Genomic DNA, 241117 nt, shown 5'->3' with positions numbered 1-241117 from the left:
TCAATCATACAAGTCTCAAAGAAAAAAGGGTGTTAAGCCATTGGTACATAAAGAATCAGTGCTGCTGAAATACCCTCTCCTTCCCTTCCTTTTTTCCATCCTTCATATTTTCTTTTCAAAAATCATAGCTAAGGACTTCCCTGGTGGCGCAGTGGTTAAGAATCTGCCTGCCAATGCAGGGGACACAGGTTCAATCCCTGGTCTGGGAAGATCCCACATGCTGCGGAGCAACTAAGTCCATGCGCCACAACTACTGAGCCTGCGCTCTAGAGCTGACGAGCCACAGCTACTGAAGCCCACATGCCTAGAGCCCGTGCTCTGCAACAAGAGAAGCCACTGCAATGAGAAGCCTGCGCACCGCAACGAAGAGTAGCCCTCGCTCACCGCAACTAGAGAGAGTCCATATGCAGCAAAGAAGACCCAATGCAGCCAAAAACTAAACTAATTAATTAATTTAAAAAAATCATAGCTAATATGAAGGTCAGAAATAAAAATATTATTAGTTATTATAAGCCTTTTATAACTAAACTGCAATTTATATTGCTTTTAAAATTGTACATAGGTATTACTTTTAAAAAATATTACATTTTAAGTGCTCAGAACAGTGGGCACTAAGAATGGTTTGTAGCTGGACATCACCAAAAGCTGCGTGAGGGAGCACCTTGTTTCCACGTGCACTTGCAGTGGGAGCTGTGCGCAGGCCCTTGAAGACTTTGATATTTTCTTTATAAAATAAAGCTCGTTGTGAGCATTAAAAGAAAAAAATTACATTTTAGAAAACTGAATTATAGCTATCCAGTACTGTGGTTACCAAGATACAGAAAAATTGAGAACTCAGCCAGTATTCTTCTGGATTTGTAAGATAAGCCCAGCAACCCAAATATTAGTGGAAACAGATAGCTTAATATAGGCAATAAGGTATGTTATATCAAATACTCCAAAGAGGGATAATTATAGAAGTACAAATGCATAGATATGTGGGATTTGGGAAGTATAAACCAAGTAGAGGAATATGTGTTTCTGGGACCTATTACATTGAAATAAGGGTTATCTTCTATTAAGTTCTTCCACTATGTAATATATTTATATTGCACATACATATCACTAAACCTTTTGGGGAGATATTACTGCCCATATTTTACAAAGAGTAAGAAGAAGAATTTGAACTTGAATATGAAGCTGTCCGATTCCAAGTTTACATTCTTTCCACTATAAAATAACATATATACATTCAGTTTAAAATTAGGAGGGGAAAACTTATGCTCTTTTATTCTATCTAACAGCAGCTCACTTTTACCATGTTCCATGATCAAGGCTGACATTCTGGTATGGCATAAGGGCTGAAAGCTGTCCTGATTAGTTGGGTATCTGTTGTTTGATTGGTGCCTATGCCATGCTGATCATTAAATATTTTGAATATCACACCTGTCCATGACACAGAACTCTGAGTTTTCAATCAAATACTTACTCAGACACTTGAAATCATCTAAAACCACTTCGTATGACATATTCCATGCCTACAGGTATCCTGGGTCTAAGATGTAGAACTACTACTTCTTTGCAAAATTTGGCTATTCTCTCTCTAGATAAGAACATGCTGAAATTCCCAAGTTTTATAGCAGAAGCTTAACATTTGCCATTTATATATACCAAAGCATGGAGCACATCTTTGAGTCAGTAGTACAAAATTACTATACTCTAGGTTTTTGCCAGTGAAAACCTTGAAATGGCATCCTGCCTTACTTGTTACAAGTCAGACTTATAGCATTTGATATTTGGGAAATCAGTCTGACAGATACTACTCACACCTTCCTCAGTTCTTGCTATTAAATTAGATCACCAGAAAGGAATATATTTAGACATTAACTTATGCACTTAGATAGAAATGCCTAAACTGAGATTTATACACTTACATTCTTAGATTTTATCAAGATTCAATATACAGGAGGGATAAATTAGGAGTAGCATATACACACTATTATATATAAAATAGATAACCAGGGGCTTCCCTGGTAGCGCAGTGGTTAAGAATTCGCCTGCCAATGCAGGGGACACGGGTTCAATCCCTGGCCCAGGAAGATCCCACATGCCGCGGAGCAACTAAGCCAGTGCGCCACAACTACTGAGCCTGTGCTCTAGAGCCCGTGAAACACAACTACTGAGCCTGCGTGCTGCAACTACTGAAGCCCGCGTGCCTAGAGCCCGTGCTCCACAACAGGAGAAGCCACCGCAGTAAGAAGCCCGCGCACCGCAATGAAGAGTAACCCCCACTCGCCACAACGAGAGAAACCCCACAGGCAGTAACAAAGACCCAGTGCAGCCAAAAATAAATAACTAAAATAAATAAAATAAAATAAAATAGATAATCAACAAGAACATACTATATAGCACAGGGAACTCTACTCAATATTCTGTAATAACCTATATGGGAAAAGAATGGATATGTGTATTGGGTTGGCCAAAAAGTTCATTCAGTTAATGAATACATTGTTCAACAAAGTTCTTGACGAAAATGAAAAATGCCTTTTATTTTTACTTAAAACCGAATGAACTTTTTGGCCAATCCAATATGTGCATAACTGAATCACTTTGCTGTACATCTGAAACATAATATTGTAAATCAACTATACTCCAAAATAAAATTAAAATTAAATAAAAAATAAAAATGTTAAAAAAGAAAAAATAAAGTACATAGGAATTTTAGAAAGATTCAATATACAAAATGACCATATAAAAAAAGGAAGCAATGGTGTAAATATTTCAAGGACAAATCTAAACGTCATCATAAAGAAGCATGATATATTTCTGAGAACTTCATACTCCAGATTTATTTATAAGTTAGTTATACCAAAATCAGTTTGCCTAACTGATATATATAAAATGTTGTACAGGCTCCCTCAACTGGTTAAGATGTAGAACTACCAAAAAACATGCTGCATCAAGCTGACTTTATCATCCTCTTCAGAAATTTCTGTAACCCCAGCTTGAGATCGAAGAACAGACATGATGTCATTAGATAATTTGCCAAAGCCATTCTGTAAACATATATTCGCTAATTCTTGCCACTCTTCTAGGGAGCAAAATGGATCATTTATCATAAGATGTTCAACTGCATCTGAGGAAATAAAAATACAATATTATAATATAGCACTTATTTGATAATCCATACTTAGCAATTCTTCAAAAATAAAGAGATATCATTTCAACTCCATTACTATTAGACCTGATTCCTTTAAGTGTAACGTGGAGTGCCTAGTCGAGCTCATAGTAAGTACTGAAGTGTTAGTTCCTTCTCCTCCTCCTTTTTCATTAACCTTTTCATGCCTCAATTCAACTCTCCACCATTTCTCACATTACCTATTCCTCCACTCATCTCCTTCTTGGTAAGGTCAGAAGATGCTGAAGGCTGAAAGGAAGGGAGCTCAGAAAGTGAAGAATGTGGGCTCAGCCTTATTCACAGTCTATAAGGTACCACTAGGAACTATCAAACAAATCTGATGGTCAAGTTTTCATGATCCTTCAAACACTTTTATAAATGCCCTATAGTGCTAACCTAAGGGTTTAAAAAACTTTGGCAAAACCTCCATCCTATCTCTAGACAGAGACCTCTTAATGATGGGCCTGCTTTAACAAATATTTTTCTAAAGGAAATAAAAGAAGGATTTTGTTTATTAAAGAAAACTAATGATATTATTTACTTTTGAAAATCAATTATAGTGACCCTCTTTGGAACTATTTATGGAACTCGTTTATCTACTACCTGCATTACTTATAATACTTGATGAAAGAGGATCTCTATTCAGGTTATTGTAATCACTATCATTTTATTTCTACCATGATTACTATTTTTCTATCAAATAAAATACTTTCGTTGATATCTGTAATGATAATTTCTAAATTATCTTCCCAACTATGTTTTCATGTAATTTACTATTCTTTCTTTGGCCCCATATGATAATTTAAAATCAATCTGTCTGCTCAAGTTTCTATATTAAATTAGAGAAAGGAAAGAAAAAAGTGAGATCTAATTAGTTATTCCTGATCCCACTCCAGAGTGAGGTTCAGAGTAAATAATATATGTAAATAATATTTTCATATATATTTGCTTTAGGAATAAAAAACATAAAGTTTATCTAAATAACATTTTTAAAAATATATATAAATTATTAAATATACACATGTTAATATATATAAAGTTTACAGTAGTCATAGCTATTATAATTATTATGATGTTACCCTCAAGCTTCAGAAAGAGTCTCTCTTCATTCTAATTCTCTCAACAAATATATACTACTGCCAACAGATTATTATTAACATGGTAATCTTTACATTTATAAACACCTAAAGTTAACTCTTGCCAAGAATAAACTCTTAGGAAGATAGAGTTAACTCAAACATAATAATCTTGAACCTTTCCCTAAATAACCCACTACTATTTCTTTCACTACAAAATTTTACTTCACTTACCTTTCCCATCTTTATTTATTTCTTGAAGTAGCTTAATGCCAACTTTTTTCATATCTACAGAGAACAGGTGAAGTACAGCAAGACCAAAAGATAAATATGGTGGTTTCCCATTCCATTCTTTAGTGAGACACTGAATTAATTCAGTGTGGGGACATAACTTTATTAGCTGCATCAGGTCATCTGAAAGCAAAAATGAAAAACTGTGTCTCAACATCCTAATATGATACATCAACTAGAAACTGGGACTAGCTAATGTCTATATTTGCCAATCAACTCTTCTTTTTCCAATCCTTCCAAAGCCCTCAATGAATTCAACATTACTATCTCCAATCCAAAAAAGAAAAAAAAAAAATCATACTCAGCATAGGAGAAAACAAAGGAAAACTACCTAAACATAGTACCAGGAAAAAAAATTTATCAGAGAACAGTCTTGGAAAGAAATGTGGTATTAAAAAAAGGACCAGGTTGACAATCACGAATCCTGAATTCTAATCATAGCTCAATCAGTCACTTAATCTTTTGGACCTCAGTTTTTGCATCTTAAAGTGCTAGAATTAGTATCTCCACAATTTCTAAGCTCCCATCTAATACTACGTTATTTTTGTCTACATCTTGTTGCTCATTTGGGGGCCAACTTCTACTGAGTATATCTTTCTTGCTGTGCCTTGCACAGAAAAGGGGCTCAGCAATTTTTCCTAAAAATATCAAGTATTTAGAAACCCAAATATGAAGATTTTAAGAAGCTGCTAGTTCAAGTAGCTAGAGGTTGAGCCATATGAAGTTGCCTACACTTGACCATTTTTTACTTCAAAAAAAAAAGCAATTTCATATGGTTTAGTCTACTAGTTAACCATTCAGATAATCTAAAGCTACAATCATGATTTATATTCTTAAATTTATAAACTTTGTGTTAACTTACTAAATTTTTTTAAGTAAAAATATTCTTGAGCCACAACAGAGGTAATTTTCAGAATAATTTTTGAGAGCATTTCAAGAACTACGTGTAAACATACCTGCACTCTAAAAGGTAATACAAGGTAATCTAGTGTTTATTAAACACATATTTATTGTACTGTGAACTTACATATATTAAATTACTACACCTAATATTCAGTATAAGTCAGATATTATTATTCTCACATTACAAGTGAGGAAACAGGCTTAGAGAGGTTAGTTTTCCCAGAATTAGATACACAGTCTAAAGAAGAACAGTTCATCTGACCCCCAAAGTCCATGACCTTCCAATCTGTGGTGCTGCTCCTCCAAAATAATAAATATGTATGTGTGTGTGCATTGTGTGTATGTATATATATATGTACATGCATACGCACACAAAGAGAGAGAGAGAGAAGGAAAGAGAAATGGTAAAAGATGAAGCAAGGAATAGCAGAATATAATTCTATATCAATGAAGTCAAATAATTTTTTAAAAATTTTCCCTAGAAAAGAGGTAGAAGTTTATGATTTGGGTCGCTCAATCTGGCCTCCACTAAGGTGAAGTTATTTATATAGGACAACCCTGTCTCCAACATTTCATAACTCATCCATCTCTCTCCATTTCATTCAATCAAGTATTCAAATACTCTTCTCCATTAATTGATTAACCAATATTTACTCCATTATGTACAAGATATGGTCTCTGACTAATTAGAAAGGACACAAGTTCAAATCCTATGAACCTACCCCTCTACTTACTTCGGAATGCATTTCCTTATTCCTTGGTTTGACATGTAATAATGATCGTTATTTATCTTGTATGTTCTATTTTAATAAGGTTATAAGGGTCTATATATCAACCATGGTACTGTTTAACTCACATATACCTAGATACTTAGAACAGTGGTTCTCAAAATATGGTCTAGGGTCCATAAAGTCAGAACTATTTTCATAAAAATACTAAAATTTGCCTTTTTTATTCTCCTTCTCTCACAAATATACAGTGGTGTTTTTCCAGAAGCTACATGACATATTACAATAGACTGAATATAGGATCAGATATGGGAAGCCAGCTATCTTCTACTAAACCAGACATTACAGAGATTTACAAAAATGTAAAACAGTGTCACTCTTTTCCTTAAATTGTTTAGCTTTGGAAAAGTTACTTTTCATAAAAATATTTTACTTATGACAATACATAATTGGTTTATTGCTGTTGGTTGTTTTTGTTTTTGGCCTTGCGGCACAACTTGTGCTTAGTTCCCCAACTAAGGATTATTAAACCTGCACCCTCAGCAGTGAAAGCACAGAGTCCTAACCACTGGACTACCAGGGAATTTCCTATTGTTATTTTAAACGTGAAAGTTTGCCATTTGCAGCAACATGGATGGACTTGGAGGGCATTTTGCTAAGTGAAATAAGTCAGACAAAGAAAGACAAATACTGTATGATCTCACTTAATATGTGGAATCTAAAAAAATAGATGCATCTGACTCACCTCACTCAGCTGCACCTGGGGAAGAGCCAGCGGACCAGCCTGCAGACTGATGTGACACTGCCCTGGCTGGAGACCCTGATTATATCCCACAATAAGCTGAGAAGCCTGCCCTTGCTGGGATGGGCACTGCCGGCACTCAACACCACGGACGTCTCCTTCAACGAGCTGGCCTCGTTGTCTCCTGATACCCTGAATGGCCTGAGCCACCTCCAGGAGCTCTACCTGTGTGGCAATAGGCTGCAGACTCTGCCCCCCAACTCCTCTCCCACCCCCCCACCCCCCAGCTCCTGGCACCCACGCTCCAGCTGAAGAAGCTCAACCTGGCTGAAAACCAGTTGAGAATAGAACGAAACAGAAACAGACTCACAGATATAGAGAACAAACTAGTCATTACCAGTGGGGAGAGGGAAAGGGGGAGGGACAATTTAGGGGTAGGAGATTAAAAGGTACCAACTATTAAGTATAAAATAAGCTACAAGGATATATTGTACAACACAGGGAATATGGCCAATATTTTATAATAACTATAAATGGAGTATAACCTTTAAAAATTGTGTATCACTATATTGTACACCTGTAACATATAATATTGTACATCAACTATACTCCAATAAAAATTTTTTTCTGGTTTAATTTCTTTTTTGTTAAAGTCTTTATTGAATTTGTTACAATATCGCTTCTGTTTTCTGTTTTGGTTTTTTTTTTGGCCGCAAGGCATGTGGGACCTTATCTCCTGGACCAGGGATTGAACCCACACCCCCTGCATTGGAAGGCAAAGTCTTAACCACTCACCACCAGGGAAGTCCCTGGTTTAATTTCTAATAGGATAAATATCAATTGGTAGAACCCACATAGACAAAAACTCTTTGGGATCTTCAATGTTTTTTAAAACTATGAAGGAGACCTGAGACCAGAAGGTTTGAGAGCCTCGGATCTAGAATAACCCAGTTTCTAGATTGTTTCTAGCCTCGGAGTCTAGAATTCCATATCTAGAATATAACCAGACAGGTACATTCACTTGTTTAATGACGATGGGGAAGGTGAACAAACAAATCATTTCAGGCTTTATTCTAGAAATCATTAGGGAGGAAAAACGAAGTGTTTTTCCTTCTAAAACAGATGCTCTATGAGTCAGATTTATGCTTTTGGAACAAAAGACCTTTTTAGGACTTCACCGTTTTTGTTCTGTTTCTTTGATTTGTAAATGTAAAGCTGACAGTCTAAATCTGAGAAAGACCATTTTCTTCTGAAACCAGAAAGTATTAACAAACTGAGTCTGTTCCCTGAGGCCAAGGATGATCCTTTGGAAAGCTGTGGTTGTTTGTCATTAAAAAGTAAAATAAGCAGAGTAATTTTTCAAACATTGTTTCTACCTTTTAAGCTTAATTTTCCTCAGGTTATTATTATCTTATGATGTTGTACTAAATAAATTCTGAGGATAAATATCAAGGTTCTAATTACATAGGAGAGTTAATATTTCTTACATTAGTACAATATACAGTTGTCCCTTGATATCCACGGGGTTTGGTTTCAGGACCCCCTGCAGATAGCAAAATCTGAGTATGCTCAAGTCTCTTATATAAAAAGTCTCTTATACAAAATGGCATAGTAATTTCATATAACCTACACACATCCTTCCATATACTTTAAATCATCTCTGGATTACCTAATACAATGTAAATAATATGTAAATAGTTGCAAATACAATGCAAATGTGATGTAAATAACTGCTGGTGCACAGCAAACACAAGTTTTGCTTTTTAGAACTTTCTGGAATTTTTTTTCCCTCAAATATTTTCAATCTGAAGTTCACTGAATCCATGGATGTGGAACCCATGAATATGGAGGGCTGACTGTATAATTATTTTACAGTGTAACGCACTACTAGAGGAACAGGATAATATGATAATGAGTCAATCATATTTCTGTATACTCATGCAAGGCAAATTTTGCAAGCAAAAAAAGAAACTTCACATTTCATTCAATAAAAATTCCAAGAGTAATTAAAACCTTGATTTCTTGACTAAAATAATTGTATGGAAAAATAATACTTAACACAGAAACTGAATCTGTATAAATTAGATAATATTAATAAAATATATAATTCATTCAACGAATATTGTGTCGTAACTACTCTGCCAGATTCTGTTCCATCGCTGTGTCTATACAGGCAAATTACATACCGGTCTGTGCCTTAGCCTCTCTTTGGACACAGTTATTTTTCATCTATAAAATAGGGATGGAGGGATGGGCTTCCCTGGTGGTGCAGTGGTTGAGAGTCCGCCTGCCGATGCGGGGGAAATGGGTTCGTGCACCGGTCCGGGAAGATCCCACATGCCGCGGAGCACCTGGGCCCGTGAGCCATGGCCGCTGAGCCTGCGCGTCCGGAGCCTGTGCTCCGCAACGGGAGAGGCAACAGTGAGAGGCCCGCGTACCGCAAAAAAAAAAAAAAAAAAAAAAAGGATAATAACAAACCTAGTTCATAGAGTTAACATAAGGATTAAGTGAGATAAGGCATGTAAAAAGCTGAACTATAGCTATTATTACACTAATAATATCGGGCATGCTGTTACATAATGAATGACAAAAATTAATAACTCTAAAAAACAGATTCTAAGTAAAAGTCAATTTACTCTTTGAAAATGATCAGATTCGACGACCATAAAAGATTCTTTTTCCTGGAAAAATGTGACCTAAAAGTGCTATATTTTGTTCCATTGTGCAATTTCTTAGAACTGGAGTACACAGCTTGCAAAATCAGGATTGACATAGGCCTGGGATATGGGGATATGTCAGGACTGCCTGTACATTAAGGCTACTGCTGAACTAGACTATAATAAGAGATCAGCTCATTCAACTAGGGTCACCCTGGGGCTTCCCTGGTGGCGCAGTGGCTGGGAGTCTGCCTGCCGATGCAGGGGACACGGGTTCGAGCCCTGGTCTGGGAGGATCCCACATGCCGCGGAGCGACTGGGCCCGTGAGCCATGGCCGCTGAGCCTGCGCGTCTGGAGCCTGTGCTCCACAGCGAGAGAGGCCGCGATAGTGAGAGGCCCGTGCACCGCGACGAAGAGTGGCCCCCACTCGCTGCAACTAGAGAAAGCCCACGCACAGAAACGAAGACCCAACACAGCCAAAAATAAATAAACAAAATTAAACAAACAAACAAAAACTAGGGTCACCCTAAGGTCCACAATTCTCTCAGATCACTGCCCAGCTGCAACCTAGGTGTTTCAAACTTTTTAAAAAAACATTATTTCACTAATTCTTCATTTCTAATGCTTATATTATAGTTCAGAATGATATATATAAGTTCAGTTACTTTTTAAAAATCCTTTAAGTAGCATGGTCCAAATATCTGCAAGTTTACTAAATGTTTATGTACTGAAGAAATATAAAATGTATTTGAATGTCCACCATCAAAGTCAATCAGCTTCAGCTTACCTGTTTTCACTAAAAATTACAAAAGAAATCTACTTACCGGTATACACAAAACAAGCTTTATAATGTGTAAGTCCAAAATATTGCCTACTATCATGGGTGATCTTACAATTCAAGTCCAGAATTCGAATGTATACAGATAATAGGCTTTTTCACTTACCAGAAGTAAAGTCCTTGAACTGTTGTATGTACTCCATGGCCCCTTGAATTTGACCCTGTTTACACAGGCAAAGAAGAGCTTTCTTGCGCAGGCCACATTCACGATAGATAATCTGAGCTAAAGCCAGACACTTGGCCTTGTTATAAGTATCCTGCTCCCCATAATCAAAAATCACATCCCCAGCCTCCTCAGAAAATGTCAGCCTAGAGCAAGCAGATCAACAGGGCACACATTAGTGAGCTCTTGATGAATGGATGAGAATGAAATATTTGAAAATTCAGCACAGTAGAACTGGATTTTCTATGGTCTATAAGGATTCCAAGTTAGTAGGCAACTGATGAAATTAAACATATCCAAGACTTAACAACAAGAACAAAACCAATCAGCATGTCTTCCTTTGGGGGAAGTAATTTCTGTGAAACTGAGCTCAACTTTTAAAAAAATCTACAAACAAGGTTAAAATTCTCCTGAAAAGATTGGTGGGATTTAAAATTTCAAGGTAAACAAAAATTCTCTCATAATTGAGGCTCTCAATGTTCTTAGCTGTTATGTAGATTCCAACACCCTGCAGAATGTAAGAACTTATTAAATGTTGGTTAAAGATAGTGACAAAATCTTTAGCTCAAAATTACCAACAGATCTTGCAAGCATTTGTACTAAAACGAAAACAGAAAGTGCGACAGCAGTTGTTTTTTTTTTTTAATTGTTATAGATTTGAAAGAGACAACGGGGGGAATAAAGGGACTTGACTGTGTCTATTAGGAGAGACTGAAGAAACAGTTCTTTTGAGATGGCTCAAGTAAGTAGATTTCGCTTTTCATCAATTTTAGTGCACCATCTTCATACACAATTGAAGGGAACCATCTGTACTACTAACTCCACCTAGAAACTATCAGCATAAGCCAAAAAACATCTGGGTATCATTAAAGATATCACTTCTAATTACTGGCTGTACTGAAACTGGGCTTTATTGTTTGGGTGTTTTTTGGCCACGTCATGCAGCATCCAGAATCTTAGTTCCCTGACCAGGGATCGAACCCGTGCTCCCTGCATTGGGAGCATGGAATCTTAAACACTGGACTGCCAGGGAAGTCCCATAATTATATTTTTAATTAATAGCTACAGAATAACAACAGTCACATAATATTAGTGTCTGTATACATGTAATATAATGCCAATAACAATAAAATGAAATCCTGAAACTCCTACAAAATGTCTCTCTATTGAAAATTAAGTAGATAAAGCCCTCTGTGTTTGTTGGGGCAGGCAGCAGAGAGGTGGGTTTAAAAGCAAAAGGCAGCTCCTGAGTACAAATCAATTATTTAGGAAGCAATTCCCCGACTTCCACATTTTAATACCAAAATATAAGTTTTGGTAGTTAAAGCCACAACGTTTCCTGAGACTGAACAAGTCATTATTTCAGTTGTTGTAGTGACTGCATTACTGGAGCAACATGAAAATACCAGTATCTTAGTATTTATTTCTTATTAATACCACTATTTCATTATTTTCAGTGGTCACCCTCACGATGCTGCTCCACCTGAGAGAAGGCCAGAGTTGAGACTAAGGTTGCTCTGCCTTCGTTTGTCACTTTCCAAAAGGATGATCAGAAGCAAAGAGTATGATTAAAAGGAAAATTATCCAAAAGGAGAAGGAGGATCAAGCCCCAAAATGGAATTGGCCCCAAAGGAAAAGCAGGCGGCGGGTGGTGGTGGGGGGTGGGGTGGGGTGTGTGTGTGTGTGTGTGTGTGTGTGTGTGTGTGTGTGTGTGACGGGGGTCAGGGGGTGAGAAAAACAAGGATTCTAGCCCTGGGGTAAAAGAGGTAGCAGTCAGACACCCAAAACAAGGTTTTGCCTTGTTTTCAGTCTGTAGCACATTTTCAGTAGTAGTCATCCCATAATTTTTTTGAAAAAGGTCAGATTTTTGTTTTTATGAGTTTCTAATGGAGACCTGAAATGTATGAATAGGTATAATCCACAGTTATCCAAAGCCTTCTAATTTTAGTGCATAGTTTTACCACACAGTTCCATCAAAGCTTAAGAAAAAATAAAAATGCTGCCAGAAGATTCAAATCTAATATTTTAAAATTAATCACTACCAATATGGTATGGAGTAAAGCCATAATGATTTTTATAGTGTCTAAGGTATCTAAATAGAAGAAACCCAAAACATGGAAAATCCAAACAATATTAATTAGCTCATGAATGCTCTAGAGTTGAGTGGGTTAAAGAAAATTGTCCTATTTAGAATAAAGACATTTATGCTAAATGGTATGTCCAGAAAAATACAGAAATACAAATATGAATAATTCAGGAAAAATGCAGTGGTATTTTCCCACTTTATGCACTCAGGGAAATGCATAAGAGTTTAAATTCTTACAACTAAGAGGTAGAATGGGCCAAGTATATGTAAGGAAATTAATCTTGTCTGAAGTGTCTTTGCACTAGATAACAGGTGTTAGTAATGAACATGCACTTTCTGATGCTGTCCTCATGCCTGCACCATTTCCAGGGCTCCCTGACAAGTACTTTTTGTGGGGAGTGTAGAAGTGTGACCAGGCAGGGAAAGAAAGAAGGAGGCAAAGGCTGAAAAGAGGGGTACACATATGAAGAAGTTTCCTAAAACAGGAATTACGTGAACATAATTATTATTATGTGAATAATTAATTACTGTGTGAACAGTAAGTGAAGGCATAACAAGACAGGGTGAGAGAAAGCTACTTTGCGCTGGGAAACAACAGTGAGATCAACCCAGGGCCGTTTTATGACTATCCACAGTTGTGCAGGGAAATGATGAATTTGAAATGGGTAGCAGTAGGTAGTAGTATGCAAACTTGCCATTTTTGTTTGGGACATTTCTAAGTCATGGATTTGTTATTTAGGGAGTGCTTACATTTGTCCATCTACTCCCTTATGATACAATTCTTAAAGATGAGAACTGTACCTAGTCTCTAATATGTATTCTATGTCCCTATGCATTTAGAGCCAAGAAAGCATAGCCCTCAGGCTGCAAAACAAGAAGGCCATGGCTACTAGAGAGAAGACAGGGAGGCCTTTCGTCACTCTGCCTTCCAATACTCACAGCCCAACCCATGCCCACATAGACCCAGCAAAAGGAGCTGTTATCTATTTCCAGATTGATCTTCATAAGCTGGTAGACACAGTTTTGGTGCCTACTCAGGTCCCCTTTACTGTGCCAGTGCCCCTTCTCCAGCTGATTATTGACAGCTCATAGCTGCCCCTCCTCCGAAGAATTGCCTTCAGCTGACTGGAGCCACCTCACCTAGAAAGTTATGCCTATCTTTCAACCCCTTGGTAATCTAGAGCTGACGACTGACTAGTAAGGGATAAAAAAAGCCAGTCCCATAAAAAAGCGGTAACAACTTTGCGGTATGGCTTATGCTCCACAGCTCTCTCTTTATAATACTAATACTAGACTTCACCTGAGTTCACATCCTTGCTTGGCTCTTTCCCTATCCTGTCTCACTCCTTCCGTTATAAAATTTCCCAAGCAGTAAATGACATCAGCTAAATCCAGGTATCATACTCTCTTCAAGGGCATAGGGAGCCTGAGTGCCAAAAATATTCCCCTTTGCCCCATTATTTAGCAATAGTCCTGCCTTCTCATGATAAAGTCAATCAGGACTTCCAGACTCACAGAGCCTAAAGTTGCAGGCAAGGGAAGCACAAACTCCCTGTGCTGATGGTTCATTCTAAGTGTCAACTTGATGTTGTTGGTCAAATAATATCAAGTTGACACTTGATATTATTTGACCAACAACAGATATTTGGTCAAATATTATTTTGGGTGTGTCTGTGAGAATGTATTTGAAGAGAGTAACATTTTAACTGACAGGCTGAGTAAAGCAGATTGCTCTCCTGAATGTGGGTGGCCCTCATCCAATCAGTTAAAGGCCTGAATGGTACAAAAAGGATGACTCTTCCTCAAGACAGAGGGAACTCCTCCTGCCTGACTACTTAGCTGGGACATCAGTCTTTCCTGCCTTTGGGTCTCAAGGCTGCCGGCTTTCGGACTGGAAGTTACAGCATTGACTCTCTTGACTCTCTGCATTGCTGATTGCAGATCTTGGGACTTCTCAGCCTCTATAATCATATGAGCCAATTTTTTATTTATATATATTTTTTCTGTTTCTCTGGAGAATCCTGACTAACACACTCTCCAAGCAGGCTCCTGGGAGTAATAGTTGAGCAGGGCCACTCTTCATTTCCCAGACCCAAGTATTCTACGTATTGGGAATACAGCACTATATAATTATCATTGGTTTAAGGAGTACATGTCTTCCTAAAGGATGTTCCTCTGTCTTCAAAAGATGAAGTGACAAGTTGGCATCACCTGGACACCATCTGAACCTTCCATGAACCAAATTTGGGTTTGTTTTTTTTTCTTCTCCTGTCTGTTGGTCTTTGGTAACCCCACCCTTGCATGAGCCCATAGGTGTGAGCTGTGGAAGTAGTGTCCATCAGGCAATGGTAGTTGACATGGAGTCTGGGCCACTTATTCATGAAGCTTACTTGTCTGGGTAGTCCCAAGACAACTGAACACTGTTAGTGGGTAAATCAATAACCATGGTTTATAAATGGGAAAAGAATTTGGGGACTTCCATGGCGGTCCAGTAGTTAAGACTCTGTGCTTCCACTGCAGGGGGCACAGGTTTGATCCCTGTTCAGGGATCTAAGATCCAGCATGCCATGCAGCATGGCCAAAAAAAACAAAAAAGAATTTCGAAAAGAATAGATATGTGTGTATATGTGTACCTGAATCACTTTGCTGTACACCTGAAACTAATACAACATTGTTAATCAACTATACTCCAACATAAAATCAAAATCAAGAAAAAAAAAAAAAAGATGGTTTGATAAAGGCATGGTAACCACAGTCATTCTACCAGACAAGCTATCAAGACCAAAACTGTAAGTAAGAAGAATCTATAATGAGTTATAGAGAAAGATAATGAGTACTAATTAATATGTATGAATCTCAAAATAAATGTAAGTGAAAGAAGCCAGACCAAGAAGAGAAAAGAATATACAATGTGTGATTCCATATATATAAAATTCTAGAAAACGAAAACGAATCTAGAATAACATGAAGTAGATCAGTGGTTATTGAGAGGTGGTGGAATGAAGGAGGAGGCATTACAAAGGTACATAAGGAAACATTTGAGGGTCATGGATATGTTTATTATCTTGATTGTGGTGATGATTTCATGGATATATATATATATATGTCAAAACTTAAATTGTACACCTTAAATATGTGCGGTCTACTGTGTATCAATTGTGTCTTCATAATGCTGTTTTTAAAAAACTAATCAAATTGTACACTTTAAACATGTATAGGTTATTCTATGTAAATTATATCTCAATAAAGTTGTAAAAAAACCGAATTACAGCCCTAGGACCTAGCAACAAGGGCTATAGTTCCTCCTGCTAACCCTCCTCTTATAAGTTTCCCCAAGAATTGACTACAAAATCCTAGAGAAGATATGCCTGGATGGAGTGAACTTAATGTGAGAAGCATATAGATCTGTATTGTGCAAATGGTTGACTAAGGCAGATGCTGTTTTGGCGTCCTGCCCAAATCCTCCTTACTGGGCCAACGTACCCTTCCCCAGCTGCTCTGGGTGTTGGCTGCCAGTGGCTCACAGGTCCTTCCCTTCCATAGGGAATTGCCCTGGGCTAGTGGGAGCCACCATGTCCAGACTTATGTATTCCCATCTAGGCAGCCCACAGCCCTTGACTGACTGATGGAGAAGAAAGGAAGGCTGGCCCCTTGCCTCAAGTGAGAACAGCTCTGTGATGTGTTTTATGCTTCAGAGCCAACCCGCTATAAGTAAGGCCAAGGTTAGAACTTGCCTGAGGTCATGTCCTTGCTTGGCTATTTCCCCTTCCCTGTTCTGTTTCACTCAGTCCCTTATAGGTTTTTCTTCAGAAGCCCTCCTTCTATCAACCATGTACACCCAAATTCCTGTTTCAGGCTTTGGTTCCAGGGAACCCAATCTAAGGGAACCCCAGTACAAATCTGCCAATTTGTGCCGAGACTCAACTCCAAGAAGCTACCTCCTGCCTGTCCTTGCTGGTTTGTATTTTCTTTTAAATGCTACCTTGGGTCCATGTCCCTCCTGCTTACAAGTTTTCTCCTGGGTTTACCCTTTACATGTATCCACAGCCTGCCTGAAAACAGGTTCCTGCCTTATCCCTCTGAGCAGCATGATACTGATCAATCCTTTTCTATCCTTACCTATCAACTTCCATGCACCATTAAGTGGTCATGAAACATCTTGTCAGCTGCCTTGAGTCACCTCCTGATCTGGACTCATTGTGACTAGGCTCTATTACTCCATCCATGAATGCTTAGTAAATACTTTGTGACTGATTAGTTGCAACAGAGATTTGAAATAAATGCTCAAATAATGTACTGATAAGAAAACTATTAAAATTTGAAAACAAAAAACTTTACTAAGCAAATTTCAAAATTAAGTTAAAAGTTTAACTTTGCTTACCTTTCCTGGGTGACCCAATTGATAACTAAATCTAAACGTTTTTCAGATAATCCACATTTGATTCCTTCCAGGGTTAGTTCTGCATCAACAGGATGTTTAAAAGCATGACTTATGCTAAAGATAGCTTCAAAAAATAAGAGTAATGGGAAAGGCTTTCCTCTAGTTTTTCCAAGAGCTACAAAGAGAAGAAAAGTTTTTGAGTCAAATACTTTTAAGTAATAGTTTGCTTTTCCTTACTTCATATTCTTATTTTCATCTCATTGCATTTTCTAAAAATTTTAATCTAAAATTACGTATTTATAATTTTTAAGTAATGCTTGTGGATTAAACTTTATATTTTGGATAATGACTAAATATCATATGCTATGTGAAAACCTAGGCAGAGGTTGGAGTGATGGGTCTACAAGCCAAGGAACGCCAAAGATTGCTGACAGCTACCTAGAAGCTAGGAGAGCAGCATGGAATGGAAATCTACTTCAGAGCCTCCAGAAAAAGTTTAAAAAGCTATAAAATGGGAATTCCCTGGCAGTCCAGTGGTTAGGACTCAGTGCTTTCACTGGCATGGGCCTGGGTTCAATTTCTGGTCAGGGAACTAAGATCCTGCAAGCTGCATGGTACAGCCAAAAAAAAAATTTCTTTTATTTAAAATTTTTAAAAAGCTGAAAGAATATACTACCAGCAGACCTGTACTATAAGAAAGGTTAAAGGTAGTCCTTCAAGCAGAAGGAAAATGACACAAGACAGGAAAACAATCTACACAAAGGAATAAAGACCAGAAATGGTAAATGCTATGAATATAAGCATTTAGAAGTAGAGTTGATCCCTGAACAACGCAGGGGTTAGGGGCGCTGACCCCCACTCAGTCAAAAATCCATGAATACGTGTATCCACATGGGTCCTCCATATCCACAGTTCCACAACCACAGATTAAACCAACGATGGGTCATGTATTACTATAACAAGTATTTATTGAAAAAAATCCACCTATAAGTGGACCTGTGCAGTTAAAATTCATGTTGTTCAAGGATCAAACTGTATACTGTTTTTAAATTATTATTATTATTTTTTTTTGGCGGTACTCAGGCCTCTCACTGCTGTGGCCTCTCCCGTTGCGGAGCACAGGCTCCGTACGCGCAGGCTCAGCGGCCATGGCTCACGGGTCCAGCCGCTCCGCGGCATGTGGGATCTTCCCGGACCGGGGCATGAACCCATGTCCCCCGCATCGGCAGGAGGACTCTCAACCACTGCGCCACCAGGGGATGCATGAAGTAGTACATAATCACCTGAGTGTAGAATGTGATAAGTTAAAGATATAACCCATAAAGCCTAAAGCAACAACCAAAATAAGACAACAAAGAGTTATAGGCTCATAAATCAACAAAGGAGAAAAATGGAATCATAAATAAATTCAAATAATCCAAAAGAAGGTAGAAGAAGAGAAAAAAATAACAGAGATGAGAAAAAACAGAAAACAAATAAAAGTCAACCATGTCAACAATCACATTAAATGTAAATGATCTGAACACCCCAATTAAAAGACAAATATTGTCAGACTGTATAAAAAAGCAGGATCCAAGTACATGTTGCCTAGAAGACACTGACTTTAAATACAAAGACAAAAATTAAGTAGATTAAAGTAAAAGTATGGAAAAAAGATACACCATGCTAATACTAATCAAAAGAAAGATGGAATCACACTTCCAATTTCAAAACTTACTACAAAACTACAGTAATCAAGATAGTATGATTGCACAGGATGGACATCTAGAGCAACAGAATAGAATTCAGAGTCTAGAAAAAAACCTCAAACATTTATGGTTAATTGATTTCTTACAAAGGGGGGCCAAAACTGTTTTAATGGGTAAAGAAAAGTCTTTTCAACAAATGGTGCTAGGAAAACTGGATATCCACATGCAAAAGAATGAATTTGGACCCCTATCTCACACCAAACAAAATAATTAACTCATAGTAGACCACAGACCTAAATGAATAAAACTCTTAGAAGAAAACATAGGATCTTAAGTTAGGCAAAGATTTCTTAAGATACAAAACCAAAAGCACAGCCATTAAAAAAGATCGGTAAATGGGACTTCATCAAAATTAAAACCTTTTGCACCTCAAAAAACACCAACAAGAGGGACTTCCCTGGCGGTCCGGCAGTTGGGACTTTGCCTTCCAGCGCAGGGTGGGTGGGGGTTCGATCCCTGGTAAAGGAGCTAATATCCCACACACCTCGTGGCCAAAAAACCAAAACATAAAACAGAAGCAATATTGTAACAGATTCAATAAAGACTTTAAAAATGGTCCACATCAAAAAAAATTTAAAACAAACAAATGAACAACAAAAAAACCACCAACAAGAAAGCAAAAATGCAATTCACAGACTAGAAGAAAATATTTGCATATCATCTATCTGATAAGGGATTTTTACCTGGAATTAAAAAGAGCACTTGCAACTCAATAATAAAAGCACAAATAAAACAATTATCAAATGGGCAAAGAATAGACAATTCTCCAAAGAAGATAAAATGGCCAACAGGCACATGAAAAGATGCTCAACATTGTTAGTCATTCGGGATATGCAAATTAAAACCACACTGAGGAAAATAAAAACGAGATACCACTTCACACAGATTAGAAAGACTTTAATCAAAATGACACGCAAAAAAAAAAAAAAAAAAAAAAAAAGACAGACATTGGGCTTCCCTGGTGGCGCAGTGGTTGAGAGTCCTCCTGCCGATGCAGGGGACACAGGTTCGTGCCCCAGTCCAGGAAGATCCCACATGCCATGGAGCGGCTGGGCCTGTGAGCCGTGGCTGCTGAGCCTGCGCGTCCGGAGCCTGTGCTCCGCAAGGGGAGAGGCCACAACAGTGAGAGGCCCGCATACCGCAAAAAAAAAAAAAAAAAAAAAAAAGAGAGACATTACATGTACCAAAATGTTCACTGCAGCTGTATTTACAATAGCCCAAAGATGGAAACAACCTAAGTGTCCATCATCGGATGAATGGATAAAGAAGATGTGGCACATATATACAATGGAATATTACTCAGCCATAAAAAGAAACGAAATTGAGCTATTTGTAATGAGGTGGATGGACCCAGAGTCTGTCATACAGAGTGAAGTAAGTCAGAAAGAGAAAGACAAATACCGTATGCTAACACATATATATGTAATCTAAGAAAAAAAATGTCATGAAGAACCTAGGGGTAAGACAGGAATAAAGACACAGATCTACTGGAGAACGGACTTGAGGATATGGGGAGGGGGAAGGGTGAGCTGTGACAAAGCAAGAGAGTGGCATAGACATATATACACTACCAAACGTAAAATACATAGCTAGTGGAAAGCAGCCGCATAGCACAAGGAGATCAGCTCGGTGCTTTGTGACCACCTAGAGGGGTGGGATAGGGAGGGTGGGAAGGAGGGAGACGCAAGAGGGAAGAGATATGGGAACATATGTATATGTATAACTGATTCACTTTGTTATAAAGCAGAAACTAACACACCACTGTAAAGCAATTATACTCCAATAAAGATGTAAAAAAAAATACACAAAAAAAAGATAGACGTTACAAGTATTGGTAAGGATGTGGAGAAATGAGAACTCATACACTGGTGGTGGAAATGGAAAATAGTGCAAAGTTTAGCAGTTCCTCAAAGTATTAACACAGAGTTTCCATATAACCCAGAAATTCTTATTTATTTATTTATTTGTTTGTTTGGCTGTGCCAGGTCTTAGCTGTGGCAGGCAGGATCTTTGCTGCCACACGTGGGATCTTCATTGCAGCCTGTAGGATCTTTAGTTGCGGTACACAGAATCTTTAGTTGCAGCATGCAAACTCTTAGTTGCCGCATGTGGGATCTTTAGTTGCAGTACACAGAATCTTTAGTTGCAGCATGCAAACTCTTAGTTGCCGCATGTGGGATCTAGTTCCCTGATCAGGGTTCGAACCCAGGCCCCCTGCACTGGGAGCTCAGAGTCTTAGCCACTGGACCACCAGGGAAGTCCCTAACCCAGAAATTCTATTCCTAGGTATCTATCCAAGAAAAATAAAAACATATCCACACAAAAACTTGTACAGAAACGCTCAGTTGCATTATTCATAATAACCAAAAAGTAGAAACAACTCAAATGACCATAAACAGATGAATGGATAAACAAAATACAGTACATCCATACAATGGAATATTATTTCACCATAAAAAGGAATGAACTACTGATACATGCTATGGCATAAATGAACCTCAAAAACATTAAGCTGGGCTTCCCTGGTGGCGCAGTGGTTGAGAGTCCGCCTGCTGATGCAGGGGACACGGGTTCGTGCCCCGGTCCGGGAAGATCCCACGTGCCGCGGAGTGGCTGGGCCCGTGAGCCATGGCTGCTGAGCCTGCGCGTCCGGAGCCTGTGCTCCGCAGCGGGAGAGGCCGCAGCGGTGAGAGGCCCGCGTACCGCAAAAAAAAAAAAAAAAAAAAAAAACATTAAGCTAGGGCTTCCCTGGTGGCACAGTGGTTGAGAGTCCGCCTGCCAATGCAGGGAACACGGGTTCGTGCCCCGGTCCGGGAAGATCCCACATGCCGCGGAGCGGCTGGGCCCGTGAGCCATGGCCGCTGGGCCTGTGCGTCCGGAGCCTGTGCTCCGCAATGGGAGAGGCCACAACAGTGAGAGGCCCGCGTACCGAAAAAAAAAAAAAATTAAGCTAAGTGAAAGAAGCTAGTCACAAAAGACTATTTATTGTATTATCATATTTATATGAAAGGTCCAGAATAAGTAAATCTATACAGACAGCAACTAGATTAGTGGTTACCCAGGGTTTGGAGGATAAGCAATAGAGAATGAGGAGTTAATTGGTACAAGGTTTTTTTTTGGAATAATGAAAATGTTCTAAAATTAAATTTCAGTAATGGTTATACAACTCTGTAATTATAATAAGTTGATTAAATTTTGTGGCATTTTCCCCACATATGCCATATGCATATGCTAATTTAAACCTCAGACTTATGAAAGTTACTGTTTAACACCCAAAATGCCCTGTGTCAGCATTCATGATATAAGAATACTTTTGCAGTGTAACATGATCTTATAATCACTCAGTTATTAAATTGTAAATAATTGGGATGGTTTCTTGACTTCAAGTCCACTGAATAAAAACTATAAAATTACACTCTGTGTTACAGTGTACTAGGATCAAATACTGAAAACTGTGTGGGCAAAAATATGAGACACGCCCATTTGCACACAATTCATAGTCATGCGATCTCCATAAATACATATGTTTATATACACTATGTGTAGACAACAGATTTTCTGTGTTCAGGTAAAAGCATGTTTTTGTTCAAATTGCTGAATTTAAAGGTATTTTTAAGAAATTTATTTAAAACAAGCTGTATATATTTGACATCAAGAATTTCCACTTAGAACTAAGATAAGACTAATTAATCTCTATATTTGTAAGCTACATTGAGTATACGTCCCCTTTATGTATACCCCTGCATCTCCTTCTGAGATTCTCATCTTTTAAAAATGCATCTTAGTTTTAAAATAAAAGAATATTTTGTGATTCTCAGAAACACTCAGTAAGTACCACCAGTCTAGTATTGGTGAACTTCTCAGAATAAAATCCACATACCTAGAAAATGAATAAAAGTTGGCTGTTTTCCAATTTCACTGTAATTATATTTATTTAAGCATTAATTGCAAGCACTGAGTTTTACTTAAACTTGCAATCCCTACTTTGAGTAGACCAAGTCAAAGGGAAAAGAAAAAGAAACTCAGGAATATACTAATATCACTTAAAAAATTATTTTTAATTTTTTTAATCACTTTTAATTTATGCTAAATTCAGAGCACAGCCAAAGAAAGAGTTCCTGGGTATTTATAAGATGTCTGAAACTTCTGAGTAAAAATTAAACATTTTAACATTTAACATTTAAAATTAAACATCAATGTCAAAAAAAACAAAACAAAAAAACCCCTGAACACTAAAAACTACAAAATATTGCTAAAAGAAATTTTAAAAGACCTAAAAAAAATGGAGAGATATACCATATTTAAGGGTTCACTGGATCAGAAAATTCAATACTGTTCAGTGTCTGTTCTCCCTAAGTTGAACTACAGAGTCAGTGCAATCCCCAGCAGGTCTTTTTGTAGAAATTTACAAGCTGATTTCAAAAATTTAAACAGAAATATGAAAGACCTAAAACAGCCAAACCAAATCTGATAAAGAACAGAGTTAGAAGACTAACACTATCTGATTTCAGCATTTACTATAAAGCTACAGTAATCAAGACAGTGTAGTACAGGCATCAAGATAAATAAATAGATCAATGAAATAGAACACAGCTATGGACAACTGATTTTCAACAAAGGTACAAAGGCAATTCAGTGGAGAAAGTCTTTTTAATAAATTATCCTCGAACAACTGAATAGCTCTCAACAAAAAAATAAACTTTGACCCATACCTCACACCATATATAAAAATTAACTCAGGGGCTTCCCTGGTGGCGCAGTGGTTGTGAGTCCACCTGTCAATGCAGGGGATGCGGGTTCATGCCCTGGTCCGGGAAGATCCCACATGCCGTGGAGCGGCTGTGCCTGTGAGCTATGACCACTGAGCCTGCACGTCCGGAGCCTGTGCTCCGCAACGGGAGAGGCCACAACAGTGAGAGTGAGAGGCCCGCCTACTGCAAAAATAATAATAATAATAATAATTCAAACTGGATCACAGACCTATATGTAAACCTAAAGCTATAAAATCCTTAGGGAAAAAAAAATAGGAGAAAAATCTCTGCAGATTAAGCACAGATTTCTTAGGTACGACACTAAAATCTCAATCCCTAAAAGAAAAAAAACTCATAAATTAGATTTCAACAAATTAAAGACTTCTACTCTAAGAAAGACACTGTTAAGAGAATGAAAAGACAAGCCACAAACTGGGAGAAAATATTTGCATCATATATCTGGTAAAGGATTTTTATTCATAGAATGGAACACTACGTAGCAAAAAAAAGAATAAATTATTGATAGATGCAATAACATGGATGAATTTCAAAATAATTAGGCTAAGTGCAAGAAATCAGTCAAAAAAGGATACCTACTATATGATTCCATTTATATAAAATTCTCGAAAATGCAAACTAATCTTTGGTGACTGAAAGCAGATTAGTAGTTGCCTGGGGACTTGAGGGAAGCTCTGGGAGGGAGACCAATGGGAGGGGTGGGGAGTAGTGGGAGGGAGGGATCACTGAGGGAATGAGGGAACTTTTGGAGGATACATATGTCAAAACCTAACAAACTGTACAGTTTATGTACAATTTAGTGTATGTATGTCAACTCACCACAACAAAGCTGTTTTTTAAAGGAAGTGGAGCAAATCTGACAAAATATTAACATTTATTAAAACTTGATAGCAAGTACATGGCTGTTATTTATGTTTCTCACACTTTTCTGTATACTTGAAATATTTCATAATTTAATTTGGAAAACCTAATCAAACCCCTTAATGTTACAGGTAAGGAAACTGAGTAAATGGTAGACCTTGTTTCCCAGTTCAATACTCTTCCCATTCTATCAGGAAAAAAAAAAGTATAATTAGCATACATATGTAAGGTTCAGAGAGAAATGCTTACCCTTAAATTTACTCACTGTCCCAATGTTTTGAAGAATTCTTCTAGGACTGTTTGCTGCAAAATAAACTGCCTTTTCATATTCTCCAAGTGAGATTAATTCATTCAACCTACAGCCAGTGCATTTCATTATATAGTAGTACACAAAAAAAGAAAAGTGATTAGAAATGTCTAATACAGACTAAACATAGTAGCATAGTAATACAGAAAAGCACCTCTAATAAACTATAACTAGATTCATTCACTCTGTGAGATACTCTTTCACTTCCTTCCCTAATATTGTTTTTTGTAGCCTCAGAATAAGACTCACCTGCCAGGTGATGTGAACCTGATCCTGTACCTTATTCCTATAGTGCTGAGAGCAAGCCATAGAAAGAGCAACTGAATTTATTCCGTTGAAAGAACTTCAACTGAATTTATAATGAGCTCAGATTTTTTTTCTCTCATATTATCTCCAGAAGAAAAGAGGAACCAGGGGAAAGAAGGGCAATCTGCTTAAAGGCTCAGCCTAGGGGAAATATTAATTGCACACAAAGGCTGCCAAGTTGAAGATCAAGAAGTGTCCTTGGTATTCAGAAGCCTTAGTTGTTCGGCCAGGAATCAGACTCCCAACTAAATGTGAGACTAATTCAAAGAAGAAAAGATAATAGTTCAGATACCTTAAGCTTCTACTCCTCTTCCTAGGGCAAAACATCCCCAACTCAGTCCTTACAATTAAAACTATGGCGGGGGGAATCGGGAAGATGGCGGAAGAGTACGACACGGAGATCACCTTCCTCCCCACAGATACATCAGAAATACATCTACATGTGGAACAACTCCTACAGACCACCTACTGAATGCTGGCAAAAGACCTCAGACCTCCCAAAAGGCAAGAAACTCCCCACGTACCTGGGTAGGGCAAAAGAAAAAAGAATAAACAGAGACAAAAGAATAGGGACGGGACCTGCACCAGTGGGAGGGAGCTGTGAAGGAGGAAAGGTTTCCACATACTAGGAAGCCCCTTCGTGGGCGGAGACTGCGGGGGGCGGAGGGGGGAAGCTTCTGAGCGGTGGAGGAGAGCACAGCAACAGGGGTGCGGAGGGCAAAGCGGAGAGATTCCTGCACAGAGGATCGGTGCCGACCAGCACTCACCAGCTCGAGAGGCTTGTCTGCTCACCCGCGGGGGCGGGCGGGGCTGGGAGCTGAGGCTCAGGCTTCGGTCAGAGCGTAGGGAGAGGACTGGCGGTGTGAACACAGCCTAAAGGGGTTAGTGCGCCATGGCTAGCCGGGAGGGAGTCCGGAGAAAATTCTGGACCTGCTGAAGAGGCAAGAGACTTTTTCTTCCCTCTGTTTCCTGGTACGCGAGGAGAGGGGATTAAGAGCACTGCGTAAAGGAGCTCCAGAGACAGGCGCGAGCCGGGGCTAACAGCGCAGACTCCAGAGACGGGCATGAGACGCTAAGGCTGCTGATGCCGCCACCAAGAAGCCTGTATGCAAGCACAGGTATGGACACCCCCCTTCCGGGGAGCCTGTGCAGCCCGCCACTGCCAGGGTCCTGGGATCCAGGGACAACTTCCCCGAGAGAACGCACGGCGTGCCTCAGGCTGGTGCAACGTCAGGCTCGCCCCGCATCCGCACCCCTCCCTCCCCACGGCCTGAGTGAGCCAGAGCCCCAGAGTCAGCTGCTCCTTTAACCCCGTCCTGTCTGAGCGAAGAACAGACGCCCTCAGGCGACCTACACGTAGAGGCAGGACCAAATCCAAAGCTGAGCCCCAGGAGCTGTGCGAACAAAGAAGAGAAAGGGAAATCTCTCACAGCAGCCTCAGGAGCAGCGGATTAAACCTCCACAATCAACATGATGTACCCTGCATCTGTGGAATACCTGAATAGACAACGAATCATCCCAAATTGAGGAGGTGGACTTTGGGAGCAGCGATATATATATATATATATATATTTTTTTTTTTCCCCTTTTTCTCTTTCTGAGTATGTATGTGTATGCTTCTGTGTGTGATTTTGTCTGTATAGCTTTGCTTTTACCATTTGTCCTAGCGTTCTGCCTGTCCATTGTTTTTCTTTTTTAAAAAATTTTTTTCTTAATAATTATTTTTAATTTTAATAACTTTATTTTATTTTATCTTACTTTATTTTATTTTATTTTCTTTCCTTCCTTCTTCCTTCCTCCTCCCTCCCTCCCTCCTTTCTTTCTTTCTTTCCTCCTCCCTCCCTCTCTCCCTCCCTCCCTCTCTCCCTCCCTCCCTCTCTCTCTCTCTCTCTCTTTTCTTTCTTTCTTTCTTCCTTTCTTCCTTCCTTTCTTTCTTTCTTCTCCCTTTTATTCTAAGCCGTGTGGATGAAAGGCTCTTGGTGCTGCAGCCAGGAGTCAGTGCTGTGCCTCTGAGGTGGGAGAGCCTACTTCAGGACACTGGTCCACAAGAGACCTCCCAGCTCCACATAATATCAAACAGCGAAAATCTCTCAGAGATCTCCATCTCAACACCAGCACCCAGCTTCACTCAATGACCAGCAAGCTACAGTGCTGGATACCCTATGCCAAACAACTAGCAAGACAGGAACACAGCCCCACCCATTAGCAGAGAGGCTGCCTAAAATCATAATAAGGCCACAGACACCCCAAAACACACCACCAGACGTGGACCAGCCCACCAGAAAGACAAGATCCAGCCTCATCCACCAGAACACAGGCACTAGTCCCCTCCACCAGGAAGCCTACAGAACCCACTGAACCAACCTTAGCCACTGGGGACAGACACCAAAAACAACGGGAACTACGAACCTGCAGCCTGCAAAAAGGAGACCTCAAACACAGTAAGATAAGCAAAATGAGAACACAGAAAAACACACAGCAGATGAAGGAGGAAGATACAAACCCACCAGACCTAACAAATGAAGAGGAAATAGGCAGTCTACCTGAAAAAGAATTCAGAATAATGATAGTAAATATGATCCAAAATCTTGGAAATAGAATAGACAAAATGCAAGAAATATTTAACAAGGACCTAGAAGAACTAAAGATGAAACAAGCAATGATGAACAATACAACAAATGAAATTAAAAATACTCTAGATGGGATCAATAGCAGAATAACTGAGGCAGAAGAACGGATAAGTGACCTGGAAGATAAAATAGTGGAAATAACTACTGCAGAGCAGAATAAAGAAAAAAAGAATGAAAAGAACTGAGGACAGTCTCAGAGACCTCTGGGACAACATTAAATGCACCAACATTCGAATTATAGGGGTTCCAGAAGAAGAAGAGAAAAAGAAAGGGACTGAGAAAATATTTGAAGAGATTATAGTTGAAAACATCCCTAATATGGGAAAGGAAATAGTTAATCAAGTCCAGGAAGCACAGAGAGTGCCATACAGGATAAATCCAAGGAGAAATACGCCAAGACACATAATAATCAAACTGTCAAAAATTAAATACAAAGAAAACATATTAAAAGCATCAAGGGAAAAACAACAAATAACACACAAGGGAATCCCCATAAGGTTAACAGCTGATCTTCCAGCAGAAACTCAGAAGGGACTGGCAGGACATATTTAAAGTGACAAAGGAGAAAAACCTGCAACCAAGATTACTCTACCCAGCAAGGATCTCATTCAGATTTGATGGAGCAATTAAAACCTTTACAGACAAGCAAAAGCTGAGAGAGCTCAGCACCACCAAACCAGCTTTACAACAAATGCTAAAGGAACTTCTCTAGGCAAGAAACACAAGAGAAGGAAAAGACCTACAATAACGAACCCAAAACAATTAAGAAAATGGGAATAGGAACATACATATTGATAATTCCCTTAAATGTAAATGGATTAAATGCTCCCACTAAAAGACACAGACTGGCTGAATGGATACAAAAACAAGACACATCTATATGCTGTCTACAAGAGACCCACTTCACACCTAGAGACACATACAGACTGAAAGTAAGGGGATGGAAAAAGATATTGCATGCAAATGGAAACCAAAAGAAAGCTGGAGTAGCAATCCTCATATCAGAAAAAATAGGCTTTAAAATAAAGACTATTAAAAGAGACAAAGACGGACACTACATAATGATCAAGGGATTGATCCAAGAAGAAGATATAACAATTGTAAATATTTATGCACCCAACATAGGAGCACCTCAATACATAAGGCAAATACTAACAGCCATAAAAGGGGAAATCGACGGTAACACATTCATAGTAGGAAGACTTTAACACCCCACTTTCACCAACGGACAGATCATCCAAAATGAAAATAAATAAGGAAACACAACCTTTAAATGACACATTAAACAAAATGGACTTAACTGATATTTATAGGACATTCCATCCAAAAACAACAGAATACACATTTTCCTCAAGTGCTCATGAAACATTCTCCAGGATAGATCATATCTTGGGTCACAAATCAATCCTTGGTAAATTTAAGAAAATTGAAATTGTATCAAGTATCTGTTCCGACCACAACGCTATAAGACTAGATATCAATTACAGGAAAAGATCTGTATAAAATACAAACACATGGAGGCTAAACAATACACTACTTAATAATGAAGTGATCACTGAAGAAATCAAAGAGGAAATAAAAAAATACCTAGAAACAAATGACAATGGAGACACGAAGACCCAAAACCTATGGGATGCAGGAAAAGCAGTTCTAAGAGGGAAGTTTATAGCAATACAATCCTACCTTAAGAAACAGGAAACATCTCGAATAAACAACCTAACCTTGCACCTAAAGCAATTAGAGAAAGAAGAACAAAAAAACCCCAAAGTTAGCAGAAGGAAAGAAATCATAAAAATCAGATCAGAAATAAATGAAAAAGAAATGAAGGGAACGATAGCAAAGATCAATAAAACTAAAAGCTGGTTCTTTGAGAAAATAAACAAAATTGATAAACCATTAGCCAGACTCACCAAGAAAAAAAGGGAGAAGACTCAAATCAATAGAATTAGAAATGAAAAAGCAGAAGTAACAACTGACACTGCAGAAACACAAAAGATCATGAGAGATTACCACAAGCAACTCTATGCCAATAATAGGACAACCTGGAAAAAATAGACAAATTCTTAGCAATGCACAACCTGCCAAGACTGAATCAGGAAGAAATAGAAAATATGAACAGACCAATCACAAGCACTGAAATTGAAACTGTGATTAAAAATCTTCCAACAAGCAAAAGCCTAGGACCAGATGGATTCACAGGCGAATTCTATCAAACATTTAGAGAAGAGCTAACACCTATCCTTCTCAAACTCTTCCAAAATATAGCAGAGGGAGGAACACTCCCAAACTCATTCTACGAGGCTACCATCACCCTGATACCAAAACCAAAGAAAGAAAACTACAGGCCAATATCACTGATGAACATAGATGCAAAAATCCTCAACAAAATACTAGCAAAAAGAATCCAACAGCACATTAAAAGGATCATACACCATGATCAAGTGGGGTTTATTCCAGGAATGCAAGGATTCTTCAATATATGCAAATCAATCAACGTGATACACCATATTAACAAATTGAAGGAGAAAAACCATATGATCACCTCATAGATGCAGAGAAAGCTTTTGACAAAATTCAACACCATTTATGATAAAAACCCTCCAGAAAGTAGGCATAGAGGGAACTTTCCGCAACATAATAAAGGCCATATATGACAAACCCACAGCCAAAATCATCCTCAATGGTGAAAAACTGAAAGCATTTCCACTAAGATCAGGAACAAGACAAGGTTGCCCACTCTCACCACTCTTATTCAACATAGTTTTGGAACTGTTAGCCACAGCAATCAGAGAAGAAAAGGAAATAAAAGGAATCCAAATCAGAAAAGAAGTAAAGCTGTCACTGTTTGCAGATGACATGATACTATACATAGAGAATCCTAAAGATGCTACCAGAAAACTACTAGAGCTAATCAATGAATTTGGTAAAGTAGCAGGATACAAAATTAATGCACAGAAACCTCTGGCATTCCTATACACTAATGATGAAAAATTTGAAAGTGAAATCAAGAAAACACTCCCATTTACCACTGCACCAAAAAGAATAAAATATCTAGGAATAAACCTACCTAAGGAGACAAAAGACCTGTATGCAGAAAACTATAAGACACTGATGAAAGAAATTAAAGATGATACAAATAGATGGAGAGATATACCATGTTCTTGGATTGGAAGAATCAACATTGTGAAAATGACTCTACACCCAAAGCAATCTACAGATTCAGTGCAATCCATATCAAACCACCACTGGCATTTTTCACTGAGCTAGGACAAAAAATTTCACAATTTGTATGAAAACACAAAAGACCCCGAATAGCCAAAGCAATCTTGAGAACGAAAAACAGAGCTGGGGGAATCAGGCTCTCTGACTTCAGACTATACTACAAAGCTACAGTAATCAAGACAGTATGGTACTGGCACAAAAACAGAAATATAGATCAATGGAATAGCATAGAAGGCCCAGAGATAAACCCACGCACATATGGTCACCTTATCTTTGATAAAGGAGGCAGGAATGTATAGTGGAGAAAAGACAGCCTCTTCAATAAGTAGTACTGGGAAAACTGGACAGGTACATGTAAAAGTATGAGATTAGATCACTCCCTAACACCATACACAAAAATAAGCTCAAAATGGATTAAAGACCTAAATGTAAGGACAGAAACTATCAAAATATTAGAGGAATATACAGGCAGAACACTCTATGACATAAATCACAGCAAGATCCTTTTTGACCCACCTCCTAGAGAAATGGAAATAAAAAAAAAATAAACAAATGGGACCTAATGAAACTTCAAAGCTTTTGCACAGCAAAGGAAACCATAAACAAGACCAAAAGACAACCCTCAGAATGGGAGAAAATATTTGCAAATGAAGCTACTGACAAAGGATTAATCTCCAAAATTTACAAGCAGCTCATGCAGCTCAATAACAAAAAAACAAACAACCCAATCCAAAAATGGGCAGAAGACCTAAATAGACAGTTTTCCAAATAAGATATACAGACTCCCAACAAACACATGAAAGAATGCTCAACATCATTAATCACTAGAGAAATGCAAATCAAAACTACAATGAGGTATCATCTCACACCAGTCAGAATGGCCATCATCAAAAAATCTAGAAACAATAAATGCTGGAGAGGGTGTGGAGAAAAGCAGCGAACACTCTTGCACTGCTGGTGGGAATGTGAATTGGTTCAGCCACTATGGAGAACAGTATGGAGGTTCCTTAAAAAACTACAAATAGAACCACCATATGACCCAGCAATCCCACTACTGGGCATATACCCTGAGAAAACCAAAATTCAAAGAGTCATGTACCAAAATGTTCAGCGGCTCTATTTACAATAGCCCGGAGATGGAAACAACCTAAGTGCCCATCATCAGATGAATGGATAAAGAAGATGTGGCACATATATACAATGGAATATTACTCAGCCATAAAAAGAAACGAAATTGAGCTATTTGTAATGAGGTGGATAGACCTAGAGTCTGTCATACAGAGTGAAGTAAATCAGAAAGAAAAAGACAAATACCGTATGCTAACACATATATATGGAATTTAAGAAAAAAAAATGTCATGAAGAACCTAGGGGTAAAGCAGGAATAAAGACGCAGACCTCGTAGAGAACGGACTTGAGATTATGGGGAGGGGGAAGGGTGAGCTGTGACAGGGCGAGAGAGAGTCATGGGCATATACACACTAACAAACGTAGTAAGGTAGATAGCTAGTGGGAAGCAGCCGCATGGCACAGGGATATTGGCTCGGTGCTTTGTGACAGCCTGGAAGGGTGGGATAGGGAGGGTTGGAGGGAGGGAGACGCAAGAGGGAAGACATATGGGAACATATGTTTATGTATGACTGATTCACTTTGTTATAAAGCAGAAATTAACACACCATTGTAAAGCAATTATACTCCAATAAAGATGTAAAAAAAAAAAAAAAAAAACTATGGCAAACAGGATTTAAAGAGTGTTGCAAATGAATGTGGAACAGCAGAGGAGAAAAACACCAAAGTAACATTAAGCAAATTACATAAAACTTTTAACCTCAACCAGGGTTTTTCTCTCGTATCTGAAGCTGATAGACTTAGAGGTGTAAGGAAATAATCCAGGCTTTGGTGCTCCTCAAAATGATCTTTACCCCTTTTTTGTACCATATCAACAAGCAAATCAACAGCTGAAAACTATTTAACATAGAAGACTAGGAATATTACATATATTCACTACATACTGGCCTCATAGCGTATGAATTAACCTCTTAAAGAATAAAGTCTTAGATCTCTAACCCTCTACTATAAAATATATATAATAATTTAATAAGTATTGGGGGAAATATGCCTTCCTAATATGTCATAGGATGGAAATAATGAGAAAAAAAGGACTAAATTGGCTAGGATAATCTGACACAAGGTCATAAAAAAATATAAAATATAAAAATATAAATAAAACTTAACACTACAATCCACCTATAACCTCTGAAAAATCTCCTAGACCATCAATCTGGTATTTTTTCCACAAAGAATCTATTTTTTTAAATTCTAGCTTATTTTCTAATTTGTCTACTAGAGTAGAATTTTAAAATACAAAACCTAGAGACTACAACTCAAAAAGATGCAACATAAATGTGAAACATTTAATATCTTTAAATAAATATTAAATAAATGCTATAATATCTTAACAAGGAAAATCAAAAAGCTTTTTAAATATTTGCCTTTCAACGTAGTATAGCAAAATTTCAGCTTCTTTTGCCTTGCCTGGGTCATCTTCAACTAGTTCCTCAACAATGCCTTGTTCACCTGTAAATATTGAAAGCACCACTGGATATTTAAGGTTATCAATCAATAGAAAATAACAAACATATAAATGTTTAATACCAAAAACTTAATGCTATAGTTTCTAATAGCACCAACCTCTTCCTAAACTGAGTAGCTTCCCCATCCCTTTCTTCCTTATTTTCAGGTATTCTCTCCTTGGCTAACCAAGTCTACTCTTTACCAATTATTTGTCAGCTGTTGAAGGAAGAAGCCCACAGGGTAACAGAGACCTAACAGAAGTAAGTACATTTTTAGTTTCTTTAAACTCAGCCTAGGAAAATCCCCATTCTTTAGCTTTCTGGAGAAAAAAAATGTTTTCCATTATTCATGTTAATTAATAAATATAGATCCTCTACCGTGTAAATCTTTGTTTTTCTCAATGTGCTCCATGAAGTCTTGAAATGATCTGCTCATATCAGATTTTACCCACAAAGTAAGTGCCTGTGAAATAATCTGCAGTCTTTGATGACTATAAAGATAAAAAACATTAACAATATACTGAACCTAAAATCAAATAGTGGAATCTTAAAATAAACACAAATAAAAGCTTCAAACTGTAAAAAGTATATATTCAACTTTCATACCGGAACTGTAATTCATTGTTCAGATTTTCAGCTAAATCTCGCCGTTCTAATACCACAATCATTTCCTCATCTAAATCTGCCTTCCTCTGAGCTGGTAAATATTTTTTTGACATAAGTTGCTCAATTTCTGCATATTTATCTTCAAGATGTTTCAAGTATTTAGTGAGAGCATCTAAACTGACAGATTCTTGGAGAGTCATGCCTAAGGGAAAAGGGAACAAATCAAACAAGCCAAGCCACGTGTGGGACTCTTGTGCTCAAACAGCAAGTCTTAGCAAAATAGGTCAGATGGTTGGCTATGTTAAGAAATAATTAAGAAATTGTAGCATGAACTTGAAGATTATTGAACATAAACAGAATTAGCATACATTTCTAAATGGCTGGTAGTTTTAAACAAATCATCAATGAAGACTTAGTGAAGACTGATGGTCCAAACCTTAGCATTTTAAGAAAAAAAATTTTCAGGACCGCATCACCACATCTTGCAAACCCCTAAATATCAATCTTATTCAGTAACACCAAGAACTTTTGCCTAATAATTCAGGATTCCTGTTCAATGATTTTTCCCTAACCAAACTTTCCATTAGTCTACTACAACTAACCCCAGGGTAATCTGTTTATTCTCTCCAATGCAAAGTTTATAAATGCCTGCCAAATCTTCAGTCCTTTCTCCCTCGGTCATTGTCCCCTCTATTCATTATTCATAACTGCCCCCCACATACACACACACTTCAAATGACTTTCATTCTCATTCAGACCAATTGTTGCCTTTAAAGGCACACCTCAAATTCTCTTCAAGAAACCCCCCTGGATTAACCCTAATCAATTTCAGTCATTCCCTTACACCCTGTATCCCTTCAGCATTTAATCAATTTGTCAGCTATTTTGTACTTATTCATATGTATCTTATTTGTAGTCTGCTAGTCATAATTTTATACTTGAAAGTGAATCTAGTCCCTGCTTCAATCAATCATAGGATGATCATTCAACCTCAGTTAAAATCCTCTGGTGTGGGGTAGCTCATTATCTCAAGACATAGCTTCTTCCATTGAAACCAAATCTGACTTCCTAAAATTTCCACTTATTGATTCTGCCTCTGGATAAACACTAGTTGGAATTTTGAAAAGTTTTGAATGCAGTTATCTATTCTCAAAGTCTTTCTTTACTCCAGGATGTATATTTGCAATTCCTCTATCCATTCATCATACAAATCTCTCAATATTCTGGAGGAATTCCAGGATATACTCCAATTTCTTAAAATGTGGCTTGGCTGAAAACAAGGAATCAGTGAATGCTGACATCAATGTGAATCAACAATATTCACCATAACTTTACGTACCACAGTTTTTTCACATATTTCATGGGTTCTCAAACTATAAAATGCATCAGAATAACCTGGAGAACTTGTTAAAACACTGACTGCTGGGCTCCACCACCCGACCCCGACTCCCATCCCTGGAATTTCTGACAGAGTAAATCTGCAGCAGGACAAAAAAATTTGCATTTCTAACAGGTTCCCAGGTAATGCTGATGTTGATGTAGGAATCACACTTTAAGAGCCACTGTACTATACTTTATATAATCCAGCCAGACTGGAACTCTTTCAATCGTTTAGGGTTGTTAAGTTTTCTCATTCCCTTGTATGTACCTAGAGGCCAGACTAAAGCTGTTTGTAAAGTCTGGCTAAAGTCCCGATATACTTGGAAGATATATACATGGTAACACATATATATTAATTTGTGTAACTGGAAACAGTTGGAATTTCTCTCAAATATTTTAAACAAAATACTGTACCTGGAATAGGTTTTGAAGGATCTTTGCAGTAAATACAACATTGTTCTTTTGTGTCATACTCTGCCCTAAGTTGTTTCATTTCATCTATTTGCAATTGAATCTTTGAGGAATTATTTTCAATAAGCCTCATCCTGAAAAACAGAAAGGCTTTTTTATGTTTCTTTCAACGAATTATTTAATCATACAATTCAAAGTAAAACAGGTTAAATTATTACTTTAATTTGGCTAATTATCATTTTGTACCGTTATGAACGTAGACGGAAGTTTACAAAAGAATGCCTAGGAAGTTAACTAACCTCACAAGTGAGGAACAATTTTCTTTCAAAGCATCAATAAAATCTTATACTGCCTATGATTCGTAACCTTATTGGAAATTTGTAAGTATTAAACATAATAATCTAGCCGCAAAGTACTATGTCTATTCCCTTTAGTTGAAAATTACCTTTGCAATTTAAAAATTATTTTTGTTAAGTAATTGTATTAGTTTCCTGTTGCTGCTATAACAAATCACCACAAACTTGGTGGCTTAAAACAGCAGTAATCTATTCTTTCACAGTTCTGGAGGCCAGAAGTCCAGTATTAGTATCAGTGGGCCAAAATTTGTGTTTTTAGGATTGTGCTTCCTCTAGAAGCTCTAGGGGACCATCCATTCCTTGCCTCCTCCAGCTTCCAAGGGCTGCCAGCCTTCTGTGGCTGCATCACTTCAATCTCTGCCTCCGAGGTAATGATGCTTTTTCCCCTTGTGTCTGTGTCAATGCTCCCTCTACCTCTCTGTATAAGGACACTTGTGATGGTATTTTGGACCCACCTGCATAATCCAAGATAATCTCCCTAGCTCAAGATCCTTAATGTAATCATATCTGCAAAGATCCTTTTTCCAAACAAAGTAACATTTCCAGGATTAGGACCTATTTCTTTGGGGACCATTATTCAGCCTACTCTATTAATTTTGATTCTAGAGCTAGAGGAATGATAGCATCTTGAGATAAAACTGAGTTCATCCAGAAATGGAGGTTTTAAAGACCAAGAAGTAAATAAAACCTTCTTTTAACCATTATTTGAAATTTACTTCCTAGTTTATCACCAATATTTTGGCCCAGGGAGGAAATAATAGATTAAAATCAGTTAGCTACATAAATGTTACAAGAGTTTTGGTAAATTAAAAACAAGTTTGTCAGTAGATAACCGCTACCTAAGTCTGATTACTATATAGAGTTCTTGGTAACTACAGATGGCTCAGAGTAGGAGCTTGCAGTATTTATGAAAGAGGGACTGTGGAAATAAAATATCCTTGGCTTTCATCCAAATAGTTATGCTTTAGGAAGAAAGACATGTTAAAAGTAAACAGACTTTCGAAAAAATTGAAAGCAGGGACTCAGACAGATACTTGTACATGAATGTTCATGGTGGCACAAGTCACAATAGCCAAAGGTGGAAAAAACTCAAGTACCCATCAACTGATAAGTAGATGAAATATGGTACATACAAACAATGGAATATTATTCAGCTATAAAAAGGAATTAAGCTCCAATACATGCTACAACATGGATGAGAAGGTATCCAGTCATTGCTCCTATCCACAGCTACTTTTATGATCTCTTTATCTTTGACAATTTCACTACAGTAAATCTAGTTGAGTATTTCTTATTACTTACAATGGGATTCTTTGGTCTTCCAGAATCTGTGAATTGATATCTTTCACCAGTTCTAGAAAATTCTCAGCCATATTCTCTTCAAATATTGTCTCTGTCCCATATTCTCTTCTCTTTGAGTTGTGATTAGACATAATAATATAACTTTCTCACTCTGTCCTCCATGGTTTTTTTATAATAGCTTTATGGAAATATAGTTCGTATACCTTAAAATTCACCCTTGTAAAGTATACAATTCAGTGAATTTTAGCATATTCAAAGAGCTGTGCAAATACTACCATTTCTAGTTCCAGAACATTTCATCGCCCCCAAAATAAGCCCTGGATCTGTTAGCAGTCTGCTAAACAGAAGGCAATTTTCCATGCAGTCCTCAAAGGTGGAGCAGTTTACCTCTTGTTCACTCTTCAAGGGTGTAGCCCTTTATCATCCCAGCTTTATATGGGGAGGATTTCCCAGTAGACTACACCCCTTGGGCAGATAGATCCTGGGCTCTGTCTTTTGTACCCCTGTGCCACAGACTAAAAACTAAAGCTTATGGTCACTAGTTTTAATAAATGCTTTCAGGGTCAAAGAAGTTTTAGTGCTTCTCTATCTTTTGTCTTCTGTTATGATTTTGCCCTAATATTTCTGTCACTGCCCTGTCAGCTTCCTGTTACTTTTGGAAAAAAATTTCTTTACCATCTTATGTAGCATATTTTCCCAATAGGAAGATCTATCCCAACATCTAGCAAGCCACATTACCAGAAGTGGAGGTCAAATTTTACATAATTTTCCAGGTTGACTTGAAATTATCTGTAATAATTTATCCATCAATTACCAAATGGAACACTGAAAATCTGAGACTACTTAGCAAGAATGAGCATTTTATCTACTCTCCCAGTAGGTTATTTATCTTTGTGCATCAGAGCATTAAGTGCTCTATTTCAGATGGTAATCATGAAATTGTACTATTAAACCTTCCATGCAAGAAATCACCTGGAGCAATTATCTGTATCCCTCATTTTATGATACTACAATGTGCCTCCAATTATCCTAAGAGATATTATAAAATTCTCAAACAGAATTAGTATTATTTTTCAAGTAAAAATATAGTAATTTCAATAAAAAGGGTAACATAAAAACATGGCTTTAAAATAAAATTGAAATTGAAAAAGAGTAAGAACCACTGGTTATAGTTACAATGGCTAGTTAACATAACAAAGTAACAATTATCACTTTTGGGCTACTTACTAATATACTTACTTTGCTTTAAGTTGAGTTATTCTTTTCCTATGATATACCAATGCTGTGGGCTCTCCTGCCAAAACTTTAAGTTTTCCATGAAGATGAAATGCAGTTCTCTGGCTTTTCTTTATTGTCTCAATAAAGGCATCGTATTCTTTTTTGATTGAAGTAAGAATGGATTTGTATGCAGTGACATACTCTATTACCTAAAATATGATTTTTTTCTAGAAGACTATGGATCAAAAGACTTGCAAATATGGATTATAGATTTTTTTTAATGAAACATGATGGGCAATTATAAATCTATAATTTTACAAATTTGAGCTTGCATTCATATGCAAATACCACTATTAAAGACAGTTAATTGTTACTGAATATATGCTCTTTGTGAATCATTACAATCCTGTGAGCTTAAATATGAGAGAGAGGAAAAAAACCATGTTTTTTGCTCTACTAGGAATTAACACATACATTATATGAGGTCAGATAAAACCAATACCAGATCTAATTATCTCAATTCTGGATCTCTTAAATACCATTACATATCGTCCCTCATTACCTCCAAGTCTAGTCTCTGAAGGACTTCATTCAGACCTTAAAATCCTGGACTCCTTTCTCTTCCCTGTTTTTCTAACCCATCTGCTCCAACTAGCTGATCAATACTCTCAATTCCAAACTGCATTTCTAATCCCAAGATGTCAAGTGCAACTGGAGAAAACCCTTCATACCTTACATTCATGGTTTACAATGGTGTTTAAGTACATAATATCTCTGGAAGGATAATGGAAGGGAATGGAAACCTACAGAGAAGGAAAGGAAAACAGAAACTTACAGAGAAGGAAACCTACATAATATCTCTGGATTGTTAATAGAAGAAAACAGAAACCTACAGAGAAGGAAAGGGAAGTAGGGTCTAAGATGAGAAGGACCAGACTTTCCACTGTGTACTCTTATTGGTTCTTTTACTTTTCTTTTCTTTTTTTTTTTCCTGGTTAATCTTGTGTAGGCATTACCCACACAAAGAAACAATAATAACTAAGGAGTACTTTAAAGAAGTTAAAAAACAAAAAAAATTAAAAATAATTTATGGTTGCCAAATTCTGCTCACAAGGATTTTGGAAGGTGTCAAGGCATATAAAGAATAGATGTGATCAATCCACAGTTTTCTCTGAAAGATACAATTAGGCTTTCTATCTTTACTATATCTCTAGTCTCTGGTATACCACACTGTTAGCTAGAAAATACCTAGAAAAAATTATCCAGGTAGACATCTGGTCTATCAAGAAATTGTATAAGGAGGGGAGTTCCCTGGTGGTCTAGTGGTTAGGATTCGATGCTTTCACTGCCATGATCTGGGTTCAATCCCTGGTAGAGGAACTGAGATCCCGCAAGCCATGCGGCCAAAAAAAAAATGGTATAAGGAGATAATTGCTCAATGCCAAGCACCAGGAAAGGATATCTGAATGGGAGATATTGGTCATCTTTTTGACATGACCATACTACCTAACCACCCAAAGGACTGCCACCCAGCAACTTTCAATAAAATAGAGGTCATTAATCTGTGGTCTTCCAAATTAAATACCCCACGGTTCCTGGCCATCCTCTATTCCACAAGCCTCTATGAGGTGCTGCAACAATTCAAAACAACTCAGATATGTTGATGGATAGAAAACAGACTTGTAGTAACATCATGATCAGCTCCCATATGGTTTTGCTAGAAGAAATAGATTTCAGAACACTCATAGAATCTTTAAGAATGCACAGAAAATGCATTAAAGTAAAGGAGGGAAACTTGTATGCCAGAGGTAGAACAGTTTTGCTTGGTCTACAAAATATTTTAAAATTTAGGAAATTTCACCCCAAACCCAAATTTTCAGGTTCTCTTGAAAACTGAAAAATCTACCAATGTGGAACCCCCATTCCTTAATGGCAGTAATCAGCTGGAGCTTTAGATTGGATTGTTTTTTCATTTTACCACCGTCCCCATGATTCCTTATTCTGTTAAAGCCAGTACACTTAACTCTTTTATATGACCTTCTTGGCCTCTAGGGATTCAAGTTTCAGACTCCGGTATTAAGGTTTCCATTAACTCCCCCCAAAACAGAGCCATCCTTACCAGGTACAGGGATCTGAGGGAGAGGAGGAATGGTATCCATTCCACCTCAGCCCCTACACACGAATATACACTATTTGTACAACACGCTACCAGGATGCAAAAGGCCAGTCACTTTCTGGAGTCCAATTACCTCCATAATTCACCCTTATCTGTTGAAGCTCACTCTTCCTAGCTTTGGTTTTCTTTGCTTACTAAGTCCTTTGCTTACTAAGTCCTTGGCTCTCTCTGCAACGTACCCTCAACTCTTGTTACACAGCCTCAGGTCCTCCTTGCTTTGATTTAGGCATGGTTCTCTAGGCCAAATCCTCTATCTTTGATTTTAAACAGAATTTGGTATTTGTTCTCTGGTTGTAAGTACTCAGAGATGCAAGCTGACACTTTCATCTTTTACCCAACCAGATCCTTCCGAGAAGGAAGATTAGAGAAGGCAGGCATTAATAGTTTATTAACAATCAAATGTGTTGGAATAACATGAAAATGGAAAGGCAGATTATCTTATTGAGAAGCTAGAATAAAAGTTTCTCTAAGTACCAAATGATTTCTATTTCAGATCCCCTCTCAGTACTGAAGAATAGGATACTTCACAATGTACAAATGTACCATTTATAACTGTACAATGTACAAACAGTCCAAATGGAAATCCTGGGGGGTAGGGAGAAAAGGGCTAAAGATACAGAAATTATCTTTTATTTAATCCCATGTCTTTTCTCTAAGAATTAAATTTACCAAAGCTCCTCCAAAATGACGTCACTATAACTATACTAATTTAAAGCAGAGAGCTCTTCATGGAAGAAAACTTCTGACAAGTGTTAGCATTTAGACATGCAAAGATAAGTATGTTACAATTATGATAACTTTCCTTTGCTGATTTCACACAAGTAGAGTCTCAGCATGATTCTTGATATTTATAAAACCTATTCAATACACTACCTTCAGTACCTTTAAATATTCACCTAATACATTCCTTAATGACTAAAACACCAAAACAATTTCATTGATCATAACAACTTACAAAATGAAGCTAATCTGCCAGTGTACCAGTTCCAAAAGACAGATTTTCCAGATGACTTAAAAGGAAGAAAAGATTTTTTCCATTTTATACTTTTATGGATATGCATCAATTTTCTTAATTCCACTTGTAGGTATATATCACTACTTTGTGTTCACTTTTCCTTAGAGTGAGGCACTATATTTTTATTGAGAGGAGAAATAAGACTCAGTGTGTAATGTTTAAAATTTAAACAAAACACTGAGTTCCTATTTTGCCTATGGCTGTTTTACTCAGAGACCAATAGTTTACAGAAGTCTTCACATAAGTAATAATTTCTTCTAGGTAAGGAGGAAAGAGTGCTGACTTCACTGATTTGACTGTCAGGGCATCTTACGTGGGTAAAAAAAAAAAGTGAGATAAAAAAATGAGGATCGGTGGCCATATTGCAATTGTTGTTAAGGAAAAGCAGGTATTTCTAGAACCTTGAAAAGCAAAATCAAATGTTACATAAAGCCACAGCATTTTCTTACCTCCATATTTCCAACATTCAGTGCAGTTAAACCCCTTGTTTACCATGCCTATTTAGACCTCTAATCTACAAGGAGTCTCAATTTAATATGCTAGATCAAATCTAAACCAAGATTCTAATTATACCACAAACCAACCCAAAACAACAAAGAACTACCAGGTTCATGCTTACAGCCCAATTCCTAACAAATCAGATAATGATTTGAGATGGAAGGTCAAAGTGATATCAGAGGGCACAGCTAGGTTGTTGCTCAAAAACTGATAGCCTGCACTTAAGCTACAATAACTGAAACTCTCATTAACTGTCTAGTAATATAAATCCAGCATTGCATTTTCCCCATTCATCCCTTTCTGACAAATTGGATGAACTTCTCAAAACTGACAAATGGAATGTAGTCAAACAAGCAGTGGTGTTACTAAGGCAGGAATATTAGGTGTCAAGATAGACCATTTCTACTACATAAAAAATCTGTTGTCTTAAAGCATTATGATACCTTATCAAAAACGTTTCGGTATATGATGTAATATTCATCAGCAGGTCCTTCCTCATTACAGCCCACTCTTTCAGTTTCTGTAATTATGTATCTTTGCATTCTTTCCAAAAATTCCTTGTCACTTCTACTAATGATAGGAGGGAGAACTGCATGTTTATTTATTTCTTGGACAGACATATGTCACAGCCTGCACACCTGTTCACCAGAGAAAAGTCTTGACTTGCTTTTGCAACAAAGCCAAAACTTTTATAAGCCTGAAAGAAAAAGACCATCAATTAATCTAAAGCTTAAAATAAATTAAGTCAAATATTGATCTAGGGCTTCCCTGGTGGCGCAGTGGTTGAGAGTCCGCCTGCCGATGCAGGGGACACGGGTTCGTGCCCTGGTCCAGGAAGATCCCACATGCCGCGGAGCGGCTGGGCCCGTGAGCCATGGCTGCTGAGCCTGCGCATCCGGAGACTGTGCTCCAAAACGGGAGAGGCCACAACAGTGAGAGGCCCGCGTACAAAAAAAAAAAAAAAGACCTAATTTATCTTTATATTGATGAACTGGATAATGAGAAATCAATTATAAGTGAACATAAAGTAGTTCCAACAAAGCAATAATCCATAAATGGATCAACAGTTTTCCTAAATAAGAAATCAATTTTTTTATTCATTCATTCAACCAATATTTACTGAGTGTCTATTAAGTGCCAGGCATTGTTTTATAGCTAGAGATTCAGCATTCCCCATTATCCTTCCCTACCCATATGCACTCCAGTGCATAATACAGTTATAAATAATATAAAGTCCCTGGTTCCTTGATAGCTTACAATCTATTAAGGGAGACAGACTATAAATAATGTAATTTCCGGGAATTCCCTGGCCGTCCAGTGGTTAGGGCTCAGCGCTTTCATTGCCGTGGACCCAGTTCAATCCCAGGTCGGGGAACTAAGATTTTGCAAGCCGAGCAGCGCAGATGGAAAAAAAAAAAAAAAAAAAAGTAATTTCAGATAGTAAAAGATAAAAGTCAAAGGAGGAAGGAATGGGTGTGATCACTGGGGAATGGGTGGTCACATCTGAACACCAGTGGCTTCCTATTACCCTTAGGATAAAATCCAAGTTCCTTTCCTTAGTCTATGAATGCCCTATAGGAACCAGGGACTTTTTCTCTGACCAAATCTAGTCTTTTCATGTCCCTGTCCTCCTCATAACCCCCATACGCTCCTATAAACTTGCTCTCTTACCTGAGGGTCTTGCATAATTCTCTCCCCATCCCTGCATTCCCTTCCCGCATCCTCACCTCTCCTCCATAAGATACACACAGTACTTCCACTCTCATTTACTTGGCTTTATTTTTCAGATCTCAGCCTATACAGCTCCAGGAAAGCTGCCCTGGATTCCCTTAAATTTGATCAAGTGCCACTGCTATGTTCTCCCATGTACTGTGCACTTCCTCTATCATGATATTATTACTCAGAATTCTGGTTATATTCTCTACCTCTCTCAGTAGGCTCTAAATTTGATAAGATCAGGAACCAAAATGTTCTCATTCCCCATCTTCCTTCCCCACACATATGCATTCCAGTGCATAATACAGTTTCTAGCAGAGCACATGATGTCACCACCCACCCCACCCCCCAAAAAAAAGAAAGTTGATTATTAATCAGTAATCACTGAGCAATAATCTGGTCTGCTCAGAAGACATGACTTGTGCCTTCAAATCAGAACACAGCTAAAGTGATTGTTTCTCAGCATCTACAAAATGCCACTGAGTTACACAGAACAACTCAGATTACCTTGCACTCACTCATTCAAATTAGACACTTAGGGATACAGAGGAAACAAGTCACAAGGGCTCCTAGACAAGTATTGATTCTAGTTAAATGAACCTCTGCCACAGAGCAGAGAAGGCAGTGTGACCAGTGGGCACAACGGGCTACAAAAGCCCAGAGGGGCACCTCACTAGTCTGTGGGAGAGGGCAGGGAAATATTAGGGAAAACATCTCATGAAACAACATCCAGGACAATGCTTAATCTGTGCTGCATTTATTTATTCAATAAATATTGGGGGGGGGGTGCTTCCCTGGTGACGCAGTGGTTGAGACTCCGCCTGCACGGGTTCGTGCCCCAGTCCGGGAAGATCCCACATGCCGTGGAGCAGCTGGGCCCGTGAGCCATGGCCGCTGAGCCTGCGCATCCGGAGCCTGTGCTCCGCAACGAGAGGCCACAACAGTGAGAGGCCCGCGTACCACAAAAAAAAATATATATATGGGGGGGGGGACCTACTGTGTGTCTGCCGCTATTCTAGACACTAGAGATATAGTACTAAACAAAACAAAGTCCCTAACTTCCCAGAGGTTACATTCAAGTAATGAGACAGAAGACACAGGAGTAAAAAACAGTATAACAGATGGGGGTGAGTTGTATGGGGAAAAATAAAAGAAGGAAAGGGGTATAGAGAGTAAGAAAGGTGGGAGGGTGCCATTTTACATAAGGCATTAAGTCAGGAAAGAGAATAGCCCTCACAGATCAGGTGACATTTCAGAAACCTGAAAAAAGCAGGTAATGTAGATTCCTGGGAGGAGAGTGGTTGAGGCAGAGAGAGATGCAAGTCCAAAGGCCTCAAGGCAGGATAGCATATCTGCCAGCAAGAAGGCCAGGAAGACTAGAAGAGAATGAGAAAAGGAGAGAAGAAAGATGAGGCCAGAGAGGTAGCTGCCAGATCACGTAGAATATAGGGCCTTGAAGGTAGGAGCACTACCAGCCCATGGGGCACCTTTGTGCAGGTTAGAAAAAGATGCTCCTTTCTCTGGGAAGACGTGGCAAGAGGAACAATGAGCTGAACTGTGGCCTCCAGTCATTCCAGTGTGGGAGTGACAGCCTTGCTTATAGGAACTTAGGCTTAACTCAGAGAGAGATGAAAGCCATTGGAGAGCTGTGGGCAGAAGAATGACAACTGACTTCCATTTTCAAAGAATTGCTCTTGCTGCTCTGTGAAGACAAGAGTCAAAGCCAGAAGAGCTACTGGGAGGCTACTACAATAGTCCAGACAAAAGATAACGGTGGCTTGAATCAGAGTGGTAGCAGAGACGGTGCAAAGTGTTCTGCATATACATTAAAAGTAAAACCAAGATGTGCTGAGGGATTCGATGTGGGTATGAGAGAACAGTCAAGGATGACCATAAAGTTTTTGGCCTCAGCGATTGAAAAGATGAAATTGCCATTTATGAGATGGGAATATCAATTTCATAAGATCAGGAGTTTGGGCCTCCCTATTAGACATGTTGAAGTTCAGGTGAGTCTGAGTGAGAAATAAGTTTATAAGTTATATGCATATAAATGACATTTAAAAGTTATGAGACAGAATGGAAAATGATCTGGGAAATGTCAACAAAGCAGAGGTCCAAGGACTGGGCATTGGGGGCACTCCAAAGTTTAGAGGCCTGGTAGATACAGAGGAAGCAACAAAACACCCTGGAAAAGAGCATCCAGAGAGATGGAAGAAGAGAGATGGAAGTCGGGTGAAGAACGTGTTTCAAAGAGGAAAGAAATGATCAACTGTGTCAAATGCCGCTGATCGGTCAAATAAGATTAAATGACCATTGAATTTCACAACACGGAGGTGATCAGTAACTACAAGAGCTATTCCACTGGAATGGTGGAGACAGAAGCCTGATAGGAGTGGGTTCAGTCAATGGAAGGAAAAGAATTAGAGACAATGAGTATAGACAAGTCTTTCGAGGAGTTTTTTTTGTAAAGGTGGAGATTACCCGGCAGAATATGGTAGGAGAGCGTTCCACAGAGAAGAAACGTTTTCTTCAGAAGTGCCAAAGCATGAAAGAGCTTGTCAGGAACTTCAATTAGCTCAGTGATAAGTGAGTAATGGGTTTGGCAGACAAGGCTGTAAGGAAGGCAGAGGCTATCACACTAAGGAATTTGGATTTTATCTTGAAGGTGAAGTAGCATTAATGACATAATCATTTTTACTTTTTATACGTTGGAGGCAAAAGTGAAGGTGGGTTAGAAAAAAACTGGGGACAGAGAAAATTAAGGAACCTGAATTTGGGGATGGAGATGCAGAGAGGAGGGCACAGAGAGATAAAGAGAGAAGACATTAGGAAGGTGCACGCACAGGATTCTGTGGTTGCGCAGCGGTGAAAGGCCAGGGGAAGGGAGTTAACTCGCCCGCCTTGCCAGGACAGCCCCCCACCCATAATCCAAAAACTTCCTCTTAGGACTTTCACCACAACTCCCAACTCCAAACTTGAAATTCTACAATAAATAAACCTTTCCGCGGGTTTCCTTCCCATGTGGCCTCATTTGAAAATTTGAAAACTCCAGAGATTTTCAACATATTAAACCGTTTCACACTGCGTAGTGACATATAAGACAGAATCTTCCTTAAACTAGGAGAACATCCGGGGTTGAAGGCGGGGAGGGGGTACAGGCCGAGACAAGGACGGACAAGCGGTTTTGAAGATACCACCTATCTTTCAGCTTGCCTGGAGTGGCCACAGGTGTGCCCTTCCCTTGAAGGCCCAGGGGAGCGTCTGGTGGTAGATCGCTGATCATCCGCCCCTCACCGCCTCAGTAAGTGGGTGATGACACTTTCGGTCCCCCACTCTTCCCCAACCTCTTAACCTTCCCTCCTAGTCACTTCCGACCCGTTTCCACCTTCCCCGAAACCATTACTGCGCTTCACCCTTGCTCCCTCCTCACCTTAACCCCTTCCTCCAAATCCCGACGCCAGGGTTAGGCGATAGTAACTAGGGAGCCCAGGGCTGTGGAACTGCATCTTGGGACGAGTAGTCCTAGAGAAAAGAAAGCAGCGGAAAACTACAATTCCCAGAAGACACTTCCATTTCCTCCGTTTTCCTCATGAGGCCCCCTCAACCCCACCCCCTTTTAAAGACCCTCTTAGCCACGTCAACTACGGTGGAAAATTCTTTTAAAGACATTTTTAAGTTGCTTAAATCTGCTATTTCAAGAGCGTTCTGAAAGCTAAAGTGAGAAATAAGCCAGGCTACCGGAAGGAGAAATGAGGTCACGACCTGGTCTGGCACGTGGCTGGACAGCCGCTGCGACAGCACTCAGGCACTTGACGTGGCCGCCTAGGAGGCGGGGCCTCCGCGGGGGCCCCGGGAAAGCCCGTGGGCCGGCACGACGCCCTTCTTTTCGGATCCGCCATCTGCGGTGAGTGTGTACTCTCGGCTGTTCTGCGGCCCGCGGCCTGCCGTCGCACCTCCTCTGTCCCCAACGTCACCGTTTCCTCCTTTTCCTCACCCTCAGGTGGCACCGCCGCCAATATGCAGATTTTCGTGAAGACCCTGACGGGGAAGACCATCACTCTCGAGGTACGGGCCAGGCGGTGGGAGAAGTCGCGGCGTGAAGGAGGGGGACCTGAGGCGGGTTTCGGCACGCGCGCTGCTTTCCGCCTTAGAATACGTTTCCGAACCTGGGTTCTAAAACTTGGCCGTACTTGAGCTGGGGATTAGGGCAGGTTTCCGATGCCTAAAGTCCGAATCTGTTGCCTCTGGTGGTTCCCGCCAGGTAGCCGCTGCCGGGGTCGCGAGGCGGGAGGGTAGCGCCCCCCGCAGGTGGGCGCGAGCACGTGTGGCCCGGCCGCCGCCGCCGCCGCCCGGGGCTGGGGGAGGGAGCGTGCGCGCCGGGGAGCCTGTCTCCAGCTGCGTGAGCCAAGGGCTCTACTAGGTAGGTTTCAGCCCCCACCGCTTCGGCTCCCTGATGACTTTCCAACTGAATGGAGCGATTACTCTAGTTCCTGATGGTGTTACCTATACGTTTGCACTTCAAAACTTCTAGGTCGAACCCTCGGATACAATAGAAAATGTAAAGGCCAAGATCCAGGACAAGGAAGGCAAGTTAACATTTTCTGATTCAGAAAAACTAACCTGCAGAGGCCCTGTCAGGCGCTAGACATACCTGCTCTTTGTGGGGTGGGAAGAGGTCAGATTGACAAAAATGCTTTTGGAATAACACAGTAGACAGACGTTTATCAGTGTGGAGCCAAGCTGTAGTACTTTTCACGTGTGTGATTTTGGACGTGTTAGTTAATTTACACATGTATACTTATTTGTAAAGTGGTTAACATGTATTAGGATTAAATGAGATAAACCGTTTAAACATTTACAATTACACTTTCCCTGTAGTAAGAACTCACTGATGGATGTTCGTACCATTTATTTGATTCAAGATTATAAATCTTGAGCAGATATGCTTGTTTTGCAGTCACTTAATTTGTTTGTTCAACTTGTTTCCCATTAGGAATTCCTCCTGACCAGCAAAGACTGATCTTTGCTGGCAAGCAACTGGAAGATGGACGTACTTTGTCTGACTACAACATTCAAAAGGTTTGTTTGGAGGAAAGCAGCCCTTTAAGTATAATTTATTTTTTTATTTTTGCCTGTGTTGGGTCTTTGTTTTCTTGCTACGTGGGCTTTCTCTAGTTGCGGCGAGAGGGGGCTACTCTTCGTTGCGATGCGCGGGCTTCTCATTGCGGTGGCTTCTCGTTGCGGAGCATGGGCTCCAGGCATACAGGCTTCAGTAGTTGTGGCGTACGGGCTCAGAAATTGTGGCTCGCGGGCTCTAGAGCACAGGCTCAGTAGTTTTGGCCACGCGCTTAGTTGCTCTGCGGCGTGTGGGATCGTCCTGGACCAGGGCTTGAACCCGTGTCCCCTGCATTGGCAGGCGGATTCTTAACCACTGCGCCACCAGGGAACTCCCTTAAGTATGAATATTTGTATCTTAATTTGGAAATTTTGACTAATACTCAAAAAGTGGGGAGAATAGCATTAAATTAGCAGATTCCCAGGTGATTGATACACCAACATTTGAGAAGTGCTGCTATAGTCTTCTACGTTTTAGATTTTGCATATTGCATTCCATGGTGTAATTTAATGTGTTCCTTAATCTGTCTATGAACTAAGAGTTTACATAGGAATCAGATACCTCTTTTTTTCTGACTCCCCCATGTGTGGGTGTACTTCCTGTCATATCCAGTTAGAATGTGCATGATGCTGGTTGTCCATTCTCCACGGAGCAGTAGCATTAATGTAACCATTTTTAAAGGCTGTTTTGTTCTCTGTTCAATAACAGGAGTCCACTCTTCATCTTGTGTTGAGACTTCGTGGTGGTGCTAAGAAAAGGAAGAAGAAGTCTTACACCACTCCCAAGAAGAACAAGCATAAGAGAAAGAAGGTTAAGTTGGCTGTCCTGAAATACTATAAGGTGAGCCAAATTATTAAAGATAATAATTTATCTCTGGTTTCAAACTCTTTAATATAAAAGTTTGGGGTTTTTTCCTGTTTGGTATTTGAATAAGCTCTATATAATGGAGTTTACCTCTAGGTACTTTATTCCAAACTAAGTTTCTGATTTTGAAGTCAGATCTGGGTTCAGGTCTTAACTCTGTCCACTTCTTGCAAGGCTGGGCTTTAAAAACTCTGAACTTTTTTCTTGTAGTAATTATTGGTGAGAGTTTGGGGTGCTTCGGTTTGTAAGTACTAAGAAATATCACTGTTGTGTGATTAAAAGGTTAAATACTTTGAGTCATTTAAGCTAGACTTCACAGTATGTTGTAAGATTATCTTAACAGCAAGTTTATGCTTTTTAGGTGGATGAGAATGGCAAAATCAGTCGCCTTCGTCGGGAGTGCCCTTCAGATGAATGTGGTGCTGGAGTTTTTATGGCCAGCCACTTTGACAGACATTATTGTGGCAAATGTTGTCTGACCTATTGTTTCAACAAACCAGAAGACAAGTGATTGTATATTGGTTAATAAAAGATATGAACTAATGAACTACTGTTTAAATGTTGAGTTTTATTTCAGTGATTTTAAAAGTGGGTTTTAAAGATCAAATTGATCGCACTATTTTCTTAGGTAACCTGTACTTGGCAGAATTATGTTGTATTTGATACCAGCTGTCTAGATACAGGTCAGTTTCTTTGTACCTCAGCAGTACTGACTTTTTTTTTTTTTTTTTGGCTGTACGCGGGCCTCTCACTGTTGTGGCCTCTCCCGTTGCGGAGTACAGGCTCCGGACGCGTGGGCTCAGCAGCCATGGCTCATGGGCCCACCTGCTCCACAGCTTGTGGGATCTTCCCGGACCGGGGCACAAACCAGTGTCCCCTGCATTGGCAGGTGGACTCTCAACCACTGCACCACCAGGGAAGCCCCCAGTACTGACATTTTTGACTGATAATTTTTGGTTGTAGGGACTTTGCTGTATATCACAGGGTGATGAACAGTATCCCTGGTCTGTACCCACTTGCTGCCAGTAGCACACTACCCCTCCCCACAACCAAAAGTATCCAGACATTGCCAAATGACCCCTAGGGGTGGGGAGGAACCTCCGCCACCCCCAGATTGAGAAACATTGGTTTGTGTGAATTGGTATTATAACCTTGCCTAAAAAGAAGCTACAATGTATTGACACTTGCTTCCTACAAAGGAAGTTTAAAGGCGGCAGAGCTCGCAAGTTACCAGTTAAAAAATTCATCTGCATATGGCTGATTCACTTTGTTTTACAACAGAAGCTAACAGTATTGTGAAGCAATTATACAACAATAAAGATGTGTTTAAAAAAAAAATCACCCAAAGTCCTTTAATGTTGAGTGTGAACTCCTCTTTGGAATTTTAAGTTCTGAGGTTTGCTCATTGGTACTGCTGACACTGAAAAATAATGGTTTCACAGTATTTGACTGGTACCATATTTTATCTATGGAGCGCAGTTCAGGGAGGCTTGCTTCTTGATATCAATGAACTAAAGTAAACACCTGAAGTTTATTAAACTGATTATTAGATTCACTGATACACCAATAATTAACAATTCCCTTTAGCCATATTCTTTCCCTACTCCAGGATTTCTAGTTGGACGCGTCCTTAAATAAGGTTTCCTAATTCTGTAGCATTTTGACAGTTAACACCTGTTAATGCTCGGCAGAACTTTCTGACCAGTAGTGAGTGGTGAATTATTACCTTTAGTAAGACGAAACTAGTTGCTCTGTAATAAAGCAAAACATTTAATTATTTACATTTTTAATACAATTTTAAAATCCTGGATCCCAAGAAGTCTTGGCTAGAACTTCCTTTTCTTCATAACAGACAATATCATCTCCCACTTTAAATTCTATCTTTTCTTCATCCAAACTAAGACCACAATCCATTCCAGTTTTGATGACTGAAATATCATCTTTATGGTGTTTCAGTGAGATTAATGAGCCTTAAAAAAGAAAAAAACTTATGGTTCATATAACTCAAATAAGTACCCAACAAGTGCAGTTGTAGTCTGGTGTTAAAAGGAAAAAATTACACTGAAATTCTTAGATTTTACAGTCCTGTCATGTTAAAAGATGGACGAAATACCAGGGAAACCAAAGAAAAATGAAGTTTGCTATAAACAAGATGTGATTTGTAGCGAAAAGTACTGTCTCCCTTTTCAAAGGTTAACACTTTACAGGGGATGGGGGTTATACTCAGGACTTGAATGAGTTACACCAGGATGAAGACGATGCAGGCACAAGCTTGTTAAGAAAGGATGAAAATACAATGATGTGGATCCAAGTGTAGGAGAGACATGGCTGGAAAGGTAGTTTGGGGCCAATTTTTAGAACCTTAGAAAGATTTGGGGACTAACAATCCTGGGAGAGTCATTAGGACTGGAGGCCAGATATGAGTTAGCAAGAAGTGGCCTGAACTAGGATTATGGGAGTGAAAGATTTCAGTTACCCAGGATCATCAGGTTTTGGTGACTGGATATGATATTATAGAAAGAGTTTTATGTTGCTTACCCTTCCAAATAACATGTCCATTACGTATTAATTTAAATTTTTTTTGTTTTTCTAACTGTCCCTTTTGGACTCTGCAGCCGGCCACAGGAACTTTTTTCTTCCCTTCTGTTATAGAGAAGGTAGCTAGTATAGAAGCCTCACCTTTAGGAAGAAGAGAACATTAAGTATACAGAAAACAAAAATTCTGAGAAATACATAATTTCTGACATTAGGCAGAGTAACAGTTAAAGGTGTGAGAAAAATTACAAACTCGTGCAAGAAAGTCCTAATTTTCTCTAACTCAACCAACTTTACTTTCCTGGCCAATATTAGAAATAAAAACATGAAAATCCTTGGGTATTCTTGGAAAAGAAAATCAACAAAACTACATGTGCTTACCAAAAGAATGAAAAATAAATGAAATGTTCACTTTTTTGGATGAATAAAATGCAATAGAAGATGCTATCAGTTGATAAGATTAGTATAATTCCTGTCTGCTCCATGAAAACCTGATTTTCAGTTGTCCCTCAATATATTTTCTTGAATGGACCATCCCTTGTTGCCTGATTTATTTTTAATCTCACCATGGGTAATTTATATACACTTAAGAGTACTAATTCTGTGAGTCAGCTTAATTTTTTTTTACTGACTGAAATTTAAAACAAATTCCAATAATGACACGGTACCACACACTATAATGTACCAGTTTTCTAGAATTAGTGTTATTTGGTGCTCTCACTTACCCCTGGAAACCCTCATATGACTCAGTTTTCCAAATTGCTCTTAGCACAAGAACATACAAATCTCTGTGTGATCATGTTAAGTAGGTCAGAAAAGCCTAAAATAAATCTGTACTGTGGACCAAAAATGCAAATACTGAGTCTCATCATGAGGAAACAGACAAATCCAAATTAAAGTACATTCAACAAAACCACTGGCCTATATACACGTCAAAAATGTCACGGTCAAAAGACTGAAGAACCTAATCTGTGATCCTGGACTGAGGGAAAAATATATATTTATAAAGTACATTATATAGGGACAATGAACAAAATTGGAACATGGACTGTGACTTAGATAAGAGTATTAACGTTCAATTTCCTGAGTTTGATACTTGTTGACTTAGATAAGAGTATTAATGTTCAATTTCCTGAGTTTGATACTTGTTCTGCAGTTTTATACGAGAACATCCTTGTGTTTAGGAAATGCAAATATTTACAGGCAAATGAACACAATATCTCAAATTTACTATCAAATGGCCCAGAAAAAAAATGTGTGTGTGTGTGTGTGTGTGTGTGTTTGAAGGGGGAGGACTAAAACAAATGGGGCAAAATGTAAACAACTGGTGAAGTGGGAGGGAGTTGCTTATACTTCTCCAGTAATTTTTCTGGAAATATAAAACTATCATCAAAATTAAAAGTTAGCCAAAAATATCCGGATGTGGGGAGGAAAGAGAAGAGATAAACTGATTCAGTCCATCTGAAATAAATTTAGCCGTTAAACTGGCCAAGGGATATGTTAGAAAAAAATATTTTTAAATGTTTAATATTTAAATGTAAATTTTCTTCTCATGGTGGATTTCTTTGCCAGCTGCTGGACAAAATCAATGGCTCCTTCCACAACACTGTTAATAATGTTTATGCCTCCCATCCCAGTCTACTCTGTATTACAATTAGTGGTTTATGTCTAACTAGAGGGCAAGTTCTTACTGCCTTATTTGCCTTTGTATCCTCACAGCCAAAAGCACAACACCTTGCAGAGGGCAGGTGTTTATAATTCATACGAAGTTACACTGAACCTTTATCTATAGTAGTCATTTTTTTCTAGAACACAGGATATGTGTTGGAACAGTGAACATATTTAAACAGCAAAATACATTTCCCTTAAACTTTGCTTTCAAGTGTTATTTACAGCAGGTTAGATACGAATGTTTAAACATTCAGTGAACACTCACCTAGTGTGTGCTCTTCCACAATGCAGGGCAATCTACTGCTCAGTTCCTCCTGCAAATCTTCAATAAGACGGTAAATGATTTTGTGAAGTTTAATTTTTACTCCTTTTTTTGCAGCCGACTGCTGGATAACATTGCCTGCATTCACATTGAAGCCGTATATAACACCTGGAAAGCATAAATACAATAAAGTAGCACAAATATTGCATTAAACAGTTTGTCTTCCAAGCAAAAACTCAAATCTAAATTTTTTGCTTCTATGTAAATTAAAAGTGAGTAGGAGAGGTAAATTCTTTAATTTTTTCTCATGAAAACTAGTTAATTTTTTAAATTAATGAAAGGATTTTATAAATTCTACTGTGGCTTATTAAACAAGGAAGATTTCTTTATGATTTTTAAATCCAATCATTTAAGGAACATTATTTTAAATGACCATTATGTGCAAGGCAATATGCTAAACGAAGCTTTCATACCAGAGAAATAAGAAAAAAATGATTAGAACTGAAATACTACATTATTTTAATAACAATTCTGTTATTAATTATAATCTTATAGTCTACAACTTTTGTTGTTTGCTTTTAGATATTCAGCTGGCCAAAAGATATTCAAAAAATACAGATGACCCTTGAGCAACACAGGTGTTAGGGGCACCAATCCTCCGTGTAGTTGAAAATCCGAGCATAATTTATGGTTGGCCCTCCATATAATTGCGGTTCCTCCACATCCGAGGAGTTAACCAACCTCGGATCTTGTAGTACACTGTAATATTTACTATTGAAAAAATCCACGTATAAGTGGATCCGCAGTTCAAACCCGTGTTGTTCAAGTGTCAACTGTAGTTACTTAATTGGTAAAGTTCAAGAGTTGTTTAAGAAATGAAGTTCCATGGAGCTGACCATTTTACCAAAGAACAAATAATGTATTTAACTGCAAATACGTTGGGGGTGTGAAAAAAAATTTATGCAAATGGCTTAATCAGGAGAAAAACAGAACCACCTTGAAAGTCTTATTATCATTAAGAAATCATTCAATGCATCATACTATCTGCATTAATAGAAAAGTCAGTGCCCATAAAATACTTTGAAATAACCAACATTATTGAAAACATCTTTTCAGTAGTAGAGGTAACATCTAATTCTAATCAAGTTAGGTCATGAAGTACCCCCTTCCTAAATGATTCATTAATCACTCAATAACACTGGTGCTTTGCCTAGATGTTAAACCTAGTTAAAGCGACAGTCATGCAGTCATGAGTCCCCTTTCCATGTATCGTAAGTTTGACTCACAAACAGTCCCCTTGTCTTCAAGGCATATAAAGCTAAAAAGAGCTTTTGATTTAAGAAAAATATAATTTGTAAAATTATAAGTAAACAAAAATAGGCAACCAAAAGTAAAAGATGAAGGAAAGTACTGAGTAGGCTGATTGCAGATTAAAGAGCATTCAAAAAGTCTAAATGAAAGAGAGAGAGAACCAAGCCTGGGTTGGGGGGGAACCTGGAAGTGGTGAGGAGGCAGTAATGGTACATTCAAGAAATACTACTGGGGCTTGAAATAGTTCCCCAAAGTTTCAGTACAACAATGACAGCCACAGTGGAGCTGTGGCTGCAATACTGCACATCCCATTTGCCCTCAATCACTAGCTGAGACTGAACTGCAACAGGAAGGGGGATACCGATGGGGGTAAAATGTCAGGTGTGACTAGCCCAGCAAGAAAAGACAGAAGCAAATGGTTCAGAGTATGCTCTAGGGAACACAGTTAAACAAACAGGAAATGGAATCCTCACCATGAAATGTTTCAGCAAGGTTAACATCATTTTCACTAATATCACCCACACCAGAATGTACTAACTCTAGTTCACACTCATGTGAAGCATCATAGGTATCCATAATGTTCAAAATGGCCTCTACGGAACCGTCAACATCACCTAAATGCAGCAAAAGTTTAAAATTATTGGTGATAGGAGTTAGAAATTAACAGACACAAAAATGACAATAATCTATTTAAAGCAATAATAGGAATAGCATTTACCACAAAATCCACTTTTCTTTAGGTTTAGCATTATAAATATCTACTTAACTGAATAAAGTATAAAGAACCAAATGTACATTTACAACAAAATCCACTAGATAAATGTTTACTAAGGAAATCTCCCCCAGTGAGGGGGTGGGCAAAAAGGGTGAAGAGGGTCAAAAGGTACAAACTTCCAGTTATAAAGTAAATATGTCATGGGAATATAATATGCAGCACGGTGACTATAGTTAATAACACTGCACTGCATATTTGAAAGTTGCTAAGAGAGTAGATATTAAAAATGCTCATCACAAGAAAAAAAAATTTTATAACTAAGGATGGTGACAGATGTTAACTAGACTTATTATGGTGATCATTTCACCATATATGCAAATACTGAATCATTATGAAACTAATATAATGTTACATGTCAAGTATATCTCAATTTTTTAAAAATCCCCCCCAAAATACTGAAATCATTTTGGCTTAAATTTAATGGCCCAAATTAATTGTGAGAATGACGAAATACATATATTCCTAAAATGAGATGTAAAGTAAAATCTTTTAAAAGTCACCTTTAATAATTATAGGAAGTACATTTGAATCTCCTCCTGCTTTTTCTTTTGGCTTTAAGGGTTGCTGCTGTTTTTTTATTTTGTACTTTATAAATGACCTCGCCTTCCAGTGCAAAGTGCCATACTTCTCGCGGGCTTTCCGATGTGCTTCTTGGTGTTCCTTTCGTTTTTCTTCTATTAATTCCAGATCCTCTTTATTTTTCTCCTGTTCTTGCTCATACTTCCTCCAGTGAACAACTTCACGTGCCCTTGGCTTTATAGGGGGAAAAAAAAAAAAGGGAATTATTTAACTAAATAGAAACCAGTAACTGCTGGTTTTTTCCTCCACTATGAAATTAGCCTAGCTCATATATGAAACCACTAATTTTAAAGTTTTAAGAAACTTACAAAACTTTTATATGGAGGCTTTGTGTAAATTTGAAATTATTTAAAAATCTTATCTCAAATTTTAAAAGCCAAATTTTACAGCCAAACTCTAAAATGACATCACTAGCCCCCCCTCACAGCCCGTTATAGTACTGAATTATTTATTACTTATTTGGTATAACATTATAGATTGATATTTTAAATCATTATATCATATCTACTGTAGAGGAATTAAGCTTGATATACCTCAGATTCTACTTCAAGAATTTCATCTCCTGCAGAAGGGAAGTCTCTCCAGCCTATAATTCCCACTGGCATGCTGGGACAGGCCTCATTGATTACTTTGTCATTTTCATCAAACATTAAGCGTACTTTTGCCCAACTCTTTCCAGCAACCAGAATGGAGCCTTTTCTCAAAGTTCCTCTTTGAATTATAGCTGTAGCAACAGGACTAATATGAAAATAAAAGTATATACTCTTAATGCCATAATCATGATGTAATGGCACTTTCTCAGTAAAGATATCTTTATGAGATTAAAAATATATAATTTGAACACACAGGGTTAATTCCACCACTTCTCAACTTCTCAAAACAGTTTTTCATACTATAAAGACATTTCTTCAAAATTACAAGCTAAATGTCCATCAATGGAAGAATGGATAAAGAACATGCAGTATATATGTATAATGGAATATTATAAAACCTTAAAAAAAGAAAATCCTGTCACATGCTAGAATACGGATGAACCTCCTGGACGAACATATGCTAAATGAAATAAGCCAGTCAAAAAGGACAATATTACATGATTCCACTCATATGAAGTATCTAAAGTAGTCAAAATCATGGAAACAACTACTGAAAGATAGCTGCCAAAGGCTGGGTGGAGGAGGGCGGGGAAATTAGTGCTTCATGGGTACAGAGTTTGTTTTGCAAGATGAAAAAGTTCTAGAGATCTGTTGCACAACAATATGAATATACTTAATACTACTAAACTGTACGTTTCAAAATGGTTAAGATGGTAAATTTAATATTATGCAATTTTTACAATTAAAGAAAAAAGAAAACAAAAAACATTTCTTGTAAGGTTATGGTAGTGAAGGGTGCAGACAGCTAAGTGTTCTGACAGAATCCTAATCTCCTTTCTATAATTTGTTAAGCAGTGAAAAGACCTCTTTTGCTAATAGGGAGGGAAATTAAAGAAGAGAACACTATTCCAACAATCTTACTATATATTAATGGGTAAGAACATAAAGAATTTAGAAACCCTAAAATGCAACAATTGCCATTTTATTCCAAGTTATGTTAGTCTATAAGGCTTTAGCAATTCAGTTAAGTCAGTGGGGAGAAAAAAAGATACCAAGCAAATTGAACTACTAAGTCACCTAAATATGACTACTAAATGTATACACATATTTGCTAAGATCTACTGATAACTGCACGTTTGTGTTCTGTGTGCCAGTGCAATAAAATACTTCTTATTTTTATTTAAAAAAAATATACATTTTTTGGCTGCACCGCAGTGGCATGCAGAACTTCCCCAACCAGGCGTCGAACCCGTGTCCCCTGCAGTGGAAGCGTGGAGTCTTAACCACTGGACTGCCAGGGAAATCCATATTTTTTAAAACAAATGCTTTGAAAATATTGTTCAGGGACTAACAATAATGTGCAATAAACATAAGATACTGTTATATAATCAAGTCACAAAAACAATGAAAATTATTAGAAAGCAACCATTTTAACAGACCTACCCTCTTCCTTTGTCTGTGAAAGATTCTATTACTGTTCCTTCAACTGGACCAGTAGGGTCTGCTTTCAAGTCTAACATTTCTGCAAGAGCAATTGTTGCCTCTGCCAAAGCCATCATGTTATTGCCCTTTAATAACAAAAAACCTGTTAATATACATTAATAACTAATATCTGTAAATGTAAATACCAGGATCAGAAAGCCAAATAATTCTCGACAGTTACACTTTTCTCTTTAAGCATTAAAAACATGAATTACACAATACTACGAGACTAGATATCGATTACAGGAAAAAAATCTGTAAAACATACAGACACATGGAGGCTAAACGATACACTACTTAATAACCAAGATATCACTGAAGAAATCAAAGAGGAAATAAAAAAATACCTAGAAACAAATGACAATGAAAACACGACAAACCAAAACCTATGGGATGCAGCAAAGCAGTTCTAAGAGGGAAGTTTATAGCAATACAATCTTACCTCAAGACACAAGAAACATCTCAAATAAACAACCTAACCTTACACCTAAAGAAACTAGAGAAAGAAGAACAAAAAAACCCCAAAGTTAGCAGAAGGAAAGAAACCATAAAGATCAGAAATAAATGAAAACGAAATGAAGGAAAAAATAGCAAAGATCAATAAAACTAAAAGCTGGTTTTTTGAGAAGATAAACAAAATTGATAAACCATTAGCCACCTCATCAAGAAAAAAAAGGAGAGGGCTTCCCTGGTGGCGCAGTGGTTGAGAGTCCGCCTGCTGATGCAGGGGACACGGGTTCGTGCACCAGTCCGCTAAGATCCCACATGCCATGGAGCAGCTGGGCCTGTGAGCCATGGCCGCTGAGCCGCACATCTGGAGCCTGTGCTCCGCAACAGGAGAGGCCACAAGAGTGAGAGGCCCGTGTACCGCCAAAAAAAAAAGACTCAAATCAATAGAATTAGAAATGAAAAAGCAGAAGAAAGAACTAACACTGCAGAAATACAAAGGATCATGAGAGATTACTATAAGCAACTATATGCCAATAAAATGGACAACCTGGAAGAAATGGACAAATTCTTAGAAATGCGCAACTTTCCAAGACTGAAACGGGAAGAAATAGAAAATATAAACAGACCAATCAAAAGCACTGAAATTGAGGCTGTGATTAAAAATCTTCCAAGAAACAAAAGCTCAGGATCATATGGCTTCACAGGCGAATTCTATCAAACATTTAGAGATGAACTAACTCCTATCCTTCTCAAACTCTTCCAAAATATAGCAGAGGGAGGAACACTCCCAAAATCATTCTACAAGGCCATCACCCTGATACCAAAACCAGACAAAGATGTTACAAAGAAAGAAAACTACAGGCCAATATCACTGATGAACATAGATGCAAAAATCCTCAACAAAATACTAGCAAACAGAATCCAACAGCACATTAAAAGGATCATACACCATGATCAAGTGGGGTTTATCCCAGGAATGCAAGGATTCTTCAATATACGCAAATCAATCAATGTGTTACACCATATTAACAAACTGAAGAAGAAAAACCATATGATCAACTCAATAGATGCAGACAAAGCTTTTGACAAAATTCAACACCCATTTAAGATAAAAACCTTCCAGAGGGTAGGCATAGAGGGAACTTTCCTCAACATAACAAAGGCCATATATGACAAACCCACAGCCAAAATCATCCTCAATGGTGAAAAACTGAAAGCATTTCCACTAAGATCAGGAACAAGACAAGGCTGCCCAGTCTCACTGCCATTATTCAACATAGTTTTGGAAGTTTTAGTCACAGCAATAGGAGAAGAAAAAGAAATAAAAGAAATCCAAATCGGAAAAGAAGAAGTAAAGCTGTCACTGTTTGCAGATGACATGATACTATACATAGAAAATCCTACAGATGCTACCAGAAAACTACTAGAGGTAATCAATGAATTTGGTAAAGTAGCAGGATACAAAATTAATGCACAGAAAATTCTTGAGTTCCTATACACTAATGATGAAAAATCTGAAAGAAAAATTAAGGAAACACTACCATTTACCACTGAAACAAAAAGAATAAAATAGCTAGGAATAAGCCTACTTAAGGAGATAAAAAACCTGTATGCAGAAAACTATAAGACACTGATGAAAGAAATTAAAGATGATACAAACAGATGGAGAGATATACCATGTTCTTGGATTGGAAGAATCAACATTGTGAAAATGACTCTACTACCCAAAGCAACCTACAGATTCAATGCAATCCCTATCAAACTACCAATGGCATTTTTCATAGAACTACAACAAAAAATTTCACAATTTGTATGGAAACACAAAAGACCCCGAATAGCCAAAGCAATCTTGAGAAAGAAAAATGGAGCTGGAGGTATCAGGCTCCCAGACTTCAGACTATACTACAAAGCTACAGTAATCAAGACAGTATGGCATTGGCACAAAAACATAAATACCGATCAATGGAACAGGATAGAAAGCCCAGAGATAAACCCACGCACAAATGGTCACCCTATCTTTGATAAAGGAGGCAAGAATATACAATGGAGAAAAGACAGCCTCTTCAATAAGTAGTACTGGGAAAACTGGACAGCTACCTGTAAAAGAATGAAATTAGAACACTCCCTAACACCATACACAAAAATAAACTCTAAATGGATTAAAGACCTAAATGTAATGCCAGACACTATACAACCCTTAGAGGAAAACATAGGCAGAACACTCTATGACATAAATCATAGCAAGATCCTTTTTGACTCACCTCCTAGAGAAATGGAAATAAAAACAAAAATAAACAAATGGGACTTAATGAAACTTAAAAGCTTTTGCACAGCTAGGGAAACCATAAACAAGATGAAAAGACAACCCTCAGAATGGGAGAAAATATTTGCAAATGAAGGAACTGACAAAGGATTAATCTCCAAAATTTACAAGCAGTTCATGCAGCTCAGTATCAAATAAACAAACAACCCAATCCAAAAATGGGCAGAAGACCTAAATAGACATTTCTCCAAGAAGATATACATATTGCCAACAAACACATGAAAGAATGCTCAACATCATTAATCATTAGAGAAACACAAGTCAAAACTACAATGAGGTATCACCTCACACCGGTCAGAATTGCCATCATCAAAAAATGTACAAGAATAAATGCTGGAGAGGATGTGGAGAAAAGGGAACCCTCTTGCACTGTTGGTGGGAATGTAAATTGATACAGCCACTATGGAGAACAGTATGGAGGTTCCTTAAAAAACTAAATGTAGAACTACCATATGACCCAGCAGTCCCACTACTGGGCATATACCCTGAGAAAACCATTGTTCAAAGAGTCATGTCCCACAATGTTCACTGCAGCTGTATTTACAATAGCCAGGACATGGAAGCAACCTAAGTGTCCACAGACAGATGAACAGATGAAGATGTGGCACAGTTACACAATGGAATATTACTCAGCCATAAAAAGAAACGAAACTGAGTTATTTGTAGTGAGGTGGATGGACCTAGAGTCTGTCATACAGAGTGAAGTAAGTCAGAAAGAGAAAAACAAATACCGTATGCTAACACATATATATGGAATCTAAAAAAAGAAAGAAAAAATGGTTATGAAGAACCTAGGGGCGGGACAGGAATAAAGATGCATACGTAGAAAACGGACTTGAGGATACGGGGAGGGGGAAGGGTAAGCTGGGACAAAGTAAGAGTGGCATGGACTTATATACACTACCAAATGTAAAACTGATAGCTAGTGGGAAGCTGCTGCATAGTACAGGGAGATCAGCTCAGTGCTTTGTGACCACCTAGAGGGCTGGGATAGGGAGGGTGGGAGGGAGATGCAAGAGGGAGGAGATATGGGGATATATGTATAGCTGATTCACTTTGTTATAAAGCAGAATGTAACACACCATTGTAAAGCAATTATACTCTAATAAAGATGTTTAAAAAAAAACCCAAAACATGAATTACCCTATTTGACAGGAGGAAAGAAGGGAGGGAGGAAGGGAGGGAGGGAAGAAGAGATAAGCAAGAAAATCTGACCCAGGGACTGATCTTGCAACGAACAGTGGCTATACATATATAGATAGATATTATATATACATAATATATATATTATCCATTTATCTATCTATCTATATATTTTTAAGAATATCTACTAGAGTCCGTTAATACCCTTTTTTTTTGCGGTACACGGGCCTCTCACTGTTGTGGCCTCTCCCGTTGCGGAGTACGCACAGGCCCAGCGGCCATGGCTCACGGGCCTAGCCGCTCCGCGGCATGTGGGATCTTCCCGGACCGGGGCACGAACCCACGTCCCCTGCATCGGCAGGCGGACTCTCAACCACTGTGCCACCAGGGAAGCCCTGTTAATACCCTTTTATAAACACATGCTCCTTTCACCCTCTGTCCTCCACCTGTCTCTACAATTGTGTTTTCTTCCTCTCACTTTCTTTACAGTGCTACATTACAATTGAAGTTCTATCCAATTGAACAAGCTTTCACTGATTTCATCTGATCCACTCAAGAATCCTGTAAAATAAGTAAATCAAACACTACTTACTCTTATTAAATAAATAAGGAGAAAAAGCACTGACTAGACCCAAACTATAACCTATACTCTGCAACTACCCAGCTGTACAACCTTGGAAAATCAGTTCACCTCCTGGATCACCTTTCCTCAACTGTAAAATGAAGGAGCTAGATTAGATGATTCTTTCACCTTTAATGATCTATGTCTACTATGCTTTCTAAGTCTCCAAGATCATGCAGCTGATTAACGGGTGATGGAACTGGAACTGATAGACAAGGGATTTTTCCATTCTCCATGTCAGCTAAGAGCTTGCTCACAATTGTTACAATATAAAGCAACAGAAACAACTGTAACAAAACAAACTAAACACTTTTCGTACCCATCTACTTATTCCTAGTATTTATTCCAATTTACAAAATGCTGCTCTGAAAAGTAGAGCTGGGGTTGTTTCTTTGCATGAAGAGTCCTCTATTCTTCATCAGAAAAGAAGGCCTCATCTTACTTCCCTGCCACTCTCTTACCTCCATTCTCAGGATTCATCTTTGCCATGCCTCCAAATTTGTCTAAGCAGCTTTACATCTATCTATCTACTCATCTAATATCTGGGCAGAAAAGGTGGTCATGTCTTCAAATGTTCTAATCTTGCCATCTGGTTTTCACATCGTAGTAACAATCAAGGTATAGTAGAAAGAAGACAAGTAAGGTGGCATTTTATGAGTTTCAGAGAAAAAGAGGCATAATTTTACTATTAACAGAGGCATAACTTCTAATCATCTTGGAGGTAACAAATTTAGGAAAAGTAAAGATAAAATGAGACTTAATTGGAGGAAGGTGGCCAAATAAAGTACAATTTCTTCATCGAATGATCAGAAGAAAAAAAGTCCATATTACGAGTAAACCATGGAATATGGTAAGAATGGACAAAAAAGGAAATTTTCACTTAGCAGCAACCTGTATAGGACAAGAGAATTGGAAAATGCTATCACAAAGCAGGTACTGAGCTTCCTTGGTGTATTTTATCCAGAAGAGAATAATTGGTAATTTAAAAGAAAATGGAATTCATCATAAATAACATTATAAAACTTACAGCAATTTAGTTCACAGAAACACTGAGTCAATCAATAACAAACTGAACCCAAATATTTCAACACTGTATTAGTAAAAAGTTTTATTTGTTTAAATTTCTCTTAAATGCCCCAAGACCTATTCTATAGCTTTTCACTTTAAAAACAAGCACTTTTTATTACCAACTGAGTTTCGTTTCTGCTTAAAAGTCTTTATCCTACTATTATCCTATCCCCACATCATTCACCACTTATTCTCCTCATTCTAAGTACCTTGTAGTAAGAAAAGAATAGGTAAACCTGACCCCTCTGGATTGATGACTAATCTTTCTGAGCCTAATTTCTAATCTGCTAAACTAGGATAATGATACCAGCTTCGCCTAGTTCTCAGAGAATTTTTAAACAACAACAGAAATTATGGATGTCAAAATGTTCTCTAGGTATAAGGCACTATGTGCATGATGTGTAGCACTCCCATCTGAACACACTGTCTCTGAGGTGCCCGCACTTACCGTGAGTGCAGAAACATGCACTGCTTGAACGTCGCCTCCATAATCCTCACATACCACATCATAAGCTAGCAGTTCTTTTTTCACTTTCTCAGGATCAGCCTCAGCTTTGTCACATTTGTTTATGGCAAGGACAATAGGAACTGAAAGAGACAGAGTTAAGAAGAGTGCATATGATGACACTTCAACTCCAGGTATTCACAATGAAAGATGCCAACGTTTTCTGGCCTTCTCTTGACCCAGTGGATGTATTTATCTAACAAAAGACCTAAAAAGACCCACTTTACACCCACCTACTCTGCTTTATACACATGAAGGATTCCAGATGAGAGATGTCAAAACTGCAATTATAAGATTCTGTATTAAGAATATGCAATTATGATTATTAAAAAACAAAAACAAAACACACAACAGTACTTAGGGTAGAGAAAGGACTATCCTTAAATCTGAAAGCAAGATCAGCAACTGCACTAGAGATAATCTCCAGAAAAAAAAAATCAAGAGAAGATTCTAATTCTAATACCACTAGATCATTTGCCTCTTCTTTCCAGGAGTTCCCTGTTAAAACCCAACATCTCACCCTGGGGTGAAACTACGTACCATTATTGTAAACTTTCTTTTAGGATTTACAGCAACTCTTTCTTCATACACACTTAGCTGAGTGACTGACACAAAGTAGATTCTCAATAAATGTTTACTTAATGAATGAACCAAATAATCTTATAATCTACTTGTCATTACTAAACATACCCTTTCATTAGAGAACTCACACAAAATTCTAGGAGATAGTTCTCTGATTGAGTTTCACCAACTCTGCAATTTTCTCAGGTATCAAAGGAATAGAAATTGAAAATAGACACGAAAGAGCTATGCAATCCACAGCCTATTATTATGAAAAAGTACATTCTATATCGATCAGCTGGACTTAACAGGCACCAAGAGAACAGGTACAGAAAGCATGATGTAAGGAATTCATCATATCTCAACCAACTGCTTTGGTACAGGGTCCCTGACAGATTTACCATTCTTATTTTTATTATATTCCCTAGGATCATTAAGAACATAGCCCATTCCACAAAGGTAGTTTTGAGGAATTAAAAAATAAAGAGAGGAACACAAGCTAGAAGACCGGATTCCAAATGCAGGCATGTTGCAAATTAACTGTAACTGGGGAAGTTCCTGCCACCCTCTGGGTCTTAGTTTTCATGTTGTGAGATGAAAAAAACACTGGACTAGATCAATGATTGTCAATCCTTTCTTTTTTTTCTTGCCAACAAACCTAGGGGAATATGATGCATTCCTTCAGGTACATTTTCTCAAGACAACAGTATTTTCTCAGTGGGTGTAGGGTCATATCACAATAAGAATGAATGTACAAAGTATGTGTGTGGGGTTTATTATTACAATTTTTTTTTCTTGGCCACACCACGTGGCTTGCAAGATCTTAGTTCCCCAACCAGGGATTGAACTCATGCCCTCGGCAGTGAAAGTGTGCAGTCCTAACCACTGGACTGCCAGGGAATTCCCTATTATTACAATTTTTAAATGGAGAAATAAGGGAGAATATAGCCAAGTATTTTCCAAAAGTTTCGATTTTATACCTTTGACCAAATAAGAACTTATTTAAAGCAGATGAGGGAAAAGTCTCTTTTAGAGAAGAATTCCAGATAATAAATGAATAAGGAATAACAATTAGAATATCACCACTTTGTAACTCCTAATGAATTGAGGTGATGGGTACATAGGGGTTCATTATTCTAGGCTTCCTTTTATAGCTGTTAAACATTAAAACGTTTTTTAAAAATTCATTTGAGACTGTTAAATTGTCACACCATGCCAAGTAAGTAAACAGTAGAGGAAGGAATATACTTGTGGTCACAAGTCCCAAGTTGAATCCTGCTATACTCTTCTTAGTAGTTAATGTCTTTGGGAAAACAATTCAACTTTCTTTGCACCTTACCTGTAGAACAGGTATAATAATTCTGGGATTGCCAGGAAGATTAAATGAGCGACATGTAAAAACAGCGACTTTGTAGTAGATCCTTTAAAAAAAAGAAAGCAACTTCCTTCCTGATACATGTAAGTCAGCCACACAGTACCTTGAGCATCTTTGGCATGCTGAATGGATTCTATGGTTTGTTTCATCACTCCATCATCTGCAGCTACAACCAATATGATAATGTCAGTGACCTGAGCACCTCTGGCTCTCATTGCTGAGAAAGCAGCATGTCCTGGAGTATCAAGAAAGGTTATCTTTTCCCCAGAAGGCAGAGAAACTGTGGAAACAGAAATCCAAGAACTCTAAGCACTCAAATATATACTTCATTAATATAAAGGAATATACATGACCTTATCAACACAATCAATAATTCTTCAAAATAATTTTATTCTTTCCATTAACCTTAATCAGAACAATGCATTTGGATCACTCCACAATGAAAAGTGATAACATACCAGTGAGACCTTTAGGGTTTTCTTTTCATGTAATAATTTCAAACTAAAACTCAACCTATTTCTAGAATATAACTATTTTCATAAATGTACCAACTGGAATATATTCTGGAGAAAAAACCAGACTGATAGTTGTCTAGGCAGCCACTCCTGCATTAGCAAACACCAGCTGCACAACTGTCTTGAGCAACAGAGGCAATTTAGTACACAGTTAGAAACTCAGGATTTGAGTTCAACAGCCTTGGGTTTAAATGCTGGCTTTACCACTTTACTAGCTGTGTACTTTGAGCAAGTAACTCACCCTAAACAAGCCTCAGCCTCCTTATATGTATGTAGGAATACTAATACCTACCTCATTATGTTGCGAAGATAAAAAAAGATAAAGCATATAAGGTGCTCAGAACAGTGCTGGGCACATGCTAGGCGTTCAGCAAATGACAGCTGTTACTCAATTATGAGTGGTAACATTATGACAACCTAGCATTGAAGAGTCTTAGGCTCATTAAACCAAACTAAGAATGAGCTAGAATACAAAAGGTATAACTTTCTTCTTATACACTGTACAAAATAACCTTTATTAACCACCAGCTCTACATTTCATCAAACCAATGGCTTTAGGCTTTAGCCTTTCTTTTACTTTAAATTCATATATTTCATACGGTGACACTATTTTAAGAAAATAATATGTGGGGTTCCCAAGCACATTGTAAGGTGATCTGTGTTCATACCAAGAAAGGCACCAATGTGCTGAGTGATGCCTCCAGCTTCCATTGCTGCCACTTGAGTTTTTCGCAGTTTGTCAAGTAACGTCGTTTTTCCATGATCAACATGGCCCATTATAGTAACAACTGGGGACCTTGGTATTAATAAAGCTGGATCTGCCTGGGGCCTACAATTAACAGCAAAGGAGTTTCATTTCTTAAATATCAGAAACACTTTATAGCCAGTGAACTGATCTGCAGTAATCTCTGTGAACTACCATTAACAATAAAACCCAACATTTAGCTTTGATTAGACATAACTATTTTCCTCTCTATACATACAATGACTTATAAAATAATAATGACTGCCCACCTACTGTAGGCATCTTCATAACAGTGAGCAAAACTGAAAAAAATTTTAAAATTCAGGATCAATATATACACTCAGCAAACTAAGAAAAATAACTCTTAGAGTTTTATAATATACTTTTTGATACTTTAAGCACTTTGAAGAAAAGTTTAACCTATACTCACACATCATTTTAATTGCAAAAGGAATTTTATGGCAAATGTTTCCATTAAAAAGTGTGAATAAAACAATGTGGTCTCCTTCCCCCAATTTATACAGTTAAGTTTTACCTTTTTACAGCATCTTTATTTTCTCTGACTTTGTCCTGTTTTAATTTGCTCCATTTTAACTTCATCCCTGACTTCTTTATCACTTCTTTGATCCAGACTTCATCTAAATGTGAGTGTGCTTCTAGTGAATCTATGTCAACAGCAGTGTTCAATAAAGATTCATATACACAATCTGGGTGAAAAAAGATAAAACCTTTTAGGATCACAAATTAAATGTTCCAGAAAGTGACCTCTATTGATAAACATCTATATAAACAATACACTCAATGAGAGGAATAACTATATAAGCTATCCGTTTCTCTAATGTTAACGAATCACAAAAAAGTTGAAAAGAAAATAATCTTTAAAATATGATACAGGGAGTTCCCTCGCAGCCCAGTGGTTAATACTTTGCCTACCAATGCAGGGAGCGCGGGTTCGATTCCTGGTCGGGGAGTTAAAATCCCACATGCTTCGAGGCCAAAAAACCAAAACATAAAACAGAAGCAACATTGTAACAAATCCAATAAAGACTTTAAAAATGGTCCACATCAAAAAAAAAGGAAAAAAATATGATACATTTATATTAATTGATATTTCTGCATATTCATAAATATTTGAATATTTACCATGTACCTTATGAACTACTTGAGCAATTAATAAAACATTAAATTGCATGTCGATTCTCATTATTCAAGGTAATTATGTTCTATAAACTCACTGGGAACAGTGAATTAGCAAATACTGAATCATTGCTCTGAAGGGAAATACAGGGTTACGTTCCTTCAGCCTCTGGTCACAACATTTTCATCAGCTATATCTTGTTTTATGTGTTTTTGTTTAAAGACATCTTATTCAATATATGTTGTTGATTCATTAACGTTATACTCACAGTCAACAGCACTATACTATAACTAATGCCTCAATAAAGCTTATCTAACACATGTATTTTCTCTGTAAGGCATATTACAGCCTTCTTGTAGTTAGTAACACTAAACAGCACTTCAGCACCATGCTGAGGGGCCATTTTAAACAGCGAAATCACCAAAAAAAAGCACAAAAATGAGAAAAACATGGCACTAAATAAACCACAAAAATGACACTTGTTTACAGTATGAGAGGAGAAAAGGCAGAGTGTTGCCTTGTTTGAACCTCAGCTAGTAATGCGTGATCAGGTCAGGCAACTCAAATTTTTCACCGCTCTGTGCATGTCCAGGAATGACTACAAAAGCATTTCAAGTATCAATTTTGGGGCTACAAATACATTTTAGGGAATTCGCCAATTCAGAATCCCCAAATAATAAGGATTGACTATATTTACATATGTATATACATAAATATATGCACACACACACATACAGTATCACAGAATACATGTACACACTATTTATGTATCTATTTAGGATGCCCAAAAAGTAGCAAAACATAGGAAAAATAATTACTTGTTGTTTTCATTTTATTTAATGTGCTTTAATTCCAGTCATATTTTCCTGTGGGTAATAAATAAAGTATCAGTGGTGATAATGAAATAACTAGTTTTATGCTTCCAGACTTTCAGTCACCCTATAAATATATATTTTGAGAGACAGATATAAAAGAAAGGCATCTTCAAACATGCAGAATATTACACTAAAAGAACTTCCTATTCAGTAGTGTGCTGGTAAATGTTTACTCTGAGGCGCCTAAAAAAAAGTCCTGATTTATAGCACTTCCCAATTTCCATGGTACAAATACCCGCCACTAGGGGTGCCCAACACCCTGTTAGGACCCAGGACGCACAGCAGGAAGTGAGCGGCTGGGGAGTGAGCAAAGCTTCATTTATATTTACAGCCGCTCCCCATGCTTGCATTACCACCTGAGCTGCGCCTCCTGTCAGACGAGCGGTGGCATTAGATTCTCATAGGAGCACGAACCCTATTGTATACTGCACATGCAAGGGATCTAGGCTGCAGGCTCCTTATGAGAATCTGATGCCTGATGGTCTGAGGTGGAGCTGAGGCAGTGATGCTAGCACTGGGGAGAGGCTGCAAATACAGATTATCATTAGCAGAGAGGTTTGACTACACAGAGACCATAATAAACCAACTGCTTGCAGACTCAATTCAAAACCCTATCAGTGAGTGGCAAGTGAAAACAAGCTCAGGACTCCCACTGATTCTGCATTATGGTGAGCTGTATAATTATTTCATTATATATTACAGTGTAATAATAATAGAAACAAAGTGCACAATAAATGCGCTTGAATCATCCTGAAACCATCATCCCCCCAACCTCACCCCCCGTCAGTGGAAAAATTGTCTTCCACAAAACCAGTCCCTGGTGCCAAAAAGGTTGGGGGCTGCTGTCCCCCACCATGTCTGACTTCAAGCCACCAATATGAAGTCACTGAATACAGAGATGAAAAGAGATGTGAAGCAGCACACTATTAAATAGTATTTCCACCATATAGGTACAATAAACGTAAATAACCTCAAGATCATAGATTAATAGTAAAATGCAGTAAAATAATTAAGAAGTGAAAATATTAATGAGTATTTATTTACCTCCATTTATGACTTAATTTTTTAAATGGTTGTGTTTACACCAGCTCACATAATTCCTTATAATTTAGCAATAGGCTCACAAACTGGTACAAGCCAGCCTCAGCACCTCACTGATCCTACTCCATAATAATGCCAAGAAATGCTTTCTTGTGTATTTCCCTACCACATTTTTCCCCAAGAAAACACATTTTAAATTAGGAGTATGGCACTATTGATACTATGTATAAAATAGACAACTAATGAGAACATACTCTATAGCACAGGGAAATCTACTTAAGGCACTGTGGTGCCCTAAATGGGAAGGAAATCCAAATAAGAGGGGATAAATGTATATGTATAGCTGATTCATTTTGCTGTACAGTAGAAACTAACACAGCATTATAAAGCAACTATGCTTCAATAAAAATTAACTTAAAAAAATAAAAATAATAATAAAACATAAATAAATTAGGAGTATGGGATTAACATATACACACTACTATATATAAAATAGATAATCAACAAGGACCTAATGTATAGCACAGGAAACTACTCAATATTCTGTAATAACCTATATGGGAAAAGAATGTGGAAAAGAATGGATATATGTATATGTATAACTGAATCACTATGCTGTACATCTGAAACTAACACAGCATTGTAGATCAATTATACTCTAATATAAAATAAAAATTAAATTAAAAAAAGAATGCTACAACATAAATTTCCTATATGGATATGCTCTCAGAAAACAATAAAACTCTAAACGTAAAAATTATAATGAGTTCAATTCTGTTTCTAATAATGCTAAAAATCCTTAATAATCCAGTAACTATAGTTTTCCAATATGTTATCCTAAACTTTTGAGAGGTAGCTTATACATAGGGATAATCTCTTTCCCTCTACATTAAATGCATATAGTATCAACATATTATTTTATCTTTATCCAAGACTTAAATATTTACATGTAGAAAAGTACCCAAAGCATTTTAACCAGAAATATTACATCAATCTTCTTTTTTGGCTGCACTGCACAGCTTGCAGGATCTTAGTTCCCCCACCAGGGATTGAACCCACACCCCTGGCAGTGAAAGCGCAGAGTCCTGACCACTGGACCGCCAGGGAATTCCCACATCAAGTTATTTTAACTGAGCCGGGGCAGGGGGGTTAGGATGTATGTACATTGCTAATATAGTAGTTAAAAATATTCACCATATGAAAACTATCTTAAATTCAGAAAAGGTATGATTATAATATTAAATAAGTTTCAAATAGATAACTTTTATTTAAATCATAGCAAATCAGTTTTGGATTTAGAGCACTGATCCACAGGATTAAACCTGTATTTTAATTATTCTATTTATTTGGTGATACAAAGGAATTATGGTTATGCGTGTGTGTGTTAATGTTTAAAAGAAAAGAATTATCATTTAGCAATATGTAAGTACTCATAGATTAAATGATATATTAATAATTGTTATCACTGGCTCATGTAAACATTATGCTTATCATTCCATTCTTTCTGCTTTCATATATATATATATGAAAAATGCCAATAATAAAAAGTTCTAAAAATCTAGTCTGTTATCAATATCATTTATAAAATCATATCAATACAGTTTTCCTTGGAAAAATTCTGAATGACATGGCCATGTCCATTTGTTCTCTTAAAGTTTTCTAGTTATAAAATGATTACATAATCCAATGCAAAGTTTAAAAAAACACAAGATAGAGTGCTAATTTTCTATTCTCTGTGAGGATGTACTGTCACAAATAGTGGTAACACTTTCAGGCAGGATACACATTAAAACTCTAGCTCTGCTGTGATTTACAAAATAACAATTCCTGAGAGAAAATTTGGTCTGTGAATAAGAGCATCTGCTCTGGAGCCATACTCCCTGGGTTCAAAATCCTGGCTCCACCACATAGTAGCTGTGAAATCCTGGGCAATTATTTATCCTCTCTATGCCTTGGTTTCTCAATCTATAAATGGGGATAATAATCATACCTGCTTCTAGAGAATTGTGAGAATTATATGAGTTAATACATATAAAGTATTGGTATACAGTAACAGCTCAATAAATATGTTAGTAGTAATTTTTTGCCAAGTCTGCTTCACTTGTTACTTTATTTTGCTACAATAATAAGCTATTTCTTGTTTACTAAATTTTAATGTCAGTTTATAATGAAAACGAAATGAAAATTTTGTTCCAACAATCCTAAATTGGTAATAAATACAGTAGTCCCTCAGTATCTGCAGGGGCATGGTTCCAGGACATCCCCTGAATACCAAAATACATGGACTTTATATATAAGTCCCTTATATAAAATGGCACAGTATTTGCATATAACCTACACACATCCACCCATATATTTTAAATCATCTTTAGACTACTTACAATAACTAATACAATGTAATGTTATAGAAACAGTCGCTGATGCATGACAAATTCAAGTTTTGCTTTCTGGAACTTTCTGGATTTTTTTTTCTTTTTTTTAATATTTCTGATTCACGGTTGGTAGAATCCACGGATGCAGAACCCTTGGATACAGCAGGCCAATTACAATTTTTATTGCATTTCTAATAAAAATGGTATTATGAAAAGTTGTAGTTATGGACTTCCCTGGTGGTGCAGTGGATAAGAATCCGCCGGGGACATGGGTTCAATCCCTGGTCCGGGAAGATCCCACATGCCGCAGAGCAACTAAGCCCATGCGCCACAACTACTGAGCCTGTGCTCTAGAGCCTGCAAGCCACAACTTCTGAGCCTGCGTGCCAAAACTACTGAAGCCCGTGTGCCTAGCACCCGTGCTCCGCAACAAGAGAAGCCACCGCAATGAGAAGCCCGCGCACCGCAACGAAGAGCAGCCCCTGCTCGCTGCAACTAGAGAAAGCCCACGAGCAGCAACAAACACCCGACTCAGCCAAAAATAAATAAATAAATTTATTAAGGAAAAAAAAGTGTTGTAGTTATTACTACAAATATTTTTCTGCTGGCACTACACTACAGAAATTGTCAAAATGAGTGCAATTAGAGAATTATAGAGAAACAAAAGGAAAGTAAATGAGTATAAATACGGTCCCTCAGTCCAAAAGCATTCTTTGGACTTATTCTAATAGCCCACGAGATTTCTGAGCAAGAAAGGTTAGTTCAAATTAAAAAAATCTTTTCCACTTTTATTAAAAGCAAAATCTTAGAGAACTAGATTTGGCAAAGAGCCAAGAAACTAATTAGGATTTGTCATCTAAAGTGAAAAATATTGGAATTACTTAACATCTTTTTAAACCACTAGTCTAATTTTCATCCTTGAATGCCTTAATCTCACTGCAAATAAAATACCAGGTATTCCACGTTTCCATATTTTTCCTTATAAAATTGTCTGGCTCACCTATGTCTTTTTCCATTGCTCTGGCCAGCTCCTCAACAGTCATTCCAATCCATACCTCCACCTCCTTTTTAGATTTTGTTGAAGATAACTGAGATTTCTGCGATTTTTTTTCCTATTAAATATTCAGAACACATAAAGAAGGAAGAAAAAACTTTGAGATTCTGGAATATCTACCACAGTCAGGGCTCCTATTTCTACCAACACTCCCATAAATTGTTAAACCTTAGACTAAAATTTAAAATCCTGATTCCTTAATTCACTGTTATACACTGATATAAATAAGCAAATTAATCAACATTACTAAACAACTGACTAGAACCTCCCTTCCTCACAAAGATTTATTGCCTGGAATGTAGCATTAAGGCATAAAGATTTCAAAAATGACAAAATACTCAAAATGGATTTCTACTCATGGCTCTAGGCACTTTTATCTCAGACCAAATAACAGAGAAACTCAGAGAAATCTAGAACTACCTTCTTTGTCACCAGAAGCCTATGTTGAGATAAAGCGGTCCTGATGAGCGCATGTGTCTGCCAGGGCTGGGGGTACAGCTGAGCTGTCCACACCAGGTAAGCAGATGAAAACACGTGCCTCCACTGTGCCAACATTCTTCTTTGATACAGGCTGTGCAGCTGCCTACAAATAGTGTGAAATCGTAGCAAGTTCTCCAACTTAAGTATCTTCTGGTTCATGTTTCTCCTAGGAAAAAAGTTTTCAAATACTATTTTGGTTAATATTGAAATCAAGTTAGTAAATATTAATTGGATATCTACTACACACAAAACACTGTGCTAGAGTTACAACAATGAGTAAAACTGGGTTCTCGCCCTGAAAGAGCTCACAGTCCAGAGAGATGGAATTCCGTACTAAGTACTCTCTAGATATTAACTAGAACTATTGTTAATGTTCCTACCATAATAACACTGAAATACAATAACAAACTTATAAGGGTTCTTTTTTCACTCCTGAAACATCAACTAACCAAATCACAACTATAGTCATTTTTTTTAAATGCAAATTTGCACTCATCAACTCTTTGCCAAACATTCTTTGGGAGGATGGGGGGAGATTATCACTAGTTTAATGTACAACTTCAAAACATGCTATATAAGGACTCATTATCTGCCTTCTATTAATCTCTCACTCCATCTCTTACGCTCTTATAGTTCCCTCACTCCTATCTCCCAAATTTTTGTTATTCTGTCTCACCTGTAATCTCCAACGTCTTCTAATCTTTGAAACTTTGCATATGCTCCCTCTACTTGGAACTGTCTTTCAACCCTAACATTTTCCCCTCTTCCCAACCACCCCCAAAAAAGATGCTTTAGAGTGGGAAGAAGGCACCCAATAAATATCTAATGAATAATGCCAATAAATACCTATTGAATAATGCCTTTTGAATATTACTCTTGGGACAAAAGAAGAGTTTACTGAGAGAAAACCACAACAGACCTCAACAGTGTAGCTCAGAACTCAGTAGTATAGTCTTTTCCTCCTTGAGTCTTCTATTTCTTCTGATCACAACACTGCATTTCTACAGCTTTGCTTTTCAGTGTTTAAGGGAAGGAGCAACTAAAATAACATAAGTACCAGTTTTCTCCTCAGCAGACATTCCATGAGCACCATCTTCCAGGCACTGCATCTGAGGTTGTTGATTCAAAGTTTAATAAGCAAGAGTCCCTTCCTTTGGGGTCCACTGTCTTTAAAATGTTCCAATATAATGATTCTTAAACACCTCAAGAATGGCACATTTAAAGAATCTTATTTAGGTACATTTCCCTGAACTAAGAAGTAAAGGGTGCTCAGGAAGCACAGAATTCCTTAGGGAAAAAAAAAATTTTTTAATGACTCTAAAACCAGATTTAACAAGGACACAGATTAATATAATGGGAGGAAAAGTCCTACACGGAGATTAACCAAAGCACAACTATTTCACTGACGCAGGGATTCGAAAAACACATTGGGGGTCAATAAACCAAATACCAAAACTGAAAGGAACCTTACTTGCTACTTATTCCAAGCCCCTCATTTTAAAGAAAAGGAAAATGGAGTCCAGAGAGGTCAAAAAGCCTTCTCCAATGTCATACCGCTAGTTAATGACAGTCAGGACTAGAAACCAGGCTTTCTGACTCCCAATTCGGTGTTCTTTCGCCGCTAGTATATATTCTTATCATGGAACCTGATAAAGGATGTTGGAAGTAATGTAGTTGCGCTGGTGAAAACGTCTGAATGAAACAGCTAGAAGCCTTGGGAGTTATCTGAAAGGTAAAAAGAAGTCACGGTAGAATGTCGGATCTAGGGTGGCTTCGCCTGGAACCCGAGCCCAAAAAGCCTTGGGCACAGGGGAGGTCGGGGCGTGGAGGACACCTGCCGCGGCGCGCGGGGAGAGCAAGCAGCCGGCCGCTTCTGGTTGGATAGCGCTTTCGTTATGCCGAAAGTAACAATCACGTATGGATTAAGTGCACAATGGAAAGCCTCCCGAATGCGCAATGCTTGTCATCTGTGCCGCTAACACTTTAGGCCAAACAATACACGCCACCCGGGACGACACGGCTAAGAGACCCCACTCACTTAGCTCCTACGTAGGGTCCAGGGCGCCGGAATTCTGACGCAGGGTAAAGATCACCTTCCGGACCCGGGAGGACTGTCAATAGGCTAGTCCGTCTCAAAAATGGTCCCCCGCGGGCTTCCGGTGCCGCCGGAAGCGGTTCTACCCGGAACTCAGAAGTCCGATTTCGGAACAGCCCTGTCGTCGCTGGTACAGTCGCAGGGTGTACCCGGGTGGCGTGTCAGCAGCGCGTTTCTGCAGAACCCTTCGCTTTCTAGAAAGTAGATTACTGCTACTCTGGGGCTGTGAGCGGCCTCGATGTGTACAACTCAAGGGAAAGTTAAACGGGGAAATGTGGGAGAAATTATAAGTCCTTAAAAGACATACTAACAAAAAGGGAAAAATGCAAGGGAACGTGGCGATAGACCCAGTTAGTACTGGGCGAGGAGCGCTTTCTTTTTCAAAAGTCACCTCGTGTGGGTGGCATTTAAAGCAATAAAGCTAGAGTGGGTTCCAATCCCAGCTCATCCCCACTTGTGTAGACTTGGGGACGTTATGTAAACTCTCTGTGCCTCCCCCCGCCCACCATTGTCTGGCCACCTAACTCATGGCCCTCCCCTTTTTATGTTTGTCTCCCCAGTGCCACCGCAAAGATGTGTAATCAGTGTTGTTGAATGACTAAATGGAAACCTCTGTCCTGAAAATCTTTTTAATGAACCTAAACACTCACACCCTTGAAAACTATTGAAGTGCATTTCAATTGCTATCGTTTTACTTACCTTTCACACTCACTGAAATGCCAATTTCTGCAAGAAAGTATTCTTTGCTCTCTCTGCCTTGCCAAGTAGTTGAGAAGCAGAAATTGATTGAATTGAACATCAAAGTAAGTCATACCTTTTTTTCTCAATATTAAAGTGAAAATAACCAATGTTTCTAATCATGAAGAAAATACATACTAATGTGGAAAATTAAAGCAATACACTAAAATATAGAAAGTGGAGGGAGGGAGGGAGAGCCAAAGCTGGAAACATTTGAGCAACAAAATAACACAGTATTAGATTATAACAAATAAATGGGGGAGAAGGAACACATCCTCCTTACAGAAAAATTCCACATAATATATGTGTATAGCTTCTACTAGGAGGTAAAGCTTAACCACCACCACCACCCCACCCACCTTGAGTGTGGACTGGACTTAGTGACTTGCTTCCAAAGAATAGAATATGCAAAGGGAAAAATAGTACCTTCATAATGGAGAAAATTGGCAGACACCACCTTAACCAACTGATCACGGTAAACATCACCAGCAATGTCATGCTGATATAATGTACCCCGAGAAATGATGTGATGAGGACATTTCATCTCTAATATTTGTCCCCAAAACCCACAACCCTACTCTAATCATGGGGAAAACATCAGACAAACCCAAATTAAAGAGCATTCTACAAAATATCTGAGCAGAACTCTTCAAAGCTGTCAAGGTCATGTAAAGCAAGAAAAGACCTGGGTGAAAACACAGTACCAAGCGTTACTCATACATTTAAAATGATGCTCCATGTAAGTGACCTTAAAATGCCCCATATGTCTTCATTTAACAGACATCTATTCACTCTTCCACGTCCTTTGACCACATGCTGCCAATATATGGGGTTCCTTTCCTAAATGGTTTCCACTCATCCAGATCACTAGCAACTTGCCGTGCAATGAAACCATACAATGTTTGCTTTCAAAAATTCTTTTCTCTCCCCACCTCCCTCACATACACACACACACACACATAGGGGTAACTATTTTCCTAGACTAAGTTGTTTATTCACCTCCTTTCTGTCCCTTTTTGCTTCTCCCCTTCCACCCTGATATACCATCATAAAAAAAGACAAGAAACAAGAAGCTATCACAGATCAGACAGAAAGAAATGTGATGACTGAATGCAGTGTGGGATCCTGTATAGAATCCGGGAACAGAAAAGCACACTAGTGGAAAAACTGGTGAAATCTGAATAAAATCTGTAGTTTAGTTACTTGTAATACCCCAGTGTTAATTTTTAAATTTTCACAAACATATCATAGTTAACATAACATGTTAACATTAGAGGAAACTGAGTGAAGGACATTCAGGAACTCTCCACTATCTTTGCAAATTAAAATTTATTTTTTTACTAAAGAAAGTGAGTCAAATCCTATATCCCACCTCTCTGGAAGTAACCACTTTGTGCGTTTGTGTGTGTACACATCATTCCACTTATCTCTGTATAAATACATGTATACATACACTTTTATGTAAATGAGATTCATGTTATAAATGCTGCTTCTTATCTCTGCAACAATATATACCGGAAATCTTCCACACTGATGAACATATATCCATATCATTCTTTTAAATGATTTTGAAAGATTCCATTGTTTGTAAGTGCCATACCCACATAGATGGACATATATGCTGTGTCCAGTAACTAACATAATATTGCAGTGAATATTCTTGGGCATACACTTTTGCATGCCAGTCCAGTTCTTCCTCTAGAATAAATTTCTAAAAATGGAAGCCCTATTTCCTTTCAGTGAAGAATGGTATTTATAATCTAAGCTCAGGGTGTCAGGTATGTTCATTGTTACTGGGGTTTTGATGCTCTCAAGCCCTCCCATTGGTCAAAGCTGGGGAATATTATACACGTGTGCACACATTTCCATCTACATACATTGAAAACCATGCGTTCCTACTGATATTGTGAAGTCCAATCTAACACCATAGGGTTCAAACTAGGCTTTTCCCTTTATATGTATGTAACTTCCTTTTCTGGCCGTGGGAAACCTGACTCGCATCAGCCTTAATATATTTATTATTTAAGCAATTCCCCTGTGTGAAACCAATCTCCAATCTGGCCACCACCCCATCTCCTGCACTCATGCCCTCCTTACCTCTCTCCAGCTTGGACTCCCAAGGCCAGTTCACCCCTTGAAGTGGACATCTTCACCCTGATTGGATGTAAAATGTTAACATTAGGGGAACCTGGGTAAAGGGCATTTGGGAACTCTCTCCAGTATCTTTGCAACTATTCTATAATCTAAATTTACAGCAATACAGGGCCACTGGAGCCCCCCACTCCTGCCCTACATCTGTGGATGGCCTGCCTTGCCCTTGCCCCTGATGGCTTTAGGACTGAAAACTTGCGGAAGGGCAGGGATGAAGAAGGGCTCCTATTCCCACTTCACCTTATGTCCTTTGTTGGTCTTCTAATCTGGTCATATTAATTATGGAACATAATAAGTTCAGAGACAGGTAGAGCCAACTTGACCACAAATAATGTTTCATATTGCCATCTGCTTGGTAAGAGCTATGTCTCAGAAGTATTAAATGATAGGTCTAAAACAAAAACTCAATGAGAAAACTTGAAACCAAAGAACAGTGGGAAAAAAAGGAAGGGAAGAAAGAAAGAAAAGAAAAGAAAGAGAAAGAAAGAAGGGAGGGAGGGAGGGAAGGAGGGAAGGAAGGAAGAGAAAAAGGAGCTGTATTGCGGCTATCCCTTTCCTATCTAGAAAATGGTTTGAACTCTTGTTAGTTCTGACTTTCAACTTGTTCCCTCTCCCAACCTTTTTTTTGCCTTTCAAGATCTTGGCAGAAAGCTCCTTTTTAAGGGGCTAGGTCACTTCAATATCCAGACTAATTATAGTTCTTGGTGATAATTAGGGGTAAACTGCCTTCTTGCAAGAGGGATAGGGTATGAGTTGCAGCCCAGCACACACTGGCCTGACAGTACTAGAAGGAACTACAGTCATGTCTCTGGGCTTATTCTAGGAGGAGGAAATCACAAGGAACAACACAAGAATTAGGTATCTTCCAAAGAGAAGCTGATCAGGGCTGCAGTAAAGCAGAACAAAATTACAAGGTTTAAATCTGTTTTGTTTTCTGTCTCAACTGTCATTTGTTGGCTTCACAAAATAAAGCAAAACACCCTGCAATATAATTGCTAGAGGAATGGTACCAGGAATTTTAAAACTAGAAGAGACTTGAGAACCTGAATCATGGCAATCTAAAATTATCGGTAATAGTTACGATCGTAACTATTATTTTCACTGCCATTTATGTATCAGTCACATAAATATTTTGTTATACTTAATATGTTATACAGCAGTTCTTGGCACATTAACAGGTCAGAGGCCAATTGACAATTCAGTTTTCCTTGACTCTGATTTGACAACTTCCCCTAGTGAAGAACTGGTAATCTAGCAGTCAAATTTTAGTAAGGTCAATTTATTTTAAATGTGTGGCTTCGTGGAAGATCACTATACCTTAATAATAGTAATAATAATAGCTATCATTCATTTGACATATGCAGGATGAAGCACTGTTCTTAATGCTTTATCATTATCATCTGATTCAAGCCTGCAAGATTCAGTGTCTTACTTTTGAACATCAATTTTAACAAACCAGAGGGATTGCACTATCACTGGAGAAGTTAAGTAACTTGTCCCGGTCACACCCTTAGTGATCGGTGAGATGGACCTAAATTCAAGTCTGTTTGATTCCAAGACTGTTTCTCAACTGCTGCCATAACTGAAGAAGTTGAATTAAAGATCTTTAGGGGAAAAAAAAAAAGGTCTTTAGGGTCCCATCCATCTTTGAGATTTTACCTTTTGAACATATGAAAATAAGCATTTTTAAACTTAAATTTGATATCAATCTTTACTACATGATATATGGTAAACATTTGTGTTTCTATTAGTATTGAAGCTTCTATTAAAGCAACAATTTTCTTTATGGAAAACAATAAGAGTAACAATTCTGTATATTTCTAGTGGAAAACATGGCATTCATCTCCAGTAACCTCTATATCAATACTGATTAAAGATCTGTGCATTGGATTTTCATCAGCAATGAGATAGTTATCCCTTTACCACTGGCATTCAAATTATACAAAGCATTTCTTGGGTTTCCTCTTGAGTCTCATCAAATTATGCTTCACTGATTTCTTCATACATGATTACATCTCTTACAAAAATTTTTTTACTATAAAGTCTTTTGTTTCAGTTTTTCCCAGCTTTATTGAGGTATAATTGACAAAATCGTAAGATATTTAAAAGTGTACAATGTGATACAGTGTACAATTTGATATATAAACACATTGTGAAACAACTTCCCCCTGAGTTAATTAACCCATCCATCACCTCACATATTTACCTTTTTGTTGTTGTCATGGTTGAAAATGTTATGTTCTATTCTCTTAGCAAATTTCAATCATACAATATAGCATTATCATCTGTAGTCACCATGTTATACTTTATATCCTCGGACCTTATTCATCTTATAACTGAAAGTTTGTACCCTTTTACTAACCTGTGTTCCTTATTTCTACGTTCTTGTCCCATCTCTTCCACTAACTAGTATTACAACTTTGAATAAGACAGCAACCTTTCTGGTGTTCAATATCTTCATTACAAAATTAAAAAGGTGGGCTTCCCTGGTGGCGCAGTGGTTGAGAGTCCACCTGCCGATGCGCAGGGGACACGGGTTCGTGTCCCGGTCCGGGAAGATCCCACATGCCGCGGGGCGGCTGGGCCCGTGAGCCGTGGCCGCTGAGCCTGCGCGTCCGGAGCCTGTGCTCCGCAACGGGAAAGGCCACAACAGTGAGAGGCCCACGTATCGCAAAAAAAAAAAAAAAAAAAAAAATTAAAAAGGTTACATTCTTGCAGTATTATTTCTGGAAAGTTTAAAAATATAACTTTTAAATAAATATAAAATGCGTATGTGTCTAAAGATGTATTTAACTCATTAATGGGGGATCCAGAAAGATGGTAAGCCTTGGTCAAAGAGAACTGGGGAGTGCCACATATTTACAGCTGCTGAAAGAATGAATACTTGAATAAGACTGCTAATATAGGTACAAAAGTGGTTAATATCCTGCAGCACAATAAACGGTTACCTGTTCTATGGGACAAAAATCATCTGCACCTCTACTTGACAAAATTCAATTACATTACTATCAGTTTTCTACATGTTAAGATTTACCCTTGGGCTTCCCTGGTGGCGCACTGGTTGAGAGTCCGCCTGCCGATGCAGGGGACACGGGTTCGTGCCCCGGTCTGGGAAGATCCCACATGCCGTGGAGCAGCTGGGCCCGTGAGCCATGGCCACTGGACCTGCGCATCCAGAGCCTGTGCTCCGCAACGGGAGAGGCCACAACAGTGAGAGGCCCGCGTACCGCCAAAAAAAAAAAAAAAAAAAAAAAAAAAAAAAAAAAAAGATTTACCCTTACAGAGTTGTACAGTTCTCTGTACTAAAAAATGATAAATATCAAGTCAAACAAAAGCACACATTCCTGGAGAATCAGACAATCTCAGGAGTGCCTGCTAGACAAAACGCAGCAGGACACTGAAAGAACAAATAATCATCCCTTTGCCTATTTCCAAGTTTCAGATAATTTTTCTTAATAGAACTAAGAATCCTCTGAGTTTTAAAATTCTCTCTTAGGAACCAGCGCCAAAAATGTAACATCACTAAGAATTACAACACTAGCACACCCCAGTAAGCACACACTGATTACATTTATTCTACTTAGGACTGTCACTTGCCATTTTAAACCACCAGCCTAACTGAAAGGCTGACTGTAATTTGCTGATATTTATGGCTTCCAGGAAAGCTTTACAAAGGATGTGTCTCATCTTATGCTGAAATTAAGTAGTTTGTTCAATAATTAATAAATATATATTAAGAATGCATCATGTACCAATCACAGGTTTAGGATAAAACAGAGAAATAAAATAGATGAAGACTCCTGTCTTCAAGAAGATTATATTCTTGTAGTGAGAAATTCCATATGAATTAAACATTTAAAGGTTGAGTAAAAATTAGGAGACAACATAAATGATATCATTTATAAACCTGGGTGGGAAAGACCTTTCTAGTCAAAATTCTAAAATCAGAAACTAGGGAATTCCCTGGTGGTCCAGTGGTTGGGACTCTGCTCTTCCATTGCAGGGGGCCCCTGGTCTGGGAACTAAGATCCCACAAGCTAGGCAGCAGCGCGTCCCCACCCCCCAAAATTCAGAAACTATAGGGGAAAGAACCATTAGTTACACGAGTGATTCCCAAACTTGAGCAGGTATCAAGTCACCCGGAGGGCTGAATAAAGCACGGATTGCTGGCCCACCCTCCCAGAGTATCTGATTCTGTAAGCGCAAGGTGGACTAGGAGAATTTATTTCTAACAAATTCTCAGGTGATGACAGTAACGCTGGTCTGAGGACTACATTTTGAGAACCTGGATTAGAATACATAAATATTTTAAATGTTTGTACTGTCAAGACATTATAAATAAATAAATAGCTATAACTGGGAAAACTAGCAATCAATGATCAATTAATGGTGTAAATTGGGAGCATTTCTTCTCTACTCTTGAAGTTCTACTCTTCTCTACTCTTGAACTCTTGAAGTTCTTTTCTGTGAAAGGAGCTCATTTCATGCGATTTTGGGCCTTTTTCTGCCTCTTTACTCATTCTGATTTCGAGGATATGGGTCCAATTTACTAAATTTGAGACTAATTGAGCATACATTCAACTCAACTTCCTTTCCCTTGGGGGAACCAGTCTGCCACTGGCAAAGACAGCAGACAAAAATCACTGTGCTCTCCAGCAATTCTCCTTACATTCTAGTGGAGAAGTTTATATTTTATCTTTATGGTACTAAGCTGATATTTAACAAGTACATACATACCATCCTACATCAGTAAACATAAAAGCGATATTGATATTTTTCCTAAATCTTAAAAACACAGTGCAAATGCGTGTTTGCTTATTTAATAATTTTGACTCTGGTAATCAAATAATTGCTAATAAAGATGTGGAGAATGGAATGTTCTTGTACTGCAAATTTATAAAACCATTCTGGAAGGCAATCAACAATAGTTATCAATTTAAATGTATAAACTGTAACTTTGCAGATTCTAAGATTTATTCTAAGGAATAAATGAAATAATTATGCAAAGATATATAGATATAGAACTATAGATACTTACCGTAGCCTTCTTTATAATACTATGAAAAATTTGGAAATTATTAACATATAAGTCATTGGACATTGGACATTCCCAAATTTGGAGCTGGGTGAATAAATGAAATACTATACAGCCATTACAAGTGATAATGTAGGTCAGAGCTACTCACCAGGTATTTACAGTACAACCTGGGGCTCACAGCAGTGTCTGGAAATACTTTCTTGTCCAAAGTAAAGCTTCCTTATGACTATTTAATTTTAAATAAGTGTTTAAAGTGAACAAAAGAAAGAAACCTGCTACTTCTCTGCTTACTGCATGTGCTTTTCTCACACTGCACACTGCATGTGCTTTTTTCATTTTGTATGAAACCAGTATTTTCCCAGACGAGAAAACTGAACATCTTTACCCGTTTCATATTTTAATTTGGAGGTAATTAAATTACATCTGCCCATTTATTAAGTTTTTTATACCTTAACTTCTCTTTTGAAGTCGTTTGAAAATACCCTCACGTGATCTTAATTGTGGAGACAGTTTACATTTCCCTTTGTTTGTTTAATAACATTTTTTGATCTTTTTCAAATTTGGTTTACATTTCTTTATTTTTAACTTATTGATTCCCCCCTCCCTGTTATTAGCCGGTGATAACCGCCTCAAGAAGTGTATTTTTAGCAGGTAAGCATTTTAGTTCTGATGAAACAAAAATTCACATTTTAAGGCAAGACAAAAAAAATTTAAACATAAAACTTTTAATCTACTCTCTGGCCTCCTACCTTCCTTTTAGTGTGCATTGTGCATCTGCATTATGTGTTAACCAGAACTCCCCAGTGGCAGAAATACCTGCTCAACCATGAAGATCAATTTTCCTTATTTTGAGGCCAGCCATGTAACTCCTCAGAAGATAATATTCCTTCCTCAATCCTGTAAGGGGTCACAATGAGCCACCACTCACCTGGTATGTGCAGACATCTTTGGTGAACAATGCCAATATACTATTTCCCTTAAAGATAGTGATTGGTGCAGAACAGACACTTAAAGGACGTTCTTAGCTTAAATACTTACTTGTGACCTTATTAATGTAACTAGCTATATTACTTGTATTCTGCCTATTTAACAAGATCATTGTTTCTTGCATCACCAAATGTGTGACGAGCCTCAGATAAAACTAATGATGGGGCTTCCCTGGTGGCGCAGCGGTTGAGAGTCCGCCTGCCGATGCAGGGGACACGGGTTCGTGCCCCGGTCCGGGAAGATCCCACATGCCGCGGAGCGGCTGGGCTCGTGAGCCATGGCTGCTGAGCCTGCGCGTCCGGAGCTTGTGCTCCGCAACGGGAGAGGCCACAACAGTGAGAGGCCCGCGTACCGCAAAAAAAAAAACAAAAAAAAAACTAATGATGATTAGGCTAACTGAAATGATTGCTCAAACATAGTTCCACAAGATCAGTGATTGTAATAGTGTAACTCTAGATGTGAGAAGAAGCAACAAGAGGGAACCACTTCCTGGACCATAACAGACCAGTAAGACAGGCAGTCCAGAGGCTTTTGGTCACGGTTAACAGGGTCTAGTCCAATTACAGTAGCACGTTGAGTGGCCTATCAATGAAATCCTCACCGGGCCTGGGAATCGCCATTAGGCAAACTGGTCATGAAATGCCTTCCAAACATTGTCAAAATTAAGACCAAAAGGGAGGGGACTGTCAAAAAAGAGTATTGCCAACCGTCCAGTTCTACAAGAATCAAGTCATTAGCTACTGCAGTTGCTGACCTACAGTACATCCTGAAAGGAATTCAGGGTGGAAATCAGGATGAGACACTTTGTATACTGGAAAACTGACAGAACTGGCCCTCAGATAGATCTTTTCAGGAGAAAATTTTATGAACCTAGTTTCCTGCATCTTCCCATACTTAGAAAAGCACTAAAACCATTAACTAAGATATCTCTTCCTCTCGAATAGCAGTAACCTTCTACTAAGATGAGTGCTTGATGGCATGTACCACTTTGCCAAAATCACACATACTGGCCTCACCCTTTACCTCTTTGGAACAGTCCCCAGAGCTTTCTGAAAGACTGCCTCCCAGGTTATAATCCTCAGGTTGGCTCGAATAAAAGTTTCCATGTCTGTCTTAGACTGACTAGTGATTAATTTTTTCATTGACAGTTCCCAGCTTCAGTGTGTAGGAAATGAACAATGTCCCCAGTCCCCGTGCTCTTTGCATGCCAACCACACTGACCTCTTTCAGTACCTCTGCCTTGGTTTGCTTCCTCCCACCCTTGCACAAGGTGTCATGCTGTTTCCTTTGCCTGGGACACTCTTCTCTCCTTGCTTTGCCCTCTTAATTCCTACTTATCTTTCAGATCTTAAATTTCACTTCCTTGACCACTCTGCCCTCCCCTAAACTAGATGCGATTCCCCTATTATATCCTTCTTAGCACTTGTCACCCAGGCAACCTAGCATTTGTTTCTGTATTTGACTAAAGCTGTACCCTCCGAGAGACTGTTTGCTTTACAAGGTCAGTGTCTCTGTCTGGTTTTGCTCACCACTGTACCTTGAGCACTTAGCTGATCTTCAATCATATTTTACTGAATTTAATTAAATCTGGCCCAACTCCCCACATGATGGAGCTGGAAGGAAAGTTAACCTGAGGCTATTACTGAGATTTTCTCCCTTCTCCATGGTATCATGCAGGAACCTAGGATAAGCCAGGGAACTGGACTGTGGGATTATTGTCCTCTTCTTCACGGCTCCTCATTGAGCAGTGGTGCTCAGAGGGTGCTTTGGAAGGGCTGCCCCAGGTGGACTGCCTTCCACTGACAGCAAGTTCCCAACTTGCCACCCACTGGAGGGACAAAGTGCCAAAAAAGGAACTGTCCTCCACCGTCCCATCTTCCCCACCCCAGTCCTCACTCTCTCTTCTGACTCTTAGGAAACCTAAATTTCCTCTTGGATGCAGATGCTTTCCCCTCCGTTGCTCTAGGAACTAACCTCCATCGTCTCCTGTCCTGGGATGAATACTCCTCCATGGGCCTTTAGAAACCAGTTTTCCTGGAATGGGTTAGAGAAAGAGGATGCTAATAACAGTTTTTTTGGTTTGTTTTCATTTTTTTTTAAGTTACTCTCCTCTACAGGTATGTGTATTTTGAAGCAAAATTGGGGGCATATTGTCTATACCCTTCTATAACTCATTTTCCCCATTTACCAAACTGTACTTCCCTATAGCCTTAAATATTGAGAGCATGATTGAGAATATAGAATTCCCTAGGAAGAAGTCACCTAATTTATTTAACACGCCCCTTTATGGTGGGATACTCCTGGTTCCGTAGCCTGACAGTTAGGATCCTTTGTGCCTAGTTCTAGCCTCGTCTCCTGCTGGCAGGCCTCTCATTCTGCTCTATTGTCACACCAAATCATAACGCCTCAGGACATGTCATGCTGCTTCTCCATTCTTCCAGAGTTTCTTCAGCTGGATCCCTTTTTTTCTGATCAGCTATTACTTATCCCTTCAAATTGGTGTCATCTCCTACTGCTTTCCCTGACATACCACCCCTGTCTTCTTAGTGCCCTTCTGGGCTCCCAAAGCATCCTCATTATGCCACTCTCATTGCTCTGGGCATATTTTCTTGGATTTATCCTCTGTGAATGTTTCAGTCCTCTTCACTAGACTTTAAGGTCTCTGAGGGCAGAAAGCATGGCACATATAGATGTGTTATAGTGTACCTGGCACATAGAGTTGTTCCAAAAGATTTGTTGAAGAGACACAGATTGCAAGAAGCATTTTGCTTTTTAATTGCCTCGCTTTCTTTTTGGGTATGCACAGCTTCTTACGATGGCTTTGAACTTACCTGTCCTGGAATTGCCCTTTGTTTTATGCAATTATGGGGGTTTCTAACATTCTTCACCTAATAAACGCAGTGATGCCCAGTCCCCTTGGTGTTGATAAATATTTTCAATTTTGGCCTTTTTATTTCCTTTGCCAGGTAGGCTACAATTGTAGCTGTTCCTTTACTTTGAGCAGACGTAAGATGAGGTTCCCTTGTTTCATGGACCCTGGCACAACTCCATCTTCCAGATCTCCTTTTCAGATTCGTTCCTTGTCTGTCAATTATCCACACTCTTCCTAAGGATAATAAGAGTCTTTCCCTCAGTGTGTTCTTGGAGAAATGCCAGAATACTTCTTTTTGTTTGTTTGTTTTGGCTGTGCCATGCGGATCATGGGATCTTAGTTCCCGGTCCAGGGATCGAACGTGGGCCCTCAGCAGTGAAAGCCCAGAATCCTACCCACTGGACCGCCAGGGAATTCCCCCAGAAGACTTTTTAGTAAGTTTTCCCCTGTTTGTAAAATAATTTGGTAACCCCCATTTATCAGATACTACCCCTTCTCCTAGAATCATGAGATTTCATATTCAAGTTCTGTGACTAGATGTCTAGTTTCTCAAGTTCATGCTGATAATTTTGAATTTAATGTTTCATGTTGTTTTTTCCAATGTAAATTTGAGATTGTATTTGAGGACAAGGGACTATGCGAAAGATAGCATTTCTTTTGTATTTAATACAATGTTGACACGTATGTTTGATAAATAAATATAAATATGCATTAAACTTGGGTTAGGATAGTTTCTAAACAGTGATATAAGGTTCTTTTACCATAGACAGATTTAGCTTCATTTTATAATAAAAATCTTTGGTGGTAAGACTCATTGGGAGCAGGGTACTTGGTCATTCAACCACAGGTAGACTAAAATTAAGAGAACATTAGTGTAGACCAGGGGGAGATGATAGTCATTTGGGCTAGAGTGATGGAGGTGGTTAGAAGAAGAAGGATTTAAGAAACTGAACTGTGATGGATTGGCTATGGGTCGGGGGAGGGATTCACACATTGCATACCTGATGGATGGCAGTTCATCCAAAGAGATTTCCAGATCAGAACACCCTATTTGCCTAGACAATGTGCTGGATGCCACGGTCAATTTTTCCCCTCTGTGTTCCTCCTTCGTAGCTGTCATGTAGACCTTATTCTGGGTTAACTGTTTCCCTAGTTTTGGACATGATTCACATTTCTTAGTCACAATCAGATTCCAGTTTTTTCCCGTTTATGCTCAGGTCAATGTGGTTGAATCTGGGTATTCTTGAAAGTCTTCAAATATTTTAAGGACAGTCATTTGCAATATGTCATATCTTCATATAGGTGGTCTTTGGTATTCTAATGCTTTCATTCTTAGACAGAAACCTAGTGAAAAAAATGAGCCTCACCACATCTTATACACCAAAGTAAAATTTAAATGAATTAATGAATTGAGTATTAAGAAAATAAAAAAGAAGATAGATCGAATAGTCTATTGCTGGAGGTTAGCTTTCTATACTTAGATCAAAATAACTTAAAAAGAATGACATTTGGTTACACAAAAATAAGTAACTTCTGTAGATAAAACCAAACTTTAAAAAAAAAATCCCTTCTTGGGGGCTTCCCTGGTGGCGCAGTGGTTGAGAGTCCGCCCGCCGATGCAGGGGACACGGGTTCGTGCCCCGGTCCGGGAGGATCCCACATGCTGCGGAGCGGCTGGGCCCGTGAGCCATGGCTGCTAAGCCTGCACGTCCGGAGCCTGTGCTCCACAACGGGAGAGGCCACAACAGTAAGAGGGCCGCATACCGCAAAAAAAAAAAAAAAAAAAAATCCCTTCTTGGGAATTCCCTGGCGGTCCAGTGGTTAGGATCCTGGGCTTTCACTGCCAGGGCCCATGGTTCGATCCCTGGCTGGGGAACTAGGATCCTGCAAGCTGCGCGGTGCAGGGGAAAAAAAAATCTCTTCTTAAATGGGAAAAATGAAAACCATTTGGAGGATATATGACAAATAAAAGGCACATAACTTGATTATTTAAACAGCTCATGTAAACCAGTGTGAAAGCCATTAACATTCACTCCATAGCTAAATGAGCCAAGACATAAACGAAGCTAATTCACAGACGGAGAAATAAAATAATAAACATGGAGAAAATGTTCTGAGTGATCCGTTCCCCCTTATCTAAGTTTTCTAAATACTCTGTAATGTGGTACATTGCTTTTGCTGTTGACCTGAATTTAGGTGGCCACGGGCAGAGGCCTGTTGTTGGTTCTATAATCAAGGATCAAACAACTGGATGGACTGTTTGAAGGAAAACATGGCTTAATAGTTTTAAGAGGTGGGTTAAGCTTAGAACTTTTAAAATTGTATTATCCAAGGCCAATTCTGGGTGAAATCGTGAAGTTGGCTCTGATTTCCTCGTTCACAGCTTCCTCCAAGGTTGTCATGTGGGTGAGGACTCAGATATTACCCTCCCTCGGTATCCAAGGGGGATTAGTTCCAGGGACCCCCCCAACAGATATGAAAATTTGTGGACACTCAAGTTCCTTACATTAAATGGCATAGCGTTTGCAAATGACCTATGCACATCCTCCTGTATATTTTATTATTTTTTAAAAATAAATTTACTTATTTATTTTTGGCTGCGTTGGGTCTTCGTTTCTGCGTGCGGGCTTCCTCTAGTTGCGGTGAGCGGGGGCTAGTCTTCACTGCGGTGCCCACGCTTCTCATTGTGGTGGCTTCTCTTGTTGCGGAGCACAGGCTCTAGGCGTGCAGGCTTCAGTAGTCGTGGCATGCGGGCTCAGTAGTTGTGGCTCGCGGGCTCTACAGCGCAGGCTCAGTAGTTGTGGTGCACATGCACAGGCTTAGTTGCTCTGCAACCTGTGGGATCTTCCCAGACCAGGGCTCAAACCCGTGTCCCCTGCACTGGCCGGCGGATTCTTAACCACTGTGCTACCAGGGAAGTCCCTGCAGTGTCTTCTTAAGAGACTTCCTCACCAGGCCTTCAATTTGCACCCCAGAAATGACCTAAATATTATATATTCCTACTAGAATTAAACGTCCCTAGGAATATCTACGTTTTATCTGGGATTCTATTCCTGAATTGGTTGATTTGGCCTGCCCTGGGGTCCTAGCCCAAACTGAGACCCCTTGTCTCAGTCAGGGAGGTTCTTTTTCCGATCGGATTCACACAGCCAATTACAAAACCTATGCTGAGACTGGAACAGCACGAGCTTTATTTAATGGCTAAAGAATGGAGACGCGGAAACCTCGTTTGCGAATCAACTTCTCTACCCAATTCCAGGGGAGACACTATGTTTATAAGAGGGTTGAGGTAGAAGGGAGGGAATTGGAAAGAGTGGGAGGAATATTCATGACTTATCAGAGAACGGGGGTGTGGTTTGGACCTGGAACTGATGCAACTCTCCTTTTCGGTCCTTGTATGGGCTTTTCCAGTTGTTGTCATGGCAACTGTCAGCTGTCATTGCACCGGTCGGTGTGTCATTTAGCATGCTTAGGTATTACAATGAATGTATCATGAGGCTCTAGGTCTACTGGAAGTTAAATCTTCAGCCATCTAGTGCCTAATTGGTTCTAACCAGTTCTTGTGTTTTTCTTTGCAGCTTCCTCCCAAAACTTAGGTTAAGAGCAACTGGTTTCCCTTCAAGCCCGGGACAAGAGTATGATTCTGGGGCAACAGCTTTGGTAACAAGTTGAGGCTTAACCTAAACTCATAAGTGAAACTCTAGTGGAATATCAGGCCTCGTTCAAGGTGGGGAGTGAGGGTTTTTGCAGGATAGTGGAAAACACCCCACAAAGAGGTAGGAAAAATGCCTCTGAAAAAGGTAGAGTTGTGGTTGCCCCACAGCTGATTATTTAAAAGGAGAGGGATTTTGGCTCCTTCTCTCCCTGTTGGTTCACGACCTCAGGTAATTCCCCAGGTGAAACCTCCGCCCCCACACCAACACACACACACACACACACACACACACACACACACACACACACACACACACACACACACACACACACACACACACACACACACACACACACACACACACACACACCCTAGGAGGTAACAGAATGACTGAAGAGGCAGGACATTCCATATTGATAGGTGGCAGTTTTAGTAAGCAAGGGAACTTACATAGGTGGTTTGTCTTGGATATCCACTCGCCAGAATCTTAACAGTTTATACAGCGGCCTTAAGTGGGGGAAGGGGGGTTGCACTTACCAAAAAAGTCCAGATGGTTTCAATGACACCTTACTCTCTCAAGGCTGCATCCTTCAAGTAGCACCTAGCTCAGGAACAGCGGGCAGAAAGTACATTCCAAGGACAGAACGGGTAAGGAGCCTCTGACTGCCTCAGTCCACCTCCTGAGTCAAGCCGAGCCCACGTCCAGTTGATTACTCCCCCAACACTCCCTAAGCTGAGTTGCTATGTGGCTCTGATTCTGTTTAAATGGAAGATATGCTGTATCTAGGAAACCTGAAGCGAGGCTAGAGAGGGCTGTGAGAAGGCAGGCGCCTTCCTCTCGCAGGACGCGGGGCAAGGAACTCTGCACGTCTGGTAAGTCTGTCTCTGCGGACGCAAATTTCAAGCACGCGGGGAGGTAACGAAGCGAACCCAGCGCAACTCCGCCTCCGGAAAGCGCCCACTCTTGGGCTTCCGGCACCGCTCCTGTCCCTCCAGGCACTTCCGTCTGGGCTGGCAGTTCGTGGACTGCGGGAAGCCACGCCCAGTTCTTCCGTTCGGTCTCTCGCCACCGCGTCCGTTAGCGCCACGAGGGTAGCATGGCAGGAGGCGAGTTGCGGGCAGCGCTGGAGCAGCGCCTCGAAGCCCTGGCTATCCGCACGGAGGTCGTGGAGCACCCGGAGGTGAGGCGCTCCCGCCGGGACCACCCCGGGAAGGGGTGGGCTCTGCTGCAGCTTCTATGGGGCGAAGGCGCTAAGCCTAGATGTCCCAGGGGTAATGTGCCGCAGAAACTTCCGTTCTAAGGCATTTGCCGGGATCCAGAGTACGAAAGGGACCTGAAAGTACCATCAAGGGCCTCTCCACTTCGGACGCTGATGTTATTGTGAAAAAACCTCATGTTTTCTTCTTGGAGTGATTTTTTTTTTTTTTGGCCGCGCCACGTGGGGTGCGGAACCTTAGTTCTCCACCAGGGATCCAGCCCGTGACCCCTGAACTGGAAGCGCGGAGGCCTAACCACTGGACCGCCCGGGGATTCGGAGTGATTTTTTATGTTGATAACTAGTACAACATATTGAGAACTTGCGCATCTCAAACTGGCTAGGGGTGTTTGGTCAGTGTGTTAACTTTATGCGTATGTAAGTTGCCAAGCAGTAAACCCGTTTTTGCAGTGGCTGCACATGCATACAGGATGCCAAGGTTAGAGTTTGGTATTTTTTAACATGATTTATTGATGGGAAGATTTTTTTTTTGCACATATCTGACGGAGCCAGTACGTAACCTGAGTGGTGCAAGGGCAAAGTTTTTGCCCAACTTTTGAATAACAGCTAATGATAATTAGCTAGATATGGTGATGATCTTCCAAGTTTAGAGAAATTCATCAAAAGTATATTCTTTGACCCTTTTGCCTCCCTTATAGTCCACATACTCTCCTTTTTACTGCGCGTATTGCCAGCTTTTCTGATTTTTTCTGTATATTAGTCCAGGGTCTCATTCCCTGCCCTCACTCCCTCTCTGCGGTTATCTTTTTATAGAGTGGAGATCGTCATATGGCCTGGATGTAATGGAATGCCAAGGAATAGGAGTCTGGGCTGCTATAAACTTTTTTAAATTAATTTTTATTGGAGTAGAGTTGATTTACAGTGTTGTCAGGGCTGCTATAAACTTTACCAAAAGTTTAATGGAAAAACAAAAACATTTTAGGAGTGTGAAGGCTTGGCCTGCACATTGGAATGGAGAACTGGTCTAAGAGAAACTATCAATACTTCCTGAGGCCCTGAGATGAGATTTATTTGCTAATGGGCTGGGGATGGATCTCTACCAGTGAAATCCAGGTCATTGAGTACTCCCTAACCTTACACCCACCAGGCAATATACAGATAACTGTATGTGTGCAGTGTGTGTATACATGCATATTATTTTTAAACTTCTCATGTGATATTTCACAGGTGTTTACAGTTGAAGAAATGATGCCTCATATCCAACATTTGAAAGGAGCACATAGTAAGAACTTATTTCTTAAAGACAAAAAGAAAAAAGACTATTGGCTGGTGACAGTTCTTCATGATAGACAAATTAATTTAAATGATCTTGCCAAGCAGTTAGGTGTTGGAAGTGGAAATCTGCGGTTTGCTGATGAAACAGCCATGCTAGAAAAACTGAAAGTTGGCCAAGGCTGTGCCACACCGTTGGCACTCTTCTGTGATGATGGAGATGTGAAATTTGTTCTGGATTCTGCTTTTTTGGAAGGTGGACATGAAAAGGTGTACTTTCATCCAATGACGAATGCTGCAACCATGGGATTGAGCCCTGAAGACTTTCTCACATTTGTGAAGGAGACAGGACACGATCCCATAAGACTAAATTTTGATAAAAACTAATTGGGCTAATACATTTACTTCTGAAAGCTGTTTTTCTCACTTGTAATTATAAAAAGCATTAAAAGTGGTAAGATATATATAGCACCTTGGTTTGGTGACTACCTAAACTACTTAAGGAGCTATTTAACTATTTCATCTTAAAGGAGCTGTTTTTAAGAAGATATATTGAGGTAGTTTTAGTCAGCTGAGAGATTCCACCCTCCCCTTCCCCCATGACAATTACTTGTTACAGGAATGCCTTCAACAATTAAGGATGAATTAACACAGGGAGTTCCCTGGTGGCCTAGTGGTTGGGATTCCAGGCTTTCACTGCCTTGGCACGGGGGAGCAATCCCTGGTCAGGGGAACTGAGATCCTGTAAGCTGTGTAGCAGCCTATATTAATTAATTAACATCAAAACTAAGATCAGTTAACTATCTAAGATTAACTATATTACATCTTCTGTAAGGTGTTATACTTGAAAAAAGCAAACTGCAAAAACAGCATATATAAAATTATATATATGACAGTGTACATACAGGGGAAAAAGAGGAATATGGGAATATATTCAACTGTTAATAGTGGTTATCTTTGAGGAATGAGGATTAAGGAATAAGAATTACCCAGCAATATAATTAAACAAGGGGGCAAGGGCAAAACCTTCCTATTACCGGGTGTTTGCTTTTAAACCAATGCTTTTTTTTTCAGTGAAAAATAAGCTAATTTTTAAATAAAATTCTATATAAAATTTTAATCTAGAAAAACACTCAAAGTAGGGATGGAAAATGTTATGTCATAATCATTATACTAATGAAATTATATTTTAAAACTCAGGAGCAGAAAATACATAGGCCATTAAGAAGGATTTGCTTAGTCTTCAGAGGTTACAAAATGTGAACATGCTTGAACAAGTTTCCTTTGTCCTCTAGGCTATATTAAATTTTACTCATCCCCTTTCAACTGTGGCATCTAAAGCAGTATAAGAACCCAGGATTATGTATTGTCAGTTGTCATATAGAGACTAGTTCAAAAACAGAGGAAAATTGATGTACTTTTCCAACCTCACTTAGATTCAAACAAAACCCCAGTTGAGGGTCTGACTAGACTAGGCTACAAAATAGCCTAGAGGTCTTAGGAAAATTCTCGTTTCCTCTAGAGTACAATCAAGTGGGATATTTGAGAAATAATCATATTTTCCTAAAGTTGAACACTCAAAAAAATATTTGCTTCTGGTAGGGAAATTGTACTTAATTTGTACCAATTTGCATTACTGAAAGGCAAAAGTAAAAACTTGTCATCTTTGGATATATGTGTAAACTACAAGTCTACTCAAGGCAGAATTTTTATAAAATACAGAATGGATTTAAGAGATGAGTTAGTAAGAAACATTTTCCATAAATGATAACCTTATTTCTGAGGTGCTATGTTAGTTTTTGCCTACTCTGTACTATCTCTCTAAGAAAGAGGAAATTTTAGGTTGCTTTGCATATAAAATTAAGGTTTAACGAACAGAAGCAAAGACACCGAGGACCTCAGATAACTGGTCTAACTGTCCTCCCCACCTTATGGTGAAAACAGGCCCAGAAAGACTGACCTGCCCAAGGACACAAGGCAGGTTGCCATCTCTAACATTACGCCTCCCAAAGTCTAGATGTGAAAATGAAAGAGACTGATCTGTACAATCTATTATTGTATTTAAACCTATTTTGAGGTTGACAAGACTGATAGACTCTCAGTTCTCTCCCAAAACCTCCAATACTCATCCCAAAGTGATTAGGACAGAATCATCTAAACAAGGTTATATGTTATGAAACACATAAAATAGGTTTTCTAGGGCAAAGGGAAAGGAAAGAATAATATTGGGCTAAATTATATGTTATGATTGCTGACCACTTGTTATAAAAATCACCTCTTTTTATATTAGTTTAAAATTCACCTCTTGTTATATCAGTTTAACAAGTGAATGTTAAACCAACTTAATTTTTTTAGGAGAAATAAAGTTAAAAACTAAAATGAAAAATAATGAATGTTTTTAAAAAAAGACAAATGGGCCAAATGATGGTATCTATTTTGTTATAAACTGGATTTTTTGTTATGAACTGTGGCTTATATTAGGTATAGCCAAGTAATAAACATTTTGCCATTCAACTCCAAATTTCTCAGTAGCATTACTTTTAAAGGAAATGTTACATCTTTTATATTATTGGATTTGATATTTAATAACAGTTACAAGTACAATGGCAAACACTGAAAGAGAGAACCCTTAGTAGAAAAGAAAAAGACAATTTGAAATCACGTTTTGTTAAAGGTGTTGTAAGTGCAACTTTATCCATAAGCATTCCTTTTAAGGCATTTTCTTTGTCCAAATATCTCAACATGTACATCAAGGTTTATATTATAAAATGGGCTCCTTTTGTATTATTCATTCAAGGCTTAAAGAAAAAAATACATCTCAAGACTAAGTGTAGCAGAAAAGAAAACACAAAATTTCACTTTTCTCATAAAAAGTAACTTAAAATACAAGTCATTTAGCATACATTATTACTCCTCATTGTAATTCCAGATTTGGTACAATATCTTTTTCACTTCCTGACATAAAATTTTAAGACAGTGCAGGCTGTAATACTTCATTTGTGAGGTGGCTGCAATTTCGTAATATGCACAGTGATTTTTAAATAGGCTTTTACCATGCCTTGCATGAAAGGTGCTACATACAAACCTGTTTTGTGTACTCTTTGGTAACCACCAGTTCAAAAACTTGGACCGAACATTTCCACATTGCCAGATCTGAAGCACTTTTATTGGAGCTCTGGGCCGAAGCTATTACCCTGTATATAAGTTCTTTAGTTTCCGAGGGGGTTTGGGTATTGATTTAGAATAGAGCCAGATCATTAAAAGCATGTCAGGCCCCAGTCCGGAAAGTGGCCCCAGTTAGTTTCTAGTTGGCTACACTATTTTGTTTGGCAGAAGTGGTTTATCTAAGGGAAAAGCATGACTTCATACTAAGTTTGCTTCTGATGGTATCTTTTGGAGATGGTAAAATATTCATGGGTTATCTAATCCTTTCTTGAAATGGTATGAAAAAGGTGATTAATATAATTAGAATATTCCACTTTTGCAGTCTCAAGTATTCTCTTGGTTGTCTTGCTGCATTTTCTCAGGGTCAGCCCACTCAGGTTTAGTACTCTATAGGCTACCCTTAAGCATTTTCTAATTGAAGCAGTAATGTGCTGCCTCAGTCAGCATGTTCTCTATTTTAGGATATTAGTGTCCTGTAGAGACCAAGCTGTGATATCATACACCCTCACTGGGCTACCTCCTACTCATTAAATTTCAACTTTCAGTAAATGTCCTGGAATGTGTCCTAGTTGTGCAAATTAGATGCTAGTTAATATAAATCTAAGTTACCCACTCACTGTATTTAGCTAAAACATAATTTCTATATTTACTTTCAATTTATCCACCTAAAGATGAATTTACATTTTTTACATGCAAGTGTCTCTAGACTGCCATGATACCCATTATCAGTCTGATACTTGAATCTAGGGAGTCATGATGGAGACATGTTTCAAAGTCTAGAGAATAGGTTTTAAATATGTCTGTTGTGCAATATTTGTATTTTAGTAAGAATCCTTTGTATTTACATTTACATAGCACCTTTCATCCAAGGGTTTAAAAGTGATTTAACTTTACAGCATTACTTGGTGGCAAAACCTAAGTTAATGGTGGCATTATGAAGTCCAGGTTCTCTAACTTCCATTTCAGTTTCTTTTCAACTATACATGCTGTTTTTCATTAATGGTCTTTCTGAAAGTAGACTATGAACACAGCAGTGTTACTGGCCTACCAGAAAGAGAAAGAAAAAAAAGAAAGGTGTGAGGAAGGAGGGAGAGAGGGAGACATGTATCTCATGGCTACTAGGTTAGTGATGAAACACACAGTTCATAAACCACACACTATGGAATTATTCCAAAAAGATTTTTAGAGCTGGTAGTGAGAGCCTAAGAAGTATATTGTTAAAATTAAAAAGTTAGTATCTTTCTCATTTCAGACCTTTAAGATTATTCTGATATTTGTTAAATAATGAATTTGCATTAGTAAGTATCAATGCAGTTTTTTGACTTCATAAGAAAATAAAACTGTGATATAAAATTGGAACTACAAAAAAATTGATGTTTCCCTGGGTTGACTAAATTTACCTTTTTTTTGTGCTTCTTTCAAATGTTTAAGGTAACAAATGCATACAAATATTTCAAAAGTACCGATAACAGTTACCAACTTTAATGTATTATAAAGGACAAAAACAGAAAGATTTTTATTAATAAGTGATAACCTTAATAATAAATGAGTTCCTGGCAAAATGCAGATCATAGTAAATTATTTACATTATTTTTGCCATAAGAAAACTTCTTAAGCAACAGTCAGCTCTGAAGTTAAAAAAACAAACACATACATAACCCAGTACTAAAGGAGGGAAATGAGTTCAAACACAACAGCTTTATCTTGGGAATGCCATTTTCTAGAAAACCATCTTACTAAAAAAAAAGTTTCAGAAAAACACACTTTAATTACCTTAGATCCATGTGTGAATTGCTTAGTGTTGCTAGTGGGGGATACGGAAAGATTAATATCACTGTAAATTTTTTATAACTCCTATCTTATTATGGACTTTTCAGAGTTATCTCATAAACTGAATTTCTTTTGCAGTGCATAAAATAATAGGCTTAAAAAAAAAAAAAGAATACCAACACATGCAGTCTGCTAACCAAATAAGGCTCTGACATGCCAAAACAATGTTCTCTGTATCTTGATATATAGTACATCCCACAACATACTACAGCATTTAATTTAGGTTTACACAACTAAATATAATGGCTAGATTTAGACTAATACTTAGCAGAAGCATTAAGCAAACATGGATAAATTCATAAACAAATGATGAAAGAAGTATATTGTTCTTGGAGTACTTCTTGAAACCTTAAAACACTTGGTCCTTAGTGAGAGAACATCCTTTATTCAGTAGATCTTAACAGTACAATGTACAGTAAGTCACAAAACCTTCTAAAAATTTTGGCAGTTGACTCCAGTAGTGCTCCTTGATTCAAGGAAGGAATGAAGGTTTGTATTTCTTTCCTGCTCTAGTCACGAAGGATTGTTAAAGTCTTAAAGATTTTAAAAAGTGATTCCTATAGTTGGGTGTCTTGTTACTTCAGAAATAAAGGCTTCACACTGAGAAACTGAAGGACACTTTTCTCTCTGTATTTAGTTGGAAGGTAGAAAGAAGAAAGAAAATATAAGAAAAGCTTGAAGATAAGAGATATAAAATACAGAGCAACCACTAAAAGAACAGCATGCACCAGATAACTTCTATAGGGATGAGAGTGACAGAAAGTCAGAGACAATTTTTTTTTTGAGTGGCTCTTCATAGAAAAGGCATTTAGTTTATTCTCCTCAGTTATCAAGAATGTTGCACAGAAGTTGTATTCCTACCACAAAGACAGACTTCAAACTGAAAATAATTTCTAAAACATTACTCATTAGTAAAATCAAATTTAAATTGAGGGGAAAAAAGAAATATAATTTTTAAAGATTGGTTTCCTGCACTGATGGGCAAAATCTTTTGGGACTCACCTAATCTTGATTTACTAGTAAGACAGAAAGTCATGAATTAAAGCAAGCAATATTTACATCTGTTAATGCAATGTGCACTTGTTCTTATACTTAATGCAGTTAGTTTGTATAAATGAGATTAATCTCATTTACATTTTAAGCAAGAAACTCACCACTTGGCCCACATGTCATGTAGTGGGTAATAGAATTAGGAGCTTTGTTGCTCCCTAGACCTGCTTTTTGAATTTCTGCTTTCTTGTACTTTGTCCACATCTGCAGGAGAAAAGCATTTCATGTTATTTAATGAAAGGCTAAACAATACAATTCATGAAGGTAAGAAACTAAAGAGCTCTTGTTGAGTAGGGCAAGGAGAAGGAATCTAACTCTGGAAATGTTATTAATCTGATAGACATCTCCTTACTTAAAGACTGATTTTTATATTTTAAAAGCTATTAAGTAATATACTTATGCCCTCTTAGTGTCAGATAGGTTTACTTACTATGTTTATTTAACTAAATGGTCACATATAGTTTTAAAGTAAAAAATAATCTTGCATGCAGCAGCAGAAACATCCACAATGAAATAATTGTATTATTTACTAAGAAAACCAGGGCTCGAGGCATATTTTATTGGCAAATAACATACCTACTTACACTGTTAGAACTAAAATTGCTTTGATCAAAGGGGACCCAATGCCTAACAATATAAATTTACAATGTCACAAATAATAAGGGTGTAATTTCTAGAAATCTAAGCTAGGAATATGAAAGCTATTCAATTTCATCTAAAACTGGGGTACTAATACAGGCATACCTCGGAGATATTGCAGGTTTGGTTCCAGACCACTGTAATAAAGTGAATATTGCAATAAAGCGAGTCACAAGAATTTTTAGTTCCCAATGTATGTAAAAGTTGTGTTTACACTGTACTGTAGTCTATTAAGTGTGCAATAGCATTATATCTAAAAAACAAAGTACATACCTTAATTTAAAAATACTTTATTGCTAAAAAGTGCTAACCATCATCTGAGCCTTTAGCAAGTCATAATCGTTTTGCAATAGTAACATCAAAGACCACTGATCACAGATCACCATAACAAATATAACAATGAGAAAGTCTGAAATAGTCTGAGAATTACCAAAATGGACACAGAGACACGAAGTAAGCAAATGCTTTTGGAAAAATGGCACCGATAGGCTTGCTCAACACAGGGTTGCCACAAACCTTCAATTTGTAAAAAACTGCAGTATCTGTTAAGTACAATAAAGCAAAGTGCAATAAAACGAGGTATGCCTGTAATCTGTGAAGCCGCTAGAGTATTTATGGAGCTGTCTTGGAGGAAAAAAAGTGCAGCTGTTCAACTGAGTCAGAGTTGCTTCACTTTTATCTCAAAAAAAAATTTTTTTTTTTAAATTGGGGCATCTTTGTAAGATTTCATTCATAGAAAGTATTACGTTGATTTTTTTAAAGTTTGGGAAACACTAACTCTATATGATTTCTAAGGTTCTTCTCACTGCTAAAAATTTGATTTCAAGTGCTATCAAGAAACACAGGTAAAATAGTGTTTGGGGGGAATTTTATGACTCTACAGCTGGTGACAGTTTCTGGAGGAAGTCTAACCTGTATTCTTTGACATCAAGACACATGGACATGGTATGTATCTATCTGTCTGACATGCACAATGTGTATGTTCTTTTGGAAAACATGCTGTATATATAACTATAGCCATTTGGGTTAGAAATACTTCTTTCCTGTAAGTCTAATATTTTAAAATAATCAGTTTTTACTATAATAGCATATGATTTCTCAATATACTTTTATAAATAAATTTAATATTTTAAACAGAGTATAAGGCCAGACTTATCTAAAAAGTTGAAATGGCTGTGAAATAATCTTTGACTAAATGTGGAAATTACACTAATTATTACATTTGTATCATATATGGCCCCATGTAATCTCACCTATATTTACCATTAAGTTTTATTATCAGGTTATGCAAAAAGGGACACCAAAAACATTTGAAATGTTCGGACTGATTATGAAACAAGTGACAACAAAACAGACTGATGTACTCATGTAGATACTAAAAAATATGAAAAATTTCTGATTGTGTTTATTTGATTACCCACATTAAAAGCATTTTTAGTAAGAGCTGGCTATGAGAAAAGAAGAGAATAGCTTAATTTATAAAGGATACAAATGTCTTTCCTTCTTTCTTTTTTTTAAAAAGTTTTGGCCGTGCCACACGGTTTGCGGGATCAGGGATTCCTGGTTTCGCGACCAGGGATAAAACCCGGGCCCTCAGCAGTAAAAGCGTGGAGTCCTAACCACTGGACCGCCAGGGAATTGCCAGGATACACATTTCATTAAGCAAAGATTCTCTATAAATTTTGTTTTCTTTTGCCCAATTAATAACAATTTAATACAACATGTAAAATAATAATTTCCTCCCCATTTCTTCTAGATGCCAGGCTGCATGACTGTCAGTAATATTTAGGCTGAATCAAGATGGCAAAAACATTTCAGAGACAGAACTAAGATATACTTCTCTAGAAGTAAGTGATTCAGGGTTATGGGTTTCTTGGGGTTTCTTTTATTCTGGAATAAAACAATTGAAGTTTAGCTGATTCTGCTTTAAAAGTGCTATGACCACAGCAAGATAATTTTAAAGTTTATGACATAAGTCGGAGTTAGCAAATATTTTCTCTATCTTTTATGATTAATTTTTAGTTAAGAGCTTGCATTTATTCTTAATTCTAAAATTTGTTCTACTAAAAACATACTTGTTTAAGTGATTACAAATACTAATTTTGCATTTTATTTTAGCACAATGTACTCATTTTAGAAAATTCTGTTTTAAGGACATATATAATTTAGTAATAAATAAATTATAGAATTATATAAGTAACAATTTTCACCACTTTATAAGCTTGCTACCCTTTTTGAACAGAAGTAAAAATGCAAATTTCTCACACACTGAGTATGATTTGCTTTATTTCTCTCTGACTCTATATTAAAAAAAACCTGAAAAAAACTACTGTGTTAACTGATGCCAAGTAAAAAAGTCATCTTGAAGGAAAGATAGTACTTGAGCTCTTATATTTATCAAATGAAGAAAAGCGCAGAGAAGAAATGGAATACGCATACTCCTAGTCCCTGTATGTCACATTTAAATTTGATGTTTTTTTTAAAAAAAGAATTACGCTAAATTTATGAGTATTAACAAAGTTTTAAATCTGAACAATTTTATAAATATGAGCAGTAGTTAATAACTATTTCTTTGAAAATAAAACAGCAGGCCAGAAGGCATAATTAAATGGCAAAAGAAAACGACATCTTTTTAACATAGTTTCCTTACTAATACTGTACATGTGCAATATGAAGTGCACATTTTGTAAAAAAAAAAAAAAAGGAGAGGAAGAGAGGTAGGGAGAGAGGGAAAGGGGAGCGAAGGGAGGGAGAGAGACAATGAGCATTCTTTTTTGGAACCAATGAAGTAAATATGACTTGGAAATGCCTTGTTGGTAATTATAGCATGCAGCCATTTTAACATGCCTCTAGGTATCAAAGCAACAATCTCTTATTAGGTGACAAGAAATGTCAAAGAGGAGCATGTATTGTTAAGGTTCTTAAAGTCATGCAAAAAATGTACAATGCAATTAATAATTCATGCAAGCTCTGTTGTGGTTACATAATCACATTTATATACATGCCACAATGTACACCTGAACACTATCCACAATTTAAAAATAAAAGTATAAACCTAGCCAAATGATACTTTTCAACAGCAGCTCTTCAAATCAGATTAGAGAAGCACAGTGCATATCAAATGACATCAGTATTATATTGTGCAGTTTTGATCATACACAACCATATTCATACCAAACAGTTTGATTATCCTCAGAAACCAACAATGCAGCTTCTGTGTCATCAGGATAGAGGCATGCAGGAGTGATAAGATTATTGCTAACTACAGAAGACTGTGGGTTACTGTTACTGCAGTTCTGATGATCAGAAAACTGCTCAGTATCCTTCTGTGCAGCTTTATCCAAAGAAGCAGAAGCCTGGTCAGTTAGCCTGGTGACTGGTCTGGGAGGTAGCCCACTTATGTTACTAACTAATTCTGTATTCAGGGATAAAAATGGCTGAGATGGATGAGCCACAGTAAATGAGTCTATGCTATCTTTAGCTGATATTCCAAATGCATCATTAGACATATTAATAGTGGCAAAAGTTTGGTTTAGAAAATGTGACCTTTCTGTTCTTGAGTTTCTGGCCTGGGCATATGGAGACGTGGGCTTGTCTGTAGCTAAATCATTTTGTGCTTGAGAACCTACAGCATAAGTTGGACTGTGAAGTGGATGAGAGGACCACTGGTGTAAACGGTACTCACTAGATGCTGCAGTGATGCTGTTATCAGCAGTAGCTGGTGGTGAATCAACTGACATAGGTAGTCTACTGTCCTTGGTCAAAAAATCATGGATGCTCGTCCTTCGAGTAGTTCCTTCGGCAGTAGAGATCACACTGCTTGCACGAGGTAAAGTGGCATAGGGATTACTATCTTTTGATTGTCGTGACAGAGAAGTTTCTTTTACTACTTTTATCTTTCCTTGAGTGCCTAGTGTAGGCTTTCTGGAAGAACTAATGAAATAGGTATCTTCAGTCTTTTGAGGACCAGGTCTCACAAATTGTTCAGGCTTAGTTGTCCATCTATCATAGAAGTCTCCTGGAGTTTTTCCACTTACTGACCTGGCCAGACCACAGCTAACTGGTTTGTTTTTTCCCAAGAAGTCAGAAGAGACAGACAAACTTTTCATTACTTCATCTAAAAGATTCTCTTGACTTGAGGGCTTTATCTGTTTAAAAAAAAAAATCAAAGCAGATTAGTGAATACAGCCATGCTTTTACTTTCCTGATACACTAGACTGTACAATACAAAAATTGCTAATATCTCTAAACCCTCCTTAAAAAAAAAGCTCTAAAGTTCAACCATAGAAATTTAACTTGTAGTGTCCATCTAAATTAAGGTCACCATAGATAAAACTAACCTGTATTGAGGTAAGCTTGTTGCTTTCTTCCAAAAACTGTTGTAGAGTAACAACTTCACTTCCTGGGGAACCAGTTTTGACCCTGTGATGTGCTCGACTCTCTAGTGTTTTGTGCTGGAGCACTGGACTTGATTTGGGCTGTCTTTTCAAGTATTGGATTGGACTGCTACCACTGCTGGACCACGCCTCATGCTCATGAAGCAGGCTAAATTCTCCACTGCTGTGGCTTTGTGGCCTGCTTTGGATATTAACTGCACCTGCTTTTGGAGTAAATGGTGTGTTAAGAGTTCAATAATAGAAATGAGATTAAAACTATGTAAGTACTGACATTTGTTGACTGGATTCTTACGAATAGCCAAACTGACTTTCAAAGCTTTATTCAGAAATGCTTAGTAAACCATGTTCATCTCTCATCAGTCTAACAAATGTCTACCATAGTGTGCTTCCTTATTTGTCAAGTTGACAAATATTATAAGCTCCACAGGGCAAAGACTTGCCATCACCACCATACCCACAGCCTAAACATATAAAGCAGGCACTCAATACATTTGATGAGTAAATGAATGAATAAACAAGGAAATAATACATTTTTTAAAAGTCAGGTTCAAATAATTGTAAAACACCTCACAATTTAAAACAAAACATGATTATACAAATTTTTAATTATTTGAAAATGTTAAAACCAAAAACTCTTCTAAATGCTAAAAATTCTAATTCTTTGACTTTCTGTGAGGTCTGTATTCCTTATCTGAAGGTTTATTTGTTGATCCTAAATGAATAATCTTAAAGAAATATTAAAAAAATTTAAACAGCAAGCATCTAAGGCAACTCAGATGGAGACATGTAATTACTTAGAAAATTCCAGTAAAAATATAAAATTAAGTATGTAGTATTTTATTTTTTAATGTCTGAATCATCTGATTCTCCCTGCTTTCCACTGTTGGTATGGTGGCTATACAGCTTTCAAAGACTCAGTTGAGGCTGAACAACTATACAGAATGCAAATTACTAGTTCTGGAAAAAAGCTCCCTAAAGTTTATGCTATTCCTTAAGAGTGCTTATTCATTTTGATCCATTGCAAACTGTGTAGATACAGCATCAAGATAGAAAATGCAACTTTCCATGGTTTCCTAATCACAGAGAATAAAATGGGTCAGGAAAGATTTTGGCTCAAGCTATGTAACATTTTACAGGAAAAAGATTTTCGTAAATTTTCAAATCAGAAAAGACTTACTTACATTTCAGATTATATTTTTCTACAGGATATAAAAACATGATTATAAAAATGAAAAAATAATCCCTCCTTGAAATCAGATTTTTCAGATCATTGCAACAAAGTCAAAGCATTAATAATAAAATATAATCACAACTGAGACAAAATGATTTTATAATATGAAAAAGCAACAGAACAAATGCACTCATTATAATTTAACAATTCTGGACTGTAGAGAATAACTACTTTCACAAACCTTTATAATCTATTAAATAATTCCAGAATATGAGTAGGCAGTATACCTTTAAGGAAAAAGGCGTTAGTCAATACTTCCAGACATTTACATAAAAATTTCACCTTGGAATGCATATTAAAAAATTGAGGAAAAAGATATCTTGAACTAATTCTTTATATGAACTATGCACCCATTTGGCTCTTGTTACACTTACACACACACACACACACACACACAATTGTCTTTTCAAATTAAAAAAATATATTCCTCCTTATTTCATGGATAAGAAAAGCTAAAACTATTTCTAAAACACCTTCTGTGAGTTCAATGTACATGTATCATGAGAAAGTTAAGGACAACCACTTTCATGACAATGACAAAATGTAAGTAAAATAGGAACCTATAGATATTTTGAAATATAAAGATTACAAGAAAAAGGTTTTATCTGTGAGGATGAAAAATGGAAACTAAAATAACTGCTCCTGTTTTTACATTTGTACACATTGAAATACATTTGTATTGCAATGTGAAAAGTATAAAATATTCCAAGGAACTATGTTCCAAACACAGAATGATTTGGATTTCATACTTTACCCTAGAAACTTCATCAATCTCCCACTTTTAAATCTGGAAATGGATGGAGCATATTAATAAATTTACCTACAGCATACCTTTGACTTCATGGAGTGAAGCATTATTATTGCTATTGCTAGTGGATGTTCTGCCACTATCAAGGCTGGCTGGTCTCGAAGCTAAATGAAAAAATCAGGAGACAGTGATAAAACTTCCAGCTGAAGACAATGAACTTTACATTCTGATTACAGAATGCTTTGAGGAAGCAATCATGCATACTTTCACAGGCTGAGCATGCCCACAGAGAGTTGAATCTTACAGATTAGAGAGCAAAGGCATTTCCAGATAGTTCAGTTAAACAGCTGAGAACAGGACACTTCTCAGACAATAGCTGAGATTCAAAGAAAAGAAGATAAAAGTGCATAATTAGATTTGGAAATGGATTTCTAGATGGATACCAGGACTGTTTTAGTTGAACAGAATGACATGCCCCCCCCGGCCAAAAAAAAAACTGGTGATTAGGTCACTTACAACAGATCAGACAAGGAACCCTGCACATTGCAGAGATGCCACGAACAGGAGGAATATGAGCATCTGCACAGTTAATGTCCTGTATTCCTATCCATACAAGGGAAACAATTGCACAGTTAACATGGCCCTATCCTACGTCTTAAAGTCCTGCTTACATATGAAATTCCTTTAACATATTCCTTTACATATGAAATTCCGTTATCCATTATTTGTTAATTTAGTTTGGTAAGATATGACTTTCCAGATAGAAACTAAAAACTCTGAAATGCTCAACATTGCAGAAAATGTGGTTTCTTAGAGTTTGTCCTTTGCCAAAGTGAGTATTTTTAAAATCAAACATAAAATGTATCTCATCACTTTAACCTTATGCCAAAATGGCAACAAAATTACCTTTGAGCATTGTGCAGGCATACTTTATAAATGACCTTGATGAAAACAGAGACAATTTGGATGAAGTAATAACCTTAAAAAAGGCAAAAGGGGGTAGTAGGTTTGAAGAAATAGCAGAGGTAGCTATGAGATGCAGGTTAGAGAAAACATGCTTGCTGGCAGTGCTACATTCAGCAGGTCAATGCAAGAGTCTTAGCATTCTCATTCTGTATGTAATATGTACTCTCTAAATAAAGTTCATATCTTACCATGAACTCTTGATCCCGTACTAGAATCATCACTAATACCTTGTGGACTTACGTCTTCAAAGGATGTAGTATCTACATAAAATAGCAAAATGAATATAAAAATATTTTTAACAAAAAAATTATAAAATTTTATTTATGCAGAATATGGAAATTCTTTTTCAACCATATATAATACATCTTGATTTAACATATTTCATAGATTCCATCAGAAACGAATAGGAGTAAGAAACAGAATAGCTCTGATGAGAGTTGACTTGCTTAGGGAAAACACCAGAAGCACTGAAACAATCTGCCTGTGACCCTGCAAATCAAAGCAAGAGCCTGGGTTGCTCTATGTGGTTCTCTGTGATGCTATAGTGTTTCTAGGTTTTTTTGTGTGTTTTTTTTTAAAGCTTCTATCACTCTCTCCTTTTCTCATTCTTTTACTTGGTTTACTTTTCCATTTCTTGTTAGCTCATTATCTGTTTATTATGAAAAGCCTAGGAAAGATTTTAGTTATTTGTACGATGTTTTAAATTTTTGAAATGATTTGAAAATTCCCTCAGATCAAATCCAGATTGTTTTGATCATTATTTCAGGTTGCTGCTGTCAAAAAAGTAAACACGGGAAAGTCAAATTAAAATTCCTGTTGCCAACAGTTACACCACAGTGCAAATAGCAGACGGCCTATACCTTTATTATTAACCAACTGCTTGGATCTGAAGCCTGTAGAAGAGTTGACAGTTGAAAAGTTGATGGCTGTAGTAGAGAAGGCCATAGCTCCCAATTCTTTTCTCCTTTTACCCGTTGCAATATCATCAGGAACCTCCAAATTCTCAGTACTACCTGTCCACTGTCCTCCTGCTAGGACCATGGACTGCACCAGGTCATTCATGGCTGGGATGCAAATGAAAGCAAATGAATCAGCATGGTTAATGTATTTGCTCTTATTTCTATTTTGTATTAAAAATGATCTGACTTTTGTCTATGGATTAATGCAAGTGAAATAAAAAACTAACCACAAGGTCATTTGAATTATGACATGCATTCAGCTGAATGAAATGAGTAGGCCGAAGGCTGATAAACTTCAATAAATGTTTTTATCACCCTCCACCCCCTTTAAAGATAGGAAAAGGAATTTTACTCTGTACAACTGCCATGCTTTTGAGCAGTGATGTACAATATAATTAGAAGCCTTCATAATGTGGTTCTGTGGTGACAAAAATGGAATGAATAAAGGTAATATGGAGAGCAGTTCTTTACAGCATCACTATTGAAAATGATAAACAGTCCTTGGTCAGAGCAGATTACTGAAGAAATTACTCATTTTATGAATCAAATAAGTATACCATTCAATAAAAACCTGAAAGAGAGGATATCCAAAGTGACAGACATTTAATGTGATTATGTAATTACCCATTCCACTTAAAAAAAGAAAAAACCAGAGTATTATTATATAAAGAATGACAAACATTCTCAAGGGTTACAGGCCACTTTATTTATTTAATTATTTAATCCTAGTTCATTAAGAAATTAAATACCTAATGCTAAAGGTTTTGTTATATTTTCTTTAAGTAAATTTCTTTGGGAAGAAATCTCTATGGCATATAAAATTAAAGGTTTTTTTCTGCCAACCTTTAGAAAGTACTGGAAATTTCCAAGTATATTACATGTATGACTAAACATATGCATGTATATGTATAAGTGAACATACATATAATGCAAATTCAGTGCCAGTTATGAAAAAAAATATTCTTCCAGCTCCTTGTATTACAGGAAGACTGCACTTTGCAAAATAAGAAAATTGGCACAGTCCAAAGAATGGTTAGTGAAAAATTAGTAATGGAAGCCAGTGTAGTCATTTGAAAGAAGCTGAACTGTCATAAAGTCTTACACATGGAACGACGGTAGCAGGCCTTCATTTTGTCTTTATCCTTCGGTCTGTTCCTCAAAAAGGGCAGTCTTTTCAGTGCAACCACTTTAATGTCAGAGCATGAGGAAAAACAGAAACAGAAAAATGAAAGAAAAAAGGGAGAAGAACAGATGGGAGTTAAATGTTGAAATTAAGGACAGAAATGAATGTCTGAGCTTCAGCTATGTAAACTATACTAAAGCTATTATTCTCGTGCTGCTGAGTGATAATGAAATATGAAATATGTACTTTGATACTTTAAAATACTTGGAAAAGCACTGAAGACAATGATGAGAAACATATACTTTGAAAGCTTGGATTGACTAAAGTCCTAGAAATATAGGAACTGATTAGAACTACTTACAGAAAGAACAATTTTCCTAGTTAAGTTGTAAAGATACACCTTTATTATTAGGGCCATTACTGGTGGATCACAGAGTACACATGATGAAAATGTAGAAGGCTTTCAGGCTTTCTTTAACTTTTTAAATTTAAGATTTTATTTTGAAAAAAAAGTAATTCAGAAAAATGTACATCCTGTACATTTTTAGTACAGGCATTAGTAAAATGCCTCAACAAAAACTAGGGGATGTTTAAAATAATCTAAAGAAACTTAAAAAAACTTCCGTTATTTCCTTAAACTTTAAAAAAGAAAATAGGGAATTACTTCTTGGTTTAAACTGAATTCTGGTGCATTATTTAGCAGCACCACAGAAATATATACTCTTCTAAGAGAAGTCTTTCAAGAGATGACAATTATATTAATTTCATTTTGCAAAAGGTTGGCTGTGAGAAAAAAAAAACAGTATTTTGATAGTAGCTTTTAAGCTTTGATAAGCCGAAAAGATAAAGAGGTAACCTAAAGCAAGCAAAAATGACAGAAAAATATGTATTTATAACATTTTTAGATATTTTAAAGGGTTTTTAGGGTTATTAAAAAAAATCAAAGGTAGCACTATGCAGGAAAATTATATGAAGGAAAATTAGTGTTATACTACAGTAGGAGTTGTTAACATAAAAATTAAAATGTTCACTAGAGTCACTAACATTCTTAAGCTACACTTTAAGAAGATTTTAATACGAAAAACTGTTACACCTTTTTGGAACTGCAATTTAAGAGCTAGGGGAAAAACTCACATCAAGATTTAAAATCATACTGTACACCGCCTTAATAACTATGCTGTTTCTCAGGGTTTGCTATCATCTTATAAATAATAAAAAGCTCTTCTGACAAACTGACGAGTATCACTCATTAAGGAGAATGCAAGGACATACAGCTTTTTAACTTATTTATTTGATTGCTATTAAGAATAGTCATGATTCATTTAAGCTTTTATTTCATTTCTAGCTTGGTAAACACAGCTGTTTTCAATGATTAAAAAGAAATGAACTGAAAGCAATGTAAAAATGGACACTTAGCTAAAACAAAGCTGAGTGGTTGCAGCATGCACACACTGTCTTGTTTAGATACTTTCTTTTCCTGTTTTCAACTGTTTTCCACAGACTGCTTTACTGACAGGCACTCATCCAAAAGGGACAGGATAAAAGGAGTTTTAAATTTGCCAGTGGTGGAATGTGGTCCTTCTTATGGCAATTAGTTTGCAGATATACAATGTTCTCTTCCCAAACTATATTGAAATTAAGGGAACATTAGCATGGTTGGGTTTTGCGTTTATTTTTAAAATTCTAAAACTGAACAACTGCTGGAAAGGAGAATATTACTTCCTTCTGATTCTTACTCTGGATGTTTCAGCAGAGAGTATGAAGGAATGACAGATTTATATTTGAAACAAACAAGCTTACCTCAAAAAAGACTGTGCCTTTCTTTTGTATATTTTCATATCAGAATTGAAATATCTTCCTTTAATTAAAAAAATTAAGTATACCCATGACCATTTCTCATTAAATATGATGTAAGATATTTTATATTCAAAGGTAGCAGATAAAATTGAATCATCTGGCACCTTTTTAAGGAAAACTTGATGATCTCTCTACCATACTCACAGGTTTCATGTAGATTTGGCTGACAAGACTAATCTTATATGGATATACAGAATTAAACCACTTTCTTATACACACACACACACACTTGTACATATGTATGTATGTATATATGAATATGTACTCAGGTATGTGTATGATTTTTTTGTTGCTTACTTGTGGATTCTAGTTTATAGGGTGCTATAGTTGCATTCTGAAATATAGCCTATAATGAATGTCTAATCTCCTACACTCTAAATACTGTTTTTTCAGAGATAATTCCCCTGAGGACAAAACAACATCTATATAGTTTTTTGAGTGTTTTGAGAGCTGCCCATATGGAGAGTCTAACCCTGGGGGAAGTAGTAGCTGTTTTTGCCTATACTATACTTCAGAAGAATAGTACTGAAATTCATATATATATATATATATATATACACACACATACACATACACACATATATAGTTTACTATATGTATATATATGTGTAAACATATATACATACATATACTTTTAAATTTAGTGATTCTGGTTATAGTGTGAGTGGATTCATAGTATCCTGTTTACATATTTTATAAGAACATTGCTAGTAGTCAAATTCTTGTATATCTTCAAAGGGCCTACCACTGGATTCTTTTCTTTCTCTTAAAATACACTTTTTTAGGCTTTTACTTTGCTCTTGATGTTTAGCAAAGTGCACTAATAATGAAATCAAGAGAGTATTAATTGTATAGGGCACGTTATGATATTATACTTCTACATTTGTAATTTAAAAAGTTAAATCGCAAGTTTATGCACAAACTTATATCTCTATTTTATTTTCATTGAACCTTTACCAAACAATCCCTCAATAACTTTTATAACCTTAAACTATTTCTAAATCATTGAATAACATTCTCTTCAAATTCATAGCGACTTTTCTTTGCTTCCCCACAATGTAACTTTTCTCCAATTTGACAGCATCAAAGTATGAGTGAGACGTCATTATAAAAAACCTTATTATTAAGTTATAAATAATTTTGAAAATGAGCTCTTTTTTTTTTTTTTTTTTGAAAATGAGCTCTTATAAATATTTCTTGGTTGCTCCTCAAAATTGCCCTGTGAAGTATGACACAAAGGTAAAAGGCTTGCCCATGTTAACAGGACTAGCAAGTGGCAGAGGTATTCTGGCTCTCATTTCACTGGTCTTTCTGTACTATTTTACCTCCCTGGCCAAATGATGGTATCTCTGTGTATGGTATTTCTCTAAATACACAATATAGAAAATCATGTGGTTATGCAGTATTGCAGTAGGCAATGAATTTTAAAATGATATGGAGTTAAAAAGAAACACATTCATCAGACTATTATCCCAAAGGACAGTGGAAGCTATTTAAAAGAAATCTTCAGTAAGGATTCTAAATCAGTACTAGAGATCACAAATGTTTAAAGAGTTTAAGCACTCACTGCTGCTTTTCTTGGTCCCCAGAGTTTGGCCATCTTCTAAAGAGTTTGAACCTACTGAAGAACTGTCTTGACTATCTTGATGGGGGAGTTGAAGAAATCCTTCACTGGAGTCTGAGCGGGTTGGTGTTAATGTTAGTGATTTCTGACGCTCCCGATTAATGTCTTTCTTAGACTTTATCAGTTTTCTCATTTTTAGAGTAATCCAGTTGCCTCTCCTAAAAAATAATTAAAAAAAATTCTTATCAGTCTAACATTCAACATGAGTCCCTCTCAAAATCAGAAGCTTCTGTTTTTTTTTTTTTTAATAAAAATGAAAATAAACCTCGTTAATAGTACCTTCTAGGAGGAGATGGGTCATAAAATTTGTATTGATCCATAATTTTCTCTTCTAATTTCTCCTTCTGTCGTCTTAATTCATTTAACTTATCACTATAAAAATAAAAGGACATGCATCATATTTTGTACAGTTATGAATGGTATTATCTGGGGACTATGATCTAACTTCTCCCCAGAACATAAAGAAATACAGATACCACGGTTGACAACTAAGAATTTAATAGGTAGTAACAATGGAATTTTTCTAAGTTTCTCATTTTCTTTAAATTTATGACTTACTTAAATAAAAGGACATAGGACTTAAAGTTTCAATTCTTCAATAGGATTTTTGTTTGAAGAAAATCTTCCATATTACAGTATCATCATGACAAAAGAATTCTCTCAACATCTTTTTACAGCTATTAAACAACATTATATCAACACTGACTATTCCCCTATTTCTGGATCTTTAGTATATCAAATCATTTTTGGTATGATGGGTGATTTATCATAATTTATATAGGCAAAAAATTAAAATGTTGGATAGCTTGCTTAACAGTTACAAATACAATAAATAATCCTACAATGACATCTTCATGCAAACAGATTTTTTTCCTTTATGGCAGAATTATTTAGGCTTAATTTACTAGTAGAGAATTATTTCCTGCCTCCAGGAATGCATGAATACACTAGCTTCACCACATCTTAGTTTCATTTTTATGTTCTTCACAGTATATATTATATAGGGAAATGAAAGTAAAATGATCTCTCTAAGAAAACTGGGATGCCAAAGAATACTATTTATTAAACAAATATTTAGCGATCATTCACAGTGAGGAAGGCATGAGCCATGAGGTGTATATAAAGATGAATAGTAAGTTGCCCAGCTCTGCTTATAGTACAGTAGGAGAGAGAAGATACATACACAAATGACTGTTATAATCCAAAATAGTAGTCATGACAAAATAAAAGTACCATGGAAGTACCAAAGGAACTTATAAAAGGGAAAATATTTCCATCTTGGATGACCAAGGAAAGCCTCATGAAGAAAAAGGCCATATCAGATAGACTGACACAAAAAATAAAAATGCTAAATTAAACAGCTGAGCTGAGAATAAGGAGTGAGGGAGTTTCACGTTTAGATTTAGCTTAACAGAAAATCAGAAGTATTGAAGGTTTCACTACAATGTGACATTATAAAATCTATGCTTTACATACCTTAACTCAGTGATGGAAGAGGATATAATCAGAAAGGATGGAGGTAAAGAAAGCATTCAGGATGCTAATGGGGGTAGCCTAATTGAGTGGGAGGGAAGAATTAGGGTAGTGGGAAATAGAAGGAAATGATTTGAGAGTTTATATGGAAGAAGAACTTTGTGAATAGATGTTGCCATTAGTTATACCACAGCTCAAATAGCACACAGCCTATACCTCCCAGTTCTTTTCTCCTTTTACCTGCTGAAATATCATCAGGAACTCCAAATTCTCAGTACTACTTATTCACTGTCACTCCTACTAGGACGATGTGACAGAGGCATTCAGGTAGAACTGTCTGACATGTAAGATGATATTTTAAATTTAAATTCAAAAAGTCAGAATAGGTACTAATATTTATAAGTCAACTGTATACATACGATCACTGAAACCTTAGAAATGGATTATTCACCAAAGGTCATAATATTAAGAAGATAAAGTGTTGGATAATACCTCTGCTTAAGGGACAGGAAACTTAAATGCTAAAATTTTAGATACACTCACTGCTTCTTAAGCTAAAATACCCCTTATGGCAGAGAGTAAAGGCATACATGCTGCCAAAAGGATTAAAGATCCAAAGTGGCCAGCCACAAATGTGAAATTTCTTTGAAATTTACATTTATCTTAAAAGTTCACACAAACTCTACCTTTTGCTCCTTGGTATACCTGTGTATTAATATAAAAATAATGTTCTTTCTCCAAATTTTGTAATAAAATTGACACTTAAAAAAATGTATGGTGTATCGTGGTTTCAAATGTGCCCTGAAGCTCACCGTTATATACGTTAAGTCTGAAAGTCACATATTATTTCATTTACGCCTTAGGATAATGCTGGAAGTAGGTGTTATATCTCTATTTTAGAGAAAAAGAAACCAATGATCAACGAAATGAAGTAACTCGTCTATAGTCACATAACTAGTAATGAGAAGAATTAGGATTTGAATTAGGAGCTGTCTGATTTCAACATCTGTGCTATTTCTATTATACTATGGTGCTTCTCATTTAGGGAACAAGAGGAAGAGAAGAATTTAGTAAAGGTGAATCATGGTGTATTACAAAGACTATCCACTGAGCTAACCTGGCCAAAATCTCTGATTTTACCAGATTCCTACACTCTCAACAGAGAAACAACTTACCAATAATTAAGCTCTGTCAATTCTGTCTTTCACATCTCTCTTGTATTGATATTTGATCTCAACTACCACTGCTTATGAATTATTTTTCATTAGATTATTGCAACAGCCTTCTTAAAACTTAGTCCTTGTCTCTATTCTTAGAACCTCCAATCTACACTCTAATGTCATCAGTGGTTTAAACAAACAATCAATCAATCAAACAAACAAAAAGCACAAATCTGATCACATTACTCCCCGATCAAATTTTTCAGCAAGTCTTTTGTACGGCAAAGAAAACCTTTGTCAAGTGGCTCCTGAGTGTTTAGCCACTTCTCTGCTACTCCTCCTTCCTCAATTTTGTTCCAGCAAGAACAATTAATTTTTAGATCCTATACCACAGTAATAATATATTTTCATCACACCTCCTGTTTCTGCATTTGCTGCTCTCTTGGCTGGTATGCCTCCTTAGGCAAACTCCTACTGAACCTTTAAGTCTCAGCTCAAGCAATCATCTTTAGAAAGTCCACCTTCTCTTGCAGACTAAGGTATTCCTTCCCTTATATTTGCTATATTTCTATGGTTTCCTATACACACCTCCATTACAGAATTTATTTGTATTTCTTGCTTTATATTAATAGTTCATTAAGAGTAGGATCCATGTGTTTTTATGTTAGTTTTTCTGGTTATTAGCCCAGAACATAAATATTAAAAAAATATATATCGAAACAATAATGTTGAAAATCAAGAAAAATCAGCATTGCATTTCCTCTGCCACCAGGTATGGCAATGATAAAATCATGAGTAATATTTCAGAGTGCAAGATTATTTGGTACCTACATGTACTGTCTTTGTTCAACATGAAAAAGATCCTTGCTTTCCATATTCTGCTCCAATAGTGTTCTGTTCTGTAGCATTAATGTCTGAATTTGATCTAGTAGATGTCGATTTTCCTCTTCTAAATTTCCTTTAAGTTGGCTTAGCAACTGTTTAAACACAAACATTTATTTTTAAAAATATCAACATTTATATTTAACATAAATCCCCCAAAACATCTGAAAAATATAAGTACTTCACAAAGATTTAAGTCTTCTGCTATTTGAACAATCAGATAGTTGTACTCTGATTAGAACATGAGTGATTATTTTAGTAATAATGACAGCTAAAGTACTGGGTTATGTGCTGGACACATATGTTTTCTTAATTCTCACAAACACTGGGTTTAACATATAATAAATTATCTAGTTCCAAAAACAAACACTGCTTTCTTTACAGCTGTTTGACTTAGAGTCCAAAGCTAGATTCCTATCTCTGGCCTTCCATTTAAGTAGCTATAAAATGCTGAACAAATTAGTAACTCTCTGAGCCTCAATGACCCCACCTATAAATTGAGGATAACAACTCCCATCCCCCAAGACTGTTGCAAGGATTAAATAATATATGTAAAGTACGTGGTGTCATGCCTATGGCACACAGTAGGTACTTAATATACCTCATTCTTCCCCCAACCACTGTTTTCAAGAAACCTTAACAGTTTGTGTATAATTTTTATGGCTTGATCCAAGGGAGTCAGGTAATCTAGTATCAATAAATGGGTGGGGGATTCCCTGGTGGCGCAGTGGTTGACAGTCTGCCTGCCGATGCAGGGGACACGGGTTTGTGCCCCGGTCTGGGAAGATCCCACATGCCGCGGGGTGGCTGGGCCCGTGAGCCATGGCCGCTGAGCCTGCGCATCCGGAGCCTGTGCTCCGCAATGGGAGAGGTCACAACAGTGAGAGGCCCGTGTACCGCAAAAATAAGTAAGTAAGTAAATAAATAAATAAATGGGTGGTATTACTACTGATTATTACTAGTAGTTAGGCTGCCAGCATGATTGAGCTGCTTCTTCTCTGTAGTCAATAGAAATTAGAAATATGCCTTAGTTAGGCCAGAGGTTTCAGTAGAAGTCAGAGAGACCAAAGTAGTGATTGTCAAAATTTAGTGTCACTTGTAGAATATATTTCTTAAACGTAGGGAAAAAAAGCAAGGAAAAAAAAAAAGAAAAAGCAGAAAGTATACTATGAATACCCATAAATAGCCATCTAGATCTAACAACTGTCAATACTGTGCTATATTTGTTTTATTTATCTATATGTTGTTAAATTGAAATACAACATATGTGGTAGATTCACTGCAAAATTGAATGCAGTGCTCCTCCCTGTACCCTCTTGTGCTGTGACTTCTCACTTTTCCTATCAAGAAGTGGAATCTACTTCCCCTCTTCTTGAATTTGGAATGCCTCTGGCCAAGGGAAGGAGGCAGAAGTGATGGTGTGATAGTTCCAAGCCTAGGCCTCAAGAGGCTTATGTGCTTCCCTTCAGTCTCTTGGAATCCTATTGGAGGATGAGAGACCGCATGGCACAGACAAGTTACACCAGCTGGGGCCACCTTAGACCAGCCAGCTCTCAGGGTACGTGCCAGCTGACTGCAGATACAGGAGCAAGCCCTACCAAGATCAACTGATCTTAGCGCACACATCAATGCAGATTAGCACATCTGCTCAGCTAACCCAGACTCACGAGCAAAAATAAATGTTTACTGTCCCTTACCACTGAGGTTCTATGGTTCTTATACAGCATTACTGCATCAGTAGACAACTGATAAAACATATATACAGAAAAGAGAACAAATTTTAAGTGTATATACAGCTCAATGAATTATCACAAAATGAACTCATGTGTGAAGCAGCACCCAGATCAAGAAACAGCACATTAATTGTATTCCAGAAACACTTGTTGTGGTCTCTTCCAATTACCACCCCTTCCCACAAAGATTAACTACTATACGAACCTCCGACACTATGGATTCATTTTTCCACTCCCTCCAAATCATGTTATTATATGACTTAGCCCCTACCCAAGGGTTAGCATTTCACTCAAGTTGGGACACTCAGCCAGGGATAAGGTAGTTAGGGCCCTTTCTGATCTCTCCTGAGCAGTCTTCTAGACCACCAGTGACATGTAGGACTTTATCAAGACAAATTATGGCTAGCTGTCTCATTCCTTGGATCTCCACGTTAAATTTCTGAGTAGTTTCCTGGTCCGTGACTTGCCACATCTAACATTCCAACCTCAGGCTATCTGAGAGTTGACCTTTGACAGCCCTCCTGGGTGTGGAACTCTCCTGTTCTCTGCTCAAATCAAGCCAGTCCCCTCCAGTAGCAAAGTGGTTGGTTTTCAAGGCTTGCCCCTTGCCTGAACTACCAGGTATGGAGAAAAGGGAGGAAGGGACTAAGAATGGGAGAAGTCACATGATAAAATGCCTCAAACAACCTCCTACCCAAAGCTGAGTAGTTTTTCTTTAACAAATTCTTCTCAATTTGTTGTATGTCTTTGCTTGAGTTCCAGAGCCCTAAAATGGTTGTTTTTGATAGTTCTGTCCAATTTTATTGTTGCTGGGGAAGTTGATTTTGTCATGTTCTTCACTGTACGTCATGTTCCTCTGTAAGTGTATTACCCCAATTATATTTTATTTAAACTTTTATAAATCACAGGCAGAATGAATGTTCTATAATTTCTGAACTCTTTTGGGTAATTAAATATGTATGATTTCAAACTAATTTTTCTATTAGTTTGTGATTTTAGACAAAAAGCTTTTAAGTATTACTTTTCTGATGCAGTCTATTACTAATTCCATTTAAGGGTTTGCTTAAGTGCTGGTTTCCTAAAAGTTCCAAGAAATTCAGACGTTAAGCTATACTCAAGCTTTAACAATTTAGGGACCAATCATAAAATTTAAGAATTATTTAAGGCTTTCAATATCCTTTTTCTATTTCAAAACTTTTATCACTTTATCAAACAATCATGGGAAGAGACATGGAATTATGTTAAGAGTAGAACTGTATACATAAGGCAGATGTCACTTCTGTTCAAAACTCTCCCATGGCTCCCCTGTTTTACTCAGAAAAGTGTTTTACAATGGCCTATAAAGGCAACATATCTGGCCCAGGCATATCTCTGAGCTCATCTCCTACTACTCTCCCCACTTTGCTCATTCCACTCCAGCCACACTAGCTTCCTTGAGTATTCCTCAAACATACCAGTATTCCCCTGACCTAGGTTCACTGTGTGAGCTGTTTGCCTGGAATGTTCTTTCCCCAGATATCCACATAATAATACACGAATCTTCAAATCTGTGTTCAGGGATGCCTAGTTAAAATTTCAATCTATACTCCCTCATCCACTTTGGGGGTCCTTATCCCCCTTTACCCTACTCCATTTTTACTTGCACATAACTTATCATCTTGTAACATACCATATGTTGCAGACTAATCTTCAAAATGGTTACAGCAGTATTTCCAGTCCATATGCTCTTCCGGAATCTTGACATTCACCATCAAGAGGCTGAGTCTATTTCTCTTTCCCTTGAACCTGGATGGGACTTTGACTGCCTCGGTGAATAGAATGCAGGGGAAATGATGCTGCATGACTTCTGAGGCTTGATCATTAACATAGAGATGGCTTCTGTCTGGTTCTCACCACGTTGTGAGAAAGCCCAAACCAGTCCATGGGGAGAGATCACGTGAAGAGGAAACTGATGCTTCTAGCCGATAGCCAGCATCAACACCAAAGATGCACTCAGCCTTTCAATCTTCCAACTGAGGGCCCAGATGCAAGTGGAGCAGAGACAAACTGGCCCTACTGTCCCTGTCCAAATTCTGACCCACAGAATATGTGAGCATAAAAAATGGCTGTTTTATACCACCATGTTTTGGGGTAAATTGTTACACAGCCATATGTAATGAAACACTGAAACACTATATATTTCACTTACTTATTACGTTTATTGTCTGCTTCCTTCCATCAGAATATAAGCTCCACAAGGAATGAGATTTTTACCTTTTTGGTTTACTAATACATGCCAGGTGGTCAGTAAACATTTTTTCATTAAACAAGGGTTAATTTTTCAAAGTAGCTGAACATATAAGTTTAAAGTAATAATAAAAATTGTTGAAATTAATGATAAAGGAAGAGGGAAGTTTTTCTGAATGATTTGTGAATTTCAATTATCCCTGACCAATTCTTTTGGAAATACCCCACTAAACATATACTGCTATTATCATTATTATAATATGATTGTTTACTTTTTAGGCAAGTCTTGATACCTAAAGAGAAGGAAACAGCAATTAAACTTATTAAGCTCACCTCACACTGGTTATTTAGCTTGGTGGATGTGATGTCCAGTTGTTGGTATTGTTCCTTTAACTTTGAAAATTCAGCTTCTAATCTTGTTTGTTCCAGTCTGGAACTATTTAGAAGACTTTTCAAGTTTTTATGGTCAGTTTGTAAAACTTCAGTCTCTTTTAAAAGCTGATTATACGTATGATTCAACCTATAATTAGAAATCATGATATAAATAGAGTTAGATTCTCTTAATAGAGTTCATTATAATTTACACAGTGTGAAAATGCTGTAAATCACATTCAGACATACTTAAAGAATATAAAAGATTCTCTTGCCAGTGATTAAACTTATCAAGAATCAGTTTCTAGTCTGTAAAAACTATACTTTAAAACTTTTAAGTATTAATTGAAAAATATTTAAAGGACAAAAGAGAAAATAACCAATCCAGTTTTGATTAACCTAGAAAATTCAAAGATTCTACAATTCAGCATGAAAAATAAAGAAAAATCAGATCGAGCAAATTAATCAATCCAGTATGAGACATGGTAATCTATCAATCTGTTGCCAGATAACTGAGATATACAAACTTCAATCAAAATTTTAGTTATTGAGGGCTTCCCTGGTGGCGCAGTGGTTGAGAGTCTGCCTGCCGATGCAGGGGACACGGGTTTGTGCCCTGGTCTGGGAAGATCCCACATGCCGTGGAGCGGCTGGGCCCGTGAGCCATGGCCGCTGAGCCTGCGCGTCCGGAGCCTGTGCTCCGCAACGCGAGAGGCCACAACAGTGAGAGGTCCGCGTACCGCAAAAAAAAAAAAAATTAGTTATTGAGATTTCTGCAGTTGTGGCAAATTGTTCATATTTATGCAGTCCTCAATTATTCATGATAAATTTTGGATTTTTTTGTAAAAATCACAGTATAGCCTTTTCCGTTCCTTTCCACTATTATACCTTTAGAACAAGGTCCACTGACCTCTAGGAGGGAGATCAGCAAATTCTTTCTATAAAGGATCAGAGAGTAATAAATACCTTAGGCTTTGTGGGTCGCATGCAATCTACAGCATGCTCTTCTTTTTTGTCCCCCACCACAACGTTTTAAGATGTAAAAACGGTTCTTTGTTTGGGGTTGTACCAAAACAGGCTGCAGGCTGGATGTGGCTTGCTAAGCTAGCTGTAGTTTACTAACCTTCATCTTATGGAAGGAATTAAGATCAGGAACCCACAAAAGGCGGAGGGAGCCAAACAAAATAAACTTTTGCTCAGGATGATACTTGCTCAGAACTTCTAATAATTTAATTCAACTCATTTTCCAAACAATTTGAGTACGCTTATAAGAATTATAAATAATAAAATAATACATTTTAAAAAATCATGACTTGGTAAAAAAGTAAAATGGCAAGACCAGAAACATACAATAAACACTCCATTAATAGGTTGAATCCATGTATGAATGCATGCCATGTGTGTAACAGCTGGGCAAACCTCACTGAGGCATATAGACAGCTACATAATGCTTCATGGCAGGAGGGGATATAAAGAGGTAGAATAAACAATGTCCTCAATATCATCTCACTGGCAAATACTAAAATAACCTCTTTAATAGAGTTTTTTTACATTGTCCCTCAAAGCTGAGAACGTTAACACCAAAATGCAATTCAGTGAACATAATTCTAAAGAGACCAAGACAACCTAGTCCACCAACTTTCTTGGTTTGGCATCATTGAAGATTAAAACTTACGCTATTTAGAGAAATGGATAAACTACTGTTCTTTAGATTAAGTCTTCACAAATATCTTTTATTTGTAAAAGAGCTCTTTCAGGTTTTACTTAAAGCCTTTTCTTCCCTTAGAACACAGGCATGAGTGCATAAAAGCTGGGCAAGAACAGCACTGAGAGACAGAAAATACTCTGCCCAGGACCACTCTTCCCTTCCAAGCCTGCATAATCTTCTGGTTCAAGTTTGTCATGCTCAATTTCTTATCATTTAGGCTGAATTCTTTCTGGAGACTCTGCATTAATGTATGCAAAACAGATTTCTGGAAGGTCTACTCAAGTTCACAAACTGTCCCAGTTTGGTGTGAATCCCAACAAGGAAGAAAGGTTAGGTTGAAGATGGGACTTCCAGACTAAACGCATTCCCCAATGTTATGTATGTAATATGTCCTTGTATCCTATAACTTGTCATAATTTGGTCTTCTGTTGTTTATACTGTACAAATATATGTTCCTTGATTCTAGCTTGGTGTTGAGCTTGTTAAAGTTCAAATCCATCAGTACAGAATTTCTAGTTGTAAAAATTCCTAAATTAAAAACTACGAAGTATGAAAATGAAAATGGCTCTAGAAGCCTAGGGATTTTTTTAATAAAGGAAAAGAAATAGATGTTTAATTCTAAAAATAGATTGCATTAAATCCGTAATAGGACAAATACTCAATGAATGATCCCCACTGAATTTTGTGTGCTGTCTTTCAGCACTTCTGCTACGGCAATGTAAAAGCAGTACAAATGTTTAGGCTGTCTAAATTTTTCAAAGGCTTCCAAAAATTTTTTGAAAATGTACTCTTATGAAGTAGGGTGATCACCAGTTGACAAGTTTTGATTTTCCCAAGGCTTCAAATTAAAAAATAATTGCCCCATGGCAATATGAGACCATTAAAACCTAAGACAGTTAAAACTAAAAGTACAAACAATGAGCTAGAAAATGATAAAGCTGCTCACTTTTAGCACCTTCAAAGACAAGAATCAGGATACCAGACTAGCAGAAAGAGAAAGACATAAAGAGTCAGGTTTCATTACATTCTGTCTCAATAAAGTATGTAAATTCTATCGACATACATGGAAATTTTGTTATATAATGTGGCTTAAAAACATAATTAGTTGAATAAATCAAGAGAGAAACAACGAGAGAAAGCAGAAGATCCAGGTTTTCGTCTGTCATTCTATAACTAGCTACATGATTTTGGTGGGTAATTTACTTATTGCTCTGGGGTCTTTTTAAAAAATTCTAAGTTATGGATGGTACTACAAAGGGGCAACATACACGTTGGATATAATGAATAATACAAAACTAAAATATATAAATATTTATTACCTATCATTTTCACCACAAAGTTTCTTGTATTCTGCAGCTACAGTTTCATGGTTTTTGTTTTTAAGCAGCATTTTTTCCTGTTCTACCTTCAGTGTTTTTTCCAAATCTTCCAATTGTCCTTTCTGTTTTAGTAACTGATTGTAACTGGAAAAAAAAGTTATGTATTTGGTTTATAATATTTCCTTAGAAAAAAAGAAAACATTTTAGAAATAAAGGAAACAATAGTAATTTATTAATATGTATCACATAAAACATGTAAATTTATATATATGTCCTACATAAATTATCTCAGACCTGTTTAACATATACAATTTATTATATTACCCAGTGAAAATTGGTTTTAAGTTAACAGCACAAGAAAAGATAATAAATTACCGATCTTCAAGGTCTTTATGTTCCACCTCAAGATTTTTGTGGGCAGACTTTAGAGTTCCATGTTTAGCAATGAGAGACTCATACTCTGAAGCCTGTCGTTCATGCAGAAGTTCCAGCTTTTCATGATCTTTGATCAGAGAATCATAGAGAGATTTCAGGTCTTCTCGCTCTTTGATCACAGATTCATTTTCATTTTCTAAGGAAGACTGCTGGATTAGGAGTTGTGCATTCTGGTTCATAAGTGAGGTACTTTGGGAATTAAGAGTGGAATTTTCAACCTACAAGAATGCATACTGTATTAGACACAAGAAAAATAGCTTATAATGTTCTTTTTTTTAATAGTAAAAGACACACAAAAAAAATAGTAAAAGACAATGTTAACTTTAGGAAGCACTAAATAAATCACTGCGGATATATTCATATTATACTGAGAAAATTTGGATTTTAGCACCCTAAAGAATAAGGTTATAATTTAATTTTGATTTTTGGTAGGTGTTACGATATATATTATGAGATACATATCATATATATGTTTTGGGTTGAATTATTTAATTTAATTAATTAATTAATTTTTGGCAGAGCCGCACGGCTTACAGAATCTTAGTTCCCCGATCAGGGATTGAACCTGGGTCCCCTGCAGTGGAAGCGTGGAGTCCTAACCACTGGACTGCCAGGGAATTCCCAGGGTTAAATTATCTTGAATGAAGGTGATTAGCAACAATTCCATGAAAAAGAACAAAATTTGAAATGCTAGTTTATCATTTTCTAGAAGTTGAGAGTTGATAGAAGGAAAGAATTACTTGTGAATATTCAATTGGTAATTTTCTCAAGTCTAAATTAAATTAGTATTTGCTGTATCATTTGGAAAAGAGTTAGAGAAAGAAGAATGTTTAGATTCAGAGGGGGAACTTCTTCACTGCTTTTTAAGAGGTTTCAGAGAGTTGCACTTTCCCCCACTTGACTGCTCTATTTGAAAAGACACTGGTAGTGTTAAGTGCAAGATGGATCATTTGAATTAAGGATAAGTCCAAAGACAAAATTCTCATGCTGTGTTGTTTTCCAGTAACTTAACTAATAGATATGCTGCAATCATACTCTAAAACAAGGGTTTCTACCTGATTAATTATTAGCAGCTTGATGAAACGGGTAAAAGGCCATGAAGTCAATAAAAATAAAATTATCTTTATTTGATGAGTAAATTTATTACTTAATTTAGAGGCTCTGACATTTAAAAAATGCTGATATCCGAAAATTTGGCAAAGCACATATAGAAATACTTTATCTTCAACTAATTGTTAAATTCTCTCTCTAGGAAACAATGTTACCATGTCTAGTCATCCTTATTTTAATAGCATAATAGCATAATTCAAGAGTTTTATTGCATATCCCGATAATTTTACATTACAACCTGAAGCTTGGCATTCTGTGTTTGAAGAGTGGTATTCTGCTCCTGTAATGATACTGTCTGCCTCTGAAGTGCAAGAATCTGAGCCTGCAAATTATTGTTCTGTGTCTCAAGTTGCTTCAGTTGAGTTTTCAATGCTTGCTTCTCTGCTTGTAGTGTAGCATTCTGAATAAAGAAAACACATATTTAAAAAAAGCAGCATCAAACATATTTCTGTTTAACAAATACTAGAATGTTATACAAGTGTTTATTACCATTATAATCCAAAAAAACTCAACAATCTTAAAAGAGAAAAAAACAAAACACTTCCCCTCTATCCCAAACTGTAAAAAGATATTTAATCTAAGGAAAAGAAAGCAATACTAAAACCTTAATATACTATTGTGTCTGTGCTCTGCCTGCTTTATAATGTCCAACAAATAACATATTCCATTATACATATATTTATTAACACAAAAAACTAGAATGGGATTGTCAGTTCAATGGTTTTTATGCTGTTCAAAAGTGCCCAGAGTGCATGGGGCTATGTCTAGCCAATGGAGTGTACCTTTTCAAATTGCCCAAAGGCAAATATATATATACACATATATACAGACACACACACACACACACACACACAGAGATGTGCGCATGTGCATGCACATGCGTGCGTGCACACACACACACACACACACACACGTGGTGGTCCCAGGGGTAGCAGCAAAACTAAGTATTTTATAAACACAAATATTTGGAAGAGAAGCAGGAACAATCTAAGCCATCTGTTTAAAAAATTTAGTCCGTAATAGACCTAACAGATGTTACGTATTTTCTTTAGTGTTTTTTTCATGGCATAAAACACTAACTAAAACTCTATTTCATCTATAGGACTTCTGGAGCAAATCCAAACAAAACATACTATTTTCAGTTTTTCCAATACATATGGCCATATTTCAATTTTATAGTTAAAGAGCTGAATTACTATGTAAATCATTATATTTAATGTGATAGATAATAAAATGTTTGTTATGGATACTACATTTTCAAGATCATTTCTGAATAAAAATTAGCATCAAAAAGTATAAACAAAGAATCCTTTAGAAAACCAAAACAAAACTTTAATGTACAAGGCCAGAATCTGTATAATTGCAACATGCAAAAAAAGTTACAACTGAATCACAACAGATCACATTTATCATATCTACCTTATGGGACAAAGACAACATTCACTTTATAGGCCTTCAAGTTATATATACTACATATCACTGCATAAAAGGCAAGTCATGATTTGACCCATATATTATATCATAAAATCAAAGCTGAGGAAGAAAAATGCTTTAAAAATGGGTGTTGATATTGTACTTGTGTTTTGTTCATTTGATCACATAAAAAGGATGAAAAAAAATTTACACTGGAAAATAATATGGAATAATGATGTACCTGTATACCATTTTGATACACCAAAGAGGTGAACCATTTTTCACCTACACATGTTAACTACTATTATAGGTCAGCTCTTTAGAAACCAAAATGTACAAACTCTAATGATAAGTCTGGGTATTCCCTAAGAATAAGAAAAATTCCTACAGTCTATAATGAAGAGAAGAGATAACTGAGAGTAGATAAGATATCTCAGAACAGGAAAAAGTTTACAATGGAAAAGTACAAAGTTAACAATATATGTACTAGCAAATGCACAAAAATTACCAGTCTAATATAGGGTAGACATCTTTATAAACCCATCATCTAAAATGGCTAAACTATGACAACCAGGTAAATTTTTCCCCCAATGGAAATTTATAGAAGAAGTCAATGGAAAAAGAGATTTATCTTATACATTACACACCAAATTTTCTGAAATGTAATTATTAATCCAAGTGATTGATCTATACATATATATCACTGAATGATGAAACACAGGTATTCATATATGGCTGATATATACACAAAAAAGACATAAAATAGCTCGCTAATAATATAAAACACACAAAATATTTTCTCCTATCACTTCAATAAAAATTAAAAGGCTGGTAATATCCAATGTTAATCTGAAAAAATAGGTATTCTGTTAGTGGGATTGAAAATTGATATTTCTGAAAAGCTCATATGATTATATCAATTAAAATTAAAAAGCAGAAACTAACACAGCATTGTAAAGCAATTATACTCCAATAAAGATGTTAAAAAAAAATTAAATACACACAGATACACACCGAAATATGTGTGTGTATATATATGCTCTTTGTCCTTTCAATTCTACTGAAAGGAATTTATTACCCTATGAACATGTTATATATGGATTTTCATTGCAGCAAAATCTGAAAATAAATGTCCACTGATGTGGGATTTATTTAAATTATGGTAACATACACACAGAAAACAGAAGCAAACAGAAAAGCCCTGAGATAGGAACAAATAGAAAAGGCCAATATGACTACAATCAGTTTACTTATTATGTGCCAGTCACTGTTCCATGTTTTCCACATATTAACAGATAATAATAATATTATCCCCTGATTAATAAAAATGGTTGGTGGAAGAATAATATGGTATAAGGTCAGAGATACAGGCAGGGCAATATCAAAAAGGATCTTACAGATGCAGTAAAGAATATGGATTTTATTATAAATGAAATGGGAAGCCACTGAAGATTTTTTGTAGGAAAATGACATGACCTGGATTATGTTTTAAAAATAACTCTAGATTACTACATTAAGAATGGGTTAGGGCTTCCCTGGTGGCGCAGTGGTTGGGAGTCTGCCTTCCGATGCAGGGGACACGGGTTTGTGCCCCGGTCTGGGAAGATCCCACATGCCGCAGAGTGGCTGGGCCCGTGAGCCATGGCCACTGAGCCTGCACGTCCGGAGCCTGTGCTCCGCAACGGGAGAGGCCACAACAGTGAGAGGCCCGCGTACCGCAAAAAAAAAAAAAAAAAAACACAAAAAAGAATGGGTTAGTTTGAGAGTGAAAGGGGCAAGCCAGTTAGGAGGATACTCTAATAGTCCAGATGAGAGATAATGGTACCTTAGACTAGAGTGGTAGCAGCAGAGATGAAGAGAAGTAGATGAGTTTGGGTTATATTTACAAGACAGAGTTGACAAAGCTTGCTGATAGACTTACATGAGGGTGACGAAGAAAAGAATATTAAATTATTAGTTTTTCTGTGTTTTCTTAATATTAAAAAATAAACCAGTCAAGAAAGTATAAAATGAACAAAGCTACAAATTAGATAAATTTTCTGAGTTATATATTCAATGATCCTTTACTTCTAAAAAACCTTATTCATACTAAACTACTTACATTTCTTTCAACTTCAATTAATCTGTCTTTAACTTTCAGAAGCTCTCTGGTTGTTTCTTGACTTTCTCGCTCCCATTTGTTATCTTCACCAGAAACTGGAGGAGAGCTCTGTACCATCTTTTCCTCATCTTGTCTCTGCTTGAGAGCTTCATAATTCTTTTTCACCTAAAATTTTATTTAAAATATTTTAAAAAATTGAAGTATAGTTGATTTATAATATTGTTTTAGTTTATTTAAAATATTTTAATGGGAAAAAAACATACCACCAAGGTTATAATATTTATCATAGTTTGACTCCACAATGGTCTGGTGAATGTGAGAGACAGTTCATTTAAAAATATGATAAGTAATATATATGATTATCATTATTATGATCACAATTTATGCTTTGCAGAATTCAAATCCTTTCCTGTAGAAATATTAAATATACTCTGCTTATATGCCATGTTCCTACAATATATTTTGTAATTTCAGATCCTACTGTTTATGACAAAAATATCACTGAAGGATAGATTAACTGGATATAGACATGTTGCTAGATACTAACAATTGTTTTTAGAGCTATTTATAGCTGATTTAGAGATTTCAGAGATTCCCATATCAGGAACAAATAAAGACTTGACACATATATTAATTCCCCGTAAAAAGATACCTAAAGTTGAAGAAGTATCTATATATGTCTGGCCTTTTAAGAAGGATTTTGTTGCTCAGAATGACCTATGTTAATAAATAAATGACTTCTTTATTCAGATACTGACCCACATAAAATTTCTGTAATTCATTTTGATGAAGAGTGAGCAATCCAAGGATATATCTTATCTAGGGTTTTCTCGTTTTCTGGTATAACCAAATCCTACTTTAAGAGAGCAAAATCAAAACTAAAAACTTGGGGACTTCCCTGGTGATGCAGTGGTTAAGAATCCACCTGCCAATGCAGGGGATACAGGTTTGAGCCCTGATCCAGGAAGATCCCACAAGCCACGGAGCAACTAAACCTGTGTGCCACAACTACTGAAGCCTGCAGGCTCTAGGGGCCGCATGCCACAACTACTGAGCCCACGTGCTGCAACTACTGAAGCCCGCGTGCCTCAAGCCCATGCTCCGCAACCAGAAACGACCACAATGAGAAGCCCATGCACCGCAACGAAGACTAGTCCCCGCTCGCTACAACTAGAGAAAGCCTACGTGCAGCAACGAAGACCCAATGCAGCCAAAAAAAACTAACAACTTGGTAATCAGCCAAAATTAACTATTAACTTATTAACTTAATTGCTCTCTTCAATTTAAATTGATGATTATTATACTTATCCTGAATTACTAGTTTATCCTAGGAAATGATTATCATAAATTTCTAAATTAACCCCAAACTTTCTATTGAGACAAGGATATAAATGTTTAAAATAATTCAATGTCTGATGCAACCTTAAGAAAACTTATGGCTCAAACTTTGCTACTACTACTGAGTTAGAAAATAATGATGTGAGACTAAAGAAAAAAGGATGCCAAGATAGAATGTAATTTAAATCTTGGCAAGTGACCTAACAGGTGTTCTGGGATCCTGATTTTCCACTTTTTTTAATACTTTCAACACCCTAATAACATGGATGGATGACATCATTTCCAGTCTCCTATTTTACATTAATTTCCCACAGGATCTTTTTTCTAGGCTTATAAGAGTTAAAGATATATGTCATTATTAAGAAGGTGACCTGAGAATAAAACTCAAAACTTCTCATTTTTAGTCCATTGTTCTTACAACTAAGTTTCATATAGAAAATGACATATTTTCCATCAAGGTTTCTCAAGAGGCAGCATATAGGTGCCTTTTTATCTAATTTATTACTCTCCGCCTTTTAATTGGGGATGTTTAGACTATTTATATTTAATGTGATTACTGACATGGTTTGGTTTAAAACTATCTTGTTACTTGTTTTCCATTTGTCCAACCTGTACCTTGTTCTCCCTTTTTTCTTTTTCTGCCTTCATTTGTATTTTTTGATTCTAATTTTATCTCCTTTGCTGGCATTTTAGTAATACCGCTTTGTCATGCTATTTTAGCAGTTATTTTATGCCTATTATTCATATTTAGCTTTCATAGTCTATGTTCAAGTGATACACCTCTTCACGTATAATATTAAAAATTAGAACAGTATAATTCCAGTTGAATACATGTTTATGGCAGGAATCTAGTCCAATAATAGTCCAATTATGCCAAAATGGCTGGAACTGGAAGATAATGATGGAATTTTAAATCTCTACCTTTTAGACTTGAAATACATCTTATACTAACCCATCCTCAAACCCATTTATTTTCTGGCGTAGTAGCTTCTTGAAATTGACTTTATTTGCAATGTAGTCACATTGCTTAACAGGGCAAAAAATTTGGAAAATAAAGCAGATTAATGGCATCCGGCACCAAGTTTTATTTTATTTTTTTGGACGACTCTTTATGTTAACTAAACAAAGTTCCAGAATTTCTTCTGCAACAAAATATGTTTCATGTTAATGTCTGAGACCAACACCAGCAATGATGGTATTGGCAAATGAGGAACAAATCCTTTTCCCCTTCCTGCATGAGAAATTCATCTTTGGGTAACTGTTTCTCTGGAAACCTTGATAAAATTGGAATGTTCTATGTTACCAGGCAAGACTGCTTAGGGGAAAAATGATCTCTCATTGCTAAATTATATTTGTAATTAAGAGAACTATAAATACCTAATAGGCAGCTACACCTTTGAACTTCTGAGTGCAGCAACTCTTAAATCTTAAGTCTGTGAAGATCTTAAATCCATGCCTTGGAGTTGTTGCAAGAGATGATGACTGCTATGAAGCATGAAGTCTCAAAGCCAGGGCAGCTCCCACACACAACCAACAGTCATCTGGTGAGAAGATGACTCTCAGACAATTATATGAAGATGGACACCTGATAGTGCCCTACCATCAGCTTATATTTCCTATAGTGTTCTGAATCATATGGCTCTAAATGTGGCCTATAGTAAACTTGCTGGTCTGAATGTTTGGTTGACTGTAAAACCATTCTGGGTATGACTACAGAGCTGATAAAAGGGAGAATAAGGCACAACGCGATTCTACCAATCTACCATACACTAACCCTATGGAAAGCGCAAGCCCCTTCAATTTCAGTTTATTCAGGTGGGGAAAATAGTAGCCCCTGCCTCACATACTTCACTGAATAAGTCCAAATATCACAAGAAAACAAATTTAGAAAAGACCTCAAATTTTTGGATTAAGTGCTTTCTTATACCACACATACTATTTCCCTCTACTTGCTATCCTCACACCCATATCTTTGTCTACCAAATTTTTACCTGGATTCTCAATAGGAAAAGAGTGCCCGTGAAGTGTCAGAATCACACTGAGAGTTCTTCCCAATGAAATAAGCCTGCCTCTTCCCCATCCTACTCTCACAATTCTGATATGTCCCTTACTGCATGAGGGACATTCACAGATGAAATAGGATTGAATAAATTATAGTGTATAGACAAAATAGTTTGTTACAAACTACATGACAAAGATCTGTTTAAGAATATTCTAAAATTTAAGAAAAAGGAAGAATAGACAAAATGTTAATAAAATTGTTTCATTTTTATTTTCTACTTTACACTTTTCTGTCCAAATATTTGACAATTTGGGAGTTCCCTGGTGGTCCAGTGGTTAGGACTCGGTGCTTTCACTGCCAGGGTCTAGGTTCAATCCAGGATCAATCCCTGGTCAGAGAACTAAGATCCTGCAAGCCGTGCAGTGGGGCCAAAAAAGAAAGAAAAAAAAAAGACAATTAAAATTCTTTCCAAGGAAGTCACACTTACTGTTTTAAGTTCTTGGCGCAACTGCTGGTTATAATTTGTGGACTCTTCTAATCGAGCTTCTAATGCAGCGATTTTTTCTTCTTTTATTTCAAGGGACTTCTTTAGAGTAGATTCTAATTTTGATTCCAAAAGTTTGTATCTATAATCCAAGTATAAAAATAATATAGTTCATTATTGGAGGTCAGAAAATTATTTTTAAAGATAATTTATGACCACAGATACTGATATTATAAATAGACTTTATAAAATAGTCTTTTTTAAAAAGAAGCAAATTAAATTATCCTGCTCTTACTGCCCACTCCCCCTTTTAAACTATTCCTGGTAATGAAAAAACAAAAAATCACTGAGTAAATCACAGCTCCAAATTACATTTTAGGCTGTCAAAAGCAAAAATTAGTACTCAAAAAAAAAAGGCATCTGGAAGATCTGAATCTCAAAATATTCCTTTCAGTTTTATAAGAATAGAATCTATACAAAGAGTATAGATTATTAAGCATTCATCTATGATATTAATATGTAATGTATTTATACAAGTACATATGAATAGTTGACTTAAAGCTCACTGAAGACTTTACATTCAGGGTGTAGAGTACTTGCAGAATATTAAAAAAAAAAGGAATGATATGTTAAGACACAAGATACTGGTGACAGAACAGGAAGAGGAAGATAGATCTGAGTGTCAAAATTTTAGTTATCTTTTTGAATGGTGGGTTAATAAATATTTATATTATTCATAAGAGTTTTATTTTTTTACAAAAAAGGACAGTTCATGAACACACTTTGAGAGTGAACCACAGACTAGGAATTACGGATTAATCTATTTCTACACCTGAGAACCTCAATGACTAAACCAAATAAAAACCTGAAGTACAAATATGAGAAAATTTTATCATACTCTGCCCCTTACTGTAATTAATTTGTGTGTATATATTTTCTGCTCAGCCAGATTTTAAGTTCATTGAGAAAAGAGAACAAATCTCACTCATTTTGGTATTGGCTTGAGTCAACAAACAATTTTAAAGCATGTAATGAGTGTGACTTTGGATATATTAAATTTGTGATGCCTGAGTTCTGGACTGTCCAGATAGAGATGTCCAGTAAGCAGAGAATAATATGGGTATTAGCTGAGATGATGGACAGGAATGCTCATGGAATGGATAAGAGGCTTAACAACATAACCCTAGGAAACCATATTTAAAGAGAAGGCAAAGGAAAAAGAGCTGTTAAAAGAGAAAGACAAGAGTGATCACATTGCACTCTGTTTGAAATTCCACCACTAAATTTACTTTGTTGCACTCTATCTATTTATACATTCAATTCCACAGTTAGACTGTATATTCCTTGATGGCAAGAATAAATATCTTAATAATAAAGGGGGGTCATAGGAAACAACATCAGTTGAAAGATGAAAAGGTTAGACTAACAAAAGAATTAGGGATACCATCTGAGATTAGAGGTAAAGACAGATGCAGATACACATAATTCTAAGATGGAGGGGATGGAATGTTAAGGGAATTTATGTCTGTGAACTCTAATTTTCTTTGTGATGTTAAGGTTAACTTACTTGCTGAGAAAGAAGCAGGTTTAGTGGCTTAAGACACTTTGTTTCCTGATCCCCCTGATTCGATCATAGTTATTAACTGATCTCAATTCCCTTTCCTAAAAGTTTTATTTCAATATACATACCCTTATCTCCATATCTAATGCTTTCATTATAAATGAAAATGTGTGGATTAATGAATACACTTACATCTTGCCTAGACTATTACATAGCTTCCTAAATGGTCTCTGTACCTTCAAATTTGTCCCTTTTCTAATCCATCTATAATGTCACTCAGGATTGCTCAAAACACCTTTGTGCTTTATTTGCATGGAATGCCCTTCCCCATTTCCACCTTGCAAATTTCTGTCATTCTTCAAGATCCAGCTGAAACATTATTATTTATTTGATGCCTGATAATCAGCAGGTAATAAAAGCTTAATTAACATTGATTAATTGTATGAAGTAAGGTTTGGGAAGAGATACCACAGTGTGAAGGGCCCCTCAAAAGCTGGGTTTGTAAATTTAAAACAGGGTCAGTTAAGGCAGCTGCATGGTTTACTGTACTTTTTGCTCTACATTTAAAATGTCTTACACATGACAGGTAGAAAATCTGTCTGAATAAAGCAGAGATGCATATTCAGTATCTATATTAAAAGATAGTCAACTAAATTGTCCATTAACAATGTGTTTAACTCAAAAAATCTTTTCTCATGAAATATCTATATAGTAATTAATTCAATTAAGATTGCTTGAATTGATTGCTAGAATAAATGCCTCAAATTACCTCTATTTGTTATTATAGAACTAACTTTTAAAAGTATCAATCTATTCTATTAACTTTGAATATTCTCAAAATTACATAAATAAATCCCATATAATCAGCATTAATTTTTCCTATATACATTTAATATAAAATATACTTACTAGAACAGTAATAATGGGTAGACAGCAAAAATACAAATTATATAGTTACAAAAATTCCAATGAATTAAAATCTAGTGTACAAAAAACAATATTCTTAACAATACACACTTCTATTCTAGCTGGAATCACGTGGCTAACTAGATGCCAAATAGTAGACTACTTGAAAATCCAATTAACTGATAGACTATATTTACCATGGTAAATTCTCTTTAAACCTGTTGAACATTCTCAAATTAAAATATATAAGTTAATTTTTTATTCTGTTTGTCAAGCCTTCGTTTTTCACATTATTTTCATACCTTAATTGCTTCTCAGTCTCAAAATTAATGTTTGAAAAACAAAAAAATTATTTCCACTGTTTCTCAGATAGACTTAGTACTCACCTGTCATCAGTACTCTGCTCATCATGTAAGAGTCGTTCTTTATTTAACCCTATCTTCTCAAGCTCATGAGTTAATTTTTCAAGATCATTATTCATTTGTTGAGTCTTCAGTTTTTCACTCACCAAATCCTTATTTTAAAAGTAATGTAAAACTCACATGAGTGTTATGAACATAAACATCTGAGAAATTCAGCCAAGATTCCAACTACCACCATCCAGGAATACATACAATTTAAACCAGGAAAGACAGAAATGCTGTTGCTGAGCTTTTCCTTCACCAATAAAAAAGAGTTAGGCAACAAAATTATCACCTAGTTCAAAGAGCATTGTTTTCCTTCTTTTAGTTTGCTAATAGTTCGTTTTAACTTTTTAGTGTTTAAAAACTAAAAGGAGAAACTTGTACTTGTGATTACACACCTTAGGCTTGAAAACTGTGGGGAAAACAACACATATGCATTAACTTAATAATGAACTAGAACCTTATTGCACATTTCTTCCTATGAATATATGTTGGATATAACACCCTTCTCCCACCACAAGCACCCCTCTCCCAGTGGAAGAGGCCTAAGATATTGAATTGAATAACTAGGGGGAATTCTTAGAGATGGGACCAGGAACCTATTGTTCATGTCTGTAAGACTGTAGAACAACAGAAAGTTAAAAAAAAAAAAAAAAAAAAGAAAGGATAATAATGGTCTCTTCTCAATGCCTCTTTAGCAGAAAGGCATATTCCCCAATGTGAGCTTCTGCCAGAATGCCAACTAAGATATTTTTCAATTGAACTTAAAGGGTTATCATATATAGTATAGCATAGGGATAGCAAGTAAGAGCCAAGCATGGTATCTCCTGAGCTATACCAACAATTTATTGCCAATCTACTCATAAATTTCAGAATTCTTCTCAACACACAGATCCAACCAACTACCAGTTGCTCAACGTTGACCTTTAAATTCAATCTGATTTGCATTCTGTAGCTTAGAAGTCAAAATTCAAGGGGCTTTGAAGTCTGAAAGATCTGGATTTAAATCCAGGAATCCAAATCTACCATTGTGGTCTTAAGTAAGTTACTTAATGTCTCTGAACCTCAATTTTCTAATCTAATGGAGATAACACCTATAAAGGATTGGCTGTAAAAACTGTCCAGTATTTGGCACATTCAATAATTAGTAGCTATCACATTCAGTAACAGTTTTGATCAAAGGTTTTAATATTACTCTGAAATAAAAGTATAAAATTATAATGTAATAAGTCAGATAACACATGGAAACCTTATTATTACAATTTCTTTAAAAATACAATTTATATTTACTCCTTAGTTTAACAAAAGTAGGAAACTTGGAAACTGCTTCTAATTCTAAATTTCTACTTTGAACCATAAATAGATGATGCAAATTACTGCAATAAAAGTTAAAGAGCCCTGAGTTAAAAATATAAAAAAATCTGTCTGAAATTTAAGTAACTATATTTACCTCTCGTAATGTAACTAAAGTTTTTATATCAATAGTTGCTCTTTTCACAAGCTCCTTATTTTCTTTCTCTAATTCTTTCAGACGAATGCAGGATTCTTTATAAATACCAATCTCTTTGAAAAGGGTTTTGTTTTCTTTTTCCAAATTTCCAATTTTCACATTATTTTCTTCTAATGTGGTATCTTTTATTTCTGCTTGTTGTCGGAGTCTCTTATTTTCCTTCTCCAGTTGTTTCTTATCCTTTTCCAGTTGAGAAGTCTCTTGTTCTAATGATCTGTTTTCTTTTTCTAGCTGTTCTAGTCTTTTGCTAGATATTTTTAACTCTTCTAGGTTTTTTTGCAATGTTTGATTTTCCATCTCTAAGTCTTGTAGTTCACTTTCCAACTGCTGAATTTTTTTATTGCTGTTTTCTAGAGCTTTCTGTAGCCTTTGATTTTCTGTATCTAAACCCTGGTAGCTAACCTCTAAGCGTTCTGTTTTCTTGAAAGATGCTTTCATGAGCTCTAAACCTTTCTTAAGTTGTTCTTTTTCACTTTCCAGTTCTTTGTTTTCTAGTTGTAGCTGAGCCATTTTCATGCTTGCACACTTTAAAGATTCTACATTCCTTCGCAGTTCTAAGTTTTCCTCATCAAGCTGGGAATTCTCTTTCTCTAGGGATTCTAACTGAAAAGTAAGGTTTTTAAAGCTATCCAATGTTTTTTTATATTTCCTATTTTCTCTTTCTAGCTCTGAATTTTCTTGTTCTAAGGCCTCAATTTTTTCACAAGTAATTTTTAAATTGGTTATCTTTTTCTGTAACAATTCATTTTCTTTTTCAAGATGATGTAACTCATTTTCAAGTTCTTCTGCTCGTTCTCCTTTTTCTTTATAATGTTCCAATTCTTTTCTGATTTGCCTTTTTTCAAATTCAATCTTGCTTAGCTTGCTACTTGTTTCCTTGATAGATTCATGGAGAATTTTATTTTCTTTTTCAATGTCTTTCACCCTTGCTTCAGCACTTATCTGGGAGCGCTGCCTTAAGGAGGACACAGTTTGATTCAGATGTTCATTTTCCTGTTCCAATATTTTAATCTAATTAAAAAAAAAGAAAGGAGAAAATTTAAAACTTAACTGAACATGAATTAAATATTTTAACTTACATAGTTTTCCCCCCTCCAAAAACTAACAGGGAAATCACACCATAAAAAGGTGCTAAGGGCTTCCCTGGTGGCGCAATGGTTGGGAGTCCGTCTGCCGATGAGGGGGACGCGGGTTCATGCCCCAGTCTGGCAAGATGCCGCGGAGTGGCTGGGTCTGTGAGCCATGGCCGCTAGGCCTGCACATCTGGAGCCTGTGCTCCGCAACAGGAGAGGCCACAACAGTGAGAGGCCCGCATACCACACACACACAAAAAAAGGTGCTAAAACCGTCTACCTTAATTTTAATTCCAACAAATATTTACTGAGAGATCACCATGTACATATACTGACAAGTCTTTGAAGTTCACATCTTTAGAGAATCCATAATGTAAAGGAATGGTTAAAAGAAATGTATTGAATATTAATCAAAATGATCTTCAGATCATTTATGGTTACATGATTTAAATTCAAATATGAGTATAGGTGAAATGTACATACATATCTTCTTGAAGATACAAGCTTTTACGTTCATTCAATAGATTTCGCAATGCATATACACAGTGAGTCCTCAGTAAATACACTATTTGCTCTATGTGCATGTATATTGGTGTGTATTTGTGTGTATTTATTCCCTAAAAGAATTCTAATTTTGAAACATCAAAATAACAAAATCTCTGGTACATTTTAAAACTAGTCCATCCAATTTATACCATGGCCTACTGTAATGGTTCTTAAAATCCGGTGTGTAAAACAGTCCCGAGAACCTTGTAAAAGTAGAGATTCATACTTAGCTCTAGAATTTTTCTTCTGTAGCTCTATGGAAATCTGTATTTTTATAGGTGGCCTGAGGACTATACCTAGATAATACAAATCATTTGACTGCTTTTTTTTTTTTTTTTTTCCTTTTTGGCCACACCGTGCAGCATGCAGGGTGTGGGATCTCAGTTCCCTGACCAGGGATCAAACCCATGACCCCTGCAGTGTAAGCGCAAAGTCCTAACCACTGGACTGTCAGGTAAGTCCCCATTTTACTTCTAAAAATTAGAAAATTTAAAACAGCCAGTCACTTAATCTATTCAATTCTCAGTTTCCTCAAGCATAAAATGAGAATAACCAATAAACACTTGAAAGCAAGTATGAAAATATCCAAGATATGTGCTGCGACCACTTGTCCCTCCTTAGTGGGATCAGAGTAGAGCTGCATTTCACCCCAACTTCATTCAGGGACTTTAAAATCTGCAGTTCTATTCCACTGACACTTGAAAGCAATTCAAACACAGGTACCACAAAATTTTATACCAGATAATTATTAAGCACACTGGCAATTTAAAAAATTCTAAGCTTTCCCTTCAACTTTCCTAAAATGTATGGGACAGAAAATAAGTTAAAACCATAGTTATGTTAAAATCTAAAAAATTCTAAAATATTTCCATTTAACGTTATTATGAACATTTTGCACAAGCTTTAAAATAACTTGTGTTAATAAATTTTAAAATATGTTGCTTAATAGGAAATTTAAGAACCTGTCTCTCTGAATTTTCTCTAAGTGTTTCAATTGTTTTTTCAAGCTGAGCTTTCTCCTTCATTAGATCCTTGCTTAAATTCTGACAATTCTGAAGACTTTGCTTTTCTTGAATAATCTCATTTTCAAGAATTTCAACCTGGAGAAAAAGAAACCACAAAACAATATATCATTAAATATTTCACAATAGTGGAAACATGTAAAAACAAAAGCTAATCATTGAATAAAGGATAGAACACAGTTTTAATACTCAAATTTAAGAATTTCATAGAAATTTAAGAAATTTAAGAATTTAAGAATTTCATAGAAATTTAAGAAATTTAAGAATTTCATAGAAAAATTCAAGTATTGATAACATTCCAAGCTAATTTTAGCAGCTGTATAAAATGTACAGAACATGACTATCTTTCTTATCCTCTGCATCTTTGAGAGCAAAGTTCTACTTCTAAACACAAACATAACTAAATACATACACACATGCCATATGAAGAATGTACAAATCTTATTGAAAACTTTCTTGGCTTGAATGGATTTGTAAAGTGAAATTTTAATTAGTCAAGGAATTTCAGCGCTCAAGAAGGAAAAGATGAGAAAATGAGGAAACAAGAAGGGACTTGGATTAAAATAAAAAGAAAAGAGAAAGAAAAAAGGACACTACTAGAGAAAAATAAGGTTTGAACAAAACTCCAGCAAATAAATTATACGTTTAAATTTATTATGAATTACACATTTTAAAGATATAATAAAGTATGAGGTTAATAAATATGAAAAAGCAAATTCAACTTCAAAATATACCAAACTATTGATTTCCCATTATATAACATATTCAAACCAGGTAATAAAAAATATAAAGAAGATTTGGGTATGTAAAATACTCCACTTCAAGTTTAAATATTACTTAAATCCTTATATTAATAGTAAGGAACGCTAAGAAATAATATCTCAAAAGCATCAAGTCACAAATCTAATCCAATAACTCAATTCAACATTAATTTATACAATCAGGAAACTTTAAGCTATTAATAACTAATCTGGTTCTCCCATTATTGACTGAAATATATGGATAGTAGTTATTTAATTAAATGCATCTGTTGTGTTATGGAATTCAAGTGAAACATTCAGCTTACAAAAGATATACAATGAATTGATCAAAAATTCCTGGAATCATAAGAATTTACTAATTAGACTTTAAAGCTAATTTCAAAATCAAATTTCCAGATCCAATTATAGTGACAACAAAAATAAAACTGTTCCAAATTCTAAATGGCCACCCTTACTTTAACACTATATTTATTGTGAAATACTTATTAAGATTATTTGGTTAATGAACTAAAGATGATGCAAAAACGTTTTAAGAGAGTAAAAATCTTGCAAGAAAATCAAGGAGTCTAGTCTACCTGCATTATCAAAGGCAGTAGTTCTCAGGGCATGGCTCCAAAACAGCAGAATGAGCATCCCCTAGGAACTTGTTGGAAATGAGAATTCTTAGCCCCCACCCCAGACCTACCAAATGACAAGCCCTGGGCATAGAGCTCAGCAATCTATACCTTAACAATTCCTGAAAGTGATTCTGAGGCATACCTGTTCAAAACTACTGGTCTAAAAATTAGAGGGATTTTCATAACCGAGTTTAGAAACCCAGGATCCATCGAAGGAAAAACTAGACATGGCTGACTACAAATAGAAATAAAAATTAATTCATAAGGACATATGTATAAGAATATTTATTACAGTATTGTTCACAGTGACCAAGAACAGGAAACAAAAGTGAAAGCACATTTTAGAGAGTATATGTGATGGGAGGGGTTCATAATAAAAATATCAGGTAGGTATGCTTTTACAATATGATTTCTATTTATGTATAGTGTGTGTGTGTGTGTGTGTGTGTGTGTGTGTGTGTGTGTGTGTGTGTGTGTGTATGGGCAGAAAGATATGCAAAAATAAATTACTTGGTCTAACTGTCCCACAATTGGAAAACAGAATATCTTAGAGATATTGCAGGTTTGGATCCAGACCACTGCAATAAAGCAAATACCGCAATTAAATGAGTCACATGAGGGCTTCCCTGGTGGCACAGTGGTTGAGAGTCCGCCTGCCGATGCAGAGGACACGGGTTCGTGCCCCGGTCCGGGAAGATCCCACATGCCGCGGAGCAGCTGGGCCCGTGAGCCATGGCCGCTGAGCCTGTGCTCCGCAATGGGAGAGGCCACAACAGTGAGAGGCCCGCGTACCGCAAAAAAAAAAAGTCACATGAATTTTACGGTTTCCCAGTGCATATAAAAGCTGTGTTTACACTACACTGTAGTTTATTAAGTGTGCAATAACATTATGCCTAAAAAACCAATGTACACACCTTCAAATACTTTACTGCTAAAAATGTTAACCATCATCTCACCCTTCAGCAAATCATAATCTTTTTGCTGGTGGAGGGTCCTGCCTAGTCGTTGATGGTTGCTGACTGACCAGCGTAGTAGTTGCTGAAGGTTGGGGTGACTGCAATTTCTTATGCGTTGATTGACTCTTCCTTTCATGAATGATTTCTCTGTAGCATGCAATGCCATTTAACAGCATCAGAATATTTTTCAAAATTGGAGTCACTTCTCTTAAACATTGCCACTGCTTTATCAACTTTATGTAATATTCTAAGTCCTTTGTTATCATTTCAACTATCTTCACAGCATCTTCACCAGTAGATTCCATCTCAAGAAACTACTTTCTTTGCTAACACATAAGAAGCAACTCCTAATCTATTAAAGTTCTATCATGAGAGTGCAGCAATTCAGTCACATCTTCAGGCTCCATTTCTGATTCTGGTTCTTTTGCTATTTCCTCCACATCTGCAAAACTTCCTCCACTGAAGTCCTGAACCCCTCCAAGTCATCCATGAGGGTCAAAATCAACTTCTTTCAAACTCCTATTAATGTTGTTACTTTGACCTCTTCCCATGAATCGCAAATGTTCTTAATGGCATCTAGAATGGTGAATCCTTTCCAGAATGTTTTCAATTGACTTTGCCCAGATCCATCAGAGGAATCACCTTCTATGGCACCTATAGCCTTACAAAATATATTTCTTAAAGAATAAGACTTGAAAGTCGAACTTACTCCTTGATCCATGTGTGGCAGAATGGATGTTGTCTTAGCGGGCATGGAAACATGAATCTCATTTTAAGTCTACACCAGAGCTCTTAGGTGAACAGGTGCATTGTCAATGATCGGCAGTATTTTGAAAGAAATTTTTGTTTGAGCAGTAAGGTCTCAAAAGTGGGCTTAGAATAGTCAGTAAATCATATTATAAACAGATGTGCTGTCACCCAGCCTTTGTTGTTCCACTGAGAGAGCACAGGGAAAGTAGATTAAACAGAATTCTTAAGGGCCCTAGGATTTCTGGAATGGTAAATGAGCACTGACTTCAATTTCAAGCCACCAGCTGCATTAGCCCCTTACCAAGAGAGTCAGGCTGTTCTCTGAAGCTTTGAACCTAGGCACTGACTTACCCTATCTAGCTATGGAAGTCTTAGACGGCATCTTCTTCCAATAGAAGGCTGTTGTGACTACGCTGAAAATCTACTGCTTAGTGTAGCCACCTTAATTAATTATATTAACTAGATATTCTGGATAATTAAATACAGCTTCTACATCAGCACTTGCTGCTTCCTGTTGTACTTTTATGTTATGCAGACAGCTTCTTTCCTTCAATCTCACAAACCAACCTCTGCAAGGTTCAAACTTTTCTTCTGAAGCTTCCTCACCTCTCTCAGCCTTCAAAGAATCAAAGAGAGGGCATTGCTCTGGATTAGGCTTTGGCTTAAGGGAATTTTGTGGCTGGCATGTCTTCTATCCAGACTACTAAAACTTTCTCCATATCAGCAATAATGCTCTTTCACTTTCTTATCATTCATATATTCACTGGAGTAGCACTTTTAATTCCCTTCAAGAACTTTTTCTTTGAACGCACAACTTGGCTAACTGGTGCAGGAGGCCTATCTCTCAGCCTGTCTTGGCTTTCAACACGCCTTCTTCACTAAGCTTAATCATTTCTAGCTTTTGATTTAAAGTGAGAGACGTGCAACACTTCCTTTCACTTGAACACAGAGGCCACTGTAGGTTATTAACTGGCCTAATTTCAATATTGTTTGTCTCTGGGAATATGGAGGGCCAAGGAGAAGGAGAGAGACGGGGGACTCACCAGTCAGTGGAGAAGTCAGAACACACACACCATTTATGGGTTAAGTTCACTATCTTACATGGGTGCAGTCTGTGGCGCCCTCAGACAATTACAATACTAACATCAAAGATCACTGATTAGACATCACCATAACAAATACAATAACAATGAAAGAGTTTGAAATATTGTGAAAATTACCAAAATGTGACACAGAGACATGAAGTAATAAGCAAATGCTGTTAGAAAAATGGTTCTGATAGATTTGTCTGAAGCAGGGTTGCCTTAAACTTTCAAGCTGTAAAAACCACAATTATCTGTGAAGTGAAGTAAAATGCAATAAAAAAAAAAGGTACACTTGTATTTCTTTTCAAAGTCTAGTTAAAACTCAAGTTTCATAATCCCTAAATTGTGGTCTCTAAATACCACTTCCCACTAAAAGGAACAAGCGCTTTTTGGAGAAATGGCTGTTTTCAGGACTGAGGCAGGAAATGTTTAAGAGAACACTCTGTCGTGGTAGAAAGCAAGGAAGCTCTCCAGGAGTGCTAAGGTCATGTCATAAGCATTCAGGAAGCAGCTTAAAGAGTTGGGAGAGTAAGAAAAATAAATACAGTGTATTAAAATGCTTTACATATTTTTAAATCCATGAGTTCATAACAACACTAAAACAAACAACAAACTCACTCATTAACTATCTCAGCAGGATATGAGAGAACTGATTCATTACTAGGAAACTGGTAAATAAAGGTAAAGAATCAAACATTCATCCTACTTTACCCCTAAGAGCTGTTCTCAGAGTAACCAGTGGTGTTTTTATTTTTTTAAACCAATAGTTTTTAAAAAGAAAAGTTTTTTCTTATAGAAATACTCCAGCTACCAAATTAAGAAGGGATGATATAATATCAAGATTTTGTAACCTCTGATTAATTCAGGGATCTAAGCAAATGATTTTCTATGACAACTAACATCACAGAAAGAGAAACAACCAGACATGTGCCCCCTGTTTGAGGTTTCTTCAACAGAAAAATTGCTAGGAAAGAAGAGTCAATCTATAGACTAAAAAAGCCTTAAGGGACACATCAACTGATTGAATGTACTGATCTTATTTGGATTCATATTCAAATAAAATATTTTTTAAAAATCTTAATAGATTTGGAAAAATTTAAATGCTGGCCCAAAACTATGATATTTTAAGTGTGATAATGTCACTGTTCTTTTTTAAAAAAAATTCCTTACTTTTTAGAGATTTATACTGAGATATTTATTGGTGAAATAGTACGACATCTAGGATTTACTTCAAAATCATCTAGTGGCTGTTAGGAGAGTATCAAGGGTAGAAGTAAGACTGGCTATAAGTTAATAATTATTGAAGCTGAATGAATGAGTCTAGAGCTGAATGAGTTCATTCACTTCACATTTATGTAAGTTTGAAATTTTACATAATAAGTTAAAATAATATTGAGGGTACACTAAAAGTTGGAAAATAAATGTTCTATCTCAGTGCTATTTATTTATACTTTTACATATACTTTTTTACATTACATTAAATATTAATTTTTATTTACCTTCTTACTTAGTCTTTGATTTTCTTTTTCAATTTTCAGGATTTTGGAAGTGCTGCCTTCTGCAGAATCCATAGTACTCCGAAGCTCTTCTACAGTTTTTGTCAAACTCTGATTTTCCATCTCCAACTTCAACAACCTACTTGATGTCAATTCATTTACCTCATGGCCCAAGGATTTCTGTGGTGCTATAATATTGAAAAATACGTCACTGGTAAAACTATGTTTACTCTTCACTATTTAAAATATTTAGTGTAAATACACTAAATCACCTGGTCCTTAACTTTATAAAAAATTTATAAAGTTATGCAAGATAGACACAATAAGAAAAGAGATATAAAATACAGGTAAATATTGAATTTCTAATGCATCCATTAGCATTCTAGTGAAAAAAAAAGTACAAAATTTAGACTGAAGTGACTAGACTTTCAGTTCCAGTTCCATGAGAAATTAACTTTAACCTCAATGACTCTTAGGTTACTTTGACAAAATATAGTTATTACCCTGTGTATCTAATAGAGTCACTGTGTGACTCAAATAAGAAGTATAAAGCATATCCTACGTCACACTTTCAAAGATAAAGGAAAACAGTTTGAGGGGGAAAAAAATCCTAATCTGATTCTGAGAAAGGCAAGACAGTACTATACACTGGTCACTTCGAAAAAGTCTTTCTCTAAATGAAGAATCCCGGCTAATAACGTATAAACAGCAACATGCAGTCCATTCTGCCAACAGAAATCATCTTTCTAAGTAGCTTTCAGCAATCTATTTTTTAAAATAAGAAAACTTTATTTCGACTTCTGTAAATGATGCTCTCCAGTAAGCCCAAAATAATTATTTTTAATAACCCTATAACAGACTCATTAAATATTTTGATGATATAAAAATATTAGGATTTACAAATGAAATATGACACTTAGAATTTATTCTGAAATCCTAGACTTCAGGAAAGGAAATAAACAGAAATACAGGAGAGAACTTCTGGGTCTGTCTACTTTTGCGTACATTTGAAATCCTCCATTATAAAAAGCAAAAAAACACACACACACAAACATGTAGCCACACAAGTCACACATTCTTTTAAAAATGAGGTAGAGTAAAATATCTCCTAGATTTTAAGTAAAGAAAGCCTCAATTCTTATTTCAAGCTTTTGTTCTAGTCAGCACATTGTTAATCTTTTATTAAAAGCTAGTATACTAGGTAGTCATTGACTTTTTATAAATTCCATTAGTTGTCCAAGTCTTCTTAAGTACAACTCTAATTGCATGATTTGAGGTCATGCATTTCAATTAAACAAGATCAGGCTACAAAACATATGCCTTAATAAAGCTTTCAATACTACATGCTTTGAGGAAGCTTCCAGTCAGACTACAGAGACTTTAAAAGGATACTTACGACACATTTTTAACATGGAAGATTGTCTACGTTATATTCTTAGATGAAAAAAGGAATCTTAATTGTATATACACACTGATCTGATGATATAAAAAATAACCCTGTGTAGGAAAATTCTAGAAGCAAATTTTGTGAAATGTAAAAGGCAAGAATTATTAGTGACTTTGATTTCCTTCTTTATCTTTTTCCAGAGTTTGCAAATTTTCTAGAAAGTCCCTTGTATAGTTAAAAAAAAAACTATGCCACACTAAATGAATTTTATTTTCTATGACCCCTGCAAAACAACTGTGATATAATGATAATAATAAAAAACACTCAAATGCTTACTATTTACTAGGCACAGTTCTAAAGGGCTTCATTAACAAATTCAACCCTCACAACAACCCTGTAAGATAGTACTTACTATTATTATCCCCACTTAACAGGTGAGAAAACTCCTAACAGTGTAATTTTAACTGTTGTAGTAGAAAACATTTAAGTCTGAATTGTTTTCTTTGTAACTCAATTCACATGGAATACAGTAAAAAAGTTCCACAAATATTTTAAGTAACACATCCCAGCAAATTCATTCTCAGCTGAACATAATCACTTACTATGAAGTCAATTTACATGGGGTGCCAGAATCCGGAATTAGGTTCTCAAGAGTAAAATTAGGAAAAGCCTAATAGTAATAAATATGATGAGTCATCTGTAGAAGTAACTTCTTTAAGCACCAGGTTATAAGCTCTTTCAGACCTTATGTCTACCTCACCACTATATCCTCAGGGCCTGGTATAATATTTTACACATGGTAGGTGCTTAATACATATCTGCTGAAGGAAGAAAAACAGGTATAATAATCTAAATACTGGGTAACTAAGGAATTAGGGAACGAGTCTAATTCAAATAAATGTGACCTGGGTATAATTTCAATAAAGTATTGTATAGCAGTATTAGCAAACTCAAAGCTTTAACACAAAAATCTACATTGTATGTGTGTGCCCCAGCTTTAATAAAGAGGACAAGTTAATGTGGAGCCTAGGGAAATAGAGCCAAAAGTTAAAAATTTATCTGGGGTCTTTCATTACCTCCAGGGTATAAATGGTAGGTATAATCCCCAAATCCAACATACTGATGAAAGTAGCCATAAAGATCCTTAACTTGCTTTATTCTGGCTACATATTCACCAAAGAATATTCCCACTGCATTCTGATTTCCTATTTAGGTTTGCCTAAAGTCAAAGAACATGGTGACCAGCTAATGACTTTTCTTTTCTATTTAGTAGATGGCTGCATCTCTCAAAATAAATAAACTGATATCCCAGTTTATTGTGATATGAACATGAAATTGTGCCTAACTGATCGAATCTGCTACTGCACTCAAAGTTGAGTTACAAGACATGCAAAGATAAAGACCAGACCCAGGCATATGGAAATTAACACATTACTCTGTGAAATTCTATCTAGAGAGATATGTGGCCTTTTGCGACATCTCCAACCAGGGAAAATAAAGAACAGCAATGAAATATCCAGAAATGTAAGTATAAATACAATTTCATTTATTCATTCATCCATTTAAATAAAAAAAGAGTATTGGAAATACCTTCAGAAAGTTCACTAGTTCTGGATATTTGTTCCAGCTCCCAGCCAAGATGTAATGATTCATCCATACTTTGTTTCTGTGCCATTTCCAAAGTCATATTTTCTTCCATTAATTCTTCAATCTTTTTTCTATCCATATCACGCTCCTTTTTTATTGGCAGGGAGTAGGGAGAGAAAAGAAAGCTAAGAAACAGTACAATTTCAAGCTAATATTTTATTACTTATAACTTTCATTTATCAGAAACTGTATAATGAGATAAATTGTGAGTTCCTTAAAATTTTCACAATTTGAAGCTAGTAATCAATTATAATTATTACTGCCAGTCACTAAACTGATCAGGTCTTTGACATCTTTTTATAGTGATCTTTGGGGACATTGAAAACACCTCTTCATAGTCATTATGTTGTTTTAATGATATAACAAATGATTTCTGACCCAATGATAAATTTTAGCAAATAGTTGTATTTCTATATTCTAAAGGAGTGTCTGCACAACGGCTTATTAGGGTTTTCTGAAAAGCAGTAGTCAAAATTAATAAATAATACCCCTCTGTAACAAAAGCAGAAATTTCTACTACTTCTGAATTCATATAAAATTGGAAGCATCTAATTTATTTAGCTATCTCTTCTCTGTTAAGGCCTTAAGGACACTAACCAACCTTGTCACTATAGGGAAATCAGATAAATCTTAGAATTTTTACTTACAGGCCATGTAATAAATCTATCTTATAATACGTACCATTTCCATATCATGCAGTTTAGCCTTCAGTTGTAAATTTTCTTTTTCTAATTCATGTAATTTATCAGAACGAGCTCGAGTTCCTTCTAATTGGTCTTCCAACATGGTTTTTGTTTCTAATAAAACTTGATTGTCTTCTTTTAATTCCTGTAAACGTTTCAGGTAGGCTTTATTTGTCACAAATACATTAATATGTTAATCTTTAAAGCTCTGAAACATAAAAATTCTTTATTATAAAGTAAGACATTAAGCGGTCTTTATCAACAGTTCTATGCAAGAGTAAAGCTACTGAGTAACAGAAACATAGTTGGTTTCATTTTATTTCCCAGAATTTAAGTTATTATATAAACAAAATACTCAGGACTTACATTAGGATGAATAATACTACTATAACTTCACATGAAATTGTCAGGGTATATTTAAATTCCTTAGTCACAAGGATAAGGAACTCAGTGTAAGTAGTCTTCCAGATATTTAAGACACCAATCGCCATAGAATCAGGGCTTAATTAATTTACTGAAATAGATTTAGGTTTCTCTCTACTTGAAAGTGAAGAATTTGGGGTTTTTGAGTAAAATACCAAGACTTGAATTAAGACTCACAGAATCATAAACCAAGGCTTTATCAATAAATATTTTATATAAACATCTTTAAACTCCTACGTATGTTTTGAAGACATGTTCACAAATCTATATTGCTAAGTTTAAGCCTACAGTTTATAAGCTGAAGTCAAGAGAAAGTATATTAAAACAGTGGCATCCATGAGGATCCCTTAATAGTGCCATGCATACGCCTATTTAAACAATTGACAAAGAACAAATATACACCTTATCTTTGCACTCTATTGGGTCTATTTTCTGGTAACATTCAGGCTAAGTTCTAACTTTCTCTTATAATGTTTTCATTTCCTGATTTAGCATACTCCTTCTTTCTTATCCCCATATTAAAACTGACCAAAATCTCCTCTGTTTACAGACAATGAAATCATGGAGAAAGGAAAAAAGAATGCCAAGAAGCAAGGATTTTCAGATTCTTGCTGTCAAACTCAACATCATGTAACACAGAACTGCAACCATTAACTAAGAAAAATTGTTTTTTCTTTGTTCATACATATATATAAAGAGAGAAGACAAATGGGGGTGGGAGGGAAGAGAGAGAGAGAGAGAGAGAGAGAGAGAGAGAGAGAGAGAGAGAGGTGGGGGGAGGGGCAGAGAGAGAAAGAGAGAGAGGGAGACAGATATTGATTTCCCCTTCATTGATCCTAATTTAGTATTCTGAGTTGAGCAGCAATCAGAAATGTGTTTCGCACTCACTTCAGGTGTTCATAAAATAAACACCTGATGCTATTTACAGTTTGCTCAATGTTTCCAGAGTTCCTTACATTTATTAAAGTGCATTTTAAATGCATTTTGAAAAATCATAATACTTCTAAAGAAAAGAACTGTGAATGGTTTAAATTACATAACATACCTCAACTCTTGCCTTATAAAATTCAATATCATGTAGCCTCTCTTTGTATCTGCTAACTTCACTTTCCAGCTTATCAACTCTGACAGCCTTCTCCCGAAGCGCATCTAATTCATCTCGATACATTCTTGCAGAACGAGCATCCGAAAGCAAATTCATGTTCTAAATATAAACACATATTAATATTTAAAATATTATTTTCTATTTTCAAATTGATAATCCTTGGGTTGTACAATTTGAAGAATTTACCAAAAAAACACACCAAAAAACAATGACTTGTGTACTTTTTTTTTGGCCGCGCCCTGTGGCATGTAGGATCTTAGCTCCCTGACCAGAGATCAAACCCGTGTCCCCTGCATTGGAAGCCCAGAGTCTTAATCACTGGACTACCAGGGAAGTCCCTGACTTGTGTACTTTATTATTATTTTAAAATTATTTATTTATTTGCACGGGGTCTTCATTGTGGGAGGCGGGCTCCTTAGTTGCATTTCACCAGCTCCTTACTTGCGGCACATGAGGTCCTTAGCTGTGGCATGCAAACTGTTAGTTGCGGCATGCGTGTGGGATCTAGTTCCCTGACCAGGGATTGAACCCAGGCCCCCTGCATTGGGAGCGCAGAGTCTTATCCACTGCGCCACCAGGGAAGTCCCTGACTTGTGTACTTTAAAAGTGTGATTTTTGTGGGACGATGAGGCCAAGTGGTTAAGGCGATGGACTGCGAAAAGTGTAAATTCAATGGTATATAAATTACACCTTAATTATTTTTTTTAAATGGGGAGATAAAAAAAGCCTTTTTTAAAACCAAGAATATGCATTTTAAACATATATGTTTCTAGGGACTTCCCTGGTGGTCCAGTGGCTAAGACTCCATGCTCCCAATGCAGGGGGAGTGGGTTTGATCCCTGGTCAGAGAACTAGATCCCACATGCTGCAACTAAGAGTTCACATGCTGCAACTAAAGATCCCAAATGCAGCAATGAAGATCCTGCACATGGCAATGAAGATCCTGCATGCCACAACTAATACTCAGTGCAGCTAAATAAATAAATGAATATTAAAAAAAATAATAAAATTTAAAAAAATGTTTCTATACAAAAATAAAAGCATATGCTGTATAAAAACTTTTATATATAATGTTCTCCATTAAGAATGTAAAAAATATTCAGGATATTTTAAAGTAAGTAAACCTCTCCTCAACATAACCATTTGCAATGAATTTAAGGTGAAAAGTTAACTTTAAAATGCCAGATAGTAAAAACACAGAAGAGGCAAACTCTTACAAAAGTTTAGAGAAATAATGTTTCTATCCAGACATGTTACCAAAACCCTGCTGAGTTTTTTGTTTGTTTGTTTGTTTGTTTTTCCGGTACGCGGGCCTCTCATTGTTGCGGCCTCTCCCGCTGCGGAGCTCAGGCTCCAGACGCGCAGGCTCAGCGGCCATGGCTCACGGGTCTAGCCGCTCCGCGGCATGTGGGATCTTCCCGGACCGGGGCACGAATCCGTGTCCTCTGCATCGGCAGGCGGACTCTCAACACAGCGCCACCAGGGAAGCCCATGCTGAGTTTTTAATACTTTCACATCAATGATTACTTGCATATGATTAGTGCATATCTTTACGCCATTTGAAATAAGTATTAAAATTCAACCTTTTTAAAGCCCTCTTGTAATCCTTTGAGTAGCAGTAATCAAAGTGTGATCCAGGGAAATCTGTGGGTCCCTGAAACCCTTCCAGGGAATTCATGAGGTCAAAACTATTTTCATAATAATACTAAGACAGTACTTGCTGTTTTCACTCTCATTCTCTCATGAAGGGACAGTGGAGTTTTCCAGAGGCTACATACATGGCATGTGATATCTTAACAGATTGAATGCAGAAATATTCAATAGATATGAGAATCTGGTAGTCTTCAATTAATCCAGGCATTTAAAGAAGACTTGCCAAAAATATAAAAGACTACTATTCTTCTAATTTTTTTTTTGTTTTGGAAAATAATGGTTAATTACTATATAATTTTTATGTTAACATGGAGTGGATTGAGTATTATTTTTAAATGAATTAATAAATACTTTTAAAATTCTTAGTTTTGATTTCAAATATAGTGAATTCCAGTAAAGAGAATACACATTAAATAATCCTCATTAATCTTCAAGAGTAAAGAAGGGTCTTGAGACCAAAAAGATTGAGAACCACAATTTTAGATGGAACACAAATACAAAAAAACTCTGCTACCAAGAAGTGGAATAGCAGCAACAGCAAACCTAAAACTAAAAATTATGATCCCTAGATTCATTCATCTAGAAAGTTCCCAGTTTATGATTCCACAAGTGAAATGTTTCCTGAATTTAAAATGGCAGGTTAGGTGAAGTAAGGAGAAGAAATAATTATCCAGCCTTACCCCAATCCTTACCATTTATGGGTTAAAGAAGACCTCTTGTACTACCTCTAAATGAAAACGAAACATTACAGAGTAATTAAAAGAAGCAAATGCTTAAACAGTCTTGGTTCAAGATGAAAAAACACAAAGCATTAGAAAAATAAAAATAGTATTTAAAAAAGTAAAAGTTTGGATCTTATTTAGTAGAAACAGTGAAAAATTAAAAAGCATTCTGTCATATATAAGGTTAACATAAAGCACCATCAGACAGCAGAGACCTAGAGGTGTTCCAGCTTCCAAGCCCACAGAAGCCAATACATAAAAAAGAGAAACATGGAACTGGGCCAGTCCTAAGAGTCTCCTTGGAATCTTAGCAAAGTTTGAATAGAACTAATAGAGAAAAAAGAAAACTCCAAAGACCTTTCTAGTTTTGATTTCTAGTTTTGGTTGTGGCATTTTTGAAGAGAGAAACACTGAAAAAGTCATTGGATCTCATGAAACCTCAGGAAGCAGTAAGGCAAATGTTATATATTATAAGGAGAAAAATCAATTTCCAATTGATCCTATATAATAAAAGTTCCAGGTACAAACCTCTTGTTGCAGCCTTTTTAGTTCTATTTCCATTTGCTCAAGTTCTTGTTTACAGTCCAACAACTGTTCAGTCTTTTCCTCCCTTAAATGCAAAAAATATTTATTGAATAATAAACTTAATGCTTTGAAAACTATGATCATCATCTGTATCAATACAAATTTATTATCATTACTAAACATCTAGTTTAACATAGTACTGGCCATAACCCCAACCTAGGAAAAAAGATGAAGAAATTGGTATTAGGAATTTATATGACTGGATGTCGTAATACTCTCCCAAGGCTAAGAACCTCAGTGACTAATGTCCTCATAGTTCATAAGGTAGCTTCTCTCTCTTCATCTTTTCTGCCATCCCCCAATTCTCACTCTCCTTTAGCTCTTTCTCCCTCTCTGCCTAGTCAAAGACAAATAAGCTGGAAGAGTTTTTATGAAAGGCAATATTATCTGGGTCTGAGACTTCTAACAGTCTCCAAACTATTTTTTTTTATAAATTTATTTATTTATTTTTGGCTGTGTTGGGTCTTAGTTGCTGCGCGCGGGCTTTCTCTAGCTGTGGCGAGCGGGGGTTCTCTTTGTTGCGGTGTGTGGGCTTCTCATTGCGGTGGCTTCTCTTGTTGCGGAGCACAGGCTCTATGCGCGCGGGCTTCAGTAGTTGTGGCTCGGGGGGCTCTAGAGCGCAGGCTCAGTAGTTGTGGCTTGCAGGCTTAGTTGCTCCGTGGCATGTGGGATCTTCCCGCACCAGGGCTGGAACCCGTGTCCCCTGAATTGGCAGGCAGATTCTTAACCACTGTGCCACCAGGGAAGCCCCAAACTATTTTCAACATTTACAACAACCTAAAGAAAATGATACACTGCCACAGATACCTAATACATTTTTGACCGGAGACGTATTACAGCTACAGGAGTTAGTTACTGCAAAAATCCCCCTGCTAAAATCTTTATCTCTATTGGTTTCTTCCCTGTAGTCCAGACATCTTTGTATTTCTCCTACTATACACTTTTTTCTTTTTAAATTGCTTTACTCCTAACTCCCATTTTCTATCTCCCCTCCAGAGCCAAGCTTCTCAAAGTTAAGTCTCCACTCACTATCTCTACTTGTCTATCTTCTGTTCTTAAATAATAAAAAGTAATTGTTCATTATGTAAAACAATCTGCTTCTAACATCTTATACCTGCTTAGGTTTAAAATTTTTTTTCACCAGAAAAATTTTTTATTGAAGTATACTTGACACACAATGTTATGTAAGTTATGGATATACACTACAGTGATTCAAAATTTTTAAAAGTTATACTCCATAAAATATTGGCTATATTCCCTGTGCTGTATGTACACAATATATCCTGTAGCTTACTTTATACATAAGTTGTACCTCTTAATCCCCTACTCTTATACTGCCCCTCCCCCTTCCCTCTACCAATTGGTAACCACTGGTTTGTTCCCTGTATCTATGAGTCTGTTTCTTTCTTGTTACATTCACTAGTTTGTTTTATTTTTTAGATTCGACATATAAGTGACATCATACAGTATTTGTCTTTCTCTGTCTGACTTATTTCACTTAGCATAATACCCTCCAAGTCCATCCATGTTGTTTTAAATGGCAACATTTCATTTTTTATGGCTGCGTAGCACTCCATTCTATGTATACATACCACATGTTCTTTTTTTTTAACATCTTTATTGGAGCATAACTGCTTTACAATGGTGTTAGTTTCTGCTTTATACCAAAGTGAATCAGTTATACATATACATATATCCCCATATCTCCTCCCTCTTGTGTCTCCCTCCCTCCCACCCTCCCTATCCCACCCCTCTAGGTGCTCACAAAGCACTGAGCTAATCTCCCTGAGCTATGCAGCTGCTTCCCACCAGCTATCTATTTTACATTTGGTAGTGTATATATGTTCATGCCACTCTCTCACTTTGTCCCAGCTTACCCTCCCCCTCCCTGTATCCTCAAGTCCATTCTCTAGTAGGTATGTGTCTCTATTCCAGTCTTGCCCCTAGGTTCATGACCACTTTTTTTTTGTTTTGTAGATTCCATATATATGTATTAGCATACAGTATTTGTTTTTCTCTTTCTGACTTACTTCACTCTGTATGACAGACTAGGTCCATCCACCTCACTACAAATGACTCAATTTCGTTTCTTTATATGGCTGAGTAATATTCCATTGTATATATGTGCCACATCTTCTTTATCCATTCACCTGTTGATGGACACTTAGGTTGCTTCCATGTCCTGGCTATTATAAACAGAGCTACAATGAACATTGTGGTACATGAATCTTCTTTTTGAATTATGGTTTTCTCAGGGTATATGCCCAGTAGTGGGATTGCTGGGTCAGATGGTAGTTCTATTTTTAGTTTTTTAAGGAACTTCCATACTGTTCTCCACAGTGGCTGTATCAATTTACATTCCCACCAACAGTGCAAGAGGGTTCCCTTTTCTCTACACCCTCTCCAGCATATATTGTGTGTAGATTTTTTGAGGATGGCCATTCTGACCAGTGTGAGATGATATCTCATTGTGGCTTTGATTTGCATTTCTCCAATTATTAATGATGTTCAGCATTCTTTCATGTGTTTGCTGGCAATCTGTACATCTTCTTTGGAGAAATGTCTATTTAGGTCTTCTGCCCATTTTTGGACTGGGTTGTTTGTTTTTGTGATATTGAGCTGCATAAACTGCTTATAAATTTTGGAGATTAATCCTCTGTCAGTTGCTTCATTTGTAAATATTTTCTCCCATTCTGAGGGTTGTCTTTTCGTCTTGTTTATGGTTTCCTTTGCTGTGCAAAAGCTTTTGAGTTTCATTAGGTCCCATTTGTTTATTTTTGTTTTTATTTCCATTTCTCTAGGAGGTGGGTCAGAAGGATCTTGCTGTGATTTATGTCATAGAATGTTCTCCTACGCTTTCCTCTAAGAGTTTGATAGTGTCTGGCCTTACATTTAGGTCTTTAATCCATTTTGAGTTTATTTTTGTGTATGGTGTTAGGGAGTGTTCTAATTACATTCTTTTACATGTAGCTGTCCAGTTTTCCCAGCACCACTTATTGAAGAGGCTGTCTTTTCTCCACTGTATATTCTTGCCTCCTTTATGAAAGATAAGGTGACCATATATGCGTGGGTTTATCTCTGGGATTTCTATCCTGTCCCATTGATCTATATTTCTGTTTTTGTGCCAATACCATACTGTCTTGATTACTGTAGCATTGTAGTATACTCTGAAGTCAGGGAGCCTGATTCCTCCAGCTCCGTTTTTCTTTCTCAAGATTGCTTTGGCTATTCAGGGTCTTTTGTGTTTCCATACAAACTGTAAAATTTTTTGTTCTAGTTCTGTGAAAAATGCCATTGGTTGTTTGATAGGGATTGCACTGAATCTGTAGATTGCTTTGGGTAGTATAGTCATTTTCACAATGTTGATTCTTCCAATCCAAGAACATGGTATATCTGTCCCTCTGTTTGTATAATCTTTAATTTCTTGCATCAGTGTCTTATAGTTTTCTGCATACATGTCTTTTGTTTCCTTAGGTAGGTTTATTCCTAGATATTTTATTCTTTTTGTTCCAAGGGTAAAAGGGAGTGTTTTCTTAATTGCACTTTCAGATTTTTCATCATTAGTGTATAGGAATGCAAGAGATTTCTGTGCATTAATTTTGTATCCTGCTACTTTACCAAATTCATTGATTAGCTCTAGTAGTTTTCTGGTAGCATCTTTAGGATTCTCTATGTGTAGTATCATGTCATCTGCAAACAGTGACAGCCTTACTTCTTCTTTTCCGATTTGTATTCCTTTTATTTCTTTTTCTTCTCTAATTGCTGTGGCTAAAACTTCCCAATCTATGTTGAATAAGAGTGGTGAGAGTGGGCAACCGTGTCTTGCTCCTAATCTTAGTGGAAATGGTTTCAGTTTTTCACCATTGAGAACGATGTTGGCTGTGGGTTTGTCACATATGTCCTTTATTATGTTCAGGTAAGTTCCCTCTATGTCTACTTTCTGGAGGGTTTTTATCATAAATGGGTGTTGAATTTATCGAAAGCTTTCTCTGCATCTATTGAGATGATCATATGGTTTTTCTCCTTCAATTTGTTAATATGGTGTATCACATTGATTGATTTGCGTATATTGAAGAATCTTTGCATTCCTGGGATAAACCCCACTTGATCATGGTGTATGATCCTTTTAATGTGCTGTTGGATTCTGTTTGCTAGTATTTTGTTGAGGATTTTTGCATCTATGTTCATCAGTGATATTGGCCTGTAGTTTTTTTCTTTGTGACATCTTTGTCTGGTTTTGGTATCAGGGTGATGGTGGCCTTGTAGAATGAGTTTGGGAGTGTACCTCCCTCTGCTATATTTTGGAAGAGTTTGAGAAGGATAGGTGTTAGCTCTTCTCTAAATGTTTGATAGAGTATGCCTGTGAAGCCATCGGGTCCTGGGCTTTTGTTTGTTGGAAGATTTTTAATCACAGTTTCAATTTCAGTGCTTGTGATTGGTCTGTTCATATTTTCTATTTCTTCCTGGTTCAGTCTTGGAAGGTTGTGCATTTCTAAGAATTTGTCCATTTCTTCCAGGTTGTCCATTTTACTGGCATATAGTTGCTTGCAGTAATCTCTCATGATCCTTTGTATTTCTGCAGTGTCAGTTGTTACTTCTTTTTGATTTCTAATTCTCTTGATTTGAGTCTTCTCCCTTTTTTTCTTGATGAGTCTGGCTAATGGTTTATCAATTTTGTTTATCTTCTTAAAGAACCAACTTTTAGTTTTATTGATCTTTGCTATCGTTTTCTTCATTTCTTTTTCATTTATTTCGGATCTGATCTTTATGATTTCTTTCCTTCTTCTAACTTTGGGTTTTTTTCGTTCTTCTTTCTCTAATTGCTTTAGGTGTAAGGTTAGGTTGTTTATCTGAGATGTTTCTTGTGTCTTAAGGTAGGACTGTATTGCTATAAACTTCCCTCTTAGAACTGCTTTTACTGCAGCCCATAGGTTTTGTGTCTTCGCATTTTCATCATCATTTGTTTCTAGGTATTTTTTGATTTCCTCTTTGATTTCTTCAGTGATCACTTCATTATTAAGTAGTGTATTGTTTAGCTTCCATGTGTTTGTATTTTTTACAGACTTTTTCCTGTAATTGATATCTAGTCTCATAGCACTGTGGTCAGACAAGATACCTGATACAATTTCAATTTTCTTAAATTTACCAAGGCTTGATTTGTGACCCAAGGTATGATCTATCCTGGAGAATGTTCCATGAGCACTTGAGAAGAAAGTGTATTCTGTTGTTTTTGGATGGAATGTCCTGTAAATACCAATTAAGTCCATCTTGTTTAATGTATCATTTAAAGCTTGTGTTTCCTTATTTATTTTTATTTTGGATGATCTGTCCATTGGTGAAACTGGGGTGTTAAAGTCCCTACTATGATTGTGTTACTGTCGATTTCCCCTTTTATGGCCGTTAGTATTTGCCTTATGTACTGACGTGCTCCTACGTTGGGTGCATAAATATTTACAATTGTTATATCTTCTTCTTAGATTGATCCCTTGATCATTATGTAGTGTCCTTCTTTTTCTCTTGTAACAGTCTTTGTTTTAAAGTCTATTTCGTCTGATATGAGAATTGCTACTGCAGCTTTCTTTTGATTTCCATTTGCATGGAATATCTTTTTCCATCCCCTCACTTTCAGTCTGTATGTGTCCCTAGGTCTGAAGTGGGTTTCTTGTAGACAGCATATATATGGGTCTTGTTTTTGTATCCATTCAGCCAGTCTATGTCTTTTGGTTGGAGCATTTAATCCATTTACATTTAAGGTAATTATCGATACGTATGTTCCTATTCCCATTTTCTTAATTGTTTAGGGTTTGTTATTGTAGGTCTTTTCTTTCTCTTGTGTTTATACCACATATTCTTAATCCATTCATCTGTTGATGGACACTTAGGTTGCTACCATATCTTGGCAAGTGTAAATAATGCTACTATGAACACTGGGGTGCATGTATCTTTTTGAACACCACATAACAAACTGAAAAAGAAAAACCATATGATCATCTTGATAGATGCAGAAAAAGCTTTTCACAAAAGTCAACACCCATTTAGAATAAAAACTCTGCAGAAAGTGGGCATAGAGGGACCATACCGCAACATAATAAAGGCTATATATGACAAACCCACAGCTAAAATCATACTCAACGGTGATAAGCTGAAAGCATTTCCATGAAGATCAATAGTAAGACAAGGATGTCCATTCTCACCACTTTTTTCAACATAGTATTGAAGTCCTAGCCACAGCAATCAGATAAGAAAAAGAAATAAAAGGAATACAAATTGGAAAGGAAGAATGAAAACTGTCACTATTGGGAGATGACATGACACTATGGATGAAAGTGAGCAGGACCCTGTGGGACCCTCCCAGGTGCAAGTCCTTTTCATGTCCCCTGTTTCTTGTTTGTAGGAAATAGGCTTCATTCAGCCTCCTGACACTCCCTGAGTTCCAAAGGGCAGATTCAAACAGTTGCTAATCAGGGAAGGAAGGGAATGTAGAAACAAAGGAGGAATAGTCAAGAAACAGCTGTGCAGCAATAAAGCAGGGTCCTGATGCCTCCTAAAGGAATATACATAAAAATACCTTTGAGTTCTCCTACAGGAACTAAGGCCCCCACCCAGGTGGAGGATGGTCACTTCAGGCTGAGCAGAAGATTCTTGGAATACCACCCTGTTACCTCACCACCAACCAATCAGAAGAGAGTGTGCACACAGGAGAAGATAACAAGACTCTGATCACCTCCAAAATTATTCTCCTTTTAAAAACTTTCATGGTCAAGCAGAATCTTCAGAGTTGGTTTTTGGACACAAGTCTACCTTCTCCCCAGGTTGCTAGCCTCCTGAATAAAGCAACCTTTCTTTTCCAACCAATACTTTTCTCTCAAGTACTGGCCTTCAAACAGTGAGCAGCTGAACCTAAGTTCGGCAACACAGATAGGAAATCCTAAAGATGTAACCAGAAACTACTAGAGCTCACCAACAAATTCAGTAAAGTTGCAGGATACTAAATTAATATACAGAAATCTGTTGAATTTCTACACACTAACATTAAACTATTTGAAAGAGAAATTAAGGAAACAATCCCATTTACCATCACATCAAAAAGAATAAGATATCTAGGAATAAACCTACCCAAGGAGGTAAAGGACCTGTACTCAGAAAACTATAAGACACTGATGAAAGAAACTGAACAACACAAACAGAAGGAAAGATATACTGTGTTCTTGGATTGGAAGAATTCATACCGTTAAAATGGCCATACTAACCAAGGCAATCTACAGATTCAATGCAAACCCTATCAAAATACCAATGGCATTTTTCACAGAACTAGATTAAATAATCTTAAAAATTGTATGGAAACACAAAAAGACCCAAATAGCCAAAAGAGTCGTGAGAAAGAAGAACAGAGATGGAGGAATCACGTGCCCTCACTTCAGGCTACACTACAAAGCTTCTGTAATTAAAACAGTATGACACTGGCACAAAAACAGACAATAGATCAATGGAACAGAATAGGAAGCCCAGAAATAAACCCACACATTTATGGTTAATTAATCTACAACAAAGGAGGCAAGAATATACAGTGGAGAAAGACAGTCTCTTTAGTAAGTTATGCTGGGAAAACTGGAGAGCTACATGTAAAATAATGAAATTAGAACATTCTCTAACACCATACACAAAAATAAACTCAAAATGGATTAAGACCTAAATGCAAAACCAGAAACCATAAAACTCCTAGAAGAAAACATAGGCAGAACATTCTTTGAAATAAATCATAGCAATATTTTTTTTGATCAGTCTCCTAAAGCAAAAGAAATAAAAGCAAAAATAAAAAAATGGGACCTAATTAAACTTAAAACCTTTTTGCACAGCAAAAACAAAACGACAGGGACTTCCCTCGTGGCAAAGTGGCTAGGAATCCACCTGCCAATGCAGGGTACACGGGTTTGAGCCCTGGTCCAGGAAGATCCCACTTGCCGAGCCCATGCGCCACAACTACTGAGCCTGGGTTCTAGAGCCCACGAGCTGCAACTTCTGAAGCCCACGTGCCTACATCCCGTGCTCTGCCACAAGAGAAGCTACCGCACCACAATGAGGAGTAGCTCCCGCTTGCTACAACTAGAGAAAGCCTGTTTATTAATAAATAAATAAATAAATAAATTAAAAAACAAAACTAAACAAAAAACCCCAAAAAGACAACTTCATTGAATGAATGGGAGAAAATTTTGTAAATGATATGACTGATAAGGGGTTAATATCCAAAATATATAAACAGTTCATACAACTCAACATCAAAAAAGCAAACACCCCAATTAAAAAATGGGCAGAAGACCTGAATAGACATTTTTCCAAAGAGGATATGAAGATGGCCAACAGACACAATAAAGGATGCTCAACATCACTAATAATCAGGGAAATGCAAATCAAAACCACAATGAAATACCGCCTTACATCTGTCAGAACAGCTACCATCAAAACGAACACAAATAACAAATGTTGCTGAGGATGTGGAGAAAAGGGTACCCTCATACACTGTTGGTGGGAATGTAAATTGGTGCAGCCACTGTGGAGAACACTACAGGGGGTTCTCAAAAAACTAAAACTAGAACTACCATATGACCCAGCAATTCCACTCCTGGATATATATCTGGAAAAAAAAGCAACAAAACACTAATTCGAAAAGATACATGCATCTGCTTACATTTTTTAAAAAACCCTAATTTTGAATGGAGAAATATTCCCATTGAGAGAGGAACCATAATTTATTTATTTAAGTGGATTCCAATTTTCACTGTAATGAACAATGTTTTGGCAAATAAAATCATTACACATAAAGCCCTGTATATTTCAGGACAGATTTCTTTTGTTTTGTTTTTTTAAAGTTTTAATTTTTAATTTATTTTTGGCTGTTCGGTCTTCGTTGCTGCGTGAAGGCTTTCTCTAGTTGTGGCGAGCGGGGTCTACTCTTCATCGCAGTGCGCGGGCTTCTCCTTGCGGTGGCTTCTCTTGCTGTGGAGCACGGGCTCTAGGCGCGCGGGTTTCAGTAGTTGTGGAATGTGGTTTCTAGAGCGCAGGCTCAGTAGTTGTGGCACAGGGGCTTACGTGCTCTGCGGCATGTGGGATCTTCCCAGACCAGGGATCAAACCCGTGTCCCCTGCACTGGCAGGTGGATTCTTTTTTTGCAGTACGCGGGCCTCTCACTGTTGTGGCCTCTCCCGTTGCGGAGCACAGGCTCAGTGGCCATGGCTCACAGGCGCAGCCGCTCCACGGCATGTGGGATCTTCCCGGACCGGGGCACGAACCCGTGTCCCCTGCATCGGCAGGCGGACTCTCAACCCCTGCGCCACCAGGGAAGCCCTGGCAGGTGGATTCTTATCCACTGCGCCACCAGGGAAGTCCCCAGGACAGATTTCTAAAAGTACATTACATGTTTAAAGGTCCTTGGTATATACTGTCAAACTGCCCTGCAGAAAGTTCATTACAAATTTAAAATGCAACTAGCAGAGGATAAAAGAGCCTATATGTGAAACAATTTAACAACTGAAAAATGCCATGTTATTGTTCTAGTTTGAATTTATTTGAATACTAGGAAAGGCTAATTTTATTTTCTTATGACTGTACCATTAAAATTTCTTCTGATGAAAAGCTACTACATTTTGTGCTTTATAAGATATTTCTTACAAATATTTCTTTACAGGTTGTTAAATGCTTTTTTAAAAATTAAAAACAAATTTTTTATTGTGGTAACATATATATAACATAATATTGCAATTTTAAGTGTACAGTTCAGCAGCATTAGTTACATTTACAGTGTTGTTAAACTATCACGACTATGTATCCCCAAAACTTTTTCATCACTCCAAAGAGAAATTCTATACTCATTAAGCAGTAACTCTCTAATCTACTTTCTGTCTCTCTCAATATGCCTATTAAAGATATTTCATTTAAGTGGAATTATTCAATATTTGTCCTTTGTACCTGGCTTATCTCACTTAGCAAGTTGTTTCTATGGCTCATCCATGTTGTAGCAGCTAACAAAATTTCATCTTTTATGGCTGAATAATATTCCATTGTGCCTAAAGCACATTTTGTTTATCCATCTGTTCATGGCCATTTGGATTGTTTCCACCTTTTGTCTACTGGGAGTAATGCTACAATGAACATTGGCATACCAGTATCTGTTTGAGTGTCCGTTTTCAATTTTAGTGGGATATACCTAGGTGTGGAATTGCTGGGTCATATAAAAATTCTATAGTTAACTTTTTGAGGAATATTCCAATCCTTTGGGCTTCCCTGGTGGCACAGCGGTTGAGAATCCGCCTGCCAATGCAGGGGATACGAGTTCGATTCCTGGTCCAGGAAGATCCCACATGCCGTGGAGCAACTAAGCCCTTGCACCACAACTACTGAGCCTTTGCTCTAGAGCCAGTGAACCACAACTACTGAGCTCATGTGCTACAACTGAAGCCCATGTGCCTAGAGCCCTTGCTCCACAACAAGAAAAGCCACCACGATGAGAAGCCCGTGCACCGCAACGAAGAGTAGCCCTCGCTCGCCCCAACTAGAGAAAGCCCACACACAGCAAGGAAGACCCAACACAGCCAAAAATAAATAAATAAAATAAATAAAAATTTTTTAAAAACCCTCAAACTATTAAAAAAATTTCAATGCTTTTAATTTTACTTTTTTTTAAAAGTTTACCTAGGAACTCAATTTAAAAATGGACAAAGGATCTGAATAAACATGTCTCCAAAGAAGATATACAAGTGGCAAATAAGCACATGAAAAGACACTCAACAGGACTTCCCTGGTGGCGCAGGGGTTAAGAATCCACCTGCCGGGCTTCCCTGGTGGCGCAGTGGTTGAGAGTCCGTCTGCCGATGCAGGGGATGCGGGTTCGTGCCCCGGTCCAGGAAGATCCCACATGCCGCGGAGCGGCTGGGACCGTGAGCCATGGCTGCTGAGCCTGCGCGTCCGGAGCCTGTGCTCCGCAACAGGAGAGGCCACAGCAGTAAGAGGCCCGCGTACCGCAAAAAAAAAAAAAAAAAAAGAATCCACCTGCCAATGCAGGGGACAAGGGTTCGAGCCCTAGCCCAGGAAGAACCGATATGCTGCAGAGCAACTAAACCCGTGCGTCACAACTACTGAGCTTGTGCTCTAGAGCCCGCGATCCACAACTACTGAGCCCACATGCCACAACTACTGAAGTCTGCGCGCCTGGAGCCCATGCTCCGCAACAAAAGAAGCCACCACAATGAGAAGACCCCACACTGTAACAAAGAGTAGCCCCTGCTCACTGCAACTAGAGAAAGCCTGTGGGTCAGCAACAAAGATCCAATGTAGCCAAAAATAAATAAATAAATTTATTAAGAAAAAAGATACTCAACATTATTAGTCATCAGGGAACTGGAAGTCAAACCACAATGAGGTATCACTCCACACCCACTAGGATGGCTATAATCAAAAAGGTGTATAATAACAGGTATTGGTGAGGATATCAAGATGCTGGAGCCCTCATACATTGTGGGTGGGGATGTAAAATGGTGCAGCCAAATAGTTCGACAGTTCCTCAAAAGGTTAAACATAGAGGTACTATATGACCCAGCATTTCCACTTCTCAGTAAATACCCAAGAGAAATGAAAATATATGTATACACAAAAATGTGTACATGAATGTTCATAGGAGCATTATTTAAACAGCCAAAAAGTAGAAACAATCCAAATGTCCATCAACTCATAAATGAGTAACCAAAATGTGGTATATCCATGTGAGAGAATATTATTCAACCATAAAAAGGAATGAAGTACTGCTATATGGTACAACATGGATGAACCCTGACAACATTATGCTAAGTGAAAGAAGTCAGTCACAAAAGGCCACATAATATATGAATCCATTTATATGAAATGTCCAGAATAGGCAGATCTATATAACTAGAAAATGTATTAGTGGTTCTGAGGAGCTGAGGGCAAAGAGGGATGGACAGTGACTGTTGATGGGTATGGAGTTTCCTTTTGGGGTGATGAAAATGTCTTGAAATTAGACAGCATGTGATGGTTGCAGAATTCTAAATAAACTAAAAATCACTGAATCGTACACTTTAAAAGGATAAATTTCCTGATATATGAACTAGATCTCAATAAAACTGTTTTTTAAAAAGCATTTGTGTGAGAGAAAAACTCTTTGGAAACATGGGATCCATGGAGACAGAGAGTATTATTAAAGGAAGCCTTTGATAGTGGTAACTGCCGCTTAGAAGTGAAATTTATAAGGAATTACTTCTTGTTCTATCCAAATTGCAAATTATACTTTTACTCTGTATGTTAATAAATCCAAAGCAATTATATTATGATGTACCACCCACAAGTATGGTGTTAGTTAATTTGCATGTTCTCATTACAATTATTTATTTGCATTAGGTATAAGGCAACCTGAACTAAATTTATCCACCATGATTCCATACTTCATCACTTTAGTAAAGATCTATCCCAACAAAAACACTTAAAACAAATGTTAATAGAAGAAATCTATGAAGGGACACATTTTCAAAGGACAACGAAGATATGAGATGGTATTTGATGTAATGCTAGTTACTGGGAATACTTGCTATATCTGGCATATTTATTTACTCATTAAAACTATTCATTTACATTTTCCAATCAGCGTATGAGACCAAATTTTACTAATGTCTCTAAGTTGCTTGGAATTTTAATAATGCTATGCCCAAGTAAATTTTATTTTAAAATCAAATTCTAATATAGTGCAAAATGTTAAATGAATTCACAGCCATCACTGCAGTTCTAATTGCATGCTTTATCTAAAGACTGGAGAAGATTGTGCTAAATTATATGGAACCAACTAGTGCTCACTGTTTAGGCTATCCATTAACTGCCAGTCAAACTAATAACAGCAATCTCTTCCCTAATTTTCATGGTGCAGCTGTTTATAGAATATCCTGGGCGTGTTCACTTCAATAGATACATAATAATGCAGACATTCACAATGAAAGCTGTATTTTTTTGTTTTCAAATTTCCCTATGGACTGTACATTTTTTCTACCTTGCATATTCAACCACTTTCTTAAACTAACCGCTTTAAACAATCAGTAAATAAACTTAATTGCTATATTGTGGTTTTAAATTTAAAATCTACACTCCAAAGCCCAAAATCCAGGAAGACAAACCAAAAAAGAAAAAGGAAAGAAAGAAAGAAAAAAAGCCTAAAATACAAAACTCCTTTGTTCTTTTAAACTGCAATACAGAAAATCTCCAGCAGAGACTGGTTATTTCTTTCCATGTGATTTACCAAGGAATGCCTATGTGACATTTATACTGACTTTCCTGTAATGATCTTTGAAAGTTAAATAGATATTAATTTCATCAGCACTAACCAACCAGAATATCTACCATTTCTAAGTATTGATACATGACTCAGGTATTTCAATTACTCAATGCAGAAGATACACAAAATTATTTTTTTGTAATACTGTATACCAAAAATTCAGTTTTTTAGAACATTAATTTAAAAAAAGCTAAACTTATTGATCTGTATCAGTGGTTGCCAGTGTTTTGGATTTCAAGAAATTAAAAAATTAAGCAGACCTCAATTTGCCAAGGAAAAACATTATTTTATGAAAGAAAGGACATCCTAACACTAGAAAAATAGGGCATGCTTTAAACTGATACAGAATAAAGGGCATCCTTTAAACTGATAAGATTTAGCATTAATAAAACCTTATGTCAGTCTACTTATTTTTCTCACTTTGGCAAATACTACCAAAAACTTTGACACAGCCTAGCAACTGGGAACCACGCGTCCATATTCCATAAGCCTAAAAACATTGTTTAGATCACCTTTGCAACTATATAAATTCAACAAGCCTTGAAAAGCAACAACTTACAATTCCTGCCTAAGCCTTCTTATCTTGGCCTTAGCATCTGCCAGTTCCACTGACAGATGTTGTCGACTTTCTGTTCGCTTCATGCCTGGAGAACCACAAGGTGACTGTGCAGATGAAGAGGCATGGGGTGGAAAATGAAGACCATCCCGCTCCTCAGAGAGTTCAACGATAGTCTAAGGAAATAGAGAAATAAATCACAGAATCACTTTTAGTATTTTACGTATCAGAGAACCAAACACATCAAAACTAGTCACTAAGTCTAAGTATTATACTGCAACATCAAAAAAGAATTCTTTGGTCAAAAATAACTTTGTCATATTTAGCTGTCATTTTTTTAAGTTTTATTCAACAGTAGATGGATGAGCTATTTAGTAGATAACACAAGAACAAGACTTAATACTTCTTTCCCTTCCCAGTGTTTTAACAAAAAAAAGTAAATTGTGGTAAAATAAGAACAGATAGCAACTGTTGGAAAGGCATAAAAGACTTGTTGACATAGTAAAGAAATTAACTCAAGAGTGATGTGTCTATAATTGTGCTGTCCAACATGGTAACCAGTAGCACAAGTGGCTAATCTCAAAGTTAAAGAGTTAAAAATACAGTTCCTTAGTCACATTAGCCACACTTCAAGAGCACAACAGCCACAAGTAGCTAGTGGTTACCGCACTGGACAGTGCAGAATTACAATCTTGCCATTCTTGCAGAATTGGACAACACTCCTCTAGAATTGTAAATAGAAGCCTCAGAGGGACCTAAAAAAAACCTCAGAAGTTTAGTTCAACCTCTTAATTCTGCAGCTAAGGTAACTGAGGCACAGAGACTGATTTGCCCATGATCTCACAACTAGTTCATAGCAATGCCAAGACTCCAGACCAGTCTCTTCACTCCATACCCTATGCTCTCTCTTACAATACTAGTTCTAATCTGCTTCCCATCTCAAAGCTTAACTTTATTCCTTTCTCTAGAGACCCACCATGGGACACAAATCTTCTATTTATCCTAAATCTGAACTTTAAGGGCTATTTAACCTACATGTATCTCAATCATATTCCTCCATTCCCCTAATTTTCCTCTTATTGGAAAATTCTCTTATTCTAAACCACTTTCTCAGATTTTCTTTCAAACTTCCCAGGCAAACAGAAATTGTCTTTGGTAGACATTTCATCTGTCCTTCTGCTCCAGATGGAATGGGTAGAGTTACACCTCAGGAACATGAAATCACCATCCTCACTTTGTCTCTCATCACCAAGTCTTACAATGCCCTCATTGAATCATTACTTTTCTTCTTCTTTTTTTAAACCACCCATCAGAATTCATTTCTTTATCCTTGCAATACATTTGAGCACAAATCAAGGTCTGTCCAACTACTGCTTTCACAGATTCCAGTATTCCTACTGATAAACCTCAGAATATGACCTCCCAGTTCCCTTTCTCTCTACAACTCCACATCCACTTCCAATCCAATACATACAGGCTTCTCCAGTGAAAGAACCATTCCTCTCTTGCGCCATATCACCATTCCTATGCCTGAACCTCTAATCACTCAGTTCCCCCTTTTTGCCCAGTCAAATATATTATTCTTGGTTACCCTAGAGTTTCTACTCAGCCTGGAACTAAAATTAGGCTGTTAAATGTCACCCTTACTTTCTAATTTAACACCACCATGCCATTCTTTTTTTTTTTTTTTTTTTTTTTTTTTTTTTTTGCGGTATGCGGGCCTTCTCACCACTGTGGCCTCTCCCGCTGCAGAGCACAGGCTCCGGACACGCAGGCTCAGGCTCAGCGGCCATGGCTCACGGGCCCAGCCACTCCGCGGCATGTGGGATCTTCCCGGACGGGGGCACAAACCCGTGTCCCCTGCATCGGCAGGCGGACTCTCAACCACTGCGCCACCAGGGAAGCCCACCATGCCATTCTTTGACCATGGCTCACTCTTTGAGGAAAAAACAAAAGGGAACTAATATTTATAGAATCCCTAGCTAGGGGATTTTCCAACAAGATCTTAACCAATACTATAATTGGCAATAGAGGCTTTACATCTATTTTAGACATAAGGAAACTGAGGTGCATATAGATTAAATAACTTAACCAAAGTTACACATCTAATGGTTAGGTATAACAGGAGTTCAAATTCAAGTCTGACTCAAACACTATGTCATTTTCCTTACCTACCATCAGTTTTTCTATTTCTGCTCCAAGGTGATAAAGAACTCTAAAAAACAAAACAAACCAAAAAAAATATACAGCCCTACTACAGAAATTGCCATCCACTTTCAATTAAGCTCTTTCCAATGGCCATCAATTCGTTTATTGAAAATCTTGATGATTTCCTGGCAAAATTTTCCCACAATGGCTGTTGTAAATATATTCCCTTTTCTCTACATAAGCCCCCAACTACAAACTGCTATCATCACTTCCAACAAATGACCCCTTCTCCAACTGTCAAAGAAACAAAACCACCTGTGATAAACTCCTCCGTTTTTATGCATCTCTTATTCCCAACATATATTCCTTACTTCTATAACATTTTCAATTTCTCTCTTCCTATTGGTTTTTTCTCCTTGTTCTTCAAAGACATACAAGTTTCTACTATCTAAGGGGGAAAAAATCACATTTTTCCTTTACTATCCTTCTACTATTTCTCTTTCAGTGCTACTTTTTGAAGGGTGGTTTGTTCACTGACATTACTTCATCTTGTCCATCTACCCAGTATGTCCAGCCCAACTTCCCTGTCTCTGTGAAGGGAGAGACAGTAACTCTGTGAACAGTGTTACTAATTTCCATAGTAGCCCAAGCTCAAACTTCACAGAATCAACTTTTATCTGTATATTTTCTTACTGTCTCAATTATCTTCAATCTTGCCTTCTAACATCTCCTGTCTTTAACAATAACACCTGCACACAGTATTAACTAAATATCTCTTTCATGAACAAACTAGAACTTAATTTTATGCCGTCTTACAATTTTTCATTTACAATGTTTTTTTTTTTAATAAACCAGATACAATCTTTCTTATGCTTCCTTGGTATCCCTGATGTTATCCACCATAGTAGTGTGCACAAAAAGAGCTGCTCAAAAATATTTAACTGAATGATTCACAAAACGGAAAACTCAAGAAAAGTACTGAAGACACATATTACGTTTGAAATTAGCAGGTGGTGAAATTAAAGTATCAAGAACTTCCAGATGCCAACAAACAGAGCACAAAAGATCTATGGGCTGCAAAATATTTTTTAAAGAGAAAGAAACCTGGTATTGAGAAGTAAGAGTATCCACAGATATTTTCCATTAAAGATTATGTAGACATTTTGACTTTTCTCTAATAGTGGTAGTTTCTTGAGCTCAAGAACTCCAAACATTTTCAAAAAATCTGACAGGAAATGTTATTAAGGCATACCTTTAATTTCTAAAGCCTTCTCTGATTCTTCCGATCCTAGACATTCCACTAATGGTTGCAAGTAATATCTTCCTTCTTTAAATTCCTATAGTATTTTTTTAGATATTTTTTAGATATATGTCTTTTTTGGTACTTGTCACTTTCAAATTTTTATTACAGTTAATTTGTTTATTAAAATAATTTCCCTATTAGATTGTAACAATATTTGGTTCTTTTTTGAAAGTTTGTCAGTTTGTTGCTCCCACATACTCTAGCACAAGATCTTGCAAAAAGCAGGTATTTATTAATATATGTTGAAGAATGAACATAAAAAGATACAACAATGCTAAAAAAATTCTGGTGACAATAATTCTACTTATAGAACTCGTCATTAAGGAAAAGAATCAGAGATGTGTTCAGCACAATCACAGATTTAGGCAAAGGTGTTATAAAGGTTAGGGACACAAGCGTTGGAGTTAGAATGGACAAGTTACCTAACTTCTCTGAACTTGAGAATCTTCATCTATAAAATGGGGTTATTGCGCAGACTTACTAAGATAGTATACAATAAACTTATAACACAAAGCTTGGCATAAACAGTGACGATAAATATTTGGTTTTTGGTAAAGGGAGAGGACTGAAGAGATTCTTGTTTCATAGCATTAAGAACAAAAAAATGAAGGGTAATTAAAAACAGGGCGACCAAATTATATTTTCTAGATCGAAGTGAAACAATTATTACAAAAGATCAATAAAAACAGAAAAAAGGGCTCTCTGTTCTGACAAGGGGGAGCATCCCCTGTGGATAGCCTGCGGCTCCCAATTCTTGCCATGCCAGCAAGTGGAGGATTTAAGTGCTTTAGATGCCCACTTCAACTCCCAGTGTGAGTACTACTGCTCGCCAGGATACACACTGAGATGGGAGCGGACAACAAAGCCTGGAGCAGCCGACCAGCCTGTGATGATATGGAATCTCCCAGAATCAAGTGCCCAAGTATGAAAGAACACATTTCTGATCCTAATAAGCTGACAGTCCTCAGTGTCCTGGGAGATACCCGAGGGAACAGACACAGCAAACAACATTCTACTGATGTTATTCTAAAAGCCCTCCCCGCCAGACTCAAATTTTCCTGAAGGAGATCACAAGATACAGTACATAGTCTATGACAGAGCTGAGAACAAGGGGATCTGCAAATTTCTAGTTTAAGTCAGAGTCAGATGCTGCGACAAAATTCAACGTCCCAGGGAACAGTTACATGAAATGTCTAGCAGCAATAGTTATGGAGCCACTTGCAAGTTGTCCTGCATTGGTGGCCACAAGCCACAGGGTAGCCCTGCCTGAGTTTGTCAATTCAGTCTGGCTTGGTCTGGCATGGAGCCCACCTGTGTAACCATGAATATCAATGTGGGCATCAGAACAGCAGTCTTATGACTTCTGGATCAGTTTTATGAGAAAAGGAGACTCCTCACTGTGTCCACACCCATAGCCCCAAATCTCTACTGGCTGCCGCAAGAAATGCTACAGCAAGCACAGTGTGACCTGGATCTTCAACACATCATCTTGTGCTGGCAGGCCATGTTCCCGACCCTCACTGGCAGGATAGGAACAAAGATTATGCCTCCAGCACTAGCTCTGCAGTCCAGGCAGAATCCCATTCTATTCCTTCACTATGGTGCTAGCGGATAAGCACAGCACGGACAAGGAGCGCTATGTCTCCCTGGTGACGCCTGTGGCCCTTTTCAGCCTGACTGACACTTTCCCCTTGGGAAAAGAGGAGGTGGTCCTGCAAGCTGAAGTGGGCCAGACCTGTAACACCTGATGGGATGGCTCTTCTCTCCACAATTCTCTTTCTACATAGTGCTGTGTACACAGAAAGGCCTTAAAAATATCTTTAATGTACAGATTTTTATTTGTTATTTTTAAAGCCTATTTTATTATAAGCTTTCTCTGCACTTAAAAATTAGCACCAAGCTATCTGTACTTTGAAGTGCTCCAAAAAATATGAATATGATATTTACTCTTTCTCTCTTTACTCCATCATGGCTAGTTAATTTTGTAGAGAAATTAGAAACCACAGCCATAAACATTGCTCTCAATATGCTATTCAGTGTGATACATAACTTTCTCCTATTTTGTTTTTTTATATAAAATTAATTAATAAAATATTTTGGAAGAAAAAAGCAGAAAAAAGTTAAAGGGAAAATGTTAATAAGAACTTGTTTCAATCCAATTGAATGATACCGAATTATTATGTTTACATACTGTATTTACATGTGTCTAATATTTTTCACAATTATTTTTAATTATCTTTTCTAACTAGTCCACTGTTTATCCAAATTGAAGTTTTTTCCCCCAGAGAAGTGAGTTTAAACCAGCTAGAAATTTGTTTTCCAAATACCTGAGGCAGGAGAATGTGACTACATTCTTCTGCCTCAGGTATTTAGAAAACATTTTTTTCCTTGTTAGAAAAACAAATTCAACTAAAATGCTTAATCAGGCAGGATAACAGATTTTTAAACGGTTTTTCAAACAATCATGCTATATAGTGTTTCACATTCCTTTTAGTTTTGACACAAATCATGTAATGACAAGTATTTTGTTTATATTTCTCCAAAATAACATCCTTCTTCACTCCATATTAATTATTTCATGTAAGTGAGATCAAACAACTTTTACATATCCATCAGTCATATGAAACCAAAGTACAGCTTTTTGGAAGTAATTCCTAAGAAGCTGGAAGACACCTTTTCAAAATACCTTTAATATCTTGAAACGCAAATAGAGAAATGTTATAGAAAATGGATAAAACAGTAAAAAGACACTAACATAAAAAATTATATAGCATATGGTTCAAAATATGGTTCAGATTGAAAATAAAGTAATCTAAATATCTCAGGGTAAGGATGATATATATTAGGGACGTTGTGCAACTCACTCTTTTCTTCCTTTGGTCTCACTGTCTTAGATTTTTAAAAAAATTTAGTTGTTGCTCTAAAATATTTACTTCCTATATTTTCTTCTCTTTTAATGCCTTAAGAAAAACTGAAAATTCCCATCAGAAATGAATATATTTTATAGTGATGTGAAAGTTTTTTGTTCCAAAAAAATCTTTAGAAATTTCGCCTATGTAGTCTTTCATTAGTCCCAAGAGTAATCAAATTCTCTATAAATAAGTTCAAATCATCTCTCTCATGTAAATGGAGCAAATAATCAAAGTTTTACATTCTCCAGAATGACAGAGTACTTTGGTCTGCTATTAAGAAAATATTACTCACCATCACATGCAGTAATGTCTAGACTCCTTTAAAAATTATAAGGCTGCTTTCAGAGAGTGCAGGCAAAAAATCTGGTGCAATTTTACTCTTTTTAAAAACCAAAGTACTCTCTTAAAGGAGTTTATAATAATTCTCTTTTCTAAAATCATATCTCATTATACTGACTACAAAAATATGAGACCTTTTGTGGGACATTTTATTCAGAACACCTGTTATTCTCCTTTTATTAACATTTATTTTTCCAATCTCAAAATGTGGCAATAAAACTACAAAATTAACCTTAAGCAAATTCTTCTACCTTGAAAAGGCAATGATTTTTCCACTTACATCAATGATATTTTTAGTTTCATACTTCTGTACTGTTGCCAGAACTATGGGGATGAGTTAAAAAACACAAGAACAAAATCAGAGTAATTTAAAAGGAAGGAGAAAAGAAAACCTAATTGCAATGTGTTTACTAGCAATTTGGGGCTCTTATGCAGCCTTTCTGGCTCCTGTGTTGCACAAAAGACATATAGTACTTTATTACCTGTCCCTAAGAAACAAAGTATCAATTCTGAAAAATCTCTGAAGTTTTTTGGAAAGTAAACTTTCCTAATATACTAAAAGAAATTTACAAACCTCCGAATGCTCATCTCTCTCATCTATAAGTCTTTTTAGATGCAATACCATGTTTTTCAAGAGTGGTTCTATTTCCTCCTGAGACATGTCAGTCACTTCCATCCATTGTAGATCAAACACATTTTCCTGATTATGGGTTACCTTTAGAGAGCAACCAAAGTAAACAATTTTTTAAATGGCTAATACTTAAAAATACATTTAATTTTAGTATAATATTAGCTTAAATACTATATATCCCATATAATAAAAATATGAAAAGCAAATATGATATCTTGAAATTAATGAATGATGAAAAGGCTTCTACTAAAATTATTTTTACTAAATGTAATCTTTAAATGAATTTAGTCAACTAAAAAATAAGATATTTAATTTCTTTATTTTTTATTTTTTGCCACACCGCGCAGCGCGTGGGATCTTAGTTCCCCAACCAGGGATCGAACCTGCACCCCCCCTGCATTGGGAGCACGGAGTCTTAACTACTGGACCACCAGGGAAGTCCCAAAAATAAAATACTTAATTCAAGACATTCTTAAGGGAAGGTAATACTAATAGGTCTGGCAACTGCTTTAACAAACTCAATTAATCTTTTCCTTAGATAAGACTAAGTTTATTGTACTTGAATTCAAAAGCAAAAGTTTTAATCCTGTAGGATATAGGTTATTGCTCTTTTATACTTGAAAAGCTAAGTCTTTATAGATTCTGAAGAAGACACTGTCATAGAAACTTAGGAGAAAAGGACGCCCAGTATAAAGAGTTTTAAAAGAATGGAAAAGTTATATGAGTGAAATACTTATTTCTTGCTTTCCATTTCTCACTGTGATTCTGATATTTTGCTTTAACTTTCACAATAAACAGCAAAAATAACACTTTCAAGAATGGTGGCAAATTTAGTAACTTGCGGTACTCAGCATTTATTCAAAATCAAATACAAATCACAAAGCTAACAGAAACGAACATATATATGTATATATAAAGGGAAACTACCAACAAAACTGTATCTTGTAGAGTACTAATACACTTACTGCTGACAATATTACTGACCAGAAAGCGGGGCTGTTTGAATATTAACTAAGAGAAAAGATGATATATGGAACACAAAGTCATTTAAATAGAGAATATTTAAACACAACAATTCTCACTATTTAAAACTCTCTCCCTTTCCTTAGTTCTCTTTCTAATCAGCATGTAAAATTTAACATGCTGTAGTTCTAAAAACTCTAAAGTACGCAAGATTAAAAGCCCAAGACTAGACAGATGCAGAAATAGCAGCTTTTAAAAACAATCTTAACAAATAAATATTAGCTTCAATTATTTGACATTGTACACTATGTCCTCCATTTAGGTTTTTATATGGATGTTATAAATCACTAATGTGTTTATAATTCAAGTAATATCTTCAGTAGAAATTATGCTGTGCCCATTCACTAAAAAAAAAAAATCACTGGAATCACATAATACTAATAGGTTAGTATTATCATCTTACCTCACTTTAGTTTTGAATTACAGGCAGTGATCCACTTTGTGCTGCTTCCATTTACTATACTATTCATGCTGTAATGTCTAACAAAGAAATATACGTTCCTCAAATGGCACTTTCTGCCTATATCCCTATGGATAAAGGCAACAGTACATCTGTAGTCAGCACTGTGCCACGTAGAAGATAATTCATTTAAGAAACTATGTCTAAAGAAAAGAAGATAATTTTTCTAAAAGCAGAGTTCATCTATAATTGACTTTGATTTATTCTTGCTTAATCCATGATGGTATTTGGGGAGACATACAAATAAAACATACCACAAGCTTCATAAAAATACACAAAAATTGTATATAGATTATTACCTCTTGAATATGTGCGGCAACTGCTGCTTTTGTATCAAAATCTAAACCTTGAATTCTTTCAATAAATTCTTCTTTTTTCTGACACTAAGAGAAACGAATAAACCAATCATTCATACTTTATAGGGTATAGTTGTTAATATGTTGTAAATAACCAAAAATTCATTAAGCTAAAAAGCTTGGCTACATTTTGAACAGCACAATGAGGGTTTTGTTTTGCATTTAAATGATCTCTAATACACCTACCCTAATAGAAAGATAACAATTTAGAAATATTTATTTAAAAAGCAACATATTGAAAATCCATACCATTTTTATGCTGAAAAGTTTTAAGTTCTAAAGCGGGTAACCATTACACAAACCATCTAAGGTCAGTACAATATAATTAGGCTAACTTTACAAACAGAGAAGTAAAGAATCAAGAACTTGTTTCAGAGAGGATAAGTTACTTGCCAAAAAACACAGTGAGTCAGTGGCAGAATTCGGAATACAGCCAAAATGCAAAATGCTCAGTCAGTCTTTGCCTATCATCAAACAACACAGCCCTTTTTCTTGGAAAAAAAATTTTAAGCAATTTTTACTTCAGGCTTACAATTCATTCTCACATCTTCATCCTATCAATCTCAATAAAAGAAACCTACTTTTGTGGCCCAGTTCAACACATATAAGGTTATACAATAAATATTTGATTTGTTTCTAACACAAAGTTACCAGGGGCAAAATTTAAGAATGTATATACAAGTACACATGTATCAAGTGGAATAAAGGCAGCAATTATTTATTGTGTACCTTTTATAAAACGTTATATAAACTAAAAATATTACAATGCAAACCTCATCTTTTTCTTTCCATTCAGTACTGAATAACAGTTTAACATGCATCTTACTCTCTGCCTCTTGTCTACCTCTCTTATACTGCAATCCAACTGCGTTTAACGGTATTCTTACAGCTACCAAATGAGAAGTGCATACAAAACAGACAGCACTGCCTTGTCTAGCTTAGTTGCATCTCTTGGGCCAATTACTGAACTACTAGTGAAGACACTATACTCAAAAAAGGAAACTTGGCTCTTTGGTCAGTAAGAAACTTAGCAAGGTTCTGATTTACACTCTACACATTTATTATATCATAACATTTTTTAAACAACTTTACTGGAGTATAATTGCTTTACAGTATTGTGTTAGTTTCTGCTGTATAACAAAGTGAATCAGCTATATGCATACATATATCCCCATATCCCCTCCCTCCTGCATCTCCCTCTCACCCTCCTTATCCCACCTCTCTAGGTGGTCACAAAGCACCAAGCTGATCTCCCTGTGCCATGCGGCTGCTTCCCACTAGCTATCTATTCTACATTTGGTCGTGTATATATGTCAGTGCTACTCTCTCATTTCGTCCCAGCTTACCCTTCCCCCTCCCCGTGTCCTCAAGTCCATTCTCTACATCTGTGTCTTTACTCCTGTCCTGCCCCTAGGTTCATCAGAACCAGTTTTTTTTTTAAGATTCCATATATATGTTAGCATACAGTATTTGTTTTTCTCTTTCTGACTTACTTCACACTGTATGACAGACTCTAGGTCCAGGTCCATCCACTTCACTACAAATAACTCAGTTTTGTTTCTTTTTATGGCTGAGTAATATTTCATTGTATATATGTGCCACATCTTCTTTACCCATTCATCTGTCGATGGAAACCTAGGTTGCTTCCATGTCCTGGCCATTGTAAATAGAGCTGCAATGAACATTGTGGTACATGACTGTTTTTGAATTATGGTTTTCTCGGGGTATATGCCCAGCAGTGGGATTGCTCGGTCATATGGTATCTCTATTTTTAGGTTTTTAAGGAACATCCATGCTGTTCTCCATAGTGGCTGTATCAATTTACATTCCCACCAACAGTGCAAGAGGGTTCCCTTTTCTCCACACCCTCTCTAGCATTTATTCTTTGTACATTTTTTGATGATGGCCATTCTGACTGGTGTGAGGTGATACCTCACTGTAGTTTTGATTTGCATTTCTCTAATGATTAGTGTACATCATAATATTTTATTTCTACTTCCATAAAATTTAATTTAATTAAGCACATTTCTATCAGTGCAGAAAGTTCCTTATCCTATAAAAGCAAAATTATTAGGATGATATAGAAATTCAATGAAATTTAAAATTAAATTAAATTAATTTTAAATTAAATTTAAAATTAAATTATGAGAAATGTACAGTTCCCATCTATGACTAGGAAGTCAGAGTTTTGGAGGGATGTGATAAAAACTACCAGGTTTAAAAACAAGAATTTTTTTGGTCTAGTAAATAATATTTGACAGGCATAGTGAGAACAATTAAGAATGACTTTCGGATAGTACATTTGTGGCATATATAAAATAACTAACTTTTTAGGTATGGTAACCCCAATTTTTAAATGTTATGCTTCCAAAAGTGACTTATGTATAGTTTGAGCCAGTGAACATATATAAAATGGCAGGGTTATAATAAGTATGACTCACTGAAGGGTCCCCCAATTCAACTGCCATACCTTTGTCTGCCTTCAGTTTAAACACATACACTTCCCTTTTCTAAGTCCTAGAGCCACTGTTTATTTATACTACCTTTAAAAGCTCACCCTGTAACACAGTCTCAACACAGATCAATGAGAATTCTTCCTTTACCTTAAAATACCCACAATTTGTACTAAATCTCACCTCTGTTCAAACTCTGAAAGTTTTAAGAATTCTGAAAATGTTTTATAAATAGATTAGGTTTTCTTAAAGAATATCGAATGAAGTTGATAGGTTCTTGAAGGCTAGAAACGAGAAAGAGTACCAAGACGGAAAAAAGATAGAATGAGAAGATTCACTTTGAAGTTGAATAATCAGAATATCAGTGTTGTCCAATACAAGTACTCACTAGCTAACTGTGGCTACTGACTATTGAAATATAGCTAGTGCAACTGAGAAACTGAAACTGTAATTTTATTCAATTGTAACTAATTTAAACTTAAATAGCAACACGTGGCTAGTGGCTATTCTACTGACAGCCCAGCTCTAGAGCATAAAGAGAGTATGGTGTTAAAAACAGAACTATAAACAGTTTCACTTCCAACTATAAAGACTCTTGTGAAGACTAAATCATCATCAGCAAACTTTTTTCCACTTAAAATTAAGCTCTCTTTTATCTTTATATACAGTTTTTAAAGTGTTATGGGCACTAAAGTTACTTCTAATTCTATTACATTAATTGATTCCTAAGCCAGCAGATTATCGTGATTTCATAATTTCTGCCTCCTTTTGATCATCAATCCTCTTCCCTTCTGTAACACACACACATGCGTGCATAAATCATAGGATGTTCTGGGAGAGGTTTTTAAGGGTACTTCTAGGGAAACTTGAAAAGCTGGGGCCTTTAAAAGCCTCGAATAAAAAAAAAGAATTAAATGTTTTAAATGATTATGACTACCTGATAATATAACTAAAGTTTGAAATAAAGTAACAGAATGAGTGTTTTTCTTCAAAAACCTTCTCCTTAGGAGGTTATACAGTTATTTAAAATTTTCTAACATGGACTTTGAACACCAATGGCCCATCCTTAAGTCTTTCAGAAACTAGAGCCTGAAAAATTTATAAAAAGTTATTAAAATAAAAATACGAAGAATTATTTTAACTTACCTGAACTGCGCAACCCAGTAAAAGTAAAAGCAACTTTTTAACTTCTTCTGTGCCTTGTTCTGAAATAAAAACAACTACTAAGTACAACATTTTACTTTAGTTCAACTCTCTTAGAGTGGTAGTATTACTTCTAGAGGTGATATTCACAACAACTTGACCAAGGGATTAAGTTTATAAGTGCAGTGGAGAATTCAGAAAAGCAGCTCTGTGTGTGCACAATATGGTAAGAGGAATTTTGAAGGGCTGCAGTACAGATAAAACAGCTTTCAAAGCTCTGTGTGATAAAGGATGCTAACTCTAAATCCACTACTTCTCCGTACGTCATTATACTACACCAGCATACCAAATTAGGAACCTCTACTATAGAGACATGCCACAGCCAGCCAAAATGGTTCCTAATAGGTCTTAGGCCTATTGGCGTTTTCTTTCTGAAACACTGACCTTATATGATTCATTACCTATAAAATGTAAACGGCTTTCCCCTGCGTAGATTCATGAAAATCAAAACCTTAAATATCAGTTATGGTGAGGCTGGTAAAATAAATGTATATAACAAGCTGAATAAAGTTTATGGTCTGTAACAGAACTGGACAGTACATTCACTGTCCAACAGCATTCAATTCAAATTTTCTTAAAACATTCAGCTGACAAAAAAAAAGTCACTTCTCTGGCCAGAATTTCACCATCAGGCCAATCTGTCTTCTCAAACATTTCCTCCTACTCTCCATGAAACAACCTACCTTCTTAGCCACACTAATCACGCTTCCCCAAATATACATACATATATACACACACCACTGCCTTAACTTCTGTTACTCCCTCTGCCTGTCTTTCTTCCCTACCCTTCGTCCCTCTAATGAACTACTTACTAATCTAATCACAATCCTAGGCACAGCTCTAACATCTCTGTGTTGTCTTCCCTGACCCAACCACCAATGGTCTCCAACCCTCACTAATCTACCAACTTTAAGAATAATCAATGGCTCCATATTTTATAAGCCTTAACATTCTTACATCTCTCTACTTTGCACTAATTATTACATGATTTCCCAGTAATCTGTGTATCTCTCGCCACAACACAAGACCCTCCAGAGCATAAACCATTTTCTTTATATTCCTGGTCCCTCTAACTTGGTAAGTAATTATTAAATGCATCTGGAATTGAAAACAATTCCATTCTACATACAAAATGTTTTTTACATTTTTTATTTGTATATTAAAATATTCCAGAATATCTCGAAAGAGTATCTAAACTCCTAATTCACCCCATCTAATTTGTAGTTTGCTCAATGAAAACAGCTGCTTAGATTTCGTTTTTATTTTGGTTTTATTTTTGTTTGTTTTGACTGAGGGTGAGACTGGGAATTGGAGAAGATATACTTGATTTGGGTTACATGCCTGTAAGAATAAGTCCTTTGTTGAAACTGTTAGGTAGCTGCTAATTTCCCCAACTGTTCAAAAATTAAAACCCTGAACATGTCGCACTTAAAATCTGGTAAAGGGCAGAAACTTTGAAGAAAATAATTTAAATTATCTAAGAAACTGCTTCTCATCTTTTTTCCACTCAAAAGTAGTTTAATATAAATTACAACATATCAATCAGTAAAACCTCAGATTCAAACAACTTTGGCAATGGTAGATAGTAGCTATAAAACCTAGAAATTATTTCAAAATCACTTCTTTTCTAAGGTTATATTCTTTTAAGCTTATAACTGCTGTACTTATCTTCTATACTTGTTTATAAGACACTAAAAATCATCACAGAAAAGTATCGACTTGGTAGAGTAAAAAAAAAAAACACTGGACTTAATGTAAAATGTATGTCTGATCCCATCTACGACTTACAAACATTCTGTTTACTTTCTCTATATAAAATGGAATATCACCTCCAACTTTCCCTATAGACTCACAAAAAACCTAGTGAGTTAATGGAAATTAGCAAGATCTTGGTAAGCATCATAATATTACACAAAGATAAGACTTTATTATCACATTATGCTAATTTTAATACTTACCAGAAAAGGGATTTTTGCCAATGATTAAGACATTTGGCAAAGACATCATAATCAACTGCTGCAAAGTCTCCTATAAAAAGATACCCAAAGGTTGTTATATGGGTAATGCTGACAGGATAATTACTCAACAAGCTGTAACCTATGATTCGTGCACATCTCTGTAGGCATACTTTACCTACAGAGGTATACTGCAATTAAAAAGCTTAAAAAATGTGAAAAAAAAGATGTCTAAAAAGTCTTAAATCTTTTGTAACTATAAGTTAATGAATTAAATAACTAAAATTATAATTATCAGATAGGCTTAAGTTAATAAACATATCAAATGTCCATCAAATAAGTGTCCAAGTTGAACTGGTCTAATACCTATTATTTGGAAATCTGAATTTTAGGTATTAGATAATTAAACAACTTTCCTCAATTAAAAGATCAAGTGTGTGTATCTTGAGTTTTTTTTGTTACTTCTCTCTGAGAGAACTAAAAAATCAACTGATAGTAAAATTAAGAAAGCTAGTTAGTTCATTAAAAATCCTATCTTACGAGTATTTCATGAAAGTGAGCTCTTCCTCAGTGACTCGTTATTTCTCTCCTATCTACAATTCATGTTTTACTTCCTTTGACTTCTGTCAAACTTTTTGTGACAAGAATATATACAAATTCTGATGGTACAGGATGATTCAGAAAATTGAATGCCTCCAAATTATTCATTTTGGTTATACACTAAGTATGCATCTTCTGTTTATACTATCTTTTCTTTGAGGAAATGAGAGAACACGTCATGTCTATCACTATAACTACTAACAATGACATGCTACAAAGGGTCTGGGATGAATTAGACTACAGGATTGATTAGTTTAATGTGATAATACTGAATCTTTGCAAGATTATGAAATAACTGTGAGTGTCTTTACAATTTGGCTTTCACTACACATTCAGACATAACTAGTTGCTGAGGAATAATTTTTTGTTAAGTATTCAATTCCTTCTGAATCATTCTTTCCTTAACACTATGATGAGGAAGCAAATAACCATGAAAAGTTAACCTTTATTACTTTTTTAAAGATGTGTGATTCTAGATCCTCAAAAGCGGTTTCCTATAGCCAGAGTGTGACATGACACCAGAGGCTAGGTAGAATTGATCTTTTATCTGTAATTTCTTTCAGATATGTATTAGAAAGTTTCAGAAAATTTCTTCAGTGTTATATTTACTAGTCTTAAAAAAACTAACACCAAAAATATGCACACATTTAGAGAAAACTACATATTCAGTATGTGCATCACATTAGTAAATACAGTTAAGAATAGTAAGTGTCAAAAATTGCTAAAATCACTTATTCCAAGGATTGATACTGAGTTTGGATATTTAATAAATGAGTTTTCCAGTTAAAAGCAAGTTATGCCAAGATAAAATATTCTATAGCCAAGTATGTAACAGCTAAATGGACTTAAAGAAATAAATTTCAAATTAATTGCAATTTTTAGTTTCCTTGCCCTAAAGCAAAATTTTCAGGACTATATTTGTACATATTTAAAAGAAAGCATACATAAGAGAGATGCATTAAAAAAAGCAATCATTGGGCTTCCCTGGTGGCGCAGTGGTTGAGAGTCCACCTGCTGATGCAGGAGACATGGGTTCGTGCCCCGGTCCGGGAAGATCCCCCATGCCGTGGAGCGGCTGGGCCCGTGAGCCATGGCTGCTGAGCCTGCGCATCCAGAGCCTGTGCTCCGCAACGGGAGAGGCCACAACAGTGAGAGGCCCGCGTACCACAAAAAAAAAAAATAAATAAAAAAGCAATCATTGTTTTGTTTATATCCTTTTTAGTGGAGATAATCTAAGTCAAGACAATCTATTTTATTGATGTACCATGTAACATTCTATGTTGGCAGAGTTATAAGGAAATTGTCCAAATAGGTACTAATCTTTAATATGGTTCACCACCTCTTTCTTACATCCTCTTCCTCAGGTGGCTCCCCACTTCCTGCCTATCCTAATACCTCATTCTCTAATGCTATCTTAGTCTCTCCACAAAGATAAAAGCAATCTCATATATTCTTTCATCATATGGTACCATCAGTGACCTCCTGTGTTAATACAGTTTGCTTAACCTGTACACTATCACGTTTGATTATATTTGGATGAAGCAAATTCAAACGTACCTCTGTGTATCTAAAGATGTACTCTAGTATGGTGGAATGTGAATGCCTAGTATAGAGTACTATGGTAGAGTCAAGTCAGAAAACTTAGGCTTAAATTTCAGCTCCTTGACTTACTATGTGTGTGACTTTTGCTGAGAAGGGTAAGAAGTGAAACAAAAGTGTAAAGTTTTTTTAAATGGTGGTTATTATTTTTTAACAAATTTATTTTTTTATTTTTGGCTGCGTTGGGTCTTCATTGCTACGCGCGGGCTTTCTCTAGTTGCAGCAAGCAGGGGCTACTCTTCATTGCGGTGCACGGGCTTCTCATCGTGGAGGCTTCTCTTGTTGCAGAGCACAGGCTCTAGGCGTGCCAGCTTCAGTAGTTGTGGCATGCGGACTCAGTAGTTGTGGCTCGCGGGCTCTAGAGCACAGGCTCAGTCGTTGTGGCGCGTGGGCTTAGCTGCCCCGCAGCATGTGGGATCTTCCCGTACCAGGGATCGAACCCGTGTCCCCTGCATTGGCAGGCAGATTCTTAACCATTGCACCACCAGGGAAGCCCAAATGATGGTTATTAAATATTAGAGTTAATGAAAAAAAAATCTACCTTTTACTTTATTTCCAAGTACTGATTTTGTTATGTCTGAAAGTGCTAATATTAGGTAAGGCAGCTAAAAATTATACAAATTTTAAAAACCCAAATTATTCTAAAACCTCTATTTGGTTCTTTGGGTTCTTCAGAGAATTCTAGCTACATTTTTGTAAAAATTCCTATTTCCCAATTCCAATCTTACAAGTAACATTAAAAAATACACAAGACATAAAAGAAATCAGAGGTTAGAAAAACTGATTGTTATTGTTAAAGCTCTACTATAACATCCTGAGACTTCCCAGACTTCACCTAGCTCTAAAGATGTTCATTATTAAGGTGCTAAGAAATGGAAAAACAATACATAACTTAGTCCAAGATAAATACTACTTTGTTAAGCAGGAGCAACAATTAATTTGTTGTTAATTAATGGGTTAAGAATGATAACACATGTAAATGAATAAGTGAAGAGACTTCAATTTGTTAGTAAAGTGATGAGAAACCTATTTAAAAATGTATAGGGCTTCCCTGGTGGTGCAGTGGTTGAGAGTCCGCCTGCCGATGCAGGGGACACGGGTTCGTGCCCGGGTCCAGGAAGATCCCACATGCCGCGGAGCGGCTGGGTCCATGAGCCATGGCCACTGAGCCTGCGCGTCCGGAGCCTGTGCTCCACAACCGGAGAGGCCACAACAGTGAGAGGCCCGCGTACCGCAAAAAAAAAAAAAAAAAAAAAAAAGTATAGAAAAAGAAAGAGTTTTAGCAATACAATAGAAAGTGGAGAAAGTTTTGAGAAAATCAGGACAGCCACTCATTCAACAAATATTTATTGCATGTTTATTATCTGTCAGACATTATTCTAGATACTGGAAATAAAGCAATGAAGAAACAAAAATCCTTGCTCCCATGGAATTTACATTTTTGAAGGGGTAGAAAGAAAATAAGTAAATGTTTTTGGTGATAAGGGCTAACAATAAAATGAAACCAGGGAACAAGAGGTGGAGATAAGAAGGATGCAAGTTTTGAAAGATATGCAAATATTCAAATATAGAGAATTTGAGAATTTTCAAGACCACTAAAGCAAAGCTTCACTGAATTGGTAGAAAATCTATCCTGGTATGAAGACAGTCCAGAAAAATTTGCAGAACATCAATAATTAATAAAAATAAAGACGGAACAAGAAAGAATGGCAGAGATTATCTTAATAGGAAAATAACAGAAGTGCTTTGAAAGATACAAGTCATTTCATTCCTATTATTTTTAATTGGCTTTGTATAACTTTTCTATAAAAATGGTATATTAACTATTTTTTTAGTTTTAGTTTAAAAACTTTTAAAACTGATACACGAGTTTCTGTGAATTGAAATTCATGTTGCTAAAGCACTTAAGAAAGACTATTTCAAGTTTGTGCCAGACAGACCCTAGAGACTATTCAAAGACAACTTAAACCAGGTTTCTCCTTCTTCCTACAAGTTACCCATAACACTTCCTTCACAGTAAGAACTTAAACAATACTTCTGGGAAAGGTCTGGGCTCATTTCCCTTTTTGAATCACATTGAACAAAATACTAAAACTAAAACTATACATTTCTAAGGTACTAAATATGGGCTTCAAAGATTTCTAGAATATACTGGAATGACAGTCTCTCCTTTGGGACTCTAAATCTGTTTTAAAAACTCAAACATAATTACATTTATCATACTATTTGTATTTAGCATTTTATCCGTGTTACTAGTGAAAAGAATTAAGACTATTTTATTATATTTTAGTAGCATGTAGAAAAAAATTAAATGAATGATGTTAAAAGAAAAGAAAATCTGACCAAAGTATCAAAAATACTCCAAATGTTGCTTATTATAACAGATGTTAAAGAAAAACCTTAAAAAGTACCTGCTTTCTCTGGCAACTAAATTAATGGTACTAGACCTAATTTTTACTTTTACTATTAGTGACGTCAAACATGCAAAAACTTCCTAATAAATTTATTAATTGTAAAGTGTTCTTGTCTTTTAGGCCTCAAATGATTCAGTTCATTATTTTAATGGTGGCTGAAGAACCACCTTGCTTCTTTTAGTATTTATTTAAACTGCAGCTTGTGCAGTCATACCAAACAACGGCTGCTGACAGAATTCTAAAAGTGGACTAAGATTTTTACTTGTAGACTGTGTCTCTGATAATCAAATTCACCTTCTTGCCTTCATCCACAGGAATAAAAATAACTTAAAAAAAAAAATCAAAGCACCAAGGTAATTTTCCATAACAGCTATAATTTACTTATTTTCTGACTTGAAAATTTTTAAATATTTATTTGCAAGACAAAAAGAGATGCTTGCTATGTATCAAGCAATTATTTGAAAAGGTCTGAATTGCCACTTAAACGTAATGAAGTGTTCAACAATCTTTCTGATAATCTAAAGTTACCAGTTACTGCTCTCAAGACCTCTCACATTCACTGTCCTTATTTATCACAATCAAAATTATTTGATTTAGTTATTTACTTGTCTATTATCCCTCTACTAGAGAACAGGGCTACAGCCTGTCCTGTTTATCACTATAGCTTCAATGCCTTGGCATTCAATGAAAGGCAGCAGAAAAGAAGGGCAATCTGAAATTGTAATTTTTACTGAGCTTTTACATATTCCACATCATTAAAATAAAAAAGGGAAGAATACTAACACTTAAATTAACTTATCATCACTGAAAAGATTCACTGAAATAATTCCCCCCACTAACAATCATCTCAGGGTATTCTGTCAATTTTCTTCCTCCCTAAGAATCATTTTTGCAAGATGATCTTGATGCTTAACAACACATTAAAAAACAAACAAACCTGGAGACATCATACATTTGTGAATTTTAACCTACCCAAACTTACTCCTTCTGCGAGTCAGACAATCAAAATGTACAAAATATTTTACCTCAAATACTTTTTCTGAGGGGCGTATGAGATACAACAAAATACTTTTGATTGTTTGAGAAAGATTTTCAGGGAAATCTTTGGTTTTCCCAACAGTCAGGTAATTTAACAGATGACAATAACTGCACTGATTCGGCCTTTAATTTGAAATCTGTCAATATATTAAACTGGGTCATGTCTATCTTGGTTTTACACATGAAAATAAAAAATCATTTTAGTAAGTCAATTAATCATGTAAATAAGATGGATGACCTATTTCTGAAGATACTCTAGAAGTGCCTTAGAAAGATTTTATGGAAGACTATGAAGCATGAAAGGGAGCGGGTAGAGAGGGTTTGGTAAACTGGTTCAGTGGTACAAGCGGAATTTCAACACTCAGTAATATTTTAAGTATCTGAAACTACGTTGACAAAATGTTAAGATACTCAATCCCTTCTAGCTCTAAGTTACAACAGTTCACTGATATTCAAACTTAGATTAATTAAAATAAAAGGGTGTAAGTGGTCATCCTGCAAATGTTAATGAAATATTTACAGGTGTGTCTAAAAAATGGTGACAGTCAAGACAAATCAAATCATTAATAATAATATCATCTTGGCACTATTAACATTTGGGCTTCTCAATTTTAGCACAACTAACATTTTGGGCTAGATAATTTATTTTTAACATTGATACAATACATTTTAATATATAATCCACATTCATATTTCCACATTTTCCATCAAAATATTCTTTATAGCTTTTGGGGGGAGAGATTCAGAATCCAACCAAAGATACACTGTCTCCACTTGTTACACCTCTTTAGTCTCCCTTCATCTAGAACAGATCCTTTGCCCTTTTTAAAAAATTGTTGTCAATGACATATACATTTTCTAGAAATCAGACTTATTGAGGTGTAATGTACATGCAATAAAAATCACCAATTTTATGTGTACAATTTAATGAGTTTTGACAAATGTACACAGTTTTGAAACCACCATTTCAGTAATGATGTCAACATTTTCATTATTTCAAAAAGCTTCCCTGTGCCCCTTTGCAATCAATTCCCTCAAGTATGTTTTTGACATTCCCTCTTTTTAGAAGCACTTTATTTTGTAGGCTTTCGTGATACCACGGCTTGTCTAGTTTCCCTCCTGTATCTCCTTCTTGGTCAGCTTAGCCAGTTTCTCCTTCTCTGTGAGGACAGGAATCTTATTTGTTATGTTTGCCACTTACGACCACATCCCCAGCACCTAAAACTGTGTCTGGCTCAGGAAACACTGCAAGACGTTCATCTCTATTAATTTATGTAATGCTCAGCTGCCAGCTAAGTATTATTATCTTTATTTTATAGATGAAGACGTTAAAGCTCAAGGAAGTAATTTGTACCATTTATACAACTGCTACATAACAGAGAGCCAGGATTTAAATACACTATATAAAATACATTTTGATTATTATATCATTAATTAAATTATTAAATATTTCATTATTAAATATTTCATATATGTCATATTAAAGACAAATATGCAAATATTTTAAATATCTGGACTCCGGAATTTAAGATAGATTTTTATACCACTTTGTCCCTGTGACATAAAAGTTAAGCACATCTACTGAGAGAACTATAATTCAATGTGATATAATGTTTTGGATTTGAAAGGCACATGTTTGTTTGGGCTGTATAATTCTTAATCACGGGGAAATGTCCTGTGCATTGCAAGATGCTTAGCCACATTCCTGGCTTCTATCCACTAATGCCAGTAGTACTCTTAGGTACAACAACCAAAAATGTCTCTAGTCATTGCTAAATGTCCCCCAGGTGATAAAATCACCCTCCACTAAGAACCTCTTATCTAAACCATTGAACTGATGGATTTTACAATTCCCTCATCCGCAAATATCTCTGCGACTATAACTTCATTAAATTAATATGATCAATACAAAGACAATTTCAATACCTAGCTTGGGCAGGAGGAAGACAAAGAACAAGAAAACAGTAGTTTAATAAAAAAGAATGAAACATTACTACATGCTACAACATTGATGAACCTTGAAATCATTATGCTAAATGAAAGAAGCCAGTAACAAAAGACCACATACTGTACAATTGCACTTTTATGAAATGTCTACAATAAGCAAGTCTATAGAGACAGAAAATAGATTAGCAGATGCCTAAGGTTGGGGTGGTGGTGGTGGTGATGAGTGTGTATGCAGGGTTCGGGGAAATGGGGAGTGACTGCTAACAGATACAGGGTTTCTTTTTGGGGTGATAAAAATGTTCCAAAATTGGTGGTGTAGATGGTTGTATAACTCTGTATATATACTAAAAACCACTGAATAGGACACTTTAAATGGGCTATACAGTACGTGAATTATATCTGAATAAAGTTGTTAAAAAAAAAAGCAATAGTAGACAACACAGAATTAGGTTGCACTGACAAATGATTTAAGATTCTGATAAAGAAATCCCCTTGCCTTTTATGTCTTCTTTCCCAAGGAGTCTCACAAAATTTTCAAGAAAAACTTGCATCTCCCTAAAGATAGTGTGAAACCAAAGATCTAACAACATTCCAATAAGGGCAAGATTGATGAAGATTGTCAAAATGAGTCACTGCACCCCTTTATCTAGTCTTTTGCTTAATGTATCTAGAAATACTGACACAAAATAAGAATAAAAGACAAAACAGATATAACATAGAACCTAACTCACTCAAATCAAAGAGAGGAAAATGAGAGAAGGAATACAGGAAAAAAAACTTTTTAAGTTTAAAAAAAACCTAGCACAGACTTTTATTTCTGGCAATGAGGAATACTAAATATTAGAAAGAAAGGAAGGAAGGAGTTCAAAAATGCTGGATAGCTTTTTAAAAATCTTTTAAAATTTATTGACTTAGCTCAAAAGAAAATAAAAAGGTAACTGTCAAAAGATAAAACAAAATTAAAAACTGAACCCTGCAAATAAGACACAGAAGAAGCAGTTCTTCTTGGCCTTTGCTTGAGATTGAGGAGGGTTGTTTCCCTAAGAATCTGCGATAATGTGGTCCCAGTTAAAAAATACATACGTAAACACATAAATACATAATTTACAAACACACAAATGCAGAAAAAGAGATCCAGAAGTATATATATTCAGGTGCTAATAATGGTAATCTCCAGGCCCTGAAATTATGTTTGTATTTTCTCATTTTTTCTAGTTTTCTATATACAGCATACAAGTATGCTTCTACAATAATATAAAGCTGCTTAAAATAAATTAAATGAAAAGTGTTTCAGGCTTGGCTACACAAAAGGAAACAAATCCTCTCTGAAGCAATGCATCCTTGGCTCAGACCCAGAAGTATTTTCCCACAGATAAACTTCCCCCCACAAAATGAGCTCACAATTAACACACACACACACACACACACACACACACACACACACACACACTGCCACAACAGCTACCACCACGAGAAACAGCAAGCAGAAAACAAAGGGCAGATTCAGATCCCCATAGATCTGATTTCAGATTTTGTAATTATCCAACATAAAATAAAAAATAGACATTTTAAAAATTTCTGAAGAGATAAAGGAAGGAAAAAATTTTAAAAGAATGATTAATAAACAAAATGAAAAGGCAGATGAAAAAGAACCAAACAGAACTTCTACAAATGAAAGCCATGATTACTAAGAGGCAAAACTTAATCAGTGGGTTAAACAGAAGATATGAGGGGCAAATTATCAAACTGCAGAGATAGTCTTGAAAAAAAATACTCAGGATGTAGCACAAGACTGTAAACTGTAATGTAAAAGAAAGTTTAATAAGCATGGAGGATAGAGTAGGAAAGTCTAATATACACATAATAAAAATATCTGAGGAATATCAGATTAATACAAAAGAAGCAATATTAGAAGAGACAGTAGTAGCAGCCAGGAGAGAGAAAAAGACAGTTTAACCTAAGAACAAATATTTGACTGATAGCTGGTTTCTCCAAAACAAAAAGGACTCCAGGGAGAGAAGGTAAAAATCTGCAAAACACTGAGAGAAAAGTAATTGTTAACCTAAAACTACATACCCAATAAAATTACCTTTCAAGAACAAGGGTGAAATAAAGGCATTTTCAGACAGACATTGATAAACTTTACTATCAACAAACCTTCTCTAAACAAACAATCAAAAGATGACTTCGGTAAGAAAATAATACCAAAGGCAGGTCTGAGATAACAAAAGAAAACCATGAGGAGGAAAAAAAGGAAAACATGTAGCTTGATCTAAAAGAATACTGATTTGATTTATTTAACAGTACTTTCAATATTTAATTTATGGGGTTTAAAAACAGAACTAAAATACAAAATAAGAACAGCTTAAGGGCTTCCCTGGTGGCGCAGTGGTTGAGAGTCCACCTGCTGATGCAGGGGACACAGGTTCATGCCCCGGTCCAGGAAGATCCCACATGCCACGGAGCGGCTGGGCCCGTGAGCCATGGCCACTGAGCCTGCGCGTCCGGAGCCTGTGCTCCACAATGGGAGAGGTCACAACAGTGAGAGGCCCACGTACCTCAAAAAAAAAACAAAACAAGAATCCACCTGCCAATGCAGGTGACACAGGTTCAAGCCCTGGTCTGGGAACATTCCACACGCCACAGACAACTAAGCCCAGCGCCACAACTACTGAGCCCGTGCGCCACAACTACTGAAGCCTGCACGCCCTAGAGCCCGCACGCCACAACTACTGAGCCTGCGTGCTGCAACTACTGAAGCCCACACGCCTAGAGCCCGTACTCTGCAACAACAGAAGCCACTGCAATGGAAGCCCGTACACCACAATGAAGAGATGCCCCCGCTCCTTGCAACTAGAGAAAGCCTGTGCACAGCAACAAAGACCCAACACAGCCAAAAATAAAATAAAATAAAAAATTTAAAAAAAATGCTCATGTTCAAACTCTGAAATATGCATCCAATTTAAGTTAAAAAAAGGAATAAAAAGTATATTGTTCAAAGGCAAAATTCTAGTAGGCTAACAAAGTGTTGCACTATATAAATTCTCAGGAAATTTAAAAAATTTTAAATTCATAAAATACAAAAATTATCTGTAAATTAGATAATTATGAAGTGCATGCTTGCATCTTTAACATTGCATAAGAAATAAACTGTGTTATTATTACTCAACCTCCAGCAAACAGACCAGTATCTGATATATAACAAGCATTTAGTATATACTAGGTCATTAATACTAAACAACACAAAAATGTGAATATGCAAGGAGTTATTAAAATACTAGATTAAAAAAAGAACCACTTACCTGGTAATAAAATTTTATCTGTCTCACCAAAATGGATAGATTATGAATTCTAAGTGAGGCATCATTGTTGACTTTTTTATTTACTCTCTGACTCTCCGATTTAGGATTACTGTAAGAAATAGAAAAAGAAATACTTTAAAAGTTATATTGAAATATACCTATCAACTTATAGATGACTAAAAATAATCATATAATACATTTTTTCTTTAAACAAACTGTGTACTCATCTTCATTAACAGATGATCTAAAAGGACATATGATTACTCTGACATGTATTCTGTGCTTTTAATTGATATAAATGCATCTGATATTTCAAAGACAGTGGCAAAATGTAAGTCAGATGTTTCCCTTCATTCTCATTTTGTCTCTCCACCTTCCTGCAATGAATAACATTTTATTCCTTTTGAGTATATATATTTCCACAACCCAAATAAATCTATTTACATCAAGAATGTAAAATATAGGCTGATAACCAATAAATGTTGTATCTTCTCACTGGAAAATGGAGACTATATTTGAGTGGGCAATGTCCCTGAGAAATTAAAGAGTGGAGTGATGACACAAGAGAACACGCTTATCTTGGGTAAACTTTGTAGATTCAATAAAAGCAAAGGGGGGCTTCCCTGGTGGCACAGTGGTTGGGAGTCCGCCTGCCAATGCAGGGGACGTGGGTTTGTACCCCGGTCCGGGAGGAGCCCACATGTCATGGAGCGGCTAGGCCCGTGAGCCATGGCTGCTGAGCCTGCGTGTCCGGAGCCTGTGCTCTGCAACGGGAGAGGCCACAACAGTGAGAGGCCGTGTACAGCAAAAACAAAAACAAAAACAAAGGGTTGAATGAGTTTGAAGTAGCAGAAACTGAACAAGAATAATAGGTAGGACACCATTAAGAATGAGAAATTCAATGACACCAAAAACAAAGGCAACAAAAGCAAAAATAAACAAGCATGACTAACATCAAACTAAAAAGCTTCTGGACAGCGATGTATACAATCAACAAAATGAAAAGGTAAACTACTGAGTGGGAGAAAATATTTGCAAGTCATATATCTAATAGGGGTTAATGTCCAAAATACACAAAGTATTCATACAACTCAATAGCAAAAAAAAAAATCTGATTTTAAAATGGGCAGAGGAACTGAATAGGCATTTTTCCAAAAAAGACATACAAATGGCCAACAGGTACATGAAAAGGTGTTCAACATCACTAATAATCAGGAAAATGCAAATCAGAACCACAAAGAGCCTCACACCTGTTGGAATGGCAATCATCAAAAAGACAAGACATAAGTGCTGGTGAGGATGTGGAGAAAATGGACCCCTTGTGCACTGCTGTTGAGAATGTACTGATGCAACCACTGTGGCGGTTCCTCAAAAACTTAAAAAATAGAACTAACATATGATCTAGCAATCCCACTTTGGGTATATAAGCCAAAGGAAATAAACAGGATCTCAAAGAGGTACTGGCACTCCCACGTTCACTGCAGCATTATTTGCAATAGCCAAGATATGGAAACAACCCAAATGTCCTTCAACAGATAAACGGATAAAAAACATAGGAAATATATATATTTATATATATATATACACACACACACACAAACATACACATGTATATATAGAGAGAGACAGAGAGAAGAATATTATTCAGACATGAGAAAGAAGGAAATCCTGCCATTTGTGAAAACATGGATGAAACTTGAGGGCATCATGCTAAGTGAAATAAGCCAGAAAGAGAAAAATACTATATATTCTTACTTATATGTAGAATCTAAAAAAAAAGTCAAACTCATAGAAACAGAGAGTAGAAAAGCAGTTGCCTGCGTCTGGGAGCGGGGGAGTTGGGTGGGAATATGGAGAGGCTGAAAAAAGGATACAAACTTTCAGCTACAAGATGAATAAGGCCTAAAGATCTAATGTAAGACATGGTAACTACTGTATTATATAATTGAAATTTATTAAGAGTGTAGAACTTAAATGTTCACACATACACACACAAAGGTAAAAATGTGAGGTGATGGAGATGTTAATAAGCTAGATGGTGGGAATCCATTCACATGTATACATACATCAAACCACCACTATATACACTTTAAGTATATTACAATTTTATTTGTCAACTATATGTCAATAAAGCTGAAGAAAATTTAAATTTTTAATTAAAATTTTTGTTTAAAGAATGGGAAATTTAAGTAAAACTGGTGGCACCAGAACAGAAGGGTAAGTTAATGCCAGAACATAAGTGAGGATGATCTAGCTCCTCATTAGGACAAGGAGAGCAAACTAGAAAAAGACATTGCCAGGTGAAATGGCAGACAGTAAATCAGGATTCCCTATGCAAGGGCTGAGTGCATAGTATTATAAAGCAGAAACCTAAGAAGTTGCTGGGACAGAGTACTATCCTACGACTTTAACTGCAGGCACGTCCACGCGAGAATGCAAGGAAGTAAAGAAATTGACACCTATCCAATAGAGAATAGGAACTGAACAGAAACCTCTCATTCCTTAATCCCTTCCTTTTTCTACACTGTCTATTGCACTCCTAATGCCTTCACTTCCTTCCCTAGACAGCACTTTATGGTGCTTTATTTCAGCAATTCTTCTGTTTTTATGGGCTATATTTATCAATATTTACTGTATTAGAAAATAAAACAGAAAATTTCACAATTATTTGTTTACTTATTAACTTATTAAAAAAATAATAAACCTATTACATGCTTACAAATACCAAACCAAAAAAAATTTTAGTGAGAAGACTGGCATTGTTTCACTATTTTTACAAATCTCTTTAATATCTGGTTTAACTTAAGAGGCTGATGTTCATCTTTGCTTCTGCATTCAATCTACTGTTTGTGTTATTTTGGTTCATGTATATGAAGAAAAAATCAGCTTCACATGGATATTTAGTTGGAAGTAGGAAACTCCTATGGACCCTCTAAAAGGATCCTCAAACCATACTCTGAGAACTATTGCTTTTACTTCAACTATTCTCTTGCCAGCCCTCCCAACAATGATCCTTCTGTCCTTTGATCACATTCATACTGTCAATCCCTGACACTGGATCAGCTCAACCATCTACACTGAGATTGCTCATAGTACTAAGTGAGAAAATAATACAACTAAACTCAGCTAAAACATCAAATAGGAAGGAATAGTTAGTACCAGATTTGCCCTTTTTCCATCAAGAATTAGAAAACTGGACAAAACATACAAAATAACTATTTTCAGACTTCGAACAGCAAGACTGTAATCCCTGGCGAAGCAGTAAGGTACTTTCCAGAATGAGGTATAAGGAGGGGTAGCCCACGTCTCGCTGAACTTGAAGAGACAAAGTTTGGAGTTCAAGGGAATTAAAGAACACCAGACACAAGGGAGCTATACAAACAAAAAGCTCCCAAAATATGCCCTTAAGATTTTGGCTAAATACTAAGTTATACATATGTACCCTGAAACTCCAGGAGGCTGAGCAGAGTACAAGCACAGAAAAGCTGGAAGCTAAACAACACCCAAAGCTCACAAAGTGCAGAGGAATTTAAGCTCCGACCAGCCAGAGTAAACACCTAGAGCATTAGTAGAGACCTCAGAAGAGTCATGTCTTGGAACTAAACTAGCAGTTAAGTAAAAGCTATTCCAGAAGCTCCCTAACAAAGCTGTTAAAACAAGCACTGAAAGGATCAAGCTGGGAATTCCCTGCCTGTCCAGTGGTTGGGACTCTGTGCTTCCGCTGCAGGGGACATGAGTTCAATCCCTGGTCAGGGAACTAAGATCCCGTGTGCCATGCAGCACGGCAAAAAAACAAAACAAAAAGGGATTAAGCTGATTGCAAGTAACTTGACAACCTGCCAAAACAAAATTCAACACTGCTTAAAGAACAAGATCCAGACACCACAATGTAATAATCACAATGTCCAATATAAAATAAAAAATTACTAGACATGCAAAGAAGCAAAAAAAAAAAAAAAAGTGATTTGTAACCAGGAAAGAAAATGGAAACAATTAATAGAAACAGATCCAGAAATGAAAGAGACCATGGAAAGAGTAGGCAAGAATGTCAAAGCAGCTGTTATGAATATACTAAAGGACTTAAAAAAACAAACATTATGTGGAGAAAAATGTAAACTACTTTTTAAAAACCCAAATGGAACTTCTAAAGCTAAAATATACAGTATCTGAAATGAAAAATTCATTGCATATGCTTAACAGAAGATAGGAAACTATAACAAAAGATTAGTGAACTTGAATACACAGGAAAAAAAAAATTCCAGGGCTTCCCTGGTGGCGCAGTGGTTGAGAGTCCGCCTGCCAATGCAGGCGACACAGGTTCGTGCCCTGGTCCAGGAAGATCCCACATGCCGCGGAGCGGCTGGGCCCGTGAGCCATGGCCGCTGAGCCTGCGCGTCCGGAGCCTGTGCTCCGCAACGGGAGAGGCCACAGCAGTAAGAGGGCCGCGTACCACCAAAAAAAAAAAAAAAAAAAAAAAAAAAAAAAATCCAAAGAACACAGAGGGAAAAAAAACCAAACAAACCTAAAAGACACTAAATGACCTATGGGGCAGTATCAGACTTAAGAAAAGTTGCACGGACAAGTACAGCCTTTTTCCTAAACCACCTGAGAATTGCTGACCTGATACCAAACAGTCCACAAATATTTTGGTATTTATCTTGTACAAACACATATAACTATCAAAATTGGGAGATTAACAATTATACAGTTATTATAATCCAATCTTTAGAATCTATTCAAGTTTGTTGTTCCAAATAGGAATGGATTTATAGGAAAAGGATCTAGCTCAGTACCACACTTTGCATTCAGTAATCTGAATTGCAATCTTTAGTCTCTTTCAGCTGGAACAATTTCTATCTTTCCTTGAAATTCATGACCTAGACACTTTAAAAGGTTACAGGCCAGTACTTTCATAGAATGTCCTTCAATTGGGTTTGTCTGATTAAATCGTATATTACTCATAATTAAGTTCAGGTTATATATCTGTGACAGGAAAAATATAGAAGAGATGCTCTGATCTTCTCCAATGCATCCTTAGAGGTGGTACATGATTTCAATTTAGCCCATTACTGATGATATTCACTTTTATCATTTGACTAAACTGGTATCTGCCACTTTTCTCCATTATAGTTACTATTTTCCTCTTGTAATTATTATTTTGTGAAGACATACTTTGAAACTATGTCAATAATCTGATATTCACCTATCTTCAATTTACTTATGCGTGTGTTTGTTTGTTTACATCAGTATACACTCATCGTTCTCCATAATTATCGGTCGATCAAAATCTATTACTATAATTACATTTATAACTACCATAGATTGCCTTTTCATTTTGTTGACTGTTTCCTTTATTGCACATAGGTTTTTTAGCTTAATGCAATCCTATTTGTCTATTTTTGCTTTTGGTGCTGTGCTTTTGGGATCATATCCATTGAGTCCTTTTTCAAAACCACTTTATAATTTTCTCTAGGAAGGCCTTTTATTAGCTATAGTCTTAAATACCTTCTAGTTTTTGCTGTTAGTGTGAATGTAATATTTTTAAAATATATTTGCTAGTAGGTTACTACTGATATGTAAATGCAATCAATTTTTGTGTATTGCTCTTATCTTTAGAAACCCTGCTAAACTCTAACAGGTTGTTTGTTGGTACTCTTGCAGGTTCTCTTGAATAAAATTTGTAGTTTTTCCATATTGATAATCAATTATCCCAACATCAATTACTGAAGAGCTTATTGTTTCCCACTGATCTCTATGATCACACTAGATTCCCATGTAAGTGTGGATACACTTTTGGAGTCTATTCTGTTCCTTTAACCCATTTGTCTATTCCTATGTCATTAAAACCTTCTAAATATTACTATACCTTTATTAGCATCTTGATTCTATTAGAGCAATTCCCGCTCTTTTGTTTTTGCTTTCTAAACTGTCCTGCTTAAAATAAATAAATAACAAGTAAATTGTCCTGCTTAGTCATACATGCTGCTCTTTTCTATGAATGTTAGGATATTTATAAGATTCTATGAAAAAGCTTGTTGAGATTTATTAGGATTTTATTTAAAATATTAATTTGATAAAGACTGACATTTGCATTAGTAAAATTTTAAAATTTCCCCCCAAATGTCTTTACATTTAAGTAGGATTTTTTTTCCTCCTTGGGTTTTTGTTTGTGAAATAGATTTTTTTTCTATCACATTGGCTACCTGGTCATTGCTAGTGTATAATAGGAAAACTGTAGTTTTTGTATATTGCACTTCTGATTGACCACCTTTCAAAATTTAGTTTATTCAGTTCATTTTCTTGGATTTTCTCAGTAAAAAAAATACTGTCAGCAAATTACAGTTTTATCTCCTCCTTTCCAATCGTACATCTCATTTCTGTTTCTTTACTTACTGTATTAACAAATAATAATGGAGATAAGAGCTATCCTTTATCTTGTTCACAAATTTCATGCTTTTAATGTTTTCCCATGAATGCATAATGTTCACTGTAATTTTCTGATGAATACCTTTCTTCAAATTAAGTTCCCTCCTATTCCTATCCAATATCTTAACTGGTGCTGAATTTTTCCTACATCTACTCCCATATGATTCTTCTCATTTAATATGTTAATGTAGTGAATTACATTGTTGCCTTTTTAACACTGAATCATCCTTACAATCCTAGACTATTTACTCCATCAGCCCCACCCCACAGTATAACAACTAATCCCCGTTTTTGGTACATCATTCTATCATGGGTCTTCCAATAATTGCCTTTATGCCTCTCACTTTCTCACTAGAATGTAAGCTCCCTGACAGCAGGGACCTTATCTTATTCTCTAAAAATTAGCATATATCCTAACCAAATGTTTGAATAAATAAAAAGAATAAATGATCTGAGACCAAGCACAGTGTTTTAAAAATTGTTGCTTACTATTAAGAGTTATGGGGGCTTCCGTGGTGGCGCTGTGGTTGAGAATCTGTCTGCTAATGCAGGGGACACGGGTTCGAGCCCTGGTCTGGGAGGATCCCACATGCTGCGGAGCAACTGGGCCCGTGAGCCACAACTACTGAGCCTGCGCGTCTGGAGCCTGTGCTCCATAACAAGAGAGGCCGCGATAGTGAGAGGCCCGCACACCACGATGAAGAGTGGCCCCCACTTGCCACAACTAGAGAAAGCCCTCGCACAGAAACGAAGACCCAACACAGTAAAAATAAATAAATGAACTAATAAACTCCTACCCCCAACATCTAAAAAAAAAAAAAGAAAAAGAGTTATGAAATGACATTCTCCAAGCTAAAAACTCATTTGGCAGTCTGGACTAGACACTCCCTACTAAGTTTGTGTCCCAAAGATCAGTTGAGTAACAAGAGTCCTAAACCACAATTTGAGATGTACAGAACAAGCAAGAATAATAGTAAAGTGAGTGAAATCCAACTTGTGACTGATTTATACTTAAAGCAAATAATGAGTAATGAATTGCCCAAAGCAAATGGCAGTATAAGTGGAAAAGTGGGTCTCTTAGGTAAAGGTATCACCCAGAACTAGTAACTTACAAAAACAAGGACACTACACTGCAGCAGTCAGATCACGTGTCATGGCAGAGAAAAGACAACAGCGTGGTCAGGAGGTCATGGTTAAAAATTCAGAGAGCTGAAGGGAAAATCCTGTTTTATGTAATCAACCTGGTACATGTTCTGTCAGTAAGTTAAATCCTCATTGAGTACATACTGTGGCTATATTACTTAATGTACAAGAGCTTAGTTTAGTCACTCTATCATTGTGGAGAAAAGTATGTTTGTAACTGGGAAAAGAGAGTAGGAATAACCCTAGTAAAAATGTTACGTATACTATGGTTATGTAAATTTCATTTGGAATCACAGACATTCAGCAAATATCTTTTCTCTCTAGTCTTCTTCCATCTTTTTATTTCTATTTTCCTTACTCTATATTTGAATTCCTTTAAATTACCTCTCACCCATGACTATCTCCTAAATGATAACATTTAGATCTAAAAAATACTTTAGAGATTATCTAGTTTCACTGTAAATCAGAAAATTGAAGTCCAAAGTAGTAATTTGCCTAGGCTCTTACAACTTTTTCCCTTTACTCTCTCTCTTTCAACCTTTTCTCTTATCATTCAGGACAACAAAGAAAAGACAGAAGGAAAAAGGTTTCGGTAATGATATCTATAAAATGCACATATACAATAAATCATTGTTTTTATTATATTGTTTGAGCATATTCCTAATTGTTTTCATAGTGATTAATCAAACTAAAGAATATTCATTTCCTTCCCCCCTCCAGTTCATTACAGTAATATTTTATTAAGAAACCTAGGTATTGGGCTTCCCTGGTGGCACAGTGGTTGGGAGTCCGCCAGCCGATGCAGGGGACACGGGTTCGTGCCCCGGTCCGGGAAGATCTCACATGCTGCGGAGCGGCTAGTCCCGTGAGCCATGGCTGCTGAGCCGGCGCGTCCAGAGTCTGTGCTCCGCAACCGGACAGGCCACAACAGTGAGAGGCCCGCGTACCGCAAAAAAAAACAAAAAAAAACCTAGGTATTTAATCCTGATGACAAAGATTTTAGTTTTGATATTACTACTGAAGAGGTATGTAAACTAAAAAAACTGTACAAGTTTACAGTGCAAGCCCATTGTTACATGACAATATATAATTTGGATTATACTTTGGAATGGATATGTAACATCCCAATAAACACATGTGATTTCATTCCCACTTTAATAAATTTTATAATGGAAATATTATCTTTGCCCTGATAGAATTGTTACCAAGCTTCTCTGTGCTCTTAAAGTGATTTTTTAAATTAAGTCCTAAAGTTTCTTTTAAAATTTTATGTCCAACATTCCTCAAATGACATTTCAAAATTTATTCAGTTGCCAGAAAGGCCTATAGTCTCCTTTGCATAAAGCTCTTCTAAGAATTAGCAAGTTTTAAGAATTTAGAATTTTGGTTTGTTCAAAATCTTCTACGAATGATTTTTTACCAAAAAAAAATCTGTAAGTTTTATGTTAAGTTTCTTCAGCCTCTGAGAAAGTTTGTTTATAACAATTAAAACAACTCTGAATATAAAAAGAGGGAACAGTTCAGCTTTTATATACTAAGGATATCAGATGAAATTACTTTAGAAATCTGGGAAAAAAGTAACTGCTAAGCACTCTAGGTATGGACCTAGAGAGCAACAAACTTTCGATTACTAGGCTTGGGTTTCCCATTTGATTCACACTTAACTTGGGTTAGGGTCATACTGACATATGTTAGGATCATGAAAACAGGCCCTTTGACCCCAAGAACATGATCTCTTTATGTGAGAAGGACTTCCCTCAGGTGAAACTGCCTGAAAAGTCTTAGTCTCAACTCCCATGAAAAACGGTTGAACATTTAAGGATGGATTTACTGAAAATTATGCAAATCAAGAAAATTAGTAACTTTATGGGACTTCCCTGGTGGCACAGTGGTTAAGAATCCGCCTGTCAATGCAGGGGTCATGGGTTCGATCCCTGGTCTGGGAAGATCCCACATGTCACAGAACAACTAAGCCAGTGCGCCACAACTACAGAGCCTGCGCTCTAGAGCCCACGAGCCACAACTACTGAGCCCTCGTGCCACAACTACTAAAGCCCGAATGCCTAGAGCCCATGCTCTGCAACAAGAGAAGCCACTGCAATGAGAAGCCTGCGCACGGCAACGAAGAGTAGCCCCCACTCACCACAACTAGAGAAAGCCTGCATGCAGCAACAAAGACCCAAAGCAGCCAAAAAAATCCAAGATAAAGAAAATTAGTAACTTTAGGAAAGTACTATTTTTTTAAAAAAGAAAAATGTAATAATGATACACTACCTGCCTCTGAAGGAAACATTATATGTGAATACTGATTACTGATTTAACTAAACTTATAATAAAGAAACAAATTAGAAGGACAGGGTAAGAAAATAAAGAGATGGGACATAAAAAAGGCTAAAATCTCACCTACCATTATCAGGAAGTCAGTAGATAATGCCTAAAAGGGATAAACCAAGAAATACAAGGGTAAAAAAATAAAATAAAAACTAGGGTAGGCATTTTTTCACTATATTTGGGGCTAAGTGACAGAAGAAACTGCTAAAAAAAAAAGTTGAAAGTTTTTACTCTGGGGAACAGAACTGAGATGTAATAAGTTAGGGCAGGGATTGCTGTTTTTCATTATGAACGTTTTGGTATTAACTAATTCTTTTAACCATGTAAAACATTTTTTTAAAGAGGGAAAAGACACCCACAAAAAATTCTGTTCCATGAAACCTGTCTATTTCATTTACTTCTAGGGAAAAATATGAGGCTATATATGCGAGATTCAGTGCTAGAGACTGAGGGTCATAAGATGTGTGAGACTATGCTTAAGAAAATAAAACAATATAAAACATTTCTTCTGTAAAAAGTACGCATTTTATGTAAATACAGAAAGCACTCCATTCCTGCATGTATTTTAAGGTTTATTTCTTTACACAGTAAAAGTTACAGTACAGAAATTTAAACACACTTGGTATGAGTCCAGAGTTCTCTAAAAAGAAATTGTAGTCTATTCAGTATTCTAAATATCCTGTCTTTTCTTCATGTTTAGTATTTAAAATGCTAAACAAAGATTAATTCAGAATAGACAATCATAATTAATGAAGTTTTGTTTAAGCTCTTTTTGAAAGCATACTTTTTTTTAAAAAAAAGACTTTATCTTTGGAAAGAACTTTTTTTAAAATAAAAGATGAGCTATTGAATGATACACATGTGATAGGTGAGCAAGTACCTTTCTAATTATATACAACTATTTCTAAGCCAACATAATCTCAAATTGACCATCTCCTCTTATAAGATGAAAACTGAAAAATGCTTTAGAGGCAAATAGCCTAGCAATATAGCTCAAATCTGTCCAACCAGAAGTTAAATGCAACATGGCAGTAAAAGACAGCCTCAAGCAATTTCACATTTATAAATGACCTACTTATGACAAGATACATTAATTTCAATAAACAGGCTATAGTATTATCTACCACTGTATACAGTAATTTTAAATTAGAGTAAAAGAGGAAGGAAAAGACAGTAATTCAACACTAATATTCTGAGATTTGGTCCTTATATAACCAAGGATTATGTCTTTACTTATTTATTGACTAATATCTATGAGAAACAGAAATCTGATAGTTTTAATGGCTTTATGCTCTTCTACCCAGACTTCAAACCTCTTATGTATCCTCTTGAACCATCTGTTTAGTGTTGGTGCTTAACAACTACATGTGCTCATGTTTTTGATAATGCCATTCTAATTTAAAGCTAGTTGTATACAGGGCTTTTAAAACATTTTTTGAGATATTTTATATTATGAAACATATAACTGCATAGTATTTACATGTCACCTCAAAACATTTTGAAATAAGTAAGTTATTTGCATATCTGACTTCAAATGTACATATACCAATATGATAGCTTTATGAAAAATTATTAACTGGGTAAATATCATCACATTTAGGGTTATCCAAGTAGTAACATATCAGGGGAATAAGTGGTTTTAAAAAAAGTATCCCTTCACCTTAGTAGTATCTCCCCCTTCTCACAAGCTCAATCATTGTGCATGATGGCCAACAGGCCAACAATAAAACCTAATATTAATATATAATCTTTTAAATATCTACAAAATATTTTCACATATGTTAACTAATTTGATCTTCATAATGACTGAATAGTCATTCTTGGAGAGGTATGTGCTACATAATTACCACATAGACATTATGGACACAGCCCAACCCCCTTCTGTACATTCTCATAATTTAAGATTCGAAAGTTGAAGAATTATCTGACATTTTCTAGTTAGCCCAAGATTGAGCTAGCAGTACAGCTACTGATTTAACAGTGAATAAACAGAACTAATGATTTGATTTAAAAATTGCAAATGGGGGCTTCCCTGGTGGCGCAGTGGTTGAGAGTCCGCCTGCCGTTGCAGGGGACACGGGTTCGTGCCCCGGTCCGGGAAGATCCCACATGCTGCGGAGCGGCTGGGCCCATGAGCCATGGCCGCTGAGCCTGCACGTCCGGAGCCTGTGCTCTGCAACGGGAGAGGCCACAACACTGAGAGGCCCGCGTACCGCAAAAAAAAAAAAAAAAAAAATGCAAATGGACACAAATAGAATAAAAATCCAATACACTTAACTCTGGTTTTATCTGAATTGGATAAAGTGACTAAAGATCTACCCTTTACTTCTTAGAATGAGCCAACATGAGCCCTTCAAAAATTAGTCTAGCAGTTTTCTAACTTTTCGGTCTGAAGACCTCTTTCACTCATTTTTTAAAAAGATTTTTTTGATGTGGACCATTTTTAAAGTCTTTATTGAATTTGTTACAATACTGCTTCTGTTTTATGTTTTGTTTTTATTTGGCCACGAGCATATGGGATCTTTACCCCCTGACCAGGGATCAAACCCGCACCCCCTGCATTGGAAGGCAAAGTCTTAACCACTGGACCGCCAGGGAAGTCCCCTGAAGACCTCTTTTCACTCTTAGAAATTACTGATAACTCTAAGGAGCTTTTATTTATGTGAGTTACATCTATCTATATTTATTATATTAGAAATTAAAATTAAGCAGTAAAAAATAATTTATTAGTCCATATAAAAATAACAAACTCATATGTTAACATAAAGAGCATTTTTATGGTAAGTAGCTATCTTTTTCAAAAACAGTAAAAATTTTAGAGGGGAGTGACATTCTTTCATAACTTAGTAAATCTCAAATCTCTTTAATGTTTGGCTTAATAAAAGACATCTGAATTCTTAAATCTGTTTCTACATTCAATGTGTTGTGATACATTATTTTGTCTAAGTATATGAAAAAAGTTGACTGCATAAACATGCAATCAGAAAAAGGAAGAGTATTTTAATAGCTTTTTCAGATAATTATTGATATTCTTCTTTGATACTACCAAAATTCAGTGAAGTGGTATTTTTTTAAAGGTTGGACGAAATCTGGAATCCGAAGCCCTCATCAATGAACTTTTCTTACTGTTATACATTAAAATCCATTGGTTTAGCTGGCATGTTGAATGGATCTTTTACATACGCATGATTTCTTATCAAGCATTGGTCATTTTAAAAATTGGTTCATTGAGTTATACGATCTTCCAAATGCTGCACATTTTATTATTCAATATTTTAAAATTACATTGATTTTTATCACCTCCAGTCTCATTAGAAAAGTCTTTAAATATTGAGAAGCTACCAAGCTCATGGTTTCTATAATTCAATTTTATCACTGACAAACATAGTATCAGTTATTTTCCTTGAAGTGATAGGCTCACTTTATTCATTTTTGAAAAGGTGCCGAATACTCAAGCCTGAATAACTATGGTTTGTCTGTTAGTCATTCTTTCGAGTAAAAACAGTGTTCCAGGGCTTCGCTGGTGGCGCAGTGGTTAAGAATCCGCCTGCCAGTGCAGGGGACACGGGTTTAGGGCACACGGGTTTGAGCCCTGGTCCAGGAAGATCCCACATGCTGCAGAGCAGCTAAGCCCGTGCGCCACAACTACTGAGCCTGTGCTCTAGACGTGCTCCGCAACAAGAGAAGACACCGCAATGAGAAGCCCACACACTGCAATGAAGAGTAGCACCTGCTTGCCACAACTAGAGAAAGCCCACGCACAGCAACTACTGAAGCCCACGCGCCTAGAGCCCATGCTCCACAACAAGAGAAGCCACTGCAGTGAGAAGCCCTCACACCGCAATGAAGAGTAGCTCCCGCTTGCCACAACTAGAGAAAGCCCACGCACAGCAACAAAGACCCAACACAGCAAAATAAATAAAAATAAAATAAATTAATTAAAAAAAAAAAAACAGTGCTCCACAAAACAGAGACTTGTTCGGCCTTGCAACTCAAAAAATCATGAGTACTTTTTCTTGAGATAATCATTATATTCCATTAGGCAACAGAAGTGTTTTATGCATACTTCCCATTTTTTCCTACAGAATGTAAAAAAGACACGTATGGGGGGGCTTCCCTGGCGGTCCAGTGGTTAAGACTCTGCACTACCAATGCAGGGGGTGCGGGTTTGATCCCTGGTTGGGAAACTAGAATCCTGCATGCCACGTGGAGCCGCCTTAAAAAAAAAAAAAAAAAAAAAAGACACGTACAGTACTCAAGGGTCAAGATTCAATAACTTTTACTGCTTCATCAAGGGCACTTTAAAGTGAAGCTGGATTTCTTTTTAACCACAACTGTGAAGAATACAATGACTACCAGCACAACTTCGTACTACTCCTTGATTCATGCTAAGATGTCAGCAGTTTTACCCACCTTTGCTTTCATACCATCATTGCTTTTGCAACACAGGCAAGAAAGGCAAATGACATCTTAATATTATTATAAAAATAATTTTGACTTGACAGAGAACCAGATAGACCCCCAGGTGTCTGCTGATCCCACTTTGAGAACCACTGTATTAGGCAAATCAACTCCTGTTCTTGATTACAGAAACCAGAGGACTTAGTATTATGCTTATCAGTGCCTTCATAAAATAACAGAATCTTCATTTATTCAGTGGTCAACTACATGGCCAGTCACTGAAACAAAAATTGTTTATATAGCACCAACGAGCATCACTGATTGGTGACGGAACCTTCACCCACTGTCCTTAAGCCTTAAGAAAGGGTCACAGAGGCCTTCCCTGGTGGCGCAGTGGTTGAGAGTCCGCCTGCCAATGCAGGGGACACGGGTTCGTGCCCCGGTCCGGGAAGATCCCACATGCCGCGGAGGGGCTGAACCTGTGAGCCATGGCCGCTGGGCCTGCGCGTCCGGAGCCTGTGCTCCGCAATGGGAGAGGCCACAACAGTGAGAGGCCCGCGTACCGCAAAAAAAAAAAAAAAAAAAAAAAGAAAGGGTCACAGAAGTTTGTTTAAATCAGTATCCTAGGGCAGTATATGCTCCAGATCCAGTCAGTCCTAGAGACTCAAGAAATCTCAAACTCAGCTGATATGTAGTTAGGTATTTTCCTTGATCAGTGACAGACTTATTAACCAGTATGGCTTTCATTCCCACACTATTGATTCACTAAAGATACTTAACCTTAACCCTCCTAGGGTAATTTAAATAGTTCACTTGATTAATTATCAGTGACAGGTATCATTGTCATTTTTGAGAAGCAATAAAGCCCTCTAAAATGAGGAAAAAGTTTAAAAAGTATTTTCCAACATACAATCTCTTCTAATTAATGAACTAAAATACATAATCATAGAATCTTACCTGAAGTAAAAAGTTTTAAAATTTGATAAGAAAATACTTTTTCATCATCAGTTCTTCTAATATTAAAAAAAGTAACCCCCATTACTCTAAGGGTAACTCTAAGAATATGAATTCTATAAAGAGCAGAATTCTATTCAACAATATTGGTTTAATATGCCCTTTTCAGGACACCATAAAAGTGATCCAAAAGGATCACAAGCTAACTTCATTATAAGCCCACCAATTAAAAGCAAAATAATAGATGCCTATTTAAAAGGCACTGGTAATGACAGACAGAAATGAAAGAAAAAATACAGTAAAAAGAAGTAAAACAGAAGAGAAAAAATAGCCACATGTAAAACAAGTGTAGTATTGAAAAAGATGTGATCAACTGAAAACCAGGTTAGAAGAAACACACATAAATAGGGAGGTAAGGAATGATTAATAGGCAAGATGGTCTACAAATGGCCCAGGAGGAATAAACTGTTTTGAGGACATCCAATATAATAAAATGGGTCACTAGTTTTTAATAGAGGAACAGATGACCTAAGATTTTAGAGTAGGTTAAAAGTGACTGGGAACAGCAAAGTTCATGAATAATGGGATGTTCAAAAGAAAAATGTGCAATACTCAATAAATAATGAGCTTAGTTCTCTATAAATTTAAGAATTTAATTTTTTAAATAGAATTAAAAACAAACAAACAAAAAAAACTCTGGAGAACTACGCCAAGAAGACCAGAGTAAATAACTCTGCAACAGCCTACGTCTTCAGAATAACGTGCAAAACAGAGTAATTATATGAATATTCTCAGATAACAGAAAAATTTGAAGACAGCACTACCTAAACTCTGAAACACTGTTTTAACCTCTATTAGCACAGACAAAACTTTAAATCCTCACAATTAACAGAAGTATGCCATAATGAGCGCTAAATTCTGAACAGTTAAAATGCAATATGGGAGTTCCCTGGCAGTCCAGTGGTTAAGACTCAGCGCTTTCACTGACAAGGTCCTAGGTTCAATCCCTGGGGGAGGAACTAAGATCCTGCAAGCTGTGCAGCACGGCCAAAAAGAAAAAGCAACTTAATTTTCAGAGAATTGTTAAATCTCCTACATAAGCTATATCCCATAAATGTAGACTTTAAAGCATTCCAAAAGCCCAAAAGAATTGTAATAACACATCCTAAAACTATTTTACTAAATAAATTCATAGATGAAATATGCATTAACTAATAGTAATGAGAATTTAAACAAGAGCACAAACACACAGCAATTGAAATGTTTCTCATACAAAATTAGGCATCACTGTCAAAACACATGACTATCTTATACATTTAAATGTTTTAGTTGCAAGTTATGGAAAAAAAAAGAAATTAAATATCCTTATTTCTTCATGCAAAATAGTATCCAAACTTCACATCACTTTTCCTATAAGTATATAATTTTAAGTATAGTCTGTCTACTCAGCTTTAACCTTGGCATCATCTTTCATTCTTCCTTTTCACATACTATACCTAGAATTCCATCAATTCTTTTGCAGTAGTTCTTGAATTTGCTCCTCCAATCATACAGCTCACCCTGATCTAAGATCTCAACACCAAAAGCATAAATGACATCCATTACTAACCATCTATCTTCCTTACCACCTGTTCATCAAGCACTGATAGAATGATTCCATTGATTCACTGGTATAATTCTCAGTACTTACAATACTGTAAATATTGGGTTGGCCAAAAAGTTTGTTCGGGTTTTTCCATAACATTTTATGAAAACCCAAACGAACTTTTTGGCCAACCCAATAGTATATTCTCAATAAATTGAATAAACAATACTCATACTCCATACTCAACCTATTCTGCAAACTAATGCCAAAGTTACTTTCCTAAAATAAAACTTTTAATCCTCTAATAAGGAATTTTAAATGGCTCTCCAATGCCTGCCATATGCAGCCTAATTTATACTACCTGTAGTTAATTTTCAGGTTTCCCATAAGCTAGCCTACTCTGGTTCTCCAACGTGGATCCTCTACTAAGGCTAGTCCCCTCACCATCTCCCAAATAATAAATATACCTAATATGCTTTTTCCTCAAGCTGCTTCCCTAGCTTAAAACACCCTCCTCTCATCTATGGCAACCAAGTCCAATCATTCTACAAGGTTTGAATCAAATCTAGCTTCCTCCCTATTTAGGCTTCCCTGATTACCCATAACCCTCGAAGCTAAACCAAACTTCTAACTAACTTATAAACAGTAGGGTTCCCTAATCTACACCTGCTAATACACACACACACATACACACTCACTGAAAAGAAACATGTAAAAACTCACACAAATTAAAGAAAGAAAGAAAAAAGCTAATAACCAGAGATTTATTTTCAAATACATGCTTGGGATCATTCACCATTCACTATAGATTCATCTTGGTCAGTTATATACATTCAATACCTAACACAAATACTTAAGTTTAAAACAACAAAATGAGATACTGAAGATTATGAATCATAACATGTATATTCTATTCACAGAGGTAGAAATATATCAATAGCTTAATTCATTTACGAAGATTTTAAACAAACGGAGAAAATTAAATTAGCCTTCAATTATGAGTAAACCACACTCCATTTTCACTGAACATTCAAATTAACTAGGATTTTATTGTGGTTTACCCTTTCTTAACCAGTCTCGGCAAAAATGGATTGGAGTATTACGTCCACTGGTCTTTCTTCACTTCTCATCCTCCACAACTTTGTAATAATCCAGGTCTTAATCAAGGATTAAGACTCAACACCTAAAACTAAACCATCATCCTTGGTCCTTTATCACCCAAGGGAAAGGAAACAGTCATGTTGTCAATGGTAATGTGAAGTTCAATATTTTTTTCTAGCTGTCACTAGGAAAGTATGTTACATTAAGAATACATCATTTTAAAAAATTTCCTGAAAAACTATTGAGATATTTCACAAAGTTTCATTTTTAATACACAGATTATACTAATAAAAGTTCCAATTACTGGTCTTCTTTCCCTACTATTATTTTTTTCTTTAATTATAACATTGTTAAAATGAGCTATTTATTGTTCAGCTTTCTATTTTAATTCAAATTACTTATGTCTATCTCTAGTGGTAATCAAGAGATCATAGCTTGGGACTTCCCTGGTGGCGCAGTGGATAAGAATCTGCCTGCCAATGCAGGGGACATGGGTTCGATCCCTGGTCCAGAAAGATCCCACATGCCGTGGAGCAACTAAGCCCGCCCATGCACCAAAACTACTGAGCCTATGGTCTAGAGACTGCAAGCCACAACTACTGAGCCTGCATGCCACAACTACTGAAGCCCAGACACCTAGAGCCCATGCTCCACAAGAGAAGCCACCACAAGGAGAAGCCCACACACCGCAATGAAGAGTAGCCCCCCACTCACCACAACTAGAGAAAGTCCGCGTGCAGCAATAAAGACCCAACACAGCCAAAAATTAAATAATAAATAAAATTAAACCTTTACAAAAAGAGAGATCATAGCTTCATAAAGAATAAGGAAATAAGTTCCTTCTCAACCTTAGTTATCTTCACTCTATTCCATTTTATCCACCCATTACCATGGTCTAACTGTGGCCCTAAATCACCATTCAGAATTGCAACCTCCAAAATCTCAAATTCTGAAAGTGCCCTCTGACCTCAACATCCCATACCACTCTGTCTCACTTCTTCACTCCTTCTAAACCTACTCTTCCTTCATTATTGCAAACTCTACTCTATCAGCCTCCCCCAATGACACTCATTTTCCTCCTCACTTTAATGCTCACACTTTATTCGTTTCAACTATCCCACCTGAAAATGTTCCCATCCCACATTTATAATACATATCAATCCCCAATTTTGAATAAACGTCACAGATCTTTTTGTCAGTTTCTGAGTGCTAAGCATCCCTGGTAAGTTATTCAACCATGCTGACTGAATGTGTGGTTTCCAAACCTCAACCCTCAACCATCAACCCTCATGATAATACTTGTGCTCATCTTTTTTTTTTTTTTGCGGTATGTGGGCCTCTCACTGTTGCGGCCTCTCCCGTTGCAGAGCACAGGCTCCGGATGCGCAGGCTCAGCGGCCATGGCTCACGGGACCAGCCGCTCCGCGGCATGTGGGATCTTCCCAGACCGGGGCACGAACCCGTGTCCCCTGCCTCGGCAGGCGGACTCTCAACCACTGCGCCACCAGGGAAGCCCTTGTGCTCATCTTTAACTGACTCCCTTTGTGATTTCCTCCCAGCAGCCTTGTGAAACTGTCCACTTTCCTCAAACCTCCAGCCTTTTAATGTTGCAGTTTCCTAGGATATGTCATTGGCCCTCTTGTGTATTTTTTTTGACATCTATGTCATTAGTTTCTATTACAAACTTAAAAGCTAATTCCCATATCTCTAAACCTTTCTCCTCTAAGCACCAGACCTATGTATATCCACCTGCCCAAAAGATATTTCTCACTACTCACCAGACATTCCAAAATAAACTCAAAATTATTTTCTACATTTCCTCTCCCCTCAACTTTTCATAATGCCTTACTTAAAAAGGCACTACCATCCATTCTTCACCCAAGTAAAAAACTTGATAATCATCTGAGACACACCCCTCTCTTGTGCTACATACCAAACTTGTAACCAAGTCCCACCACGTCAGCATTATCTCTCTTCCACATCCTTTCTACATCAGTATGGTCTCTATCTCTGTTCTGGACCTCATCAGCACCAACATCAGTCCTTCTAAAATGCAAATGCTATCTGTTTCAATTCCTCCAATGTTTTGTAACCTATATTACTGTTTTTCAAGCTGAAGTAAAGTAGTGAGTGACACCTTTTAAAGAAATGAATTATCAAGAATCTCTGAGGATCTGTCCACAGACATCCTAAGAGTCAAAGACCCCTGTTTGAAAAAATGGCTTAAGAAACTAATCTTAGTCTATGAAAAAAAAATCTTTCAATTGTGAATTATCACTGCAAACGAAATTTATTTTTTTTAACATCTTTATTGGGGTATAATTGTTTTACAATGGTGTGTTAGTTTCTGCTTTATAACAAAGTGAATCAGTTATACATATACATATGTTCCCATATGTCTTCCCTCTTGAGTCTCCCTCCCTCCCACCCTCCCTATCCCACCCCTCCAGGCTGTCACAAAGCACCGAGCCAATATCCCCGTGCCATGCGGCTGCTTCCCACTAGCTATCTACCTTACTACGTTTGTTAGTGTGTATATGTCCATGACTCTCTCTCGCCCTGTCACAGCTCACCCTTCCCCCTCCCCATAACCTCAAGTCCGTTCTCTAGTAGGTCTGCGTCTTTATTCCTGCCTTACCCCTAGGTTCTTCATGACATTTTTTTTTTCTTAAATTCCATATATATGTGTTAGCATACGGTATTTGTCTTTTTCTTTCTGACTTACTTCACTCTGTATGACAGACTCTAGGTCTATCCACCTCATTACAAATAGCTCAATTTTGTTTCTTTTTATGGCTGAGTAATGTTCCATTGTATATATGTGCCACATCTTCTTTATCCATTCATCCAATGATGGGCACTTAGGTTGTTTCCATCTCCGGGCTATTGTAAATAGAGCCGCAATGAACATTTTGGTACATGACTCTTTTTGAATTTTGGTTTTCTCAGGGTATATGCCCAGTAGTGGGATTGCTGGGTCATATGGTAGTTCTATTTGTAGTTTTTTAAGGAACCTCCATACTGTTCTCCATAGTGGCTGAACCAATTCACATTCCCACCAGCAGTGCAAGAGTGTTCCCTTTTCTCCACACCCTCTCCAGCATTTATTGTTTCTAGATTTTTTGATGATGGCCATTCTGACTGGTGTGAGATGATATCTCATTGTAGTTTTGATTTGCATTTCTCTAATGATTAATGATGTTGAGCATTCTTTCATGTGTTTGTTGGCAGTCTGTATATCTTCTTTGGAGAAATGTCTATTATTACCCCTTGAAGAAGAATTTAAATTACTGACATGAAAACACAAACATTAAAATTCCTGGGGACTTCCCTGGTGGGAGGGACTTCCCTGGTGGCGCAGTGGTTAAGAATCCGCCTGCCAATGCAAGGGACGTGGGTTCGATCCCTGGTCCAGGAAGATCCCACATGCTGTGGAGTAACTAAGCCTGTGCGCCACAACTACTGAGGCTGCGCTCTAGAGCCTGCCAGCCACAACTATTGAAGCCTGTGCACCTAGAGCCCGTGCTCTGTAACAAGAGGAGCCACTGCAAAGAGAAGCCCGTGCACCACAACAAAGAGTAGCCCCCTCTTGCCACAACTAGAGAAAGCCTGTGTGCAGCAACAAAGACCCAACACAGCCAAAAATAACAAATATTTTTAAAATAAAAATTCCTAAAGACTCCCAAGAACACCTGTGGATCCAATTAAAGAAACACTAGTTAAGATGGTTAATTTTATATGTTAACTTGGCTGGACCACAGTGCCCAGATATTTGGTCAAATGTTATTCTGGATGTTCTATGAAGGTGTTTTCTGGACAAGATTAACATTTAAATCAACAAATTTTAAGTAAACTGGATTACCCTCCATAATGTGGATGGGCCTTATCCAACCATTTGAAGGCCTTAATGGAACAAAACTGACCTTCTGCTAGAAAATTGCCTTTGAACTCAGTGCATTTTTTCCGAGTTCACCCAGGCCCACTCCATTAGATTTTGGACTAAGCCTCCACAATCTCATGAGCCAATTCTTTAAAATAAATCTAACTCTCTCTGTCTCTCCCTCTCTACACACACACACACATCTTGTTGGTTCTGTTTCCCTGGAGAGGACCTGAATGAATATACATCTCCACAGGGAAAAACCTCAATCTTCCAACATGGTATCTTAAGGACAGCTTCCCGCTCTCCACCTCCTCAAATTCATTTCCCATGTGCAAAAAGCATACAATCTCTGCTTTGGCCATATAAAATATCCTACAGTTCCCCGATTCCTCCATTTTTATTCACATTTTCATGCTTCTTTTCATGCTATTTTCTTTACTTAAAATGTCCTTCCTCCTACTCCCACTATTTGTGACTCCTATTCACCCGATTGCTCCTACTCAACTTTCATGTCCCAATTCAAATGTTTTCTCCTCCAAGAAGCCTTTCCACCATGTAAATAATCACTTCTCTCTTTGTGCCAACACTGTACCAAGAACATAATTCCACTACATAGCACATATGTCACACTGCAATTTGTTTACAAGCTTGTCTCCCTTACTAGTGGGCAAAGACCATGTCTTACTCGGCATCACATCCCCAGCACCTAGCAGACAGTTTGTCATATAGACTTTGTTGTGTAGTAAGCACTCAGAAACTATTAAATGAATGAACTGATCTTTGAATGAGCCATCCCTTCATCCTTCTCACTAAGCACTGTATCTATAGGTCCTGGCAAAAGAGATCTCTGCCCTGAGCCCCACTGTGGCCTTCCTCAGGATATGCCCCTCACTACTGGGCAAGAAGTCCATGGAAACAAGAGGACATACCCATACACTCCCCCTTCTTGATGACACTCCATTTACTGGAACTATGGAATTTCTTGTTTAAATACCTCTAACCCAATTTCAGGACCTGCGCAGGCCTCTTTCCCAGATCTGTTCTTGGGATGGACTATGCTACAAATGTGTACATCCTTGGGCCAAGGAGCAGCTGTTTGGAGTAGGGAGTACAAGAGGCTGGACCTCAGGCATGCATGCAAGATGTCCACAGGCATGCACAGAGGACCTCTTTGTGGTGCCAGACAGAGCCAGGGATGGGGACAGGAGGTTGGGATCCACTTCTTCTGATACAGAACTGTGACTTTATGAATTCTAAATTCCACAAATTCTTTATTTGAATTTTAACTGTAAGGCTGTGGACAAAAATCTCAATATGTTGAACATCATCAAGAAAGTTACAGGAAACCAAACTGAAGGCTCTGTATATTCTAATACCATATAAAACCACAGACTATGACGTTGTTCTTACCACCTCACCTCAGCAAGACATAACATAGGTGGGGAAAAGATCCAATGAAGGTAATTAAAATAAAGGGACAGAGGGAAAACAAAAGAAAGAAGGAGAAATAGAAGACAAACTAAAATGGAAAACAAACTAAATTCTACAATACTAAAACTAGAGAGTATCCTCAGAATTTTGAAATTAATAAAATTATAAAACATCTTCATTCATTCCTTTGACATTTACTGAAAATTTATGACGTACCAAATCTATGCTAGGTACTGGTGATACATGCCAGACACTATTCTAAGTGCTGGTGATTCATAACATAAAATCTCTAGCCTCCAAATGTTAACGCTCTAGTAATAATACCACTTTAACAATTTAGTAAAGGTAGATAAGGGATCACAGGGGAGAGAGCAATTAACTCTGCCAAGGGACTTCACAGGGTATTAAAGGATGAGGAAGAATCTGCTAGGCAAAAAAAGGGGAAAGGGCAGTCTAAGGGAAAATAATTATTTTAATAGAAATAAAAGATATCAACAGCTAACATTTATTGAGCACTTGCTATATGCTAAGCATTGTGCACAAATCATTCTATTTGATTCTTATAATAACCCTGTGATTCTCTTTTTATCCTGTTTATAAATGAGAAAATTGAGAAGTGAGATGATACCAATAGAGATCATACAAAACCAAGCTGTGAAAGATCATGACTTGTTTGAGGAAACATAAATATCAATAGGTAGGTATGGTATAGCACAGGATAATAATAATGACAAAAACCAGCACTGGGGATACAGTGGTCAACAAAACAGAAAACCGATACTTTCCCTGCCTTAGTAGAGATTATGTCTACTCCAGGAAGGAAACATTATCTCCCATCTTAGAGAGGTAGGAACTGAGATTTAGAGATGACAAGTCAATTGTTTAAGGTCACACACCATGTGTGTGTGTGTGTGTGTGTGTGTGTGTGTGTGTGTGTGTGTGTGTGTGTGTGTGTGTGTGTGTGTGTGAGAGAGAATGAAACCAACTCCATCTAATTCAAAGGCCAAATTCACTCCAGTTCACCACACAGCCTCTCTATTATTCATTTATTCAAGGTAAGTGTATCAAGAACCTACTGTGTGTCAAGCACTGTGTTTGGAACAGAGAGATAAAACATAAAGTCCTTGGCTTCAAGAAATTCACAGGTTAGTCAGTAGAGTCTAGCTAACCAAGAACTGCTATTACCAAGGTATATATAGGGTCCTATAGAAGCACAAGGAGGAGTACTATGCCTAGGATGAGCCAGGGAATGGCAACGAAGTTAAAGAAAGCAATAGTAAGAAGGTGAAAGACTGTTCTAAGGAAGGGAAGAGGGTCTAGAAAGGCACTGAGACATATGAGAACACAGCTTGTCTTTGGGAACTCTAAGTTTGCTCAATATTAGGCTATGCACTGAGGATTGGTACCATGCAAAGATGAAAATAGAGAATTAGGGAGAAGCCAGACCTCAAAGGAGTCTAGACACTCAAGTAATGAGTTTACTCTGAGGGCAGAAGAAAGCTACTGAGCCATCTTAAAGGTAGGAGTGACATGATAAAATCTGTGTTTTAAAAAATTTCATGTGATCACAGATCACATGAAGGGGGGCATGCCAAAGGTAAGAAAATCAGTCAGGGGCTACTGCATTAATCCCAAAGTCAGGGACACATCTGAGAAATGTTCGGGAGATAAATCACAAAACCTGGTAGTAAGACAGCAACTCTGATTACATCATGAGTGTGTTATTAAAGAAGCAAAACGGACTTTCCTGGCAGTCCAGTGATTAAGACTCTGGGTTTGCAATGCAGAGGGCGCAGATTCGATCCCTGGCTGGGGATCTAAGGTCCCACATAACGCGTGGCATGGCAAAAAAAAAGCGAAACAAAACTAAACAAAAATTGTATGAGAGGGCTTCCCTGGTAGTGCAGTGGTTGAGAGTCCGCCTGCCGATGCAGGGGACACGGGTTCCTGCCCTGGTCTGGGAGGATCCCACATGCCGCGGAGCGGCTGGTCCCGTGAGCCATGGCCGCTGAGCCTGCGTGTCCGGAGCCTGTGCTCCGCAACGGAAGAGGCCACGACGGTGAGAGGTCCGCGTACCGCAAAAAAAAAAAAAAAAAATTGTATGAGAGAGACCATACCAAAATTCAGAGTTAATGCCATACCTGGTAAGACAACTTATATATTTTATAAGTCACTTTGGGGTTATTATAGTCATAAAGTTAGCACAATCTATTTTTGAATCTTAAGTACTGATAGAATGAAGGAAGATTTCTCAGTCAACTTCCTCTATTAAATGGCTCCTTTGGGTACACTTTATGAAGCTGTTTCTCAGGAAACACTTAAGCAGAAGTTGGATGACCATGTGTCATATAAGAATGATTTTCATAGATGATTTCTAAAGTACCTTCAAATTCAAGATTCTAAAAGAAGAAATGCCATAACAAGTACATCACAATTACTACATTATTCAAGTAGAGATTTCTGTAGCTATCTAATGGGGTTGAATCATAGAAAGTAATTCCAAATATTGTTCTGATACTATTAACAATTTTTCCGTACTTAAAACTATAACATATCCATATTTTCAACTGTTTAGGTAATATGACTAGGATTATGAAATCAACTACAATGTCACAAATTCCTTAAAAATTCATAGCAAGTAATATTCTACATTGGTTGCAAAACTGCATGACATCTCAAACAGGAAAATGATTATTTCCACTTCACTGTCACCAAGCCCTATGTCTGATAGCTAGCACTGCGGAAAAAAGATTTCGTTTGGTTGAAGTAGGAAAATGCCCTGCAGCATGCAGAAGAGCTGGCCCATCTCTAAATAGCTTCCTCTTCCCATTAGTTAAAGAGAACTGATGCCATGTCACAAGCTCTTACAGAGATTCTTTGATTCAGGAGCTACTCAATGAAATCCAGGATTCATCTCTGGATACACTGAATCCCAAACAAGTGAACAGACTCTGAAATTATAAGGCAGAGTCATAAACTGGCACGAAGAAGTCAGCTCTTTACTTTCAAATTCTAGGTCAAAAATACCAAATCCAGAGTCACTGAACTAACCAATATTCTTACTCTTAAAAAACTCTTTAGACGAAAAAAAAATTCTACCATAAGGCTCCTAAACAAAATTCTAAATCTATATCTATATCTGAAAGCAGGAACACAAGGCTGGCAGGGCAAAAATGTAATTATAAGTATATAAACAGATTTCCACTTCTAGCCAACATGAAATAAAAGGAACCAAATTTACCCTCCTGCCTGAAATGACTGGGAAAAAAAAAAGACAAAACATATGAAGCGTTTTTCAAAACAGTGGTCATCAGGCAGCAAAGGACAGTAGATCCCTGATAAGGGGTAAACATACAAGATAAGTCCTACAATTGCCCCAGTTTATTGCCTTGAAAGAGTTTTCTAGGCCACAGAACAGGAATGGGGAACCTATGCAGAGCACACATAGTGGTCTCCCTGAGTTGAGGAGACAGAACGTAGTATGGAGACAGCAAGGTGACTGTCATATACAAAGCAGAGTACCTAAGAGAGAGCTGCTCAGAAAGATCCAGAGATCTACACAGGGTATCCCTCAAGTCTTCAGCTGAGTAATTATAAGTATATACGTGTGAGGAAACTACACACGGACAGTGAAAGAACCACCAAAAAGGATTAGAGGGACACCACCCAGAGCTCACACAGGTCCAGGAATAGTTCCTGTTTCCACCAGCCAGAGTACTCAGAAGGGTTCTGCCTCAGCAGTGCAACAAAGCAAAGTGGTACTGCCTAACACAACTTAAAAGCAAGATCTGAAAAGATCACTGTTTCCAAGTAACAACTACATTCCAGAACAAAGCTCAAGAATATTTTTAATGGGAAACAAAAATATCCTGCACCCAACAGCACAGTAAATTTTCAAATGTCTGGCATCTAATCAAAAATTACCAGGTATGAAAAAGCAAGAAAACACAATCCATAATGAGGAAAAATATCAATCAAAACCAATCAAGAAATGGCACAGACAGTATTAGTAAACATGAACTTTAAGCCAGTTATTATTGTATTCTACATGTTCAAGAAGCTACAGAAAAGACAAAGCATGAAATCTATACACAGGGAAGATATAAAAAAGACTGAATTTTTAGAGATGAAACTACAGTACCTGAAATGAAAAATACACTGGATGGGATTAACAGCAGATTAAACATTACAGAAAAAAAGATTAATGAATTTAGCAAGATTATCCAAAGTGAAACAGAGAAAAAAAGACTGAAAAAAAAAATTGAATGGTATATCAGTGAACATCGAGCAGCCTGATATACATATAATTGGACTTCCAAAAGGAGGAAAGGAGGCAAAGAAAGGATATATATTTAAAGAAATAATGGCCAAAATTTTTCCAAATTTGATAAAAACTACAAAACCACAGATCCAAGAAGCTCAATGAACTCCAAGCACAAGAAACATGAAGGAAAATACACATGCTGCATTTACAAACGGTTCTCGCTCACAAATTCTATAACCAAATGTAATCTAGAAATTACTCAGACTGAAGCTAACTTTTAGGTTAACTTACTGGGTACCATTTCAACTGACAATTTAATAGAGTATATTAAATCAAACATTAATTTGAGCAAAGTGCTTAATAGAAATCTTAATGATTTCAAAATTAGTAAAATGTAGCTTTTAAAACAATGTATTTTGTTGCCCTATTTGGTAAATAATTAGGTAATCTGTGTTGATCTTATTTTAGAAAGATAGTTTTTAAAAAGCTAAAACATACGTCTTCCTTTTTAAAATTTTCTTTTCTTTTAATTTATATAGGTCATTCAGAACAGAATTAGGACACTGAAAAAACTTTTAAAGAAACTGAGAGGTGGAATTGAAAACAGAAGCAGATTTGAGGTTTGGAATGGAGCTACTCCTCCCAAAAAAACAACCTGGCAACCACTATTTTGGGACACCATTACTTTCAAAATATAGACACATATATATTTTAAGTATAAAGCTGTACCCAAAGTGGAAACAAGCTGGAGTGTCTGTTTTTAGCACCTTGGCTAACAATTTAGGATTCAAAAAATCTAAGTGTTTTTTGGAAAAAGAATCATTCAAATAAAAACCATTAAAGGGGAAAACTAAAGTAATGTATTTTCCTATTTTTGTGAGCACACTGTTTTTTTAGGGTTCAGCATACAAACTCACAATCTTCTGTCCAAAAACAAACAAGAAAAGAGACATAGGGGGAACAAGTTCTGAGTATCTACTGTAATGGCTACCCTTCCTGTCATTTGTGTTCCCTAAAATAGAAGTCAGTTTAATTATTCTACCATTTTGCTTGGGAAATAGTGGGATATTTCAAAGATTAAAGATAGTTCCATGGGAGAGCAGCCCAAAATATATTTATTATCCCTGGAAATAATTAATGTCTACATTCCCTTTTCCTTCTTTAAGAAAAAAAATATACATACACATTCAGATAACATATATTTCTTTGGGTGCCTACACAAAACACTTCTGGAAAACATGTAGTAGTATAATACTTCCCTGTAGGATCAACACATACATGAAAAACAGCACAAAAATCTCTTTGAGCATATAAACTACGAGTCTCTTTGAGTACACAGACTGTTAAGTTTACCAGTGGAACAGTTATTTATGGATTTGACTTATACCTTCTTTTAAGTAGAAAAATCTAAAAAGAAAACTAATACCAAAAAAAATACTGAACTGATCATTTACATGTTAGGTTATTAGTCTATTAACAGTAGATTTATTCTCTGGTAACAATTATTTATTAATAATGTACTAAATTCCCAAACATATAAAACATAAGAATGTCTTAAAATTGAAAGTTCCAAACTACTCTTGTAATCAGTTTGTATTCAAGACAAATAAGGCTAAACACACATTATTTTAAGCACAACTGTAATATTCACTACACTGATGTGCTGAGAATGCACATATACTACAATAACTATGATAAAAATGGAGCTTTGATTTCACTGATCCAGCTACCAATGATTTCGATATTCAATTGCCACCTCAAAATCACTTTCCTACTTAATTTAAACCCAATATCATGAACATAAAAGACAAAGATTTGCCTACTAAATCATTAGCCAGTTGTCACCAAGATTTCAACCACCTGCATTTCAAAACTAGCTCTAAGAATACCTTAAAATGATTCCCCAAATATTAATCTACTAATTCACACAATAAATCACCTAATCAGACTTTAGTTATTATATGCATTTAAAGTACTTCCTACAGCAACAGTCCTCACCAATCAGAACTGTTGTTTGAAATTCTTTCCTCTGAAATCTGTTATTACTTCACCAGTTTCAAATTTTGAGCCATTTATTTTTAGACACAAAGGTTAATAAGAAACATTTCTGCACCAAATGCACATAACTTCACAGTAAAGCCTTTTTCTCCCTTAGGAAACTATTGTAATTTCCCTCTTTATTTTACAAAATTATCAAAGAGGATACAATGTGGTTTGGATTTCAGCACTGAAGAAAATAAGTGACAATACATGATTTGCAGAATGAAAAATTAAAGTTTCACAATTTTAACACGTATAATTACTGGCTTGTGATAAATGGGCTGATAAATGTAAGATTATCACTCCTTTCAAGGTCCAATTCTTAAACCACCTGAATTTTTCTCGCCAAAAAACTAAATTAGGATCTTAAAACATAAAGCCTCTAAGTTCACAGTATGCAAGTTTAAAAAAAAAAAAGAAGTTGCCTAGAAAGAAAAAAAAAAGAACACTTACATTTGGAGCATAACTTGGTTCAAGAACACCCCATCCACCAAAGCCACATATTCATCCAGGTTGGTCCCATTTCCTGCAGCCAGAGGTCCAAACGTTTTAACCTAGAACAGAATGATGATCATCACGACACGAACGCCCACCTCCATCTCTGCAGCCACAAATAATGCAGCAAAATATACAATAAATAACACCCCACTTACCCAAGTGACCAAGGGGCTGGTCATGAACTGCTCCAGAAGGGGAGTAAAAATCTCGTTCTCCATTTTACAGAGAATGTACTTGAAAAAAGGAACTACCACAAAAATAACCCTAGGGAATTGGTCACTAAACGTTGAAGAAGTAAGTAGAAATCAATGAAAGTCCATTTTGGCACGGGAAGAAAATCCCATCGTGGAGGGGAGAAAAACTCTCCCTCCTCAAAAAACACCCCAGAGGGAAACGAGACGAAATCCCGAGAAGTGGCTTCGACAGCAGCCACGAGCAGCAGCCTGCCCTGGAAATGTCTGTACCGGGCGAGGAGAGGCAGAGAAAAGGCATCTGGAGGAGGAGGAGGAAGGGAGAAGGGGTTGGAGCAGCAAGACAAAAAGCCCGTCAAGGTTGCCCAGCTCCTGGAGGAGCCAGACCAGCGAGGCTGCCCCCAATGAATTAATCCCCCCGTGGGCTAAATGAAATCCCACGTTAGATACCACGTTAAGGGTTGCGAGCGGCCGTCAGGCTTTACCTCCGCGTTCCGCTCCACACGTTCCACCCACCAAAGTGGGCATGGAGCCGCTTTGACCCGCGGAGCCTCCCCTGCCCGCAGCCCCTCACCAACGACAGGCAGGGCTCGCCCCTTCCCACCGACCGCACACCATCCCTCCGTCGACCCCAAGCCTCGCCGCCTGCCCCCTTCCCCTCCCAGGGGGTGGGGGCTTGAATGTGTGTCCCTAACCCCCCAGTTTCCCGAGCCCCGCCAGCCTTTTCAGTGCGCCTCAGGGAAGCCCTGGCACAAAATCACCGCCGCATTACAGCCTCCTTCTCCGCCCTCTCTGGAGGAGCCAGAGTAACGGCCTCAGAACCGCATTGCCGCATCACACCCCGCTCCCCGCCGCCCAACCAGCGCCTCCAGCCCGCCGTCAAAGGGGCGCGCTGCTCCCTCCGCGCCCATATCCTTCCGCCGACTCCCCGCCCCTCCCGCGCCGCAGCCTCTGGATTGTGGGAGAAGAAAACCGCTGCATGAGCGCGCTCCCCAGCGCGCGCGCCCCCGGGCCGGCCCCGCCGCCGCCCAGATCTTGGCGGTGGGCGAGGCGTGGACGCGCGCTCCCTGCGGCTGCTTCGGTGGCCCGCGACTCGCTCGCGCCCCGGACTATTGCCAGGGCCTGGGGGGCGGGGATAGGGAAAGGAGAAGAAGGGGTCTGTTGCTCCTTTGCTCATGCCTAATTATGGTTTACTTCCTCCCCGAGTGCCTTCTTTGATGTGTGAAGGAAAGGGAACGAAATCCCTCTCCTTTAAACATGAGGGATGCAGACAGCCTTTTTCGGACAGTTTGATTTGATCTGTTGAGCGTGCTTTCGCCAGCAAAACGGAGTAGGAAAACTCACTGCAGTAAATAGCAAAGGAGGGACTTGGGCCGCAAACTCGCTTGTTTGTTTGTTTTCCTTTTTGTCTTCCTCTCCTTTAAAAAATCCAGTCCATGAAAGCATGCATGTTCTGCAAAGTTGCAAGTGAATGTAGTAGGATTTTAAATAACCAAAGCTGTCTTTCAACTTGTTGGTGTTCCCTAACTGGAGCAAACGTGATTCAGACATTGTTGTTTGACTATTTGGTGATTGAAAAAAATCCAAACAAAATCAAGAGCTACTAAGAGGAAACATTTGGAAGTCATCCAAGTTGGGTGACAAATAAACAGATTACATATTTGTTATAAATCTCAATGCTGTGCACGACTAGAACCATCAAAGTAATTTTAACAGTTCCCCAGCAAAATCAAATGTTACTCCTCCTCATTTTGAAGGAAAATAAAAACCTTTTCCCTGGGACAGAATGACATGCAAAACAAATTTTTTTTGAGAAAATATAGTATTATAGTTTTACAATGTGTGCTTACATTTACATCTACTTTGAGTACTTATATTTTAAATTAGCAGTAGAACTGTTTTTGTCAGACTTACTCGGTGGCACAGTGGTTAAGAATCCACCCGCCAGTGCGGGGGACACAGGTTCGAGCTCTGGTCCGGGAAGATCCCACATGCCGCAGAGCAACTAAGCCCGTGTGCCATAACTACTGAGCCTGCGCTCTAGAGCCTGTGAGCCACAACTTCTGAGCCTGCTTGTCACAACTACTGAAGCCCACACGCCTAGAGCCCATGCTCCGCAACAAGAGAAGCCACGGCAATGAGAACCCCATGCACTGCAGTGAAGAGTAACCCCCGCTCGCCACATTTAGAGATAGTCCTCATGCAGCAACAAAGACCCAAAGCAGCCAAAAATAACAAAAAAATGTTTTTATCATAGCACTGAATTAAGAACAGCACAATTTCTTAATTAGGTTGTTAAGAGCCTGGGTTCTAGAATCTTCTGCAGGATTCAAATCCAGGCTCTGATACTTACCAGCTGTGTGAGCCTAGGCAAGTCTGTCAACCTCTCTGCACTTCACTTTCTTCATGTGTAAAGCAGAGTTAAATTAATAGAGTTAAATTAAATGGCAACCTATAGTAAGTGCTTTATAAATGTTATCGGTGTTGTTTTCATCATTATTCCCCTCAAATTAAGAATCTTGAGGAAAAAACTTGAAATGTAACCTCTCTTACTTTGGTTGCAGCAGAAGGACTCTTGCTTTGGAGAACAGAGAAATCATCTTAATTAAAATTAGGATGCATTCATGTGGCACTTTGCTAGGTGGTATACAGAGTAGAATCTTGTATTGCCCTGGCCAGTACACAAGCCTTGGGTCATCTTGGTTGCTAGCAATTTTTTCCTTCTGCTCTTGATGACTCTTTCTTAATCACAATCCTTTATTTGGAAACATGGACAAAGAGTGAACAGGCACCAAGAAGGAAGCATTGCTTTCAGGAACAGCCCAATGCCTGACATGTCCACTTTTCTTTGTAATCCCTCAGAAGCTTCGCTAAACAACATGGAAGTGTTCATTGCCTATAACGTGATTTATCTTAAGACAGACCAACCTGCTTCATTCATAAATGAAAAACCCATAAAGTTTAACACCAACTATAAGTTAAGGGCATTTTGGACAGTAATGGCTGAGGGGTTAGCACAGGAGTTGTATAAAATACATTGTTTATCCTCTTTACATTTAGTAGCTAGACCTCACAGAAATCTGGATTCCCCTTTAGAACCAGATGGCCCCAGATGCTTCCTGGTCTATCTTTAGGTTTTACATGTGCACGCGCACGCGCGCGCACGCACACACACACACACACACACACACACACACACACACACACACACACATACTCAACAAAGAAACATGAGGAGTTAATTGTAAAAACAGGAAGCTTTAGACCAGACTGAGGTCTGGAGTAACTTATTTGAAAAACTACCAATTCACAATTCTCTAGTTTAATAGCAGCCTTAGAAATGCTTCATAATATCTCAAGAGTACAATCAGGAAACTTCTCTGTCTGGCAAAAGAGGATTGTACATTATGCACAATTTAATGGTCTTTGAATTGCAACATCCTGTAAGATTAAATCCAAAAGTTTCTTCCTATCCTCCTTTCACTTAGGAAGAGATTTCTCAAGATTTCTTCAAGGTACTTTTGTTTTGTGCTTTGTAATTATTTGTCCTGAATTCATCCCTTCTTAGAATGTTAAATTCCCCAGGAAGGGACTTCGGAAAAATCATACCCAACTGGTAAGGGTCTAAATTATTACCTCTACTCTCTTCTATTCAGAAATTAAATGGTTGAAATGGACCATGATCCCACTTAGGAATCACTAGAGAAAAATTCTCTCTGTGTATTATAATTGAGGCTTCCCCTGCAGGTTACACATACATAACACTACCCATATACCAAAAGCACCCATGTTTACCTCCATCTTGATTTACACTATAGGAAGTGGTAAACTCACCCTGAACCAGGCTCCTTGGTAACAAATATTTGCAAAGCTAATCACATCCATAAGCTAGTATAATAAAAATAACATAAATACAGCCGCAGAATGGCACTGTTGTTTATAATAGCCAAAAATAGAAACAACCTAAATGTTCATCAACTGATAATTTAATAAATTAAATGTGGTGTATCTATACAATGGAATATTATTTGGCAATAAAAAAATGAAGTGCTGACACATGCTACAACATGGATGAACCTTGAAAAACATGCTAAGTTAAAGAAGCCTATCACAAAGGACCACATATTGTATGATTCCATTTATATGAAATGTCCAGAAGAAACAAACCTATAGAGACAGAAAGTAAATTAGTTTTAGTCTAGGTCTGGGGAGGTTGGGAGGAAATGAGATCCATGGTTTAGGGGTGTGGGTTTCTTTTTCTTTTCCATTTTATTTCTTTTGGGTTTCTTTTTGAGAAAATGAAAATATTCTAAATTTGATTGTGGTGATGGATGCACAATTCTGTGAATGTACTAAAAATCATTGAACTGGGCATCGAAAATGGCTGAATTGTCAATTATTTTTCGAAAAAAGAATGGCATCTTTGCTTTATGAATATTTACAAAGAAATACTGCACCATCAAGAAATCCAATCTCTCACAGACTTTTTTCTTTCTACAAATTTATTTATTTTACTTATTCACTCTTGGCTGCGTTGGGTCTTCATTGCTGCATGCAGGCTTTCTCTAGTTGCAGTGAGCGGGGGCCACTCTTCATTGCGGTGCACCTGTTTCTCATTGAGGTGCGCGTGCTTCTCAATGAGGTGGCTTCTCTTGTTGAGGAGCAGGGCTCTAGGCGTGCCGGCTTCAGTAGTTGTGGCACGTGGGCTCAGTAGTTGTGGCTCACGGGCTCTAGAGCGCAGGCTTAGTTGCTCCGCGGCATGTGGGATCTTCCCGAACCAGGGATTGAACCTGTGTCCCCTGCATTGGCAGGTGGACTCTTAACTGCTGCGCCACCGGGGAAGTCCCTCTTGTAGACTTTTCAAAAGGGTCTCTTCCGGGAACTGTTCTAGTTAACTAATGACCTAGAGGAAGCATTAGCTGGAGATTACCACTTGCCAGTAAATTTGAAGAACCAGAAAGACACTGAGGTCATAAAATACATGGCTTTAAAGACAGATTTTTCCCAAGTCCATACGATTTTTTTCTCAGGGAAAAGCACAGAGGAATACATAAATATAATGTAATCTTTTGTTTCTCAGACAGCATATGATGATATGTCTTCAATACCCAAAATGTTTTTCATTTGTTATTATTTTTATGGAAATCTTGCAGAAAGGTGTCATAATTGTCTAAGCTTTATTGAACAGAAATTGATGTTTTATTAAAGAAATATGTCATTACAACGGATATAAAAGATTGTCTTATGCTTTTAACATAATGATATATTCAGAGGCTCTTGAGAAGTGTAAGGGTGTTTGACCTATACTCACAGGTCCACTATGTTTTGAGTTTTTACTTATTTTGAATAGTTTTCTTATCTTCTCTCCTGGCTCTTGGTTTTTGTTGCTGAAAATACCTCTATCAAGAGTCCCCGGGCTTCCCTGGTGGCGCAGTGGTTGAGAGTCCGCCTACCGATGCAGGGGACACGGGTTCGTGCCCCGGTCCGGGAAGATCCCACATGCCGTGGAGCGGCTGGGCCCATGAGCCATGGCCGCTGAGCCTGCACGGCTGGAGCCTGTTGCTCTGCAACGGGAGAGGCCACAACAGTACCGCAAAAAAAAAAAAAAAAGAGTCCCCATTCAGGTATTCCCTGGTGGCGCAGTGGTTAAGAATCCGCCTGCCAATGCAGGAGACACAGGTTCGAGCCCTGGTCCGGGAAGATCCCACATGCTGCGGGGCAACTAAGCCCGTGCGCCACAACTACTGAAGCCTGCGCTCTAGAGCCCGCGAGCCACAACTACTGAGCCCGTGTGTCACAACTACTGAAACCCACGCACCTAGAGTCCGTGCTCCACAACAAGAGAAGCCACCGCAATGAGCACCACAACGATGAGTAGCCCCTGCTCACCGCAACTAGAGAAAGCCCATGTGCAGTAACGAAGACCCAACGCAGCCAAAAATTAATACATAAATAAATAAATAGAGTTCCCATTCAAATCTGCTGTTTCTGATTTTCTATGTGCAGGAAATTCACAGATTGTTAAAACAGTCTGAAAGAATTAATGATTTTTGAGTGAGGACCTGATGGGCTCTCCTACGAGTAAAGTTCATGAATTTGTGATGTGCCTAAAAGTGTCTCTTGATGTAATGTTTTGGCTGTGGTATGACATAAAAATATCTTGTAAGTTAATGGTCACTTATCAGGTATTTCCAGGGTATGACTGTTGTATCATGTGTTCAGTTCCTTGTATTTGTATGGTTCTTATGCTGCTGATGGAAAGATACTAAACAAATGGAAGCTTGATAGATAGAGGAGAAATAAAAACATGTATAGAAAAGGACAAATATTATAAAATGGACTTTTAAAAGGTAGAAAAGAATCACTCTTCTATTCTGATTGTAAGCCTCTATGATCTACTCACATCCTAGAGACCTTCATTAGCAATACCTATTTAAAACAGAACTTAGTCTATGTCAGAACAAATGATGGAGCATTAATAAAATAGACAAAAATTCCATGTGGCAGGCACTACCCTCACAGTGAAGGAATACAACAGAAATATAACTGATAAATTATATACCATGACACAAAAGCTTAAGACCTTCTAATAAAAGAAACACAAACTGGCTATTCTTGGGTATAATAATACCATTTTTAGGACATCATCTGACTTTGTCACACAGCAGTCCCTTTTGGGTAAACCAACAAGTAAGTTTCCACATAAGGTACCACTGGTGCTCTTAGGCTACTGAAAATAAAAGAGGGTTAAAACAAACACTTCTAATAATAGAAAAAAATGTAGATCTGCTTTCATATCATTAAATACAAATTACAAATGATGAACATTACAAATGAGGAAATATGAAGGCATTTTATTTCCTTTTGTCGAATGGCAGTAGGAAGATGTATAAAAAATGCATATACAAATATGAGATTATCTATTTGATATTCTGCTATTTAAAGTTAAAATTCATGTAAAACTTTAAAAAATTTTTAATGTGAATGTTTTTATTTCCTAGTTTTCAATCAATATATGCCAGTTGAATATTTTCTTAAAATAGTAGCTTGAGAAGGGTTCTCAGACTTAATTTTATGCCGTGAATTTTGTAATCTAAAGATCTGTCTTTTGTTTCTCAAACTAAAATAGCAATATGAAATATTCAGTTACATGAAGCTAAACATATTCCATATTTTAAAAATTACCTTATTTTCTCATTATAAAAATAATACTTATTGTCATATTTGGAAAAATCAACAACACAAAAAGAAGAAACAAAAAAAATCAAGCCTATAATTCTACCACTCAGAAGTTAATATATTGCCACGTGTATTTCATATTATTTTAAAAAACTGTACCACTCTCAAAACACCACTAGGAAATATAACAATGATGAAAGTTTGAACATGTGCCCCCATTTAAATTATTCAATAAATGGAATTCAAATGAATTTTTAATAATAATATTCATCATATGTTAAGTGTATAGAACTACCAGGTTACCAATTTTTAAAACATCAAACCCCAAATTTCCATAACCATATTTAAAACTTGGCTAATAAATCTTGCAAAAGAATGAAAATGTATTCTCTGAATTTAAAGTAAAACTGAGGTTATGAGTTCTATATTTGTCAGTGCATTCTCCCTTCCTTCATTAATCAACATTGATTGAGCTACTGTATGTGTGAGATAGCATATGGGGTATACAAAATGCAGAGAAGTATCCAAATGAGGCCAAAATAAATAAAATGACAAATACATCTTTCAATCAATTAGTTCAAAGGTCAGCGAAGCTTTCTGTAAAAAGCCAGATAGTAAATATTTTAGGCTTTGTGAGCCATAAGGTCTCTGTTGCAAGTGTTCACCTCCGCCATGGTAGTCTAAGGCAGCCATAGACTATGCGTAAAGAGGTAGGTGTTGCTGCATGGTAAAACTTTACCTGCAAAAAATAAAGGTTTTGTTTGTTAGGCCACAGTTTGTCACCTCTAAACTAGCAGTCACTGCATTTATACTGGATGCAAGCAAAGCAAAGAACAGGATTGAATTTTTTCCAGTCAATTCATTAACTTTATAAATAACCAACTATATTCACATATATTCTGGAAGTGCAGAAGAGTTTGTCTACAAGTTTCTTGGAAACTGAATTCTATTTTTCTAGTGCATCCGATATAGTTCAAATGGCTTTGCATCTCTTATCGTGTTATCACTGGAAACTTTTCCCCAGATATAAAACTATTCTCTTGAGTACCAGCAGGAAAGAGGCGGCACCCTTGAAGTGTTTAAGAAAGGAGAATTTAATGAAGGGATGAATGAGGGAGGTGTGGGGAGTTAAGTGAACCAACAGAGGGTGGCAAAGTACCCAAGGAGGAGCAACAGAGGGGAGGGCTTCTACCTCTAGGTCTGAAGGGGCAAGAGGAGGAAACTGTGTTTCTGGAACCCTGGAAGACCATCCTCTTGGAATAGGAACCACTGGACAGGAGCTGTGTCCATAGAGAATGGAGCTACTGCCATCATCATGCTGCAGAAGAAAAAATTAGGAAAGAATATCCCAACCTCTCTGTCTTTCTCACTTACATTGCCGGCCAGTGCTCCCCAATGCTGAACCCCATGAGAAGCAGAGAGCAAGAGAACCCAGGTGATGAGACTCTCCGGCACAGAGCTGCATGCGGAAAGCATGGATAACACCTAGAACCATGTCTATATGTTCTCCGATAGTCATACAAGTTGGCAATTCTTATCAAATTAACAGAAGCTTGAATCTTTGGTGAAATGCCATGATGAAACAGAGGGAGTAGATAAATACGTTAAGAATGAAATGCCATAAAATTTGTGGCATGTAATTTGATATATAAGATCTGTTAATGCAAAGTGTAAACCAAATCTATTTTTTTAAACTAAGTATATAGTATCAGTGTCCTGCAGTGCCTTGCACATAGTATGTGCTGTATATTAGTTGAGTGAATAAATACGTTAAGATAATTAAATTTTCATAACTTTCATTTAAAGAACTTGATTTTTACATAGAAGGAAATGTAATTTAGTAAGAGACATTGTTTTAAAAGAAAACAACAAAATTAGTTTAATGTGAATATGGGGCACTGGTGATTCTCTTATCTGTGCCCCTCACTCACAGTAAAAACTGGAAGTACTACACATAAACCAACTTCACTAAAACCCATTCATTCAACATTTAGAATGAATCCTCATTTGAAATCATTTAGTCATCATTTTTTAAAAATAGGTCTTCATTGGAGTATAATTGTTTCACAATACTGTGTTAGTTTCTGTTAATTTCATCAAAGTGAATCCGCCATATGCATACATATGTCCCCATATCCCCTCCCTCTTGAGCCTCCCTCCCATCCTCCCTATCCCACCCCTCTAGGTCATCGCAAAGACCGAGCTGATCTCCCGGCGCTATGCTGTTGCTTCACACTAGCTAACTATTGTACACTCGGTAGTATATATATGTCGATGCTACTCTCACTTTGTCCCAGCTTCCCCCTCCCACCCGGTGTCCTCAAATCCATTCTCTATGTCTACATCTTTATTCCTGCCTTGCAACTAGGTTTATCAATACCATTTTTTTTAGATTCCATATATATGTGTTACCATACAGTATTTGTTTTTCCCTTTCTGACTTACTTCAGTCTGTATGACAGACTGTAGGTCCATCCACCTCACTACAAATAACTCAATCTCATTTCTTTTTATGGCTATGTAATAGTCCATTGTATATATGTGCCACATCTTCTTTATCCATTCAACTGTCGATGGCCCTTATTAAAAAATCTAGAAACAATAAATGCTGGAAAGTGTGTGGTGAAAAGGGAACACTCCTGCACTGTTGGTGGGAATGTAAATTGATACAGCCACTACGGAAAACAGTATGGAGATTCATCAAAACACTAAAAATAGAACTACCATATGACCCAGCAATCCCACTACTGGGCATTTGCCCTCAGGAAACCATGATTCAAAAAGAGACATGTACCACAATGTTCATCGCAGTACTATTTACAATAGCCAGGACATGGAACCAACCTAAATGTCCATCATTTTGTTTAATAAAAGCAAAATGGATAAGAAATCAGAGTTATGCCCTTTACTTATATTTGACAAAGTTCAATTAGCCTCTTCCAAAATAATTGTGAAATCGACATGGTAATGACTGAAATAATGTTAGTAGGTAATATCAACTAGATCTCCTATATTTCATTAATCATGTGGAGAATTTGACTATAAATTAGGAAGAATTTGTTTGTATGTAATTGTTACCTTTCACAAATTCATACACATGTTCTGCAGAAATTTACTAGCATAAGTTTAAAAGACAAGTTTTCAAGTCCTGAATTGAGCATATTTTGATCCCAGAGGGCTTTCGATTTCATTCCCCTTCTTTTTAGTTTGAGACATGGCAATAATATATGAAATTATATTACAGCTACAAACAATTTTTGAGTTTTGGTCATTCTGAATTAGTTACCCAGCTGTCTCCATCTCCTTTATTTTATCTTTTATTTACCATGTCCCTGTCTTACTCATACTTGAATTTTTTTAAACTAAGGTCATAAGAACAATGGCCATATTTTTCCTGTAGCTCAATGTGAAAGCACTTTTCTCTTACTCATTTTGCAAGAGCATATCAAATTACATAGAATTGGCAAAAATCAGCATGATTTTGTGAAGAGCAAATCCTGCCAAACTAATTTCTTTTCTTCTTTTTTTTAACCAACTGCAGGACCTGGCAGATGGTATAGCAATGACCACCTCTACAAAACATCATCTGTGTCTACTTACTGGTATATATATCATGTGTTTTCCAACATACTATGGTGCTCAAGTCTGAGGTAGAATCATGAAAGGAATGCTTCCTCTTCCCTCATTGCACTCCTGAATGCTGATATCAGCATAAAGGCATAAATGAGACTGGAATCGGTTACTGAGTATGCCGAGTACACACAGATTGTAGATCACCCTCGTCTCATGAGAAGCAAGAAAGCGGAATTCCACCTGGCCTAGAAATCAAGTGACCTGATGCTTCCAAGATTTCTCCAAAATGTAAATAACATAATATCCCTGTACTTCTGCACTAAAAGACCCCCACCTTGACAAATACTACAAACAAAACAAAACAAAAAACTGGCCACTAAGAAGCGGTGAAGAAATTAAAATTCACCAAGAAATTCCTATATATTTCAAAAATAATCTTTTAGTAACATCAGGTGCTTCCCGAACTCGTGAAAAGCACCATTCACATGCCTTAGCTGTAATATCAGTCTAAAGTTTTGCCCACCAGGTTTTGTCCACTATGAGAACTTCCTGTTCAGTTCCTTTTCTTTTGTCCACTCAGTGAATGTGCATTTTGAGTAATTATTACGAGCCAGGCACTGAGGATACAAAGATGAATAAGATGTTTCCTTATGACACATGAACCCTCAGGGACCTTACAGTCAGCTAGGAAATATAGACAAACTGATTATTCTAAAACAGTGCAATGTGTGATGGGTACTACTTGAGGAAGAAACAAGGTTAAGTTTTAGTGGAAAGTCAAGAAAATCTTCACAAAGAGGTGACCTTTTAGGCAGGCCTCAAATGAAAAGCAGATGTTCAGTGGAGAGGGAAAGTCAGGGCATTTCAGGTGGAAGAGTAACAGAAGTAACACATCAAAGTACAGAAGAGCATGGTATGTTTGGGCGTCATGAATAGCTTTCCATGGAGAAAGATCATGGTTTCCCAGGGGTGGAGAACAGTGGGAAACGAAAGCTGAGGTCGTACTGTGAAGAAACCAAAATATCATACTAAAGAACTGGTCTTTATCCTATAGGCAATAGGTTCAATTAAAGCTTAAAAAAAAAATCAAGAGAATGGTATCAGATTTCTCTTTTAAAAAGAAAATTCTAGCAGCACTGTAGTGGGGGGATTGGAAAGAGGTGAGGCTGCAGGCAGAGGAACCAGACAGGAGTTCCTCCCACTAAAGTTTTATAGATTCAACACACACTGCTTTTGTTTTTTCCAAGTTTAACACTGACTTTCTTGAACATTGTTGACAGACAAGAGGTTATAAACACTACCACCCATCCAGCAACTTGTTCATGTTGCCCTCTATGGGCAGGAAGGTAAAGAAATTACTGTCTGGGGCATTATTTCATATTCACTTGCTGGCGGAATTTAGATTTCCCTGAAATAATGTTAGTTCTGTTTGGTGATATAAAAACACATGCCACTCCTGGGTATATATCTGAAGAAAATGAAAACACTAATTCGAAAACATGCACGCGCTTTAATGTTCATTGCAGCAATATTTACAATAGCCAAGATATGGAAGCAACCTAAGTGTCCATCAACTGTTGAATGGATAAAGAGGATGTGATACACATACACACATACGCGTGCACACACAATGGAATATACTCAGCCATAAAAAAATGAATTTTTTCCATTTGCAACAACATGGATGGACCTGGAGAGTATTACACTTAGTGAAGTAAGTCAGACCAAGGAAGACAAATACTGTATGTTACCACTTATATGTGGAATCTAAAAAATAAAACAAACTAGTGAATATAACAAAAAAGAAACAGACTCACAGATATAATGAACAAACTAGTGGTTACCATGGGGAGAAGGAAGCATGAAGGAGCAAGATAGGAGTGGAGATTAAGAGGAACAAACTATGTATAAAATAAATAAGCTACAAGGATATATTGTACAGTACAGGGAATATAGCCAATATTTTATAATAACTATAAATGGAGCATAATCTTTAAAAATTGTGAATTACTGGGCTTCCCTGGTGGCGCAGTGGTTGAGAGTCCACCTGCCGATGCAGGGGACAGGGGTTCGAGCCCTGGTTCGGGAAGATCCCACATGCTGCAGAGCAACTAACCCTGTGTGCCACAACTACTGAGCCTGCGCTCTAGAGCCTGCGAGCCACAACTACTGAAGCCTGCGTGCCACAACTACTGAAGCCCGTGTGCCTAGAGCCTGTGCTCTGCAACAAGAGAAGCCACTGCAGTGAGAAGCCCGTGCACCACATTGAAGAGTAGCCCCCGCTCACCACAACTAGAGAAAGCCTGCGCGCAGCAACGAAGACCCAGTGCAGCCAAAAATTAATTAATTAATTATTTAAAAAAAGTATTTTCTATAAAAAAAGTATTTGTATGCTACCATTGAAGTTTTGAATCATCCTCCCCACATTATTAAACACAACTACATACAAAGATTTCTCCTTCCTTGAAATTCAAGTTATTCATAAATTTCATTGCAACTGAGTGCCAGTAACTATGCTAAGAGTAGAGGATACAAAAAAGAATCTCAAGACATTCATAATGTAATAGAAATAAAATTAAAATATCATTAATGTGGTGATCTAAATGCATAAATAAGATGAATATGTGTTATGCAAAATGCTCTATGATAAATACAGGTAATTCATATCTGTGTCTTGAATACTTATTATACATCTTAATATATTCAGTATTAATCACACTAACAAAAACTGAGGAATCTCCATACTTTTTTCCACAGTGGCTGCACCAATTTACATTCGCACCAACAGTGCACAAGGGGTCCCTTTTCTCCACAGCCCCACTAACACTTGTTATAGCTTGTCTTTTTAATAATAGGCATCCTAACAGGTGTGAAGTGATACATCATTGTGGCTTTGATTTGCATTTCCCTGGTAATTAGTCATGTTGAGCATTCTTTCATGTACCTGTTGACCATTTGTGTGTCTTCTCTGGAAAAATTTCTATTCAATCCTCTGCCAATATTTTAATCAGATTGCTTTTTTTTTTTTTGATGTTGAGTTGTATGAGTTCTTTATATAGTTTAGATATTAACCCCTTATCAGATATAGGTTTGCAAATGTTTTCTCCTATTCCAGAGGCTGCCTTTTCATTCTGCTGTGCGGAAGTTTTTTAGTTTAATGTAATCTCACTTCTTTATTTTTGCTTTTGTTGCTTTTGCTTTTAGTGTCATAACCAAAAAATCATTGCCAAGATGAAAGTCAAGGAGATTCTCCCCTATGTTTTCTCCTCGTAGTTTTATAGTTTTGGGTCTTACATTTAAATCTTTAATCAATTTCAAGTTGATTTTTGCGAGTAGTGTAAGATAGAGGTCTAATTTCATTTGTTTCTTTTGACTATCCAGTTTTCCCAACACCATTTATTGAAGAGATTATCCTTTCCCCATTGAATAGTCTTGGCTCCTTTATCAAATATTAGTTGACTGCATATGTGTGAATTTATTTCTGGACTCTCCATTTTGTTCCATTGGTCTATGTGTCTGTTTTTATGCCAGTACCATACTTTTTTGATTACTATAGCTTTGTAATAGGTTTAAAATTAGATATTGTGATGTCTTCAGCTTTGTTCTTTTTTCTTGAGATGCTTTGGCTATTTGGGGTCTTTTGTAGTTCCATATGCATTTTAAGATTATTTTTTTCTATTTCTGTGAAAAATGGCAATGGAATTTTTATAGGGATTGCACTGAATCTGTAGATCACTTTGTGTAGTATGGACATTTTAGCAATATTAATTCTTCTAATCCATGAACACCGGATGCCTTCCATTTAATTGTATCCTCTTCAGTTTCTTTCATTGATGTCTTATAGTTTTCAGTACACAGATCTTTCACCTTCTTGGTTAAATTTATTCCCAAATATTTTATTGTTTTGATGTTATCATAAATGGGATTGTTTTCTTAATTTCTGCTTCAGATAGTCTTTTTTAGTGCATAAAACAACTAAATTTTATGTTTATTTTGTATCCTACAGATTTACTGAATTTGCTTGTTAGTTCTGAAGGGTTTTTGGTGGAGTCTTTAGGGTTTTCAAATGGAGACAATTTCATTTCTTCCTTTCTGGTTTGGATGCTTTTTATTTGTTTTTCTTGCCTAATTGCTCTGGCTAGGACTTCCAGTACTATGCTGAATAAAAGTGATGAGAGTGGGCACCCCTGTCTTCCTGAAAGATCTTTCAACATTTCACCATTGAGTATGATGTTAGCTATGGTCTGTCATACATGGCCTTTATTATACTGAGGGTGTTCCTTCTATACCTCATTTGTTGAGAGTTTTATCACTAATGGATGTTGAATTTTGTGAAATGCATTTTCTGCATTTATTGAGATGATCATATGATTTTTAAAATATTTTATTCTATTAATGTGGTGAATCATACCCATTATTTGCATAAACTAAAACATCCTTGCAGCCCAGGGGTAAATCCCACTTGATAATGGTGTATATGAGTCTTTTATTTCTTTATTGTGGTAAAATATAAATAACATAAAATTTACCACTTTAACCATTTTTAAGTGTTCAGTTCAGTGGCATTAAGCATATTCACGTTGTCATACAATCATTACCATCATCTATCTCCAGAACTTTTTCATCATCCCAAACTGAAACTCTGTACTCATTATATAATAACTCTCCATTCCCTCATCCCCCCAGCCATGGGTAACCACTATTCTACTTTCTGTCT

General features: G+C 36.9%; 5 protein-coding genes and 1 pseudogene across 13 annotated transcripts; 3 read left to right on the top strand and 3 right to left on the bottom strand.

Moving 5' to 3' along the window:
* Window positions 1–2802: 2802 nt before the first annotated feature.
* CLHC1 (clathrin heavy chain linker domain containing 1) lies at window positions 2803–47640 on the bottom strand. Of its 3 annotated transcripts, none has more exons than XM_060169590.1 (11): window positions 47548–47640; window positions 38734–38921; window positions 35840–35970; window positions 34046–34247; window positions 33818–33930; window positions 33359–33443; window positions 24651–24757; window positions 17024–17198; window positions 10500–10702; window positions 4468–4647; window positions 2803–3115 (listed from the first exon to the last, which is right to left on the bottom strand). In XM_060169590.1, the coding sequence occupies exons 3-11, from the start codon at window positions 35967–35969 to the stop codon at window positions 2919–2921; spliced, it is 1392 nt and encodes a 463-aa protein (XP_060025573.1). In that variant the 5' UTR covers window position 35970; window positions 38734–38921; window positions 47548–47640; the 3' UTR covers window positions 2803–2918. The 3 variants fall into 3 exon arrangements, with proteins under 3 accessions (XP_060025573.1, XP_060025574.1, XP_060025575.1); XM_060169591.1 differs by having other exon boundaries at window positions 38734–38869; window positions 47548–47639; XM_060169592.1 differs by lacking the exon at window positions 47548–47640 and adding an exon at window positions 42845–43036.
* A 359-nt stretch (window positions 47641–47999) lies between these two features.
* Window positions 48000–50644, top strand: RPS27A (ribosomal protein S27a). Its single transcript, XM_060168781.1, has 6 exons — window positions 48000–48021; window positions 48118–48182; window positions 48649–48703; window positions 49111–49196; window positions 49942–50073; window positions 50459–50644. The coding sequence occupies exons 2-6, from the start codon at window positions 48135–48137 to the stop codon at window positions 50606–50608; spliced, it is 471 nt and encodes a 156-aa protein (XP_060024764.1). The 5' UTR covers window positions 48000–48021; window positions 48118–48134; the 3' UTR covers window positions 50609–50644.
* Window positions 50645–51849: 1205 nt separating this feature from the next.
* MTIF2 (mitochondrial translational initiation factor 2) lies at window positions 51850–77676 on the bottom strand. 7 transcript variants are annotated; one of them, XM_060168773.1, is made up of 15 exons: window positions 77611–77631; window positions 77048–77297; window positions 75513–75738; window positions 75039–75150; window positions 69148–69319; window positions 68536–68696; window positions 67456–67632; window positions 65360–65499; window positions 59267–59391; window positions 57764–57968; window positions 57152–57404; window positions 56350–56490; window positions 54569–54733; window positions 52636–52776; window positions 51850–52067 (listed from the first exon to the last, which is right to left on the bottom strand). In XM_060168773.1, the coding sequence occupies exons 3-15, from the start codon at window positions 75729–75731 to the stop codon at window positions 51895–51897; spliced, it is 2184 nt and encodes a 727-aa protein (XP_060024756.1). In that variant the 5' UTR covers window positions 75732–75738; window positions 77048–77297; window positions 77611–77631; the 3' UTR covers window positions 51850–51894. The 7 variants fall into 7 exon arrangements, with proteins under 7 accessions (XP_060024756.1, XP_060024757.1, XP_060024759.1 ...); XM_060168774.1 differs by having other exon boundaries at window positions 77127–77297; XM_060168776.1 differs by lacking the exon at window positions 77048–77297 and having other exon boundaries at window positions 77611–77646.
* A 16447-nt stretch (window positions 77677–94123) lies between these two features.
* LOC132531518 (prolyl-tRNA synthetase associated domain-containing protein 1) lies at window positions 94124–96061 on the top strand. Its single transcript, XM_060169368.1, has 2 exons — window positions 94124–94289; window positions 95553–96061. The coding sequence occupies exons 1-2, from the start codon at window positions 94206–94208 to the stop codon at window positions 95982–95984; spliced, it is 516 nt and encodes a 171-aa protein (XP_060025351.1). The 5' UTR covers window positions 94124–94205; the 3' UTR covers window positions 95985–96061.
* A 4131-nt stretch (window positions 96062–100192) lies between these two features.
* On the bottom strand, window positions 100193–225719 carry CCDC88A (coiled-coil domain containing 88A). Its single transcript, XM_060169354.1, has 33 exons — window positions 225613–225719; window positions 225413–225513; window positions 195401–195509; window positions 184504–184573; window positions 182489–182547; window positions 178833–178916; window positions 176994–177134; window positions 169721–169893; window positions 155778–155859; window positions 152815–152973; window positions 151345–151491; window positions 150607–150751; window positions 147633–147817; window positions 141905–142042; window positions 139264–140334; window positions 137796–137923; window positions 134946–135084; window positions 131119–131283; window positions 127843–128004; window positions 126435–126712; window positions 126060–126203; window positions 122994–123180; window positions 118651–118796; window positions 115466–115558; window positions 115130–115344; window positions 111685–111768; window positions 110484–110687; window positions 109812–109883; window positions 108741–108821; window positions 106622–106881; window positions 105967–106429; window positions 101747–101846; window positions 100193–101219 (listed from the first exon to the last, which is right to left on the bottom strand). Exons 1-32 carry the CDS (start codon window positions 225673–225675, stop codon window positions 101782–101784), a joined length of 5613 nt encoding a protein of 1870 aa, XP_060025337.1. The 5' UTR covers window positions 225676–225719; the 3' UTR covers window positions 100193–101219; window positions 101747–101781.
* LOC132531871 (sushi repeat-containing protein SRPX-like) lies at window positions 173169–174916 on the top strand (annotated as a pseudogene).
* Window positions 225720–241117: the final 15398 nt, after the last annotated feature.

This window comes from Lagenorhynchus albirostris, chromosome 13 (genome assembly GCF_949774975.1).
Source record: "Lagenorhynchus albirostris chromosome 13, mLagAlb1.1, whole genome shotgun sequence".
NCBI lineage: Eukaryota > Metazoa > Chordata > Mammalia > Artiodactyla > Delphinidae > Lagenorhynchus > Lagenorhynchus albirostris.
Note: the sequence above shows the minus strand (reverse complement) of the source record. Positions and strands in the feature narration are given on the sequence as shown.

What these genes read in the sequence shown, in the direction of transcription:
- RPS27A (XM_060168781.1), top strand. Translation starts at nt 48,135, where the DNA reads ATGCAGATTTTCGTGAAGACCCTGACGGGGAAGACCATCACTCTCGAG. An exon ending in CAAGATCCAGGACAAGGAAG is followed by an intron (nt 48,704 to 49,110) that starts GCAAGTTAACAT and finishes GTTTCCCATTAG; the next exon opens with GAATTCCTCCTGACCAGCAA. An exon ending in CTGACTACAACATTCAAAAG is followed by an intron (nt 49,197 to 49,941) that starts GTTTGTTTGGAG and finishes GTTCAATAACAG; the next exon opens with GAGTCCACTCTTCATCTTGT.
- CLHC1 (XM_060169592.1), bottom strand. Translation starts at nt 43,021, where the DNA reads ATGTCTGTCCAAGAAATAAATAAACATGCAGTTCTCCCTCCTATCATT. An exon ending in ATAACTCAACTTAAAGCAAA is followed by an intron (nt 35,971 to 38,733) that starts GTAAGTATATTA and finishes TCTGTTTTTCAG; the next exon opens with GATGAGGCTTATTGAAAATA. An exon ending in GTTCAAGGACTTTACTTCTG is followed by an intron (nt 4,648 to 10,499) that starts GTAAGTGAAAAA and finishes TTTTGCTTTCAG; the next exon opens with ATGACCTGATGCAGCTAATA.
- CCDC88A (XM_060169354.1), bottom strand. Translation starts at nt 225,675, where the DNA reads ATGGAGAACGAGATTTTTACTCCCCTTCTGGAGCAGTTCATGACCAGC. An exon ending in AGCTAAATAACCAGTGTGAG is followed by an intron (nt 118,797 to 122,993) that starts GTGAGCTTAATA and finishes GTGTTTAAACAG; the next exon opens with TTGCTAAGCCAACTTAAAGG. An exon ending in GTTGAACAAAGACAGTACAT is followed by an intron (nt 115,559 to 118,650) that starts GTAGGTACCAAA and finishes TTATTTTTATAG; the next exon opens with TGATAAGTTAAATGAATTAA.
- MTIF2 (XM_060168776.1), bottom strand. Translation starts at nt 75,731, where the DNA reads ATGAACCAGAAGATACTTAAGTTGGAGAACTTGCTACGATTTCACACT. An exon ending in GGCTTCTGGTGACAAAGAAG is followed by an intron (nt 75,151 to 75,512) that starts GTAGTTCTAGAT and finishes AATATTTAATAG; the next exon opens with GAAAAAAAATCGCAGAAATC. An exon ending in GCACATTGGTGCCTTTCTTG is followed by an intron (nt 67,633 to 68,535) that starts GTATGAACACAG and finishes CTGTTTCCACAG; the next exon opens with TTTCTCTGCCTTCTGGGGAA.
- LOC132531518 (XM_060169368.1), top strand. Translation starts at nt 94,206, where the DNA reads ATGGCAGGAGGCGAGTTGCGGGCAGCGCTGGAGCAGCGCCTCGAAGCC. An exon ending in AGGTCGTGGAGCACCCGGAG is followed by an intron (nt 94,290 to 95,552) that starts GTGAGGCGCTCC and finishes GATATTTCACAG; the next exon opens with GTGTTTACAGTTGAAGAAAT.